Source organism: Colossoma macropomum, unplaced genomic scaffold, assembly GCF_904425465.1.
Source record: "Colossoma macropomum unplaced genomic scaffold, Colossoma_macropomum, whole genome shotgun sequence".
Classification (NCBI taxonomy): Eukaryota; Metazoa; Chordata; class Actinopteri; order Characiformes; family Serrasalmidae; genus Colossoma; species Colossoma macropomum.
In genome coordinates this window covers 17,332,901-17,539,206 of record NW_023494799.1, presented here as the reverse complement: position 1 = coordinate 17,539,206, position 206,306 = coordinate 17,332,901, and the positions used below count along the sequence as shown (strand labels likewise).

The window sequence follows — 206,306 nt, the reverse complement described above, 5'->3', positions numbered from 1 at the left end:
ACTTTTTCCAGCTGAATGCTGAAAACAAAAAGGAGAAAATTTCACTTTCTTACTAGCAGTGGTTATTGCGGTAATTTAGTTGAAATATTATTAGTTATTTTTAGATAATGAATTATCTTAATTGTTTTCTGTGTTGTTATTTTTATTATTATTTATTACGCTTACTTTATTTTCAGTTGAAAGAGAACGTTTGTATAAAACTGAGAAAACTGGGCGTTACTACATAAAATAATATTTTTACGCCTAAAAGTTGAGCAAAAGTAGGCTGCTTTGTCTAGTTGTCTAGACCAGGATAATCCACTCGTCACTGAATAGATTTGTGGCAACTAAAGTGCATGGTAATGTTCCAGGCGTGGCCTTATTAATATTCATGAGGACGTGCTGACACAAGCTCCGTGGGAAAAAAAGTTTGAGTTTACAAAGTTTCCGACGACTGGAGAGACAGCAGCAGTAGAGCAGGCAAAGAGGAGCAGAGGCGAATAACCTTGAAACATTTTCATCTGTATAACCATAGGAGATGTTTTTCAGCCTTATGTTAACTTTCTTAAGTTAGAAAAAAAAATCACTGCAGGCCTAAACTGTTTTGGTGAAAACAGGCCTCTCTTCTTTTTTAGCAGCTTCGTCTGGGTGTTTTGAGGCGAGAACACCGTCGCTTCTCCCCTTCTCCCAACTTTTTTCCGCCGAGCGAAATGAGCAACAACCCAGTCCAGCCTCTGCCGGGCCATCAAGTCATCCATGTGGCGAAGGACCCGGACACGGACCTTGAGGCGCTCTTTAACGCGGTCATGAACCCCAGGCCGAGCTCCTGGAGGAAGAAGCACTTGCCCGAGTCCTTCTTCAGGGAACCGGACTCAGGCTCGCACTCGCGTCAGTCTAGCACGGACTCGGGCAGCGGACCGGCCAGGCTGGCGGCGCAGCACGTGCGCTCGCACTCCTCCCCCGCAAGCCTGCAGCTCGGCCCGGGGGCAGGGGCAGGAGCCGGACCGAGCCCTTCTCACCACGTACACATCCGTCACCAGTCGTTCGATGTCACTGATGAGCTGCCACTGCCCCCTGGGTGGGAGATGGCCTACACTTCCAACGGTCAGAAGTATTTTCTCAAGTAAGTGTAATATTGTTCTAATGTGAACTTTACTATAGCCATCAATTTCCCAACTGTTATGAAAACCTATTGAATCTGTTAGATGTTTCGCCCACAGTCACTAACAATGTACATTAGACATGGAATTATGCCAGTTCTTATTTTCCGATACCGATATTGAAACCATAAGTATCGGCTGGTGCCAATCTAATGTTTTTTTCTTCTTAATACTAAGCTTTAAAATAAGCCACTTTTATTGAAGCACTTTCCTTAGGACAAGCATTTGAAAGTAGGCTACAAGGCTTAGATGAAGAATGCTCGAGATCGAGTTTCGCTGTGATCTCTGGTCAGGTAGTGCGAATCAAGGTGTGCTGACAGAAAACTCGGCCATGTTATCTGGGTGGATCAGTAAAGTAAAAACACCAGTTCACCATGTCCTACACCTTTTACGCAGTGATCAAGACTCTTTCTCACCCTGATAAAAAGGTTTGTTAACACATCTTTGCAGGCCCCCATCTTGACATCTTGCTAACTTGAACCCCCTGGTCCGGCTCATTGTAAATTAGCATTTTGAGTCTGTTCTCTGTAGGAATGAGGGGGGTAAGCAAACCTTTTCTTCTTAAGCCCTAGGGACACAATGGTTATCTTGGTACAGTTGATAAGTCACTAAGGCTGTGCTTAGCTCAGTGGGGTGTCCACTGTAGGATTCGTAAACTGAGAACCTCCTACAACATACCCGCAACTTGTACTGGGGTGATAAAAGAGCGAGATTAGGACACTGTAATTTTGCTGCTGTATGTAATCCACATCAGGTTTACATGTGTGTTAAAACAGCTGCCCTGAAAGTTTCCCATTCCTGCCCTACAGGGGCTATCAGATGTTGTTTAGGATTAAAGCAGTCTTAATTTATTCATTTATTGCATCAGGTTGATCATATATAATGTATGATATATTTTTGTCTGTAGCAACATCACTCATAAACCTATAAATATTACAGTGTAGCACTGTATTTAAAGCAGAAGGGTGTAAGTGATTTGCTTTGGCGCACGTTCAGAAGACTGGTGCTGTTTCGGCATCTGTGCGGATGTAGGGTTCTTCTCTTTCCGAACAGCCTTGCTACATTTAAAGCAAACATGTTAGTGCCTGCCACACATTCAGTTGGCACCTCCACCATCAACAAAGCTGCAGTGCTGGGCCTCCCTCCACCCTGCAATTAAACATTCAGGAAAACAAAAGTCTGCGTGTCGTTGGTAATTACTTATTCAGTTAATGCCCCTGCTGCCTCTGCACACCTTGGAAAGCCTGTGGGTGTTTTTGAGGAAGCCTATTAATACCTGAAATAATGGTCTTCCCGGTATTCAGTCTTCCATATTATTCCTTACTACTTCCTGCCACCGACCCTGAGCTTAAACATTGACAGAAGATTATCTTATAATATCCATGAGCTTATTTCCTTTGTAGGACAGTTGACAGTAACTTATTTTAGAAGTTAAGCACTGAAAATACAACACTATCCTATTGAACCACAGATAGTAATGACTGTTTGAAGTATGATCTTGCACTCTAACAAAGTGATATAACTTGTCTTTCCTCTCTTTGGTAAATTTAAGTCTTTCACCACCCCCAACCCCTCTACATGCACGGCTCCAAAAGCATCTTTCACTAGCTTCAAAAGCATCAATGTGCAATCTGCAGATCCACCGTTGATATTTACACCACGTCAAACCTGTTTTGGTTCTGGATAGGGTTTTTCAGTGTTTTTTTCCGAAGCCACAAGAAGAGCCTTGTATCCTCTCAGTATTTGAAAGTGAGCTGATTGCTAAAGTATGATGAGTGACGGGCCCAGTAATGGCTAGTTTTAAGTGATGGCACGCTTGCTGCCGTAACCCAGACTAACCCAGAAGTAATGAAGTTCATGAAATTATTGCAGTGAGCATCAGCTGTGTTGGTGTTGTAGAGGAAATCAGAATTTACAACCTCTATGTTCAGTGAGGCGGTAAGAGCAGAGCTTGCAGCTCACTAAAGACGCTGGAAGCCTTTTAAATACACAATGTGAAGAAAGGGGATTATGAGGCATTGAATTTTTCAGAACTCTTTCATGCTGAGGCAGTCTGTAATCAAGCGTCTCTGTAATATCTCAGAAAGCTTGGAATCCTCAAGGCCTGTTCTGGACTTTTTTCTTTTCAGATTCTGTAATTGTTTTTCAGCTGTGTACAGTGTGTTGGTACAATCATTGTTTGCACTTGGCCTGTTACTGTTCCTGTTAAGACTGGTTGATTGTTCCTGTTGAGTCTGAATTGAATATGAATTATCAGAAATTCTTAGAAATATTTGGGGTTTGTATTCAGGTTGGACATTTATACTGAAACTTGTGTAGTTTTTGAGTTTTCGTCTCCAGCTGAGTAGGGTACGCCCGCTCTGATAATAGGTAATAATAAGTAATAGTTAATGAATGGATGTGCAGGTTGGGGAACATGTGATGCAAGAGGCTCTCTTTGATAAAGCCCAATGCATCACAGAAATGAGGGCTATCATTTGAGCTACAAATGTTACAGCAAACCATCCGTTAACATAGTCTTTTTTTTTTTTTAAACCAAAAACTGAGAAACTAGTCACCCAAAGTGCCTTGTTGTAGACACTGACTGCCGGGTTACCTAAAAAGAATAGAGGCAGTTGGCTTCCTAAAACTAAATTTTTCCCCTCACAATTTTTTTTTGAAGTTTAGTTGTGTGCAGGTTTAGAATCAGAATCACTTTATTTCATCAAGTATGTTACACATACAATGAATTTGTGTTGGTGAGTGCACACATGTATGACATGTAACTTACTGAACAGATCAGACAAGCAGACTGTTAAGAAATATTTCACTAAGGGAAAATTAAAATAAAAATACAATAAATAGAATAAAGAATAAGACCTTGTCCCAACAGAGGTAGTACAGTTAATTTAGCTGAAATATAAACGAGGGCATGGTGTATCCTCCCATTCTAAAGCTTATCTGGGGGCTGTAGCATGCAGACTGCCCTTGACTGCTCATTGTATCAGGCACAGGAGGTAAAGGCAATAGAAATTGTAAAAAATAAAGATACAAAACAATGGCTGCAGGGCTCCTGAGAATTTTTAATGGAGTCTCAGCCTGCTGCTATCTGTAAAGCAGGCATAACAAACGTGCTTGTGGAGACAAGAGCTAGTCTGGGTTTTCTTTGTCTGTTCTGGAGTCTGCAAGATGCTGGCCATGCTCACTATGGTTCTGGAGCACTCACAGGGTACTTCAGAATCTCTTTGAGCTAACTGGAAGCTATTCCACTCTAGTATATCAATTGGATGGGTATGAATCTCTGTTTGTTTGGCACTGGATGGCTAAGGCTTGCCTGGCTGGCCTTCTCCTCCAGTGATGGCAGCCATTAAGACAAGAGACCCTTTGTAGCTTTGTAGTTTTTTTGAATCGCCTCTGGGCCTTGCATGACTTTCAGATATAAATTGTATGAAAGCAGTTACACATGAAGGAAATGTCATGTGGGCTGAATTTAAAGCAGTCAATTTGTGACCTGCGTATTCACTCTAGATTTAAACAGAGCTACTTGCAGACAAAGGAATCTTGCTTTCTGTTTGTTACCAGAAAGGGTTACTGTTGAAATCGAATGGAGTAGAGATGGACTCAGTAACAATAGAACATAATTAGTTAATTTGTTTTAGTTAAGTAAAATCTTCAGGGAATCAGCAACAACACATAGAACTCCAGTAATAAGTTGCGTGTAAGTTCTTTAGGTTGCAAAGTCCTATCTTATGAAGTGGTCAGCTCTGCGAGGAGCCGCCACTCTTATTTACAACAGGTGACAGACTGCTGTCGAAGTTGCACCAAGCCTGGGCCACTGAGAAAATGGAGACCCAACATATAGAACCAGCCTGTTATTTATGATCTTTGGGCTTTAGAAAGGGCTAGTTTGATACCTGACCTTTGCAGGCTTTCTAAAAAGACAAGTTTTTTCCCAGCAGCAGGACACTGTATGCCTCTTACTTGGGTTCTATTGTTTCAGAGTGAAAAATTTTATTGGGAATTTGCTCTTGCTCAGATCTCGCCTGCGCCATGTTTGCATCACTACAAACACTCAGAAACAAAGAGACCCTTTAGAGCAATGTGTGATCCTTCCCTCGGAGTGCTATATTCTGGTAGATAAGATGATCTATTTATAATGCTCTGAGGGCCAGCCTTGATTGAGTTAATGCAAGCTTGGCGAGATGGCAGAGAGAGAGAGTGTGTGTGTGTGTGTGTGTGTGTGTGTGTGTGTGTGTGTATATGTGTGCGTGCAAACAGTTTTGTGCTCAGATCAGTCAATAATCCAATATACGTGAGTTTGCCTAAATGGCTGAATGGGAGCTGGAGGTGTCGGACAGAGAGATCTTTGTTTACACGGCACAGTGCCGCCCCTTTGAGCCGTATGCCACTGTGGTTTATGATGTTTAAATAAAGAAGTGGGTCTCTGGCCAGCTATCGACTTTTGTAGATGGTGCGGCTGACCTTCTGCAGACGTCCCCTTACGGGAAGACAGCTGAGAGCCTTTAGCTGGAGAAGATTGGAGATTACAACACACACACTCGTGTACTCTCACCTCACTGTCAGTTTACAGACTTTAACCCCGAACATCAAACAGAAAAGCCCAAGAACTCTTCCAAGAACTGTATTTCTTGTGTTTGAACCTCACAATGAAGTATATGTAAACTTGGCTGCACACACTGTCCTACTTCACCATTAGTTTAAATAATTTTAGTAATTGTTTATCTCTAGTTGAATTATTTTTTTTAGCCGATTCAGTTTCGAGGCATTTCTTTTGTGTTTCTGATTTAGCCATCATGTCTGATTTAGGTTTCAGATTTATATTAATTCAACAATTTCTGTGTTTGTTTTATAAAACAATTGTAACAATTTAATGTCTCACTGTGTTTTTCTGACTTGAGACTGCTGGACCGTTTTAGTGTTGTGTTTAGGTATTTTAATGTTATACATTTCCATGTGCTTCATGCCTGAGTTTCACGTGTGCTCAGCTGTTTTTCTGAGTGGTGCTTTCCATGTGCCCCCCATCCCCTTTCCAATATGCAGTTGAAAGAGATAGCTCGGTCCACAGGATATGGAACTGCTCATTTCCTTTTGTTTGCTGGGATAATGGCTAGAGGGACAAAGTGGCCTCTCTTTGGGGTTTTGCTGGAGCAAAAACAACAAACATGAGTCACTTCAAAGACTGAAGCAAGGGGAAACCCGACTGAACAACATGACTAACTGCACCAAAAAAATGTGTGTGTGTGTGTGTACATGTGCAAATAAATAAGCCAGCCATCTGCAAAGAAAGCTGTGCTAAAACTGTAATGCATGCTTCAAACTATCGAAAATAGAATGATACTGGAATGGAGGGCTGTCTATTCAGAAGCCCCTTTTACATTGAACATTTTCCCATGTTTCTCTGCATTGTATGGGTGTCACTGAAAGCTTTTGGAAGTCATATTCTGTGAAAATTGTTGAGTGTGGAAATGTATAGGTTTGGTAATGTGAAAGGGGCTTTAAGATATTGAACACTGACATACAGAATCGCGAACATTATGTATGTCTGTGTTCCTGTTTTTTCCAGTCCAAAAAATATTGTTAGACATCTGTAGCCTTCACAGCTGTGAAGAAGTCAAAATTATGCAGAAAACTGTTTGCATTCTTGAGGAGCTCATGATAGCTGGCTGGAGAAAGGAGCTCCAAAAAGTTCAATCTTTATCTACATGTCTAGCCTTAAGGAACCCTAAAAACTCAACTATCTAAAGCCTTAATTTGTTTCTATTATGGTTTATAGTTTAGTACTTTACCTTTGTCAAATAGTGGTGTAGCTAAACATTTGTACCTTGAAAGATTGCTTTCTAAAATGGAGTCTGTATGTTGAAGTCTTTATAAGATTCTCTCCCTCCCTACTGACGCTGGCTGCCCTTCTGTGGGAGTTCCTGTAAGTAGGAGGAGCTTTGAAAGGTGAGACCCTTCTCCAGAGTTGTTGACAGAGTCTGTGACTCCTCCCTACATCTCTCTCTCTCTCCGTCTCCCTGTCTCTTTTTCTCTCTCTTTCCCTGCTTATTCATGGGGTCTGGAATGTGAGCAGCAGCTATGTGGGTGTATTGTTCTCGCGGCAGAGAAAAGCCTTCAGCAACCCTCGCCTGCTTTTCTATACCACTGGCATTTCATTCAGCACGCCGATGCGTGCGGCCACATTTGTTTTGGAGTTGATCAGAGAGAGCAGCAGGGAATAGGCTTGACACGGGGTGGGGTCCGCCCTGATTCACACCAGTGTCACCCTGTCACGTGTGACACATCACTGGCTACCGGGGAGCCTTCATTGAAGGGCAGTTTGAGCATGAGCTAATTCTTATTGTCCGATCGCAGAATAAACGCAATTATGAAGTGAGAATGGGCTGTTGAGAGGGGTTTTGCCGTGTGCCTGATCTCTCTGAACCCTAACGGAGGCAGCCACATTCCTGTTGCCACAGCGAGTGTTATGAATGGGGCTGGCTATAGAGACCGTGGAAAGGAGAGGACGATGGAATTCCTTGAGTTTATTGACTTTGCTGATATATGATTAATTAGACCATTTAACTCACCCCCATCAAACTTTAGGGTCTGGTCTGATTTGATTAACTATCCATTTCATATGAAGTCTACAAGGCAGCGTTGAAGGCAACACTTCTCAAAGTTATTTAAGCTGCTCTTTCTCTTTATAGGGATAGGACACCTACGTGAACTGTAGATGTCGAAAATAAAACTGGTACGACTGCATAGCTATGCTTCCAGAGCTTACGTGGCCTGTGGGCCTTCTGATGCTAGAGCCAGATTATCCCCACAGGCACTAGAACAGCTAGCTTTAGACCTAACTTAAGCCTAAAACATTTCCTCCAGAACTATCCAGTAGACTACTAGCATATAGGAATCAGTTTATGTCCTCTTGACATCCGTATAACATTTGGCGTCAGCTGCCCTGGCGTTGCTGTGTAGAACATGTCTCAGCTGGTCTGCGCTGTGGCTAAATCTCTTATTGCGAAATTGGCACGTGTGTGGTCACATGACCTGTTGCTTAGTTCTGGCAAATTGACTAGCCCTGGCAGATCCTATTTGTCAAATTACTGATATGCAATTACAGTTTGGAATAGTGCACTGCACTGAAGGCTGGGTAACATAGGCATTCAGCAATGAATAGAGATGACACTTTTTTCCTCTCATGAATTGCTTCGAATACAAAAAAAATTTTTGGGGGGAAATTATGATCATTCACGGGGCAGCTGCAGAAAGCTGATTTGTACTGGTGAGGAATTTTGAAGACCTGGTAGTAGAGAGTTAAAAAGTAATGCAAATAAGGAAAAAGTGCCGTTGAACTCTTAGTAATGGTAAGCCAAATATATTAAATTGTAAAGAAGCAGGAGAGTGAGGGAGAGTGTACGTGTGTGAGAGAGAGGGAGACAGAGGTGGGGGCTTACTTTGCGGAGCCAGGGTTCATTCCCATGTCTGCTGTGGGATTATTAACAATGAGTGCTTTGTGTAGGGGCATTAGGCTAATATCAATCCACTCTTTTTATTTGTACTTTCACTGGATAAGAGAAAGGGGCTAGTGTACCATCCTAAGTTGATGGGGGTTTTGTGTGAAATGGTCTTTTGTTTTACACCCCTCACTGGATGTATTGTAACACAATTCACAGAGCCGTATAGACAACACCCAGTCTGAGCACTCAGCTGGTTCTTGTTTTTTGTCTGCTAACGTATGGGTGGATGTGATGCTACTGAGTGCTTCAGACTTTCTGTATGGACTGTAAAGTATATGCCCTAAAGAATAAGAACTTCATTTTTTGTTCTTGGTATTGTGTTGGTTCATTTCGGGGCTGTTTTTTTTATTTATTCACCAGTACAACATGCTTGAATGGATAAGAAGAACCTAACTCCTTTTTAAATCGTTCTCTGAATTCTGCCGCAGACTGTATATGCTTGCTGTCTCTGGCTGGCTGGTGTTGCTCAAGGCTTGGGGCACAGGCCTTGTCCAAGTCTGGGGTCACTTCTCAGGCAGCAGACGGTGTGCTCTTTATCTTGGAGGAAAAAAGCCCACATGGCCCACACGGCTGCGCACTCAGTGTTTTCCATGGCAGACGGAGCACTTTTTCCAGGCCGTCCTTTAACAGAGGCTGTCTGGCAATCTGGCTCAGCCGACAGATCCCCCTGGCAGCCATACGCTGTGGGATTTCTGTCCCAGTGCTGCCGTGTCTGATAGTTTCAGCACACTCTGTGCACCAGCTTACTTAATGTTCTAAAATGCTGGCTTTCTCAGGTTTATTAGCCCAGCCCCTGGGGATACAGCATCGAGATCAAATTCAGAGTCACTGTACTATAAATGTATTAATTCCAATTTAAATGTGTGTATATATATATATATATATATATATATATATATATATATATATATATATATATAATATATTTTTGAGATTTGAGGTGTAGTCGTCCTTTTTTTTGCTATTTCTAGTTGAATCAGGTTTGCACATGCAGCAGTCCAAAAGTGATGTAGAAGCAGTTAACAATTAACTCTGCAGTGCAGGAGCCTTTTCTAGGCTGGAAGCATAGAAGCTGTTTTTATGTTAATTTCTGATCCAGGAATGTACGGCTGGTAATGCCTTGTCGTCAGGGTGATGTCGAAAATGCGGCTCAGGCTTGGCCTCTCTTGGAGCATGCCATAACACCACAACATTCCTCCATACCCATTTAGATCCAGCTCCTCCTCGAGGCCACTTAGCCGCTGAACACACACACATACACACACATGCACTCGCACACAAGGAAACAGACCTTTTATACATAGCTAATCAATGTATTGATCTGGAATTTAGAATTGTGACAGTCTGTTCCTCCACAACATGTCAGACGACTCAGGCACATTTGGGTTTTCTGTTTGTAAAACAACTGTTGTGTTTTGAAAGAGCAGGCAGACTACCATTTTGCCATTATGACATCCTTTATAACTTTAGAGTTTTTCTGCATTTTTTAAACTTTCTCTTGACAATACAATAAAGTCTGTTCTTTCACTCCTTGTGCTCATTGTTGCTTTTTACTAAGCCTAAAAAACCTGATCACTCTAGTTCTGCCTAGCTAAATGAAATGAACAAAATGAAAATGGCCTTATCACTCTTGTTCTTAACTCACAATGACAGCAAGAGAAAAGCCATGGCTCTATCCTTGGACTGCTTTGTAGATGGTTATGACCTTCATGAGTTCTGTGGGTTTCTGAAAAGAGTGCATGGTAAAGAGACCTGGTGCTTAAAGGGAAGTGAGATCGGATCACCACTCTTCTCCTGTCCCCACAGTTTGCTTGTTGTTGGACCACAGTCTGGGGTCAGGCTGTTTTCAAGTTGTTTAACATACTGGGCAGCGATCCAGCCTCAGGATATTATGGACACTAATTAGATCATCCTAAATCACACTTTTGTGTTAGTTCCTGTTACAACACAAGCAAAACTGCAGGTGGTTGACTTCATACATTGGAAACAAAGTTTTGTTTGGATACACTCGAGAAGCTGATGCAGGGTCATTGTACTTTCATGGAACAACAAGCATGAAACTCACCTTACAGTAACAACATAAGGACACTAGTGACCTTGATTGTTTTGAGAATGAAGCAGCCTTCTAGTTTCCTGTAAGACTTGGGTGGTATTTCCAATTGGAAAGCCAATAGTTATGACTCACCCAGCATAATCACATGTCTGATTTTTTTTCGTTCATCATGTATTGTCTCTTCATATGTGCCGTTGTCCTTTTGATCGTGAACTTATATTCAGGAACAGTAGAACGGCCATTTTGGATCACAGGGCAGTAAAGAGCACCACAGTCTCTCCTGAGCTCTGTAGAGCAGATTGTGTGTTGCTGGTTTCTACTTGACACCTCCAGTCTCCAGAGAAGCTATTGAACACACAAAAGCACTAATGTATGGGCTTTCAAAACCTGATCTAGTTTTTCTTGTTTTGGTGGGGCGACAAGGTGAATGACTACACTATCATAGAGGCTCGGAGAAGTCTCTCACTCTGTTGATCTTTTGCTCTTTCTCTTGCAACTTTAGCAAATCTGTGCCAGGTCTATAGTTAGCTTACCCATCGACAGCTGCTGCCTGGGCCTGGCCACTCTCGCCCAGCCAGTTGTCCTAACCAGTAACAAGAGGAGTCACCCCCCAGGCCTCTCCAACAGCTGAGGAAGATCTGACAGGGAACTGCTTCAACTTTCCACTGTACCATACAAATATTTTGGTGTTTAGGTTTGTACAAACAAGAAAGCAGTTAAGCTGAGTTAAACTCTGCCTTGCTGTTCCTTGCATAATTTTCTCAGATGAGGTCTTTTGGTTAGTCTCATCTGTTATTCATTTCAAGATTGATGAAACACCACATTAGAATATCAGCTCAATGCATGCTGCCTGCTTCTTAGGCTAGTATTGCTGACCAAGCTAGACAGTGCTAGCCCCAGGCCTGGGGAAGCTTCCAAACTCCTGCTCCATTCTTCTGCCCTGGCAGCATGAAGCAGTTAAGATGTCTATAATTAGTAGCGCATTCCACTTCCTGCCTCACCTCCCTCACATTTTCAAATTCAATTAAATAGTTCTGATTCCAGGATTTCCAGCTGGTGCCTCTTACTGTGTCACAACAATTCAGACCATCTAAATTTGACCCCTCATGATCCGTCTTTTGGACAGGCCCACGACACCTTTTGCCTCAGTGTCCCTTTCTCCTTTCAGTGGAATTGCTATTATGCTAGCAACAGGGGGGAAACCCCTAGTAACCTGAGAATGGCTTTACTAGGAAAGTGGATCCTCTCCTTTTTGTTCCTGTTTTCATTGTGTACCACTGAGTGGGAAAAGCGCTCATACCAGTGCTGTGGTGTCATTCTGCTGCTTGGTCAGTCTTAATGTGGAGGATGCTACTGATTCAGCCAAGCCACACCACATTCAGCCTACGCCCTCTTTTACCATGCTTGCTCACTCTCTGGACCTTCAATCACAGGCAGTGGGCCGCATAACACTTGTTACATTGGATTAACAGTTCAGCAGTAAAAATATATGTGACCTATATATGTATATATGTATGACCTACTTTACTTCTATTAGGTTAGGGACTTGTTAGCATCTAAAGCAAAGCCAATTGCCATGATACATGGGAGAGTTGAGGTTACAAAGCCTTGGTAGTAGTTCTGGGTACTGTAGGTAAATTTGCACATTTCCCAAGTATATTGTGGTATCAGGTGATTGTACAGTATCAAGTTTGCATTAATAATTAACCCATTCTTCCCGAGTGCTAGTATTTTTGGCTTAAAGAATGACTTACAAATATGACTTTATCAGTGTTAGACTGTTTTCTTCTGTTTTTGCTCATTTAAATGAGTGCTGTTTATTTGGTTCTATGAATATTGAATGGTTCTTTGAAAACAATTTGATATGCATTATAAATGACATACATTGCAGTTGATTACAAATACACAACATACTTCATAGAATACTGCTTTTTTAAGCAAAACAAAGCATTAGTGTTAGGTGTGTGCAGTCGATTGTAGTGTCTGCATAACATTACACTTGAGTTCTCCCAAGCCAACCTTGTGTAGAGGCTGTTGATGTTGCTATGGCTACAGACACACTCTCATTCCCAGAGCTTTCAGTCTGTACCCTAAGCACAGATGAAAGTGAGAGAGGCCTTCATGTCTGCCATGGTTCTGCAGTGTATAATTAGAAGTCAAAATAGCCATTAATTGTGGCAAGGATGCTAGGGGCTGGCAATATATTGGATTGTACCCTAAAGTTTCTGCTGGAGGTCAGCTGAGCTCATAACTGCTTGCTGTTTTTATCTTTCCTGAAATGTGTTTGCATGTTTTTTCTATTCTTGTAAATGGATGATTCTTTTTCTAATTTATTCCCATGTTACCCCAGATAATCCACAGGCTGGGATGCTCAACCTACAGGGGTCAAACATAGCTTAAGCACTTAACTCCTCAGTGACTCTGCACTTGGTAACTAGAAAGTGTCTTGAATAGTTTGGACTAAGAGGCTAGTCTTAAATGATACTGATAAGCAGTGAAAAATGAACAGGGTTCCATTTTAAGAAATGCTTTGAACACTAAATTTGTGTCCTAAAAGCCAAAAGGTTCTGTATTAAGTTTTGTGTACTGTTCAAGGAACTCATGGTTGCCATCTGTTTGTAGCAGTGTATGGGTGTGAGTGATATCTATGCTTATGTTTGCATGTAACTCTGTGAATATGTGAGGAGCAAGGCTCAGCACGGGGCATCCTGAGACTGCGACAGCTGCTGGATTATTCCCAGTCTGAGGATCTTCAGTTTGCTGCTTATTTTTAGCCCTCAACTGCACCTGCAAGGCCTTGCACTGGCAAAGACAACAGGCTGTTTCAGTGTCCAACTGTCTACTGCTGTCAGAGTATACTGCACAACACAACCAAACCTTTCTGTAATTCTTCTTTAGAAATGCCAGGTGATTACAAACTTGTTTGGGGTATTATAACAATAACAATAATAATAATTCCTAGCTAATGCTGCCTATATGGTACTGTGTACATTTTAGGAAATACTCAGATAACAGCGTCAGGTTTCAGACATCAGACAAAACAGCTTGTCTCAGCTCTCATACAGGAGGTGAAATGGCCTTAAGCAAAATGGCATCAGGCTATGCTACCTCACATGGTAAATGTTGTGTGACATTCTCAATTCCATTCTTAATTCCTAGGTTAATTATAGCTTTTTGGCCAAATTAAAGATTTACAATGATATACTATTATTAGTAATGCACCATTACCATGTTTCTCTTAACAATAAACAGGATAACGATAACGAGGATAACGATACCTGATCTTTGTGTATTGGCCAGAAACTGAGTACTAACACTGATATAAACTTTATCTAATTTAACTTGTCCCGATACTTATAGAATTTACACTTTTAAAATGTTTTATTTTGGTAAAAGCCATTTGTGTGTGTGTGTGTGCGCGTGTGTGCGTATGTGTGTGTATAAACATTTCAGATGCTTAAGACTAACCAATTTTTGTTCATTTAGTATATAAGATGAAAGTGATATAAGTATTTATAAGTATTTACTATTGTATAATTACTGAAAGGAACCATATTTAACAACTGAAAATACACAGGGAAACCTGTGGTCTGTGCATGTGAACACGCAGCAGCTTTTCTGGCTTGCCAAAAAGAGTGCTAAATGTTGTTTCACATCAGAGTTTCTCAAGTCTTTTGTCTCCTTAGTGCATCTCATTCACTTACATCTTACATCTGCGAGTGCCAGACTCTGCTGGAGTTCAGTAAATATTCCAGTCATTTACACTAACAGTAGCAGTAGTTGAAGAAAAAGGCCACAAGACCATGCTGCTGCGTGATGAAGTTGACCGACAGGTACAATGCATGCGTTGCTAGTGGACACACAGGCCTTGCTAGTGGGCTGCTATGCTAAAGGCTAAACCAAGGCTAAAGGCTCATTACCCAACAGACCGACAGCTCCTTCCATAAGATTCTCTAACGTTCCCTCCCTCGATAACAACCTGGACTAACATTATCTCAGTCTGTAACTGACTACACTGTGGGAGATAAGTGATCACTGAAACAAGACTGTCTTAGACATTCAGCTAAGGGACTGGTGTATTTATATCATTTTGGTGAAACTAATACCATAGGAAGGATTCCAACTGGTGTATCACTCACTACTATTGTCTTTCCACAAAATACTTGCATTATAGGTTTTTCTGTGAGCATAGTTACTGCTGCTTGTCAAATTGCACCACTGATGTGCTGTTAAGTTATGTCTTCTGGTGTGCTTTTGTGAGCCAAAGTGTGTGCACATAAGAAATTGCTTCATGGTTTTGGTGAAAACATATTGGTATCCCCATCACTGATACAGTTACTGTGTTTAATTGCCAGTATTGACACAACCCTAATATATAAGATTAAGCTTCAGTTCATGTGCTATGCTGTTATCACCATGTTTGCTCCTGCGTCCACTTCAGTGCCAGGGACCGTCTCAAAATGACCAGACAAAAAAGTGGTGCTATTATTATTATTGTTTCATTTTAAACAGTTTAACTGCTTATCTTGGTTATTTTCCTCACTGCACTATTACACAACCAATAAGTTTAAGGTTGTAAACTCAGACTGAATATTGATTTCTAGTTTTAAAATTATTATTTTGTAAAGGGTTCGAGGAGACATATGCTATAAGAAGCTAATGCTATTAGCATTTATGCTAGCGGAGACAGACAGTGTGGCTGCTAGCATATTTTCAGACTTGGTGGAGAGAAGTTGAAGCATTGTTTGGTTGTACATCTGATACGGGGTAAATGTAGACATTTGTGTTAGTCCATGTGCAGAACAATGCAGTAGCTGTATTGTTTCGTATCAGCCAATATGTTAGTCAACCTGAAATCAAAAAGGACCCTTTTTACCTTGCTAGTTCATGTCTGTGGTCACATTAAGCACAATCCATTGCATTATATCATTCAAACACAAATTTCTTGTTTCTCCATAATCTTTGATTGAAGTGTGCTGATTTCTGCTTGCCTCTAAACGCGTGTGACGTTTGGTTGCATCACTGTGTGCCAACAGCAACACTAACCACAGATATCTGAGCATGTTTTTACTCCTCCTCCTTACCCTGACCAAGTGACCAGTAAGAAGACTCATCACCTCCGCTCCGGCTGCACGTACATGTGTGTCGGCATACAACCCTTCCTTCTCCTCATTTACTGTCTCTTTCAGTTTTTAGACTGATTGTAAAGTAATCAATTATTAGTTACTTAGTTACATAGCTCGTTGCTGTTGAAACCCTGTGTTAATGTTAACAGCAGTGAGGTAGTTCAGATATCTGGCTGAAGTTTTCTGTCGCGCTATGACGTTGGTGGGGGGTCAGCTTGTTAAGGTACACAGTGTGCACAGACACGAACACACAGTACATTTCTTGCTTAAATATTAGCTAATTACATTCATACACAAATTTATTTTATCTGACTTTTTCCTGAAGTCTCTTTTTCTTGCTGTTGCAGCGAAAGAGTAAGAACAGCAAGAGCAGTGTGGTTGCTAACAGGTTAGCCTGTTAACTGGTGTCATCTACGTCTTAAAAAGTAAAAGAAAAAACATTAAGATCTACCTTTCAGCAATTAATGAACCATGTTTCAGATCTGCTTTTCATGATCCATTAACATCCTGAAGAATAAAATCATGTCCTGTCCACATCTATTTCCCACCCAAAGAGCCTGTTTCACTCGGAATTATGTCACTTTAAGGCAGAAAAATGCGTTTTGATTTCGGTGATGTTATGTTAACTTGCAAATAAGTAGATAGATAGCCAAATTAGATGCTTTAGAGTAACCAAAAGACCAAACAAATTACCAAAAGGACCATTAACATTAAATTGTTAATAGTGATTATTATAAATTGTCCTCTTGTAGTGGTATCATGCAAGATTCCCATTCTTGACTTGACTTGAAATTGTTCCAGCTGTCTCTTGAGCAGGTGGGAAATAAACTAGGTTTAGAACTAGAACCGTAAATTCAGTTGGTCCATGTTTAGGTCAGTTCTTGTTTTTGAATTTGCAGTGTTGTGGTGTAATGCTGATTTGTCCTATTGAAGTGCTGAGTAGAATCGAACATGGCAGAATAAAACGCTGTTCTCATTAGTTCTAGTCATGATCAACCAGTAAAGTACTACCCTGCTGAATATATATATATCTTGAAAATAAGCCATTTGTGTTTTCAGTGTCACACAGAACTTTGAGGTGGCCCTCTTGCCTCTTGTAGATTTAGTCTGGTGACCTGTTTAAACATAACAGTATCTCAGTCTATACAACTGCTGTTTAGCAGAGAGTGAGTGAGAGATAAGGAGTCTTATTCTGGAGTTTCCTGACGGGGTGTGAGTGAGACTCTGCAGTCAAGATTGTGTCGTATTCTGCAGATTGCTCCTTCTTGTCTATCTTTAAACATCTCACACTGACGCATGACTGAAACGTTTGTGTGTGTTGTGTGTTGCAAGAGAATATATTTGTTGCTGGAGAATCTCATTCTAAATTGGCTTGCATTCACATCTGTGGATTGATGATCAAGTTTAATTACGATGATTAAGATGATCAAGATGATTAAGTTTTTTTCTTACTTTCAAGACCGTTTCTTTTTAGGAATAGTATGGAGTGTTTTTTAAAGAACAGTTCCAATTGCAGTGCATATTGCCTTGCAATAAAAAAAATATGAATATGTATATTGTGACATCCCCATCCTCTGAATCACCTGTTATATTATTGATTTCTTCTATATACAATGACAAATTGTACAGTGCAGATTTAAATCTTATAAACTACGCACACAAAAATGTGTTTGTTGATGTTTTATCCAATATTTCCAGGATTTTTAATTATTATATACTGTAATTTATGCATTGCAGTTATCTGTTTACAAGAATGTCACATTCTGTCTCAAGATTTGATCCTCTCTTGAAGTGTTGTGAATGTTAAAGTTACTGTAACATCATTGTCAGAGTTGTACAGTCTTCAGTCATTTTAGAATAATCATCTGCAGCTCTGTTCGGCATTCTGAACACATCTAAATTTTTTTCCAAACTCTTTCCAAATTCTAAACTTTTGAACACTAATGTATATGTCTCAGATATGACATTTTGTATGTACATGTATGTGTATTTGTGTGTGTGTGTGTGTGTGTGGGTGTGTGTGTTTGTATGTATTCTATAAGGCAGATCAGTGTATTATTTTCCAGTGCTAGCACACTAACAGGAAGTCCAGCTCTGAGGTGCTGTGTCCATCTGGCTGTAGTGTGAGTGTGTCAGTGGAGGGGGCTGTGTTTTTTTCAGCCCTGGTGTCGCCCCAGGTTCAGCACCCAGCCATTGTTTCTCTGAATTTCCTGTGTGTGTGTGAGTGAGTGTGTGGGTTTCTTCTGCAAACAGTACACTGCTCTCGCACAAACATGGCCATGTGACGCTCAGTCAGGGCCCATGCGTCTCCTGATCTTAATGCTTGCTTCATTTTTGCTTTGCTTCTTCTCTCCAACATCAAAATGTATACTTTTCATGTGGGAGTGGGTAGTTTTCCAAATATATCATGGTATTAAGTTTCCACTATTAAAGTTTATGAACCTATGCCTTCTGAGTACTGCTACTCTACGATAAAAGAATGTCTTATAAACCCGACGTAACTTGTTTGGTTTGGACTGGTCAGTTCTGTTTTCTTCTCTTCTCAATTTTACACCAACAGTGTTACAGTGCAAAGTTTTGTAAACCTTAACTGGAGAGAAACCAGACTTCAAGAAAGGCAATTTGAAAACTTGAAAAATTAAAAGTACCGCAATGTGACAGCAATACCATTATACTGATACAGATCATATTGGCCTAGCACCTCAGTTATCACCTTAAGTACAGAAACACTCTTCATAACTTTATTTGTGTTGTGCATTAAGCCTCATAGCAGACCTCCTAATTCAGAGATTTGACCCAAGACGGGTTTGACCTGAGAAGCCTGAAGCTCTAGACTTAGGGGGCCTATTCACAGCTGCAGGATAGCTGCCCCACCCAGGCCCTGAGGCCCCTTTCTGCCAGCTTCATAATCCCCTCTCACCCTCCGCTCCTAAATCTCCCCCAGTAAAGAACACACTGCAGCCTGCCTGAAACCCAGTAGCATAAATCAGCCCTTCTGCTGACGTCTTTTACCCAATTAAAGGCCCTCCTGTAAATACTCTTTACATTCTGCCTCTGTCCCAGCTCCCAACACCAACAGGACAGTCATGTCTAAAGCCATACTCCCATACTCAAGTAAATGTATTGTTACTTTAATGAAATAATGACTCAAATAAAAGAAAAAAAGTATCCAGTTTGGAAAAAAAAACAGTGTAGAGTTTTGTGTAGAACTGCAACGGAACTTCTTAGTATATTCAGCAAATACCACAACAGGAACTAAAGTTTGTTAGGTACTAATCTTTTTTAACATTTTCTTCCTGAAAAATCTTAAACTTGAAAATAAGAAATGTTAACAACAGTTAAACAGCAAACAGTCCAGATGCTAAATTAACAGAACAGAATAAAATCAAACAAAAATTAGAAGTTACAATCTTAAACATCAAGAACTACTTTTTAAAATTTTTTAATTATTTATTTTTTTGAAGATGTACTTTTACTTGAGTCAATTCTTTTACTTGAGTATGGGTTCAGGCATTTTTACATACCTTAGTTTCATGGCCAGAAGGTTAGGCCCCTCTAAAACCTGTCTCCAGATACCTCTAGTCTGGGCTCTTTAAATGTGTAGAGTACAATCAATAATACAAGCAAATCAAACTAGCTAGTGGAATGCTGTTGTTAGCTAATGAAACTTTTTTCCTTGCAGAGGTAATTGTTATTTTTACCGCTTGTAATTTGTATTCTGCACACATCTAAATGCTTAATTGGAGTTTTGGGGGAGTTTGAAGCATAGTTCTTAGTTTGTTCCCACCCTAATGAATCTATGTTCCTGCCAACGTTTGGCCTATGCCCACATCTGCACTTAAATACACGTGACAGAGTAAATTTAACTATTTACTAATCACCTCTGTCTATATGACTAGCCTAGTATCTCTAACACTGAAACTAACAAACTACATGCAACAAAAAGTAATTTTACAGTGCATTTGTTAGGGGCATAACAATACCTGAGTGTATATTAGTGTATTGTTATGCATCTAGCGTTAGCAATATATTAGTCTATAATCCCTAGAAATGATGTTGTACAAGCGTCAGCGGTTAGTTGCTGTTGTAGTGCCCCAGAGAACAGGTTTCCTGCTCTGCCAAGGTCAGGTCTCAGATCAGCAGGAAGCAACTAATCTTCCCATTGCTGTGTAAATAGGCCCGAGTGAGTCATGCAGGGCTTGAGGCCCTTTTGTGTGCGCAGTGACTAACTCTACCTCTACCGGCTCGCCGCACCTTGGATTCATTCGCTTGGCAGGGTTTGTGTACAAACAAGCCCGTACAGCTAAGGAACCTAAATCCTGTGGACAGAAAACTTGAAAAGCTGAAACTTAATCTATCCTAAGCCCCTTTCATGCTATGTGATTAGTGCCATGATTTTTATGTTCATAAGAGGTCTTGGTGTTCTAGGGGTTTGCAAGTGTAGTTGATGGTAGAGCACCAGTAAAAGTGTCAGGTCATTTATAAGTGCTGCAAGTTATGAATTGTAAAAAAAAAAGTAGTAAAACAGTGTCAGTGTGAAAATTTTTGTGAAACCAGAAGTTCATGTAGAACATATGCTGTATACCATGTGCAAGAATTGCCACATTCCAGCACACGCTCTCTAGTGTAACCATGACTACAGATGAAATCATGACCTAAGGAGAAAAATGCAGAGGAGCCAGAATTTCATGTGGCTTCTCTTTTGGATGGAAGGATGCGTTTAGTCATGGGCGTGAGGACACAGAGTGCTGTACTGCCCTTTGATCTCTGCCTTACACTACCACCTGGGTTTTCTTTAAGAATCTATACAGACATTTCTGAAGACCTTTTTGTGTTGTTGTAATGGTCCAAGGTACAGTAATTGTTGGTTAGGCTAATTTATCCTCAACTTTCAACTGAAACATTCAATACTGTCAACCGGGATGTCATTTGAAATGTCCTTGTAGACATTATGGACATTTATCTGTTGAAACATCCTAGAGCCTGTTTGGTAATAAATTTTTGTGTGTGTTTGTGTGTCTCTATGCAGTCACGTGGAGAAAATCACCACGTGGCATGACCCTCGGAAGACCATGACGGCCAGCATGAATCAGATGAGCCTGCACGCTCAGGCAACCAGCAGCACCGGCAATGTACAGCAGCGCTCCATGGCCCTGTCCCAGCCAAACCTCGGTGAGGCTTCCTTTTCACACCACTCTGTCCAACTGCTGTCTCCTTCAGACTTTTACCTACAGAAGTTGTAGGTATTCATGCCATAACATCAAGAAGAGCATGGTGATGTTTATTATCATTTATTTCCTACTCGTAGCTTGTTCAAAAACTGAACGATTCTAACAGGTGGATTCTAAAAGATACCACATTTGGGTTTGTAATGAGAAGATTAGATATTTATCATTTGAATTTGATGAAAAGTTATTGAAAAGTTAATTTCGTCGTAATTTGCAGAAGCAAAAGCAGTCCTTTACCACATACCTTTGCCATGTTTTTGGAAGTGTAGACTTAAAGCTTTCGATACAGGTTTTAAATTTTTGGAAGTAAATGTTATTCATAGCATAACTTCTTGTTATGTACTTCTACTCTTAATTGTGTAATTAAGAGTAGAAGTACATAACTACATTAAAAATAGTATAGCAAAATGAAAAAGTACTGACTGATTTTCTTTCATTATGCTTTAAGGTCAAACAGAATATTCTATTACAAGTTTAGGCAAATAAAATAAATTCAGAGCCATAAGTTTAAAACGCATATGCTATGAATGATACCTTGGTGATGGCTTCCTTCATATTAAACAACGCAAACACTACTGCTTGCATAATATTACTGCACATTATTTGACAGGTAAGCTCAAAGTACCACAACAGTTGTTGACATTGCAGAGAGATGATTATGCAGGAAACATGGAAGTATGTGCAGTCATCCTAGGGACATTGGCATTGATGGTCACATGTTAACTCTCACCTAAATGATGCCCAAGAAAAGAACATCATGTTGTTGTTTGCATATTTAAAACTTCCAACATGAATATTTTCCATCTCTGATTATGAACCAGGAAAATATCTATAAACATCTTGTAATACAGTTAAATAATAACAATCCATTCACACAACAACCACCTGCGCAGTCAACAAACATCCACAAAGAGGTAGGGTTAGGCTGCAGCAGTTCTGGAGGACTCCAGTTATAGGGAACTCCAGTTATAGGGTGGAGAAAGTGACATAGCCTACCAGCCAAGGGATTAAAAAAAGCTTTTCTGATTGCTTGTCTTTGGCCATTGTGGGATAGTGTTAAGACCTGACAGGCAGGAGTTTCTCTGTAGCGTGAGACGTTGTCACGTCTGTTCTGGAGACAGACAAAGTGAGCCTCTGGCTAGTGGCACAGGCTCGAGATCTTTTCCTCCTCTTGAAGCCAGAACAGCAAATTACTTCCAAATGTGCCTTGTTTGGCTTTTTTCTCCTCACAAATCCTGATTTGTGATGAAATGGAAAAAAGGTGTGTCTGCGCTTTGTTGCCAGCTGTTCAAAGGATTCCAGAGAAAGAGAACGAGAGAAAACTACACATCTTCCCCACGCAGTTCATATGTTTAATGTACAGTCTTAACTGTTTTCATTTTTGAAGTTTTACACGCCCTACAATGTTCAATTTCCTGTTTTATTGTTCTTTAATAATCCAAACTCTATAACCTGAGTTTTGACAGCACAAGAAACTTGAATTGAACTAAGAGCAAGAGAGGGAGGGAAACGGAGAAAGAGCAGAAGTATTCAGACATGATTGTCTGATAGGGGTGTTGGTGGTGGTGCTGAGGGGGCTACAGCATTCCTCTAAATATCAAGATGGTCAACTGTGACTACTAAAAAAATTAAAGAACTGAAGGTTAATGTAACTTAGAACCTAGTAAAGATACGTGTGCTTGCTTTAGGATGGAGTTTGTATTTTTATTTTATGTTTTATTAATATATTTTCAACACCTGCTGTAACCATGCACTATTTAAATTAACATGGCATTTTTATCACAGTGAACCTAACTTCTTCCCCCCAGCAGCTGTTGCTGCATTGGGGGGGCTGCACAAAACACAAGCATGTTAAGAGTGTGCAGAGCTGTAGGTTTTTCCATGCCTGTAGGATTTCCAAGCCCCAAAGCAGCCTAATATTGTTTTTTTAAACCTAAAAAATTCAGTCAACATAATCATATCCCACGCTTTGAGTATGCTAGTTGTTTTTCAGCTATTATTTCTCGTTACACCTTATGTTGAATGTTTCTAGGAGCACAAGGTCACATGTATTACTGAGTGAAACTCTTCACCTGTATGTTTTAGATATGCTAATGGAGGGGCCAGTTCAAGAGAAATTAGCATGTGCAACTTGATATGCCTAAAGGCAGAACACAATGTCAGCATAGTGTTAGCCTTTTTTTAAATAAAGAATTAAAAAGTTTGAATTGTTGGTTGGGCAGGCATTGGGCTTTTCGTACTTTGTGCAACACTAATTTAGAGCATGCTTGATGACAAGAAAGAGGTAAGGGAACTGTGGAGTTGATTCAGTACAGACAGCAGGAGGAGGCAGCTGCTGCCTGGCCTCTTACCGGACCTGTGTTTATGCGAATGGAAGCGTTCAGCCTGAAGTAACGTTGTGTACACCATCCTGTTTGACTTGTTCAAACAACTTATTCCTTGAGATGTGTTGCCTCTCTCTGCCTTTTTGTAAACTGGTTTCGGGGTAGTTAATAAAAAAGAAGTGTCAATTTGGTTTTTATGCCATTACAGAATGGATTTAATGACTGCCCTAGCAGAATAGTTCACAAGTATGACTGTTAAAACCTGTTTTCAACAGCACTGTTTTTGCGGTGAAATGATTAACTCCAAGTGAAAGTATAGTGCATTTTCTTAGGTAGGAAACAAATTGAAACCTCTGACTCAGTCACCTATCTGTGTCTTGTGACACCCTGTTCAGTAACTTGGTTGTCATGCTGTAATGTTGTAATGGTCGGTGTGTTATGAACTGTTTTGTGGTGTAGATAAACCACCCGCACAAGCAAACTGTGTCTTTAGTTATGGAGAATTATGGACAACAAACAGTGGTCCAGTGTCCAATATTGCTCATCTTTGTCTTTCCCCTCCTGTTTCTTCTCTTCTCTTCTCTTCTCTTCTCTTCTCTTCTCTTTTCTTCTGCCTCTCCTTCTCTTTTCTTCTGCCTCTCCTTCTCTTTTCTTCTGCCTCTCCTTTTCTTCTCTTTTGCCTCTCCTTCTCTTTTCTGTTTCTTCTGTCCTCTTTCTCTTGTTTTTAACTCTCTCTCTCTCTCTCTCTCTCTTTCTCTTTCTCTCTCTCTCTCTCTCTCTCTCTCTCTCTCTCTCTCTCTCTCTCTCTGTCTCCCTCTCTCTGTACAGTCCATCCCCTCTCTCCCTCCCCCACATTCCCAGCAGAACAATGCTGGCTGACATCCCACACTTGTCAAGAAAGGATTTCTCACTGCCTTTGTTGTTTTGATGGATTTTTTTCCATTTCTTTGTTCTCCTCTTTGAGTGCAAAGACTGACATGTTACCTTTTCTCCCCCAGAGTTTATACAGGCACCAAACATTGCAACACAGATGGCTTGATCTTGTGTTGCAGCATGGTGGCTATGACAGTAGCTAATCTTTTCAGGATTGAAGAAAGTCACATCTCATTTCAGAGCGAGAGTACACGTTCTGTTGATGATTTTGACTCTCTTCTTATTCTGGTTTTGATAAACTCAAGCCTTGAGAGGCACGCAAAGCAAATCTCAAGCGAGGCACTCTAAACACACTTGGTTGATCTGGAGCTGTTGTTGTGCTGTTGCTGCTTAAACAGGCCAGCTGCCGGAAGGTTGGGAGCAGGCAGTCACCCCTCAGGGAGAAATTTACTTCATTGACCACAAAACCCAGAGCACATCGTGGCTCGACCCGCGTGTGGACTCTCGCTTCAGTAAGTACTGTATACCCCCTGCCCCAGCTTTCTCCAGGCAGACTGACCTGCTAAGTGATCTGCCCCGCCCCACAACCCTTCAACACCTCCCATCCCACCCTACTATCCCCTTACTCCTTCAGAACCCCCTTTCTCTCCCTCACCATCACCCAATGAGATTGGATCACACATACGTAAGCCTCTGCTTGTGGACCTGCTCGAGCATGCTTGGCTTGTTCGTAATCTGGTCTTAAAGTAGTATAGATGGGAGGTGATTTGCAGCACCCCGTAGTCTTACGTGATCATCATTGCACTTGATGTTTTGATCCATTCTGTCTCAAAATCACAACTGTAATTTGGTGTGTCTTAGACTGAATCACATTACTGATCATCTGAAGAAGTGTGATTAAGGCCTACTATGACATTGCTCATGTGCGCTCATAAATATGCATGCTGTTTGTGGTGTGTGTGTGTGTGTGTACAGTATGTGTATATATATGTATATGCATATACAAATAAGAAGACTTCAGAGAATATTTATCTATATCTAATGCATCACATATAGATGAATGTCTTTAAATGTAGACAGACTTCTGTTCTCTAGTTTCAGAAGAAGATTTACATGTGTTGGCATAGGTGTTAGATGTGTTAGATGTAGATAAGCCTCTTCCATTCTCTCAGTCTTGGTAATGTGTGTCTCTGTGCATGTGGGTGTGGAACAGTGGGATGTTGGGATGGTTTTCCCCTGAGGCAAGAGACTTTGGCTCTCCTGCAGTTCTAAGGAGAGAGAGCCTGGGGCAAGCACCAATAAGGGGGCCAAGCACCCCGGTAGGTGAACAGTATAGTCTTCCCTTAAAGGCTTAGAATAGTATTTCCCTTAGTCAAATCTTAACCTGTCATTATCTGCATACTTTTGTTTCAGGGCAGACTGTTATGTACTGAGGTTGAATTAAGTGCCTCTAAAGTTAGACTGCCCCTAATCACTTTTTTGGAATTACAGTTATTTGGTGTTACCTGTAAAGGCATACGTAACATTAATTAATAATAGCAAATCACAGTCTACCATATTTATATTGCATATTTACATGAACTCTGAACTCAACTGGCTATCTCGCATCATTTTACTTGATGGTAAAAGTTAGTTTACAAATGATCCGTTTTGGCATGAAAGATGGAAAAAGCTATAGTCTGGAGCTGTATGTTAAATTGTATCATTATTGTGATGAGTTTCCACAATAAACGCATCATGAGGGAGGCGATGACAGAACAGATCAAATTACAGTGTTTTGAGTGTGCAAGCAGTAATGGCTACTGTCACAACAAACATAATCTGTGTGTCTGAAACTGGAGGCAGCTATCTTGATGCCTTGCTACCTGTGCTGTCTATGTCAATGCCTTAGAAGGCAGTGTGTACAACTGTGTTAGTGCTGGTGTTTTCTGCTATTTTTTTCTAACCGCCTCGGCACAGCACTGAAGGATACATCAACGCTGCCTTCAAAAAATGGCTGAATGGAGGAACAGCAGGCAGCGTTTTATTCAAACATTAGATTCAGACGTGATTGTGTGCCTTGCTGTCTCAGAATGCTGTATGAGAAGGACACATTTGTTACGGTTCAGACACAGCCTTCGTGATGTGGGGGGGTTTTCCCCAGAGAGTCTGTAGAGTCAGTGTTATGGTCCATATTCAGCTCATTTCCCATTAGTTGTATGGGAAAAACGTGAAACTTTCGATATGTTGTGCAACACTACAACAGACAAATTAAGATCTCTGGACAGACCTACGGTTGAGGGCAGTATCACACGAGAATATCTTCTTATTTTTCTTTACTTTACGGAGGCAGGCACAGAAGGTACACTCTGCTGTGTGTCTAATGGGGAAGAGAAACTGGTTAAACTGAAAGTAAGGCCAAAGTTTCATAAGGGAGGAGAGAAGGGAAGGAGGGGGGACACTGTGCGTGCAAAGTGTGTTATTGCTGCAGGACTACTCCACCCCCCAACCCCCACACCCCCGCCTGCCTAGCACATACTCTCATATACTTATCCATACTCCCTCATGACTATTGGCCACTAACTTGAGGCTACTTGGTCTCTTGGGCACATAAACTCACACACATGCAGAGGCAAACAGACCCCTTTTCCTGTACCTCTTGCAGTGCCCTTTTTAAACACACTTTACCCTCTTTTGCGTAAACATGGGATTTAAATTTTTTGTGCAAAACATGTGACTCCTATGATTTAAACTTAATGAAATGGATAAATACAAAGTCATCTGGTATATACACAGTTGTTTAAGTTGATTAAGCACTAGTGGTCCTTGTTAGGAACACTGAGGGTTTTAATGTGTTACAGATTTTTGGGACTGAAAGCTTTTTTCCATTCATTTTTTTTGCTGACCCTGTTGGACAGCTGACGCTGTTTCTGGGAAATAAATGAAACAAGAAGGCCTTTGTTGGCAGTGATACACAACTCAGACCTCACTGTCTCACCGCCCCCAACACCTCCTCCTCCTCAGTTTCTCAAGCACATATGATCGTTCTGTCTGTTTCCTCCACACTTCTGCTGTTGATCTTTCTCTGACCCTGACGTTCTGCCGTTCCCCTGTTCACTTTTCTCTCTCTCCTATTTCTTCTCTGGTTTCTCTCTGTGCACCTCACCCTGCTTTCGTGACTAAGCAAGGAGAAAGAGAAGCTGGCATGCTCTTTTACTCCTCTCCTGACATGTGCTTTCCGTCATGGTGGTTGGTTGGGGCACTTAGTGCTAACTAGTGGTGATGGTGTCAGGACCCTGGGCTAGACTGAAGCTGTTTACTACAGTGCAGCATACAGCCAAAGTTTGTACACGCTTAGTCAACTTACATGGTTTGTGAAAGTAGTGAAAATAAGTGCCCATTCTCTACAGAGAATGCACTTCTGTGCATTTTAGTACAGAATGACGGTTTATTTGTTGAATTTAACATATTGGGCTAAAAAAAAAAGAAAAAAAATGTAAATGGTGGCCTGTGTAAAATATATAACGGTGTAACCTTTGTCCCATAGATTGTTATTGGGGTAGGACAGTCAGAGCACACATTACATTGCAGTGCATGCTGGGGACTGTAGTGCCGCACACTGTGAAACAGGCTAATAACACACACACGCACACACACACGCACACACACACACACACAGAGTCTAAGCCGCTTATCCTTCTGGGTCACGGGGGAGCTGGAGCCTGTCCCAGCAGTCATTGGGCGGTGGATAGTGGATACACCCTGAACAGGTCGCCATTCCATCACAGGGCAGACACACAGACATACACACTCACTCACACTTAGGGTCAATTTAGCATATCCAATTGGCCTGGCCACATGTCTTTGGACTGTGGGAGGAAACCGAAGGAAACCCATGCGGGGAGAACATGCAAACTCCACACAGAAAGGACCTTGGTCGCCCAGCCGGAAATCGAACCCAGGCCTTTCTTGCTGTAAGGTGACAGCGCTACCCACTGCACCACCGTGCTGCCCACTTATGGGGGCCGGATAGGATTGTGTCGAGGGCCTGATCTGGCCTGCGGGCCTTGAGTTTGACACATGGGACTTAGTATAAGGTTTATGAAAAAATATGCAAAAACTGACAGTGCCAGCAATCGCCTAGTGCATTTAATATCAAGCACATTCCTTAGCCAAACAGCTCACTTGGAGAGCTTTGTGAAATGATGTTCTCTACGATCAAGTTCAGCAGAATAATTTGGTGCATTTTGCATGTTATATGGCCGTGTAAATAGTATACTCCAATGTCTTGAATCGCATTATTTTAGCCCAATAATAAGGTGATTTAGTGCATCCAAGAAGACCTGCCCTGGAAACAGTAAACACTGTAGACTTAATTCAACGCTACATAACATTACATCTACAACAACAGGTCATATAAAAATAAAATAAATCCTACAAAAATTATTAAATTATAATTTAAATTTTTGTACTAGATTTGACGCTATGTCTCCGCTAACACATCATGTCATTCTGTTTGGTGGATTTATTGGTGAGTTGCAAAGCAGCTGTATGAGTCTGTATGAGAATGCATGAGTCTTGTTTAGAAAGAGATCTGTTTATTAACTTACTCCTGTCGCCTGGGGTTTTTGTATTATCAGATTGCTTAAGTGCATGTAAATACTTTTTAAGCATGAATTATTGCCAAAATCAGATTTTTCACATTTGTAAGATTATTTTTGGTATGTGCAAGATATAAAGTGTTTGTTGTTATCGGTACTGTCCAGTGGCATAATCCTCTGGTGTTCTGAGTTCTGCTGTAAGTTCAGGTGAGGCAGTTCTAGATAAAAACTGCTGTTGTAAATATGTTGAACAGTAGGTTGTGAATGTTGCAATAAATCAGTGTAGTTAATCTGACTGCAAATTGATAAATTCACACAGGCCAAATAAGTTACTTTGTTCTGTAAATAAGACTTTGCTAAATCATTATTTTTTTTAAGCTTTCTGTTGACACAGTCCCACTGAGCTTCACTGTACAGTTTGCTGGTCCTAATAAGTGGGGCATTTGGTGAAGGCATGCAGACTTCTGGAATGAAAGCGCGCATGAGAGAATGTCCAAAGCATTGAATGTATAACATTAAAACATATACTGAATCTGTGTTTCCACTGTTATCTTGAGTGAACTGCCCCTGAGGTGAACTCAAACCAGTGTGTGATGCCTGCACCATGTGTGTCTCTGAGATATACTCTGACCCCTGACTTGCATGTAAATCCCACACCTCCTTATTATGAATTGTTACTTTTTCTTACTGAAGGAGTACATAAGACCTCTCTGTTACCGTAAAAGGTGGTCTTAGTTTTAGTCTTACTTGCCAAATATTCTGTCTAGTTTATATATCTTATAGACTTGAATAACTGCAGGATTGTCAGTGGTGTTGTTCCAGAGGCTGAGCTTGGTTTTATAACGACTTAGACCTAAAGACACAGACTTTACAAAAAAACCCAGAATTTTTCACACTGATTTGGATGTAGGCGGACCAGGGTAGCATTAGACGGTTTTATAACGAGCAGTCTTTCAGCAGCAATTAGACACATGTATGTTTGTTAACCATTCATTGATAAATGAAGAACCAGTTCTATTTAGGTAGATAATTGATTATCCCAGCAACACGGGGTTGAATTTTTTTTCAGCCAAAGTAGGTGACGATAGCATTTAATCTAACAAGAAAACTGGTTAAGTGCCAGTTCATGTGTTACTTTCAAACAGCTGTTCAATGCATTATGTAAGCCTCCCCTGAAGAAAACCATTTATAGTATAACTGCAGTACACAAGGGGAGAGCACATGGATTTGTGGATTTTTTTTTTTCTCCCCTCCTTTTCCACTCGATGAAAACAACCAACTTTTTTTTCACCTCCTAGCTACTAGCTCTTCCTTCAAAATCCTAATTTTTGGAAAAAGTTAAGACAGAGTTCATCTGTCTGTTTAAATCCTGGTGAAGCACTAAGGTTTGAGCCCTAGAGGTCTGCCCACCCATCAGATTGGAAAATGCTAAGCTCATGCTTGAGCACAAGGTGCTGCCAAGATGGAGCTGGAACATAGGACCGGTATCTCTGCCCTCAGACGTGCCGCCCCTGTCCACATCTGGCTTTTACAGGAATGCCTTCTCCATGTGAGAGCAGTTTACACAACAGATAAACACAACGCACACACTGAGACATACGCAGACGGCCAACCCTTTGTAAGTTAGGCAGCGTGCTCTTTGTATGAACTGTGGCTGGAGCCTAAAACTGTAATGTAAATACCATCCACTGAATGTTCCTCTCAGTGGAAATATCCCTTACTTCTGAATAATAACCTTGCCTTATTAGTCGCTGAAAAAATAAACTTCATGTAGGGTAAAGTTTATGGGGGAGTTCTGGATATATCACAATAAATCAGATGCTTTGGTGATTATGTAAAATTGTCTAATGTGCAGTCTGGGAGGTCTGTGTTTGGCAGATCAGGTCTGTCTTGTGCTGAAACTTAGTCTGCCTTGTCCTTGGAGCCGTCTTTTCGCACTGTCTGTTCAAAGTAGGATCAGAGGACATTCATTTTGAAGCAGAACAAACTAGTGCCTAAACTAAATTTTTATTTTTCAGTCAAGAGAAGTGGTCAACTTCAGCTTTTATGTCATCTTTGCTCTGAACCAACAAAACATCACTCTCTGCTTTGTGTAAGAAATTGACATAATTTATATGTTAAATATAATTAATACTTGGTTTGATATCAGGTCTTCAGGTCATAATGTCCAGACATGTTTTTACACCTTTACACTAATTTCTGCTAGTGCAGATTCTAGTAGTATGTTAGCACCAAGCTAATAAAGATTCACTTGAACTCTTTTTGGGCCTTTTAAATTAAACATGGGTGTTTGAAGCTTGTAAAAAACATTCCATGTTTTATTTGATGCTTGTAACTGTCATTTACTTACTGTTGCCTTAAAATTTTGGGTTCAAATAATATGATAACGAGAATGTAAGACACAGAGTTTTGTTCTGTTAACTTACTATTACAAGTTCAGTTCACTCAAAATTTTAAGGTAGCAATTTTTTTTATTTATTATTATTTTTTACAGTGTTGTAACAGTTTTACAGTGACCCTTTGAGTAAAGAGCCCTGGCATAGAGCTGCCACTGATGTTTTCCATTTCTAACATCTGACTGAAATGCGTTAATTAATTTACAAGAATGTATTAATTAGTCCATTTTCTGCTTAAACAGAATCCTTTGTGACAGTGCATAGAATGCCTGTATTAATTTTTCTTAACTTGAATGCCACTAATTAACTTTGAGGCAAATTTACACTGTATACATGATTAACTTACAGTATCCATGTTAATGCTTAAATATAAAAAAAAATCTAAACAATCAATACCAGCATTCTGCATTGAAGAAATGAGAATACCAACTAGAGGTGGACTAACTGGTATTCCCATCTCTTCCATGCAGAATGCTGGTATTTAATAGCACAGCATGGAAGTCTTTTGCTATCGACTACCCCCAGGAAGTATATATGAGTGTAGCATTCCACTATGCTTAAATCTGTGCTTTAGCTCCGTGCCTGTTCACATCTGCAGTGCAGTTTAGAGTAAGTGGGCCTGCTGTTTGTGTGGGAGTGCATAGCTGCCCCGATCCAGTCCGATCCTGTTCTACAGGCTGGACTTTGTCTTCTTCCTGGAGCCATTATGTGTATGTGTGTATGTGTGTGTGTGTGTGTGTGTGTGTGTGTGTGTGTGTGTGTGTGTGTGCATATGTAAGTGAGTGAGAGAGGAAACTGTCTGAAGGAGAGCTTTGCGTCATCTTTAACAGTAAACACTCCTTGTGCTGACAGCGTCTGGGAGCCGTCTTAGTGTGTGTGCGTCTGTTGTGTGCTGAGGCGCCTCAGGTCATCTCTGGATCATCTTTCTTTGTCCATAACTACTTTCTCACCAAGCACATGGGTTTCACTGGTGTGCAGTGACAGTGAGCGGCTCTTCTGATGTCCACTGCTCCCTTGAAATTTCCTGTGATGTCTCCAGTAAACAGCCAAGAGTCAACAGCCAACCCTGTGCACAAAATGTCATTTAAAGTTCGTTTTGTGTCTCCTCACAGTGATGTCACAGCATCAACAACACCAACAGCATCTCCAGCATGTCCAGCAGCAGCAGCAGGCACAGGTGCAGGCCCAGTCTCAGGCCCTGGGCTCCAGTGGCTCTGTGCCCCAGCAGCAGAGCGCTCAGCCTGGCATGATGAACATGGCTAACTCCCTGAGTGCACAGCAGCAACACCAACAGAAGATGAGGCTGCAGCGCATCCAGTTGGAGAGAGAGCGCATTCAGAGGAGGCAGGAGGAACTGATGAGACAGGTGAGGATAAGATTGTGTGTATCTATATATATGTGTTGGTTTCATACATTTTTATGACAAAATGCTTCGACTTCATATGAAAACGAGAGAAACAAAGGTACAATGTAAGGACCAACAAAATAATCCTGACTTTGTAAAGTGCCTTTAACAAAAGCTACCCATTTCATTTTTAAAACTAAAAACGCAAAAACCTTTTTGTTATTTAGAATGAAGGTTCTATTCTTAAGGTTAGGCTTCAAAAATTATTTTTAATTAATTTTTGTTAAATATTATCGCTGTGATGTCGAATCCATTTTCTTCTTTTCCTTTATTCTTTTTACTTTTTACACATTTCAAAATACCTGCTCCCCTTTACATGGTCTGAACATGACAAAATGACCTTTTTACTCAGCTCCATCACAAAACTACTTCAGGCAGGAATATGAGTTGTTTTTTCTCATTTCTTTCGATTGAAACTCTTTTTTGATTTAAATTTTAAGTTTTTATTCTTCCGTAACCACCACACCAAAAAGGTCATCACGCTTAGTTAAGTTACATTTTAAATATACTTTAGAATGTTATAGAAAGTGGGATCTCTATAGATTTCTACACTTCACTCATGCAGCTGGTTGTAAAGGCTTGTGCTTTGATGGACGTAAAACGTGCTGTTTGTGCTAGTCCCATAAAATACAGATGTGGGATATATGAGTGTATGTATATGTATATTCTATCATCATAGTATAATAACAAATTTGTGTTTTTTTGTGTGTGCTGAACTTGCCTCAAAAATATTGTGGTTCTTTTAGGCCAAATAGAGGGATGTCTTTCTGTACTCCCTACACTTTTGATAAGTAGACTGACTTCATGTTATCAGACAACATGCAGTGCCTGGAAAGGGGGTGGCTTAGAGTCCGAGGGGGAAAAACACAGAGCCCCATCCAATAAAAACATGTGAGCCACATGCCTTTTGTTTGGAGAGTCAGTGCTTCCCCTCTGCTGTGTGCTCTGCAGGCATCCTGTTGAAGTCTTCCCTCTGTTTATGCAGCCCAGGACAGGAGAGACCTAATCGCAATCACTTAGTCAGTCATCTTTCCTTTCCTCCCTCTTTCTCGTGGCTAACACTTGTTCCTAACAGCAGCACAGATAATGCGTCTTTCAGTAATTCCCGGAGAAGGTCGTGAGTGAAAAGGGCCTTGTTTGTGTTAACTTTCTACCTCGACTCGAACCCCCCACCCTCACTGGCCACAGGGGTTGGGTAATCTGTTTTGGTGCCCCCTGGTGGTCTGGTAGTGGGTACATTTTGTTCTTGCTGCACCTGGTGTACAGCACTAGCCCACAACAGAGAAACAGGGCAGATTTACACGACGAGTGTTTATACTGAGCATCAGTAATTTGTCAGTGGGACTGTTTACGAAAAGGCTGCCAAACTGGCCGTCTGTGAGGTGCTGTAGTGTTAACTCACACTAGAGATGTTTAGCTCACCCAGACGTTCTTTGGATGTATTTTACATACTACACCAAAGCAAATTTTTGGTCTTTAGACAGAGAACTTTTCACAAAAGTTTTTTGAGAGGGGGAGAGAGAGAGAGGGGAGAGGGAAGGTGAAAACATCTGTGTTTTTTTTCCCGGCCTGTCTGTGTTAAAATTGATGAGTCAGTCAAGTCGTGTCAACTTTTGGCACTGGAAGATTTCCACTGTTTTTTTCCTCAGGACTGCGGTCCTGCAGCTGTTCATCTAGTGGCCTACGCCCTAAAAACATAGCACTGAGTTTAATTAAAGCACGTTCACAAATGGTGCCATGCAACTCATGTTCACGGTCACTGTTCCTGCATAGTAGGGAAATTAAATTTTCTGCTCTCAGACTATACAGTCCAAAATCCTCTATTACATAAACATGCCTTGTCTGTTGTGAGACTTCATCCTTGTCTTAAACTGCCACTTTACGTTGCCGTGTGCTGCAGGACAGACGCAATATATGAGCTGGTAAGGGAAATGGGCTAGTGGGGCAACCATGACTTCCCCTCTGTTCACACAGCTCAGTGCAAAGACAAAGCTTTAGGGCTGTCTGACGATTACTTGTGATAGAAATAATTGTGATTAACAATTTGTCTCTTTTTGTTTGTTGTATGCATCTATCAAGTGGCCATATTGGCTTATTAGCCAATAAGTAATAATTAGTAATAATTGTTACAGGCCTACAAAATCTTCACTCCAACACTACCTGGACTGCTGCATACCTACCATGAGTCAGCCAGACTCTGAGCCCAAGGTGACATGGAGATCCTGTTACCTGCAGAGATTTACACACACACATAGACACATACTTGAAACTGCTTTCTTTCTTAACTGATTGGTTGAAACCCCCTTCAAGCTGCTGGGTCAACTCAGAGTCTGTCTCTGAATATTTGAGGAAGTTTTTGTCATCATTCGTTCTTTTACAGCTAACGACACTTTGGGCTCTGAAATTGTTTATTTAATAAGATTTCCTGTGAAATATTATACAATCATTGCAGATAGTTGTTGCTTTTAACTTGCCCAAGCATTGTACTAAAAGTTTTTTGTTTTTATGGTTTGAAATCTTCTAAATAAATTTTTGAACACCTATGTAATTAGCAAAGTATGAAGTTGCTAAAGTTGAGCTTGTGCTGTGTAAAAGTAAGTTCATATCATGCATTGAAACCAGGTTACAGTGTTTCTTTTCCCTCAGGAGGTGGCGCTCTGCAGACAGATGCCCATGGACTCAGACAACATGGCGCCCGTGGCTCCTGCCATCAATCCAGCTCCGATGAACCAGGGCAACATGCCCAGCAGTGGCTCAGACCCTTTCCTGAACAGGCAAGCTCTCTTTTAGCAAACCATTAAGTTGGTGTTTGAGACAATGATATGTTTCTGCTGGTAATGCTGTGCTCCACACTAGACATAGCAAGGCAACAAAATTACAAATTTCCCTCGTAGGATAATTAAGTACATAACATAACATTTCTTGAGGAACAATCGGATCCTAGCTGTGAAGCAGTTTTGCATTTGTGTTATCTTCATAAAATGAATGTCTTGAATTTGCTTTTTGAAAAAGCAGTGGATGCTTTTAAGTATTCAATACTAGAGTTTTGTCCAAGGTTTTTCACCTCATTATAGCTCAGAGAACATGTTTTGATCACTCAGAACACAAAATTGTTTATTTTCTTTGATTCCCTCTTATTTGATTTTGGCATTAAGCCATTAAACCAAGTGTCTATTGGGCACTGTCAGTGAATCAAACGCAGATTTTCTTGCCTGCTCTCTGAGTATGTTCCAAGTCAGAGTGTTCCAGTGAAAGCCATCCATTTCCTATAAAGCTTCTCATTGAGACCTAATGCTGAGTCTGGCCTACTTCTTCTGGCTCTTCGCTCCAGGCTTTAAAACAGTGGACTGTCCCTCGGTGTGCAGATCTGAGAGAACCACTGCTACAACCACACTAGCCTCTTTCATGGCCTTTCACTAGTTAGTGGCTGAGGAAGTTTTGATGCTTCACTGGACTTGGCAGAAATGCCAAGTGAGAGGGCTCTATAGAGTAGTTGGCAGAGGACAGGAGTGGCTATGAGACTGGCCATGACAATTGTTTCCTGTTGTTTAATGAATGTTTCTCCCACCCTCTCCCCACCTCCTCCTCCATAGTGGACCGTACCACTCACGTGAACAGAGCACAGACAGTGGCCTGGGCTTGGGCTGCTATAGCATCCCCACTACTCCTGAGGACTTCCTCAACAACATGGAGGAGATGGACACAGGTAAAGTGAATTGTATCAAATCTCATCAATGTAGTCTCTTGATAAGTTCATATATATATATTTATATATATATATATATGGGGAAGGGCTCAAGGGTGACATGAATGAATTTGTGTTATGAATGTTTTGGATGTCTTATACATTTCATATGGTTTTATAAGCAAAGGCAAGCTTAAAGGGAATTTGAGACTAACCAAACCGGCTTTCACCTCTATCTGTAGGAGACAGCATGGTGCCAGTCAACATGAACGTGCCTCAGCAAAGCCGGTTCCCTGACTTCCTTGACTCCATGCCAGGCACTAATGTGGACCTGGGCACTCTGGAGGGCACAGACCTCATGCCCATCCTCAGCGATGTGGAGTCTGTCCTGAGCAAGAACGAGCCCTTTCTCACCTGGCTCTAAAGTTTTGTCAGGCCAATGAAAGGCTAAAGACTTTTAGCACCTGGGCTACCTTTCTGGATTTTAATTCAATCAGTGTCTCCCAGCTCTCTTATTTGTAATGTGTCTGTTTAAATACTGAGCAAAGAGGGCAATATAAACCAAAGTGTTCAGCCTAAGAACAAAAAAAATATATATGAACATGTGTCAATCAAATTTGTTCAGGTAGAGTGTGCTCAATAGAACAAAAGTTGGATCATTTTGTATATACTGTAGGATAGAGTAGAGTTTTACCTCCACTGTGTGTAGGTCGATCAAATATGCCATTCCTCTGTCTATGGACATGATTGGGAAATGTGGTTATTCATAGAGTGAGTGTGGCTGTCAGTCTCCTTGTTGGTGTTAGCACTGGGACACTTGATAGCCACCAGCAGAGGGAGCCACTGTCTCCACTATAAAATGGAGACCGTATAGGCTTCAGTGATGTTGGCAAACACATCAGCCAATTCAACATTGGGGTGCTTTATTGTTCAACTAAGCGGCCTTATGAACAAAGTTGGTTTCCTTTTCTTTACAGATACCAAATATGTTTCCTACTGTATTCATCATGACTCTAAAAGCTTTAAGTTGTGACTTTGTAGTCAGTTTAATTTTTAAAGAAGCAATAGTTTGTCTGCATTTCCAAGTTTGTACTTAAGCTGATTACAGTTAGCTAGCGTATCAAGTAAGCTCATGCCTCTGAAATGCGACAGTGTGCATTTGTAGACATACATTTTATACCATGTACTTTTTATGTACTGCTACAGTATTCCTTTTTTTTTAGTAAAATACCCTAGATGTGTCCCTTGGCATCTGGTGCATTTTATGACTTTTGATATAGAGTTTGCATTTTAGTATTTATCAAGAGCTATGATTTTAATAGAGTTTTAGGATTTTTTTATGAAATTGAAATTTCAAAGCACTACAAATCAGTGAGGGATTGAGTTAGATCTTAAATGTTGAAGTTAAGATTTTCATATAAGGTTCCTGCTTTGTGTGTCTTCACTGTACTGTGAGGCTTTCTGTTGGTCTTTGGCGTAGTGGGACTGCCTCCAGTGCAGTGGTGAACAGTTTTCCATAGTATCTGCAGGGAGTATGCAACAAAATAGTATTTTCTAAAGCCAGAGATTATTATGTCTGAGTTTGGGGGATTGAAAGAACACTCAAACTGGATGAGCATGGGTGAACACATGATCTTGCTTTGTTTCTTAAGCCCATCTGAAATCCAGTGACATTTTCTATATCAGCCTAATGTTTTTGTATTGGATGTTAAATAAATTGTTTTCTATTCCTAGCTTTGGTGGCATGTAGACCCACCATATAGTGACTAAGCAGCATATTGTTATTTTGTATACTGGTGACAGTTGGGGGGGGGCGGCGGTGGCGAGAGGTGAATCTGTGGGGTTTTGGGAAGGAGTAATTGTAGGTCAAACTGAGCTCATGACATCCTTCAGACAGGATCGAATGGTTAAGTACTGGGTAAGAAGAGTGAGTACATGCTGGAACCCAGATGTCCACTTTCTTCAGAGTCTCACTTTGTGAAACGGTCTTGAGCCTTTGGTCAACAGCTAAGCAATTGAGATCCTTCATAACAGAGCGGCTACTGAGTGGCTACTTGTTATTTAGTTCTAAGTAATGAGCTGTTATTCCAGGGCTAAAGAAGAGGATGCTAGTGGAACAAGGGGGAGTGTGGCGCACAGGTCATTGTTCACGTTTGGACAACGGGCATCGTGTTCGCATCTGATCATCTGACCATGTTAAAGCAAAACATTTTCGTGATGTGTCTTTCAAAGTGAACATGGGTATGAAAATGAATAAAGGCCAAAGTCTGAGTGGCCATGAAACATGTGGTGTGGAACACGTTGTTTATGAGTAGTTTATTGAGTGGTATGGAATGGGCAGTTTTCTGTAGCATTATGTATGACACGGTTGTATAGCACGCTGCTTAGCAACAGTAGCATGGGGAGGTTTTGTTTGTTAGAATCCAGGGTATGTGGACATTGAAAGCATGCTGGGAGGCTCGGAAAACCCACATATACACACTGAAACAAAATGACAGTTTACTGTATTTGGGGGAAGTATGGAGATGATTCTGAGAACTATAACCTCACAAAGAAATCTCTGACAATGACGTGTAACTTTTTGAGAAAAAAAAATAAAAGGTGTTACCACAAATGGATGGTATTTGTGTATATTTTGCTTGTTTTAAAGTCAACCTGAAGTCAGCCTACAGTACCTTGTATCTTGTTTGTTCATGTACCTAGTCACATTAAGCACAATTCACCTTACCATACTGCTCAAAAGACCATTCTTTTTTCGTGTAATCTTTCATCAGACAATCGTGATCTGTGCTTCACTCGAAAATGTTTTAATTACGTTACTGTGCAGGGGGTGAGGGTTAAATCATACCAACGAACATTATACAACTGTTAGTTCCGGCCACGCAAGCTGATTGGTTGAGAAGCGTTCTAACCGTGCTGTTATTTCGCCATAACCAGAGCCGGTTTATGAGGAGCCTGGCCACTTCCTATTCCCCCGTTATATCAAAAACAGGACTGCTAAACAGCAGAGGGCGCCCGCGAGTGAGTCCTCAATAAATGGGAGTGAATAGCGCTCAACGGCTAAAAGCAAAAAGTTAAAATAGTTTCTAATCACTCGACCAGAACTTTCCTTTAATTTTAGGAAGTAGAAAGATGTTTTTCACTAAAACACCAAAGAAATCTTACCTATATTTTTCCTTTTTTCTACAGCAAACGGGTTTTGGGCAGCAGAAGGGCTTCAGTGCTAGAGCGTGATGATTGATTGGCGAGCGGAGCAGCTCATTGGCTGTTCGCGCTCACAGACGTTATGAATATACATAAGGTGCCGTTTTAAACTCCTATAGCTCGAGTTTAAAAGCTCTTAAAAGTGTAACAGCAGTGTTAAAGTGTTTTATGCTGTTCTGTGTTCAGGAAATGATTGTATTATTTTACATTAAAAATGTTTAAGCATTTATAAACTGATTTTGCTCAAATGCTCCATATCAACCCATTCATTTTGGACTCACTCGGGAGCGCCCTCTAGCGTTTGAGAAAACCGGAAGACATTGCAGAGTGGTAATTCTCATCTCTACAAGTTCTCTGCCATAACATCACGTTTTTTTTCCACAAACACTGTATCACTCCGCTGAGACGCCGTTGCTAAGCAGGGGAGTGATATTACTCTGACGTAGCAACAAGCTGCTTGTTAAGGAACTATAATTTGGCGGAAGGAACTGCTAACATGAAAACATATTAAATGCCACGTTCACGGCTCAGTTTATTAATTTCTTACTTTATTTATGTGGCACTTATATAGAACACTCGAGGTCGTGTGTTATCGCTATAACATCACGTCTGTGATGATCTACGACCACCTGCGACCAAATCACAGCCGTGATGTTATTTCGCGATAACACACTCCCTCTCGTGTTCTATTGCTTAAATATCGTGTTTCACCTCCCCCTCCCACCACCCTTACAGTGCGGAAAGAAAATGTGTTATGATTGCTGATTCACATTGACTTTATGTGCTCCTCAGGCTTAAAAGCTTAATGCTTTAAATCTTACTAGCACGCTTTGCATATATCCTAGTATGCACACCCCCCCTAAATTATTTTCTTTTGCTGTTTCTATTGCTGTTGTTATACTACTGTCCACCAGAGGGCATCATAATCAAGTATATGCCAGTGAAATCCCCATGTGAATTGAAGAAGTTGAAGCAGAGCGTTTGTAAACAGAATCTCAAAGTAGAATGCATTGAAGTTTTGCACATAAAAGTCTTATCAACATGCTATTTTTATGGCCACTTATCATAAAGTTATTTTTGTCACATGCAATTTAAGCACTTTGTTCACACCTTGAATAACTCACTGTTTGATCACTGCTGAGAGGTCAAAGTTCTGAAAATGTAATATGCTGTCTACTATTATGCAGTCTCCTGCTAACACAGAATTTCTTACCATTGATTAAAGGCCTCATGAAGACCGCACATATTGTTGCTGAGTTTTCCTTTTAATGTTTTCTAAGGTGCTGTACTGGCTGTGTGCCTTCTGTCATAAAGAGGAACATCATTGCCCTTGTAAAATCAAATAATAAAACAGCAACACAAAGGCTAAACTGTAAAGGACAAGGAAAAAGTCAATATTTACATAGTGTAGCTGGCTAACAGTATCCTGTTTATTGATATGAATAGCGTGGAACGAAGTTTTAAAATGGCATAATCATTAATTAGAATTAATCAAATTAGAAACAAAAGTTCCAGTAACTCAGTAATTAGAACTTGCTTAGATGTACATTATATTTTTGAAAGTGTATTTCATAGTAATACATATACGATTTTCCAAAGGAGGTTTAATGCTTTGAATAATGCTTACTAAATAGTCTCTCATGTGTAGTTTGAGTCTACTGAAGATGGCCAGATGTTGTTGTTTTTTTTGTCTCCCAACAAAATTCAGGCCTTTGGAGGAATCCCAAAGGGACTTTCACATCCTGTCCTATCATTCTGCTTCTCTGTCACTACTGTTTCCTGTTTTGCTTGAAGAACGAGACTTGATGAGTGAAAATGAAGACAACCTCTATGTTTAGCTTTTTATTCATTTTTATTATTGAAGAATATATTTGGTATCAAGTATTCAAACAAATGTATAATTTTCACATTCTATAATATTAGTGTCACTACATACAGCAATTGCAGTGAGTGCTGTCATTCGGTGTAAAAAGCAGCGTATAAATTAGATTCCAAATACATTTGCAATTTTTAAAAACGAAAGCAAACAAAAACCCCTCCTAAAATCAAAATGACAGTGATTTAAAAAAAAACCATTTTTAAATAAATATTAAAATTCTCTTTTGCCTTCATAAGCTGTATCTTTTGCCTCAAGCAAAAGATGCACTTGAATAGAGGGGAGATATGAGAGAATGAGCAATATAAACATTATAAATAGAAAACAGGACTTGGAGGGGAAAGTAGGAAAAAAAACATTCAACATGGTTGTTATTAATGAATTATTCTCATGTTAAATCTTGTTACTTCTTCTGAAGGCTTTAATCTCCACCCTGTGGGAGAAAAGATAAAGGAAAGTCTGTTTGAGTCAGTGCACAACAACGTCACTAAAAATCTATCGGCTGTACAGTAGTGGCCTTGTACACGACCTGTACAGTTAACTGAAAAAAACTGATTTGACACTGTTGGTTTTTCTGTGTAACTGTTAATGATAAATGTACACTATCTAATACAGGAAGACCTCTAAGCTTGTATGTGAGCAAGAGAACCAAACCGACTTTTCTGTCTAGTGTTTTGTGTACCTGTACCATTACGTAGAGGCTTAAGTACAGGTGTGTCTCTTTAGATCATCATAAGTTGTAACAGATTGCTACATAAAGTGTGTTTCATCTTACCCCACAGCATCCACAGCAGTCTCCGAAGATTGTTCCAATCAGGCCGTTGATGACCTGGAACCCACACAGCACCACCTGCACCAGGCCCATAATCAGCAGCATGGAGAAGAGCGTCAAGTGCCATGTCACAATTCCTGAAGGCTCCAAGCACTGGTCCCACAGAGTGTGGTTGGACAGGTAGTTACTAAGAGAACAAAACAGGCATTTAGAAAAAGAGAGAAGATGAGAGCAATTTTGCTTCAGCCTCACATGATTTACAGCAAAATTCTCCAGAAATATCTTACAGTTACGTATGTCTGAGCTGGAAGTGTCAGTATGACTTAATAGGCGTAAATACAAACTATTTCTAGAATGTTCTCACTGAAACTAAAAATTAGGAGTAAAAACAGTTGTGTTTTTCAGTTTTTATAATTTGAAACTACCTGTTACCCTTTACTTTGTATGTAATTTCATGATGAATGGACTAAAAGAAAAAATGACCTAAAATGACTTGGAAAATAGTATATATATAGCTGTTGTCAGAAGAAAACCTCGTATCTCCAAAACGATAACTTTACAGTAGAAGGAAAAAGCCTACTTTATTCTTAATATAAGTCAATGGAACCAGACTTTTTTAATCTTTATAAATTTAACATTATTTTAAAGTACTTACCCATCAACGAATGGGTATACATATGAGCCATTGATTTTTGTTAAACACCTGGGTCCCCGATTGATGGCAACCGCTGACACAATGAAAGAGTAACCAGCTCCCAGAAGCCCCACTCCAGCAAAGATAACAGAAAAGAACATCTAGAGAGAGATTAAAAACAGACAATAAGCTAAAAAAAAAAGCCAGTCATTGATGACAGAAAAGCTTTTTTTACATTATGTGTCAGTTTCTCCAGACCTAAATTAAGCCTAAGTCTGCACTTAACAGAATTAATAATGATGATTAACCATTGCCACTGCAAATCAGTCCAAGATTAGACTTAATCCATGTCTGGGAAACTTGCTACATATATGCATTTTTATTGTGGTGGCCCTTGCAAATTTATTTTTAGCTGGCAATTAACCGTCTCCAATTTTTGGAAGGCTCAAACAACTTTTCAGTGAATCCCTGAAATCTTACATCTGAAAAATGTTTTTATTTCATAATATTGCATTGAAAAAGACTCAAGAATAATTGCGATTACATGAGAAAATATCACAGGTTTTTTCAAAAGCATCATGTGAACAGCGAACCTTTGGCATCTGAGTAATTTTGTCTAAGTGTGGTTTCGGAGCTGAGTGAGTGAGTAAGTGATGGTGAGAAGTGGGTGTGTCAGGGATAGAGAGAATGAGAGACTCCTCACCGCAAATCTTTTTCCACAGCTCTCATTGCCACAGCAGCCACAGCAGTCATTGTTCTTCAGGCCCAGGAAGACTAGCGCTGGAAAGATCATCTTTAAATAAAAAAAGAGAGAAAAGAAAGAGAAAAAAGAGAATAAACACATTTTGAAATCCTTCAGGTTAACACTGGCTTCAGAGTGAATGTGAAGTAATTTTGTTTTTCGTTTTTTTTCCTAAAAAATGTCCATGCCTAAAAACTGTACAATTTGCAAATTATTAATTACCTACTATGCACTTTTTCTTCATCTGCAAATTTATATGACGAAAAGGCCTGGTTGCTAATACTTTTACAGCAAATCCCAACTTTTTTCAGCTCACTCACCAGTACACCAGAGCCCAGTATACCTCCAAAGTACCAGACCTCATCTGTAATGTTGTCATTGTTTGCGGCAGGTTTGCCTCCAGGGAAAAAGAGCAGAATGTTGCAGAGGAAGCAAAGAATAGCCAGAGGAATGAGGGTGATCCCCAAACACTTAGCAAAACTCCCAGAACACATGTTTCAGTCTTTTTTTTAAGCTGTAAAACAATGACAGTCCAAGATGGTCCAAATGTCTGTTCTATCCCAGGGTCCTCTTCAGTTTCTGGTACCTGCTCGTCTGAGGTAAGATGTATGCTTGTGTGAATATATATACTATTGCAGTGTGATGTCACCACTTCCATGAGAGATTTACAGCATTTGTTGCACTATGACAACGATCTGTCTGTTAATGTTCTACCACTGCGTGTCCCTGCCCTCTCACTTTTCACTCTGCTTTGTTCTACTCTTTTAGTGGGTGCTCATCTCAACTTTAAGATTGTTTGACACCCCTTTCTCAAAATGCCTTTTGGGGTGAGAGATACAGAGTCAGCCCATAATTCTTAGTGCATAGATAGCGGTTGTTCAAGGTGACACATACAGGCCTTAAAACTATCTTTATAAATGTATGAAAACACAATAAAGCGACTATTACAAAGATACTGGCATCATCAGTGATGATGATATTATTTGTTTTGTTTAATGGTATTACACAAAATAAATAATATGATCATCACTGTTGTCATTTGCTTCGCACGTTATAACATCTTTTGACCATATTGAGTAACTTTATACTCTAACATGCCACAGGGACTCCTTTTCTCCCTGTTTCTCTCATACAGATACACAAACACACTGTCTCCCTGCTGAAAAGAGACCATTGTAATGGGAATTGGTTTATGGGTTATTATTAGAAAATCACTAGTTTCCTAAAGAATACCTTTAGATCCCTTTAGGGCACTATCAAATGCATCTGGAATCAGACCCAGAACACCCGTTAAACCATTAGAATCCTTTGCACTGTGATATCAATCCATCAGGAAAACACAAAATACCATTAGTAGCTACTGGATACAGCCAGAAGCCAATGGAAACGTTTAATGGTTTCTATGATTTTTTTTTTAGCAGGGCTGTTGGTTTAGAACGTAGATCAAGTCAACACAACACCCATGTTGTTTGAACAAGCAGTGTGGTCAATATGTATTTGTGTGGTGGCTCTGCTGAAACAGATTTCTGTAGGCTCAGAATACAATATTCTATTTAGTCACAGCTTATGAACGACATAGCCGGCTTAGACTGTAGCAGTTACATTCCTTTATTACGCTATTGTGCAAGTAGACTTTGTACTTTGCAGGAACTAAAATGAGTGCAAGGTAAGACGTGGATCAGGCTAATAATTCCCATATTAAATCTTAATTTTTGCCTGTTCACTTAATCTCGACTGGTGTCACAGGCAATATATTTGACAACAATGCTATTTTTCATTACATTCTGAACGAAACTGTTGTTACATTTAATAAACAGCCTTGCTAATAGAGGAGCCTGCTAGCCTTACTGAATCGAACACCGATAACATCGATTCAGGACGTGTTTGTTGAAGGAGCAGGTTTGCGCAGGGTGGTGTTCAAATACAAATGGCAGGGCTTTCTACGCCAGCCAGTTATAACTATATTTATTTACTATTGCTGTATTTAAACAGAAGTACTCCTCACATCAGCCACTGTAAACATGTCTGTTATATCACTGTATGGGTGCCTCAGTGTCCGTTACATAACACCGATTTCTTCGATTAAGACTCCTTGGCATGGTGTAACAACCAAAAAGTGCCCCACGTTATATCCCTACTTTGAAAGTCAGTTTATTGGTCTGTTTTTAACATTATCCAGTACCTAACAGCGGCTGAGCTGAGTGTTCCATACTGTAATGGAATGGCAGGCCTGTTGTAAACAAATAACTTGAAGTTACAGGACTTTTTTTTTGAAGCAAACAAATGAAAATGAAAGACCGTCTGGTGTTCTCCTCTCACCGATCACCAGTCATCTGCCTAAATGGCTGCGTTGCCTCCAGTCAGCCTCTTGCATCTAACATTGGACTAGGTGAGCTCTCGACATATCTGTGAATGTTGTCATATGGTGTGGCACTGATTATGTTAGATTCAGAAGGAGACCTTAGAGGGGCTCTGCTTAAGAGGGTCCCGTCAGAGCTCTCAGGGACATCTAGCCATTAGGTGTACTAAGAGCTAGAATCTTAAGAAGTGGTCTGGCCTGCTAAAATAACTCTCTCCATCACAGACATTCTAAAGAGAGGCGGCAACGCTGCCGATGCTGCTGTGGCCGTGGCAGCTGCCTTGAATGTGACAGAACCTGTGAGCACAGGCCTCGGTGGAGATGCTTTCTGCCTCTTCTATGATGCTGTCACTAGACAGGTGCGAGGACTTAATGGAAGGTGAGACAAAGAGTACAGTGACAAATAATCAGGTTTGTGAAAAGGAGTTCTAGTAGGCACCTCTACCTCTAATACACATGGTTGTTTAAAATTACTTTTGTGCTCTTAATATGGTTACTTTTGTGTGTGTCAGTGGCAGGAGCCCCACAGCTCAAACCCTGGAGCTGATGGAGCAGTATGGCTTCAGTCAAAGTAACCCCACTCCCACCTTCCATGCACTCAATGTCACGGTACCTGGAGCAGCGGCATGTTGGTGTGACACGGTGGCATTATTTGGTAGTAAAAAGGTACTCCATCCATAAAATTCAGTCAAAATACTAACATGTTTGAAGAACTTGCCCATCGTATTATAATATTGTATTATAGTGTATTAGGAGAAGTTGATGATACATAGTCTACTATCGCACTGCATGACCACTCCAGTATCTCTATTTGGAGTGAAGAGTTTTTTCTTGCGCTTTTATTAAAAACTGTATAATAACAATTGTGTGACAATAGTCAGTAAGTCAGATGTAGTCTGGGGGCCAGGGGCATAGCCAGATCATTTACAGTGGTGTGGCCAGGTTAGACTCATGGTTGTAGGTTATTATTATCATTTGGTTTTTCAGATTTTTAAAAACTGATTTTATTCCTGTTTTTGATAAGGTTCGGTGCAAAATGTTGTTAGTTTTTGTTCCTTGTATCATTTCTGCTGCTAAATACTGTGTAATTGGTTAATATCTTCAGTTAATGTGATCCACATAGTGCATGATGTATAACAAAACACAAAAAAACTATGCTTTTTAGTGCTTTTAACTGTTTTCCTGTAACTTTTGTTGACAATATGCCTCTTGGCAACTCACAGTATATACAGTACAGTATAGTACTGTAAATTCTAATATCTATCATAGACTACTGTATAATGTAGAGTGAATATTGCTAAAGTGAGACACTTTCACTTTGTTCATCACTTTTTAGCATGATCTCCGTGTCTAACATGATACATTTTTAAAAAGCTTAAAATCTCTCTTACACTATTCAGAAGCAAAACTCAAGAAATACAAAACACAGACAGGATAATCCTGTGCTGAAATATTAAATTTTCAAGCCAGAACTGTCCAGTTTGCTTTAAGGTTCTTGGAAAAAAAAAACAATCAGCTTATATGTTTCAGAAAAATTTAACACAATAAAGCCTCTGAATCTCCTTGTGATGGGTTGGTGAACCTCTACTGACCAGGATGTACTATTGATTAAATCAATAATTAAATTGTAATTATTATTGTTGATGTATGAGTAAATAATGAACACAACAAAACAGTTTTCACACATAAGCCTCCTGAGTAGCTGTCCCCCAGTATGTTATTAGTCATGTGTGACAGAGGGAAAACGGCTTACAATGAAGATATAGAGGCTCAAGCTGATAAGAGTCCCAGTTTTCCCCTTTGTCCTGCCCTACTAATATTCTGCCTAATAAAATATCATTCTGGAAATGGAAATTATAGAGTGTCCCTAAAAAATACAGTATATTGCTGGAAACTGTATTACAGTTATTGTTACAGTGCAGTTTTGTGCAATTGATCTGTATGATGTTCATCTTAGTTGGCAATGTTCAATCTTAACTAACTCGGGATCGCCCCACCCATGTGTCAGTGCTAAAAAGGAATGTCTACTATTTGAAATACCCCAGTGCTTCACAACACAATGAGTTTTAAATACAGCTCCTAGCGAAACAACAAATGGCCCCCACACCCATGCGCTTAATTTTAGGCATATGCACAACAGCAGAAGGTTGAATTTCCAGGGCTGCTAGTGTGAGTCAGGGTTTCCGTGTCTTCTTCAATGGAAGAGTTCCAATTTATTTTTATGGATTTCTTCTACTCATAATTTTGCCTGTTTGCATGTACACACTGTGCACTTTAACCTCTCATCACTCAGTATGTAGCTATTTAATGTGTTCTTTTGGTATTTCATGTGCTCGAATCTGAAAACGTTTCTAATTGCATGCTATGCTTTATGAACTTGGTAGCTGTCTCTAGCTGACCTCCTGCAGCCGGCTATAGATCTGGCTCAGAGGGGGTTCCCTGTGGCCGAAATTACAGCATACCATTGGGCCAGGGGTACTGAAACCCTGAGAGCAGCTGGGAGGGAGCTGGGTGCAGATTTACTCATTAACAACCAGCCGCCCAAACACGGGCAAGTCATGACCAATCCCAACCTCGCATGTACCCTTCAGGTATGCACAATCAATCAGTTCAAATTTTAAATTTTGTATTATCAGTTATCAAATGATATGTTGAAAGTATGTTGCATTTTACAAAGTTCTTGAAAACTGTTACACATAAGTTTGGCATCAATGTTTTCAAGATATATAAAACCTGTCTGGCTGCAGATAAATGTAGAAAATTCTACATGCTTCTCCTGTGCAATTTCATAGCTTTTAAATAATACTTGAAAAGAGATGATCAAATCTTGATAGAAATTGCTGTAAATGAATAATTACAGAATGTAATACACAGTACATCATCAGGTTTGTAAGTTTTAAATTTATAAGATTTAAGGCTACATAGTATACGTTATTATTTTCTAAAAAATAACACAAATGATTAATATTACAAATAATTCCAAACATTTTGAATAGTAATTAATATACTTAATTACATTATTAATTACATAGTAATATGATAAATTACATTTACCTGTACATTTCCATTCTGTCTCAACAAAAAAATGCTTTTACTGTTTGTTCTATTTTCAAAAACAATACAAACATGTCAAAACTTACAAACATAAATGTGGTATTGACTGAAAGTTGAGAATCTCCTCTTTTGACAGAATTTTGAAAGAATTCTTTGAAAATACAACATACTTTTGTTACTGGTGGTGATAACTGTGAGCTAAACCACTCCTCTGTACAGTATTGTCTCTGTTTATTTAACCTTACTGAAAATAGCTCATTTTAGCACGTTTACCACGTTTTCAACTGACAAGTTATTCATTTCCACTTATCAGAGGACAGTTCAATGTCCACCATGGAAAAATGTGTTCAGAAGAATGCACAATCAAACCCCACCTAAGATTATATCATCGATCAATACTACTCAGATACTTTGGATTAACTTTAAGAACTGCCAACAAACAGGGATGCCCCTTCCGGTCTATAAAAGCCTGATCTAGAGAAAAAAAAATATTGAAATCCAATTTATCAAACAAAATTCAGTCCTTTTAAAAAGAACTCCAATCTTTTTAATGAGCTAGATATTTCGCATTTGAAAGTATTTGTAGATCGTCAAGGTTAGTGAACTGTATTAATTATTAATTATTATTACTAGACCTTTTCTTATTGTTCTCAATGACATATAGTATTTGACATACACCCCATGTGCTTTTTATGGTAGCTGTCGTATCGTGTTGTGTGTGTATTCTGTGTATGTTAAGGAGCTTGCCCTGCAGGGCAAAGCAGGCTTCTATGAGGGGAGAATTGCTGAGGCGGTGGTTGACATTGTGAGAGAAAACGGTGGTGTGCTGAGCTTGGATGACATGAAGAACCACGTCACTGCTGAGATCACACCACTTTACACTGATTATAAAGTAGGTGAGAGAGAAAAAGAGGCAGAGAGAGCAATCTGCTCTGACTGTACTATTTTCCTACTGCAGCCCAGCCCTTTTATTAGCCCACTCTGTTATCAGTTATACACACGCTGAACAGCAAGCAAAGCATAGTGATTTTGAATAATGGCCCTCATGTATTCTTCCCACAGACAGTGCGACTTTGGGAGGTCCCGCCAAACAGTCAGGGAATGGCAGCTCTCATTGCCCTTAATATCCTTGAAAATTTGCCCATCAAAGGTACGAAGTGTGTTCTAAAATGAGTATTCAGCCTTTTAATTCCATGTGGAAAAACATTTCATTGTGGAATGTAGACTGCTTTCACCTCATTTGACCCTTTTTGTATATTTGCAAAATTTAAGAAGCACTTTAAAATTTCCCTTAAAAGTGAAAATATACACTGAAAAAGGGTACTGTTCTGTGTTCCTTAAATGAGTTTAAAGGTTAATGGCATTTTTTCCCAAGGACAAAGTAAATATTTTTACCTTTTCATTACTTATCTGTATTTAAAGTCAGGACAGGTTGTGTGGAGTCAATGCAATAAAAAAAAATCCAGCAGAATATGGTACAATTCTGTTCTCTAACTAAAGGTACTGAAAACATGAGAGTACCTCCGCAGTAACAGTTAAGTACTATATTTTTTATTCTGAGAATGTATTTTGTTGTTCAACTGATAATTGTTATAAACAACAAATTGTGTCTTTAATAGATGCAACACATTTTCTGTTAAGAATCTTTGTGAACCTGAAATCATAACCTTTTTATTCTGCACTGGGTTGTGTCCACAAGTGAAACACAGTGTCAGGGAGAGTCTCTTAGCTAGCGGAGCATTTTTACTCAATTATAAGTAGGGGTGACAGGAGAGGGGAGTGAAACATGATATTGTTGGCTTATATTATTTTTCCCTCCCTGCAGGTACATGGTGATGTAGTCAAACAAAGGTGTTCTCAAAGGCGTGCAAAAGTCACTATATTTTGGTTAAAAATTATGAGAAAACCAAATTTTTGTCTTTCAAATATATGATGAATTGTAGAGGGGAGGGATTAATTGATTCTTAGTTGCATCTCATTTCTCTCATGAAAGATTTTGAATTGATTCAAAAAGCCTCATTATTAGATTTCATATAGGTTCTGTGAGATGTACTGTATAAAATGTTTGACACAAAGAACGTAAAGATCTAATAAAATTAAATAAAAATTTTTTAGATTTTAGTTCAAATCTATTAGATGGTGAAACGGGCCTACAGACTTAAAAAGTGTTTAGGTTACGTTCAAATTAAACAAAGCTAACATTACTTTTTAATGCTTTTAATAGCTCATATGGAGAAAATGTTAATTTGTATGCCTTGTTTAAGACAAAATGTGTTAAAGCATATGACCATAAAGCAAAACAACAGTTTAGATGAATAACAACTATGGCCCTCATTCACCAACTGTTCTTAAGAAGAAATTTCTTCTTAAAGCCCTCTTACGTAGTTTTTACGAAGATTCTGACATTCACCAGTGTTTTCTTATTTAGGATTTGTTCTTGGGTAAGAACAACCTAAGAATGAATCTGACGTAAACTTTTCTCAAGAACAAATTTGAGAAGAGAATTAGGAAGATATTGGTGATTGAGGCCTAATGTTCTTCACGAACACTTCAAATCAATCTTTGCCGTTTTCCATTTTTCAGTGTATGCTCTTGACAACAGAATGATCTGATGACCATTTTATGTTGCCCGCAGATCTGGGTCACAACAGTCCTGACTACCTGCATGTCCTGGTTGAGGTACTGAAACTGAGCATGACTGACACCATGCACTTCAGCTCTGACCCAGACCAGGTGAAAATGCCTGTAGAGGGGCTTTTGTCCAAGGATTACGCTCAGCAGCAAGCCCAGTCCATTCAAATGGACAAGTAAGACAAGAACACATAGAATCTGCTTTATTGAGAGTATCTCTCGTTCTCTCTTTTTCCCTCTCTCTCTCCCTCTCTCTTTCTCTCTCTCTCTCTTTCTCCCTCTCTGTCTCTCCCTCTCATTCTCTGGTACCAGCTAGTGCCAGTGCTTACTTTAGATAGTATTGTTTACACATCCCCTCCCCTTTGGTCTCTCCCTCCTTTCTGTCGCCCTGCCATGACGCTGTGATAGGATGCTGAGGTGGGGATCATAAACTGCAGACTTTAGACTCTCGGTTGGCCACAGGAAATCTAAACTGACATTAGTATGGGTGTGTAGAACAGGCCATGTACTTATAACCTATGCACTAACTGAGTAAGAGATTCTATTTTACTTAATACTCTGAGCTGGCAGTCGTTTACAGGTGTAAGAAAACACAACAGCAATGAATGAATCACTTTCTATTTCAAAGACTTTTTTACATGTGTGTGTTTTCAGATTAAATAAGTGTGTTGTTTTCAAATAAAGTCTTTATCTGTGAAAAATCATTTGTAAAAGGACAGTGGAGGACAGTGTTTAAATAACTTGATATGTCTTTTGTAATATCTAAGAGTGCTGATATGCACTGTGTTATATGCTGCACCACTCATTTGGCGGTAAATGAGTCAGTTTTTTATAGAGAGAAACATTAGTTCACCAAAGAATAACAGTGAGGTCAAGTTTTCGGCAAGTTTTTTTTGCTCCCTTACATAACTTATATTGTTCCTGTGGCATTTCAGAATCACAAATTTCTCAATCACAGTTGCTGACAGTAATCCTCTTTTAAGACTTGCTTGTTTTCCTGCTTAAGAACTTGGCACTTGTAGAAGTGAATGACCCTGAATAGTTCTCATTTCTGTTCTCTCTAACCACAGAGCCAGGAGTGTGTGTGAGCATGGGATTCCCACAGGAAGTGACACGGTGTATTTCACTGTGGTGGACCGAGAGGGGAACGCCTGCTCCTTTGTCAACAGCAACTACATGGGATTTGGCACTGGCCTTGTACCCCGAAACTGTGGATTTTCACTGCAAGTGGGTCTTGCATGGTGACACTACTTGTGTTGTGTTCAGATTATGTCTTGGTCTGGGGACAGTGTTTGAACTTGTGACTCGAGACTTGATATGTCTTTTGTAATATTTGACAATACCAATATGCTCTGTGTCTTATGCTGCACCACTCATGTGCAGTAAATGAGTCAGTTTTTTTATAGGGAGAAACATTAGTTCAACAAAGAATAACAGTGAGGTCATTTACCCCACAGTAAGATTTATAGTCCAATGTCAAGTGCATTGTTATTGTTCACTCTGTTCTTTCTTTCTTTCTTTCTTTCTTTGCCTAGTAGAACAGAGGTGCTAATTTCTCTCTGGACCCTGGTCATGTGAACTGTGTAGGTCCTAAGAAAAGGCCCTACCACACTATAATCCCAGCCATGCTTACTGAGGCTTCCTCTGGCCTCCTTCTCTGTTCCTTTGGGGTAATGGGAGGCTTCATGCAGCCTCAGGGTCATGTGCAGGTAAGCTACCTTAGCATAGACACATTCAACCATTATGAAGAATGAATTTTAGGATGACTGTGTCTTAATCATAAGGTTAAGCTTAGAGTTGAACTGAGCAGTTTTTCCAAAGAAACTGGAGTATGGAACCATTAGAATTCTCAAAAATGAGTAGTTCTCCTTGTGTTAGACCTGTCTGTTCATTGTGATATTAAAATTAGCTGTTTGTAAAGGTTTGCCATGAAAATTTTTGTTTTTAATTATTTATCTCGACAGTAAGTGAATTTGTACCTGTAAAACACAGTATAACACTTAAATAGAAATAACCGTAGTTAAGTGTAAGATCAAGTGAATCACAAGATTGGCTCCTGATCCTTGGTGCACTCCAGCCATTGCATGGATTTATTAAGTTCCATCACCAGCACACCTGATTTAACATTATGAATATTGATAAACTGAAGCAGGTATTTGATTGTAACTGTAAATACTGGACTTTTGGAAGTGTTTAAGCTAACACACTGGCAGACATAAAATCACAATGTGTTATTTATTTATATTCTTTTAATATTAACATTTTGTTTACACTGTCCAGATAAATAACTTTACATATAATTTTATATAAATGACTTTTGCACAGTACTGTAAATATTCCTCACACTATTTTCTGGAATCCACATTTCATTCATCATTCTTTCTCCATTCCAATATGCACCAGTGATTTGAATGGCACAGGTGTCAGATGCCAGATAAATGGCAGATGTATTAACGAAGATATTTTACAATCCTGTGCATTTGCTCTGTGACAATTTATTTTTACTTCTGACGCCATTACTGGTTAGCCAAGGATTTCACCGTGAGACTGGCTTCCCTTTGCCCTGTGACGGGTGATCCTACCTTATTTCTTTCAAAGGCTCAGGAGCAATGACTCATTTAGAATGCTTCCCCAGTTTTCAGTTTCTGGAATAGACTCAGCCAAAGGTTATTTTCTTTGTAATACAAATTTTTCTAGACCATTCTACTGAAATAGTTCAAACTGTGGTCCCAGTTAATTACTTTTTTAAAAGTAATTAAGTTTTCAGACCTTAGATATTTACAAAGATTACAAAGGCATTAGTCAAGATTTTAATAAGCTGAATATATACAAAATTATCATTTATAGGGTAGACACAGCTGTCCCAAACCCTAACTCCTAAATTTCAACTTGTGAAAATAATACTTAGTTAAAAAAAAAAATTATTACATTTTTTTGATTACTTTCAAAGTGAATTTGAAAGATTTAGATTTATCATGAGTTCACCTTTTAAATAAAAACCTGTCCTGTGTTTTAATGATGCTATAGAAACACAAAGTGTTTTAGTTAGCCTTTTTTGGCCACACCCCTGCATTTTAGAGCGGGAAGTGAGTCTGCATCCCTGTCCCTCATGGCCACATGGTGAGCAGTTAGATCTCATTGTTTTGAAGTAAATATGTCCCAAAGTCTGAAAGTCAGTGTGTAACATTTCACTACTGTACATATATTTTCTGCAGGTAAAATATGTTTTAATAATAAATTATGATTTTATGCGTGTGCAACTGTTTGAAGCTGTGTTTGCTGGTCATGTACTGGCTACCGTTTTTGACTTACAGTCTAAATTAACTGAAATTGTCACTACCAAAATAGTCACTACCAAAACATTTTTGTAAAGTTTTGGTAGTGTTATGATTGTTTTGTTAGTGACCAAATGGAATGTTAAATTATTTGTTGATATAAACATAATTAAGGTTTAGGGTCATTCTAAGCAAAAAGATTTAAAAAGTCAGTCTAAAGAATAAAGTCAGTTAGAAGTTCTAAATGTGTTTTGAACACTGACTTTGAACCAATTTGGTATCCACCTACACTCTCAGTATGAAAAGGTACTAAACTGTTACAGGGGTGGTACCCTCATGTTGCTGGGGTGGTACCCCTCAAGCGTACATTTTTAGTATCTTTAGTTAGGGGACATTATTGTAAGAAATTTCTCTTGGAATTATTTGTTTAAAAGTGACTCCATGCACTCTATCCTTCTATTTAAAAATAGTAGTTAAGTATATGCTTGTTTACCCTGAAAGTGAATGTACTGTACAAAGTAAAAGTCATTTAAAGTACACAATTGGGTCTTAAGGGCAGTTTAAAATTTACATTGTTTGTAATATGGAGGAATAAAATGTACCTGTACAGCAGTTTTCTGATTGTGTATACTCACTCACAATGTTAAAAGGGTGAGTGAGTGAGCATGAAAAAACCCCTTGTCTCACAAATCAGCCCTTTTGCTGTGTTTAAAATATCTCACCAATTTAACATACATTGCTAACTCAAACCCAAACCTGTTCAGCAGTTAATGCTACTAGTGAAGAAGGCAGCAGGCCTCCCAGCTTGGTTCATTATATGAGTGAGCCTGGTTTTTGGATCTGTAGTCTACTACAAAACTACTTTTTACTCCACAGCTTCTAGATTTAGGCCGTGGTAATATAGACAGCTGGAAAACTGAGTGAAGCTGTATTTATGAGTTCATTATACTTTAATATTATTATTAGAACATTCTGTGGTTAATTTATGTTACAACAGAGTTTTGGTGTCAGTGCAGATAACGTCTACGAAAGCAGTGTCAGGTTGAATGTGTGTAGCAAACGATGGCTAAAATGATCATTAAATTAAATGACTACTTATGATTAAAAGATAAGATAAAATGAATATTCCCTGTTCAGGTATTGCTCAATATGTTGGAGTTTGGCATGAATCCTCAGGTTGCACTTGATGCCCCACGTGTGTTTGTACAGCTTGACCAGGCTGGTAAGTTTCTCCATGGGGGAAGATACTGCTATTAGGCTTAAGCTCAGTGTTTCACAGACACCTCTGATCCACTTTTTACACTCCACATTTAAGGCTAATTTGTGATGGTGGTCTCGCTCTGAAAATTATAGTCTGCCAAGCAGTGTTAATACATGGACAGACCCTCCTAGTTATCTGATTCCAATGTGGAAATGTATAAATCAGACTGTTGTCTTAGTTGTTCATGACACTGAACCTGCAAAATAAACACTGTAAAAAGTGGAACGGGGCAGAAGTTGATTTGAGTATTTTTGACGTTTGGATTGATGTTACATATTGCTTTTGTTCATCTAAACTAAAATTTTGCTTCACGTTTAATTTACAGTATTCATTTGAGCTGAGTAAAACCATTTAAATTGCTTTTTACTACATGAAATTGTTTTTAGATTGAACTGACAAACCATTTTTTTGTGCAGCAAAGGGTCCTCATTTATATTAAGCATGTGTAAGAATTAGATTCTTATAATGTCGGTTATATCAGTGATCCTTATCCTAATCCTCATGAAAGTATGATGAAATAGCTTTTGGATAGTAGTCATCCATGTAGTTAAATACTTAACTCAGGCCTTATAAATTACACAATAGGAAGAACTACATATGCTGATTAGCCCAGTGTATAATGTAAGAAGTTGTAACTTAGCAATTTTGACACACCTAACAAGAAGACTGTACCTTAACTCATTGTAACAATATGTATTTGTCACAGACACTGTTTAAATATATATACATATGTGTATGTATATATATATATATATATATATATATATATATATATATAGCCCTGCGATGGACTGGCGACCTGTCCAGGGTGTATCCTGCCTTCCGCCCAATGACAGCTGGGATAGGCTCCAGCACCCCACCGCGACCCTGAAGGATAAGCGGTTTAGATGATGTATGTATGTATATATATATATATATATATATATATATATATATATATATATATATATTCATTCATGAGTAGTACACCATTTGGAAGCATTAACTCTTTGTGCAGCACAGCAGTGGCACCTTAATTTGGAGGATGGTGTGGAGCAACGAGTGGCTGAAGATCTCAAAGGTCGGGGCCATGTGGTCAACTGGCCAATAGAAGGTCATGAACGGGCACAGTTTGGACGGGGGCAAGTCATCAGTGTAGGAACGTGGTGGGACCCAACCAACGAAAAACCAGAAGGGTCAGAGAGGGTACTGTGGGCCGGGTCAGACCCTAGGGCAGATGGATGCGCTTTGGGATATTAACCGTGTTAGTGATGTGAAGAAAAGTGCCACAAGTGGACAGACATAGATCCCGTAATTTAAATTCTCCTGAAAGTTTTTCAGTTAGAGAACAGGGAGTGTGGTTTACAAGAATCTCTAATGTCTGATATCAGGGTTGATTTGTCACTCACTGTATCTTTAAATCCCAAATGCATAAAACTAAACTGCTTTTAATATAATAAAATGTTAATATTTGGTGGCATCTGTTGTGGAGAACTGTTTTGAATCTGGGCCATTGGATAATCCATTGTTAGAGTTCAGCAGACCCAGGCCAGTGCAGTTGGCTGCAACATGGCATCTCACATGCTGCTACTTAACATGGAAGCTTTTTCATGCTTTCTGGGAATGTTACCAGTCATGTGTACCAATATACACATGACTGGTTACATTCATGAGCCACTATATACTACATGTACAAACCAATAAGTGCAACAGTGTTGGATCAATCAGTATTGTCTATTCTAAGTGGGTAATGAATTATAACATTTTTTCGTATTTGATAAAATATGCATCATTGTTGAGTATTTCTAGCACTCATTAAACTGTTCCTCCCAGTTGAACCATTTGTCTTTAGTACTATTTTAAGGATGACATTTAGACTTCCTCCTTTTGGTTGTAAACAACAGCATCAGTGATTCTCTAAAAACAGTGGACATCTATTGAAGGAGATGAATGGGGAATTCATCTAAATATGTGAGGGAATGGTGGAATTATACCAGATGAATGGGGAAATTATAAGGATAAGACTTCTGTATTTTGTGTCTGCTGTTGGTCTGTGAGTGCATAATTGTTGGTACCCTTGATGAAAATGAAAAATAAAACAAACAATCCAGAGACATTTTTGACCATACTTGTGAATACTTTTGTAAAAACAGGTATAAGTTTCTGCTTACTGACATTTCTCTTTAGTTTACACCAAAACAGAATATAAGCCCAGACACAGATACATGGAGGTATCTATAAAAACATTTACATACAAACATTTGGACATAAGGTATTCACTGCTGTGTTTGGAGTTATACTGTGTGACAAAGTTCAGTTAAGTCTCAGCTTGCTGGTAGGGACAGACAGGCAGATGCAACATTAAAAAAATGTAATCATTTTCCATCTAAATTTGTAAAAATGATTCTAAGAATGTGAAAGTTGAACTATGGGAAAGGTGTTCTGCTTACAGTACATCAAATATGTAGGCCTGCCTTAGTAAGTATGTAAAAATTAAAAGTGAATATAAGTAATTGCTTAAAAGTTTTGGAGTTTTTTGACAAAATTAATTGAATAAATGAACAACTAAATAATTAATTATTATTTATTAATTAATTTATTTGTTTTATATATGAGTAATGCAGCATAATATAAGCAACATTTATAAAATTTATTTGTGATGCTACTGACAACATGACTTTAGCCTTGAAAGTCTCTTTCACCCATTTTAACAATTTTGAACTTTAATAAGATTAAGTAATGCTCTTGTTTGGTTTATTTAAACTTCATCTAATTGTCATTTAGTGCCAATGACACAATTTCCACAACTCTTTCTTTTAAAATGTATGTATTTTGTAATGAACTTAGGACCATTTCCTGAAGCAAATAATGTCATTGTTCAAATTTAGCTGGGTTGTAGTTATAGCCAAGGTAAGTTAGCTTATAAGCCTTCTTTCAATCAATAGTTATGCTCTTTTTTGATCATTAGCTAGTTAGTTTGTCCCTCTCCATGACATTACGAGTTGTTGTTTAACTAGCCAGCTTTTGTTTCATAGATGGTTAATTTACTCAACTAGTTTCATGTTAGAAATACATTTGCTTTTGCAGCCATATTAAATTGGGCATAAACAAGTGACTGGAAACAATAAGCCAGTCACAAGACAGTAATCACTAGATTCTGCCCTCCCAACATTGATGGGTTATAGGCTCAATTTCACAGTTTACTTCATTATCGCTGCTAGCGTCATTAAAATAAAAAAATTAAATAGATACATATAGACATATATATAAATAAATACATACATATTCATGTAGTTATTAATTAAAAGATAGATTTTGCTTTACGTTTTTGTTTATATTATTTTATATTTATATTTTTTAAGGTCCTCTTAATTATTTAGTGACTTGTTTTATTTATTTGTTAAGTTTTACTTTTATTTGGGTTTATTATTGCTTCATTTGTTTAGTCATTTGTATTTCATACATTTTCTCTTTAAAAACCCTTTATAGCCATGCTTAAAAAAGTCTCATGAAAGTGCTTAACAACATATAGAGTCAACCAGATTTCATATTCTGTCATGTTTTGAATTTACATTGTGAATAGCAAACCCAAAAGTAGATCATCTCTGTAATTCCTTTTCTCCCTTTTCACTCAAATGTCATAGTAATATGTGAGTGAAGATTGTTGAGGCCCACAATCTTGTCTTGTAGGCATTCTTATGCTTCTATAAAAAACTAAATAATACAAAAAGGTATGTTCAATAATCTTTTTTTCCTGAAGTAAAATTAAGATGTGTGTTTAGGTATGACAGCATGCCCTTTAAGCACATAATCTAAAAACTGCTGATATAAACACACACATACACACAAACAGATTAAATAAACATGAAACTGGAATATTGTGTTTTTAAACCAATATGATGAGATTTTGAGTATTTCCTTTTAACAAAATAGCCCAAACTGTCCAGACTGGTATTGGTTGTGTGTCTTTTGACCTTTTGACCTTTTTACATATCTAAATCTTGAGGCACATTGTCATATAGGTAATTTATTAATTTATACACTTTGTTATTATTGTTAACATCCTTTAAAGCAAAGTTTTCATGGTGGCTTTGTTATATGATTAGGTCAGTCCCTCAACATGGACATAAGTCTCAAACTAAAAGAATTATATTGGCTCAAAACTCACAGTAACAGACATAGAAGATGTGTGTTTATCAGATGGGAGTCTCAGTACTGCAATTTTTACATTTTTTCACAGTAAAAGTGTGATTGGACTTCTAGAGTACAGCTTACTGGGGACTTTTCCGCTGTATCTATTTATGTCTGTAGCTGTATCCTGCCTAGTGTAGACCAGTTTTTCCTGAGGTATCTTTTACTTTTACTTATTTTTATACACTTAAAGAATGAGAAATTAAGGAATAGTACATACTCATTAGGCATGATTTTCATTTATTCAAAATAATAAAATGGTATAATTTTATAAAAAGATGAAAAGATAGAGATATTAGATCCTAAAAATTATATGCTAATTAAGGTATTTTTGTTGGATCTCTTACTGTGTTTGCATTCATGCATTTCTAACATTTTATCTCAGCGTGTCATGAACCTTTTTTCTATTGTCATTGTCTCAGTGGACTTGCTGTATATCAGCGCATTGGAATTTGCTCACCATTTTCAAGGAGGGAAATCCGTGGTGGAGGACTGTGTGTTTGTATGTGTTTGTGTGTGTGAAGGGGTGTGGGGGATGTGGTCGCCGTGTGAGTTATGCTGTGGGAAATGCCACCCCTTACATGACTTATAATAGTGGAAAATTAGTGTCACATCCGAGCTTTTCAAGAGGAATCCTGCTGCTCAATGAGAGTTCTCTTCTTCATTATCCTGACAAAATTTCCTAGCATGAGCTCAAACAAGCAACATACTGGCAATTAGATGAGGCAACTGGACAGTTAAAACCTGGTGTGGTATCTGGCCTTATTTTTAGATATAAAGTCACACCCCAGACACACCATAAACCACAGATAACAGATTGATTATTGTAGTACAGTTTGTTAGATACAAGTTTTGGTCTTTGGTGTGTAGAATGTCAATGTTTATTTTATTTTATTTTACTATTTAATGTAATCCTAGGTCATTTGCTCTCATCATGAATTGTGTATATATATATATATATTTGTCAATGTATTACCTTTAATTTAATTTCATTTAATTTAATGTAATAATTAAATTAATTTCTGAATTATTTATGTCAGTTATGTATATATTTGAAATTTGAAACTTCCTTTGGTCTTTAAGTTTTGACCTCTCCTGAGCACACAACTGGAAATTTCTTTTTAATCCATCGAAAGGTGGCTAAAACATAACCTGTGTGATATAATTTGATTTGTGCTGTTTTTTTCCCCCAGAACATTTTTAGAGCAGAGGCATTTTGTACATTTTTGGGCATTTCTCCAAGAATATGTGTTTGTTCTACATGAATCTCAGATCTACAGAATGGTTGAATATTGCTCTACATTGTGTTTTGTTTTTATTTTCACACTAGATATTTCTCAGGGCACAAGTGTGGTTTTGTTTCTTAAATCCCCTCAGACCCACCGGGCAGCAAATGTAAGAATAGTTGAGTGTATTTTCCACTGGGGAGAAAACGCTCTGTTACATAAGGCAGTCAGTAATTGCGCTACTCACTCGTTACAAACCACTGCTTTCTTCATAATGCCAGATTATACCAAAGGTTAATCCCAGATCACACAAGTGGTTGAGACCTGTACACTCAATTCTTCAGCATTCTCACCTGTTTGTCCAGCAAGGCTATAAGATTTACATCTGTTTTTTGATGTTTTTTTCAGATTAAGGCAGATCTAGAATCAGGGGTTGTTGACAAATACACTAATGCTGTCAAACTGGATCTGATTCTAGAGTTAAGATGACAGCCAAACAACCATTTTGTCCAAAAATATTTAGTAAGTAAGTGGCATTTTATTGAGCTGTGCTCATGCTATGAATCTGTCTGTGGCTGTTAATGGCTTTAGAACAGGTGTATAGGTGTGCACTTGACTTTATGCAAGAAGCTGATGCCATCTATAGTCACAATAATGAACTGTCTAAGGACCATTATCATTCAGTTCAGTTCAGTTTTATTTATATATCACTTCAACAGACATTACAGAAATCCATGCCCGTGTCCTTAATGAGCAAACTAAAGGCAATGCTGAAGCCCTAAGAACTTGTGGAAGAAACCTGGAAGGGAAACAATAGAGCCTATTCTCTTCTGGGCCACACTGTGTAGTGGAATTAAGATACAAAAAGTACTTGTGTGCCAGTGAGATTAACAAGGTCACTCAGGTCAAAAAGAAAAAGAATCCGTGAGATAAACCAGCGACTAATGTCTGTGAGGAAACTGTTGGAAAAATATCTGATGGACTACCAATTGTGTTAGACATATTATCACTGTCATAACAAAAAACCTATCTCTGACATGGCAACTTTACAGGAGAAGAAAGAAACGTTCTTGACTTACAATTTATGTTATTGGAAAGAGATTATATTTAAGATTATACTATATTTAAGTAATTTTGGACCGTAAAAGACAAGCTCAGGACCCTTACCCCCAAGCCTCAGAGAGTTTGTGACGTTCTCTATCTGATGGCTTCCTTCCCTTACCCTGTTGGGGTATGTAGTAAGTCATCCTGGCTGCTCTCACTGCTTTCCCTGCACTACAAGTCATACTGCCCAAAATGGAAGACATTGCATCATATCCCTTACAGCAGTCCTCAGCAGTTTGTGGGGATGTGTGGGTGCATGGGATGGAGGGGGAGGGTCTCTTAAAAAGCTTACACTTCTCTTCAGCCTCCCTCAGTTTCCTTCCTGGATTACAGCTGCAGCTGCTTGCCCGAGTGTGGGAGTTATTGGCTTTTCCCTCAGTTCTCCTCTCCCTGCTTTTGGAAAGATGTGTTCTTTGGGGTTTGCCCGGTCTCTGGGCTTCGCCCTCATCCCACTGGCCACCTGCTGCATAGTGGCCAATGTGCTGCTCTTTTTCCCAGATGGACAGATGGATTTTGTGAAGGATAACCATTTGACCAAGTATGTGTGGTTCTTCATGGGAATCGGAGGTGGAGGTATAGCTGTAAGTATTATTCCTGGTGTTTTCATTTTGCTGATGAAGAAATAAGAGTGAAACCTTTTAAAAGCCATTAAGCTTACTGAGGTGATTGTAAAGAGTTGTGACGTGAAGTATAGCATATAGTAGAAACGATACTCTGAAAAAAATTGTGTACATGAACAAAACATATCAACATGTATAATTATGTTGATCTTAGATATTGTATTATTTTATTTATTATTATAATTACACATCACTTTTTCAGTGGAAGGTCTTGCTATGTTACTCTTTCTAATTTCTAAGTCATTTCTAATTACTAATTTAGCTCATGTTGTAACAAACCTTCGTGACTGGGGACTTGTATGTCAGGTTATTTTACATTATGAACTTGAGTTAAGTTACTCTGAATTAACAACACACTGGAAAACAGACAAACAAACAAACAAACCAAAAGAGAATGCTTGAATAACTCTGATGGAATTTGTTTTTTTGTCAAAACGTAACTATATGAAGCCTAATCTAGTCATAATTACTCAAGGCTGCTTTGAATGCAGATTAAGAATGTGATGAATGGTACTGAAAAGCTCAAAATAAAGTTGGACAATGGAGACCTTGTCTTCACAGATTGCACAGTGAGAAGGCTTGCCTTTTGGGGCCAGTGATGAAATCTGAGCAAAGGAAAATATCCTTGAAAATATTCTCTGATACTATGTTGTTCAGTTTTCAATGACTCCCTGACTCTCTCTCTCTCTCTCTCTGCAGATGTTCATACCTGCCATTACTTTTTTGTGCATGGGGAAGTGCGCCAACTCCTGTGGAACTGAGAGCTGTGCGGTGAGTACTATATCTGTCCATAGGGAGGAGTCCACTGTCTACTGTTATGTTGCAGTGTCAGTTAGTCCAGACGTCATACACACATCCTGTTATCTGAGAATTCTCCAGTAAGTTCTGACCACGGTGGGATAAACTTTAAGTGACCATCCATGTAGTCTGTTGGCTCAGCAGTGTCTTGCCTTGATTGTGTGCTTTGCTGGTAATTATGTAGATGTGTGGCTCTGTGCTGGCTGCTCTCATTGGACTGGTTGGCTCTGGATACTGCTTCTTCATCTCAGCTGTCGCCTTGCTAAATGGGCCATTTTGCTTCACCTCGTTGGGATGGAGATCTCCCTTTGAGAGTGATGGGCCAAAGTATGTAATCAGTACAGGTTCTTATTATACTTCTTATTCATTACAGTTTACGTTTACATTTTCATTTATGGTATTTATCAACTGCTCTTATTCAAGTCCCTTAACTAGTGTAAAGAGGCTCCAAGAAAGCATTAAGTACTTTTTCAAAATGTTGCTGCAAAGATAGTATTAATTTAAATGCTTGTATCCCCTTAAACTATAAGAGCCCTTATGTGACCCTAACTTCTAAGAGTTTCTTACTCTCATAACCACATAACGCACATGTTAATTTCATAGTGGTTACTGAATAATTCATTAAGATAGCAAATAATTCTTTGGATTAACTAGTGTTTGGATTAACAACTGAATAATAGGACTAGGGTTTGCATTAAAAATGGGCTTCAATGTATCTGTTTAAAACCTTCCTGTATCCTCTGCATTTGTTCTCTTTAGATACCTGTTTGCGAGAGAAAGCTGGTCTGAGTGCATACAGCCTGTTCACATTGTGGAGTGGAACGTGACATTGCTCTCCATCTTGCTAGGCCTCAGCACCCTGGAGTTCCTCATCTGTGTCGTCCAAATCGTCAGTGGACTAGTCAATGCTGTGTGCAGGCCCTGCTGCTATAAGCAGGAATATAGCCTGAACGCTTGAAGATACAAGGTGTATCCATGCAGTACTCCCCAACAAACACCAAAATTCTAATGTTGGACTACTGACTTTCAGAACATTTAGAAACAGAACAGACACACTACACTGTGACAATCTAGAACCCTCCAGTAATCACAGGCAACGTTTGAATTTGGCAGTGTTTATTGGGGACTTTCTAGTTCAGTGTAGTATGGGCTTGAGGAACTGTGTAAGCCCAGCTGGAAGAAGTCTGCTTCTATTCATCAGTCTAATATCATTTTCAAACAATCAAGTCCAGTATCAGATTCCCACTCTCTTTCAGTCAGACCAAAGGCTGATGACGCCATTACATAAGACAAGAGTTTGTAAAATTACATACTATTGATTGAGTCCTCCTCATTGAGACACTGTAACCATAGGGTGGGGTAAATCACAAGAATTCAATTTTTGTCCAGAAAGAAACTGTTTCAAATGTGTTTTGCCAGTTTTTGTTGTACACTATCCAGACTGTAACATGTATTTTGTTAAAGACAAATGTATTTTTTATGAAGTATGTTTGTTTTGTATAAGTGTCTTCATTTTGAGAAAATGGCATTGTAACTTATTTTTTAATCTTTAAGTGAAATAGACAAAGACAGTCACGTCAGAATGTTATTTTCTATATTTAGGAAAATTTGTATTATTTTTATAATGTTTGTGCTGGCTTAAAATGAATAAATGTGTTACAATTTAGATATTAACTCAATTTTTGTATAATGTTTTGTGGAACAACAGTGCAGCCGAGTGTGAATGAGGTACACCATAATGCTGAGATTATATGGCTTTATTGGAAGAACCTGATTAGTCCACCTAGAGCTGCAGGAGCCTGTACTGATGCCTCTTTAATAAGGGCTTATATTTCTGAATGCTGCTCTTGCAAAGTCACTAGACAGCTATTCGTTATTCAGTAATGGACAAGTTGTTCCAGCTAAACAAACACTTGTAGTCATGGACCAAAACTTTAGAATTAGACTAAATATTATAGAAACAAGACTTTTTCTTAAAGTGACTTACCTTGTCCATGTATTTTCCATGGAGTTTGCTAACAGTTAATGGATTCTGTCAATGTTTTGTAGTTACAATTACAATTGATTTTTTGGTTATTTAAAAAAATCTATTTGTGGTTTTGTCACCACAATTTGAGCTTTGTAACACGTAATGTTGTTAGACTATTATCCGTAACTCTATTGAATTTGGAACGGTGCTCTCAAGCGTTTTTTTTCAAGTTTGCGTAATTCACATGGGCTGGAAATTCCAAATCTGTGCAACTTGGGAAGAAAATCTAGACATACATTCATTAAGGTCAGACCGAAGACAACAAAGAATAAACTAGTTGGAGCCCATAAACTAAAAAAAAAAAACCCAAATGCTCTGATATTTTAAAAAGTTTAGACTGATGTGCTGTTTTACCTGAGCAGAATGTTATTGGCAGGGCTGCGATCAGTTCAAATCTTTGAAATAATATTTTTATTAAAGAGTGTTATTAAGAAAGGACAAACTGGATTAATGAGTCAAGTCAAATAATACTGACTCGAGAGAAGATGAAAAAAAACTTGTAAAAAAAACCCCACAAATAAGCACATTATATAATCCTAAATTGGAGAAAAAGAAACAGAGTAAATGGAAATTGAACGCAGTCCTTAGTACAAATGTATGCATATAGACATATGATTGCAGCACAGTAGACAGATCATAGATGTATCAGCTAGAAGTCCAAGGTCCAAGTCGAGCAAACTAATCCATGTTTTGTTCCAGTGGCAGTGATAAGTGTTAACTCAACCTAAATACTTTTTCTTTTAAGATAGCATTGCATGTGCCAAAAGTCAGGAGTTTGTCAGGTGTACTGTTTCAAGTCATGTGGAACAGAGGAATACATTAGTCAACTGTCCTGATACCTTTGAACATCCTTCTGCTATTGGTTGGCATGGCTCCCCATTTTACCTTTAAAAGGAATGAACCAAACAGTTAGAAACTCTGACATCCACATTTCAGAAGAACAAGATGGGGAGGCTATGGTGGAATCTAATTGGATTTTTGTGCAGTGTTGGAACTGTGTCCTGTATCACAAGGGAATATTTTATAGCTATTAAAGAGGTTCGATGGGATTATGCACCTAGTGGCATGAACCTCATTCAAAACAAGACATTGAAGGAAGATGAGTGAGTTTATAGTTTTCTATTATATGAACTTTTCAAACACGAAATGGCAAAATATATAGCCACGTTATGATATAGTGAAACTTAAGGCTAACATTACAGTTACAAACTGACAATATGTAAGGCTACAATTTGCATGCTTGTATTATGTTTGCCTTTTATTTATTGTATATAAAAAGGATCATTCTGCATAATGTTAATAATATTAATACGTTTATTTTCTTATATTTAATTTATAAGTATTTCAATTTCAATTTCTAATGTGCTTCAGGCATGCAAGGACATTTTTGGAGAAGGGGGAACAGAGGATTGGTCATGTGTATAAGAAAGCAGTTTACCAGCAGTACACAGATGCCACCTTCAGGCAGGAGATAGAAAAACCAAAATGGCTGGGCTTCCTGGGGCCTCTCATCAGCGCAGAGGAAGATGACATAGTGGTTGTGCATTTAAAGAATATGGCCACACGTGCATACTCCATTCATCCACATGGGATGAGTTACAATAAGTCCAGTGAAGGTATTGGCTTAGGGGCCCAATGCATATTGCATTTGTATATTAAACACATATTACTATATGGCCACCTACTGTTCCTACTCTATGTAATACATTACAAAACCATGCCTCTTTGTTTGACCCTGACCTGCGAAATGTGTGAAAGGATTTGTATACAAGAATTATAGATCATTGTAAAATAAATTCAATATGTGCCACCATACACTCTATTTCTTTTCAGGGGCATTGTATCCAGACATGTCTGAGACATCGGAGAAGCAGGATGATTCTGTGGCTCCTGGGAAGACATACAGCTACATATGGCCTCTGGCCCCCTCTCATGCTCCTGGCAAAGATGATCCTAGCTGCTTGACCCGAGTGTACCACTCTCATGTCAATGCCCCAAAAGATATGGCCTCTGGACTTGTTGGGCCACTCATCATCTGTAAAAAAGGTATACTTTTAAATTTTTTTTAAACTTAAAAGTCTTAAAAGTCTAATAAATAAGGTATGTTCCTTAGGTAAGAAGGAAAGCCTCAGTCGCTATTTTGGAAACTAAGAACAAATTGCTGTCGGGATCCATAAATTAAGCATATACCTAGGCAAATCTTACAAAACCAAACCATTCAATACCTAATCCATACATTTGCCAGCAAAACATTCAAATAAATGTACACATCTACTGCGTTATTCCTCAGGTACTCTGGACGTGCATGGGGATAAATCAGGTGACTACCTGTATACCCTCATGTTTACTGTTTCTGATGAAAACCTCAGCTGGTACCTTGATGACAATATCAAGACATTCTGCACTGCACCTACCAAAGTCAAGAAGGATGATGAGGACTTTGTGGAGAGCAATAAAATGCACTGTAAGCAGAACATAACTCTGTAAACTGTTCAAAGTTACCTCAAATCACTTCAGGATAGCTTTCTATGACAAGGGTCAGGGCTTAACTTCTAGCTCTGTCTTTGTCCAATCACTATTTTGCAGCTATTAATGGTTATGTCTTTGGCAACCTGCCGGACCTGAGCATGTGCATGGGCAATAAGATTCACTGGCATTTGTTTGGGATTGGAAATGAGGTGGACATCCACTCTGCGTTCTTCCACGGTCAGATCCTGACCAACAGGCGGCATCACACAGACACGGTCAGCCTGTTCCCAGCAACCTTTGTCAATGTAGAGATGGAAGCAGACAACCCTGGCCAGTGGCTGCTGAGCTGCCAGGTCAATGATCACCTGGAAGGTAAGGCAGGACAGCACCTCACCACTCAGAGAAGTGTTCAGGGTTACAGAAATACGTTAAGACACATTTAATCTTAAGTAACTCAAATATACAAAGCATTTTCAATATGCTGTCCTACAGTGATAATTATTTTACTAGGAAAAGTACTTATTGAATACCATTATAAATCAGCACTGACTTAGTTATGTTTACTCCCACTTCAGCGGGTATGCAAGCATTTTTTGAGATCAAGAAGTGTTTCCCCAATGTTCATAAACCCAGACCATTCGGTGAGGTCAGGCAGTACTACATAGCAGCTGAAGAGGTCATCTGGGACTATGGGCCTACACAGATTAACCAGTACACTGGCATCAAACTAGAGGATGACAGGTGAAGATTTCTACAGCTAATTCTGCTTGGCATCCAACCAATTGTGCAATTCATTGGGCTCTGTATAACCAATTGTTGATCCACAGTATGGCAGACACTTTCTTTGATAATCGCGATGACCGCATTGGAGGGAAATACAAGAAGGTCCAGTATGTAGAATACACAGATGACACCTTCACCAAGCGCAAGGAGAGAACGCCTGAGGAACAGCATCTTGGCATTCTGGGTATAGTCTTTCTGACACGTCTAATCTGATTTCTCAAACTTTACTATGGCTTGTGTGCAACTACAGGGATTTTTATAGGAAAAGCACCTCATATTTGAAAAATGTGAACAATTATTTTGAGTGTGTTACAAGCCAGTTCCATGATGTGCTTCACATCAAAAAAAAATGCTGAGAGCTGTTTTGCTGGACTCTACATACTCCTTGATACTCCATCAAAAGTGCACAAAACCAACTTTAACCTGCGTGAGACAATACAGCCACAAGAGTTTTGGGATCAGTAAAGTGTTCTCTGGTTTCTCTCATAGGACCAATTATCAGAGCAGAGGAAGAGGATACCATAAAGGTCACATTTAGGAATAAAGCAAGCCGGCCTTACAGTATTCAGGCTCATGGTGTGCAGTACAGCATTGAGATGGATGGCACACTCTACCATAATGTCTTAGAAGGTAAGTAGAAAAGAAATTGAGAGTCATTTTTGTGTAAACTCACAAGAATATGTCCTCACTGTAACTGTAACACTGTATCATCTGTTTTTTGTTCCTGCAGAATCATACACTGCCAAAAAGCTCAGAGAACTCAAAAAAGAAGCAAGTAAGTACAGCACTGCCATTTACTCTGGAAGGTGTTGAGAAACACAAGGTTTATGTAACTGTAAGCCTTCATGTAGTGTTTTGTAGTACGCTTGGCTTACTTTCACAAAACTGTCTTTTGTCTTCTGTTCTATCAGGACAAATCCAAATCCATAAAAGGGGAAACTTCCTTTTTAGTGTAACCCATGGTTTGCTTATGATGCTTTGATGCTGATCCATCAGCTATTGGTTCAGTTTGAGAAAGTCTTGAGCTTTACTGTATAATGACCACCCCAGTTAACTGTACTGATCTAAGATCAGCTTTTGTCTTTTCACTGAAAATTATCCAAGTTACAAAGGCTGCAGTTTTATTGCTTTTCGTATTTCTCTGTGGTGCACAATGATACGTATACAATCATACAGTACATATTTTGTACATTTGTAACATAAGTTTTATTCTTCTTGCATTTTTTAGGAGTAATTGAGCCCCTTCCTGCTGCCTTAGTTCGTCCTGACAGTACCTATAAATATGAGTGGGTGGTGCCTAAGGGTGGAGGCCCGACTGAAAGGGATCCTGACTGCCTCACCTACCTGTACTACTCTGCTGTGGACCCAATTCGAGACACCCACTCTGGACTGGTTGGACCTCTTATAATCTGTAAACCCAAAACTCTCAAGGCAGGCAAACAAGTAAGTGCAAAGTACTTACTGAGACACAGATCAATAGAGTTACATAATGTGCTTGCTTACTTTTGGACTTTTAACCATTCCTCACTGGTCACATTGCAGAAGAATGTTGACAAAGAATTCCACTTGATTGCTACAGTTTTTGATGAGAACTTGAGCTGGTATTTGGATGAGAATATTAGCAGATACGCAAAGAAACCTAAATCAGTGAAAAAAGATGATGAAGACTTTGAGCTATCAAATAAAATGCACTGTAAGTACTTAAAAAGTTTTAAATATCTTGGTTTACAAAAAAGCACTCTTCACTAATAAAAACTCCTCTAAAAATGTATTGTATCTTTAGCAATCAATGGATACATGTATGGAAATCTCCAAGGACTGACAATGTGCAAGGGACACAAAGTTTCCTGGCATCTGTCTGGTTTGGGTTCAGAAGGAGACATCCATGGCATTTACTTCCAAGGAAACAGGTTCCTCTATAGGGGAACCCGTAAAGACACCATCACCGTGTTCCCTCACGTCTCGCACACTGTCATCATGGAACCAGACAGCATGGGTACTCCTCCTGTTCCATTATTTTCTGCTCTTCACTCAAATATGATTTTCTGCTCTTCACTCAAATATGTTTTTCTTCTCTTGGCCTGTCTGGTCACTACAGGACAGTTTCAAATAACATGCAAGACTGCTGATGACAGCCATGCAGGAATGAGTGCAAACTACACGGTGGAGAAGTGCAGTATCTGGAGCAGGCAGTCAGAGATGATGCTGCACCAGAAGAAATATTACATTGCTGCTGTAGAGATGGACTGGGACTACTCTCCCACTCGCACCTGGGAAGAGAAGATGTTTCATGGCCTTAAAGATAGGTAAAGTTGCAGAGTGTTTTGCTGGTTTCAGAGGATATTTCTATTCATTCATCCTGCTTTAAAATGTGGTAGGGGTTAAGTTTAGTGCTGGGTTAGTGCTAAAGACAAAAGTGCTAAAACATAAACATAAATGCTAAAACATAACCATGGCTGTATAGCTACATGGCTATGACTACTTGCTCTCAGATGATGTGTGTCAAAGGTCACCAGCCCACCTCCTGGAGATCTACCTTTCTGAAGAGTTCGCTTGCAACTGTAATTGAACACATTTTGTCCAAATCACCTATCCTGTCCACCTGGATCAGGTGTGTTAGATATGGGCTGGACAGTGAATTCCACAGGAAGGTAGATCTCTAGGGGGGAGATTAGTGACCACAATTGTATGTTGTAGTAGCTGTGGCCTTATAATATTGCTGCTGGCTGCAGTACTAAGTGCCTTAAGGAGAAGCTCACAGCTATCCTCGAAAATTCTGTCCAGAGTATTTCTAGCACATTAAGCATATGTAATAGAATCATTAACATACGAGTGAAAAACTACTGTTCATTGTCTGCAGTCCAGGCAACCCATTTCTTAAAAAGGAGGGCAAATTTATTGGCTCCAAGTACAAGAAGGTCTTGTACAGGGAGTACACTGACGACACCTTCACCAAGCCAAAAGAAAGGCCTGCTGATATGGAACACTTAGGAATTATGGGTAAATATCTAACAATACAATATCTAAGAATGTCTACATTATAATGTGGAGAAAGTATATTTATTTTCTCAATTAATTTGACTTCTCAGGGCCCATGATCCATGGAAATGTGGGAGAGAAAGTAAAGATAGTGTTTAAAAACATGGCTAAGAGGCCATACTCTATACATGCACATGGAATAAAAACAGAGATTCCTCAAGTCATCCCAACACCCCCAGGTATCAGTAGGTTCTTCTGCAGTTTTTCTTTTAAAGTGAATTCTGCTTCTGGTGCTTTCCTGCAGGGTTTCAGAGTTGCGTAACATCTGACTGATGCATTTTTAGATATAAATGAGAGATGAAAAAAGTTACAGAACAAAAGCTAAAAGCTTAATATAAATATGTGTATTGTTTTCTAAAGGACAAACTCAAACATACACCTGGTACATTCCCAAGACTGCTGGACCAACAGAAGAACAGGAGGAATGCAGTGTTGGAGCCTACTATTCAACAGTAGATGCTAACAAGGTAGGATATATAACCCTTTGATTTCAGAAAGCGCAACGTAAACTAGATCCATTTGGCAGGGTAATAACACAATACGGGCCCATAGGACCACCTACAAGGGAACAATTTAATAATTACTTTGAACTAAAATAAGGCTAATGCAGACCTTTGTACAATAATATTTAGAATCAATGTGTGTCTTTTTATTTCAGGATTTGTACAGTGGATTGATCGGTCCACTGGTCATCTGTCGGAAGAGCCTGCTGAGGAAGTTGGGGCTAAAGAAAGAGATTGAGGAGTTTGCGTTGCTGTTTATGGTGTTTGATGAAAATGAGTCCTGGTACCTGGATGACAATATCAAAACACATGTTAAAAACCCTCCCAGCAACTTAAAAGAGGACGCGGACTTTATTGAAAGCAATAAAATGCATGGTGAGTAGAGAACAAATTTTCAATTGTTATGATTATGTTTTTTGATTATTATTATATTGTTGTTCTGTTTTCATCACAAACTAATTATACTGTCTATTTTCCATCCACCCCCTGGTGATCTCATTCTTTTTTGGAGAAGAAATGGGTTAGCATTGGATATTTATTTGCTTGTTTATTTACGGGCAGCACGGTGGCACAGTGGGTAGTGCTGTTGCTTCACAGCAAAAAGAGCCTGGGTTCGATTCCCAGCTGTACAACCTAGGGTCCTTTCTGTGTGGATTTTGCATGTTTTCCCCATGTCTGTGTGGGTTTCCTCCGTTTCCTTCCACAGTCCAAAGATGTGCAGTTAGGCCAATTGGACATGGTAAATTGCCCCTAGATGTGAGTGTATATGTCTATCTGCCCTGCGATGTATTGGCGACCTGTTTAGTGTGTTTCTTGCCTAATGACTGCTGGGATAGGCTCCAGCTCCCCCTGCGACCCAGAAGGATAAGCGGTTTAGAAAAAAAAAGTTTGTTTATGCCAATTACCAGGGACACAGTGTAGCTAGTTATAAAAACAACAGTAATGATGGTGGTAAAATGATGACCACCATCTGCTTATGCATTACAGGAATAAATGGCCTGCTCTATGGAAACCTTCCTGGGCTGAACATGCAGGTGGGAGATAAGGTTTACTGGTATCTGATGGGAATGGGACGTGAAATAGACCTACATACAGCACATTTCCATGGACACAGCTTTGACTACAAGGTAAAATAAAAGTATTCTAATACAACACATACACTGTTCATTAGCTGTTAACATACATCTTCAGTAATAATCCTCTTCTGGCTAATATAGTAATAATAGTGATCTCATAGCTGGGTGTGGATAAACAGAAATCACACACACTCACAATGCATGCACACACATATACACACAAAGCAATAACCAAGGTGTATTCACACCCTCTATATCGATCTGTCTCCCTGTCTAACTCTAGCAAAGTGGCGTCCACCGTGCAGATGTATTTGATCTATTCCCGGGCACATTCCAGACAGTCGTTATGCGACCTCAGTACCCGGGCATCTGGCTCCTGCATTGCCACGTCTATGACCATGTGCTGTCGGGCATGGAGGCCATGTATACAGTGCTGGACAAAGAAGGTGAGTATGACTGAGCAGAATGGTAAAAACAAAACATTTGGCACCCACATGCTCAAATTTTGGAGGTTTAAAAACTGTTCATATATACAATTTGTTTAGGGAGAGCAGGGCAAAACATAACAAGCATAATTTTTTTATACAAGCTTTCCAATACATCTCTGCTACAAATAAAAACAAAAAAGCTTCAGTGTTGGAAACACCACAAGGTCTCCAGCACGTACTGTTAGTGAACAATTCAGCCAAAAGTGGTAGGAGTGCAAATGTTGCAACTAACTATGTGTAAAAACAGAGGGGCTTCTTGAAACACATGAAACACAATTAGTTCAATAGTTCTTTGTTGTCTGAAACAGAGAAGTTTTCCTACCTAAATACATAAAGGTACATTCATCAAAATATTTATGATTAGTGAAAAAAAAGATTGCAATTTTATTTTTCACCACAAAGTAGAGCAAATATCAGCATAATAAAATTAAATATATTTTATTTACAATTTTATTAAACCCTACACCCTATGTTAAAAAACAGTTTTGAATGTATATGAAAGAATATGTACTATATTGATTCTATATTACAGCCACGAAAAAGGCTGATTAAAATAAGGTAGATCTGAATTCTGTGACACAGTAATCTTGAGATCTGATTGTTGTCAAAACTTGCAGAGGATGTTGGTAAGGAAATAAGAGAAAGTGACCAAAATCATGTTTTACCTGAATCTGTTTAACTACACAAAATATCCATATTACATTTTACCTTGTATAAGTTTGTGCCCTGCTCTATGTAGTCCCAACACTTGGTCTGTTGCATAATGACAATGTTTTCCAGGCAGTATTATAATGGGATTTCAATCTAATGCTACTTATATGTCTTATTTACAGGAAAAAGGAAGGGCTTCCTTGGCTTGTTCGGAAAGAGCTAAAGAAATTCTGGTTAATGTATGAGACAGGATGTTTATAATTGCCTGCTATGTCTATGAATACAATTTGCACATAATGAATAAAGACCTGCTAATTTTACATACATTTGTAATGTGTATTGCCACTGTAATCTGTCCACTGTCCAAAGACATGCAGTCAGGCCGACTGGACACGATTAGACGTGTGTGAATGTACACCAAGCAGGCATAACATTATGACCAAATCCTTGTTTCTATGCTCATTGTCCATTTTATCAGCTTCACTTACTATATAGGTGCACTTTGTCATTCTACAATTACAGACAGTAGTCCATCTGTTTCTCTGCATACTTTGTTAGCCCCCTTTTACCCTGTTCTTCAGTGGTCAGGACCCCCATGGACCCTCACAGAGCAGGTGCTATTTGGGTGGTGGATCATTCTCAGCACTGCAGTAACACTGACATGGTGGTGGTGTGTTAGTGTGTTGCGGAGGTACGAGTGGATCAGACAGAGCTATATAGTAAGTGGAGCTGATGAAATGGACAATGAGCGCAGAAACAAGGAGGTGGTCATAATGTTATGCCTGATTGGTGTATGTGTCTGTGTGTTTGACCTGTGATGGACTGGCGACCTGTCCAGTGTGTTTCCTGCCTACCACCCAATGACCGCTGGGAAAGGCTCCGGCTCCCCTCATGACCCAGAAGGATAAGCATCTTAAAAGTGTGTGTGTCTGTGTGTGTTTGTAGTTGGTAACTCATATTTAAAGGTGTATTAATAAGAGAAAAGGGGAAGGCCAGAAACAGAAGCATGACATTGGTATTTAACATGCTAGAGCTAAATTTCTGACTTAGAAACGTTAATTCAGAAACGTTGAACACAAGGACTGATTTATACAGACTAAACTATAAATAGAAAAATGACAAAACTGTGATAAATCTGATACACATTATAGCATTTTTGTATAATTTAATTCCATTTAATAACAAACAATACAAATGAAATAAGAAAGAAGAAGAAAACAAACCAAACATGGCTTAATATACTGGAAAGCATTTTAAATATCAGTACATGAGAGATGATGAATAGATAAGTAGTATTAGTGCAAACTGCTTTCTTTCACATTCATGTATTATGAGATGACTAAAAATAGCTTACAGTAGTATAGCATAGAAAGGCATATGTCACACATCACATGCTATATGTCCAAAAGTTTGTAGAGCCCTGTTCATCCAACACTTCTTCTGAAATCAAACGTATTAATAATGATTTTGCCCCTGGAAAGGCTTTACACTAAATAATGGAACACACTGCTGTGAGGATTGGATTGCATTCATTCCCAAGAGCATTAATGAGGTCAGGTACTGATGTTGGATGATTAGTTCTGGATCACAAATTCATCCCAAAGGGACTCCATTACTCCAGAGAACATAGTTCCACTGTTCCATAGGCCATATCTGGGGAGACTTATACCCCTCTAGCTGATGTTTGGCATTGTGCAAGGTGACCTTAGGCTCAAGTACAGCTGCCCCCCAGCCCAATTCTATTGCAGTGCTTTTCTGGGGAGAGTATATGAGCTGTACGTGCAGTTGAACACCTGTGTCAGCAAACAGCACATCCTGAAGTAGGCAATTTCACTAATTAGAAGAGGCATCTGGATACTTTTGGACAGTGTATCATGCTTTGGCCCATTCGCTCTCTCATATTGTCTCATCCAATCCAGTACCAGAAGAATATACTGGTTAGTCTACAAAATGGCATTCTGTCAGTTTTACCTATTGCCTGATAAGAAAACAAAACACAGGGGAAAGTCTCCATTATGTAAACTTTCTGAAACACCAGAACAGCAGATCCCAGTCCACACGCACTGTCCCGTACTGTGGTGATTATTCTAACTGAACAGTTCAAGTAATTAGACAAATGTGGTGTGTCAAGGCAGGTAAAACACAAAAACAAGCAGTGACTGAGAACCACTGAACCTCAGCAATCCACATCAGGCTAAAACATATTTACATAAAAACATCCAGTTATGTTTTTCTTCTGTGGCTCTATTTTTTCCCAATTTTCTCCCTAATATTACTGACAGAGAATTACCCCCACTGTCTGCATTTCCCCCGTCGTATGATACTAAACAAAAGGAGGCAAGTAGATGTTTCCTTTACACCCAGGCAATGCATCTTTTAAAAACTGCTGCTCATCACAGGGCAGTTGCATACACTTGGAGAAGAAAGCTGACTGCCCAGTTCTGTACATGTCACCTAACAGATTGGCAGCACCGCTGCAGATGGACAACAGATGTTAACCAAGTCATCTTTCCACCCAAAGGTCAGCAGGGCCCGCTGAATTCTCTCCCAGCCACAGAGGGCTTTGGGTTTCAATTCCTGCCCTTGTGAGTCTTTTAGTGAGCTGCGCCACTCTGCAGCCCTTAGAATGCCATGTAACAGCACATTACCTATCATGCCATGTACAGTCAGTAAATCCTTTTATTATTTGAAATCTGTCTTGATAAAAGCAGCATATGATATCCAGTTAAGTTATGTATCAGGCTTACTTTACTAAAACATCAGCACTGACAAAGGCTTGTGTAAAACTAGTAACCGGTGATTTGGCCATGCTGACCACGCTGAAATGCATTCTCCTGAACACTTACTTGCTTTAGTAAATAAACCCTTTAGTGTTTTTGTGCTATATTTTTTAGTACATTATTTTTACTTACTAATCGTCTAGCAGTTTGTATACAATGTTGGTAGCTCAAGTAAGAAGATTTCTCTGGCTGCATTCCAGAAGATGAGGCAGAAAGAAGTGTGCAGTCCCATCGTTAGGCAGCAAGTCCAAAAACTCCAGTGGGTTCAGTTCCATTGCCACCACCACAAGAGTCTCTGTTATTAAAATGAATAGTCAACAAACATGTCATACGATCTCAGCATGATCAGAGGAGAGTGCTAACATCAATAACATGTTTATGATAAAGCAAGAACAGAAATTTCATTTTGAACTGCTACCGATTGGCACTGCTTAGATTTATTCCACGCCAGAGTGCATCTTTGCTCAGTTTTACCAGCACTCAACTTGGGAGCCCAACTCTCTGTGTTACAGTATTGTGTAGTATCCTAAAAACAAAAAACTACCTTTCAGAGCAGCGAGCAAAATACTGTTCTCTCCTGATGAGACTCGTGTCCTCTCACAAAGCTCAGGAAACAGTTTTTGCCACCACAGTGCCTGCACAGAGCAACAGCACAGAATAAGAACAAAGATCATACTGTAAGTCGTGTTAAACATTTCTAAAAATAACCTAGTTTATACTGATCTTAGTTTTAATTAATATAATTAGTTATATTTTTTACAAAACATACATCACAGGATGTTACTGCAATTTGTTTGTAGTTCTGTGTTGCTGTCTGTCAAGAAAGAACAGTGACTGAACATTGTGGTAATTTACCAATTTGTCATTTTGCAGCTCATGATTGGCATAGGGAATGATGGCCTGTGGACAGCGGTCCAGCAGCCGCTCAATGGAGCTCTCATGCTGGCCCAGCTTGGTTGCACAGAGCACATGCACACTCAGGCCAGCATTATCTGTGTCTGGCAGCTGCTCTAGTAGAGGCAGAATGGAGGACACGTCCAGAGTGGGGCCACACAGTAGAGACTGCAACAAGAGAGATTCATAGCATAGAGAAAATCTGTGCATTGTCCAGGCTTTGGAGCTGATGTACTGTGTAGGTTAAATGGCCGCTTCACCATCTGTCTCTGCATTATTCATAGCTATGAGGCTAGAGGTACAGTCCTATTAGGAATAGCTGCAAATGGATAACCAGCAGTCGCTTTTCAAGCAACACACACTTAGAAAAGGGTACACATTTAACATGCTTCGATAATAAACTTACAACTAGTCCTAAGGGCAGTTAACGGTACTGCCTAAGGAATCCCTGCAGCTTTCAACTACATCTGACATTGAACAATGGAAGCACGTTAACCATGTTTGCAGATGTGATGATTTTATCCCAACATGAACTGCAGTGCATTCTACAAATCAACTCTGACGAATGTAGTTACGGACCTGGAGTTTCTGCAGGTCCTCCTGGTGATCGTGGATGATGTTGAAGTGAGTAGGAGTCAGGATGCTCACCCATGGAAAAAGCAGTCCATAGTGAGAGCAAGAGTTAATCTGAAAACAAAGAAGTGACACAAAATTGTAATTGCTGCAACTGTAATGGTTTTGCTAATGAGGAAAAGCCAGGCTAAATCTGTAGAGCAAAACTCACAAGATTCAGCATAGTTTGTTCTATTCAAAATTAAGGACCCATATCCTACATTTTTCTTGTATTTTATTTTTTAGCCTGACATCCACTTATGAATTCTATGTGGGTTTATGTACAAAAAAAGTCATAATTAATTTTTATATTAACATTTGTTAACCACTCTTTATCCCTTAGGATTAAACAGGCTGTTTTTCTGTGCTTTTAAGACTGATATATGTGAATGAGCTCTCTTCTGATTGGCTGCCCTCTACTGAGCCTCATTCAAAATGTAGTCGGGTTAAAATGCTCCTTATAACTTGAGTGTGAATGAGAGGGCTGTAGGCTCAACAGGTGAACCTTATGCCTTGATTTACATGTAATCCTACCTTTTCAGATTATTCTCCACCTGCAACCTCTTACTCTGCTTTCATATTTATTTAATAAAATATAATTACATTCGACATCTGTTGGACTGGAGACATGAACTGAACTCACCAGGTCCTCTGCAGTTTTGAGAGCTTTAATGCCAGAGCAGTCTCTGCGTGTGATGCGGTCGATGTAGACGGAAGTGAGACGGAAAAGGAGCTCATGGATGATTGCTTCCTGAGATGAGGCTACCAGTAAAGCCTCCCAGAAATCCACCAGCAGCTGAGGACTGCTCTGAGTCTCCACACTATCTTTACATAACTCCTGATAAGGAGAGTTAGAAAGAGTGATGACATATAAGAACAAGACTACATAAATGTTAAATGTTTTAAAATACAGGTTTTTATAAAAATGTTCCTCCGTGCCAGTCAGAGTGTATACCTGGAAGAAGAGGTCGGCTTCTTCCAGCTTGACCTTGCTATTCTCATGTAGCGCCACTACTGCAGCCACCAGCAGGCCATCCTGGGTGTCATGCAGGTGCTGTGCCAGCTGAGTGGGTACCACTGCCTTCTCTCTGCCATGCAAAAGCAACTTTGGCTCATCTATGAAGCCGTACACCTGCAACATCTGACCAACATGACAAAAACACACTGAGAAGTCCCCTCATTTTATTAAACACTTTCAGGCCAAGGCAAAAAATCAGCTAGTTTCTGCTGCAGTTGCATTTATTTTTATGTAACAAAAACAATATTGTGCAGATTTTTTTTCTCATGTCACAAACTACCATTTCTATAAAGCAAACAGCTTTTTTTTTAACTCTAAACATGATTCTGTGTAATGGCAGACATTTATGTAAGTGTGAGTTTGTGCGTAACAGTGTAGTGTATTATTCTGAAAAGACAACCAGTGTTAGCTACTAAGCAAAGATAAGAAGCAAGACAGTTACATTTTTTGTGGCCGCTTTAAGCTTGTACGTTAATAGCTGCATACAATGATCAAGAAAAGATATTTAAAAAGTTGATTGCTAGTATTTATATGCAAATTAACTGTAGGCTAAAATTTCATTGATTGTGACAGGTTTAGCCTTAGCAACTATCACAGTGCACCCAACAATAAAGATAGCATCATGCACCATATACAGTGACAGGGTAGCACACACAGAAAGCTCCAATTCTATATGCTGATACAAATGCATGGCCGTCAACACATTAGGTAAGATAGGGTTAAAGAACCACATGATAGTTACTTCCCATTTGCAAGAGAAAGGGACTGGTGAATTGATTTGACACGGAGAAAGACAAAAGCAGAACATATTGCTAACACTGTACCCAGTCAATACTGTGACTACATGGATGTTTTCATAAAAGTCCTTCTTGTAGCAAATAAATGAATGTGAAAGTGGAGAAATGAATGTCTGAATAAACAAATAAGCAGATAAATGAACAGATGAAAACGCTTTACATACCTCAGCATGGCGGTCCATTTGCTGTTGGTAGAGCTGCACGTCACCTAAGCGGAGGGCGTGGGCAGCCTTGCACAGAGTCAGAGTGACAGACGGGGCCCCAGAGGCCTCCAGCTGCTCCAGGTGAGCCAGCACACAGGCAGGGCTGGCCTTCATCATGAACGAGCTACTCACCACATGGGGCAGCTGACCAGCCTCTGCTTTACTGAAGATATCCAGCACTGTGTTAGCCGTCTCCTAAGGAGAGGAGTGAGATAGATGAAGTACATGCATTTCTAACATCCTGTAACATATTATTTATCTATTATCAGTAGGGATGTTTTGATACGCATAGGGAAACACATAGAGGGCTGGGAATTGAATTCAGTTCTATTTTTTGCTTCAGACATACTGAAAAAATGGAATGTATTCCAAACTCCCCTGTGCACCCAAAACTATTTACAACTGCATGTATATTTAAATGGAAGAGAATTCCTAAGTATCAAAAATATATCTATATCGTACTGTGGTGCAAAAATGACTATACATACATACGGTGAAATTTGTGTACTGTTACAGTCCAACTGTCAGCAGACCTTTAACCTTTATTATTGTTAAAATAACTATCTTTGCTAGATGCCTAGAAGTACAGCAGAAGTATGATATGCTATCATAAGTAGCTATACTACTTCATTTCTAATCTGAAACTGCATATTTGATGTATACAAAGATTTCTACCATATACTGCAGTCTCTTCCTAATTTTTTCCACATGTAATAAGGAATATTGTTTAATAGTAAAAAAATAACAGAATGAAAGACTCAAACGTTCTCTTACTTCACTGAGCTCTTCCATGGTCTCCTCATAGAGAGAGTGCTTGAGGAAGAAGAGGAAACCACTGCCATAGTCAGACACAGTGCTGCTGCACATAGCCACATTCCTCTGGATCACCTCAGTCACAGATAGGCCAGACATCTTGTAGTACGGGAGCGCTAAATGACAGTCTCGCTTATCCAGCCTAAAAAACAAATGTAACACTTTCCAGTAACAGCAGTCATGGTGAACTAGAACAAATATGTGTAGACGATAGATGTGTGTGCCATGCATAATACTTAATTTAGATTTTTACTTTTTTCAACATCTGTAATTTTATACTGTTTTTGATGTGCCTGAAAGGGGCTCTGACATAAAGCTTTAAAGACAACAATAAGTCAAAAAATGAAGAGTATACTGTGACTGCATTACAAATAAGAATATGTGTCAGCAAGAAGTCACAGCAATAAAAACAATAAAAACAGGAGGTACTTTCACTGCTGCAGTATGTCTATAAGATACTGTTAAATGGTGCTGGACAGTAGTGACAAACTGCAGTACTGAGGTGCAACGATTAAATCGACGACCAAATTAGTTGTCAACTAATTTAGTAGTCGAGTAGTTGGTGACGTCATTACACATCTTTCTCGCGCTCACTAAGAACGTTTTGACATGACCGCTCACTGGAGACTTCAAACAAAATCCTCAAAAGTGTGGGAGCTAAACTCAGAAAAAAGGTGGTCAGTTGTGCTATTTGTAAAGCCGCCCTAAGCTGGCTATGGGAGCACATCCTCCATGTTGTAGCGTCTGAAGAGGAACCCTGTCGGCTCATTGGGTAAGGAAGATTCATCTCAGTAAGATGCGTCGCGTCCCAAACCGCATACTAGCACACTAAATAGTGTGTAAAAACAGCGCATACAACATTAGAAGTGCACTCATTAGTGTAATGTGTGAAGTACAGAAGTGTGTGGTTTGGGCGCGGCGATAGTCGTGCTAGCGAGCTAGTTAGCTAATGTTAATGTTAAATTCTGTCCTACTTCATGTTGTGAGCTGAACTGTAACATTTGTATTTTGAAATGCAGGTTCTCTGGTATCGTTAATGGAGTTTTAACAGAAAAGTAAGTAACTATTCACAGTAACCCTGTTCACTTTCCAGATAATGTTTACACTTTTAAACATTGCATCGTTGTTTTAACGTCGAGGTCGCCGGTGCGGTCAGATTCGGCGAACACAGGAGAGCATTTACAAACAGGTTTCTGTTCTCCGCAAACGTTTAACTCCACTCGCTAACAGTTTCAGGGTATAGTTCTCAGCAGACACACAGGGCAGCTGGACCAAAGGTTACCGCTGAAATTAAGTGTTTACACAAAATTGTTCATTTAACTGTTCATAAAGAAGTTTGCCACAAACATTCGCCACTTTCCCATCCGCTCCATCAGAGCGCGTCTCCTCTGCAGAGGGGAGTATCCGCTCTCAGAGGAGAGCGAGACTCTCACAGGAACACGGAGAGTTACTGACTTTAATCCGTTCCAATAAAGACTTGTGATTGCAGAATTCAGTTGCAGCAAAGTGTTGACAGAGAGCAGAATGCACAGATCACAGACTGCACTGTTTAACATTTAAATTTAGATTGATTTTTTAACTTGATTAAAGGAAACGAATTTAGTTTTGCTATATTTTATTGCTGCTACTTTGCACATCCTTGGTTATTAAGTTTTGACAGGAAAAATATGTTGGAGTTTTATTCTTTTATCTTTCAGGACAGTTCATTACAACAGTGATTTCTTGAATGTTATTCATCTTTATTGTCTTCATTATTGGTTAGTAAATGCATAAAACAACCTTAAGCTAAATTTAAAACCTAATAGGTACATCAAAGTTATTTGGTAACGTAGTGATTCATAATCCGAATAATTGATTTTTGATGAGTATTTTCCAAATATATCACAGAAACATGATGTTTAAGATGACATTTATGTTCCATTATAAAAGTTAATAAAGCAATGCTTCCTAAGTACAGCGACTATCCAGAATGTATTATAAACTTTAGCTTGTTCAAACTGGACTGTTACATAAAGGGGCACCTTACAAAGTATTGTAAACATTAACCGGACAGAAAAATGAGCAGACTTACTAAAAGAGGGAGCAGTCTACCTCCACTCTGTGTGTGAGTAATTAATTTATCAGATTATCGACTAAAAACTCACAAGCAAATAAACACAGATGCTACTTCGTAATCAACCTCGTATGATCAGCACAATAGAACCATGTGTTTGGTTGTTTTGTATGAAAGGCTCTTTCTGCCAGGTAGGAAAAAGACTTTTTATCTGTCTGTATCTGATTCAACCTGTGACTCATTCGGTCGAAATAAAGCCTTTTTTTTTCAAGATTTTAACTGAATGAATTTGAGCATAATCTCTAAACTACGTACAGTGCATCAAAGAATGGCTGTAACAGTTCTGTCACAGTGCACACGTAAGCCACAGCGCTGTCAAATCATTATTTAGGGAAACCTGCTTGTTGAGTGTTGTAAAATCTACTCAAGCTTTCAGAAATTAGCAGTTTAAAACACTGTATTTCTAAAACTATTTGGTTTTTGGGTCCCCCCCCCGCCCTTCATCACATTAAGAACAATGTGACAAGGCATTCATTTTTTTCTATCTCAAAATAAATAAATGTATTACAAGAACTCTTTTTAAACAATTTTAAACAATTGGAGCCACAGCCAAAAATAAGCTTTTCACAGGGGTGAATAACACACAGTCAGCATTTGTTATCAGTCTTGGTACATAAAAGTAGGTGCTTCGTTATAATCATCTCCTCCCAGTCTTTTGTGAGACGGAAACCTTTAAAAAATGCATACATAATGAGGCAAAAGGGCAAGAGAGCTGTGACCACTTCTGTGATCTTTTTTAAAAGGCAATCAGAAAGCATACACTGCAATTAAGGTTTTGCTATCAATCAATACCGCTAAAACTAAAAACCATTATCGTGGTGTGACACCAAAGCCAGCAGACTGGTATGCAGTTAAGAGAAGGAATTCTGGCCCACCTGCTGAAGCAGTCTCCTAGGTGGGCACAGCTCTCCTGGAATGCTTCCTGAAGCTGAGCTTTGTCTGAAGACTCCTGGCCCAGCAGAGCAGCTCTGAGGAGCAGGTGAGCCTCACTCAGCAGGTGTAAGCAATTCTGAGACAGTGGGCTGGTCTGTCCATACCGCTTACTGTACTCCACCTGGGGATGTAGAATAAACAAAATGTGTTTTGTATGTGAATAAATGTTAAGTAACAAGTAAAAATAAACTATATTCATGAGTGGTATTCTATGCGCTCTACAATTTACTGTTGGACCCTAATTTAGCTTTATGTTAAAGAAATCCTCCACTGTTTTTCAACCAAATCCCTTTAATCTGTTGTTTTTCTATTGTATTGTTCATTACTGCAGTCTTTACTACTTTTTAGTATTCATGTGTGATTATGCAGATGCCTGTGAAAACTTCACAGACATTACTACATTGGCAACATATTACCACAACTTCCACCTCTTAATTAACAAATTATACATATTTACAGCTTTAAAGGTGTCTCTCTTTAACGTTTACTGATGGAAATTTAGGAACTACACAATGGTTTCTATTATAAATATGTTTCAAGTCAACAGGTTGTCTGTACTTTTCTAAAAGATGCATCAAACGTTGGAAATCACTTGAGTTTTAATGCATACTTTCTGATCTAGACTTTCCAGACTTGCATAAGTTATAATGAACATTATGTAAAGGTATGTGGATCATTCTACTTGAATTTGTTCTGCTCAAAAAAATGCAGGGTTGTGGCTAAAATAAGGCTTTGTTTGTGGACTAAACTCAGCACTTTTTGAATAAAGGTTTTTTATTTAAAAATTAAACTCATGATAAATCTAAGTATTTCAACTTCAGTTTCACAAGAAATCACAAAGATCTTCTTAAAAACAAGTTGAAATTTAGGGGTTAGGGGTGGGACATCCACCTCTCAATGGACAGTACCCTGTTTATATTTTGTATATATTTAGCTTACTGCTATCTCTGTGAAGGCACTGGGTTTAAACAGATCATAATCTTTGTAGATATTTAAAATCTAAATATTTGTTATATTTTTTTACTGTGGGACCGCAGAACTAATTTGGTTGAATGGTCCATATACTTTATATCAATAAATTACCAGTGGCTGCTTAAAGTCACAGGTATAACTGGATCAGTGTTGATACTCTACCATCTCTCTGTACAGCTGTAGTGTGGACACAGTGTTGATTACATACAGGTTCCAGCCATGGCCACTTTCATTTGGTTCTTTAGGCTTTGATGAGATAGAAGTCTTCCTGGACCTGGTACAAAAAAAGCAAAGAACAGAATATCAGATACCACAGATAAAAAAGTTCCTGTGAGGTGAACTGATGTTGGGCTCCTGTTTACAGTATAATTGGCCCTTAGCATTGCACTATTTCCTGTACTGCAAGGATATTAACTGCATTCGCATTCCCATATACAAACCCAATTTCAAAAAAGTTGGGACAGCAGGAAGCAGTGATTTTTAAAGTCTACTTTGACGTGTACTTGAATGAAATCAGTACAAAGACAAGATATTTTTTGTAACAAGTTTTTTTTAAATTGATGCCTGCAACATGTTCCACAACAGTTCAGAAAGGGTATTCAAGACTTGGAACATTGTGAAATGTTCAAAAAACATCTTAAACAGGCGATGCAATCATGCTTGGGTATAAAAAGAGCATCCAGGAAAGTCCTAGTCCTTTATGAGCAAGGGAATGGGCTCCAGCTCATCTGAAATGGATGCACAGTGGAAACGTGTATTGTGATCTAACAGGTCAAACTTTCATAATAATGAATGTTGTGTTCTCTAGGCCAAAGAAAGACCAGATTGTTATTTGCATAAAATCCAAAAGCCAGGGTCTCTAAGGGTATAGGAGGGTATTAGAGGGTAACTTGCACATCTGTGAAAGCACCATTAAAACTAAACACATTTTGGAGCAACATATGCTGACTTTTAGACACCAACTTTTTCAGGTTATGTCCATGCTTATTTCAGCATGACAACACCAAGCCATATCAAATCAAATCAAATCAAATTTATTTGTATAGCGCTTTTTACAACTGATGTTGTCACAAAGCAGCTTCACAGAAATCCGTTTAGAACAAAGTTTCAACATGAACTGTAAATCCTCCAGGTGAGCAAGCCAGGGGCGACAGTGGCAAGGAAAAACTCCCTCAGAGCTGAGGAAGAAACCTTGGGAGGAACCAAGGCTCACATGGGGGGACCCATCCTCCTCTGGTCAAACTACGTACAAAATTATTATTCTACTAATATTAATAGTAGTAGTAGTAATAGTTAGGAGGTAGTAATAGTTAGGAGACTTCAGTGTAGAGTGGGCAGCCAGTCCAAGGCAGGTGGCGGTGAATGGGTTGTGGGTAACTCTGATTACACAGCCATGCTGTTGTTACAACAGCATGGCTGTGTAATCAGAGAGTGTGGGTGCTAGACTAGCCTTCCTGTAATCCAGAACTGTCTCCCATCGAAACACATGTTGAATTATTAAGATCAAAATATGGCAAGGAATGCCTTGTACAGTTGTGCAGCTGAAGACTTGTATAACTGGAAAATGGCAAAAAAATCTGAATCAGTCTCAAAATATTTGTTTAGTGCTGTTAAAAGAAAAGGTGCTGTAACACAGTGGAAAACATGCTGATGTCCCCATTTTTTGGAATGAGCATATATTTACAAAAAAGTTCATAAGGCAAAACATAAAATATTGTGTTTTTATACTGTTTTTCAATTTAAGACAGGTCAAACAGAATTTACTAATCACTGCTTTCTGTTTTTATTAGCATTTCACACACTGTCCTAACTTTTTTGGATCTGGGTTTGTATAATGAGATTAGTTGATCTAGAAGCAGCCCCTCCCTCACCATAAACATATCCATTAGGATGTAAAAATCTAGATGCTAGATTAGAACTTTGAAAAGTTTTAGTCTTATGAGACCATTTATTACTCACCTCTAGTCAAAGTATTTGAGTCATGAAACTTAATGTAAGGAAAATAGGAAGTCCAGTGCTGAAAAGTTCAGTCAGGTCATTGGGTACAATAGTCCATTTGTTGAGTGCAATCCTTTATGTGTGACTGGATTTAGCTAGATTATCAGTGGAGAAGGGGCAAGATGGCTAAGAAATTCACAGTTGTATCTTTGATGGTTGTTTAATAAGAAGAAGACCTACTGACTTACTGTAATGACCCCTAGGAGGTGAAAAGACTTTTTGTATCTGGGCAGTTGTGACGTGACCTATTTCCTGGACTGATAATATTAGTCCAGTTTTGACACAATTATTGCAAGCAGCTGATGGGCATCATGTGACGGAAAGCTCTGCCTCAAGGCCTCAACTAAATGCCACTACCAGGGGTGAACAGACCACAAAATCCACTCACACTGCTAAGTCTTAGCAGTTTTCATTTCCTCAGTTTCAAATGCAGTTTCACTAAAGAAAAATAATCCTCCATTCTCTAAATAAATCAATAAACAAACAAATACATGAATAAATAAATAAAAAAGTAACTGGGATGTTAGATTATGTTAGCAATCAAACATGGGTAAGTTAGCATTATCTTAGGGGAGGTTTTGGAATCATGTCATTAGAGGGACAGGGTCACACAGAGCTGACTTACAGGAACGACCTGGACAGGAAGCTCTCCAGAGCTGGGCTGGTGGACGGCTCTATACCTACCGCTAGGAAAATCCCTGTCAGTGCTTTGTGCTCTTTTGATTCGCTACAATACAGAGCATTTACTGAGCATCAATGCACGTGAAGCGTCAGTGCACATAAGCAAATACAATCACATCATTCAAATATGGTTATGATCAGCAAGCACATCTTTCAAACAAATTACCAAGAAAACCTACATTATGTGGAGCAAAGTATACTACAAGCAGTGCAAGGATATATGCTTACTAAGAACTTTATTAGGTACACCTACCTTCCTACCTTGTATTTACACTCGTTGTCCATTTTATTATATAGGTGCATTTTGTAGTTCTACAATTAAACACAGTAGTCCATCTGTTTCTTTGCATAATTTCTTATCCCACCTTTACCTCATTCAGCAATGGTCAGAACCCCCACAGGACCACCACAGAGCAGGTATTATTTGGGTTGCCATGGCATGGTGGTGGCGTGTTAGTTTGTGTCGCGCTGGTGGATCAGACGCTTTTCCACTCACTGTTCACACTATTAGACACTCTTACCTGGTTGGTCCACCTTGTAGATGTAAAGTCAGAGATGATAGCTCATCTGTTGCTGCACAGTTTGTGTTAGTCATCCTCTAGTCCTTCATCTGTGGTCACGGGATGCTGCCCACAGGATGCTATTGGCTGTATATTTATGGTTGGTGGACTATTCTCAGTCCAGCAATGACAATGAAGTGTTCAAAAACTCCTACAGCACTGCTGTGTTTGATCCACTTGTACCAACGCAACACACACTAAAACCACCACCAGGTCAGTGTCAACGCAGTGCTGAGAACAATCCACCACCCACTTCATACCTGCTCTGTGAACAGGGTAAAGAACAGGGTAAAAGGGGGCTAACAAAGTATGCAGAGCATCAGATGGACTAAAATCTGTAACTGTAGAACTACAAACAGCTGCTTTATGGTAGGTAGAGCTGATAAAATAGACAATGAGGGTAGATACAAGAAGTATCTACCTAATAAAGTGCTCAGTGACTGTATATGAATAATAACTAACATACAAAACACTATCGGTATGCAAAAAAAACCCCAAAAACAAAGGGGCGAACATTTTTCATCACAAAGATACACATGGTCTCCTTGTACCAGCCTGAAATTCTCTTTTCCAGATTACAGCTTTAGTCTGGATATAGTGCACAAATTATGGAAAATAATATACATATACATAACAACAGCATATATATCAAAAATGCAAAACCAAACAAAGTGCGACTAAGTTAAAGCTATGAAGTTTCAGGATGGGATAACCAGTCAATGAAATACAGCTTACAGGCTCCCCTATGGTGAGTCAATTGTGCTGTATTTTTATAAATAAACTGCACTAACGCTATTGAAAAGCTCGGTCAGTGGGGAAAGACTGTGTTTTATTATAATAACCTACATAGTTCTTCGGGCTGATCGCTCTGTCTCCTCTTTGCTCTCCACATCAGCAGCTGTGAGTAGGACGATGTGGCTGCCATCACGGCACAGAGATTTCAGGCCAATAAAAAGCTGTATACGTAGACCACACACTTCCATCGTGAAGGGAGGACAGGCCTGAACAGAGAGACAAAATTGGCGCAAAAGAATGTTAAGCTGATATTATCAGTGGTGGTAACAAAAGCACTGTGTAATCTGATATTGAAATTGTGTCAAATGTGCAGATTCTATACTTTCATCTCACACATTTGTGTTTATCAGTAGAAAAGGGCATATTTTATTTGAATTTGATGAAATGCTGTTGTCATGCATACAGTCTACTTTTGCAGCAAGAAAAAACAACCTTTTGCCACATCGAAGCAAGTGGAATTCAGAAGTGCAGACTCAAACATGTCAATACAGAATGTAGTTAACCAAGTAACGTTCCATCGCTTTTTCTATCAAACGTTTGTTCCTTGGAGAATAAACTGGACTACCTCCGGATTCAGCAGGCTACCCAGCGTGAGTTCAGAGACTGCTGTGTTTTCGTTTTTATGGAGACATGGATGACGAGCTCAACTCCGGACTTAGCCGTTCAGCTCGACGGCCTGTTGTGCTTCCGTGCAGACAGAGACGCTGAGCTGTGCGTTATGACCCGAGGTGGGGGACTGTGTTTCCATCAACTTTGAATGGTGTAGAAACGCGGCGCTAGTCTCTAGTCACTGCTCACCGCTGGTGGAGTCTGCGATTGTCAGAGCCAGGCCATTTTATTTGCCAAGAGATCTAATTATGCTGTTCATAGTAGCGGTGTACCTAGCTCCTAGTGCTGATGCTAACGCCGCACTGAATGAGCTGTACAGCGCTATCGGTGATCTGCAAAACACACACCCAGACGGATTGTTTATTGTTGCTGGAGATTTCAACCATGCAAATCTGAAGTGAGTGCTCCCCAGATTTCACCAGTATGTGGACTTTGCAGGGCATCCAGGCCATCACCAATTACAAGTCACCTCCACCAGCTTGTGACAACGATGCCTCCCTTCCAGACGCGCTAAACAACTTATATGCTCGGTTTGAAGCACAGAACGGCACGACGGCGAGGAAAACCACTCCTCCTCCAAGTGAACAAGTACTGTGTCTGTCCACAGCTGATGTGCGGAGAACTCTACACAGAGTCAACCCACGGAAAGCTCCAGGATCCGACAGCATACTGGGCAGAGTGCTCAGAGAATGCACTGAACAGCTGGCTGATGTTCTCACGGACATATTCAACATCTCTCTGAGCACTGCAGTCGTTCCAACGTGCTTCAAGTCCACCACCATCATCACTGTGTCGAAGAAGTCTCCAGTGTCCTGCCTCAATGACTACCGTCCCATTGCACTCACTCCAATCATCATGAAGTGCTTTGAGAGGTTTGTCATGAGGCATATTAAAGACCAGCTTCCAGACCCACTGCAATTTGCATATCGCCCCAACCGCTCAATAGATCTCCACCACACTCCACCTGGCTCTCACCCACCTGGATAATAAAGACACCTGTGTCAGAATGCTGTTCATAGACTTCAGTTCAGCATTCAACACCATCATCCCTCAGCAGCTGATTGGAAAACTGAGCCTGCTGGGCCTGAACGCCTCCCTCTGTAACTGGGTCCTGGATTTCCTGACTAAGAGACCTCAGTTAGTCAGGATAGGTAATAACATCTCCAGCACCACCATACTGAGCACCGGCGCCCCTCAGGGCTGTGTGCTCAGTCCGCTGCTGTTTACCCTGCTGACTCATGACTGTACTGCAAAGTACAACTCAAATCACATCATCAAGTTTGCTGATGACACGACTGTGGTGGGTCTGATCAGCAAGAATGATGAGTCAGCGTACAGAGAGGAGGTGCAGTGGCTAACAGGCTGGTGCAGAACCAACAACCTGTCTCTGAATGTAGACAAAACTAAGGAGATGGTTGTTGACTTCCGAAGAGTGTGAGGTGACCACGCCCCACTGAACGTCACTGGCTCTGCTGTGGAAATCGTCCAGAGCACCAAGTTCTTTGGCGTCCACATCACAGAGAATCTCACCTGGTCCCTCAACACCAACTCCATAGCCAAGAGAGCCCAGCAGCGCCTCTACTTCCTGCGAAGACTGAAGAAAGTTCATCTCCCCCCTCCCATCCTCACCATGTTCTACAGGGGGACTGTGGAGAGCATTCTGAGCAGCTGCATCATCGGTTTGGGAATTGCACCGCCTCCGACCGCAAGACCCTACAGCGCATAGTGAGGACAGCTGGGAAGGGTCTCTCTCCCCTCCATCATGGATATCTACACCACCCGCTGCATCCGCAAAGCCACCAGCATCGTGAACGACCCCATCCATCCCTCACACAGACTTTTTTCACTGCTGCCGTCTGGCGGAAGGTACCGGAGCATCCGTGCCATCACTGCCAGACTCTGCAACAGCTTTGTCTCTCAAGCAATCAGGTTTTTAAACTCACAAGGACTGAACTAAATCCCCCCCTACACACTCATACACACCTCTTTTGATGCTCTACTTGCACTATCTATCTGGAACATTGTTGCCAATACTGTGTTTACACTGTTTTCACTACCTCAGTAACTGTTTTACTACCTCAGTAACTGCTGTGTATATGTATGTTATCTGACGTAACTTACAGATCACATCATTTTAAACATGTCTGCACCTTATTCCACTACTTCATGTCCAGAAATCTGTGCTGTGTTGGTGCTACACTGTCCGGTCTGTTTACTGTGTCTAACGTCTGTTTAATTTATCGTATTTATTGTATTGTTTCTAGCTTAATTTTTGTTTGCACACTGTCTGCACGTTCGCACTTTGTAATTTTGTACTTTGTTCCTTGTAGCACCTTGTTCCTGGAGGAACGTAATTTCACTCCACTGTGTACTTGTACATAGATGGAATGACAATAAAAGCCTCTTGACTTAACTCACTATATGTTAAATATGTGATTATATAATTACAGTTAAATAATGTACGATAACAAAAGCAATAAATGTTGACTTCAGATTGTTAATTGAATAAACCCTGATATTCACAAACACTGGCTAGGCCTCCGAGAGAGAATGGCCACTAAATTCAGTCTCACAATTACTATACAAGCTTTGAAAAGTGACCCCCACTGAGGGAACTCAAGCAGAAGAAGAAAAAAACTGTTTTGCAGTTAAGTCTCACCGTCTAGCACACTGGATGGTACACAGTAAAACAGTGAAGTCTAACTAATTCTAACTCTTCCCGCTTACCTTCATGGTGGTATCAATGTAGGGGTCCTCTGCTCGAGCTGCCACAGCACTGCACCTCACAGAGAAGCACTGCAGAGCATTCCTAAGAAAACAAGAAGACTTCTCAGTGAAATAATGATGTTGCATGTTATGCAATAATGATGTTGTTGGGTGAAAAGAGAGGATGTTACTATCACCTACCTGGTGAGGGCATATAGATACTGGTCACAGAGCACAGCCTGATGGGTCTTCTCGGGGTACTGGTAGGTGGAGATGAGCTCTACTGTGCTCTTCAGACTGTACATATATCCAGCATTGGGCAGAGAAAAGAAACAGAACATACAGGAAGGCTCTTTGGTGTCACTGGTTCCATCCTGATTACCTACATAAAGTCAGAGAAACAAGCAATAATGAAAGAGGAATGATGGGCCATTAACATTTGTTCTCTTTTTGCATTGGTCATTGTCTTTGGTCTCCTAAACATGACATCCCTTTCTGAATGCCTACCCGTGTACATGGGGTGGAGCTGCAGGGAGTGTAAGCATGTCTCCTCCACACTGCAGCCCTGAAAGAAATCAGGAGCAAATCTCCTAAAAAGGAGAACAACAGAACAAGATTAAGAAATGCATACAGTGCCATATAAAACATAAATGAAGTACATGAACGTCAGTTTGATGGTACAGGAGGTATAGGGGTGGAGCAGACATAATGCACCAACGAAACAGTACAAATTAGTACCAAAAAAGACCCATTATGCACTCTTGGAATTGTCGACACCTCCTGATAACAGCAGCATAGAAAACCCTGACCAAATCTCTTTTTAATGAAAACATGCAGCAGCTCTGTGTTCTTTTAGGTACTGACAATCTCCACAATATCATCAGGAAAGCTCGCTATGATGTAATTTATTGTGCTAAACCCCAACAAACAGAACCCTGGGTGCTTATTGTACCTGTATAAGACATAGGTAATTCCCATGTTATTCTTTCCCTCGGTCTCCATTCCTGTCCACTCTAAAGACACAGAGATTCCACAGTCTTTTGCGTCGTCCCCCAGCAACTCCAAATGCTTTGGGAACACGAAGAAGTCATCTGGCTCATGGGGACTAAGTGGCTCTTTTTTCACATCTAGAGAAAAAGTGACATACATATAGGTTATATATATATATATATTTGAACAGTTACACATTTTTTGTAATTTTGCCTCTGTACACCACCACAATGAGTTTGAAATGCAGCAGTCAAGATGTGATTGAACTGTAGATTTTTAGGGTTTAACAAAATAACTGTTTGGGAATTACAGTCATTTTTTACATAGTCATTTTTCACTCCATTTTCACAGGCTCAAAAGTAACTGGACAAACATATTTATAAACACAAGGATTACTTTAAAGACTTGAATGAAATCCGTTTGAAATCTGGAACCCATGGACATCACTAAATGCTGAGTCTTCTCCCTTGAGATGCTTTGCCAGGCCTTTACTGCACACGCCTTCAGTTGGCACTTGTTTGTGTGTCTTTCTGCCTTCAGTTTTGTCTTTAGTAAGTGAAAAGCATGCTCAATCAGGTTGAGGACCTGGTGACTGACTTTACCATTTAAGAACATTCCATTTCTTTGCCTTAAGAAGCTCTTGGGTTGCTTTTGCAGTACCTTGACTATAGACTTTGATGATGATACGCCAACCTCCTTGAGAATATCCTTGACTAGATGTTGTGAAGGTGTTTTTCTTCATCACAGAAACAATTCTGCAATCACAATTCTGCAATACTTGGTCTTCCAGGCCTTTTGGTGTTGTTGAGTTTGCTAGTGTATTCCTTCTTTTTAAGAATGTGCCAAACTGCTAATTTGGCCACTACTAAACTTTCTGCTATCTCTCAGATAGGTTTATTTTGTTTTATCAGCCTCATGATGGCCTTCTTCACTTGCATTGACACGTCTTTGGACCACACATGGAGAGTTCCCATGAACAGCTACCAAATGCACATTTAACACTTGGAATCAACTCCAGACCTTTTATCTCCTTAATTTATCATGAACTAATGGGGGAACAGGCCACACCTGGCCAGGAAAATGCTGTTCAGTCATCTGTCCAATTACTTTTGCACATGCAAAAATGGAGAGACTATGTTACAATTGCTATAATTCCTAAATAGTTAATGCAATATTTTGTTAAACCCTTGAATCTAAAAGTATACGCTTAAATCACATCTTGACTGCTTCATTTCAAATCCATTGTGGTGGTGTACAGAGGCAAAATTACAAAAATTGTGGACCTGACTGTAACACAGACACACCTAGTTTCACAACAGATATCTAGCATTTGACAAGTGGACACAGAGTTACTGTTAGTAACTTTAAATTTATAAAGTTAATTTTAAATTAACCCTAAATTAAGGTTATTAAGGCAATTAATTGTTATTAATTGTAGGGGAATTCAGCTGATGGCTGCATAATTTAGATCACCGAGATGTACACAAAGTCAATCAGAGTGGTTTGAGGTGAAATGGTGCGTGGTAGAGAAACTTTCTGACTCAGATGTTGATGCAATGGAGGTAATAGGAGGTAATATATGTAATGTTGATGACAGTAAACAGTAAATCTGGAAAAAGTTTCCGTTGGGTGCTATTTTGCCTTAAAATGCCCTGCAGGGACCTCTCCACCCTGAATGTATTTAAAAACATATGTTTTAGGCCAAAACCTTCTGTCAAAACTATTGTAAAACAATGGCTCAGGCATCATCTGTATTATGCATCTGTAATAATTTCATGTAATAGCTGTCTGTAAGATTCATTTTAGAGGTACTAAACTCAACAGACATCTGGTTACTATCACCACCATTGTGGAAGATTGTGACTCAGCAAGTTTCTCTAGAATAGTGCATTTCACATCAAAACACTCTGAGTTATGACTAACTATATATGAATTAAAAAAAAAGTAATTTTCATTTTTATTTGCAACTTCAGTTTGTAAGTATGTTATAAACCTAAAGTTTTGTAATCATACAGTATAATGTCAATGTATTAGGTAGCGCAGTACAGATGGATCCATAACAATACCATCTTCAACAAGGCCTGCCGCAGCCATGATATCAACGGGCAGTGGTGTATGGTCTCCTGGGGACAGATATCTCTTCTCCAACTGCTGCAGCTTCACCACCAGTACCTCCAGCTCCATCTGCAAGGCCACATATCCTACGCAGAAAGCCACCTGTGATGGGCTCCATCCGGGGATGTGGAGGATGAGGACCCTTTCAAAATCCAGCACAGCCAGCTGCTCGTTCAGGGCCTGCCTTTTCAGGCTGAACACGACTAGGCTCTTGGCACAGCCCACCAGCAGGTCGCCTGTCAGAGGACAGCAGGCCATGCACAGCGGGGGCTCGAACAGTGGAATCTCTATGATCTCCATCTGCTCCTTAGGAGCCCCGCGAAAGGAGGAACCTCGCAGGAAGTGGCCGAGCAGACGCACCCCAACGCGGGTCTTCTCAGCAGCCTGGTAGCGCCAGTTGGTGTAGGCCCTGAGATAAGTGGCATTGTTTTTCTCCTCAATAGTGACTAGGTAGTCCCCTAGAAGTATAAAAACATAAGTGATCAAAAAAGTGATCAGTCTGAACTTATCACTGATAGGCAAGACTTATTACAGAATGGTTCAAACTGTATGGGCATCTTCTGCACATAGAACACTCCTACATACAATGTAACTGAATATAAACAATGTAAAAACACTCACCAGTTTGACTGTGCAGAATGCTAAGGACTGTGCCCATGGTAGAAAAACGGCAAATAAGAGGGCACTGGTCTTCTTGCATCTGATATGCCTCGATCTTGCATCCTCCTGCAGACACCACGAAAAGGGCACCGCCACCACAACACACCAAGCCAGGCTCTTGTTCGGTCGGAACAATATGCTGAGAGGCGAAGGGGTGACAGTTGTACACATGAACCATTTCTGCAACATGGACTAAGACTACACTTTCAGCAGACTAAACTGTCTCCTGGGCGAGGGCGTTTTCTCAAAATTTCACTTTAACCATTGACGCTTCGACCCAAAGTCCCCAAAGCTCGATCAACATCACATGCTTCACCGTCTTGTGATGATCAGGCAAAAATCATTAGCTGTATAGCCTGAGTTCCGATTCCAGCTAATCTCATTTGCGAATAAATGACACAAAAACGACATAACAAACTAAGAAGAACGGCGTCAGATTTTGAAAGTATATAAAATCTCCCCGCACACACTTCCTGTAAGTCAATGTGCTGAGATGCCGCCTACGCGTAGAAATTAGTCACTCATTGGCTGTTTTATCTGTCAACAAAGCCAGCTGTATTTGATTGGCTGCTCTCACTCACAACAACGTGTTTGTATATCAGAACCGGGACTTCATAGCGTAACACAACGAATTTGCTCCTCGTAGCCTTTTTACGGACACGTAAAAAAACAGCTCCAAAAGCATCTATTTATGTTTATAGCAATAGAAAAACAGTGACAGTTTACCAGATATAAAACCAGTGGAATAACTACTGCCAACAGTCATTTTGATCCTTTTTTTCAGTTTAAATTTTAATGATGCATTAAATGATTGCCTTTTCTATATTAAAATTAAATATATAAATATGATTTTATTTCAATAATGCATTTTGTGCCAAGATTCTTTGTGGTGTTACAGAAACATAAAATGTCAGGTCTTTTTGAAGTGCTTTTGGATATTTTAAAGGAAGAAAGACTAAGAGAAGTCCACAGTGAGTGAAGTCTCTTTTTATATTTCTAACTTGAAATAAAATGGTAAGATGAATGCAATATTTGTGATTTTCTGCATACAATGTGACTGTATTATTTAGGTGATCCCGACTGCCTTGAATAGCTAGATTAAGATTGGAACAAAAATCTTCATGGCAGTACTGGTCTTAAAGATTCCTGATAAAATGATGATTTCAAGTGGATAGATGATAGAAATAGTGATTTAATCTGGAAGTTCAAAATGTCCACACTGTCAGTGGTACTGGAGATCGAATCCCAAATCAAAACCAATACATAACCCAGTGGTAAGATGGATTTTTAAGACCCTACTGTCTTGTAAAACCTTTTTAAAGCATATAATTCTGTGATAATAGGTAGTCTGAGGTCAACTTACAAAAGTGTAATGAGTGTACAGTGTGGGCTTGACAGGGAGACATACAGTACAACTCACAGCCTTGTGAAGATGTAGTTAGCACCACAACATAATACATATGAACACCAGTGCTTTTTGGATTGCATAATGTGCTATGGACAGGACGTTAACGGACAGTTAGTTCACAGCTTCAGTGCTCTTAGTCCAAGGGAGTGTCTCCTTTCTCCAGGGCAGTTGCTGGCAGCAGCCCGTGCTCTGGGTGGCATCGGGATGGGTGGAGGGGGCAGAAGCAGCACAGATCCAGAGGGAGTTTGGACTGTTGTAGGTTTTTCAGTTGTTCTGTGGTTGATTGCATCATGGAACTTCTCTGGCTCAGTATCAGGCTACAATACACAAAAAAACTCACAGTTGGTCCATCACACTCTCTAACAAGCAAACATTACATTTGAATTTTGGATTGAAGGCTACTTACTGTTGATTTATAGATGGAACATTTGACCTCTATGGGAATTTTGATCTCAGGGCCATCATCAATGGTTGTGTGTGAGCCAGTACAAAATCCTTTCATCTTAAAGAGAATACAGATTTAAAATGAAACTGCAAGCTAAAAGTGCATTGTTAGATTGCAAGCATATATTTGTTTATTAATTTGCAAACTATGATACTCACAGATGGACCATCCTTTGGGCGACATTGAGTGAAACTAACATCAGTTGGGGCTTTTGAGGCTTTGGCACAATCTGTCTCCTGAATGGTGAACTCCACAAAATAGGCTGGACCAACAACCCACTGTCAAAACAAATTGTCTTGAGGTACAACTGACTGAATAATGATTTTGAATGGTTAGATTTTACAGAGAGTGGCTTTAACATACCTGCATACTTGCAGATGTTATGTTCAGGAGAGTAAAGTAATTGGGCATGGTTGTCTCTTTGTTAAATTTTTGCATAGAAAGATTTGCTGTCTCTACTATAATAGGTTCATCCAGGCGCTCTGCTGTTGGACAGTCTGGGCAAGTGTCAACAATGGCAACAGCAGGAACTGGAAAAGAGCACAGTTGTTCTCTTGTTTTATGACTCTTGCCACTATAACTGCATTGGAATGAATGACTAAAATCACAATTACACATGCACGATGGCATCTCACCTTGCTGAATGGTGCAGTTAAAGTTATGCAGTATTATAGTGGTCTGAAAAGTGACTGATGCTTCACATTTTCCAAAGACCTGGAAGATTTGTTAAGGAATTTACACTTTCAGTGTTTCTGAAAACCATTGTCCTTTATCTGGGTATGTTGACATAATTTAGTACAGATCAAGTTGCTAGCAAAAAACACAAGGGCTTACTGGAACATCCGAAACTGTCTTTACTTCACATGACTTCCATGTCTTTCTGCTGATCACGTGACACTTTGTTTCCAGCACGTCTATTATCAGATGTAACTGGCTTGCACCTCCCTCCTTTGGGCATAGCAACAGACTGGGTCAGTTTAATTCATGAAGTGCCATGTTTATGTCGTGATATGTAGAAACTGGCCGGTGCAAAGAAGATCTTATGAACATTTTCTTACTACCAGTCAACACTGTTAACAAGTAATGGCAATGACTTTTATCAGCACTGACTCACCTTTGCCTCTTGCTTGACATCATATATTCTGTTCAGTGAGAAGATGTACCCTTCTTCTCTGTATGCATTGATATGATCCAGTGTCTCCTCAGCTGCCTTCACAATAGCCGGGTCCATGCACCCTGTAGGATCAGGTGTGGCAATACCATTCTGCAAGTGCAAGCATATAAATAAGAGAAAGACGTATTGCAGCATTTTCTCCAGTAAATCTCCTTTAGCCGACCCTGAGCAGACAGAGAAGACGCAAATATGTGTGCAGTTCTGGTCACACAGCAAACCCTGAACTTTCACCAGCAAACAGCAGTGTTATCTGCCATTGGCCTTTTACCTATGCGGTAAAGGCCCCATTTACAAGTGAGTTCTTGTTTCAGTTGACATTTCATATCATAATCACAAGCAAAATACAATATACAGATACTGCTTCTTCAGATACTGATTTCCAGTTTTTTTCCTTTTAGCAGCTGCACAAATTTCTCCTTTGCAACAACAATAGTACCTGCTTTGTTACCGTGTCTTTTGGAATGAGGCAACACATTACCAGACTCTTTGGCACACTTGGGCAATGCTGCTACATCTGTATGACCTGTTGACAGATTTATTAATGATATTGCTAGAGGTGTAAACCATTTATCCAGTGAAAGGGTCATGTCATGTCAAATGTTGACATTACATTTGAGCTCTGACTTGAATTTGGATCTGTGACCTGTTCTATACTGGAGAAATGGATGAAATCAAATATAATTGGAAATGCTTATTAGCATTAGGAATTAGAAGATCTGAATATGTGCTTTTGTGACAGGCTCGCTTTAGGTCACTTTCGACTAAAACTTTATTGAAAATATAGCAGGTTACAATACTAGCAGTCTGCACTTCATCCAATTACTTTAAATTATCCCTCTAAGTTTTCTGCTAGTTTCACAAACAAGATTTATAAGTTCTTCTTTTAATCATTTACATAATAAAATATACACACACCTTCTAAGCCACTTATACTTCTGGGTTGCAGTTGGAGCTGGAGCCTATCCCAGCAGTCATTGGGTGGAAGGCAGGTAAAACCCTGGACAGGTCACCAGTCCATCGCAGGGCAGAAAGACAGACAGACGTACACATTCACACCTAGGGGCAATTTAGCATCTCCAGTTAGCCTGACTGTATGTCTTTGGACTGTGGGAGGAAACCGACGCAGACACGGGGAGAACATGCTAACTCCACACAGAAAGGACCCTGACCCTGGAAATTAGATAATTTCTCTCATAACCTCTCATTTAAGTTAGTAGTTAGACATAGTCATTGTTTCAGTCAGACTTTTTTCTTTAAAAATCATGCAGCCTTATAATGATTTTATTTTTTTTCTTTATTTTGTTATTTTTTTCAGTTCTGTCTCTGTCTGATGATAATGATGATGATGATGATGATTATTATTATTATTATTATTATTGTTTTGTTGTCATTATTCTGTATATCTCAGTTATATATGTGTTATACATTGTTATTAATGTTCTAATATATAATAAAATATATAATATGATATAATGTAATGAGCTCATTGTTTTGTAAAATGTTTTGTGTGCATGTGGAGCTGTACACAATAATCAATAGTCAGTCAGCCAGTTCAAAACATGGTTTATTGCACTGGGTACCTCATCCAGTTTTTTCTCCTAGCTACAATATGCAAACATGGAAAGGCTTTTCACAGGCTTTTCACATGCAGGAGCACTTTTGAAGAGAGGGTCCTGAGCAAAGACCTCCTTAATGAGTTTGCTCTCAGTCTTGAAGTCTGCTGGGCACTCCCTGGACTGGGCAGATGGGAAGGGCATTATGGTGGGCTCTCTCTCTCCAGGAATCTGTGGGTCAGGGTGGAAGGGCAGAGTGGATGGCTGTGCTGGCTCAGCCACTGGCTGGTCAGGGTGGGAAGGAAGAATCATGGGCTTGTCCATAGAGGGCAGCACGTAGACCACTCCTTCAGGCCGTTTAGTTGAGCTTTCATGCTGGTGTTCATGATGATGGTGGTGATGCTCATACTCATGGAGATGTGCGTGTTTGTGCTCATGGTCCAGCGCTAACTCGTGGTCATGCTCATGGGTTTCCCCATCGCTGTGACCATAGTTGTGGTGAGGGTGCTTGCCCTGGTCCTGAGTGTGGTTGTGAGCTTTGGCGTGGTGTGAGTGTGTGTGGTCATGGTCATGACCATGGTGATGGGAGTGTGCATGACCATGGGACTGACCATGACCCTCGTTATGTTCATGTGTGTGGTGGTGGCCGAAATCCTTGGTGTGATCGTGGGCATGCAGGGCTTTATGGTCATGATCATGCCTGTGATCGTGGGGATGATCATGGTCTTGTGTGTGTGAGGGGGAGTGGGCATGTGTGTGGTCATGAGTGTGGTCATGCCCTAAGGACATATCAGCAGTGGTACTGTGACTGTGGTCCAGCTTCTGTTCCAGCAGATGCCTCTTCTTTTCCTCCTCTGCAGCCTGAAAGACAAGGTTAAGATGGTAAGCAGGTGTATGTGGAATTAAACATACTCCCATAATATTTTTATTAATGCCTTAACCCCTTAAATGGCCCAAAGTTTCATTACACACTTCAAAACCTAAGAATAGTACAGCCTGTTTGCACTGAAGTCCCTGTAGTAACTGAATAATAAGCCTTAGAATTTAATAAGCCTGGGATTTTAAGGGGATACTTATTCTTCAGTAACTACATGGACTCCAATGCAAACTGGTTATAGAATTGTATAATATAACTTTGGGTCTGCCGGCAGGCCCTGGCATTTTAAGATGGTAATAAATATATATATATATATATATATATATATATATATATATATATTTAGTCTGTCTGTCTGTCTTGCTAACCTAGCTGAGGAGTGTATCTCATAGTCAGTCTGTGTCTTGCTTGCCAAGTCTGTGTCTTGCTTGCTTGTGATTTTGTGCCTGACAAAAGTGAGAGTGGAATACACCTATTTATTATGTTTGATGAACGCCAACGGGCAACAGTGTTTACAAACTGCAGCTTGGAAACGATTACCGTGCTGTGCATAAATGTGTTCATATGTGCGTGCGAAATGAATCCTCTGTGGTCACTAGGCCATATAATAATTGGCCATGAGGGCCACTCCTCCTAGGCGCACTGACTGTGGCAATTGCAAATGGTTTACATGGCTCACAAGTCAGGTAGGTGGACCCCCTTGCAGAATTTTGCTAAAGGCCCCAGGGAGGTCAAGACTGGCTCTTGTCTATAATCTTACCTCAGGTTCAAAAAGTTCACACTCAAGGTTTAGGTGTTCACCTCCGACAGATCGAGAGTGGGTGGCTTTGCAAAAGCCCTTGTGCTGAGGATGGAAAACAATACTTTATTGCTTACATCATCACCATGGAATTGAATTTAATTATGCATTATATAAATTACATAAATTAATCTGTTTCATTATTAAGGATTTACTGCATACACTCATTTGAAGACAGTTTTACTTACTGCAAACTCGCAGGTCATTATTTCGCACTTTGAAACCTCAGCTATATCAGTTGTGTTGGAGCAGACTGTCTCCTGGATGGTGAACTCCACATTGTAGAAAGTGACAACCCCCCCCTGCAAGACATAAAATCCAGTGCTATCTTTCTTTCTTACTTTCTTTCTTTCTTTCTTTGAAAAAAAAAGTTCTTACTTGGCTAGTAGCTCTTGTGATGTTAAGAAGAGTAAAGTAGTTAGCCTGCATGCTCTCCTTATTGTACTTCTCCAGGCCCATCCTCATAGTCTTCTGGACTTCTTCATTATCCAGTGGAATTAGAACTGGGCAGTCAGGGCATACCAAAGCAATTTTGGAGGTAGGGACTGCCAAAGAAAGCAGACATTTCTCTATTATCTTCCTGTTGGGATAGTTAACACAGAAGAGATTGCATCGCATTGTTGTATACTTGTTATTACCTGGCCTGACTGCACAGCTGTATTTGTAGAGGCGGGAGACTCTATGAAATCTGTTTATGTAGAACACTGCTCTGCACTGACCATACACCTGGGCATCACAATATAAAGCATAATGTTAAACTTAAATTTAATCACTTAAATAGACTCCTGAATGTAAATGGACAGGAAGTTTAGAAAAGAGAGTAGTTATACCGGGTGTCCACCAATGTCTCTGACTTTGCAGTTCCTCCAGTTCTTCTTACTGAGGACGTGGCAGTCAGTCTCAAGGACATCAATTGTTAGATAATACACCACTCCAGTCTCACCCTGCAGTTGGAAAAAATACAGTTTGCTGTAAATTTTGATGACCCTTACTTCTCTATAACCAACTTATTACATCAAACACACTCACGTGGCGCAGCAGGCCGACGTTGCTGAGACGTTCCAGGCTAAAGATGTAGCCTTTGCTGCGTTCTAGGTTGATTTTGTCCATAGCCTGTGCAGCAGCATCTTTAATTGAAGGATCTTGACAGGAACTTGATGGCACAATGCCTGCAGGGGCTCCATGCGCACATGCAAATACTAGCAACAACAGCACACACTGCTTCATGGTGTAACTGCTGCCTTTCATTCTCTCTCAAAGACACAGACATATCACTGAAGGAGGAAGGAGCAACAAAGCTTTTATAGCCTACTATAACACCCCTCAGGACCAGCAGCCTTGAGGCCTGTACCTGCCCTGTCAGTAAACAAGGTTCTTAAAAGCCCCTGTGATCTCATTCAATTCCAATCAATCACACAACCCCAATCAGCCCAGCAAAACAACACCCTTTCAACTCACTGACCTGATTGACTATTTAACTATTTAAACTACCTATTGATTATTGAGGGGGTTGTTGATTGCATTTTCATTGTTTTGTTTCATTGATTGTTTCATTTTTGAGCGCCTTAGATTACAGTCTTTTACAGTTCATCTTTTGCTCTCTTTAGGTAAGATAAAAGAACACCATTATATCACTCAGCTCTGTACATGACAGGATTCATTGCCTCACCACCTCTAAAAAGTAAATATTGCACACATGAGCCTGATTCATTAGATGTTGCCAAATTAACTTGCTTTCAATTCTTTGCCCTATCATGTGTCTTGAATTCTAAAAAAATTCATACAATGCCTTCTTTTGTAACATTATGTGCATTTATTATATGTTGTCACGGTAAAAAATATACGCATATGTATATTTTTCTATCTTACTACGTTTCACCATATCCTCTAAAATAAACCGAAAAAGAGTTTCCCCCTCACAAATGTTTGTTACAGTATAAACTTTTTTTCTTTTTTTCATCATTTTTTAAAAGAAATCAGTGAAAATCTGAGGGCCAAAATATTTTTTCTGTTCCAAATGATTAAATGAAAATGACCAGGTTAGCATATTAAGGATGATTAATATAAATGAAAAAAGCTGAGACCAAATCTGATTTGATGGCATGAAGACAATTTATTGTTCATGGCACTGAAATGGATAATGAAATTGGTGATTAATACAAGAAGAACTATCACATTTCAGTTTTCTTTACTAGACTGTGCACATTTCCTCAAGCCACGGTACCTCTGCCATGCGGTCTCAGAGGAAATGGACATATAGGGTGGATGGAGGGAGGTATTTTCACAAAGCCATGGCATTGTGGGAAGGGGAAATCTGAGGCATCCTTGGATCCTGGAGGAGTTGGTTCGCCGTCAGGCAGCACCTGGTGGGGTGGTCCAGTTGGCTTTGGACGTTTCTTTTCGTGATGGTCACCCCCATGGGGTGGAGGACCTCCATGATGAGGAGGACCTCCATGGTGTGGAGGACCTCCATGATGAGGAGGACCTCCAGGAGGAGGACCTCCATGATGAGGAGGACCTCCAGGACGAGGAGGACCTCCATGATGAGGAGGATCTCCATGGTGAGGAGGACCTCTATGATGAGGAAAACCAGGAGGACCTACATGAAATGGTCTTTCTGAAGGAATAAAGCAGTCTGGACGATGAGGGCGACTTGGTGGACCAGTGTGATGATTGGGAGGGGAGCCTGGTTGACCTGGTTTATGATGTGGTGGGTGATCAGGGTGATCAGATCGGTCATGGTGACCTGGGCGGGGGCCATGTTCTTGTCGCTCATGATGACCTGGGTGGCTGTGATGGCCTTTATGATGCTTGCAGCGTTTTCCTAGAGGACCAAAATGTGTTGTATTCTGTAAGGGACAGAACAAAAATTTTAGGAATTTGATGAAAAAAACAGATCTCTTCATTTAAATCTAAAATGTGACTGCAAATGAAAGAGGCACTGCATACCTGGGCATCATAAATCTCACAATTTACAGTCACAATACCATTTCCAAGTTGGGTGGACTGGCAGAATCCATAGCGCTTTAGGAAGAGTAAGAAAACATTAGTACCAGACAGTTCTCTACCTTGACCAAGGGAAAAAAAAAAACAGAAAGAGTTTGAGATTAAAAGTGTAGTCTTACAGCTGCTGGAGAGCATAGCAACTTGCATGCTGGTCTTTCCTCTGCTTTCACCTTGTCTGAGCACTCAGTCTCCACTATGGCAAACTCAGCAAAATAGCTCATTCCGGACACCATGTTATGCTGGAAAGACATATAACAAAAAACACCTTAAACAAAATTAAATACCTCTTCTCCCCATTCTCAATAATAACAATAGACTGCATCTCTTTTTACAGTGTATACTTCTTCACAACAGTTGCTGGCTAAATTATTTGAAACAATAGAACAGGCCCGTATTACCATACATAGCTACCTTACCTGCGCAGTTAGTCTGCCTACTTCCAGTAATTTAAAGTAGGATGCATGTTCAGCATCCTTATTATACTTGTCAAGAGCAGCTTTCACACTCTCCAGGCCTTTAGGATCATGCAAAGGCAGAAGAGTGGGGCAATCAGGGCAGGTGGCCAACAGTTCTTCGCTTGAAGCTGTTGAAAAAACAAAGAGTTATAAGTTTAATTGAAATAGAAAGCTGCTGAGGGCAGTTTTAAATGATTTCTAGGGAAAATCATGATACAGATTACTTAAGTACCTGGCTCTGTGTCACAACTGAAACTTTTGATGCCTGGTTTATGTCCACCTCCACATATAGTCACATTACATTTTGCTGTTACTTTCTTCAAGGAAAGAAGTGAAATTAGTGCTCCTCCAGAGTGAAGGAATGTGTTCATATGAGCTGTCTGTGAAGCTTACATTTAGGGTTAAGTGACAGAAATGGGAAGAGTTCAGCTTACCGTTTCATGAGCTTGTCTGACCTCACACTCACGCACAGGTTTGGGGTTCACGATGTGGCAAATGGTCTCCTCTAAGGTCAGTGCCATGACAACATCACAGGAATCACCCTGCAAGTGTCAGACAACATTTAAAATTATTTACACTCTTAATTCATTTGAGTTTAGAGATGATTGTGATGTTGAAATGTTCATTTTATTTAATAGCAACTTGTTAGTCAAGCTTCCTAGTCAAACTCACCGTCTTCTGATATGTGCGGCTATCCTTTTTGATGAGTTTGAACTTGTATCCATGGTGGTGTAGTTCATTAATGAATTGCACTGCATCATCAATGGCAGAATTATCCTGCTCCTCCTCACAGCTGTATTTCCCTGGTTCACTGAGTGCAAGCAGCACCTGGATCAGGGCTGCTAGAATCAACAGTCGTCTCATAGTACAATGTGGAGTTTATGGGAAACCCACAAACCTGAGACTAATCCAGCTCGCGCCCAATCCTCGTCCTTTATAGAATACAGTGAAACAGCCAAAAGTAAACAGTTTTATGATAGGTGCCAAAGTCAATGAATTTGAGGGCGTAGGCGACAGGCTATCAGACCAGGGGAAAAGCAGTCCTGGGGTGTTTGCTCTATGGTCAGCTACAATTTTGAAATTTTTATAGCATGTATTTCAGAATTCCATCTGAGAAAGTGGCCTACACTAAAGCTATTTCATCTAGAGTTAAGAGAATGTGTTTTTTAGGTTTCCTTCAGTTAGCACCTTACTCATTTGAAGAGTTTAGGATCCATAACATAGCAACCAAGTATCTCCAGGGTTGGTGATCAAACACAAAGTGAATTCAGATCTGAACATTCTTAAAAGAGTGGCTTATACTTTTGGAAATGTTTTTTTTTTCCTTCTGATGAAATTGTTAAAAGAGTCACTGAAGACATGAATTATTAACTTTTGTGCCTTTTAGCATAGGCAGAGTAGAAAGGTTAAAAAAACAATCCACTCAACCCAAAAGTACTCTATTGATTTCCCACAGAACTGAAAGATAAGGCAATCTTGCCTCAGTCAAATATCTGTTTACTAGGATTATGTAAACAGGGCAGACATTTAACTAGCTGCATGATTATTTGGAGATTATTTTGACAGATCAAGCTTTTTCGTAGAAAAGTGAGTCAGATAAGCATAACACTGCAGCATTACATACTTCAGCTTTCAACATGTGTTTCTATTAAATACTACTAAATCTACTTAATATTGAAAACTTAACTTAAAAACTTAAAAGTATTTCTGAAAGTTTAAATATGCTTAAAATTGAAAGGTGCAGTAGATGAGATCTCATCAATAAGATGTCATTACACAGTCATGAAACGTGAGTAGTTATTGTTAAATTTTGCAGCAGTAACGAAAACCTGGTGCATTTTAGTTTGTCTTTGTCTCACAAAACTATGGTTTGCTATGTGGATCTGGTAGATTCAGAAAAAAAAATACAGCCATGCAACTGTTCTGTTCATGTACTATAACGACAGAAGAGTCCAGGCAGAAAAGCAAAACTAATGAGATGTCAGTCCACTGGGTTTTTTCATAACCAGTGGAAGACAATGCATAACAAAATGCAAACATAACTTGCATGTTTGACTGCACCGATACACCAAAAGGAGTCTAGATGTTTATTATTTCAGATAATTCATCAGTTGTTTTTAACAGAATGGATCAAGTTTTGGGAATGAGTAAGTACAAACCCAATTCCAAAAAAGTTGGGACAGTATATGAAATGCTAACAAAAACAGTTAAATGGTAGAAAAACACAATATTTTCGCTTTAACCTTATGAACTTCATTGGTTTTTGTAAACATATGCTCACTCCAAATTCAATGCCTGCAACATGTTCCAAAAAAGCTGGGAGAGGGGCATGTTTTGTGTGTTTACTTTTGTTGTTGTGTTTTGCACACGTTTTCAGTGGGAGGCAGGTCTGAGTGCAAGCGGGCCAGTCTAGCACCCGCACTGTCTGATTATGCAGCCATGCAGTTGTTACACATGCAGAATGTGAGCGTCCATGAAAAACCCATCATGTAGAAGACTTATTATGTTGCCCCAAAATGTAGAACATCACTTCCATTACTTCCACAAACAATCTAAGTGGATTCGTCAGACCCCAGTATACGTTTCCACTGTGCATCACTATGGGAGGCAAATCCAGCCAAAAAAAAAATTTAAAATTAAAACAATAAAATGTAAATGCAAACCTCTTTTTGCCATTTCTTTCCAAACATCTGCGCAAATATCTTGCCAAAATTGAAAAAGAAATGAAATACCAACATTTGCAATTTCATTTTTTACATTTTTTACAGTAATTTGTGAGAAAAATAAAAATAAATTTTAAAGCTATTTGTCATTTTATTTTAGTCATTATTCTGGTATTGCATGGCCATATCTAAAATGGAAAAGGTAATAAAGAAAATAAAATCCAAGCTTTGCCTTTTCTTCATGAAATGGATAATACATGTCAAAACTAAAATCAAAAAGCAATATTTACTTTATTTTTCTTTTTCTTACAAAATGAACATGAAAATGGAAAAATCAACAGCAAAGTGACAGTTTGCGATTCAGCATCTGAATAAAAAGGTAAATGCAAACGAACACAGGCGCCATTTGCTGGTGATTTACTTTTCATTTCCCACTTTGCTTTTTCGTTTTCAAGTTTCTCAACATGTAAGTATATGTTAATGAACACTAGGCAGGGCTACGGTGTACATTTTAAGACATCCTCACACCTCAGTGACAGAATGGCGTCATTCCTCGGACTAAATGACTTTGAGTCTTGGGAAAATCATCGTCATGTCTCAGATCTGGTGTAACTGAATATCAGACCAAACGCTGTCAGACCAAATGGCCTCCGAAAAAAACATATCAGACCCAACGCAAGCTTGGTTGAGCATTGGTTCGTATATTATAAAAACTATTGTGTATTCTCAATATAAATGCCAGTGTAACATTTGCAAAGAGTTTTGAGGGTAAATGAAATCAGATATGGCTCACCTCTCTCCATATAAGCCACTACAATAAACGAGAGGCTGCATTGTCAGCTGTTGTCAACTTAGTCGGCGGTCCGCTAATCTAATGACTGAGGCAAATTTGTGTGACGATGTTTGATCTTGTTTTTTTCTGAGACTGTTTTGTCTGATGTTCACTTACACCAGATCTAAGACATGACAATGGTTTTCCCAAGGCTGAAGTTTGAGGATGTCCTAAAATGTACCCTGTAGCCCCGCCTAGTGTTAATTAACATATATTTACATGTTGAGTAACTTAAAATTAAAAGCAAAGTGGGAAATGAAAAGTAAATCTCCAGCAGATGCCGCCTGTGGTCATTTCCATGTGACTTTTTGTTCTGACGTTTAAAACGCGTCCATGTCGAAAACTGAATCACCAACTGTCACTTTGCTGTTGATTTATCCATTTTCCATTTTCATGTTTATTTTGTCAGGTATGCAGCCTATTGCTATGAAAAAGAAATAACAATGTAAACATGGCATTTTGATTTTAGTTTTCACACGTATTACGCATTTCATGAAGAAAAGCCAAAGCTTGGATTTTCTTTTCTCTTTTAGCTTTTCTATTTTAGATGTGGCCATGAAATACCCGAATAATGAATAAAATGAAATGAAAAATAGCTGTTTTAAATTTATTTTTGTCACAAATGACCCCCGTGACCCTGAAGTATAAGCGGCTTAGGAAATGTATGTGTGTGTGTGTGTGTGTGTGTGTGTGTGTGTTTGTGTGTGTCACAAATCACTCGTGAAAAATGATATTGCAAATGTCGGTATTTCATTTTCAATTTTGGCAGGATATTTGTGCAGATGTTAGGAAAAAGAAATGGCAAAAAGAGGTTTGCATTTACATTTTATTGTTTTAATTATAATTTATTATAATTTCTTTTTTGGTCAGATTTGCCTCCCTTACATCAGTCCATTTCTAGATGAGATTGAGCCCAGAGAGGCCAGTAGTGTTTTTGGATGTTGTTGACATATGACTTCTGCTGTGCATAGTGAAGTCTTTGCTTGCATTTGTGGATGCAGTGACAGACAGTGTTTATTAACAATGATTTGTCAAAGTATTCCTGAGCCCATGCAGTGATATCCATTATACAACCCCATTTTCAAAAAAGTTGGGACACTGTGCAAAATGTAAATAAAAACAAAATGATGTGCAAATAGTACAACAAATCAGATGTTGAAAAATATTTGCCCATTTTGAATTTGATGCCAACAACATGTTCCAAAAAAGTTGTGATGGGGGCAACAAAAGGCTAGTAAAGTTGTGTAATGCTAAAAACACACCTGGTGGTTGATTGACAACAGGTCAGTAACATGTTTGGGTATAAAAAGAGCATCTCAGAGAGGCTTTCAGAAGTAAAGATGATGAGGGGTTTCACCACTCTGTGAAAGACTGCACGATCAAATAGTACAACAATTCAAGAATAACATTTTTCAACATAAAATAGGACAGAACGTTTGCATCATCTACGATACATAATATCATTAAAAGATTCAGAGGATCCGGAGAAATCTCTGTATCCAAGGGACAAGGCCGAAAACCAGTATTTGCTGGCCATGATCTTTGGGCCCTCAGGCAGCACTGTATTAAAAACAGACATGATTCTGTAGTGAAATAAACAGGACCCAGAAACACCGCTGCCTTTGGTCTCCTCAGTTCCCAAACGCTTACAGAGTGTTGTTAAAAGAAGAGGTGATGAAACACAGTGGTAAACATGCCCCTGTCCCAACGTTTTTGGAACATGTTGCTGGCATCAAATTCAAAATGGGCATATACTTTTAAAAAAAAACTATAAAATTTCTCAGTTTCGATATTTGATATGTTGTCTTTGTAGTATTTTCCTTTAAAAATGTGGTTTACATCATTTGCATATCGTTGCATTCTATTTTTATCTACATTCTGCACAGCGTCCCAACTTTTTTGGAAATGGGGTTGTAGAAGCATGTAGGTTTTTAATGCAATATCTTCTGAGGGGTTGAAGGTCATGAGCATTCAGTTGTGTTTTTTGGCCTTGCCCTTTACACGCAGATTTCTCTGGGTTCCCTTAATCTTTTGATGATATTATGATCATTCACTGAAGAACGTTATTTTCGTACTGTTGTAGTTTTGCTGATGCATTTTTGGCAAAGCGGCGAGCCTCGACCCATCCTTGCTCATAAAGGTCATAAAGGACCTTTTCTGGATGCTCCTTTTATGATGATTTTAACACAATGTCCCAACTTTTTGGAAGGTGTTGCAAGTATAAAAAAAACAATTAAGATAATAAGGTGAAACAACAGCTACTGTTTTTGTTCAAATACAGGTCAAAGTAGATTTATGAATCACTGCTTTTTGTTTTTATTTGCATTTTACCTGTCCCAACTTTTTTGGGATTGAGTTTGTGCAAAATGTAGGCTTTGTTGTGAGAGATCAATACAATGCCAGTGCAAATTTCAATCACCACAGTGAGTTATAACCATGGATAGCCTTCCCAGGACAGGTGAAGACATGTCAGAAATATTTTTCCTGGGCAGATTCTGAAATGTGGATCTTACGGTGCAACCTGTACTGTTTTGAGTCAAAGAGGATTCCAAAATTCAGTGCTAAAACAGAAATATGATAAATATTATTCATCAATCAGAAGTACAGTCAACAAATGGAGCATTCAGTATGTACTTTCAAGAGCCCTAGAGGCAGCACTGTACAGGCTCAGTGAAAGAGTCACCAATGAATCATTTTTATTTATTATCCATTTCCAGCACAGACAAAAAGAAACTCAACTATTCAGATAAAAACATACCCTTTTCATAATAATGAGTGATGTTCAGTGCATGTTTGTTGGGTATTGCTGAATACCTGAGACCCCACTGGAGCTTTTATAACTTGGTTGATATTGAGAATCATGGTAAATGCACCAGAAAATAAATATAGGCTAAATTGCAAAAACACATGGCTTCATATTCTTAATGAAAGACAACCAAAACTGATTTAGAGAGGAAATATCAGTAAATATATCACACGTTTTGCTTTTGTTACTAAGAAAACAGTACATGCCTGCACATCTGAGGTTGATTTAAATTAAGACTAGCTGTAGTATACAATAGCAACTGGCAAAATCCAAATGGATGTGGAAACAGGAGTCAAAGTATTATGCAATATTCAGTGTAAATGACCTTCTGTTTTCTGACCGTTCCACTGGACTATGGAAGTGGACATGGCAAACTGTTGTGCTATCCTGCATAATAGTACATGTATTAGAAAGCAGTAAAAATAATGTGTATTTCATTAACATTTCCAATATGCAAATATTCCACTTTCCACTATTTTGACTTTTTTTCAATGAATATGGAACAATTGAGGGTGTGCAGTACACACAATTTTATATATAATGTCTCTAGTAGAATCCATCAGTTTTGTATAATGTCAGTCTTACCAGCACACGGGTGCTGAAGGTATTTATAACTATAAAAAGTATTTTCTGTAAGTTGTCATTTTCCTATTGTTTTGCACAGATATCCAATGAACTTTTGTGTTTTTCTGTAAGCTGTATTAACTGCTCTGTAAAAGTATGTGAAAAATGACTGAAAACAATGAGAATGTGTTAACACATTTGCAAAAGGACACTTCTGCTTTGCTAAGAAAGTGACAAAAAAGATTAAGTGAACCCTAAATTCATAAAATGCATTTTAGCAAGAAAAAAACTGTAATGCAACTAAAGCCAAATGTATTTGTAAAGGTATTTTGTATGTGTAGTTATAAGTAACATCACCCTTAATAACTCTAGTTTTAGTCGTAACAGTAAAATGTGTTTACTCAATGTATTTGAATGAGGCACCAATAAAATTATGCTTAATTTGGCACTGTGCTTTATGATCTTTAAGTGCCTACATACTACATATATAACAGAAAGCTGTGAAAGTCTTGCTTCAAGAATCTTTATTTGAATTATTATATTTTTGGAGGAAAAAAGAGCATGTCAAAAATAAACAATGGAATATAAAGCTTTTAAGATTTTGCACTTAAAAATTAAAAATTCTTTGCATAAATGGAATGTATAATAGAGTGCAGCTTCTTCTTAGATCTTACTTACTTACACTTAGAAATACCAATTTTGCTATGGCATAGCTCAGTCTCCTTACTGGTTTTAACATAACATTAACTTCATTTTTTTTTATTAAGATGTACGTATTATAAGAAGTGATGGTGATTTTGTTCAATGTATTTTGCATAAAGTCATAAGAAATGATCCATTCGCTAATCCACCACTTGCCACAACTTTAACAACATGTAAATTCTTGTATGAGGCCTGGGCAAATCTCTAGAAATTTCTACACAGTAGTATAGCGTGAGGCACCGGGACAGGAACGGAAAGGTGAGGGTGTGCTGGGAAAAACAGCTAGGAAAGTGGGGCTGTGTAGGGGTTTGATGACTGTAGGTGCCTGTCTCTTCTGGCGCAAAGCTGCATAGCGGAAGTCTACGGGAGGCCTGGCGATGCGAATAGAGCCTGGAAGTTCTTCTGATGAAGAACATCCTGTCTCAGCTGACTCGCTGGATTCACTGGACACAGGGAGATGGGATGGGTGTGGTCTAGGACCGTGAGGAATAAGCTGTTGAACAGGGTCTACTAGCACAGATCCACCTTGACTGGTGTCTTGAAATGTAGGGACGTGGGCATCAGGAACATAAACTGGAGGGGCTGGAGCATCCTGTCGAGTGATAGACTTTTCCTCTTGCTGTGGAACAACAGCTGAAATCCCAATGCGCTACAGAGGAACAGAACAGAAGGTACTGTTAAATTATCCATGCTCCACCCACAAATGTGATCTGGTACATTGAACCTAACCTAATGAACTTAACCTTTAACCTAATGAATTTAGGGTGGAGTTTAGGCTTGCTATGCTATGTCGTGATTCCAGGTGAGTTCCCTACACTCCTGAACTGGACTATTCGCACAGCCAGTGGAAGTTCATTCCACTACCTGAGAGCCAGGATGGAGAAGAGCCTTGATGCCTGCATCTCAAAGGATGAAGCATTACTAACTAAAAGCTTGAATTAGTTAGAATGGGATTTTCTGTAAAGCTTTCTAAACAGGTGCTACAAATTCAGGCTTTATATTCTCAAGAAATGAGAACTAACCCTTGTGATTAACAACAATATAATATTACTTATATCAAAATATCAATTAGTATTAGTATTTATACAGAACAATCAAACATTTGACACATGACTTTCACTAAAGGAATAGAGTGAACTGAACATACTAACCTACAAAATGAAAAAAGGGAGAGGAAATTGGAAAGGGAGGAAAGAAGGAAAGACAGATGAGGTGTAGGTGAGTGTGGACAGGGAGAGGTCTAGGAGGGCTGCTCTGTTAGTTTTGGCCCACTTGCCACTCTTGATTCTCTTTCCCATGCTGCTGACTCATGGGAGACCCCCTTTTGGGGTGTTGTTTTGCTGTCATCCACGCCATCTGGATCTTATTCGCTATCACTTTAGAGCCAGAGGGTTTTTTGCTTCCAAGAAAATTTAATTTATAGAGCATGAACTGGGGATCCAGGTTGACAAACAAACAAGGATGTTTATTGTACCTGCGGTTGGAATATTTCACAAGACACCTTAACGCCTGCCTGTGCAGGGTCTGCACCAAAAACCGCCCCAATGCAGAATCCAACGGCCTGAAATGAAAACAATCAGCACCTCAAGAGCAGACAGAGACAAACTGGGCAGTGAGGTAACTGAAGTTATCATCACTTTTAGAAAAATCAGTGGAATAAACATTTCTATGGACTGAAAGAAGAGGAATAGAAAAGGGCTTTCCATCCACTCATAGTTATTCACACTCATAATGGCCATAAAGCATCCTATTCAAATACAGCAAGATTATACATACTGGAGAGCAATAGCCAGCTATGCAGAAATACTGGCTTTTGGCAGAGACTCACCCCTTTCCCTGCATCTGCTGGCACACACAAAACCTCCTCCACTGGTGCCACAGTGCACTCTTGGACTGTATACTCAACAAAACTGGCTGCAACTGGAGAAATCTGGCAAAGAAAAGGACCAGGTTGCTTAAATTCTAGTCCAAATTTCACAATATTTAACAATGCCACCAGCAAAGACTTTTTACTGCATGGCTATTCACCTGCCACACAGTTTAAACAATGGTTTCTAACTGGATCATGGTCCACCAGGGCTTTTGAAGCGTTTAAAATACTAATTTAATAATAATATAATACTTTATAATAATACTGTATTTAAGCAGAGTTTTGTGTCAATATTATTTAAACTGCTTATATTCTAATTTAGTGTTTATCAACCATGGTCCTGGAGTCCCACTGCTCTGCACATTTTAGTATTTCTCTTGCTTTAACACACCTACTTCGACCCAGTAAGGGGTTGTTAATGAGCTGCTTAGTTGGATCAAATGTGTTGGAGGCAGTGGGCTACCAGGACCAGGGTTAAGAAACCCTGTTTTAATTGATCAACTGTCATTCATTCTATTACCTAATACCCTTCATCTAAATTCAAATGGCTTCACAAAAGGATCACAGCTATGGTTTGTAAATGTTGCCTTGAGGCCTGTATAATCTATGTGAAAGTGAAAAACATCTGCAGGTTCACAAAAAAGCAAGTAGAGATTGTGCATGTTCTTTTTTATAGATGGGGAGGTACACAGACAGGATCTAATTGCTACAGAGACACTTGGCAGAAACCCTATATCCTAAATGGCACAGGAATGTAACTGGAGCATACTAAAAAGTATTTAAATGAACTATTACATTTAGTTTCATGCACAGGTAATTAACACTGAACACACACTTAAGGTGATAATGGTGATCCCAAAAATAATACTTCCTGAAATTAATTTGAAACCAGATTTGAATTCATGCACAGTTTGCGGTAACTAAATCCTTTGACTCATTTGACTTCTCCTATATAATATTTCAGATTTTTTTTTTTTTGGGTTAACCATGCATGAACTCGGCTGTCAAGTCTCATAAAAACAAAAAACTGGATATCAACTCTGGGAAACGCAAATGTGAAAAAGTTAATATTTTGAGTAATTGGATACTGAGTTTTATAGTACAATACCCACATCACATTAGCAGAAAGTGTAGGATTGGTGCAGCACCTGGTGGGAGGCCCTGGTAATGGCTCCTAAGGTCAGTTTGACTGGTAAGGTGCTCTGGTAATTGTATCTCTGAAGAGTCGTCTTAGCGGTGGACACTGCCTTGTCACTGCCTACGGCTAACAGCAGGGGGCAGTCTGGACATGTCCTCTGTAACTTTTCTGGTGGGTCTGATATACATACACACACACACACATACACACACACACACACATATATGTGTGTGTGTGTGTGTGTGTATATATATATATATATATATATATATATATATATATATATATATATATATATATATATATGAGAGAGAGAGAGAGAGCGAGAGAGACAGAGATCAGTTAGTTAGTTCAATATATAACTTACCAACTTAATGGAATATAACACTATTTTTTAGGATTTTTTTAAAACGTATTTTGGCCTCACGAACACTAAAAACAGGGGTCTTCGAAAACGCTCTCTAGGGTGCAACTTTTTGAGACCTCCATTTTTAGTGTTTTCGTGTGGACTAAGACTTTTTTGAAAACGGAGAAAAAAATCTACCTGGAACGAGAGTGCAGTCATAGCTGTACAGGTAAGAGAATCCATCTGGTGTATGTAAAATAGTGGTGTTGCAATTTCCAGAGATTTGCTACAAGACAAGCAAACCAGAGGTAAATTCTATCATGCACCAAACACAAGCAATCTAAGTCTGTCTTTTTTCTTTCCAATTTTCCAGCCAATCGTTTCTTAAATAAATCGGTTTATGGCGTGTGACAGCGCTGAAACAATTGCTGACAGTGTTTTTTAAGTTTCATGATTTGACAACGGATTAAACAAAGCCAACTGGCAGAAGCAACCACTCTGCTTAGCATCAGCAAACACTACTGGCCATGTATGAGCAACACATCCAGTCACCCTGCACAAGACTACCTTCGCTACTTTCGAGACAGCTGAGCTTTTAATGCAGAATCAGTTCACAGTTATTTAAAGTGACAAAGTAAGACTTACTGTTTCCATGAAAGGCCTTATGTCACAACGCTTCCAGGATTTGGGGCTTAGGATATGACACTTGGTCTCAAGAACGTCCAGGTCCAGATAGTAGACCTTCCCAGCTGGACCCTAGAACATAAAAAAGGGTTCCACAGTTTTTGTACCCCCAAAGGCACTCTACAGAGAACGGTTCTTCACTTTTTTCTCGTCGATTGTGGAGACTCAATGTACAACTGACGGCTTACTAACAAACGAAATCATAGCGAACAGCAACGTTATCAGCTAAGAACGAATGCTGTGCTGTTTTTGTTCATTTCTGTGTACATTTGTCTGAATCTTGTGCGAGAGGACCTACCTGAGGATAAACGTGGACGTTGAAAATCCGGTTGAGGGCAAATTTGTATCCTGTTTGTCGGTCCTCATTGATGTAAGTTATGGCAAGTCGTGCCAGTTTCTCCACACCTTTGTCATTACAGGGTAGAGGGGACAAATTTGTGGCCATGGCACCCAAACAGTGGACTATTATAAATGTCCACGTTAGGCTATGCATTGTCCCTCGTTTTATCTTTTTTAAATTCAATATGGTCAAGTTATGCTACCATTTATTTCCAAATGCTGTCCTCTACTAAAAACCGTGACATGGACTTTGATAAAGATTAACAAAACATCCGTTCTTGAAAAGATGCCAAGTTCTTGTATGCTGGCCATCAGTCAAATAACACCCCACACATGCTGTTGAGGTGAAAGATCTCACCTGTCTCTTAGACCTCAAAAGCAGCCGTTAGGAAAACATTAGTGTACTGAGATTCTGAAAACCGTTAAAAATGTAATGAATCACTAACCTCTGGGCTGATTTAAAGAAATGACTGTGTTGTGTGTTATTTTGACACTTGAGGGCGGCAGATCTCTCCTGAATGAAACTGAACATCCCTCGAGACCTAATGCAGTGGTTCTTTATCCTGACCCTGGGCTGGAGTAACATCTCTCTCTCTCTCTCTTATAATGTAACTTGAGCATGATGTTGCCTGAACAATATTAAATATTTTCTGTTCTCATTTTTCTGTGGTCATGATCATTTGCTAGAAATATATGTCCCACTGAGCTTTTTTTCAAATCCCCAAAGTCTGTTTCAGTTTCATCACTTTAGTTTAAACATCTCTGTGCTCAATAAGGGACAGAGAAAGACTGACAGTGAGAACAAAACACAAAACACAGACACACACACCACAAGAAGCTGTAAAAGATGCAGACGAAAATACTCTATCAATGATTTCTTCATTGTTTCAGGATTAATGGTAGTTATTCCATATCTAGATGTTAATACTGTTCATGTAATTTGTTCAGATGGCTTTGGAGAAAATATAGCTCATGCTTCCAAAGAAAACTTCTCTTACAAGCTCATTTCCAAGAGACATGGAGCAGAAGCAGAGGTCAATATCATTGGATTTTTGTCTCAGTACCTGAATAACTCCACATGTATATGCTTTAGAACATGATTGCACATATTTTGCATCAATGACTTGTAGTTGAACACTGTGTACCAAGTCAGGTTTAATGCCATAATCTTGCCCTTGAGAAAGACACGTAAGTGTGCTCTCCACTTTCCTGCATACTTTTATGCGCCCTATCTGTTTCTGCTTCACCTGCAAAATTACTAGCAACTGTGGGGGAATGATCATAGTACCTTTTACTGCAGTTTAAGTGTGCAGTATAATTTAACTGTAGCCAAGATTTTGTTTTATACTCCAAAAGCCCATTCTCATGGCCAGACACCCATTTAAAAAAAGAGCATTTAACAGGAAATAAGTAAGTTTTCTGGGCACAGATTAGGTTTGTTTTAAATGTGGCCCATTGCTCAAAAGATACAATGGGACCAAAAGTGCCACGTTTGAAGAACACACGATAACTGCCTGGGATTTTATTATTTTACTTCCTTTGTTGACTACTAACAATTTGCATATAAATTCACACCTAGCAATTTGTTCATAATTGTAATTAAGGTACAAATGTAGTTTTTGCAGCTAGCAAGTGTTTTGTTTATTTTAATAACTACATTGTAGAAACCAAAGCTGAGTAGATAAAGTTAAAACTACCCAAGCTCTGAATTCTCTATAGAACTGCAGAGTAATTTACTACATCCAGGATCTACCAGTATAGAAACTGGCAGGAATTAGTAACTCACCGTGAATGAGTATAATGAAACCGAGCAAATGTTCAAGAGCATGAACAAATGTAATATAGTTTGACCATGCTCGTAGCATAAATCAATCAAATCTGTGTTTAAATGTTGTAAAATGGTAAATGTAACTTGCCCCTAGAGTACTAGATTACAATCATGGCACTTTTCAGTTCAGTAGACTTCAGTTGGTTCTCCTCACACAGCAGAGGAATTCAAATCTAAATGTTTTGGTTACAGTTTCTGGCGCTGCTGAAGCGGCCCACGTGCAAACATGGGGGGAGTGTCTGTGTGGAAACGTCCTTTCCTCTTCAGCTCCTCGTCAGAGCACCCACCACACTTGGGAGAATTTCACACTTAAGGTGGGATTTACGCTTCCAAAATCTACCGTTAAACGACGTTAAACGTATATGTCACTTAGGAAAATCGACCCCTCGTGTCGAGAACAGGAACATGTTCGGCTCCCGGCTCGTGTCCGTGTTGCTGTTGTGTCTTTCTGAGTTGGCCGTTTCCCGGAGGTCTGGTGCTGAGGACGGAGACACTGGGGAGAAGATTAACAGTGCGAGGTGCACCTCTCGCTGCCTTACTCTTCACATAACACAGCTCACAGCCACGTTTCAGCATCTGCAGGTGAGACAGTTTGAAATATCTGAAACGCCAGTACGCGGTACATTTCAATGTTCTTTACAAATTACTTGGTAAAAGCTTATTTTTATGGTGTACGTTTCTGCTAAAATCTCATTCGTATTATACCTGGTTCTGAGTGAAAAACAAACTTCTGGTTCTAGCTCATTCTTGTATTTGTTTCCTTATTTATTTTATGACAGTGTGGGTTCAGTTGACTGCAAAAAGAAAAGACAGTAACTTTTTTGCAACACACACTGAGCCATAGCTACACACGCCTAGTCAAAAAAAAAAAAACAGTACACTTTCAGGTCCAGTTCATGTGTTCAGTTTGGTGGGTGGGAAAGTCATTAAGTTTGGTGAGGCACTTAAATTCTGGCTGAAGGAACTGGGCTTGGAGAAGTGGTGTGGTCTTGTGGGTATTTTCCTCTGTAGACCCTTGCCCACCTGGGTCGCCTGCACATTAATAAGGGCGGCCCCTAAACTGACTGGAAATGATGTGCAATTTTAGTGAAGTGTGGCTGGATTTACCATTGGTCGTTTTCTGCTCTTTTACTGGTGGTGCTGAATTTGGGGTGTGAGACAGTTTTCCCCCACAGCAGTAAAAGCAGAACAAACATGAGATGACTACTGCAAGATTTCTGCGAATAATTGATAACAGAATGTATCCTTTTTTTTCCTCTGTCTCAGTTCAAACTTTAATGCATCTCAGTAGTTGTCATTTTTTTTATTTGCAGTAATTCTAGAGAATTAATTGATCTTCTGGCTTCTTTACGCTGGTTAGCTTGAAACAGACCTCTCACTCTAATCAGATCCACATTGTGAAAAATGTGTGAGCAATGACGACTATTGCCCACACTTTCTCGCAGCTCCAGAACTGCCGTGTGACTGTCAGTGTTTCCAGTTCTCACCTCATGCTTCCTCAAAAGCTTGGGGTCGAAAGTGTGTGTGCCTGCCTGTGTTTGTGTGTGTGTGTGTGCCTCTCTCCTTGGTGGGTGGTGGGAAGCAGTTCAGAGGTTGAGCCACTGCAGCACCCAGAGCAGAGCCTGCACATTTCTCCTTGATCTAATTTTCTCCTCCGCTTCCCACTTGTTCCGGCTTGTGATTTACAAATGTGGGTGAAGGCACAGACTAAACTGATGAGGGAGGAGTGAACAAGAGATACAGAATGGATGAGAGACAAAAAGTAGCACTGAGGTGAAACACCAGGCGTGTATTTTAAACTGATACTACATTTTTTTTTCTCAATTATGGGATGTTTCGGAGTTCTAGTTCTGTTTTCACAGCACTCAATAAACCTGATTAGGAAGGCAAATCACTAAGACCACCTCATTCAGTGGCATAAGTACTGGGAGGGCAGGGGGTAATTGCACTGGGACCCATGTTGCTATGGCCCCCCTAAAATCTTTATTGAGCCCCTGTATAACCTTTTTATTTGGCCAGTGGCATGTCAGACAGCTAAATATATTAACGGTAGATGCTAGTGGGTCGATTGGCCTGCCTTGAGAGCATCTACTTATTTGAGACGTAATAATGGGTAAAAAAACAAATTACATACATTTTAATTATTTTTCATGTTTTTTGCACTGGGCCCATAATGTCACAGTTACATCACTGACTTCATTCAAATTGCGGTTTGATTTATAGTTTGGATTAAACACTTTGAAAGCTGGTGTGTAATGCAAAGCACATAAAAGCTTTTCCAAAGGGATTTTTGAAGTTGCATGCTTAAATTTACCTAGTTTATCTGACCTTAAACAGCAGGCTAATGTAGCTAGCAAGCTAAATGAAGGCTATTGTAGCTATCAAGTAATGGAAGCCTGTACACCACCAATTAGTATGGTGCAAACTGCATGATTAAATAATCACATACTTGTCTGAAACAATGTCAAGTTATTAAAGTCAATGTGAAACAGGAATTATAATCCATTTTCCTTCCGTACCATGAAGTATTTATATTATTATTTTCCAGAAGACATTTTAAAGGTTAGCAAAAGTCATTCAATTTTTATTCAGGAATTTAACAGGAATTCTGTCTTTTAAATGACATGAAATGATGAATGGTGTTTAATATGACAAGGGACATGAACAAACAAGTTAAACCCTTTGGAAAAATTTTGATTTCAGGTTGAAGTAATCTCAAATAGACTTTTTTTTTATTTATGACACTGAATGACTTACTGGTATCTATAAAAATATGCAAAAGTGTGTTATATAACTGAAAATAGTAGTAGCAGCCACCAAGCCTTATCCATACTTTTGTCCATTTTTAAATGACATATTTATAAATATGATCTCTATTTTTTAAAATCTGTATTTAAGACTCATCATGGAGTGAGGTAAAAGTGTGATGATTTAGGTATGTAGTTGGCGTGGTACTAGTCTTCCATTGCTTGATAGCTACATTAGCCTCGAAGCAAACTTTAGACACCCAGCATGCTCCGGATAGTTGATTTTATTTGGAGTAAGGAGAAATTTGTGTAAATTAGACTTTTTGGCTAAATTATCACATTAATAAAGGTAAGCTAACACATTGCAAGCCAGATGGCTTGTAAAGTATTGTGTAAAACTTTAGCAGTAATTATTGCAGTTATTATCCAGTAGCTAGTTTGGCTAATCCTTCATTGAGTTAAATCAGATCTGCTTCTGATGGAATTGAACAAATCCATTTAATGGCTGGAGATGATGTGATGAAATCTGTCACCAAACTTTTGAATCGAAACAATAAAACCTTGCTAATTTTTACTGCATCAATATTTGTTTGCATTTGTTCTAATATTGCATGGTATTTTTACAAGCAAAAGTCCAGATAAATGGTTTTAAACAATTTGCTTGGGTGCCTAAGACTTTTGTGCTACAGTTTAACTGTAAAGCTCTCGATTACAGAATATGCCAGCTAGTAAGTGTTGTTCCATTCGCCCATTGCAGTACAGCTGCTGTTCACAAGATTTTAGAATATGTTCTCACTTGTTCTCCCTTGATCCACCAATTCAGTGAGAACATATTTAATCTCAGTGACATAAATAAAACTAGGAACCAGCCTGATGTGAACAAAGAACTGTCTGAAAACCTGAAGCATTATAATTTATATCCCTTTCTCTCTCCCATCTATTGAAACTGGCAGGCAGTTGCTTTGCTTGCAGGTGTACGTTAATTTATGAGGGCTCAGGGTATCACAATTTGTCATGCAAATAAGTGCAGCGTATCCAGTGTTGGAGAAAATACTTTTCCTGAGGTCAAACTATAAGATATCACACATCTATCAAGCCTATTAGGAATAGACTGACGCAGAGCAAATGTGTAAGATGTTTCTGTGGTAAATTTAATCAGATAATGTTTCTCCCTCAGGAGCAAATTTGACAGAGTGTGAGAGAAGGAGAGGTGTTTGGTAACATTAATCATCACAGGCTAGTTTCATACTTTTCCTTTGATCTAATGAAGAGATCTTGTATGCAGGAAGTGGGGGTGCTGAGAGTGCTGCAGCCCCCCCTAATTTCAGGACTGCAACTATTAAAAACAATAATAATATTATTACAAGGATCTGGACTCAAAGACTCATGCGTGCTTGTTTTAGAGTGGAGTTTTTTTCTATTTTTATTTATATATTTTCTAAATCTACAGTAGCCGTGCACTGTTTATGTTAGATTTTTGTTACATCAAGCTGAATTGGGAAGGTCACCTTTAGCTACACTTTTTTTTTTGCGCTACCATTAGTTTTTGGGTGTGGCCATCTGCCTACAGTGCAGTCATTTGAGCATGGGTATATGCACAACTTAAGCCCTGCCCCTGCTCACCCGCTTCACTGTTATGGGATGTTCCCAGATACCTAGTTTTGATCACTGACAGTGGCTTCGAAAGAAGGTAAATGAGAGATCCCCGGAAGAGAGTGAGAGGCATATCAGCGATACAGTTTTAAATTTCAGGACACTGAAATTTCATCACTTATTTATTGTGGATTATCATCATGTCAAAATGTAGCAGGATTTCTGTCAAAGCAAATCTCACCTTAACCAAATCTTCATTATGCCTAATTTTTGTATTTTTGAATTTTAAGAGTTGATGCATTAAAACTAAATCTCTCAGATTCCTATATAGAAGCCATTACGGATGTCTTAGTATGTTAATACTCTGACTGAAATTCCTAATAACATTGTTTTCTGTACAATATTTAAACAGTTGAAACCTGCGGCAGCTTTTACGACAGTTATTCAGTTCTGTTAAAACACGTGAGCTTAGTCACACTAGGTAATAAATATTCTACTGAAACCACTGTGTTGAAATTCATGTTTACAGGATGAGGGGGACCACAAAGAGCACTATGAGACCCTGTTTCTCTTTACCCCTCGCTGTGTACTAATAACAACATTGTAACCGCCAAGGAAAATGATTAAAAAAAGAGCTTATAATTCTCTTTCGGGGAAATGTCGTCAGACCTAGGTCTGCACTTGCTGCATCATAACCCAGCTGATGCAGGGAGGCATGAAATGTGGTCCTGATTTCAGCCAGAGACAAAATTGTGTAATTATGGGACTCAGAGTGTGACTTGAAGCCGAGCTGTGGTGCATGTTGATGTAAATAAGCCTTGGTTTTCGTTTACGGCATGAGGAGAAGCCAAGAATAGTCATGGACTGAAAGACCTCAAGGGAGGACGTTGTATATAATAGGAGAAATGAAATTTTGCATAATAACCTTAAAATTGGACCCTCACAATAACTTGAATCAGCACTAATTATTTGGCATCTAGCGTAATGACGTATTGATGATGCATATTTAAATTTTCCACATGTGTTCTTATTCATTTCTTTTTAAAGACTTTCTTGTTTATCATTTTCCAACAAACTATGGTTTGTAATGATTCAGTTAAGTCTATTATTTGTCCTTTTTAAAAACTCTGATTACTACAGTAGATTATTTTTTAGTCCTATTAAAACTTACTGTGATTAAAACCTTATTAGTGAATTCTACACATATTTGTGGAGAAAAGGGACTGAATATATAGAGCTCATTATAGCAGACCTTTTGAAAACTATGCCTTGTAGCATTGTCGTAATGGTGCCTATGTTCTGTTTGTTGGTCTGTAGCCTTATCACAGTAAGTTTAAATTGTCTTATCTCTATCTACAAGTTGTTTGAAGGCATGCAAAAATGTTGTGACTGCATGGCTTTGAACTGCATGCCGTTTTCAGTTGAGAGGTAATAGGGCCATTATATCTGGCAGCTGGCACTCCATGCATGAAGCAGAGCTTCATAGCTGGGTCTCTTTCATTTTCCACTCTCACTTCCAAATGAACTCTTCCTATCCACATAAAAGGGCACAAACATTCAGCTGCCACCATCACTCATAATTCTTCCTGTTACGCCAGTCAAATAGGGCCACTTGAATGTGGTTCCTTTTTAACATGATTCTCCATCTACCAGTCAAAGATCAAGAGTGAGCTCTGTTTGGTATTTGCTATGAGAAAAGCCCAGACAGAAACCATTACAATCAAACCATGTCATTTGATGATCAGGATAATGACAGAATTAGAAAGTTGAAGATAAACATTAAAGCGTACACACTCCAAAACCACCAAGTCTGGCTGTAGAGAGAGGGCTCCATCCCTCTATCCTTGCGGGCTTAACCCCGCAACAATTTCACGCAACATTTTTGCTGTCAGATGTCGTAAAGTGTGTTTAGAAATGTTGGTGGGCATGTCTTTGTGGTAAGTGTTTTTCTCTTTTGTGCTCGGAGCTGCAGAAGTGAAACAGCTGCACATGTGGTAGAGGGGCCAAGAACAAAGGAGCGGCCGACAGGCTGAGTGACACAGCTTTACACTGCCTATCTGACAGAGCCGCAGGATCACAGACAGGGCTGTGGATGGCCTTTTCTCTCTCTGTCTGTTTATCAGTCTGTCTCCCTCTCTCTTGCTGTCTCTCTGTATGTGTCTGTCTGTCTTTCTCTGTCTTCTCTCTTTTCCTTTCTCTGTCTCTCTTTCTTGCTCTCTGTTTTTCTCTCTCTTTCTGTCTCTTTTTCCCTCACTAGGTCTCCTTCACTCTCACACTTCTCTCTATCTCTCTTCTTACTGTTTATGTCCCTCTATTTTTGTTTCTCTCCTTTTCTCTTTCTCTCTCCGTCTCCCTCTTTTTCTTTCTCTGTTGTTCTTTCTCTGTCTCTCTTTGTCTCTCTCTTTCACTATATCTCTTATTCTCTCGGTTTTCTTTCTGACTCTTTCTCATGTTCTCTTCTCACATTTTCTCTTCTATATTTCTCTATTTTTCTGTGTCCAGGTCTCCTTTGCTCTCTCTCACTATCTTTCTTCTTATTCTTTCTGGCTGTATATTTCTCTGTCTTTCTCTCTCTGCCCCCCCCCTTCTCGTTTAGATGGTATCTCTCTGATGACTGCTCTCTCTGAAGGTTTGTCATGTATACAAACCGAATGCCCAAAAATAAATTCCCATGAATAATGCTACTTTGCAAATTGTATGAAATAAGCCAAAAAATTGGGTAAAAGAAAGAGCACGAAAGCTTGCATGTGAGGGCTTTAAGATACAGTGGGGCAAAAAAGTATTTAGTCGGCCACTGATTGTGCAAGTTCTCCTACTTAGACAGATGAGAGAGGTCTGTAATTTTCATCATAGGCACACTTCAACTATGAGAGACAAAATGAGAAAAAAAAAATCCAGGAAATCACTTTGTAGGATTTTTAAAGAATGTATTTGTAAATTATGGTGGAAAATAAGTATTTGGTCACCCACAAACAAGCCAGATTTCTGGCTCTCACAGACCTGTAACTTCTTCTTTAAGAAGCTCTTCTGTCCTCCACTCGTTACCTGTATTAATGGCACATGTTTGACCTCGTTATCTGTATAAAAGACACCTGTCCACAACCTCAAACAGTCAGACTCCAAACTCAACCATGGCCAAGACCAAAGAGCTGTCGAAGGACACCAGGAAGAAAATTGTAGACCTGCACCAGGCTGGGAAGAGTGAATCTACAATAGGCAAGCAGGTTGGTGTGAATAAATCAACTGTGGGAGCAATTGTAAGAAAATGGAAGACATACAAGACCATTGATAATCTCCCTCGATCTGGGGCCCCACGCAAGATCTCATCCCGTGGGGTCAAAATGATGAGAATGGTGAGCAAAAATCCCAGAACTACACGGAGGGACCTGATGAATGACCTGCAGAGAGCTGGGACCAAAGTAACAAAGGCTACCATCAGTAACACACTACGTCGAGAGGGACTCAAATCCTGCAGTGCCAGGCGTGTCCCCCTGCTTAAGCCAGTACATGTCCAGGCCCGTCTGAAGTTTGCCAGAGAGCATATGGATGATCCAGAAGAGGATTGGGAGAAAATCATGTGGTCAGATGAAACCAAAATAGAACTTTTTGGTAAAAACTCAACTCAACTGAGAGCATTGAAGATGGAACGTGACTGGGTCTTCCAGCATGACAATGATCCCAAACACACCGCTTGGGCAACGAAGGAGTGGCTCCGTAAAAAGCATTTCAAGGTCCTGGAGTGGCCTAGCCAGTCTCCAGACCTCAACCCCATAGAAAATTTGTGGAGGGAGTTGAAAGTCTGTGTTGCCCAGCGACAGCCCCAAAACATCACTGCTCTAGAGGAGATCTGCATGGAGTAATGGGCCAAAATGCCAGCTACAGTGTGTGCAAACCTGGTGAAGACTTACAGGAAACATTTGACCTCTGTCATTGCCAACAAAGGTTATGTTACAAAGTATTGAGTTGAACTTTTGTTATTGACCAAATACTTATTTTCCACCATAATTTACAAATAAATTCTTTAAAAATCCTACAAAGTGATTTCCTGGATTTTTTTTCTCATTTTGTCTCTCATAGTTGAAGTGTACCTATGATGAAAATTACAGACCTCTGTCATCTTTCTAAGTAGGAGAACTTGCACAATCAGTGGCTGACTAAATACTTTTTTGCCCCACTGTATTTGCTTGCTTCTTGCTACATTTGTCATGGAAAGGGTATTATTATTTACCATATAATGGTACATTGTACCATGCACCATGTAATGTGTGTATTCAGCGTGTTGTGATTTATGTGCAGTGGACTGCTGTCTACTGTACCCATTTATCCATTATTATTAAATTCAAATGAGAAACAACTGCAAACATTTCAGCATAGATTTGGATGTTTTCTTTACTACTAAATTACAAGGGCTACATAATGAAGAATGGTTCATAAATTCATATCATATACCAAAATGGGCATTTTATACAATAACATTTGATTCTTTATGGACAGTTCCAAAATATCTGTTAAGACCTGCAACCTGAGTTCTTTGATGTGCCTTCAGATAACAGCCTTTGATGATTCACTTAATACTCTTAAGGGTAATGATCTTTCTAAGGTGCAACAAAATCTTCACCCCCCAGGCAGGGGTTAATCCAAAGATTTAATTTAAATTTAATTTACACTTTGTTCTCTAAATTAATGGATCTAGACTGATAGTGATGTATTTTTCACCTGTTTGCCATATGTACCTGTTACTGTTTTTGGCCTCCGCTTACCTTTAGGTGTGGGTTGAGGCTTTTCATCTGGAAAGCTCATCAGGATGGATTTAAAAGGGTGATGTAATCTCTTGGGATGATGTTACGCCTCAGCATTCCTTTAGAGATCACTTTTCTATACTTCAGGACAGCCTCTCAAACACAATGGGCTTTCTTTTCTCCTTAAGAGCTTATTAAGACCTCACAAAGGCAGTGTAGGAGCTCGTAAGTGGCATGAGTCGAGTTTGCAGAGGAAAAATATCGGTTACCCAGAGGGAGTGTTTAAAGAGAGATAATTAACACAGCTTATATGAGCTGTCTCTCTGCTTGTGCTCTGTGATTTGTTTTAGATTGCTGTTTATGACTGACACTGCTTGTGTTTTGTTATTTTAGTGAGCCAATTACAATTTTACTTTATGTCTGTGGCTAAGCCTGTTCCGAATTGTCCGTGATGCCACAGCTTGAGTAAAAACGCAGACACTTTTGACTATCATTAGCTTCATTAGTCATGTTTAATTCCCAACTGCCATTTTTCCAGAAGTCTGTGTGGTTAGGTGTTGACGTACGCTAGAAGTCGTGGTGTTGGTGTGTGGTAGAAATTCCTGTGTTTACATCTAGACTGATTCATCCCTGCCCAATTTTACTTCCCCACGCTGGAAACAGTTCTGGTTTCATCCTACAAATGCCACTGATGACCTAAGGTCCATATATACTGTAGACATTTTATAGTCAATGAGCAGCGTAGCAGATGACTGTTTCACATAGATATAACAAAAGACTTCAGTGTTATAACCACAGTTATATGATGATCTTTAATGATAAATATAGACAGAATCTAGGCTATCAATCAAAGTTTTTACAATTTTTTCTCCTTTTACAGAGTGATGATGTTCTGGGCTGGTGTGAAAATCATAGAAGATGTTCTCAGGTAAGAAGCCATAAATTTGCACATTTTTCTTTGTTTTTTTTTGCACAGGTTCTATTCCGCTCACTCTGTTATAATTTACCACACACTTATTTTGGATTATATCATCTATTCTACAAGCTCCCTACCTTGCTCAGTACAGTCGAAATTCATTTTCTCTCCTTTATGAGAAAACAGCAAAAGGTCAATGCCTTTATACAAACCACATGTACATACACTAAGCACAGCACATGGCTGAGGGCTACTGCAAACCCATTACAACTACAGCAGCATGTATTCGTTGTATCCTGCCAAAGCCTGTTCCGAAATATAACGTTCCATAGGTCAAAGTTTAGATTTAATACAGTTTCCACTGATGTGGCATTGCCACCACATTACTTTTATTGCAGCTTGACAGCCGTCATGAAGTTTATTGATTTAATTGTTTATTTTCCTATGACCTTCTGTGCCAACATTTTTAGATAGGACATTGCTAGGGGACGGTGTATAGGTTTGTTTCCTAATTCAGGTTTCTCTCTACTGCAGATAATTTGGACAGCAGTCACTGTGTAAATCCTACATTGTTTGTGGCTGTGATGCATGATACTTTTATGTCTATGTGAAAGCCTGATTGGTTTTTATAAGTCCATTTCCCTGTATGTAATAAAATAAAAGTAAATAAAAATAAAATGGGAGAGGTTGGGTAAAAATGATAGGAAATGTAAGTCTCTGCTACAATCCACAACTAAAATGTGTTTCCCCAAACTTCAAAACACATGCCTTCCCTGAACTAGGGCTAGTGAAAGTGATCAAGCAGCTTTCTGTAGAAAAAAAAACTCCCCTTTCTCGCCTCTGCATTTCAGAATGTTTTGCTTGGTCATTGCACCTGAATTTCTTGTAAATGACACATGCCGCGTCTTTCACTCTAATGTCTCAACTAAGCCCCTTGATAGGTTTGACATCCAGGCTTAAATCAAGGGAATGAAGGATCAAGCAGGCCATGCTGGGTGACCCAAAATGGAGTTTGCAGAATGAAATGATATGCAGCACTAATTGCTCTGTAATAAGCCAGTAAACATGGTTAGCTCGTTAATAGTAATTGCCTAAGCCAGACGTCGTTGGCTGCCTTCTCCAGCCCTTGCCCTGGGGGACTAAGGTTAAAAGTGCCTGAAAAAGGTAGAGCTTTCCCCTGTGAAGGCTATATTTCTCACACCAAGCATTTGAGCTGATCTAATTGCTTTCAGATGGAGGTTATTCTCCCACAGTCCTTCCAATAATAGGTAAAGTAAATGTTGTGCTTCTTATGAAAATAACAAGAGCCATTTCACATCCTCTTGGGCTAAGCAGCTTCTCATAAAGAGCCCTTGAAATTATTCCCTGTTTATTCACTTAAAGTCCATACCAGGATGTTGCTGTTTTTTCAACAAGCATTTCCTTCGTTTTGCTAATTTATTGTTTGATTTTAAAGGATTTGCCACACTTACCTTACTTTTACTTTTGGAAGCCACTTTTATCTGTATTTCTCTGCTTCAAAAAGTTCAGTGCTAAAGTAAGAATTTAGACGCAAACTTCTTTCAACTACAGGTTATGTTTATCATTTCCAGGGGCATAATTCTGTGCTTGTCTAGTCCTATTTATCAGGACTGACCCTGGCAGGACCTGGCCAGGATGAAGCTGAAAGTTGATGTACCATGTTCCCTTCAGTGTGGCATTGCTGCTCATTTAGCTTGCTAGCTCTGGAACTGGATTAACCTCCACTGAACCCCTTCTTTCTGAGAGCCTTCTGTCTTAATGGAGAACTTAGAAGCAGCTGGAGGCCTTGCATACACATCCCTCTCCCTTCCCTTGACCCCGTTCGGGCTTAGGTTTAGGTAGCCAAGCGCTGACATTGCCCCCCGCCCCTACCCCCTCCCTACCACCACCATTCAGCAGGTGAGCTGCAGCCATGGTGGTTGACCCATGGCATGGTCACTGAGCTGAATCATCAGGGATGACGGAGGAGGGTCACTCCCTGTGTGGTCATCTCTCTGGGGTATCTCTCCAGCTAAGTGTGGTTTTGGCCCTTCTCTAACCCATTTGAAACTGTCAGTGCATCTGTGGCCACTGTTGACCCAGCAATTTTCCACTTTTATGGGTGTATTTTTTGGTCATCGGAGAACCTCATTACTTTTTTCAGAAAGTCTCCCAGCTCTTTGAAAATATAAAAGTCGATTTCTCAAAGAAGTCTTCATTGATGTTGGAGATTTGAGATTAGGTAAACTATAGTTGATTTCTTAACTTTACGTTTTCTAAAATGTACTTTTTGCTATATGTTTTTTGGAGTTCTGGGGGTCGTACGACACAGTATGTTCCAGGTTCCTCTGACTCTAACATGGTTAGTTGCCTTTTATGTTCTTGGAACATTCATACATTTCTTAATTAGAATTCAACCAGATTGTTTTACTTCTTACTGAACATTTAAAGGACATCAGTTTTTCAAACTTGTGCTTTGCTGTGTCCTTTGTTTTTTACATGAACAAAAGAAAGTAGAAATGACTAGGCCTTTGACTATATTGGACCCATTGTTTGCCATGAGTTGTCATTCATGCACTACAACAGAACCATAGTCTATTCACAAATTTAAAATAACTTCACAGAAAGCTCAGGTACCTGTTGTCTTTTGTGCAACTCTGTCATTATTGAATTCCATGTATAATTGTTAATGAAAAGTTATGAATTATGAATTATATGAAAAAATACAAATGATTTGTGCCTCAAGAACCCATATTTCATACCCATCTATTTCATGTTGTTTCCTGTTGACCATGGACTCATTCCATTTATTTCGGCCTGGTTGGGTCTTCAATATACTATTTTTAGCTGAGTGTTTTTATTATTGTTGTGGTAGTAATATTTAATCTAATTAATTACATATTTTTTTGCTTTGCACATCTGCGGTAACCTACTTTGTACTGAAACATGGTTAAAACTGTAGAAGTACTGCTAGAAGACCGCACATTGTCTTGGGGTTTATGAAGACTGACATGCTGATGCACCTCTACCGTAGTATCTCAACCTTTGGCTGTAGTTGTTGTGTGTGGCCCGTGGACACCTGATCTGAGTTAGATCACACACGCATGCTTATGTCCTATCCAACAGGGAATGTTTTGCAGACCTTAAGAACACCCAGGCTGTTCCCACAGTAGACCAGCATGAATTGTTTTCATCTGCTAACTGCTGATTTAAACTGCAGTAAGCAATGGGTGTTTTCCACTTCAGTTGTTGCCCTGTGTGACACCGTAATGACCAGCTTGTCCCACATTAGTTTGGGAGTTGCATTTTTAGGGTAGGGTTTAAGGTATTTACACAGAGCCCCACATTTACTGGACAGTTGTGGAATTTCACAATGCTCCCACTCTGAATGAAAGATGTTACACATGTGGTTTTTGTCACGGTAAATTTGGAACCAAAGAGAATTTAAGTGTCAATATTCTAAATCAGAACCTTTGACCCTTCATGCTTTTCATGTAGAATGAAAATGTTTCAGCTAAAAGAACAGAGGCCAAGAGGTGATCCCCAGATAGTCTGTTCAAAAATTAGCATCTTTTTGGACAGATTGGCCAAGGAAAACTAAATGTGGCTATGCATTAATTTCTTCCACGTTACCCGAGCGGCTTGACCTTTTTATTATTGTGGCATATTAATGTCTTTACACTTTGCTTCTTTAACAGCCACCTCTGTTTCTGTACCGTTTTGCCAGTGTTAACGACTAGTATTTCAAGGTTAGATTCATCAGTGTTGTGAGTCAGGTCTGAATTGTTTGTGCTGTGTTACCGTCTTGTTTCAAAAGCTTTGTGAAAGTTGTGCTCTGGTTTTCAGAAAGATTTTTTTTATTTGTTCCAGCACACTTCACAAACCCTTTTAAATTTCTCCCTTGAATGAATTCAGCTGAAGTGCTTTTTTGAACCGTGTATTATTTATTCATTTTTGGTTCGTGCCTTCATCCAAGATGATTTGCAAAGTCATTTTTGCCACAATGCATATACAAAGTATATACAAAGGGAATCAGTTTTCCTAAGTTGTGCTTGGTTGACTTGATGTGGATTTTGTCTTTTACATACAAAAATTAAAATTGAAAACACTTTGCATTTGACTGTTTTAGAGCCATTGTTGATCATGCAGTTGTTTGAACGAATTATCATTCATGTACTACAACTGAACCTTAGTCTTTTCATAAGCTTGGAATGCCTTCAAAAAAAACTCAGGCGCCTGTTGTCTGTTTTGCAATGTTGTTATTACTGAACGTCATGTAGAATTTTAAAAGAAAAGCTAGAAATTATGAATTTTTATAAAGTATAAATGATTTGTGGCTTGAGAACTTGTATTTTGTATTTTTTTTGGATAAAATCTATTTCATGATGTTTTCTTTTGACCAAAGGCTCTTATTCCACCTCTCTTGGAAGTTCATGTCTCCGTCGTATAAGACTTTTTTTTTTGTCCAAGCAAAATCTCCAAATTAGCCAAATGCACAGTGGTTTTAATTTGCTTACTTTTTCTTGTAGAATTGTAACTTCACCCATTTTCCCCCTCTTTTGAAGGTACCACAGGGCTCCTTCAGAGGCCTGTTTTGGCAGCACACAGAATACCAACAGCGTAGTAGACAGGGGGTCATAATGTTTTGACTAATCTGCGTATGTTTGAAACATCAAATAATTTGTGAACCGTCACTTTGAAGTTGCGTTTTACTTGTGGGGAATCTGATCCTAGATCAGCACAGTAAAGACAGAGCCAGGAGCCTCTGTTTTTATACCACACCTGCCAATGAGTGATACTATATAATGGATCAGTGGCAGCTGAAAAAACTTTTGTTTGAACCTTAAAAATGGTGTCAAAAGCTAGTTATGGTATGAGGAAAAAACAAAGCTGGTTTTTCTGGTGTGTTGTGGTAGACATTTTGATGCCTGAATGTTACTATTAGGTTTGGATTCCATGCTAGGGTCACGGTTTTGTTTTGATTAATATTTAAACTTTGGCTTTTAGGGATTTAAGCAGGCATCAATGGATTTGTCTGGGAAAATCTCTAAGGCATCCCCCTTGTTGTTGGTGTAGGCCAGTTTGCTTACAGAGCCTGTGTTTCTCCAAACTGCTATTTGTGCCTGCTGCAGTTGATCAGAAGGCTGGATTAAAGTATTATCAATGAGGATGTTTCCCCTACTAAATATAAACAAAAGAAAAGTGCAAATAAACGAACCCAGCTCGGTGTGCTTTTTGGGTTCATGCGCAGGAAGTTTTATCCCGACACATTCCACCATAGTTCAAGAGACTGATTCAGTGCTACATTTGCTACTGATTTAGAAACCAGCTACTGAGAAGTAGTAGCCAATTCGTGAACAAACGAGTTATCGTTCTGTCAAGGTTGTTCACAATCATAGTCCAGAAATGTAAGCATGTTAAAAAGCTCTTTCTTATGGGCATTTAAATGTTTCTATTCCTATTCCTTCCTATTTTCTCAAATATGCATTGCAAATGACTTCACTCACACTCTACTTGAAATATTTGTGCAATATTACAGTCATAGAAACAGAGTTTATATTTTCATATTTTCTGAGGTTAGGTACTTTGCAAGTGGGTGTTCACTGTTACAGCATTGGATGGTGAATAAGGAAAGAAAAGATGGACACTATCATTAAGAAAAATGTCTGTTTACTGTGAAATAGATTTTTGTACAGTACTTCACAGTATTTGTGCAGTACTGTGCAAAAGTAAGAGACCACTCACAGGACTTTGCGAAGTTTTTACACTAGAACACCAAAACTGAACATCTGAGATGTGATCCAACAAAGAAGCTACAGGTGATCTCAGAACAATAGACTGGGCACCGAGTCCAGATCTCAACAGCACTGAATGTGTGTGGGATTACTTGGATCATAAGAAGCAGAAAATCTTGTAAAGGGGCGTCTTGCCCTAGTCGTGGGGAAAAAGCCCTATTTGTCATCTGAGAGTATTTCTTAAAGCAGAATTTCTTAGTAGGCTGGTTAACTTAACCCTAAAGTAAAGATTGTCCAGTAGGAATACCCCTGACCTCTCCTTCTATTGAACAGACTTGACTTTTGTCTTATGGCTAACTGAGAAATTCTGCTTTGTAAAATGAGCTCCTGATTTTTACAGAACCATGAAATAAACAAAGCAGTAAAAAATCAGTATGTTATTGATAAGTGCTAATTGATATGTTTTGAAGTATTCAAAATATAAAATGGTGCACATGCCAGAAAAAATTAAGCGTGGATTTAACTGTACCTAGCTGCCATGTTGACTAGTCCTAGTGTGTACTAGTGCTAATTATTGTTATAACCAACACATAATGTTAATGCTAGAAAGTCAGTGAACCTACAATGAGCAACTTTGTGTCATTGTAATGAGAAGCTGACTCAATATTTTTGGAGCAATGGTAAGTAAATCTCAAGAAAACAATAACCTAGATGAAATTTCAGAGTATAGCCATTCAGTAAGTGTTTTGTGAGTAGATGTGGGTCCATCATTTGGTCACGAGAGAAATGAAGAGTATATTTTTTACCCTACTTGAGGCATGGATAAATATATTGCTGTGCATGATTCAAACAGGGCTGTTGCTCTTTAAAGGTAGATTGTGTTGATACATTTTAAGGCCAGCCTGTCACTAGTCTGTCCTGGCCATGTGCATTAAGGCCAGTCTGTAAGAGGTGAAGACAGATGGAAGGTTTGGGTTTGATAGGGCCTGCACTGTCTTGGCTGCTTCGTCCATCTGGTGACTGCCGGGCTTTTATTTTTGTGAAGGATTTTCCATATTGCCATTAATGTGTTCCAGCCCATACCTCTCTCACACGTTTTTTTCCTTAAACCATAGGTTTACATTCTTCCACTGGGTAAAGAGGACAACCAAAGAAAAAGTTGGACGATAGAAAGAGGAGGTTTATGACTGTTGCGAATTTCACCATATAGATGTCTAAATTCAGGATTGAGGTCCATGAAGCGGCCCATCCATCATCAGTGAGGACTACTGTCCAGTGAGGCCAGGTTTAAACAGTAACACATTTCTGACCATCCCAGATCATGCTGATATTGTTTCTGCTGTAGCTCACCAGTGTATCTGTATTACTGTTGTGCCGTTTGTACTCACATCATCGCGCATACCTACCACTGAATGATATACTGCAATGGCTTCCTTAGGCGGCGTCTTTGGTTTCACATATATTAGCATGAGAAATGCACCTGGTTCACCTTATAGTGTTGATGTTAAGGGAAGGCATTGTATCCTTCCTCTGATTTATAGGCTGGCACATTAGTTCAGTTCTAGTATCCCAGAAGAGCTTTACCCACAGCAGTCAGTAGGTGGATCAAAGTTAGTTCACAGGCAGAAGAACATACTGGTGACGAGGCCCTTGGGAGTCTCACATGCACTAGCCACATTATTTCCAACACATCCAATGTGCTGAGAAAGAAGCTCCGATTACAACAGCAAGGACTGATATTCTGGAATTTTGGACAGAGGCTCTGTGGCACCACACTCCCTCAGGACTCTCACGTTAGGATTCCAAGGCTTCGCCCCACCAGTACCAGACGGGAGGAGAATGAGAGACATGGAGGAGCGAAGACAGGAGGAAAAAACAGGAAGGCTTAAGTTATTACAACTTGTCTGTATTTATCATTCCATTAAGCTACCAGATTGGCTTCACTACAACATTCAGGACTCATTTGCTGGAGCTGGAGTGGGAAGCCCAAATTCAGTCGTTGTCTTAGTTATTTCCACAATGGAAAATCCTGTTAAAGAAGAGCATAAAAGTGTTTGTGAAGTTTAGATGTAGTCAGTAAAATGTCTAGACTTGTAAACTTTGTGGAGGAAAATAGCTAATACAATAGTGTTAGATAAACACCTGTTCTGCCCACACATATTTACACATATTTAAGGTGAGTAGCAGAAAGGATGTGAGGGGTTACTTTTTCCAAATATTGAAAGGTAAAAGAAAAAAAGCATAATTAGTCTGTTTTTCTACTTCAAAACTTCAACTTCACAAAAGTCATACTACACATATTTATACTTATATTTCCTGTAATTTCGTCATAACTGTCTCCCCTTTGCTGAAATATCTGCATTTTCTCTTTCTTAATGAAGATTAAGTGGTTTTCAGCAGGCGCAAAAGGTCCCCCTAGGCCAGTCAGTCAGAGGCTACTCAGTACAGCCTGACAAGGGCAAAGAGTCAACTTTCTTCTGAAAGAGAACATGTCTAAGCTCTCTGGACAGAGAGAGTGCGATGAAGAACAGCAGAGGAAGCAATTCACCATCCCTGTGGGATGCCTTTGTATAAACACTCAAGTTTAAACTCTGTGTTCAGTAATAACCCTCTGGGCCTTGCCACGAAAGCTGCAAGTCACTTAAATCATTTCTTGAATGATAAGTTTCATTCAAGAGTGCAATTTAGAAGTTTAAATGTAATGTACAGTAACAAGGTTTCTCGTAGAGGATCACTAAAAGAGGAGTATATGCATTTAGTGCAAACAGAATTTGTCTAGACTAAATCATGTTACTGTTGTTAAACGTGGTTCCTCCTGCTTATACTTCTGTTTCCAGATATAGTCTGTCATCCATCCATCACCACGTAGTATGATCCAGTCAGTGCCCTGTATTAGAGAAATTAGCCACTGATAACCTGCGCCAGAGTCAGACTAAGCACTGCATACCTGTCTAAATGATGGATATGGGAGTTCTGCTGTGGAGGAAGCAGGAGACAGATTTTTTTTTTCCAGTAATGGAGTCCAGCTCTCCTGCATAGGTCTTTGTTGGTACTGAGTTTTACCACTGGCTTCCCTGCCCCCTTTCCACACCCTCAGAGGAGTGTGTTGTCACATTGATGGCTTGCAGGAGTTGTGTGTTTGGAGTGCAGGGTGCGTTTGCAGAGAGGGGGGTGGTGATTTTCGTTTTGAAGTGCAGGGTGTGAAGGTGACCCACGAAGCTTGTCAGTGTTTGTTAGATGGAGGCAGTGCATGCAGTGGCTAGGCTGGCCTTGGCAGTACAACCAGATGTTCGTACACTACACATACTCTCGCTTACTCACATAGGCACATATATATTACTTGCTTATCTTTGTTTTTTTCCCCATTGATCCATGTTTTTCTGTAGACATATATCTCTATGCCTACAACTACAGAGCCCATGAAAAAGTATTTGCTCCCTCCTGATATCTATTTTTGCCTATCTTTTTGTCACACTTCATTGTTTCAGATCTTCAAACAAAATGTAATAAATGACAAAGACAAACTGAATAAACACAAAAGGAAGGAAAAAGTTACCCGAAACCAGCTGTTCCTGTGGGAAAAATTAAATGTCCCCTTAGTTACCCAATCAACCAACTAACCAAACTTAGTTGATAATTAGGATCACTTGAACTAGACACACCCAGGCTTAGTTGTTGTCAGCCCTGTTGAATCACTTAAATACAACCTTTGCAGCAATGTGAAGTAGGCTAAAAAGTCTCAAAATGCAGCAAATTATGTGGCAATAAAAAGAACTTTCAGAAGAGATGAGAAAAAATGTTATGGAGATGCATCAGCCTGGACTCCAATGAACCGCAGTGAGAGCCATGAGCTCCAAACAGAGAAAACTCGGAGCAGTGGTGATTCTTCCCAGAAGTAGTTGACCTACCAAAATACCTCTATTAGCACAGCAATGACTAATCCACAAAGTCACAAAAGAACCCAGACAAACAACTGAGGAACTGCAGGCCTTGCTCACCTCAGATAAGGCCACTGTTCATAATTCCGCTATTAGAAAAAGACTGGGCAAAACTTATGTCCACAGGAGCGTTCATAGCAACAACCACAAGAACATAAAGACTCGTCTCACATTTGCTAATAAAAAAAAAAGATGACCTTTTGATGACTTTTTGGAGCACTGGGGTCCTGTTACATGTGGCATAAAGCTAACACAGCATTCCGTAATAAGAACATCATACCAGCAGTGAAACATGGTGGTGGTAGTATAATGGTGTATGCTTTGCTACTTCAGGGCCTTGATAACTTGCTATATTTGATGGAACCCTGAATTCTTCTCTCCATCAGTAAATCAGACTGTGATCTGAAGCTCAATTACAAATGGGTTGTGCAGCAAGACAATACTTTGAAGCATAAGAGCAAGTCCACCTATCAGTGTCTCAAAAAAAACAAAATTAAGGTTTTGGAGTTGCTTAGGTAAAGTAACTCCAAGATAGCTGAATCAAGCAATTCTATAAAGAAGAGTGGCCAGAATTCCTTTACGGTGATGTGAAATACTGATTTCCAGTCATAGGAAGTGTTTGGCTGCAGTAGTTGCTACTAAAGGTGACACAACCAGTTATTAAGTTTAGGGGCCCAGTTACTTTTTCACATGAGTGATATTGGTGTTGTAAAACATTATTCCTTCAATGAGTAACATGCTCATTTAAAAACTGTATTTTGTGTTTTTCCATGTTCTCCTTGTCTCAAACCACTTAGTGGTTGAGAATCTCAGACTATTTATTGTGTCAAATATGTATAAATAGAGGAAGTAATTTTTCATGACAAATACTTTTCGTATGCCTATTCCTAACTTTAGATACTGTAAGGTGTGCTTCTTCTTCGTTACGTGAAAACTGCGTTTTGTGTAAAAAAAAAATGTCTCTGTGCTTTTATCCTTGTGGGGATGAAACCACCATCCTTATGATTAAGTTTGTGGGTTTTCTCCCAAAGAGAGTAAAACAGACTGCAGATCCACACACACACACACACACATACATTTCCAAACACATGTACTGCCACTATTGTGAGATTTTTACTTTTATTAAACAACAGAGAAAATACTGCAAAGTTATTGCCATTTAATATTTTCCAGTTCTTTAGACAGAATTCTTACTTTCTTTTCTTGCTTCACAACCCTCATTTCGCAACCATGTTGATAGGACTCAGCATGAGTGGCTGATAAATCAAATTTACACCTTTGTTGTGCTTGTTTTTGTGGTAAAATGACACCTATGTCTGTTTTTGTGCTTTTTCTACACGTTCCACCCTTCAAGGCAGAGTGGGCTTTGTGGGGTTCAGCCAAGTGAAAGCTGTCTTCTCTCGAGGGGAGAATAGATGGTGGCAGATGTCGGAATAATCCATCAGATAACGCACAACAGATGTCTTAATATTCCCCAGCTTGTCCTGGAGTAGACATGAGTGACTAGGGGCTGGTCTTGTGAGACTGTGAACTAGGCTCTCTAGGAGCAGACATGTTTGATGAATTAGAGGGGACTGAAGTAAAGGGGAGAGGAGAGCCACGCAAAGCAGAAAACACAGGAGAACTGAGACTAAACACACATTTACTGTACACACCCTTTGCTGTCAGAGTGAGTCTGTAATCTATTATATAAAGCATGCTGAATTTCTACAGTATAGTGTGAAACAAGGTATTCAAAGTTTCTGGAACTCAGTGTAGTGGTAGTATAGTAGTGCAGTGGTAAGTCTTTGTATCAGATCTTGTGCCTTCCATGTCGGGGTGGGTACTGTAACAATGTTATTGTTATCGTGATAAATTATGTAGCAGTATACTTTTTCTAAACATGTTATGGATATCATCAGGACCTCTGGAACACTGAAGAAATGCATCTATCATAAAAGGACCAGTAATAGAGAGCCTACAAACTAGGGATGCACCAATCATAATCTTTATGGCCTATTCTGATTTCTTTACAGCCAAAATGACATATGACTGACCTTTTTTATTTACCCGAAGCTCACACTGTGTGGGCCAAATGAACATTTGAAACATACTTGCACATTCCCAGTTCCTAATACAAAAAATAATAATATAAGTAAAAATCTGCCGATTCTGATCATGCGTCCTTACTGTAAAAACAACCAGTGTATACTAACTGCATAAACTGCATAGTAACAGGTAACTTATTGGATGTACACCTATTATGCTGTTGTTCTTATTTTATTCATTTATTTTAACTACAACGCTGTTTCCAAAAAGTTGAGACGCTGTACAAAATGTAAATAAAAACAGAACACGATGTGCAAATCGTTTAAACCTTATATTGAATCGAAAATAGTACAAAGACAACATATTAAATGTTGAAATTGAGATTTTTTTTTTTTTTTGAGAAATATATACCCATTTTAAATTTGATGCCACTGTGTTGTATCATCTTGTCTTTTAACAAGAGAACTGAGGAGACCAGTTGCTGTAGTTTTGAAAGTGAAACATTTTCCCATTCTTGCTTGATATAGGATTTCAGCTGCTCAACAGTTTAGGGTCTTCTTTGTCGTATTTTTTATTTCATAATGCATCAAATATTTTCAATAGGTGACAGGTCTGGACTGCAGGCAGGTCAGTTTAGCACCTGGACTCTTTTGCTGTGGAGCCACGTTCCTGTAATACGTGCAGAATGTGGATTGGTGCTGTCTTGCTGAAATAAGCAAGGCTTTGCCTGAAAAAGATGTCATCTGGATGGCAGCATATGTTGCTCCAAAACCTGTGCATGTTATTCTGCATTAATGGTACCTTCACAGATGTGCACTTCACCCTTGCCATGTGCACTAATGCACCCCATACCATGACGGATGCTAGATTTTGAGCTTTGCGCTGAAAATAAGCAGGATGGTCCCTCTCTTCATTAGCCCGGAGGATGTGGCATCAGTGATTTCTAAAAAGAATTTCAAATTTTGATTGTTGGACAACAGGACACTTTTCCACTTCACCTCAGTCCATCTTAAATGGCATCAGGCCCAGAGAAGGCAGTGGCATTTATGAATCCTGTTTATATATGATTTCTTCTTTGCATGGTAGGGTTTTAACTCTCATTTGTGGATGCACTGAACTGTGTTCACAGCCAGTGGTTCTCGGAAGTGTTCCTGAGGGCCCAAAGATCACGGCCATCCAATATTGGTTTTTGGCCTTGTCTCTTACATACAGAGATTTCTCCCAATTCTCTGAATCTTTTGCTCGCAATGTCTTTTACATAGTGGTGAACTCCTGCCCATCCTTACTTCCGAAAGACTCAGCCTCTCTGAGATAAACTTTTTATACCCAGTCATGTTACTGACCTTTAGCCAGTTATGCTAATTAGTCTTGAGATGTTCTACCAGTTTTTTTTTTGTTTTTGTTTTTTTTTGCACTACATAACTTTATCAAAAAAGTCCCAAGTTTTTTAAATGTGTTGTTGGCATCAAATTAAAAATGGTAAAAACAATAAAATTTTCCTTGTTTCTATTTCAGTTCTGTTTTCAATTAAATATAGAGTTTGAATATGATTTGCACATCATTGCATTCTGTTTTTATTTGCATTTTGCACAGCATCCCAACAGTTTTGCAAACAGGATTGTAATTTTCCCTCCTGTTCCTTCTAATGTTTTTTTTTTATTTTCAGAATTTTTGAATTAAATCACGTAGCATTCACCGCTATTACAAGAGACACAGCTTTCACACAAGTCATGGTGCTTTATTTTCCTGCAAAGCTTTTGTCTCTAACAGCTAGCTCTCTGACTTAGTTCACATCTCTCATCTCTCTCACTGTCTGCTGGGGCGGTTCCTAGTCCTGCCCTCTACATTCAGAGTCCTTAGCAAACTGAACCAAACTTTTGCTCCTAAAACCACCATATAACATTACAACAAATGCAAACAAACGTTAATGCAGTAAAAAAATAACAATAAAATTAGCTTTTTCTCAAAAATGTGGTTGATATTGCATGAGCTAAAAAGAAAAACACCTGAAATAATTTACTGAAATATTGATAAGCCAAACTAGATATTGTATGATAACTACAAATAATGCTGGGCTTCCATGGAAAGAGGTTTGTAAATGGTTAAATGAACACACTTATGCACATAAAATAGCTACTTATTGTATTAATATTATTTGTTATTTATTACATTTATTCATGCTAATATTGTGTTTTCTGAGCAAATAAATGCTTACCGCTGAAATAAAGAGCTTTTTATAATTTCCTTAGGTGCCTACAACATTTGCAGCACTGTGTACATAATATTTTTGCCATATCTGCCTTCCTTATGTTCATGGTACTGTATAAAATGGAAGTGGTTATGATTTTTGAAGTTGAGTAATTCTTAAAATAGTGTATGTTAGTATAATGCATAACATCAGCCAAACAGTTTACATTAGTGCATGGGATCTCTGTGGATTTGTGGAAGCAACTACATAGCACATAGTCAAAAATCTTATTAAAAATCCACTACTGTAACAGAGGGCTCCCTGTTTGGTGATGCATTTTTGTCTGGCCTGTTCAGCACAAAACGTTCTTTGTCTTCATAGCTCAGGGGCTGTGGCATTTTTAAAAGGTTATGTGCCATCCTCAGGTTTGTTTATTTGTTTGTCTGCAGTGCCTACAACCATGCAGGGAATTATGGGAAACAAGAAGAGCCCTGTCTCATAAGTTCTGTGAGGTAAGCCTTTCCACACAAAATCTATTTCAGATCACCGGTGTGTTTAGGTGACCTGGGACAATGAAAAACAGTAAAAGAAGAACATCTGTCCACATTGTGGCATAGGATGTAAATAGAGAGTGTGCCTGTCATCAAGCTTCAGCAAATGTGAGATGATACAGCAGCAAACAGAGCCAAGCACTGTGTTGTTAGACATGTATGTTTGGAGATCAGTACACGCTTAACTGTAAAGAATCCTTAATGGTTCTGGGCTATTGGTCCTTTAAGTTGTGTAGAATGCTTAGATAATGTGGAGATTTTTGAAACTTTATATTATGTGAAAGCCAGGAGGGTAAGGGCTGAACGTGCTTGGAGACTGCCAATTCTATTACAGTTTTGTCAAGGCTATGGCATAGCTGAGGGGTTGCGCTACTCAAGAGCCCACTAAGAACATTTTATGTAATGTAAAGTTTCGAGAACAACCACCACATAGTGTAAAGGTTTTATACTACTTGAAGGTTTTCCCTAGAACCATTTATCAGTCTATTCAATGGTCCATCTGTTGAAAGGTTCATTATAGAACTAAAAGTGATTCTGCTCCAAAGAACACTATTTTTATTTTTAAGAGTGTAGAATTACATTTTAATTTATTTCCAACAAGCAAATATTTATCCATCAAGAACATAATAACAACTAGCAATAACAATGAGGTTTTCTAACCGACACTCAAAATAATCCTGGTAATTAATTAAAAACTTAAGTAAATAAACATAGTCAAAGCACAAGTTCCATAATGCATTAACAAATAGAGAAACTGATGACACAAGTGTCCCTTGAGCACTGTATATGTATGAGTATTTATGTGTGTGGATGACAGAAAGAAATGTAAAATTGAATCACTCTCATATTACATCTTTTTCAGATATGATTACACTGTCCTTTAATCATGTTTGTAGAACAGTGAGGTATTGAGAGAAGAAAATGCTGTTCCCCAAGACAGAAAAGAATGTAATTGAAGTGTGTTAGATAAGTCCAATACACACGTTCAAACCTTTGTTCTTCACAGAAAATATTATAACTGCTCAAATTGTGTTTCAAATCCAATAGTCAATATCCCTGCAAAGTTTTAAACTTTGGTGTAGCTGCAGTATATTAAGCCCATTGGATAATAAGTACCATGGTGTAAGTTTCAGTCACTCAGTATTAGAAACAAGCAGCGAGGTCCTTTGTTGTTTCCCCAACTCTGTGATTCATCGAATGGAAGCAACATGTGCCTTGCATCAACCTAGAGAAGTGTTGAGTTAAGTAATTCTTGGAGATGTTCTGTAAATGAACAGTTTCCAGAGGGCCTCGGCCAGGATCCCTGCAACCAGATGTGTCTTAAAAACCAGAGCTGAGTGATTGCCGAGTTTCAGACTTGAAGCAATGCAGTGCCAGCATGGGCAGGAGCGTGCAAGACATTACAAGCTAACACCACAGCTCTGTCTTACATAGAAACTCCGTCTGCTGTGGCTCACCCAGGGAGCGTAAGTGGGTGGCTGCTCCTAACCACTGTATCTCCTGCTCTCTCTCTCTCTCTCTCTCTCTCTCTCTCTCTCTCTCTCTTTCTCTTTCTCTCTGTCCCACTCTCCCTTTCTCCTGAAAGAAGCACCATGAGTGCCTGACCAGTGCTGAGTTCCTGCTGTCGATGCAGACGCAGAAGCAGGGCGACTGCCCCGCTCCTCAGCGGGCCTCAGGCTTCGCGGCGGCCTGTGTAGAAAGCTGCAGCTCTGACCGGGAATGTTCTGGCTCCAAAAAATGCTGCTCCAATGGCTGTGGCCACACATGTCAAGCCCCTGCCAACCTTTTCAAAGGTATGATAAACCATCTAAAAGTGGAGTTCACCAGTGCAGGAATAAATTAATTTGTAGCTTGAATAATCTACTCATTAGTAATTGAAAAAAGATAAACCTGGCCTTTAGAAAGACACTTAAATTGACATTAAAACGCTATATAAATGCATGTGAATGGGTGTCTGACAGACTCTGTTTCTCTAAGAGAGACCAGTTGGAGAATTATCAAAGTAATCACTGACAGTTCCTCAAAAAAGTACATTGTTTTCAATTTGCTGATGAATTGTTTTTAGTTATCAAGTAATTGAGTATGTTTGTTTGATTGTGACAGCCCTAAAATTCATTTAGATGCATTACTTCATGTGTCCAGTCCCTCATTCCAGTGTTTTTGAATTGTGTTCACTGAGATGTAATTAGCTGAGATTAAGAGTTGATGGTTTAAAACCCAGGGCACACAACCCTACATTCTTCATCAAACATGAATATTCTAATCTTGGCTGTTGCCTTTAGAATGTACTGAAAAAGAATTGAATGAATGGGACAAAAGTTCCTAATAATCACAAACAGGAACAACATACCAAAATATCTTTTGGTTTGTTGGTGTTCATTGAAAAACGTTGGGTCGATATGCTCTCATCTCCAAAGAGCCATTTTTATTTTGAACTGTAACTTTGCATCATTAATAGGATTTACCATCACCCTTGCTTGCCAAACGTTTTTACTGTGCAGAATAGGACAGTAAGGTTTTTTCTGTGGCTGATACTTGTTTCCCACTTGTTGTTTTATAGGTGTCCCTTTGAAGCCAAGGAAAGACATGACCTTTCTAGAGGACCAGCATGGACAGCTGGAAGTTGCATGGATGTCCAAGTTTAATGTCTCTATTGAGCCAGTCCTGTATATTCTGCAGAGGAGGTGGAACTATGGTATTCATCCCAGTGAAGATGATGCTTCACCCTGGCACACTGTTCTGATGGTAAGTGCACAACGTGCTATTCATGTTCGAGTTTCCTAAAAGCTACAATCCTCTCAGTCTGGATCGGTATGAAACCTGTATTCTCTGTGTATGTGGCTGTACTTTGGTCCTGCTGAGACACTATTCAAGCACTCTCTGTTTCTGTGTATGCATGAACAGACATTTCACAGAGTTTACAGCTATGCTAATGGAACTTACTAAACTTGTAAATACTCTATCTTAACCATGCATTGCATAAAGGGAGTACTCGCATGCTTAAGTGCTCCATTAGTATGAACTCTATGATCTATAATGCAGAACAGTTAGGCCTGTAAAACCTCCAGTGCTGCAAATCTGGTCAGCTGCCAAACTGCCAGAACTTTACACTGAGACCCCATCAAGCAAACCTGACATAGCAGCTCTTGTTCAAACCACTTGACTGCAAGAATATATGGTTTCTCTCCTTGAAACCATATATTCGGGCCGTTAAGTCTAGGTCTCTTCTAAATGTCAGCTTACATTTGAAAAGACAAGCTAGCAATATGTAAAACCAGTGTAGTTTTGTGTTTCAGTAATGGAGCCATGTGGTAATTCAACACCTTTAAACCAGCTTACAACAAGCAATGCATTACAGTCCACTCCAGGCTCAGACTGGCCATCGGGAGTACCGGGGGATTCTCCGACTGGTAGTTTGACTTGTCATTTTGTCATTAATGTTAGTGCTAAATATGAACTACAGCACAGTTCAGCCACAGCCATTAAATATGTTAAAAAAAACAATAACAACAACAAAAAACACAGCGTTTGGTATTCTTAAAGCACATACACTGTGTACGTAGTGTAATAATCCGTATTAAATCAGAGACGTGTAGTACAACTAGCTGGCTAGCTAGCTTATACTTAGCTTGTCTACTGGCATTGCGTTGGGTTCAGAACTTTGCAAAATGGATAAAAAGGAGAGAATGGGGGAGCTGAGAGAGAAAAAGAGAGTGTCCTCTGAATAACTGATTCAGCAACAGAGCCTCCAGTCGATCTTTAGCCTTCTCTACTCACCTGATCAGTTAGCTAGGCTGCTAGGCCTACTGCTGTAGGTTTACTGTCAGAAAATATCAAATAAATCCACCACCATCTTCAGACTGGTTATTGATTTTCAGACTGTAGCTAATCAATTTAATTAACGAGTTCACTTACAAAAATGTATTTATTGTAGCATTTATTATTAATCCCAGCGTAGCCATTTTACCCCTGATTTCATACAAACACAAATTAACAGAACAGTCTTCAATCATGTGAAACATTTTCTTTCTGTTATTTGCACTGGAATGTTTAAGTGACAGCTGATTATGGCACTGCCACATAGAGCCTGACCATTTTTATATTTTATTTTTATAACAGATACCGGTTTCGATATTTGAGGATTTAAAAATCCAATATATCTGATATGTTGGCCGAAATTCTTTATTTTCTTCTTTAGAAATACATAACATAAACAAAGATCTTTCTAAACTTTTTATGTATAGTTATTTAAGAGTCCTCCCACAGATAACGTGACATGACAGTTTAAAAATAAACTTGCAACTTTGGGATTTTACACTGGAGTGTTACGAACACAAATAAACATCCTTCGTATTATAAAGGATTTATTGATTAACCGGATTACATGCAGGACCATCCAAGCCATGGCTGATACTTGTTCGGCTCACGATGATTTACATGTCCCCTCTGGTTTAGTAAATTCCAGTGCTTCGACTGCGACATGTGAGTCGCAGATATGTTAACTATTGTTTTATTTAGGCACAAGGCTGAAGTTGGCTTCATATTCGCCAGTTACATTCTGGTGCCTAAGGCTGCTGCTGTAACCATTTAACATGAAACAGGAAAACTCAAACAAGAAGCCGGCGAATAAGAAGCTGGCAAATAAGAAGCTGGCGAATAAGAAGCTGGCTTTGTTGAGCTTTGTCTTTCAGGCAGAATAAGTTAAACACTATTTAACCACTCATTAATGTTTGTTGTTTTCCACTGATAAACGTAGCATTAGCTAGCTTTGTGGGTAACCTAATTTAGCAATGAACAGCGTTATAAGTTGCTGTAAGCCATGTTCCCAAAAAAAAAGACTAGGACCGTTGTTTGTTTACTCACTAGAGCTGCCACACTATTTCATAAATTAATTTACAATCAAGTTGGTCTACAGCTTAGCCTACACCACTCAACTACTGTAATGTTAAACATAGGCTAATTGTAATGTTTGCATTCATTGTTTTTGCACTGGGGCACATAAGATCCTAGATATGCCACTGCTTGCTGTGTATTTTCATTTTTATGTCAGTCTTTAATACATCTATGCCTACATTCTGGGTAGTGTTCTTTATCTGTTTAACCGTAGTGTTTTCATAATTATTATTTTTTTTTACTTAAATTATTTAAATCTACTTACTAGTGTATTCTTGCTTCATAATAATTCAGTATTGGTTGATTTTTACACACCTTGCTTTAGGCTTTGTTTGATTCATTCTGCTTGTTCAGTCTCATGATGACCTTGCTTCTCTAGCTTTGACATATCTTTAGCCCTCATTTTGAGAGACAATGGCAACAGAATCTTGACAGACAGATGCAGATGGCACAGCTAGAATTAACTCTGCACCTTTTGTTAGCTCTCTTGTGCATGAGAAAGTCACTCCATGATGTACAGAGGGCAAGAAATAACAAAACAACCAAGTGTCCTATTAAATAGGACTATGTAAAAAAAAGGTTACACATTTCCCCTGATATGGGCACAAATACTCTCAGACCCAAGTTTCTGCACTGTAAACTCATACCCATTGTTTCAAATCCAACATGCTAGAGTTCAGACCCCAAAACAACCACAAAATGTGACAGTGTCTAGTTTGCTTATGGACTGTATGCTTTAGTGGATGCTCTCTAGCAGACTCTGAACTAGTCCACTGATTTCAGCAGTTCCTGTTTGAGGCCTTGAATTTCTAATTAAATGACCAAGAGACAAACAAAAAGTCCATTGTCAGCTCCATTTTCTCCCAATAGGAACTGTTTGCTAATGGATGGGAACATTTAAATGGTGCTTTTCAGCAGGCTGTATAAAGAGATATCCCTGCAGGAGATCAACCTGTCACTGGAAGCTCTTATCAGTAAGCAGCAATGATGGCGCTCTTTCAACCGATTTGTCTTAATTAAATCTACTGTGACCTCTCTCCCTCTTCCAGACCATGGAAGAACGTGCCGTGCTCAAGGATGTACGGCCCCACAGGTGGTACCAGTTTCGGGTCAGTGCAGTCAACAGTCAGGGCACTCGTGGCTTCACGACTCCCAGCAAGCACTTCTTCTCTACACGAGGTAAAATGCTGGCCTTTTCAAATAATTCCTAGTGAAGTTGTTTTGCATCTACTGTAGGACTAGATGAGATTTTAGAAACATAACTTCATAATAGCATGAAGGCATTTCACATACTGCGCAGCACTTCAATCAATCAAATAAGACCTTAGACATCTGTATCATTTGGAAGCCTTTTGTTTTTTATTGAAATATGCAGTTGGTCAGGGTTCTTTAAAACTGCCCCTATGTAAGTTTTGGGGATTTTAAGACCTCATTGGTGGTAATATGCAAATGCACACAGTGTGCAGTAGAGCACCATATCGCACATCCCTTTTCTACTGATATTTTGTTGAAGATAAATGTTCTCATAAACATAAGAAAAACTTGGTTTAGGGTGAGAACAGTTGTAGACGCACACGCAAACACTCACACAGAGAACTGGAAACCACAGCAGTTTGGCAACACTAGAATGAGCTACCTTCGTAGAACTGGTCTGCCTCAAAACAAAGGAATCCACAGCCTGTGCATCATCACAGCTTTGAGATCCTGCCCCAGTGAGCTCTCACGCACCCCATCTTTCATGTTAAGTACTTGGTTCGTCAACATCGTGTCAGATATTAAACATGTTTTGATGTAAAAGGAGAAATGCTCTGGAATAAACTTTTCCATGGATGCCACAAACAAATACACAGGAGAGAAGACTGAGAGTGCTCAGTATCAGGTTTTGCCCCTTGGGGGCCATTTCGGTTTTGAAAGAGTGCCTAACTGTTTTTACTGCCAGTGTTTGTTTTACTTAATTTATCTAATACATTCAGGCCTAACTGTGTTTCTGAAGGTCGTCTTAGACCACAGGGGTGCTCAATTTGGCACATTCAAAAAGCAAGGCTATCAGAGCGCCAAGTATAAAATATCATAATGTGCAGGGTGAGGTAACACCGAGTCCATCGCCAGTAATGACTGGAATCAAATCCCTTTTTATTGTTAAAATTACCAGCACTTGGAACAAGCATAAGAGTGTCAAAAGTACTTCTCATCCTTGTTGATGCCTTTGGCCATTTTTATTGCTGGTTTCGCCGGTCATTTCTGTCATTTTCTGAAACTGTGCACAGCACAACTTTGGCTGTAATCTTGCTGTTAAGCTGTGAGAAGCTGATCCCTTCAGCCTGCAGCAAAGATCGATATTAACACGCTATCACGTGACAAGCTTAAATTATTGTTACTGTTAGTGACAAAGCCAGCATGCATTGACAGTTACCTCGTAGAGAACGTTGATAAAAAACATAGAGCATTTCCACCATATGGCTTTCTTTCCATTTCCCTTGGGGTCACAAAACATGCAACATTCATCAAATTGCCACGGGACATACGAGTAGTGGGGGGGTATGGGACGTGCATGAAGAATGCTAAAGGTCATAAGTCACGTGTGTAGCTGCCATTGCTCAAGGAAACTCAGAGATGAAAGGTTCTCCCTCTGAGGCTATGTGACTCGGTGAAGAAAAATCTGAGCGACAGTTTTTGGCTTGCGACCTTAAAGCAGGCCACGGGGCCTTGTGTGTTGTTCGGGGGCCGCCTCCCAGCATGAAATGAAACCTTTGTTTTCATAAGGATGCTGAGCGTGGCTGTGTGCAGCAGGACCAGGAGAGCAAACATGGGACGCTCAGAAGCCCACCCTAGAGCCGCACTGCTGTAACAGTTTAAGCAGGCTGGCCTTTCTGCATTTACAGTAGCTGATATTGCACATCAAAGCCAAACTTTTTCTCCATGCCCTTTGGAAGTCAAATCAGATTGAATGCCCTCCAAGATAATTTTTTTCAGATGAAACACTAGACCCCTGGAGCTTGTTGTTGAGTTATTTGTTTTCCGGCAGTGCTTAAGTACTAGCAGTCAAATGCTCATACTGGTACTCAAAGCTAGAGGGCTAGAATAACCCATAATTAGTGAATGCAATTAAAAGCCTTTTCTTCCTGATTTTCATGTCAAAAGCTGAACATTGCATCATACTTAGTGGTGGTTTCAAGCTTACAATTTGGTCTAGACTAAGTCAATGACAATACAGTAATACTGTTGTTACTTCCATGTTGTAAGCCTAGCAGTTTTCCAAAATATTGTGATGGGGTGAGACGCGTGTTAAAATGAGGAGCAGATTGAGGCTGTTGTGTCTATATCTCCTTTCAGAGCAACATGACTTCTATACCACTGGCTTAGTAGTGTTGTGGTAACGAAGGCTTGCCCACCCCGCCCAGCAGCAAGAGACAGAATTTCCATCCATCACATATTTGTCCCACCTAAGACTCATCCACCGCAAATACTAGTACACATGGGCTGCTGAGTGGCAGTGCAGGCTTGTGAAAACAATCCCGATGTGGCCAAGATCCACTAAAGCTGAATAACAGAAGGACAGAAGGACGTGGAGGTTGTTAAAATGCAGCACTCAGTAACTCTCTAATTTTTTTTTACAGGTTCACAAGCATTTGATGTTGTTGGCCTCGTGCAGGTTTACTAAATATATCAAAGCCCTTATAGTTTTCCTGTATTGCTAGTTGATACTGGAATATTAAATTGCATAGTCATGCTTAGTTTGATAATTTTTTGCAAATATTCTGAAAATATTTTATCTACAAGATATATGGCTTGTGACAAAATATATATGATATTCATCATTCATCAAATTCACACCTGTATTATTTTAATCACCCTCTTGATGCCTGTAACACAGCTAGCTAAGCTACAGCCTCCTCACAAAGGATTATTAATTAATAATAATAGCCTATGTCTTCCCATGTGAATTTAAAGCATTTCATTTTTGCACAGATTTATCAAAAAAGATCTCAAGTAAATAAAATATTTTTAAATGTTATCATTCTGATATTAGCTCTTCCACCTTCTTCCACAGCCTCTTTTCACTAGTCATGTTTATTTTGATGCATATATTTATTTACATTTGTATAAATACATATTTATGTATGTATTTAGGTTGGAAAGCTTGTCTGGTTCAAACCACATAGGGCTGTACTGAATTAATTGTGTTTGCATTGATTTACCAGACTATGACTATTTAATGACTTAGAACTAGACCCTCAGTTGTTTGCATAAAAAAACTCTCAATCTCGCTCAAATACTTATAAAATTATATAATAGAAAACAAAATGTATTATGTTGTGTTCCACTCTGCTCTGCCAGTGGTAGTAGTAAAGTAAAATTTCCTGGTGCACCGTTGTTTCTGCCTAGTATCATCTAAATGATTAGGTAGTAGATTAAATTCCTGTTTATAACCTGTGGAGCTCTTTTGACCTGCTATGAAAATAAAGGTATCTAAAAGTGAATACAGCAGGACAGTACTAAAGTCAGATGAGACTATATAATTTTAGTTATAATGATAATTTTCTGTCCCCGTGATGTTAATTCACCTCTCAGACTGGCTATAATGCCATGCTGTTACTTTCCATGAGCTGTTGATTTGTATCCTTCTCTCCTCTGCTGGGTTGCACGCTCTTCATTCCTCACAGCTGCGGGTCACGTCAGGAGAGCGCTAACAAACCTGATGAAAAGCAGCGTTCTGAAAAAAGTGCCTTCCTTTCTCCCTATTGCAGACCCATTCCCCCCCGAGACCCCGCAAAATACTAGGGCTGAGAATCAGACGGTGCACGCTGACGGAAGGGTGAGCGTGCTGCTCCGCTGGGACCCTCCTGGTGAGGGTGACCTGGTGGTCCACCATTACAAGGTGACCTGGATTGCACGTGGAGCGGCAGCAGACGGCCCAAACTGGAAGGAGAGCGGTCGGGTCACAGACGGGGTAAGACTTCCCCAGTGCAGCTCATATCTCATCTCCCTTAGAAGCCAACCAACGCACTACCTCTGGCTCCAAATACTGCAAATATTTTTCTGTCTCACCTTAACTGCAGGGGGTTACGTTGAATATATTTTGTGGGAGGAAAATCCGTTTTAGAAAAACAAGCACCTAAAATGGTGCCAAAAGCTCAGAAAGGTCCTATGAGGTCCTCAGCTTCCCTAGTTCTTGAAGTTTATGAGTTATCTGTTTGTATCCTTCACTTAAGACATCTGGCATCTGCACACACAGGGGAGTATACACTGTTGCTATTCTACTCTTCTGTGTCCCATTCATGCAGAGGAGGTCCTAAATCTAAACTAGAGCTGAAGAATTGAACATAGTTTCACTAGTCAGTCCTGCTCTACTTTTGGCCACCATTGTCTTGCAGGTGTTGGACTCTGGTGCACCACCTGCATTCTAATAAAGTGCAAGCCAGTGTATTTATTTCTCCACAACGCCCATAGAACAAAGACGCCATCTGGTCTTGTGATCATCGTATTTTACTGTAACCTAAGCGCTCTCCTTAAAGCCGCAACTCTCAAATGGTTTTGATTAGGTAATTTGTTTTTACAATGCAATAACTTCAGGGTCTGAGAAAGCCATCCATTTTACTGAACGGTAGCCTATAAAGAAGAGCTATTTCAGAGACAAGCTTCAAAAACCATTCATTTCTTTTAAGTGTTTGAGGGTTATTGAAAGCTATAAAGACATAAAGCATCATTCTGAACCAGCCTAGAGTTATTAAGAAATATTTTAATCCAAAAAACACAGTGTAGTTAAAACAAAATGCACCACAACCTTACATCTTTGTCATATGAGCATGAAAGGAGCTCAAAAGAATGCATCATTGAACATGATGACCTTATTTGTCTAGTATAAGTATCAAGCCCTTATGTTCTTGCTCATTTGTTTGAAAGATTGAGTTAACAGAAGAAGACAAGATGATGGTGGAATATTGTTATATAATTGAAGACCAGAGAGGCTCTGAATAAAGAGAGCCAAATCTGTGCTGGCTTTTAATGGTGATCCGAAAGATGACTTGCATCCCCTTAGAATCTCATAACATTTTTTATTCCATCTCCCTGATGGAGATGGCAGTCGGGTCCTCCAGCATGAGACTGTTAGGAATTTTTACAAGGGCTCCAACTACATTCCCACACCAAAGAGCAGCAGCCGAAACCTTCCCCGCTCTTTATTTTATAAATAAAACTTTCCCTGACCTCATCAGCAAGAGCACATTTCTACAAATGCCTACAACAGCCAGGCAGGAGTTACAGAATGTTAGGCCACTTGTTATGAGGCACACTATGAAAATGTTTGTGTTGGAGCCCAAAGCATTAACCTGGAATATTTACCGGAGGTCAAGTTGAGTTTTTTTTTTTTTGTACCTCATAAAAGGGAAGCATTGAAAACACAAATTTTGGTTTGGACTGTGGATGAATATGTGTATGTGTAGCCTTACTAAGAAAGAAATGAGAAAGGATGTAGGGAATATATAGTTGTAAATGCAAGGAGAACTAACCTTTCAAAGCTGATGTAGCACCCCTACCTCTATCCTATCCTTAAGCATGATAGTAATACACACTAATCTAACTTCATGCCGGCATAAAAGGGACATTTCTACCAACACAGAGCTCATCTTGCTCTGTTTTGTCCAACCAGAAACTCAATTTCCTATTGGCTCTTAAGGCAAAGAAGTGTTCATGGCCTGGAAGTCATAACATGTGGCTCCATGGTAACATAGGAGGGCTTCGCACACATGCATTCCTCTGGGCTCATTCACACACATGCTAGTGAAACACATGTTTTGGCTATCTGGAGGAGCATTGACATATTGAACCTCATTATTCCGTATTAATGTTGCGAACGCTGACGCGCTGTTACCTTCACTGGAAAATCAGCGGCTATCCTACTGACTACTCTGTTTGGTCTACTGGTGCAAGGATATGAGGTCTGCTTAGACTGTTGTTTAAATATCCTGTCAATCATCATAAAATGAGCAAAAGAAATATGACTTACCAAGAAGTCAGAAACCAGCATGAACACAGTGGGCCTACAGTTTGATTTGACTCCAAGCATCAAAATATATTTCAGTCCATACTGTGATGTGTTTGTCTAGTTACCCCTTAATAACAATGGTTCTGTACCAAAGAAATGTTAGATCTCATTCCTACTGGGGTATTTTGCTATTGTAGTTGGACGTGTGTTCTTTGTCATGTCCCACAGACTCTGACTGAGATGGAGCTGGGGGGACTCCAACCTGACACACACTACACAGTGCAGATTCAAGCCATTTCTTTCTGGGGGCAGAAGCGTTTAAAGAGTGGCCGTGCACAACTCTTCTTCACCACTGCTCCTTCCACTGGTAAGAGCTATCCTTGGAATAAGGGACATGTGTTTCTGCATCTGTTTGCTTGAACATATTTTAGCACAAGAGCTTTTGGAAATCTCTCATATATTCTAATGAATTATTTTAATGTTCTGAACCAGTGCCTTATATTATGTTTGATGCCAAAATATAAATTCAGCAGAATAGCTGTCGGGTTTTAAACATTTGCTCTTTTTCAAGTCTTTGCTCTCCTCTCCCACCTTTAGCTATTAATCAGTGTTGTCATTGATAATCTTGCAACATCGGGGCCATTATAAACACTAAAAATCTTTGCTGACAAAATGACTGTTACATCAGAAAACATGTCTTCTTAAAGGGGTTTGCTCTTTGGCACCTAAACTGAGCCAGGCCATTTTTCCACGGATGAAAAGAGTTAACTTCTCCTTCAAGTAGCAGATTCCTGGCTTGTATTAGTACTTTGGATCACTTCTTATCTGGGTCCAGTTGAATTGTGGGTCACTAAAGGGAGGCTTATGGCGGATGTCTTGATTGAATCACCCCACCAGGGCTTTGGTTCACCTCACTTGTCCCTCACCAGAAGAAAGATCTGGCCTTTTTCGAGAAAACGAAAAAAGGAGTTTCTCCCCCGTGTTGTTGTTTTCTGTTTTTAATTATGCTTTGTAAATCTTCCACTAATTCTGCCAAAACTAATTCCAGACACACAGCAAAGAAGCATGAGAGTGTAGTGGAGACCTCCAAGCTCTGCTTTGGCATCAGTTATTCATTCTAGAATGCATAACTGGTGGACTAAATAATGCAAAGATCTATTCCATTTTTAAAAACTGAAACATGCATTTATGTTTGCCTTGCTCCCCAATTATTTCGGTTCCCTTGTAGTCATTTTATATGTCTTATAATTTTTTCCCTCCAATTTAATCAGCGTTCTGTGGTCCCTCAGGAGGCCTCTAAAACATTGCTTGTATTATAAAATATTCTTCTCCATAAATGTAGACCGGGTACTAACCTGTACTTAATGGGGTGCAATTTATGCAGCTGGCTTTATGGAAATGAACAACTTCTGTATGTAACCTGAAAATGCATCAGTCTTTTAGTCTTATTAATGTGTAGATTCAATGTCATATTCACTTTGTTTGTTCAACATGCTTTTTCACAAGCATTTTCATATTTGTTAGGCTCTGCATCTGCTTCCATTTTCAAAAAGGTTTTTTCTTTCACCCCTACTGAGAAGCTCCACTGAGCCAACTGATCATGCAAGGCCTTGGAAGGGTCATGACTAAAATGAATTCCACTCTGTGAATGCAAATCTCCTCCTCTCGTGGCAGGCTCCTCGCCTGGCCACGGGCCACTCTCTCGGGAATTCTCCAATGAGCTGCCCATCTCCCACTCCTCTCCCGGTGTCCTGCGCCTAGAGGCCGCAGCCCCCCACTACTATGACAATCAGCTGCAGGTCAAGGTGTTCTGGAAGAGTCGACTCCCAGGCAAGTGAACCACATTGTTGGGGAACGCATAAATCAAGGCCTCATGGGGAGTTTTTGTTCGGCGACGACTGTGTTAAATTAAATTTTAAATTGCCTACATTTTTTCACACTGATTATACAAAGCACATCTGTGTGTAAGACACCCCTTTAAATTTCACAGCAGATCCGCCTGTGTCCTTGAACCGGTCAGAGCCAAGGAAAAACAGCAGAGTGACAAATGTTTTATTGAAGAGCATTACAAAGACACAAGTCTTATGATGAATTTTATCCATCCTACATAAATAGACACTCTCGCTGGGGTGCCCTCTCTATACCTTATCCAGCAGATTACTTTGAGTTTGCTTAGTAAGCATGTTCCAAAAATAACCTTTTGGCGACATGATGCTCTTCAAAGGGAGGATTGTGCTGAAACCACAAGGCATCATAAACAGGGGGTGCTGATTTACCGTTATCTCTTGGAAAAAGAGGCAAAGAGATGGATGAAGACAGATTTAATAATATCAATATGGCTGCAAAATGAAAAGCAGATGTAGGGAGATGGCTCTCTGGGCTTCAGACAACCTGATGCACTGTGGGAAATGAGTTTGATGAAAGATGTAATGCTGCTTGGACACAGAACAGGAAGGGGAGGCAGCCTGTCCCTTAAAATGTGCTCATGCATACACAGCCTTTGAAAAATCAGCCAGGGCACAGGCGAGCACCCCAGACCTAATAAACTGTGTTTATATGTTTCCTATGCAGAAAACCAGAGGGGTTCCTCCTCATACCTTTTAAGCTGGTATCCAGAGGTATGTGCCAACAATGTGACCAAGAGAGAGAAGAAGGCTACTGTACAGGTAGGTCCACCATTTTCACTATTTTGTTGTCAATGCAAGCATAGGAGTAAGCAAAACTCATTTGTATTCAAACTGTCTAGTCAAAGTGGTCTTCCAAGAGTTTCAACATATATAAAACCATTTCCATAAACATTGGGATGAGGTGCAAAATAAAAATGAGAACAGAATGCAATGATATGCAAACCATTTAAACTCTATTAAACTATATTTGATTAAAAAAGCATAAAGACAACATATCAAATGTTGAAACTGAGAAATGTTATTGTATTTGAAAAAAAAAATGCCCATTTTAAATTTGATGACAGCAACACATTTCAAAAAAGTTGGAACAGAGACATTTACCGCTGTGTTGTATCACCTCTTCTTTTAACAACACTCTATAAGCATTTGAGGACTGAGGAGACCAATTGCTGTGGTTTTGAAAGTGAAATGTTTTCCCGTTCTTGCTTGTTATATGATTTCAGCTGCTCAACAGTTTGGGGTCTCCTTTGTTGTATTTTTCGTTTCATAATGCTCCAAATGTTTTTGTGGGTGACAGATCTGGACTGCAGACTGGCCAGTTAAGCCCCTGGACTTTTTTACTATAAAGCAATGCTGTTGTAATACATGAAGAATGTGGTTTGGCATTGTCTTGCTGAAATAAGCAAGGCCTTCCCTGAAAAAGACATCGTCTGGATGGGCGCATATGTTGCTTCAAAACCTGTATATATTGTTCAGCATTAATGGTGCCTTCACGGACGTGCAGTTCACCCATGCCATGTGCGCTAATGCACCCCCATACTATCACAGATTGAACTGTGTGCTAATAACAAGCTGGATGGTCCCTTTCCTCTTTAGCCTGGAGGATGTGCCGTCCATGATTTCCAAAGATCCCGACCAGCCAGTGTTAGTTTTCGGCCTTGGCCCTCGCATACAGAGATTTCTCCAGATTCTCTGAATCTTTTATTGATTTTATATACCGTAGAAGATGAAATCCCCAAGTTCTTTGCTTTTTATGCTATTCTTGAATTGTTTTGCCTGTGCAGTCTTTGACAGAGTGGTGAACCGCTCCTCATCTTCTGAAAGACTCAGCCTCTCTGGGATGCTCTTTTTATACTCAATCATGTTACTGACCTGTTGCTAATTAATTAGTTGTGAGATGTTATAGCAGGTGCTATTGTAGCGTTACACAACTTTACCAGTGTTTTGTTGCCCCTGTCCCAACTTTTTTGAAACATTTTGCTGGCATCAGATTCAAAATGGGCATATATTTTAAAAAAAAATATATATATTTCTCAGTTTCAACATTTGATGTTTTTTGACTGTTTTCAATTAAACGTAGGGTTTAAATGATTTGCATATTATTGCATTCTGTTTTTATATACATTTTGCACAGCATCCCAACTTTTTGGGAAACAGGGTTGTAAAAGAAGAAATGCACTGCATTGTCCAGTTTTTATATTGCTTTTGCTTCCAGCTTTGGGGATGAACACTTAAATGTAATAAAGCAAGGCGATAAGGCGACTTAGCAGTCACTTTGGGTTTGGACCTATCAGCCAACGAGAGCAGGAGAGAAATTGTGTGTTGTTTAATAAATATAGGAATGCACTGGGCAGGAACTGTTTACTTTTCAAGCAGCAGGCTGACATGGTCTTTGAACAGCCACATCAGTACCACACTTAGCGACAACAGCCTTTATTGTCTGATTGATTTGAAGATGTATTCATTTTAGGTGGAAGAGAATTATTATTACAAATAGTCCTTGAAAGGTACCAAATATACCCATATATGCATATATATGTCCAAAAGATTGTAGGCATTTGTTCTTCCAATAAAGTCCCCCTGCCTTTTGATTCAATAAGAGCATCTGTAGCTATAGGTGAAGTAGCTAGCATATGTAGCTATAGCTGAAGTAGCTAGAAAAGACGTATCTGTACTAAAACTCAAAATTTTAAGACATCATGCATTAAGATTTTTAAGTTTTCTCAGCAGCTTACTAGTGTTCATTTGTTTAATCTGCTTAGATTTTTTTTGTTCATTCAGTGGCAATAAAATCATTTTTTTTCTGAAAGAAACATGGCCTATGATATATTAAGCATTTTACAGTATTTGGCAGATGCTCTAATCCAGAATGGCTTCCAGTCTAATCATGTAAGAGAGGATAGGTAATGTAGCATTAGAAGTTCATTGCATTACTAACCACTACTTTCAGATGCTTATTGGTACAGCATGATGTGCTTGCCTGGGCAGGGAATCAAACCCCAGTCTGCTGGGTGGAGAGCAGAGGTGTTACCTGCTGTGTCATACAAACTGCAAGCAAAAGACCAGATGGTGATGTTTTTATTGTCACACACATCGTGTCTCAACAAGTAATTAATAAATACATTGTTGTCTTTAGACAGTTGGAGTAGTGTATTGAGTAACACTGCTGCATTCCACCCAGCAGACTAAGGTTCAATTCTCTGCTTGGGACAAGATTAGTTTCTTTTTACAGAGTGGATACTTTTGGACATATACACTTTATCAGGGTTCTACAGTGTGAACAAAAATTTGCTCCTTTAAAAAAAATGCGACCAGGATTTTGATTTAGGAGCACTTGTGCAAGGACAGATTTTGGCCTGAATAGCCCACCACTTCATTATGTGTCAAAACAAATGTGCAGATTTTTTTCAACAATGCGTTCCACTGGCCTCAAACATTACTGTATTTACAGGCAATGACAATTAGCCTATTTGTCAGTTGTGCATATCACAAGCCCAACTAACCTGCTAAATAACTGCCCTACATAGCTATCAAATCTCAGTGTCTCGTGAATTAAAAAGTCACTATTACTCCATGTTGCGCAGGTACGTCACAGAAACAGCCAATACCAGGCTCAGCTACATATTTGCAGCACACTGTCCGGTGTTATTAACCAATATGGCTTCATGAAATTAAAGACAAAGTGTAGTTTTCATGCACTTACATTTAAACAGGCTGCCAAAATGGATTCTAAGCAGAACAACGATACACTCTCAAACAAAAGAAAAATATCCCCAAAGCACAATTTAATTTGATTGAGTCGAGAAATTAAAACCATGGGGAAAATCTGCTTTGTGTAGGTAGTAGGTGTGCTGTAAAGATCATGGCGTCAAGGCTTCTGGTTCGTTTCAGTGAGTTAGATCAATTGGCTCAGCTCAGCTTTTGGCTCCAAAGCATATATTTATTCAGTTGCTTTGACAGGTGCTTAAATTCCAAAACTAGCAAAGGTAGCGATATTGTCCCTTATTCAGTTTACAACAAAGCTTAGAGTCTAATGAACAAAAATTGCATTATATTACAAAACACAAATACAATAAATGTAAAACTATCAACGCCAACAGAAATGGTTTGCAGGCCAAACTTATATTTGCTGCTACAGGGACATACTTTCATAAGATAAAAAGACAGAAACACAGATGAAGTGATATAAACTGGAAGAGAAGAACATAAGTACTAAAGTATACTTATTATACTTTCAGTGGCTAACAATGAAGGCATGAGGTCATTATTAAGACCTGCACATTGTCTATAAACATTATATAACAGCACAGTGTCTTATTTTGTGTTTTCTTGAAGTCTGTGCTCAAATCTAGATAAATGGCACTTAATGGTATTGCATTGGAGTTATGTTTCCAAGCGCAATCCGTCATGGGCTGGTAACGAAGGTAATGAAAATGTGTGAAAAGTAGACTACTGCCTTTCTTTTCATGACATAAATACATTCCAGATAAAGAGATGGATATCTGATTTCCCATCAGGAGAGCAGATTAACATGCAATTCTAGTGGCTCAGTTTAATCACACTTTCCACATAGTTTATTTTGAATTCTTTGAAACTTTTGTTTTGTGGCCGTTCCCTTAAGGGTATTTTGTTCACATTTTATTCTTCCATTTCATATCTTGAGTCCTGCCTCATACAGTTTGTTTGTTTTCATGTGGAGTGGTAACTTGAGCAGGTGTCTTGATTTGTTACATTCTCCCTGTCATATTTTCCCAGGGCACACATTTTGTCATCACAGGCCTTCTCTTTGCCTGTAAGTACAAGGTGGCTGTGATGCCCTTTTCAGAACATGGACAGCGGGCAGGTGCTGTGACCTCCGTCACTACCCCACATTGCTCAGCAATGAAAGGCCGGGGAAAGAAACTACAATCCTGTGCCCGGGATGGTAAGACAAGATTTTAAAAGTCAATGTGAATAGAAAACCCTAACTAGAGACTGACTATCCACAGCAAAAAAGAATGTGAGCTACAATATAAATTGTTTTAAATCTAGAAGCATTTGCCTGAAATACAAGTCCTTCACGTCACTGATGATGTCCTTCTTTGCTGTAGAGCGCCATCTGCAGGTGAAGAAAGCACTGCAGCGCCCTGAGAAGCTGACTGCAGTGTTTCAGACGGTAAACGGCTCCCTGGAGGGCCTGTTTAGCTGGCAAGTGTCCGAGGCCGCCCCAGGTCAGACACCCATCACAGGATTCCAGTTCTCCTGGGTCAAAGTCTCCAGCAGTGGTGTGAATGAATCTACAGACACACTCATCTCTCAAATGCTGAATTTGGCACCTGTAAGTTAGTGTACATTCATTCTCCTCTGAATGCTTTTAAAAGAGTAAATGAGCAGACTGTCACTGTTTAAATTATGAGGATAATGATAGAAAGGGCACAGAAGACTGATAGCAAATTCAATCATGAATGGAGATTAAAATAAGACGTATTTTCCTGGCTTAGTTAGATGTTAGTAGGTCCCTAATAAATCTGTATTGTTACTTGTTGAATAACACATAATACATCTGCAATAATCATTGCTGCTTAAGGCACATTTTTTCTTGTTTTCTGGAGGGCCTGGAGGAACTAAATATCATTCTTCTGTCAGCACATGGCTGTGGTGAGAAGGAATGTCTTTGACTAGTGATTGACTATTGCTTTTTTCTCTGTTATAGAGTCAGCTCTCACTCAGAGTCGAGCAGCTGCAGCCAGAGAGTGTGTATAAGGTGCAGGTCCAGGTGCTGTCTGAAGCAGGCAGTGGTTCTTCAGTAGTCAGAACGCTACGTACTCCACAGCTTAATGGCACACCACATTGAGGTACAGCATCTCCACCCTCTCACCCCAGACAGAGTTAATCAGCCAAGACATGTTTGGTGTCTGAAGCTTAGTTCTTTGCTTTTGCAGTGCAGCCACAATCTAATGTAGTAGATGTCTATGTCATTCAGAAAACTTTGGGTGACAGAAGTACCATTTGGATGGCATAAGTTTTACAGTGGGGAGGTGGGGAAATGAAATTGTACCACAGGACTGCTGCAATGTTTATGACTGATTTGCACTGGATAAGAAATCTCATTACAGAGATAGGACGGGCTGCTTGGTTTATGCATTGCTGCCACACCAAATAGTTCTATATGTGATACGTTATGCTGCTCACAAGTAGAAAGCATGTCCATCTTATTAGTTGTTTTAGGGTAATGCAGTGCCATTAATGATACAATGTGTTATTGTCATCAGATTTGGAATTTACAGCCAACAGTGAACATCACCTTACAAAATCAACTTTTTTGTTTTAATGTTCAGAGTCGTATGCTTGAGGTATGATAATGCATGTCAACTTGATTTGGGCCACAGAGAACATGAACATGGAAATTCTTTTTTCCACTGGATATGATGGAATATTTACCAACATGGCAATTGACACATGATTAATGAACCCTGAGGTTATTTCTACTGTTTGTTTAATAGAAGGTAAAAGCCATCAGAATCTTTACTGACATAGAAGCGCACAATCTGCAAAAATTACTGACATGGCAGATTTGGACGGGACTCAAATCACTGAGAAATACTGGTTATAATTTTGTAAAACTAATCTCATTCGAGTAGTACTACAGACTTCCATTATCTTTTAGCTACATTAGCCTCATAGCCCTTGTCCAAAACTGAAGAAGAAAACTTTGGACACCAAAACACATCTTGGCTGATCTCTTTGTTTGGGGAATGGGGAAACCTATGCAAATTAGATTTTTTGGTGGATAGTTCCTTCAAGTACATGAGGCAGGGTTTAGATTGATGTAAAATCCACAGCTCTTTCCACTACTTAACAGTTCTCACCCACTATAACTAAGGCCTCACCTCCATCACAACAACAGTAACTACACTAAAGCCATGTGAATATCAAAACCATAAGGGCACAGAATCACGTTTTAGCTCTGTACAGGTCGGGCGCTAGCAGGAAAGTCACATCCAGATGGCAGAAAAGTCTTTAATTTTAATTGCTGCCAAAGTTACATTAGAATTATTTACATCAGCAATAATAGCACTTTGATCTGAGCCCAAGCTATTCTTTTAACACTCTGTTCAAACTGTGAAGGTGTAGATGGAGTCTAAATGATTAAATGGTGGAAAAAGCTGGAAAACAAGTGATGGAAGTGAACGTCCTTAGAGGAAAACTCAAAGCATGTGAATGCCATTAGCATGATTATGATGAATAACATAACTTCAAAGCCCATGTTGAGCTCACACCAGTGGTGGAACCTCAGCTTCCAAATGCAGCAGAAGGTTGCCATTCAGTTTTGCCATTCACTCAAGTTGTAGGCCAGATATGAAGGCATTAAACTGCTGATCTTATAGAATAATAAATATACTGTACACATTTGTGAAACTGGAGGTCTTTATTCCTTTTAGTCACATACCCAAATGTCCACTGGCTGCTTTCTTGCACTGTTGACATTTCTTGCACTGGTGTTTCCTAGAATATTGTTCTGTTGTTTGCTAATACTAACTTCTAATTGCAGACTCTTGTACAGTTCGGAGCATCATCAAGAAGTTTCTCCTTGTTCTGATATCTCTCCACTCCATGCCAACATGCATTTCATCTGCTGGTGTTGCATGATAAGAACACTGTGTAAAATTTTAAATATGAACCAACAGCATCATGAAAATGTCATGTTCTGTAAGTTAATTGTTCAGAGATGTTTGAAACATATAATTTAATCCTACTTTAACATGTAAAAATGTGTAGCACTGATGTATGCAGTATGTAGTTATAGCTTTGTATTGTTTATTTTCTTATCCTGTTAAATGTATTGCTATAAATACTTGTCCTGTATCTCTGAATCCGGAACATTTTGAGCTGTGCGAGCATTGTTCTAAATTATTTTTCAGCTTTACATTTTACAGTCCACACACACACTTTAATCTTGAAATATTTATTGTGACCTGCTATAACCTGTAAGGCATCCATGATTCTGATGTCATTGTGGACTCTGGGCATATTTAGCTTAAGATCTACCACATTGTGCTCCATTCTCCCATGAACATAGAAAACATATTAGGCCTATATTGTCTTAAATACACTGTCTGAATTTATTATAATTAACTAAACTGCATAACAATGTAACACTGAAGCTGCATGTTTTTGAGACAGCAGAGTGAACCCATATTAGGTTCAAGCTGTATACACAAGCTAATTATGAATAATGACATGAGTAAAAAGTCTTTGGAAACAATATTGTGCAGCTTTTGAAACATGATTATGAAGGAAGACTTTCATCAATGCTTAAAGTGCCAGTTCAATGACAGCATTGTACCTACATTGCCAGACATATTCTATCACATTGTGGCAGTTTTACTTTGTACAAAAAATGTTACACTTTATGTAAATATTGCACTTGATGTTGTGTTACGTAGGGGTCATCAATGTTACAAAATAAATTTTAACGTCAATTCAATTTCTTATTGGCTATTGTGTTGAGTGGATTACACTGACCACACAAACTTTGATGGTTCATTTTTTCAACACATCCATAGCTATATCAAAGATTTACAGACCATCAGTTGGTGTTAATGAAATCATTATGAACACCTCCATGTGAAAAAACAGTTTTGTCATTTCATCCAGCATACTATAGACTGAGGGTTACACAAGTTTGCTTGCCCTGCATATTTTGATGATTTCCCTGCTCCCAACGCAGCTGATCCAACTAATTAGCTAATTAGCAAATCCTTACTGAGTTGATGTGTGTATATACTTAGACTTAAAGACTCCATGCACTCAAAAATGTTTTTTTAATGGTTAACTGGCATATTATGGTTATACAGACTGACAAATGAGTTTGAATCTATCATTGTTCATATACTAAAATATGCTAAAGACGGCATTACGGTGAGAGCCATGGGAGGCGGCATGAGGCCAGCTTCTGAGCCCTAAGCACTAAAGTACTGCCCATGTTAGCTCATTGAGAACGCCTAACAGCTGTACATACAACTACACAGGTTCATTGCGGCTCGGCTGAGGCAGATTTAGAAAATAAAGATGCAAATCTGATTGTATAAATCTGTGATTTGTGTGGAGCTGTTAGCTTAATCTACTTTTACTTCATATTCTGGTTAGCACCAGTAGCTAATGTTAGTGTAGCTAGAAAACTAATAATTCTGTCATTTACAATTTGCATAATCATGCATATTTATAGTTCTTAATGAGTGGTAATATTTAGGGATGCTCCTAAGCCATTTCAGTATTTTTTGGCATAACAATCATACATAAATATGTTTAACCAATTATTATTCAACATGGATGATTTTTTAATTTATGACTTCAAATGTACTAGACAGAGGTAGTCAAGCGCCAAGTAGATCATTTTGTTCCCTCTTTATATATATATAATGGCTAAAATTTTTTTTAGAAATTGTACAGTGAAATTTTGAAAAAGGCCATATTTTGGTTTGTGTCCCTAGAAAATCAAAAATTTGTAATTTGATCGGGGATATTCAAGCAGTGATTAGTAAATTCTGTTTAACCTGTAATAAATTGAAAATGGTACAACATACACAATATTTTATGTTTTACCTCATGAACGTCATTGTTTTTTTTTTTTTGGCATGAATATATGCTCATTTCAAATTTGGTGCCTGCAACACATTTCAAAAAAGCTGGGACAGTTACATCATCTTTCCTTTTAACAATGCTTTGTCGTAGTTCTATGGACTAAAGACACACACTGATCCAGTTTTGAAAGCAGATTTTTTGTCATTCTTCTATAACACAAGTCTTCAGCTGTACAACCATACAAATCCTTCATTGTTATGTTTTGAACATGTTTTTAATAGGAGACAGATCTGAACTGCAAGAAAGCTAGTCCAGCACCTAGTCCTTTTCTTCTTTGGCATAAAGAACACAACATCCAGTATTTCCATAAACAATCTGAAAGAGAATCTTCAGACCACAGTACACGTTTCAGAAGAGCTGAAGTACAGAAGAGCCATAGTACAGTCATAACTTGCATTTGTAGACATAATGACAGACAGTGTATATTGACAACTGTTTGAAAAGTATTCCTGAGCCCATGTGGTAATATCTGACACAGAAGCCTGTTGGCTTTTGATGCAGTGCTATCTGAAGGGTCCAAAGTTCAGTTGTGCTTTTCAACCTTGCTGTTTACACACCGAGATTTCTATGAATTCCCTGAATCTTTTGATGTTATTCTGTACCATAGAGGGTGAAATAACTAAAATGATTGTAATTGCTTGCTGAGGAACGTTATTTTTAACTTTTGCTTTGAATGACTCTATACCTTATGTGTATTTTGTTAAAACAAATGATTGAACATTTAATTTTATTATTAACAATCACAACACTACTGAAAATGTACCAAAATGTTTCTGTATTGACCATTTTAGCTAATTTCAAGCAGAAGTCAAAAACACTAGCCAGTACATGACTAGCAAACACAGCTTTGAACAGTTGTACAATCATGAAATCATAATATTTTTCATTAAAATACAAAAATGTTTACTTGAATGTTGAATATATGAGTTTTGGTGTCTTAAGTTTACTTCAAAATAAAAGGATCTGAAGGGATGTAGATTATTTTCCATAATCGAATTTGAATCTATTTAACAGAATATTTTTCTTAAGAATGTATTTCTTATGCTTAGAAATAATAGTTCTTTGGCTTTTGTGTCTCTGTGAGGCCTGTCACATGCTACTTGAGAAGGATGCTGTGACATTAAATAAGAACATGTTTATGCCCATCTCCAATCTATCCCATCAGACATGGCAATGGATTATGTTACAGGACTGGGTATTTTCATCATCGTATAACTGGGTAAGAGGAGACTATTTAGGAACTGTCAAGGCCTTGGGCCTGACTGAGAGTGATTCTTGCTGACATCATTAAGATGCGTATAAGGGGCTCTATCCTTGTTGACGGAATCTCACCAATGTCTCTATTTAGTTTTGTTTTGTGAGCCTGTTCAACTCTGCATTATAATAGTTTTGATTTGTAGCGATGAATCAGCAATTATATATGTAGAATGTTTCTAATTTACATATAATTTGCATTAAGGTATGATTGCTTTGAACAAGTCTGTGTTAGATGAGGATAACACCTGTGGGTGCTCTCACCCCACCACTTCTCTTCCCCCCCCCCTTCTTTCTCTATCTCTCTTGTTGCTATTAGTTTTAGCCTGCTGATTGTCTTTAAGCTTTTGTCTTTAAGCTTTTGCATGTGACGTGTTTGTGTAAATGTGATAACCTGTTAAAATAATTTTTCTTTTTAGTTTCTTTCCATTCTTTTTATTTTTCCCATTTTATTGTTCCAGTAATTCTGTAAAACATTTTTCTGATTAAATTTTATAATCTGTCTTACTTTTAAAAATCAGAGCGTGTTCTCTACTTTTTAGGTTTTGGAGAATGTCGCCACACAGAAATTATGAATGAGTGGTTTTCATACATGCTGTGGTAAATTACCCAACAGATCTAACTGCTCACACCATGTGGCCATGAGGGACAGGGATGCAGTCTCATTTCCTGCTCTAAAATGCAGGGGTGTGGCTAAAATAAGGCTCTGCCTATGGACTAAAACTCTGTGTTTATGTAGCACATGAAATATGGGACAGCATTTTTTGAAGTTTTTAGTTAGAAATTAAAATGATAAAAATGATAAATCTTAATATTTAAAAAAAAAAAAGTTGAAAGAAATACAAAAAAACTTTAAAGTTTTTTTTTCTCAAGTTGGCTTAGTACGAAAGTCCTTAAGGACCATGAATTTACATGTTGTTTTACTTGTTTTTCCATGATAATGGGTTTGGGACAGCCACCTCCCAACAGAAGTACCCTATGATGATTTTGTATGTTTTCAGATTTTTACTGTTTAAATTAATGCCTTAGGTTTAAATAGATTAAAGCATAATTCTTAAAAATATCTAAGGTCTGATTTATTTATTTATTTATTTATTTATTTAAACTGTGGGACCCAAGTTTGAACTAGTTTAGTAGAATGGTCCATATAGGTGGTTTAAATGTAAATATAGTCAGCGGGGCACAGTGTGGAATGGGGTGGGACATAGAGTGGGTCAGAAGGTGAGACTGGTTGGAACAGAGTGGAACAGTAATGTTTAAAAACACATTGTACATTAGTTTAGCTCTTTAGCCTTGTTTCATTCTTGAAAAGCATTGTGGTCAATGTCTACAGTTCTACAATCTTCAAACAGAGATATTCAAAATGTTAAGCATTTAATCATCAGGGTTCCCATTGGGCTAATTCATCCTTATGGTAATGTTACCTCTCTCTTACAGTCCGATCCATAATTATAGGCACCCTTCACACAGTGTTGGGTAATTTACTACAGCATATTTTATTTTGGGAGAAAATCTATATCCCTTCAAAGGTCTTTGTGAACCTGTAAATGTAAGTAAATTTAGTCTAGAAAACAAAAAGTGTGTTGACTTTTATGAATTAGACAATGGCTATATAAAAACAGCTAGATTCCTGAAAACGAACAATATCCACTGTCAATGATGAATTAGTTTAAAACAATCAGCACTTTAGTGCTGCAGTGAATCTGCCTGGGAAAGGGCACAAGTGTACTTTGCCCATATGCACTGTGAGTAGGATGGTTAGAGAGGCAAAAGATCACAGTTGGACAGCTGTTAAGATGGTTTTGGGGTCACCAATTCTCCAAAGCTACAATTAGACACCCCTTACATGCCAACAGTGTGGTCAGAAGGTGTGCTTTATGTAACCACAAACATAAGTGCCTGGAGTTTGCTAGATATACTAGAACTTTGGGAAAAAACGGTATCTATGATCAGATGAGACAAAAATCAAAGTGAGTTTGGCGTAAAAAGGATGGTTATACATAAAAGAACCTTATGTCCATTGTTAAGTATGGTGGAGGATTGGAACTATTTTTCGTCCAAATGCCCTGGGAACCTCGTCAGGATACCGGACATCATGAAGTACCAGGACATTTTAAACAAAAATCTGTCCGTCTCTGCCAACAATCCAACAGATCCAAATGATTCGGTGACCAAAGAATTGAACTTCTGACATGGCCATCCCAGTCCTGTGACCTAACCCCATTAAAAACCTTTGGAGTGAGTCCAAAAAAGAGGACTTTGGACCCTGAAAGATCTGGAGAAATTCTGTAATAAAGAGCTGTAAATATTTGTTTTGAGTTGCATTTGTATAAAAAAAAAAAGAAAAACAAATAAAACATTTTCCTTTTCTGCCACTGTCATCTTCGACCTGAACATTAGACGTCTTAATCCGGATTTTAGTAGAGCTACTTTGTGATATCATGTTTCAAAAAAAAAGCGTTACATAAATCTAATTGAACAATTAGTCTACATCGTCTACAGACCAACCGCTAAAGAGAAAAGGACAATGTGCCCTGTTCAAATGACATAATAAGCACAGGCTAGTATAGATTAATTAAACATACTCTGTCTATTTAAATGTGTAACAGCAAAGTTCTGTCACAGCTGTAAAACTGACTTTGAACACCGATGAGTGTCCACAGCTCCCCTATTCACTAGAGGGCGATTTTAACAGCAGGAGACGCCAACAACTGGATGGTCCAAGTGACGCAAACATCAAGCGACCGAATCTCTTTGCAGCCGCAACGATGGGAAACCGTGTTATAAATATAAAGAAAAATGTTCAATAGGTTTGGTTCCGATGTGATTGGATTGCCTTAAGAGTCTTTTATGTGCACGCTGTGCTCATATGTACGTCCACGAATGCAAACTTCAAGTTACTGGATATATACTTTGCAATTGCAGTTCCACTTGAAAACTCGGTAACGTTAGCTAGCTGTCGATATAACCTCAGTTTGGTCAGTTAGCTAGCTGGCTAACTTGCAAGCAAGGTATGTTTTGAACTTCATACACTATGCAGTTTACTTATTTGTTCCCTCGTTGCATGCATAAGATTAGCCCTTTTAGCTTATCGACAACGCAGTTAGCTAGCTAGCTCAGTCATGTGGCTACTGTGAGAAACAAAACTACTCAACGTTTATTCGTCTTGGCTATTTATGTAGCCTCCTCAGTTGTAAACATTGCTGGGAGACACCATTCAGTATCGAGAGGTAGAGTCTTACGAGCCAGTTCAGCTTCAAGTGCTGCTCTCCTTAGCTGCCGTGGGTTGTTGGTGTTAAGAAGGAGCTACAGCTGTAATTGTATTTAAATGTAGAGTGAAAAGTAGCTATCCCTTTGTTAGCTTAAAACGTCTTCCAGGTGTTCAGTGTTGTCCTCAGTGCTCGAAATGGTACCCCTTTGGTTGCATTTTAAAAAGTTATTTTTCTGTAGCTTTTGGTGTTTTAGGAATTGCATTGAAATAATCAGTTAACGTTACTTAATTCAAATGATAGAAGGGAAATGTATAAGGGAAATATAATCCAGTCAAGCCATAACGACTGTTGGGCAGCCAAATTACAGAGGCCTTTAAAAAACTACTTTAATGGGGTTTCTGCGTTTTTGTACACTTAATCTAGCTACAGATGTCTGTGGATACAGAACTTTTTTAAAAAAGTTCCCACTGTCTCTGAGAGTTTGATGAAGCTAAGGTAAAAAGAATAAATCAGATCAGTGTGATTTCTTCCTCAAAAATGCAAGTGTGGCTGTGCATTTTATATTTTGTCATCAAAGCTGTCTAAATTGGCGCTTTATTTTGTTTAGATGGGCCTTTTATTTTCTTTACACCTTTAAGAAACAGGGTTTCCATTATTTTGAATGAATATAATTTGCATTGAGAGAGTTCTGTGGATTAGTGCACATCATTATGTACTTCATGGTAAGCTAATTCCCCATGTGTCTTTGTAATGGCTTGGCTGTGACCAGCTGTGTAACAGGTTAAGTGTAATAGACTAATGAACAAAAACACAGGAATCTGCATCATTTACACAAAAACTATCACTGTTTATCTCTTTGTTTTGTTGCCAGGTCCATTCATTGAGTTGAATGTAGGAGTTACTGGTCAGTCTTATAGAAGCAGAAGATCAAGTACCTCTGGCAAAAGTCTTGTAACTTCGTCTTACCTATCTACTTCAAGCTTGAGGTCCATATTGGAGGAGGCCAATGGTAGAGACCTGCTAAAACCTGCAGGCAAGGGCAGATTGAGGCCCAAGGAGGAATGGGTAAGGCTGGATATGAGGGTCCAAGTTCATAACAGCTCCGACCAGGCAAAGTCGGCTCCTGAGATGTCAGAGAATGGCCGCTCACGGAGGAAACGCGTGCCCAAATTGTGTGACTGCTGTGGGCCAAACAGCAAACCCCACGCACTGGGCCATGACCAGGTCACAAAGAAACGGGGTCGGAAGAAGAAAGAGATTGCAAGTGAAGTGGGAGTAGCAGCTGAAAACCAGATCATTTCTAATGCAGTAGATTTGGTTTCAGTGGCAGAGGCAGATGCAATGACTGTGTGTGAGATGCAACCAGTAACATGTCCTGAAACATCCACAGCACTGTGTGGAAATCAAATTGTGGCTCTGGTCAGTGACTTATCTGTTCTGCACAATGGCATTATACCTAGTCAAGAGGACAGTCCGGAAACAAACAGGAAAGGCAAAGATACTAATTTCACTTCACTCACTGACTCCAAAGAGCCCACTTCTATCACACACACTCATCCAACACAAGACTGTTCGGACACAAACAGTGATCCTCTACAGGCTAACCCTGCAACACCTCTTGACTGTATACATGTTGGTCCAACAGTGCACAGTGACTGCACAGAAAAATCTGCAGGCCCTGTTGTACAGAGCAATAGCATGGACTCGGATCAGATAGCAGAAACTGATGCCATGGAAGTTGAACATCCTGTTTCTGCCGTTTACCTAAATGTCAAGGCTTTAAGGGACCACCGCTACTGCAAGCGCCCTGCAGACTGTGCAGAAGAAGAGCCACTAGATGTTTCTCAGCCACCTTCAACAGAAATCCAGAATGAAGAAATTGTAGAACTCATTCATGGTATGGCCTGGTTGATCCCTGTGGTACTTGATGATGTGGCTGTTTTCTAAATGTGCCATTTTATTTTTCCAGAATTCCTTGAGCATTTCTATGAGAAGTATGGGAGCTTCATTCCACTGTGCGAGGAGGACATTCTTGAGTACCTGAACAAACACTTAAATGCTGACTTAAAGGACAGGCATGTTCATTTTCATCTTACACAAGCAAATTGTCCATTAAAAAAAAATACTGTTCAGTCGCTTACCTCCCAGTATTCTTCCTCATACAGAAAGAAAATGATACACACAGAAGTGATGAAGTACAAGGCTGGCTTGGCTTGTGCTCCTATGCACTTTTTCAAAGTGACCTATAACAAACACACTCTGGCGCTTGATGACCTTTCAACACTTGATGACCAAAACTGGGTCAATGACCAGGTGGGCTATAAAAATGTGCACTTAGAACTTATTGTCTAAGAAATGTTAAACTAATGTATATGTCTGTCATTTTTACAGGTCATAAACATGTATGGTGAATTAATTATGGAAGCTACAAACCAGAAGGTATAATGCATGAATGGTGGAGGATGTTGTTATATCAAATTTTTCTGATATCAGTTTGGTTTTGTTAGATTTTAGTTGAAACAGATTTGTTAATTACACCAGAACTGTTAACTGTTTTTTTTTTTGTTTTGTTTTAGGTACATTTCTTCAACAGTTTCTTTTATAGACAGCTTGTAGGAAAAGGCTATGAAGGAGTGAAGAGGTGGACCAAAAAGGTAAATCATTAGCAGACAGTGTCTTATAGGAGATTATCGCAAGTGCACCTTGTTAACTGTAATTAGAAACCAGGGTTATGAAATTGCATTGCCTTCCCTGTTTTCATCCTTTCTGATGGTGTATAGGTGGATTTGTTCTCTAAGAGATTGCTGCTGATTCCCCTCCACTTGGAGATCCACTGGTCCTTGATAACAGTGGACATCTCCAAGCAAAACATAAACTTCTATGACTCCCAAGGAATATTGTTCAAGTTTGCGGTTGATGTAAGTTTAAGACTGATGCAACTTGGTTGGTTTTTGTGCTCCCTGCCTTATGATTGTATTCAAAGCTATACTTTTCAACAGAACATTGAGAAATACATGTTAGCGGAGGCAAAGGAAAAGAAGCATGCTAATTTCCAAAAAGGCTGGAAGATGACTGTCAACAAGGTTTGTCTAGTCTAGTTTCATTCTTGGTTGAATCTGTGACCTGAAGATCACATTTAAAGATATACAAATTATGTGCTGTCAACTATTGATTATCTCCACTTATTGAGATTAAAGTTGTCAATTAGACAGTAAATCATTTATTATTGCCCTTCTTTCTTAGACTATCCCGCAGCAAAAGAATGATAATGACTGTGGAGCTTTTGTCTTGGAGGTAAGGCATACATTTGAGTATTATCAGTATATATAGTATATACAGAGACTTTCAGGAAATGTGATCATGACCGTTGTTTTCCCCATAGTTATTCACATGATGTTCCCATGACTGAAGACTTATTTCTGTTTTTCCCTGTGTAGTACTGCAAGTGCCTGGCATTTAAACAACCATTGCTGTTCACACAAGAGGACATTCCTAAAGTACGCAAAAGGATATACAAGGAGCTCTGTGACTGCAAGCTCACTGACTTAAAAAAGCAAGTCTAAGCTTAAAGACGTTCTTTGCTCATTTGCTTGTGAACGGACTTCTTGTTTTTTTTGTGGGAACAGTGGGGGAGGTCCTACACACGTTCATATACCTGGATATAACTCGTAGTTCAGTATTTTGGATGGGAAACTTGACGAGATGCCAAACCATCAGCCTTTCCAACCATTCCCATTTTTATATTGAAGGTTCAGCAACTGAAAAGGCCTATCATTGCTCACAGATTTTGGGGTGCTGGCTATTGAAAGCAATGACTTGTGGCAACCCTGAGAACAGACATCGTTATTTGTCTTTGTTTTGTCTTCTTGAGAATCAAGCCTCTGCAGCTTGTTAGATGGTTTTAGCCATATCGCAAACTTTGTGGTTATATCAGGTTTCTTTTCAACAAGTATGCACTCAGTGCTCCACAGCATGTTACTTGAAGGATCTACATTGTATAGTTTTGACTGCATTTTGGATGTGGTGCAAACAAGCATTTAACAAAGACAAGCTTTTAAATGAATGTACTGTTAATGAAGAACTCGCTTCTTTAACAGAACTTAACGTAAAAACAGGTATCTCTACATCAGTTTGTTTCCAATAGTATCAGACTTACCATAGGATCTAGACTCTTAAACCCTACCCTTGGAACTGTTTGGGCCATATAGTTTTTATCTCTGTATTCTTTAATAGAAGCACTCTAGACACTTTTTTTAATCTTTTGATTTTGAAATGCAATGACGTGACAGTTTCTATAGCATGTAGCTTTATTACGAGTTCCGTTCCAAATTCCATAAAGTATTTTAAGGTCATGTCTAAACATGGTGGCTATGATTTTTTTTGTTTTCTTTTTAAAACTGATAGCAGTAAATTTGATTGGCTAAAGCTATTTTACCACTTGAGCAGATTAAATCAATGGTAAAACATACATGCTTAAAAGCAGTGAGACAAAACAGCTTGTGTTAAGGTTGGTGCAGACCATGTTTCTAAGAATTATGACAAGAGCTGTCATAATAGCCTTATGTTTATCTTATGAAACAAGGCTTTATATTGTGGAGCTGGGGCAGTAAGGTGCAGTTGGTTTTTCAGAACATTGCCAGCTCATTGTGTCCATTTACAGTGACCACCTGAGAGGCTAATGAGTTTAGAGCAAATATAAAGGATGTGAGATGTCACAAAGGTATGTGGGATACTGTATTTATAGTTACTTGAAGTGTAACAACAAGATGACCTCAGTGAGATGCTTCAGTTTCCTTCTGTTTGACTACTATTTTTGTCATTATTTAAACAACCACATAAAACCATTATTGATGACGTGTTATGCATTCTAACTCTCATTTCCAACAATGGCAGTGTACTGACGAGTGGAGTATACTTCTCCTTACAGACAGCCCAATACCTTTTCCCCTGACAAAATGCACTATAAAATATCATCTGCTATGAAAATCAGCTAATTATGCAGTCATGCCATCATTTCTTTAGATCTCAAGTTAAACTTTGAATACAACTCTTGTCTATTGTTGACAAGACATGGCCATACAGCTGAACCACTGCCTGCAAAAAAGTCTTTACTGCAAAGATTCAGCAAGTTATTCATTTTTAGGGTGTGCCATGAGAAATTATGTTAGAGAACATGATGACTCGTCAGGTAAAACACCTTGATGTTTATTGGAAAAAATAAACAAACTCAATAGATGAAACCTTTGACCAGACTCTCCAAACTGCAGGCACAGATGTTTCCCAAGGGCAACTTCCGTACACAGTGTAACTCAAAAGGAATTACTTAAAATGTACATTGTCATTAAAAAAAAAAAACTGCTCAGTATGTCCCTGTGAAGAATCCCATCACTAAAATTTGTGCTGTCCTTCTGATGTCCTTTGTAGCTGTGCCAATTTCCCATATCCACCTCGGGCGGGATCATAATCTTGTCTATATTCATCTCGAACCTGGAAAAAACAAACAGCACTGTGCATTTTCAAGAGTGAGCCAACTTCCCATAGCCCCCACAGAATCACACACTGACTGTATGTATCCCCAACATGAAGACATTCAGAGACAGCAGACATGCAAATCGTAATTATAAAAGTATACCTCTGTCAGTTTAACTAAACAAATGCAATGCTAGTAAAAATGAAAAGACTTAATTACATTCTTACCTGACCACCAGATTTGCCACGGCCATACTGTCGTCCCTCTTTGAAGCCAGCATCCCAATCTGTTCTAATAATCCTATCGTCCAGTCTCGTTCCATTAACAAATCTCATTGCGTGTTCTGCATCTGCTCGTGTGTAGTACCTTGCAGTTATATTAAGGATTATAATTAACTGAACTAGATGTAACCCATAACTCAGGAATTAAAAGGTTGTGCAATCCTTGTAGCTACATGTTCTGTGAGAACTTCATTCCACCACAATGTTCTTGCAAAGACATTTCTAATACCAACTTTAAGTAGGAATAATCTCAGTGGGTGCATAAAACTATTTTCCTCACTTCTTTCCGGTTATGATTTGTAAATCATTGAACTAAGTGATCAGATCACACAGCACAAATGTTATATCATGGGGGTCAGTGCACCCTTCAGAGCCCACTGCAATTTTATAGAGAAATTTTAAACAGTTTTCATGTGGAAAAGTTGGGGAATAGATCTCAAAGGCAAAGTTTATTAATCTTGCTATTGGGGCCCACTGCCTTGGTTAGTTTGATTTATTCCCAGTCTCAACACATTCAGTCCATCTAACGGAGAGCTTCATAATAAGTTAATGACATGGATCAGGTGTGTTAAGGCAGTGAATAGTTGAAAATGTGGCTGAATTTGAAATGGCACGTAACCACCCTACACAGTGCAATATGTGGATCTTAAAATAAAGGGCCCTAACCCAAACAATGCATGTGTCTTAAAGAGCCATTCTGGATTCAGCCATGTGTGCATAATTCTCTGCTGGACATCTAGTTCATAATTTTGGATGTAGAAGCCAATATTTCACAGCCAACAGTGCAATATAGGGAGTAGAGTTTCCATTTGAGATTCAGCATGTGGTCGGTGTAGGGGCTCCCACTGACAGGATTATGGGATGCAGCACATAAACACTCAAACACTGCTTTGAAGGGACGTAAAGCTACCGAGTGTACGTTCAATTGTGGTTTTGGACAGTAAATAAAGTAACTGTGCGCGGTAGACAGGCCACCACTGTGAAAAAAAAAATGTTTGCATGCCCTCGACAACTATTTCACATTAAACCCCTCTGAATGACTTATTTACATCTTAATCATGGAATTATGCAGACCTTCTGAAAAATTGGTGGAATTCCCCTTTAAGGGGTTGTGCGCTGAAGCTTCCAAACACTTCTCCACTGTATTGGCTCTTCTACCTAATGCTAAGAAAACAGCCATCAGTCTGTTATGTGGAATCCTGATTTCTCAGCTCAATATCTTTTTAAAGGCGTTAGGGGAAACGACCACTGACCAGGGACAAGCGTGTTTAAGTCAACTCGTTACTACAACATCCCTGAATTCAATGTAGAAGGATACTCCACGAAACAAAAGCCACACGCTGTTTTCTTGACCTTGTCGAGGCCAATGATGATTCTTTTGACATCGCCACATTTGGAGAACAGCTCATACACTTGTTCCTCTGTTGTGTAGAATGAAAGATTTCCGACGTAAAGCGTACAGCTTTGTTTTAGCAGCTTTTCTTGCTCATACCGATTCCCCTAAAAAAATAAAAGACACCAGAAATTATATTTTTAATGAATACGAATTTCAACTGCTAAACAATGCCTGATAAATATGCATGACCTGCTACCGCTAAGCATATCTAAAAGGGTCTCTCTAGTCATCGCTATCAAGCTTGGTGTAAATTTTTGTCTCGCTTGTTAATAGTACTTATTTTACTTGGCGACTTATCACGGTGTGGAATCACATCAAATGCTTAGATTTCCTATATTGTAAGAAGCACCAACACAAAAACTCAGGATAGCATACACTCAAGTCTAACATGCTCGTTAACCTAGCTACCTGAAGGTCCACAGTTTGCTAACAATTTCTCACGTAAAAATAAAACGATTTCCTAATACTTACCTTGAAATGCTGGTCTCTATATTGACTTATATCTATATATGAGTCGCTGAAAAGAGCGTTTAATTTAATAGACATACTGAGCGAGCAGATTAGTGACCAAATCCAAACAACAAACAAATGCTAACTAGCAAACAGTAATCAGCAGAATGGCTGCTTCTTCTTCGTTTGAATCTGCAGCTGATACCAAATGGCCTATATTACCAACACTGCCACCGCTGGCGCGACGGCTGCAGCTGCATACTGAGCTTATGTGGGCTTTTATTTTGAAAGTATACACATATTTAGATAATTTTCAGAGCTTGAGTAAATTTAGTCTTAGAACATTCTTCTTAGAAAATCGACCTAGTATGGGATAAAACATAGGGGGTGGGAGCGAACAGATGTGAAGGAGATTTGTAGATGTAGTATGGAGGCTTTTGTTACTTTTTTGTGTTTACTCGTGTGCGCCCTCTGTCAAGGCTGTTCGAGTCGGCTTCGGATTCTCGCACGTCTCCGGTATTCCTCATCCTAAATGGGGTGTTAGCAGCCGTGTAAAGCCGGCTCGTTGATGACAATATAATAGTTACATTGATGTGGATACATTTTTGTAGTTTTTTTCATCGACATTCCAAGAAATGTGCAACTAATTTGTCGAGAAATTCCATTTTTTGGTGGAGGTCGTTTGCTGTCAGGGCTGTGAGGGCTGCGGCAGTCACGAACACGTCCGTCTAGCCAGTGAGGGGAACTGTTCGGATAAACCATCTGTTAACACTGTCACAGCCTTGTTTTCTTCCCCTGCAAAGAGGAAAACCCTGATATTTTATCTAGCATAAAATATTTCCGTTACAGAAATGGCAACCGCATGATTGGACCAGAGCAGATTAAAGATGCGGAGCCGAAGCAATTCCGGAGTGAGGTTGGATGCGTTCGCTAGGCTTGTCCAAGAGACAATCCTGTGCCATCAGGTCAGTTTAAGCAGGCTTTAAGCTCATTTATAGCGGACCTCGATGTAGTATGATTAAACTAAGGGGTCTGAACAGAGCAGGTTAAATGTCAGTAAGTAATGGTTATCACTGTCCAACGCTAGCATGAAAACAGAGAAGTCACCAACTGGGGGGATTCTGATAGCATTGACCTAAAAATAAACAAAGCTCGAACAAAGGTCACCTTTAAATAGTAAAGGGCTAAGAAAACATTTACATTATCTGCGCCTCTGAAATTCCTTGAGAAGCTGTTTGTGTCACACAGCTTAGGCCCTGTTTCAGACAGTGTTGCTCAAAATATAAATTATTTAAAGATCCTTGAAGAAAAGTTAATGTGTTTCTGTGGATCTGATGTTTCAGCAATGCTTCTGGACACCTTGCCCTATTTTCCTACCTAAATTAACATCTAACGCAGCAGGGTTGGATAAACCTTGTCTGTGCAGACTGTCATGTATTGATTATTGGCTATGAAAGAGAAACTGAGATGCAGAACATATTTCTATTGTGCATGAAAATCATTATTAATTGATTTTAGGAATCCATGTTATTTTACACTTTTTATAATGTTGAACTTTGCCTCCATAACATCACATTTTCAGAAGTAATCTGGTTCAGTTCATATTTTCTGCTTTCTACTTACTGTATCTTAGTCAATCAATAGTGACCACTCCTTGTCTGTGCTCTGCAGAATCCAGTGACTGGTCTCCTGCCTGCCAGTGAACAGCAGAAAGATGCCTGGGTCAGGGACAATGTTTACAGCATTCTGGCAGTGTGGGGCCTTGGAATGGCTTATCGCAAGAATGCCGACCGTGATGAGGACAAGGCCAAGGCCTACGAGCTCGAGCAGGTCTTTAAATTTGTCACATGGCCTGTCATTGAGCTGCAGTGTACTTTGAAGGGTACAGTGGAGTGCACTGCAGTTCAGTGAAATATTCAGATGTAAAAATATCGGTGACACAAATACCTTACTGCATATTTCCTGCCCTCCCACAATATTGCATATTAAATGTGCTTGGACATTTCACAGAGCGTGGTCAAGCTGATGCAAGGATTGCTGCAGTGTATGATGAGACAGGTAAAGTTAACCAATCCTATTCTTGTCATTAAGGGATCTGTAAGTGATTGCTGTTGTGGTGACTACACAATTTTGCTACAGTATATTGTGCCCTAGAGTTGTTTTTATGCTTTGTTTGAGCACATATGCATGGAACTGCACGTACTTGTCTATGTGAAGCTGGCTGAGCATGTGTATGTTGCTACAGGTGGCAAAGGTGGAGAAGTTCAAACACACGCAGAGCACCAAGGACTGCCTGCATGCCAAGTACCACACTCCCACCTGTGCCACTGTGGTAGGGGATGACCAATGGGGTCACTTGCAGGTAGACGCCACCTCACTGTACCTGCTGATGCTGGCGCAGATGACGGCATCAGGTGAGCAGAGGCCTGTACGTGTGGTGGTTAAAGATGTACGTATATGTGTATTTATTACTTATTTTTATAGAGAACAAAATCTACAAATCAACTGTGATTTGAAAATCGACTGTAAATGTAGAACATTCATATTTTCCATAATAAAAGGATCAACAGCCTGGATCATCAAAAGCATCTAGGCTGGTTTAGCCTAGTTGTTACAAATCACAGTAAAGGGTGAGCAATATAATGATAACATTTTAGTTTTATCATGTTAAATTACATCACAATATGCTTTTCTGTGTATATTTTCACTTTTGTCTGTACTTTAAGAACACAACTGCATGTATCGTAAAAAGACATACTAGTTATTGAGAGTCTTTAAACAATTACAATTGTATAATGACTGTGTAGCAGCAAGCAGCTAATAGGATGTTATCTTATTATTACACTATTACATATTATAACATATCATATTTTACTAATTTATTTATCTTCTTTTTAAAATATGGCACTACAGTTTTGCCATTTTGGCATTTTGTCTGGTCCAGTGTATTCAAGTATCTCCGAACCTTAGTTACAAGCCCATTTCCAAAAAGTTGGGACGCTGTGCAGAATATAAATAAAAATAGAATGCAATGATATGCAAGTCATGTAAACCATATTTTTAAAGGAAGATACTACAAAGACAACATATCAAATGTTGAAACTGAGAAATTTTATTGTTTTTTGAAAAGTAAATGGCAATTTTGAATTTGATGCCAACAGCACGTTCCAAACAAGTTGGAACAGGGGCATGTTTACCACTGTGTTTCATCACCTCTTCTTTTAACAACACTCTGTAAGCATTTGGGAACTGATGAGACCAATTGCTGTAGTTTTGAAAGAAATGTTTTCCCATTCTTCTTTGATAGAGGATTTCAGCTGCTCACCAGCTCACTCACAAGTCTCCTTTGTCATATTTTCCATTTCATAATGTGCCAAATGTTATCAGTGGTGACAGGTCTGGACTGCAGGCTGGTCAGTTCAGCACTTGGACTTGTTTAATATGGAGCCATGATGTTGTAATACATGCAGAGTGCGGATTGGCATTGTCTTGCTGAAATAAGCAAGGCCTTCCCTAAAAACATGTCGTCTGGATGGCAGCATATGTTGCCAAAACATGTATATATCACTCAGCATTAATGGTGCCTTCACAGATGTGCATGTCACCCATGCCATGTGCACTGATGCACCGCTATACCATCATGAATACTGGCCTTTGAACTGTGCACTGAAAGCAAGCTGAGTGGCCTTTAGCCCAAAGGACACAGCATCCATGATTTCCAAAAAGAATTTCAAATGTTGATTCGTCAGACCACAGGACACTTCCCCTCAGTCCATTTTAAATGAGCTTGGGTAGATCTCATACATTTTTAAAGACATACCAATTCTTTAAATGTGCTTGGACAAATCAAGAAGACAGGAGTGAGTGAGGATACACAAGTGCATCCTCTGCGGAAGTCTTTTTTGTTGTAGCATGTAGGCTTGTGGTACAATTTGTCCACCATAGCCTTGTGTAGTGACTCAATGATTACAGTTACAGTGGGATGGCACTGTGAAACGATTAAACTTTATTATAGGTCTGCGCATCATATCTAACCTGGATGAGGTGGCGTTCATTCAGAACCTGGTGTTCTACATTGAAGCTGCATATAAAGTTGCTGTAAGTAAGACCCTGAACATTGATTTCTGAGCACACTGTGCTTTTTCTTAACTTGGTAAAGAACCATATGCTTATTACTGTGTAGGATTATGGCATGTGGGAGAGAGGAGACAAGACTAACCAAGGAATCCCAGAGCTAAATGGGAGCTCTGTTGGAATGGCAAAGGTAGGAAGAGTGTAATTAAGATCTACTGATTTGCTTGCAATACACTTTACAAACATTGTGATGTACATAAGCAATTGGACAATAAAGGGACTGTTACATTGTGTGAACATTGCATTAAGGTTACATTAACTTATGTTAAGGAACTTTTTTTTTCTTCTTCTCTAAAGTTACCCCAGCTAAAGTTACGACAGCAGTGATATGCTCTTTCATATATTGTTAGGCTGCACTGGAGGCCATTGATGAGCTTGATCTGTTTGGAGCTCATGGAGGCCCCAAATCAGTGATTCATGTTCTACCAGATGAAGTGGAGCATTGCCAGGTAATACACTGAAGATCTGGATAGATTCCAAACTTATTCCAAAGCACCATCATCTTTTGCCTTTAAGCAAACAAAAATGGGAAATAAACTGAAAAATGATAAAGTTAAAGGGAAAAGGCAAAGCTTCTGTTTTCATTTAGCAAACCTTTGCGCTTATTCCCATCCTACTTATAAATGGTCCTCTCTACATATGATTGCAGTCTATCTTGTGCTCTATGCTGCCTCGAGCCTCAACCTCTAAGGAGATTGATGCTGGTCTGCTCTCAGTCATCTCCTTCCCTGCTTTTGCAGTCGAGGATGCTGACCTGGTCAACATCACCAAGAGCGAGATCATCTCTAAACTGCAGGTACTGTGCAAGAATTGCTTTTGCATTCTATCTTTTACACCCTTCATTATATTAATGTTGGACATGTGTAAAAAGGTAGTCTTATGAGTCTGGCAAGCTAAAGGTCTAAGTCAACTTCCCTTTTCTGACAAGTTGATTGAGCCAAATTTAGGTGAAGGTAGTCAAAAATAAAGCTTCTTTGTATAAAGAACTGTATAAATCAACAAATTATAATAATTCCAGGGACGTTATGGGTGCTGCCGGTTTATCAGAGATGGGTACAGGACCCCGAAAGAGGTAAGTCTGTTTACTTATAGTGTAGGTTAGAGAAAAGTGCCGTACTTTAGCACACAGATAGGAGATAAGCGCTTTGTTTCAGAGAACGACAAGAGTGCTCTTAGGCGGAGTCAAACAGCACTGTAAAAATCAACATGGCCCACTTCCCTTTGATCTACTAAGCCACTATATAGATCATATTTTTTCATAGGTCATATTTTCGCACCTACCAACCATGTTTAACGCGCTGATTTCATGATTGTGACAGGACCCTTCTCGGCTTCATTATGACCCAGCAGAATTGAAACTGTTTGAGAATATTGAATGTGAATGGCCAGTGTTTTGGACTTACCTTATACTGGATGGCATTTTCAATGGGGATCCTGTACAGGTATACATATTATCCTTTGACTGCATTAATGCTTATTTATTGTTTATTTAACAGTTAGGCAGTAGAGTTCTTTAGCTTTCAGGGATGTGCACAATGGCCAGTTTCATCCACAAGTGGGCAGTATGTTATCACTGACATAAGTGTTACCATGCAGGTGCAGGAATACAGGGAGGCTCTGGAGGGCATCTTGATCCGAGGCAAGCATGGCATCAAACTAGTGCCTGAACTTTATGCCGTACCGGCTGACAAGGTGAGTGAGAATAACAGTTCTTTTTTGGAGTACCTTTGGTTACAGCTCTCAGTGTGGTTCAGTTCACTCTCTTATAACTGTTTGTGCATATGTAGTAATGATCCTGACCTTAACATGATTAAATGCGTTTGAGATTACTTGGATCGTGAGATTCAGAAAATGCAACAAACTACTAAGACTGAAACTGAAATCAAGTCTCCCAAAACAGAATTGAAGCTGTAATAAAGGTAAATGGTGAACCCACTAAACGCTGAAAAGTTTGCTCTTGTATTTAGTTGTTGTGGCTTTTGTAAAATTTTCTGTTAAATACATGATTTCTGCATTTTTTTCTGATGCTGAAAAATGAAATTGTACTTAATGGACGTTTTGACTGGAAATCAGTGTAAATGGTTCTTTTCCTGTGGAAAGTCCCAAAACAGATCACTGATCATTATACAAACTTTTCAGTCTTACATTACCCCTGTCCCAACTTTTTTATATTGTGTTACAGGCATCAAATTTGGCTTTAATTTGGCTAAAATGTATAAATTCAATTTGGCTAAAATGTATAAAGACGTTGATAAGATAAAATATTAAATATCAATCCTTTGTGCTGTTTTTAATTACGTACCTCTAAAAGACAGTGTACAAATCACTGCTTTTGGTTTTTATTTGCATTTTACCTATTTTTACAACTTTTCTGGAAGAGGGTTTGTACGCAATAAATAGATTTTTATAAAAAACAAGATAGGTGTTTCTAATAATGTGGACAGTGTATGTGTTTACCAGTGATAAACTAAACTGAACTGGTATAACTAAATCAGCATGCCCAAATCCTGCAACAGAATTAAGTCTGTGCAGCTCCATCCTTCGTGTATAATTACCAAACCAGTGCTAAAATACAATATAATTAACATGACAAAGGTAATATGAATGTTTTCCCTCATGCCTCAGCGGTATGGTTGTGTTTCAGGTTGAAGATGAGTACAGGAATCCCCACAGTGTGGAACGGGTGGCCACAGGCCAGCTCCCTCACATGTGGGGACAGTCTCTTTACATTCTGGGAAGCCTGCTAGCAGAGGTACAGTAGCTTAATCTAAACATTACTGTCAAACCTCAACCCCTTATTAAATGTGGATTTGTTCGTTCCTTTCCTCAGGGATTTCTTGCACCTGGCGAGATAGATCCTCTAAATAGAAGATTCTCCACAGGGTTCAAACCAGATGTTGTAGTCCAAGGTAAGTGAACATGTGGACAGAAAGCAAGTAGATAAACTAATTCAGTCAGAAAGCATGTTTGCTGTTTGTTGTTATCTTTAAGCTTGGAGCAGGTTTTACAAATTCATGTTTTTCTATTTAGTGAGTGTAGTAGCAGAGTCAAAAGAGATCCAGGGGCTGCTGAGGGATTATGGGGTAGATGTCCAGACTGTATCAGAAGTTCTGCCCATCCGTGTCATGCCGGCTCGTATCTTGAGTCACATCTACGTCAAGCTGGGTAAAGATTCATTACACTCACACACCTCCTCCTTGACCCATCTTCTATAAGCAAAGGATGTGATGTAACTAATTGAACATCTAAGGTATCATGCTCAAACCACTTGTTTCCGTTGTTTATTATTCATTGATTTGTGCAGGAAACTGCAAGAAGCTGAATTTGACTGGACGGCCATACCGGCATATTGGTGTTTTAGGGACCTCCAAGTTCTATGAGATCAGAAATCGTACCTACACCTTTACCCCACAGGTGTGGATTTTTATGCTGTTTAGCCTTATTAAACCCTCTAAGGCCAATGCACACACACACACACACACATCTTCTAAGCCGTTTATCCTTCTGGGTCGCAGGGGGAGCTGGAGCCTATCCCAGCAGTAAGGTCAATGCATATAATGCAATAAGTATACTCTTTCCCATTAACAGTATAGCTAAACATATGAGAACACCTGTTCATCACACCTATATGAACTTGTTAAACATTCCTTTCTAAAACCATGGACATTAATATAGCCCTCCCACCTGCAACTGTAACAGCCTCAGTGCTTCTGGGAAAGCTTTCCACAAGATTTTGGAATTGTGTCTGTGGGAATTTTTGCCCATTCCGTCAAAAGCGCATTGTGAGGTCATATTTGTCTAAAATGTGCAGCATTAATGTTACCCTTCACTAGTACTAAGGGGCATACCCCAAACCCTGAAAAAGAGCCCCAGACCATTATCCCTCCTCCACCAGACTTTTCTGTTGGCATTGTGCAGTTTTGTAGGTAGCATTCTCCTGGCATCTGCCAAACCCAAATTTTTCCAACAGACTGCCAGATAGTGAAGCATAATTCATCACTGAATATGTTTCTGCTATTCCAGAGTCCAGCAGGGGTGTGCTTTACATCACCTAGCCACTGCTTGGTATTGCACAATGTGATTCTAGGCTTGTGTGCAGCTGCTCAGCCATGGAAACCCATTTACTGAAACTTGTGATGCACAGTTCTTGTGCTGCTGTTGCTTACAGAGTTTGGAACTCTGTAGTGAGTGACACAACAGAAGATAGGGAATTTGTATGTGCTACATGCTTCAGCACTCAGTGACCCCGCTTGATGAGCTGTTTCTCATGAACACTTCCATTTCACAATGATAGCACTTACAGCTTATGTTTGTTTTATAGAGTGATAGAAAATGTGCTAGCACACAGAAAGCTCCAATTCCATATATTTGTACCTGTTTACTATGGCCAGCACGCATGCGAACCAACTACTCTGGGTGCATTATTGATTCTAAGAGAATGAAGTCTTCTGAATTAATTAATTTTTCTGAATGTATTTCAAGTTAGTTGACTTACTCGGGGAAGAGTAATTTGCAAGTTGTTTTTGGTTGTAATTGTTGTGATGTGATACTACAAGATTTGTAGACCATTTTTCATCCAGACATTAGGTTCCACCACCCAGCCTATTATAAAAAGCAAGAAGCAATAGTAGAAATACAGAGTAAAATCCATGATGCTTCCCTTTCTTCTCTGTAGTTCATTGATCAGCATCATTTCTACCTGGCCCTGGATAATCAAATGATTGTGGAGATGCTGAGGACTGAGCTGGCTTACCTCTCTTCCTGTTGGCGGATGACTGGCAGACCCACACTCACTTTTCCTATCACACGAAGCATGCTGGGTAACAGTAAAAACAACTGCTCATACATAATACACAGTAGCATACATAAAATATCTTAAGCAAAGCTATGAAATGAGAATGGATTAGGATTTCTGCTTTTTATTGGTATAGTGGACGATGGTGAAAGCATTGACCCTTGCATCCTGTCCACCCTACGAAAGCTTCAGGATGGCTATTTTGGTGGAGCAAGGTCAGAAACTACAGAAAACAGTGAATAGTAGTACAGAGTAGTAGTGAATATAGTTTAATGTTTTCAAGTGCTAATGCTTCACTAGTGCTTGATCTAAAATACTTAATGGTGTCCCTGCTGTGTAGAGTGCAGATGGCGAACCTGTCCACTTTCCTCACCACCTCCTTCCACACCCAGCTCAGCTTCATGGACGCTGACCCTGATGAGAACCTTTTGGATGAGGAGGATGATGATGATGATGATGATGATGAAGATGAAGACAATGAAGAGACAGAACATGTTTTTTCCCCCTCTGGTAGTCCTCTTCACTCTCTATTAATACAAACTGATGTAATGCCTGTTTAAATTCCTGTGCACAAAAAGTGCTTTTTTGAAGGTTTGTGGTGATTTTATTGTTGTTGTTGTTTAGAAGATTCAAAAGGCATAGAAGATTCAAAAGATGTGCTTGATGAGTACCTTACACAGCTCCTGCAGAGTACAGCCACAAAGTCACATCTCCCTCCCATTCAGAGGGGACAGCACCATGTTTTCAGTGCTGAACACACCACCAGGGACATCCTGACTCTTATGGCTCAGGTTCAGGGCCTCAACATGCCTAGTAAGCCCAGAAGACTCTAAATTATCCATTCCTGTTTATTTCCCTAGATTCCTTTCGGCATGCCTTACATATTTGATCTGTTTTGTATCCCCTTGATCATTCTGTGATTTGATGATGAGTTTTGTAGCCTCAAAATGAAAAGTATTCCTAGTGGGGTTCTCCTTTAATTAGGAAGGAGAGATGTTATTGAACAGACCACAGCAACAAGACAGAGCATGTATTAAGTATTTTGGAATGCACATGTACGGTACTGTGCAAAAAACAGAGACCGTTCTTCATTTATTTAATGTCCAGTTAAAACTACCGTTAAGTACAATTTATTCATTTTTCAGCACCAGAAACATGCTTTTTTACATTTCCATTGCTTGCTTCCAGTTTTCAAGATATATTCAGGTATATTGCAGATAAATCTATTGTTCTAAGAACACAAGCAGCTTTTTTTGATTTGCAGATTTTCTTCTTTTTTGTCTTTTTACTTTTCTCGGTAACTGCTTCTTGAGAATTACACATCCTCTTAGACCCATAGCGTTTTCTTCCTGCAGTGGAATGGCACAGAGACAATTTTTTTTTGTTTGTCTTAAGCAAGAATGAAACTTGATTTTCTCTAAAAGTTGAAGCTGTGTGTCTGAATGGTGACAGTGTTGGTGGTCTACCAGGTATGTTGTTAGGAGTCCCAGTTTCTCTATATATTTTTATAATTTTTGAAACAGTTTTGGAAATCCCTGGTTTTTCTCTTATTTTCTTTTAACTTTTCTCTTCTTTATGCAAGTAGATTACCCTACATCCAGTTTCCTTAGAAATATCTGCTTACACAGAAGCCAGAACCACTAAATATAATATAAAAATTTTCAGCATTAAGTGTGTCCACCCTTTGCCTTTATTATAGCTGCTATTCTTTTTTGGAAGACTTGGATTCAGTTTCAGTTTTTGTAGCTGGTTGCATTTTCTGATTCTCACAATCCAAGTAATCCCAAATGTATTCACTGAATTTTAAGACAGGACCCTGGGGTTCCCACTCCATTGTTTTAAGAACACCTACAGCTTCTTTTTGTGATTACCAAATGTTCTACTTTGCTTTTCTCAGTAACGGCTTTTTGGCAGCTACACATCCTTTCAAATCCATAGGGTGAGTCTTCACACAGGAAGAATGGACGAAACATTTGTGTGGTTTTTCAGATATGAAACGAGATGAGCTTTATTATTTCCTTGTAATGTCAGAGGCATGCAAATCGGTTGCAAGTGTGAAGTGGCTTGATTTGGGGCAATCCAATAATCATTGTCTAAGCAGGCAGGGGTCAAAACTCAAGCAGATAAAATAAGAGGAATATCCATAGTCAAAATTCAGTTAGACAAGCAGGGGTCAAAAAACACCAAAGACCAACACAAACTAAAAAGGCTTAGTACTCAGGCTGAGACTGCAAACGAACAAGGAAAGCAAAGAGGTATAGATGTGAGTTTAAATGAGTCAGGGATGAGCTGCAGGTGTGAGAAATTGAGTAAGTGGAGCCAGGGTGTAGCAGGAAAAGAAAAAAAAAGCATGTGGCCTAGCGGTGTGCAGTACTGTTTATCTGATGGTGACAGTTTTAGCGGTCCACGAGGGCTGCGTTTAGCCCCAACAAAACATAGCAAAATGTCTGTTTTATTTGAACAGAAATGGTGGTGCGTTAAACACTCTTAACTATGACAGCTGAAAGGTCGGTCTTGGTGTGCTTGTTCTATAGCTTGTTCTATATATATATATATATATATATATATATATATATATATATATAAATAATAATAATAAACTTTACAATACTTACGACAAACGTCTTCTAATGTCTTTAATTGTTGCGAACACCAAGCTGTAGTGGCTGTATTTGTAGAGGACTTTTGTAGAATCCATTGTTTGCACTGCCTTATTAATAAGGTGGGGTTTATGTACACATTGCTGCTGATTGAGTAACACCTCTGACACCCTTCAAATGAGAGAAAACATACCTCAAAGGTTTTGAAATTGAACGTGTCCCAGGTCTTGCGTGCTTGTTAGGAGTCCCATTTTCTTACTATCTTTTTATAAATTTTTTTAACAGTTTTGAAAACTCGTTTTTTTTTTTCACTTTTGCCTTTAACCTTCTTTTATGCAAGTGGATTATCATAAATCTAATCTCCTCAGAAATATATGTTAAAAAATGAATAGCTTGTACTTGATGGCCATTTTGACTGGAAATTAAATAAATAAAGGGTGGTCTATGACTTTTGCACAGTACTGTATGGTTTATTTTCAGAATTATTGTTGTTGACTCCAAAGCTATCGGACATATCTCCTTTCCTTCTTGCCCCTTGTTGTCTCTCAGAGCCATCTATGTACTTACCTGTGACTCCCATCATGAACAAGCACAGGAAGTCCCTGAACCTGCTGGAGGTCCCACACCCTCAACACCAAGGTCCTCACCAACACAAGGCAAGTCTCAAGCCGATACTTGACCTCAGTGTTGGGCTCAGTTTGGGGAGGGTGTCATTACTCCAAATTTTCTTCACGCTGGAGAATTTCTTCATCACTATGTCACTTACCAACACTCACATTGTGATGAACAACAATTATTGCTGGGTCTGTGGCATGTCTAATGCAAAAAACACCCATGCAGGTCATGAAGTGCATTTTGTGCAATGATCTCATCACTGCATTTGATAAAACATGGTTACAGGTAATAAGTGCATTATGCATTTGCTGAAGAAGTAAAGCGTGTAATTATTTCATGTAGCAGTTTGCATCTGTAGAAACAAATTGTTATTGGAACCATTCTGTATAAATAAAGAAGATTTTTAAGAAAATTTTGAAACAGGAAATAATATGACTGGGAGTGGATAGCTTTCACATTTGGTGTGGTCAGCACATGAGCAACCAGTTTTATGTACTGTTTTGGCTTTGAAAACAACTTTCACACTTCACCAAATGTATTAAACTTTTGGTGCAAATGGCCTTGAGTCTGAAAAAAAAAAAACTCAAGCATGAAAATTACAAAATTGGCTTGTCCCAATTATTCCATAATTGCCTAATTTCAGTTCTATAAGCTAACCATAGTAATTTTACACAATTGTTAGTTTACACAGTCATACGTTTACATCACAACAATTAGCATGTGAATGCATTTTCATCAGTTGGGTTGAGGACAAATGACATGAATTAAAAAAAGCAGAAAGTGTGTTTATTGAGACACGTCATGGATCTTACAACAAAAATGGATCTTACCAACAAAATAATTAAGACAGACGTTCCATATCAGAGTACGATCTTGGACTTTTATTTGTTTTTGTGTGCAAATGCATCACTAGACTTCTAGTGTTGACCTTCACTTGCCCCGTGATGCGCATGGAAACACAGACTTCGCTGCTCTGGTCAGTCAGCTGAAGGAATGCCCAACATTACAGGACCAAGCTGACATCCTCTATATTCTCTATGCAATGAAGTAGGCATTCACACATATTTATATAAATTACTTAAAATTATTGAAACATTTTAATCATTTATTATTATGATTTGGTGCTGACAATGTTTTTTAAATGATTTTCTCTCTCGTTTGTTTGGTATTTGTGGTGACTAGGGGTGCAGACTGGGTAGTGAGTATATCTGAGCAGTGTGGAGCCACAGTGCGCTCTTTGCTAGGAGAGCTCTACATTAAGGCCGGAGCGAGTCAAGAATGGGGACTCATTCGTTACATCTCAGGCATTCTGAAGAAGAGGGTAGAGGTCTTGGCTGAGGTAAGAAAAGACTTGTCAAGCTTTTTAAAGAAATACTTCAACATCTGTATGCTGCTTTTGCATTTGTGTAGTTGATTGCTATAGACAGTTATTTTGTCATGCGTCTCTGTACTTCAGCACCTGTCCACTGGCTTCTATTGTGTTTAATGTTAAAGTTTTTTCTTTTTTGTGAACCTTTTTTTTTAATACTGGACAACCCATACTTGAGACTTGATATTTGTTTGGAATGAAATCTTGAAAGTGGTGTCCAGGGTGCCCTTAGATAGAGCTTAAAATTAAACAGCTGGTGATTGGGAGTTTCTGATGCCTTATAAATGTTAAATGTAGAGATGAAACGATATTAAAATTTCATATCACGATTATCATGACCAAAATTATCACGATTATCGGTATTATCGCGATATTGTTCAAACGTTTTGAAAAGTAAAATAAATACTGATACACAAACTGAAACTCGTTTCACCAACTTTTATATTAACACAAATAGAATTGGCAGCAATATGCACTTTTTGTTTGCATAAACATTAAAAAATAAGGTCAATACATTTTTAGTATTACTTTTGTATTACTTACAATACTTGTAATATTCTGTAAACAAAAGAATAGCAAATGTATTATTATTTCAGTTATTATTATTATTATTATTATTATTACTGTTATTCTTCTTCTTCTTCTTCTTATTATTATTATTATTAATTACAATAACTAGGGATTTCCCTGCATAGAGAATTAAATCTCGACCAACTCTGAGGTGGGTCTTAATGGAAAATTACTACTTCTAAGAAGTGTTGCACTCGGGGGATTTCTGTCCGAACTGCAACTGCAGCATTATTATGCCGTTGTGGCGCTGAACCCCTAATCAATACAGTGCACCAGGAAAAACAGCCAAAATCACAGAGGAATTGCATGACCACCTTCACCTGTGGAGCTGCTTCTCTAAAAGCATTTTAAAACTAAAACATAACTGAAAATTAACGCACATCTGAGCTGCGGCAGAAACACTCCTGAAGTTTAATCTCTGAAACTCTGCTTTTCCTAAAAGCAGCACACAGCGTTTACTCGCGCGAGGTCCCGTCTCAAAGCACACTATCTTCCCTATGTAGTGCACTTCGTGGATCATGAAATAGCAAATCCTTCACCCAAAGAGTGCGTGAAACGTTCGACTAAGTCATCTATCATCAACATTAACAACAGGTTACAAATCCCCTATTTAAAACTCTAACTGCTTGTTAATGATGATCTTGTTTGTTTGAACAGTAGCACACTATGTAGGAGACACTGAGTGATTTGAGACGGTGTTATTCTCAGACAGTAAACACTGCAAGCGAGACGAGAAAGGGGAGCTGTGCAGATTGAACCTCTGCAGCGTCTCGTTCCAGAGCTCGTGTGACTGTTAACTCAGAGCTCATTTTGACTCTGGACTCATTTGGACTCTGCTCCACAGAAATGTGTTAAAAGCTTTAGTTTCGATTCACAGTTGATTCACCGATTGTTTTTCTTTTTTTTGATGCTAAAAGCTTCATTTTATATGATTAACGAACCATAAGCATAGGTTAAACCACACAAACCGTGACATTTCTTCTATTTCGAAGTCCCCACAGACTTCTACGTTAAAGTTAACCTTGCATTCTCTAAAAAGTAGCGGGTGGTGGTCGCGAAATAACTCGTAAAGTTTGATGTGTTGCCCCCTTTCGCCGCTATTTTCTTTCGGCATGTTCTGCAGACAGGGTGGTCATCTTCAATTAACTTTCCTTCTGCATCCTTATAAAACCCAAAATATGACCAAACGTCAGACTTGGTCTTCTTAGAAGGCTGAAATATCTCCGAATCTCCGAGTTAACGATACTTTAAAGTTCAAACGGCACTACTAACCGTCATTAATTTTACCACGGTTTACCGTGAAACCAGTAACCGTTTCATCTCTAGTTAAATGTTAAAGTCACCTCCCAGTTTGCTGCTTAAATTACCAAATCCTTTTCTCATTGATTTTGTGTACTAAGTCCAGAACAATATATTTTTGCAACCAAGAGTATGTGTATGAAACAAAACCTTTGGCAGGGCTATTTAGGCTCAATCCCATTTCTTTCTTTTTACCCCTACCCCTTGTTTTTGAGCGTCACCTTAACCCTTTGGAACTGAGTTACAAGAGGTAGTGGTTGAAATCTTGCCATACGAAATGGGACAACAATAAAATTAAAAAAAAAAATAATAAAAAACATTGCTTCACTAACAGGCTATTAGCTGCTCTGTAGGTGACCCGGCCCGTCTTCAGTGATGGCAGAAAAGGGTAAAGTTCAGTAACCTCACTGCTGGGCTTTAGTTACATTTAGGGCATCATATGCCTTCAAAGAGGGGGTATAAGACAATTATTTATTAGCGCCCACCGCTAATTCTTTGGTGATACGAAGCTGAAGTCAGCTATTCACCAGCTTCTTGTTCGAAGTTTCCAGTTCCACCTTATTAAATGGTGCAGTAGTTAGAGTCTGGCGCTTCAGGCATCAATACTGCTGGACTATTTAAGGTGGAACGGGAAAGTTAGCTAGCTAGCTACCGAGACATTAGCGTGCTATTAGCGATTTTTTATGTTGAAAAGACATTAAACTAAGATAATACAATGGTTATCGTAATTTTTAACAAAGAAAATACTTACATTTGTGGGTTTCTTTGGTCGCTTGCGCAGCCATCTTGCCGTTTATATTTTCTCATAACACTCAGTTTGGAGTGAGCCTCTGAAAAACCTCTGTTTGGAGGGCCGTGTAGCCCTAACACTTCGCCCTACCCCTCCATCTCAACAAAAATTGGGACACCCTAACCCTAGACATGAACGCGCAAAACACAGGGCTAAGGGCTAAGTGGTAGGGGCGAGGGGGGAAATGGGATTGAGCTTTAGTATCTGTTACATAACTGGATGAGTTTTCAATCCTGATCCACAAGGAACCCCATATGCTTAAAGTGCAGCCTGTAACCTCAAATAAAGAAAAAATGATGTTCCTATATCAAACAAAAGACAAAGGTCTTGAAAACTACAGACCCCTTGTAAATTTGCCGAGAGCATTAATACCCTTCAATGCCCATTGTTTAGATTCAAAGGGTTTGTTACTTGACTTGATATCTCTGTTATGCCACAGAGGTGCATGAACATGCCCTTTGAGGTTGCACCTAATTTGTTTTTCAGTCGTTCTGAAATTGGCTATTGTGTGAGCTATAAAGGGGCCAAAATGAAGCGCACATTTACTGTTTGAAATATTAGAAAACAGTGAATCTGGAAGTCTACTGGGATGAATCAGTACTTCCTCCAAATTCCAAGAGACAGCTGGTGAAGGGTTCCATGTTGTTAATGGACATAACTGGAAAGACTGGTGGTAAAGTCTGTGGCAGTGTGGCAGGGACAGTCTCCCTTTGTGTTGGGAAACTGCAGAGAAATAAACCATATCCATGGTGTTTACCATTCCAAATATATTTGCTCAGCAAATATACCTTGTTCCAATAACCGAATGGTGGTGGTAATGGAATCATCATACTGACAAAGTCAATACGAGTTACGATATATGTGTTAGTGGAATTTCTGTTATTTTATAGTACAGTTGAAGATACAGTAAAAGTTACTGTTTATGGTAATTGTCTATATGCTGTAGATAAAGCAAACAGAAGTTGAAAACCGGTGGAGTGTCCCTTTAAGGGCCAGTCCACTGTTCTTAGCTCCTTGCATGTGAAACTGCCATTCATTTGTTAAAAGTGATATGAAAATCAGTATGTGTTTCGTCTTTAGGCTTGCACTGATCTGATCTCCCATCATAAGCAGCTGACAGTGGGTCTTCCTCCAGAGCCTAGAGAGAAAGTCATTACAGCGTGAGTGTGCCCCTCTCTTCTGATCCAAGACTTACTTGCCACTATGTGGAAAAATAAAACTTATATGGGATGTCATCTAGTCTTCTGCTTCTTTCTTCATTATTTATATCATTTTTTCTTCCATTATTTATTTTTTAGTCCTCTCCCACCTGAAGAGCTGAATAATTTGATATATGAGGCCAGTGGCCAGGATATTAGCATTGCTGTACTTACACAGGTAAAGCTAAGACATTGAAATGATCACTAAATTGAATATATGCTGACATTAATACTATTAGTATCTTAGTTTCTCTCTGTTTCACAAAACCCAGTTCCTTTATAAAATAGATGAGTGTTTACCTCATGGTTGTTATGCCTTTACTTATCATAGGAGATCATGGTGTATCTGGCCATGTATGTGCGTTCTCAGCCGGCACTGTTTGGAGACATGTTGCGTCTGCGAATAGGCCTCATTATGCAGGTGATGGCTACCGAACTGGCCCGAAGTCTACACTGCTCAGGTAAGGATGGCTAGTCCTGTGATATTGCTGACAAGCTGTTGGTCTCCTTTTTCCTCTGCCTCTGTGAAATACTTGCCCTCTGTTATTTTCCTGATCAGGTGAGGAGGCATCAGAGGGGCTGATGAACCTCAGTCCGTCTGACATGAAGAATCTACTGCATCATATTCTAAGTGGGAAAGAGTTTGGAGTGGAAAAGAGCAGTAAGTCTGATTGCCTAAAACACACAGTCTGTCAGGCTTTTATTCCCTTCAATCAGTCAATTAAAAGTGACAGAAAGGAAACTTTGCTGTCTTTATTATGTATCTCTAAAATGCAGCACTGAAATAACTAATATTTTTATTATGTAAGTAAGTTTACTTACTTTAATAAGTAAAATCCTTTAAAATCTAGTCATTAGATTTAATATTTTTATCGTAAGATTTTTAACTATTAAAGGTCCTATATCCTACTTTATTCTTGCACTTCATTTTTTTTTTGAGTGGGATGATTAGAAACTTTAGCACTGTTTATGTACTACACCACATTCTTTCATTTTGATAAAATAAGGAAAATTTAGTTTTCCACAAAATGGGGCCTTTGGAACTGAAGAGATCGTTTATTCACTCTAGTCCTTGGCATTTTACTTGTTTAAAATAATTTTATACAATGAAATTAACTTTTTTCCATTTGCAGACTATTCTGGTTGTCTAAGCAAAACTACCAGATAAAAACTAAATAAAAGTATTTTACACTGGTAAAAACATGATAGAAATAGATTAAATAATGTTCTTACAAAACCTCATAATATTAGATGTATTTGCTGGATTTAAGATGATTTCTCTTGTTAATATATCATTGTTGCAGGAAGTGAACATTCTCTTTTCTGGTATCTCATACTTAACCTCTCTGTGTTGTGTGTAAGTGCGGCCACTTGAGTCCACAGCTACCAGCCCAGCTATCTCCATCCATGAGCTTGGACATACAGGGGCTACCAAAACAGAACGTACAGGCATCAGGAAACTGAAGAGTGAAATCAAACAGGTGAGAGTCAGTTATCTTTTTAAGGAAGTGCACAATACAATTAAATTTTAAACGCAAATTAAACTCAAATTTCAATTTGATCATTTTTTGTGTTTCTATGCTGTAAATGACCATAGACTTTGTTTTGCTTCCAGCTTGACGACTCCAGACCAATAAGCGTGGGTTGAGTTTGTAAAAGAGATAAATTATGGGCATGTGTGTTTAGATACCATAGAGCTTACATACATACTTAATCAGCTTGTTCATTCATGTCTTAAGTATTATGGCGATCAAATACACCAGAGATTTCATATTCCAGTCCTGGAGGGTCTCTGCGTGGTTTAGTTTCCCTATTTCAAAAAACCCTATTCAATTATCAAGTCTTGTCAACTCAAATCAGGGAAACTCCAACCTGTGCAGTATTGTGGCCAACCAGGATTTGAGTGTGAAAACCTTGGTATGAACCATGCTGAATGCCTATTCTTTAACATTTACTACCCATTTCAGTTCATGTACATGGTGACTGTTTTCACCCAGCTTTTTGAATGTTTTGCAGTGTGATTTGCTCATCCAAAACCTCCCCCCTTCCTGCTGAACATTTGACCTCCTTGTAATTCAGAACCCCTGTGTTTAAAGCAACCCTGCCCTACTTTTCTTACATTTGATTTGAAATACACTAATGTGGATGGTCAAGTCCAGTTCAGAATGATCCCGAAGAAGCACTCACATTCCAACAGCATTTATTCATCATCCCTTTTGTCCTTTTCTGTCCGTACATTCTGCTTTCTCTCATAGATCTTTACTGGCAGTCATTCCATCAGCAGCAATGTCACATCCCCCCGCTCCACGGTAATCCTGTTACCCATGCCTTTCTCCTCATGCCTCATTCTTATTACATCCATGACAACTTGGTGACATGACTTGCAAAGTGCTACATTCTTGGGTGGTCATACTTATATGTGGATGCATAAGATAAACTTGTTACAGTGATGTTCTTCCACTCACGACAAACATCAACTTGCTGCATCATAATTTGTGTTCTCTGTTTCTGCCTACTTAATATAATATTTGCATGGAGTTTGATGTTAGCAGACTAATCCTTGTTTTATATGCCAGCAGTCCACAAACAGTGGGATGACAAATTAATGGAAACATTAGATAACATGGATATATTAGCTATTATATTTGTGCTTATTGTATTAGCTTATGTATTTTTTCCTTTTAACATTGGTGTTGTTTTTTAGACCTGCACTAGACTGGCAAACAGCACATTATCTTACGTTATTCATATTAAAATGAGAAATTACATTTTGAAATTGAGCTTTATTCACTCAACGTAGGACTACTTTTTGATTAGCTGTTTCCATTATTTTGTCTTCCTGTTGAATTAACAATCACATATAAGTACTAATTTTATTTTGTGTTTCTGTTTCTGCTTGTCTATACACAGAGGTGCAGCAGCCCTTCCACCCCCAGTGGCATCCTCTCTCCAACAGGTACAGGTGACTCACGGCTACAGTGGGAGGAGAGGCAGGGTCAGTGGCTGAGGAGACGCAGACTGGATGGGGCCATCAACAGAGTGCCCATGGGCTTCTACCAAAAGGTCTGGAAGATTCTGCAGAAGTGCCATGGCCTGTCTATTGCTGGATATGTACTGCCCTCCTCTACTACTCGAGAGGTACAGGAACTGCACCCTCATTCTTACATTCTTTCAAAAGCACTAAAGGTTTCATGCCTATGTGCATTTCTACGTTATTACAGATGACAGAAGGGGAGATTAAGTTTGCTGTCCATGTGGAGTCTGTACTGAACCATGTTCCTCAGCCGGAGTACAGACAGCTGTTGGTGGAGGCCGTCATGGTGCTTACCCTGGTGGCTGATATGGAGATATCCAGCATTGGAGGAATCATTCAAATCGACCGTATAGTTCACATGGCAAATGATCTTTTTCTGCAGGATCAGGTGCACCTTATAGATCTTTCAGTAAAGATACTAAAAGTGATCAAGTTTCTGCCTCAGTTATACTCAGTTTTTCAACCTAATCTCTATCTGCATCACTGAATCTGTAGTGCATGGTCATTTTCCACAGACAATAATTCCAATTTGTTTCTCCATGCTTAGAAAAGAATCGGAAATTCTTTTACTCTAAACCATTATAATACAATTAAAATTTTTATTCATGGGAATCACCAGAGTCCTGATAAGTGAATTCGCAGTCAACAGATTTTGAGTTTCTCTGTAAGGAAGCAGGTCAAAATTGGAGTCCAAGCTAATCGACCATGCACTACAGATTGTCAGATCGAGTTTACATTGAAAAATCTTGGAAATTTACTTCAGTATTTAGAAATGCTGTACATATTAATTTCATTGGAAGCTTATATGCCAAGTAATTCATCCCCCATTGGGTTGCAGAAGTCCAGTGGGGCCAATGAGTTTTTCCTGGAGAAGGACCCAGCAACAGGAATTTGCAACTTCTTCTATGATAGTGCTCCCAGTGGCAGCTATGGCACTATGACCTATCTATCAAAGGCCGTGATTACATATGTTCAGGACTTCCTCCCTAACACCAGCTGTCTGATGCAGTAAGGAAAGCAGCTCAAGGAATGTGATGGCTTTACCACTGACCATGGACCCGTTTCGTTAATGGTAGCCTCAACTTCCACACAGTTATGCTGCACAGTAAACCTGGTGTCCTGTCAGCTGCAGAGGGCAGACTGTACCAACAGCAAGGATGTGGTTTGAACTCTGAATATTCCAAATTACAAAGAAAGTGAATCACTGGATTTGGACCACTGTATAACACATACTGGTAACTGCTAACTGATTTTACTAAATAGCATGTGAGATTCTATTATAGAAATTATATTATATTTATTTTAGATGGTCTGCCTAAGTGAATTAATCTGTTATTTTAATATTTAATAATTTATAATTTTATTCAAATAATTCTAAGTTTGTCCAAATAATCATAATATATTATCAAATATATGCAGAATGTTTAGCTACTAATAACAAAGATAATATTAGGAAAAAAATATATCCCATTATTTCCATACTCTTTTGTGGGCTTATTATGAATGTAGGTAATTTTTGTTTTAGCTCAATGAAACACTGTAAATGTAAAACTGAATCATAAGTTTGCTTTGTGTGAGCCTGTTACTTTGTGAAGTAATACACCAACGGTAATAGTATGAATGGTACAAAATGTTTTAAATACACACTGTAGTTGAAGCATGTTTACAGACAAATCTAAAACCAGCTATGAACATGTACTGTAACACACTTACTTTGAGCATTTCTTAAATATTAAGAGATTTTGAGGGGAACAAAACAAATGTATGTGGAACAATATGTTTTTTTTTTTCTCCAGCAGACAACATGAACATCCTAGCTCTAAATCTGTAGGGCAGGAAGGGAAACAGTTTGTTGTTTTTCATTTTTATTTTACATTTATCTACATTATACTTGAACTTTCTGAGAGAGTGGTGGTGCTCTAACCAGTGCCTGCAGGGCCTGCGTGGAGAAGCAGCATCAGGGTGAGAGCACTGATCTATGATCAGTTTTCCTCTTGGCTAGAAAACAAAACAGCTCCTTCTCTGAAAATAGCACTCCTACTGTGAAATGCTTTAAAAACAATGCCACAGTTCTGGGAATAGACAATGCTGCAATACTTCAATTTCTTTTGGTACTTTCGGTTCTTTGATCTAATCTAGTAATATTTAACTACATTAAACTGATAGTGTTCAAGGTTCTTCAAAAACCTGACTTTGTTTATCCTTATGTTTTTTGTGAGTCAGTGGCTTAATAAATCAAGCATGTTTGGCAGTAGCAGAAAATAGTTTCTTCTCTTTAACAGTTGTAAAATGTTGCCTTTGATGGCTGGTACTGCTCTGCACCCATCAGAGCTCATTAAAGGGTCTTGACATTAGGGCCTGACGAGTATATTGATTGGCTGATAATATTTACATTTACTTTTACATTTATGCTACTCAGACACTACCAGAAAAAAGGCAGTGCTGATACCTACAAAGAAAGATACAGTATTAAACATAGCATAAGAGCAATACAATACATTTCAATAAGTACTTAGATTTGTGCTCATTTAAGTGCTGTACAAAAACTGGATCCTTAGTCAACGTTTGAAGACCATGAGAAAGTCTGCTGTTCGGACAGCCAGTGGAAAACCAGTGAAGGGAACGCAGCAGTGGAGTGACATGAGTGAACTTGGAAAGATTGAAGATGAGCTGTGTTGCTGCATTCTGGATCAGTTCCAAGGGCCTGTTGACCCGCATAGGAAAACCAGCCAAGAGCGAGTTGCAGTATTCAAGCCTTGAGATGACAAGAGACTGAACTAGCACCTGGGTGGCCTTTGAAGGGAGAAAGGGTCAAATTCTGCAGATGTTGTAGAGGAGAAACCTGCATGACTGAGTTAGGTTTGCAAAATGAGCTGACAATGATAACTGGTCATCCAGAATCACTTTAACTGGTCATCATCTTTAGACGGAATGACCAAAGAGTTCTCGAATGAAAGCGAGATCATGGTGAGGACTTGTAGTTCCAGGGATGAATAGCAGCTCAGTCTTGCTAGGATTGAGCTTCAGGTGATGAGCTGCCATCCATGAAGAGACGTTAGTCAGACATGCTGAGATGCGACTGGAAACCTGGAGTATCGGAAGGTGGGAAGGACAGCATTAGTTGGGTGTTGTCAGCACAGCAGTGGTAAGAGAAGCCATGAGAGGATATTGCATCACCAAGAGAAAGAGTGTAGAGTGAAAAGAGAAGGTGACCCAGCACTGAGCCTTGTGGAATACCGGTAGAGGGCCTGCATGGAGAGGATGTGGATCCTCTCTATGTTACCTGATAAGAGCGCCCCTCCAGATAGGACTCAAACCACTTCCATTCTGAGTCAGAGATTCAAGGTTGGTGAGTAAAGACAGGAGAATCTTGTGGTTGACTGTGTCGTAGGCTGCAGAGAGGTCATGAAGAGTCAGAACCAATGATAGATTGGCTAATCTTCCTGCCTGGAGCTTTTCAGTCACTGCATGGTGGGCAGTTTGTGTTGAAAGTGCCGGTTTGAAGCCAGACTGGCTGGGGTCCTGGAGCTGGTTCTGAGTGAGAAAGAGAGACAGTTGACTATAGACTGCACATTCAAGAGTTTTTGAGAATAAAGAAACCGATCTGTAGCTACTGACATTGGAGCTGTCAAGCATGGGCTTCCTCAGGATGGGAACCACCCTGGCAGTCTTAAATGTCGATGGAACATGACCTGATGACAAGGAGCTGTTTATGATGAAACTTATGATGGGAGGATGGGGCAGAATAAAGCGAGCAGGTGGTTGGATTGCTGGATTTAAGTAGCTGTAGGTCATCGTCTGTGGAAAGAGAAGAAAACAGATTAGGGAATTAAGAGCAAGAGGACGAGGACGTAAGAAGGGAGAGGAGACTGGCAGATTCTAATAACCTTCTCCTCAGAGGTAAGAGAAGAGGGTGGTGGGGGAGAAGGAGGGTAAGGACAGAGGAGAAAATGCTGAAGAGCTTGCATGGATCAGATGCTGATGCTTCCAGTTTCCCACTGTAAAAAAATGCCTTTACAACAGTTACTTCAAGTGAGAACTTAGAAAGGAGAGAGGAGAGGAGCAAAGATCTGAGTCAAGCGGGGATTTCATCCATCTTCTCTGAGCCTTTCTTAGTTCTTGCCGGTTGCTGAGCAGGACACCTATCAGCCATGCGGAAGTTGGGGACGATCTTGCTGGCCTGGCAAAGAGAGGACATGGAAGGTTAATTGCAGATGAGAGTGAAGAAGGTAAAGTATCTGCAGCTCTATTCTGGGAGAGAGAGTTGAAAATGAGTCAGGGTGGGGAAGGGTAGTTGGGACAGTTGAAGCTGACATGGACAGGACAGTGGAGGGGAAAGTGTAAAAGATAGATAGTGATGATCTGAGCAGCGATGGGGAGGTACTGTAATATCCAGCGCAGGGGTAGGTCTGCTAAGGATCAGGTCCAGAACATTGCCTTCTCTGTGCTTTGGAGGAGACTCGTTGAAGATGAAGTCAAAGGATGATGGCAGTGGTAAGAGGCAGGATGACTGAATGTTGTCAGATGGTTGGTTAAAGTGACCAAGGAGAATGAGTGGGGTTCCATCAATGGGGAAGAGACTCAGAAGAATATCTAACTCATCTATAAAGTTGCCTAGAAGACAAGGAGGGTGATAAATGATATGAAGTTTAGTGAGGAAAGAAACAGTGACAGCAGTGACAACGGCATAATATCTATCAGTATTGACCTGTGGTTATATCAGTATCCATGAAAATATTTCACAAAATATAATCAATATATTGAGCACAATTTTTTGGTTGCAGCATTGCTGGGATTCAAACTCACAATCTCCTGACAATAAGGTAAAATCTTAGATTGAGTTACCCCTGTCTAAATATCACCAATACAGGTTAAATTGGTAAATCTAAACAAAAAACAGTATCAAGGTTAAAATTAGGAAAACATGTAAAATGTAAGAAAAATAAAAAAGACTTATTAGAAAAATAAAAGACTTATGGGTAGCTCCACCCCCCAGTACAACAATATTTATACTACTTAAGTGTGAGTTTGTGCTGTTTATTTGAGTTTAAGAAATGTGACAGTTGACAATCATAATCTGTCAGTTAATCACTGTTTAACTAATACGATTGGAGTATAAAATTAAAATAAAAGAATAAAATTATACCTTCCCTTTAGTTATTTAAACTTTTAGCCCATTAAAAT

The 206,306-nt window shown here is 39.2% G+C and overlaps 13 protein-coding genes across 21 annotated transcripts; 7 read left to right on the top strand and 6 right to left on the bottom strand.

Annotated features, from left to right (window-relative positions):
• Positions 1 to 390: 390 nt before the first annotated feature.
• Positions 391 to 38,924, top strand: wwtr1 (WW domain containing transcription regulator 1). Of its 3 annotated transcripts, XM_036586261.1 has the most exons (7): positions 391 to 1,102; positions 20,847 to 20,989; positions 24,641 to 24,754; positions 32,331 to 32,584; positions 35,270 to 35,397; positions 36,217 to 36,329; positions 36,551 to 38,924. In XM_036586261.1, the coding sequence occupies exons 1-7, from the start codon at positions 690 to 692 to the stop codon at positions 36,730 to 36,732; spliced, it is 1,347 nt and encodes a 448-aa protein (XP_036442154.1). In that variant the 5' UTR covers positions 391 to 689; the 3' UTR covers positions 36,733 to 38,924. The 3 variants fall into 3 exon arrangements, with proteins under 3 accessions (XP_036442154.1, XP_036442153.1, XP_036442152.1); XM_036586260.1 differs by lacking the exon at positions 24,641 to 24,754 and having other exon boundaries at positions 35,273 to 35,397; XM_036586259.1 differs by lacking the exon at positions 24,641 to 24,754 and having other exon boundaries at positions 690 to 1,102.
• Positions 38,925 to 41,345: 2,421 nt separating this feature from the next.
• On the bottom strand, positions 41,346 to 44,147 carry tm4sf4 (transmembrane 4 L six family member 4). Its single transcript, XM_036586247.1, has 5 exons — positions 43,857 to 44,147; positions 43,498 to 43,587; positions 42,816 to 42,955; positions 42,164 to 42,347; positions 41,346 to 41,821 (listed from the first exon to the last, which is right to left on the bottom strand). The coding sequence occupies exons 1-5, from the start codon at positions 44,028 to 44,030 to the stop codon at positions 41,810 to 41,812; spliced, it is 600 nt and encodes a 199-aa protein (XP_036442140.1). The 5' UTR covers positions 44,031 to 44,147; the 3' UTR covers positions 41,346 to 41,809.
• A 906-nt stretch (positions 44,148 to 45,053) lies between these two features.
• On the top strand, positions 45,054 to 57,933 carry LOC118818798 (glutathione hydrolase-like YwrD proenzyme). 3 transcript variants are annotated; one of them, XM_036586245.1, is made up of 12 exons: positions 45,054 to 45,202; positions 45,813 to 45,925; positions 46,121 to 46,274; positions 46,408 to 46,561; positions 48,280 to 48,486; positions 49,689 to 49,841; positions 50,012 to 50,099; positions 51,585 to 51,756; positions 52,651 to 52,807; positions 53,119 to 53,289; positions 55,993 to 56,077; positions 57,119 to 57,268. In XM_036586245.1, exons 1-12 carry the CDS (start codon positions 45,192 to 45,194, stop codon positions 57,130 to 57,132), a joined length of 1,479 nt encoding a protein of 492 aa, XP_036442138.1. In that variant the 5' UTR covers positions 45,054 to 45,191; the 3' UTR covers positions 57,133 to 57,268. The 3 variants fall into 3 exon arrangements, with proteins under 3 accessions (XP_036442138.1, XP_036442139.1, XP_036442137.1); XM_036586246.1 differs by lacking the exon at positions 57,119 to 57,268 and adding an exon at positions 56,823 to 56,864; XM_036586244.1 differs by having other exon boundaries at positions 45,055 to 45,202; positions 57,114 to 57,933.
• A 4,539-nt stretch (positions 57,934 to 62,472) lies between these two features.
• tm4sf18 (transmembrane 4 L six family member 18) lies at positions 62,473 to 65,708 on the top strand. The gene is made up of 4 exons (XM_036587292.1): positions 62,473 to 63,197; positions 63,936 to 64,007; positions 64,219 to 64,361; positions 64,794 to 65,708. The coding sequence occupies exons 1-4, from the start codon at positions 63,021 to 63,023 to the stop codon at positions 64,990 to 64,992; spliced, it is 591 nt and encodes a 196-aa protein (XP_036443185.1). The 5' UTR covers positions 62,473 to 63,020; the 3' UTR covers positions 64,993 to 65,708.
• A 1,218-nt stretch (positions 65,709 to 66,926) lies between these two features.
• On the top strand, positions 66,927 to 75,394 carry LOC118818623 (ceruloplasmin). Its single transcript, XM_036585887.1, has 20 exons — positions 66,927 to 67,166; positions 67,435 to 67,679; positions 67,897 to 68,109; positions 68,354 to 68,527; positions 68,650 to 68,904; positions 69,108 to 69,273; positions 69,360 to 69,499; positions 69,805 to 69,945; positions 70,046 to 70,090; positions 70,544 to 70,758; positions 70,858 to 71,008; positions 71,099 to 71,311; positions 71,414 to 71,621; positions 72,176 to 72,315; positions 72,405 to 72,533; positions 72,715 to 72,821; positions 73,013 to 73,232; positions 73,845 to 73,984; positions 74,217 to 74,379; positions 75,255 to 75,394. The coding sequence occupies exons 1-20, from the start codon at positions 67,009 to 67,011 to the stop codon at positions 75,293 to 75,295; spliced, it is 3,264 nt and encodes a 1,087-aa protein (XP_036441780.1). The 5' UTR covers positions 66,927 to 67,008; the 3' UTR covers positions 75,296 to 75,394.
• An 823-nt stretch (positions 75,395 to 76,217) lies between these two features.
• Positions 76,218 to 98,286, bottom strand: hps3 (HPS3 biogenesis of lysosomal organelles complex 2 subunit 1). Its single transcript, XM_036587053.1, has 17 exons — positions 97,283 to 98,286; positions 96,613 to 97,119; positions 94,509 to 94,683; positions 94,064 to 94,146; positions 93,758 to 93,938; positions 93,578 to 93,659; positions 90,293 to 90,447; positions 86,370 to 86,481; positions 85,178 to 85,356; positions 82,151 to 82,331; positions 81,338 to 81,571; positions 80,314 to 80,499; positions 80,002 to 80,196; positions 79,326 to 79,433; positions 78,708 to 78,914; positions 78,397 to 78,487; positions 76,218 to 78,147 (listed from the first exon to the last, which is right to left on the bottom strand). The coding sequence occupies exons 1-17, from the start codon at positions 97,497 to 97,499 to the stop codon at positions 78,020 to 78,022; spliced, it is 3,021 nt and encodes a 1,006-aa protein (XP_036442946.1). The 5' UTR covers positions 97,500 to 98,286; the 3' UTR covers positions 76,218 to 78,019.
• Positions 98,287 to 98,493: 207 nt separating this feature from the next.
• On the bottom strand, positions 98,494 to 119,305 carry LOC118819308. Its single transcript, XM_036587040.1, has 26 exons — positions 118,942 to 119,305; positions 118,605 to 118,715; positions 118,158 to 118,245; positions 117,624 to 117,790; positions 116,434 to 116,535; positions 116,080 to 116,166; positions 114,822 to 115,254; positions 107,711 to 107,880; positions 107,505 to 107,580; positions 107,000 to 107,166; positions 106,703 to 106,822; positions 106,527 to 106,601; positions 106,273 to 106,401; positions 105,941 to 106,176; positions 104,607 to 104,730; positions 104,408 to 104,521; positions 104,216 to 104,303; positions 103,956 to 104,122; positions 101,983 to 102,762; positions 100,289 to 100,585; positions 100,009 to 100,122; positions 99,810 to 99,888; positions 99,538 to 99,704; positions 99,333 to 99,452; positions 99,136 to 99,231; positions 98,494 to 99,046 (listed from the first exon to the last, which is right to left on the bottom strand). The coding sequence occupies exons 1-26, from the start codon at positions 119,134 to 119,136 to the stop codon at positions 98,846 to 98,848; spliced, it is 4,503 nt and encodes a 1,500-aa protein (XP_036442933.1). The 5' UTR covers positions 119,137 to 119,305; the 3' UTR covers positions 98,494 to 98,845.
• Positions 101,895 to 105,427, bottom strand: LOC118819323 (antihemorrhagic factor cHLP-B-like). 2 transcript variants are annotated; one of them, XM_036587057.1, is made up of 7 exons: positions 104,607 to 105,427; positions 104,408 to 104,521; positions 104,216 to 104,303; positions 103,956 to 104,122; positions 103,766 to 103,879; positions 103,539 to 103,622; positions 101,895 to 102,762 (listed from the first exon to the last, which is right to left on the bottom strand). In XM_036587057.1, the coding sequence occupies exons 1-7, from the start codon at positions 104,823 to 104,825 to the stop codon at positions 101,947 to 101,949; spliced, it is 1,602 nt and encodes a 533-aa protein (XP_036442950.1). In that variant the 5' UTR covers positions 104,826 to 105,427; the 3' UTR covers positions 101,895 to 101,946. The 2 variants fall into 2 exon arrangements, with proteins under 2 accessions (XP_036442950.1, XP_036442949.1); XM_036587056.1 differs by having other exon boundaries at positions 103,956 to 104,303.
• On the bottom strand, positions 105,666 to 108,281 carry ahsg1 (alpha-2-HS-glycoprotein 1). Its single transcript, XM_036587058.1, has 7 exons — positions 107,711 to 108,281; positions 107,473 to 107,580; positions 107,271 to 107,355; positions 107,000 to 107,166; positions 106,703 to 106,822; positions 106,527 to 106,601; positions 105,666 to 106,426 (listed from the first exon to the last, which is right to left on the bottom strand). The coding sequence occupies exons 1-7, from the start codon at positions 107,900 to 107,902 to the stop codon at positions 105,788 to 105,790; spliced, it is 1,386 nt and encodes a 461-aa protein (XP_036442951.1). The 5' UTR covers positions 107,903 to 108,281; the 3' UTR covers positions 105,666 to 105,787.
• Positions 119,306 to 119,428: 123 nt separating the features above from the next.
• On the top strand, positions 119,429 to 167,492 carry anos1b (anosmin 1b). Of its 2 annotated transcripts, none has more exons than XM_036587055.1 (14): positions 119,429 to 121,392; positions 130,770 to 130,817; positions 145,144 to 145,206; positions 146,834 to 147,038; positions 147,806 to 147,990; positions 151,188 to 151,317; positions 154,887 to 155,089; positions 157,352 to 157,490; positions 158,798 to 158,953; positions 159,695 to 159,789; positions 163,786 to 163,954; positions 164,121 to 164,347; positions 164,723 to 164,864; positions 166,562 to 167,492. In XM_036587055.1, the coding sequence occupies exons 1-13, from the start codon at positions 120,988 to 120,990 to the stop codon at positions 164,861 to 164,863; spliced, it is 2,166 nt and encodes a 721-aa protein (XP_036442948.1). In that variant the 5' UTR covers positions 119,429 to 120,987; the 3' UTR covers position 164,864; positions 166,562 to 167,492. The 2 variants fall into 2 exon arrangements, with proteins under 2 accessions (XP_036442948.1, XP_036442947.1); XM_036587054.1 differs by having other exon boundaries at positions 146,831 to 147,038.
• Positions 167,493 to 172,618: 5,126 nt separating this feature from the next.
• senp5 (SUMO specific peptidase 5) lies at positions 172,619 to 177,183 on the top strand. The gene is made up of 10 exons (XM_036587051.1): positions 172,619 to 172,919; positions 173,992 to 175,017; positions 175,090 to 175,195; positions 175,286 to 175,433; positions 175,512 to 175,559; positions 175,697 to 175,774; positions 175,901 to 176,038; positions 176,120 to 176,203; positions 176,364 to 176,414; positions 176,558 to 177,183. Exons 2-10 carry the CDS (start codon positions 174,198 to 174,200, stop codon positions 176,681 to 176,683), a joined length of 1,599 nt encoding a protein of 532 aa, XP_036442944.1. The 5' UTR covers positions 172,619 to 172,919; positions 173,992 to 174,197; the 3' UTR covers positions 176,684 to 177,183.
• Positions 177,184 to 178,296: 1,113 nt separating this feature from the next.
• ncbp2 (nuclear cap binding protein subunit 2) lies at positions 178,297 to 180,917 on the bottom strand. The gene is made up of 4 exons (XM_036587052.1): positions 180,739 to 180,917; positions 180,190 to 180,371; positions 178,818 to 178,956; positions 178,297 to 178,607 (listed from the first exon to the last, which is right to left on the bottom strand). The coding sequence occupies exons 1-4, from the start codon at positions 180,811 to 180,813 to the stop codon at positions 178,509 to 178,511; spliced, it is 495 nt and encodes a 164-aa protein (XP_036442945.1). The 5' UTR covers positions 180,814 to 180,917; the 3' UTR covers positions 178,297 to 178,508.
• Positions 180,918 to 181,134: 217 nt separating this feature from the next.
• On the top strand, positions 181,135 to 203,376 carry phka2 (phosphorylase kinase, alpha 2 (liver)). 3 transcript variants are annotated; one of them, XM_036587048.1, is made up of 32 exons: positions 181,136 to 181,452; positions 181,567 to 181,682; positions 182,389 to 182,547; positions 182,728 to 182,775; positions 182,963 to 183,131; positions 184,733 to 184,815; positions 184,901 to 184,981; positions 185,202 to 185,300; positions 185,501 to 185,647; positions 185,870 to 185,923; positions 186,171 to 186,293; positions 186,448 to 186,543; positions 187,496 to 187,603; positions 187,682 to 187,760; positions 187,882 to 188,016; positions 188,156 to 188,265; positions 189,527 to 189,671; positions 189,783 to 189,861; positions 189,987 to 190,156; positions 190,271 to 190,459; positions 192,796 to 192,902; positions 193,775 to 193,908; positions 194,044 to 194,200; positions 197,970 to 198,049; positions 198,188 to 198,266; positions 198,420 to 198,549; positions 198,648 to 198,749; positions 199,451 to 199,569; positions 200,344 to 200,397; positions 200,999 to 201,226; positions 201,310 to 201,510; positions 201,961 to 203,376. In XM_036587048.1, the coding sequence occupies exons 2-32, from the start codon at positions 181,605 to 181,607 to the stop codon at positions 202,132 to 202,134; spliced, it is 3,717 nt and encodes a 1,238-aa protein (XP_036442941.1). In that variant the 5' UTR covers positions 181,136 to 181,452; positions 181,567 to 181,604; the 3' UTR covers positions 202,135 to 203,376. The 3 variants fall into 3 exon arrangements, with proteins under 3 accessions (XP_036442943.1, XP_036442941.1, XP_036442942.1); XM_036587050.1 differs by lacking the exon at positions 200,344 to 200,397 and adding an exon at positions 199,704 to 199,727 and having other exon boundaries at positions 181,135 to 181,682; XM_036587049.1 differs by having other exon boundaries at positions 181,136 to 181,682; positions 190,274 to 190,459.
• Positions 203,377 to 206,306: the final 2,930 nt, after the last annotated feature.

Excerpts from the sequence above, each read along its gene's own strand:
- wwtr1 (XM_036586261.1), top strand. The coding sequence starts at position 690 with ATGAGCAACAACCCAGTCCAGCCTCTGCCGGGCCATCAAGTCATCCAT. Across the intron at positions 20,990-24,640 it reads CCTGTCCCAGCCAAACCTCG|GCCAGCTGCCGGAAGGTTGG; the intron begins GTGAGGCTTCCT and ends CTGCTTAAACAG. Across the intron at positions 35,398-36,216 it reads TCAGACCCTTTCCTGAACAG|TGGACCGTACCACTCACGTG; the intron begins GCAAGCTCTCTT and ends CCTCCTCCATAG.
- tm4sf4 (XM_036586247.1), bottom strand. The coding sequence starts at position 44,030 with ATGTGTTCTGGGAGTTTTGCTAAGTGTTTGGGGATCACCCTCATTCCT. Across the intron at positions 43,588-43,856 it reads TACTGGGCTCTGGTGTACTG|ATGATCTTTCCAGCGCTAGT; the intron begins GTGAGTGAGCTG and ends TTTTATTTAAAG. Across the intron at positions 42,348-42,815 it reads GTATACCCATTCGTTGATGG|TAACTACCTGTCCAACCACA; the intron begins GTAAGTACTTTA and ends TTGTTCTCTTAG.
- LOC118818798 (XM_036586244.1), top strand. Across the intron at positions 52,808-53,118 it reads ACTGTGGATTTTCACTGCAA|AACAGAGGTGCTAATTTCTC; the intron begins GTGGGTCTTGCA and ends TTTGCCTAGTAG. Across the intron at positions 56,078-57,113 it reads TGTACAGCTTGACCAGGCTG|CACAGCAGTGGCACCTTAAT; the intron begins GTAAGTTTCTCC and ends CTCTTTGTGCAG.
- tm4sf18 (XM_036587292.1), top strand. The coding sequence starts at position 63,021 with ATGTGTTCTTTGGGGTTTGCCCGGTCTCTGGGCTTCGCCCTCATCCCA. Across the intron at positions 63,198-63,935 it reads TCGGAGGTGGAGGTATAGCT|ATGTTCATACCTGCCATTAC; the intron begins GTAAGTATTATT and ends CTCTCTCTGCAG. Across the intron at positions 64,008-64,218 it reads GTGGAACTGAGAGCTGTGCG|ATGTGTGGCTCTGTGCTGGC; the intron begins GTGAGTACTATA and ends GTAATTATGTAG.
- LOC118818623 (XM_036585887.1), top strand. The coding sequence starts at position 67,009 with ATGGGGAGGCTATGGTGGAATCTAATTGGATTTTTGTGCAGTGTTGGA. Across the intron at positions 69,500-69,804 it reads ACAGCATCTTGGCATTCTGG|GACCAATTATCAGAGCAGAG; the intron begins GTATAGTCTTTC and ends TTTCTCTCATAG. Across the intron at positions 70,091-70,543 it reads AGAACTCAAAAAAGAAGCAA|GAGTAATTGAGCCCCTTCCT; the intron begins GTAAGTACAGCA and ends TGCATTTTTTAG.
- hps3 (XM_036587053.1), bottom strand. The coding sequence starts at position 97,499 with ATGGTTCATGTGTACAACTGTCACCCCTTCGCCTCTCAGCATATTGTT. Across the intron at positions 97,120-97,282 it reads CATTCTGCACAGTCAAACTG|GGGACTACCTAGTCACTATT; the intron begins GTGAGTGTTTTT and ends TTATACTTCTAG. Across the intron at positions 82,332-85,177 it reads CTAGGAGACTGCTTCAGCAG|GCTGGATAAGCGAGACTGTC; the intron begins GTGGGCCAGAAT and ends TTTGTTTTTTAG.
- LOC118819323 (XM_036587056.1), bottom strand. The coding sequence starts at position 104,825 with ATGAAAGGCAGCAGTTACACCATGAAGCAGTGTGTGCTGTTGTTGCTA. Across the intron at positions 103,623-103,765 it reads TAATGACCTGCGAGTTTGCA|CACAAGGGCTTTTGCAAAGC; the intron begins GTAAGTAAAACT and ends TTCCATCCTCAG. Across the intron at positions 102,763-103,538 it reads GTGAACTTTTTGAACCTGAG|GCTGCAGAGGAGGAAAAGAA; the intron begins GTAAGATTATAG and ends CTTGTCTTTCAG.
- ahsg1 (XM_036587058.1), bottom strand. The coding sequence starts at position 107,902 with ATGAGACGACTGTTGATTCTAGCAGCCCTGATCCAGGTGCTGCTTGCA. Across the intron at positions 107,167-107,270 it reads CAGTTGTGACACAGAGCCAG|CTTCAAGCGAAGAACTGTTG; the intron begins GTACTTAAGTAA and ends TTTTTTCAACAG. Across the intron at positions 106,602-106,702 it reads TGCTATGCTCTCCAGCAGCT|CGCTATGGATTCTGCCAGTC; the intron begins GTAAGACTACAC and ends CTCTTCCTAAAG.
- LOC118819308 (XM_036587040.1), bottom strand. The coding sequence starts at position 119,136 with ATGCATAGCCTAACGTGGACATTTATAATAGTCCACTGTTTGGGTGCC. Across the intron at positions 107,581-107,710 it reads GCCGCACATATCAGAAGACG|GGTGATTCCTGTGATGTTGT; the intron begins GTGAGTTTGACT and ends TGACACTTGCAG. Across the intron at positions 106,823-106,999 it reads TAGGCAGACTAACTGCGCAG|CATAACATGGTGTCCGGAAT; the intron begins GTAAGGTAGCTA and ends ATGTCTTTCCAG.
- anos1b (XM_036587054.1), top strand. The coding sequence starts at position 120,988 with ATGTTTTGGTTACAGTTTCTGGCGCTGCTGAAGCGGCCCACGTGCAAA. Across the intron at positions 121,393-130,769 it reads CCACGTTTCAGCATCTGCAG|AGTGATGATGTTCTGGGCTG; the intron begins GTGAGACAGTTT and ends CTCCTTTTACAG. Across the intron at positions 158,954-159,694 it reads CTGGAAGAGTCGACTCCCAG|AAAACCAGAGGGGTTCCTCC; the intron begins GCAAGTGAACCA and ends TTTCCTATGCAG.
- senp5 (XM_036587051.1), top strand. The coding sequence starts at position 174,198 with ATGAGGGTCCAAGTTCATAACAGCTCCGACCAGGCAAAGTCGGCTCCT. Across the intron at positions 175,434-175,511 it reads AAAACTGGGTCAATGACCAG|GTCATAAACATGTATGGTGA; the intron begins GTGGGCTATAAA and ends TCATTTTTACAG. Across the intron at positions 175,775-175,900 it reads TGAAGAGGTGGACCAAAAAG|GTGGATTTGTTCTCTAAGAG; the intron begins GTAAATCATTAG and ends GATGGTGTATAG.
- ncbp2 (XM_036587052.1), bottom strand. The coding sequence starts at position 180,813 with ATGTCTATTAAATTAAACGCTCTTTTCAGCGACTCATATATAGATATA. Across the intron at positions 180,372-180,738 it reads ATAGAGACCAGCATTTCAAG|GGGAATCGGTATGAGCAAGA; the intron begins GTAAGTATTAGG and ends TTATTTTTTTAG. Across the intron at positions 178,957-180,189 it reads TGTGGCTTTTGTTTCGTGGA|GTACTACACACGAGCAGATG; the intron begins GTATCCTTCTAC and ends TATAACTGCAAG.
- phka2 (XM_036587048.1), top strand. The coding sequence starts at position 181,605 with ATGCGGAGCCGAAGCAATTCCGGAGTGAGGTTGGATGCGTTCGCTAGG. Across the intron at positions 182,776-182,962 it reads TGCAGTGTATGATGAGACAG|GTGGCAAAGGTGGAGAAGTT; the intron begins GTAAAGTTAACC and ends ATGTTGCTACAG. Across the intron at positions 184,816-184,900 it reads AAGCTGCATATAAAGTTGCT|GATTATGGCATGTGGGAGAG; the intron begins GTAAGTAAGACC and ends ATTACTGTGTAG.